The sequence below is a fragment of the Seriola dumerili genome, unplaced genomic scaffold, assembly GCF_002260705.1.
Source record: "Seriola dumerili isolate Sdu_G_001 unplaced genomic scaffold, Sdu_1.0 BDQW01000513.1, whole genome shotgun sequence".
NCBI classification, from domain to species: Eukaryota; Metazoa; Chordata; class Actinopteri; order Carangiformes; family Carangidae; genus Seriola; species Seriola dumerili.
The window spans coordinates 744,506-968,150 of NW_019174768.1; the positions used below are offsets into that span (position 1 = coordinate 744,506).

The following is a 223,645-nucleotide window of genomic DNA, read 5'->3' on the forward strand; positions in this document are numbered from 1 at the left end:
AGGGGGGGGGCAAGCCCGCGTCCAAACCGCCACCGCACTCGCCAGCCCGGAGTCGGCCTGGACAGCGCCGAGCTTCCGATTGTCCCCCATGGCAGGTCTGAGCCACAGAGCTGATTGTTGGAGAGTTCAGAGTCAGGTTAGGACCAGGACACACACACAACACACACGGTGATTCTCTCGGGTCGTGTTACGGATTCTGTTGATGTTGTGGACGTGCAGCAGGCCAGTTGGTGTTGGGGAAACCGTGGGCGGTGTCGTGGGCCTTTTGACCATCCACAGACACGTATGTGGAAGTGAACTGAGGTCTGTTGAAGTCCAGGATGTGAGGATGAAACAGGCCGAAATAGAGAGTTTTTTGTTTGTGGAGGAGCTTCAAACAAGCAGGAGATGATTCTCTGCTGCCATCACCTACGGTCGCCCGCCTGTAACACAGGGCAGATGTTCGCAGAGGTTTCACTGCATGAGTGAAGGCTCGTTTTCAGCCAGTGTCCAGTGAACACTCGGCCGAGCTGTACACGTCTCAACAACGATGTTTTTAAATGAATTTTCCTTCTGCTGGTTTTTTCTGGATGAAGTGTCCTCACGTCTTCACTTGTCTTTGTTCAGTTTTACAGTCCTTCACCAGTCAGCTCGGCGGTCAGGTGTCACACAAACAGTACAGTACACTGGATGGAAGGAGCTGATGATCGATGAATATCTCCAGCCTCATTCGTATCTCTGATGTCATCAACATATCACTGGTGTTTTTGTTTCCAGATCAGCTGGAATCTGGTTTATGAAAAACTGCTCAGGCCAGGTCTGACTGGACTCCAGCGGTGGCAGGAAACCCCGTGCAGCACTGAATGAAGTCACCCAAACCGCAACTTTTAACTCACACATCTGGCTTCTAGTCAGAGGAGGTCTGATCAGATCAGAGTTTAATTCTGCCTCCAGGACTCCCACATGCCTGTCCCACCCAAGCCTGCCTGCACACCCCCACAGAGGAACACACAAACCTCCCTGAGGCAGAGGGTGCCACATCAAGGAGGGTTATGTAACTCACTCTGCTGTAAGATGTGACCATTTAAAAATCACACAGAGGAGGATGCTGCTCCCTCAGCCTCGAGTACTGTCTGCAGGTTCTGATGATGATTGATGATGAATGATGATGAGCTCATTCAGTCAGTATCGATAACAATCTTCTAGTTTGTTTATTGTTCATGTGAAATGTAAAGGTTTGAGCCTGAACGCCCTTGACCTCCATGTTTTCAGGTTTCTCTGAGCTGTGCGTCAGAAGCTGTTTTGGTTTGTTGCAGGCAGTTCAGAGCAGATCTAGGACCTGGTTCTGTTCCCGGTTTCCTGGATCTGCTCCAGATCTAGAAACTGCAGCAGCTGGAGGGGAAACATCCTCCACAACTGCAGACCTCTGAGACACTGATACCTCTGTGTCTGGTTTTGGTTCCTATGACAGTGAGAAATTGTGTTCATGTTTTATCTTTGTGTTCGTAGCAACAGCTCTGTTTGATGTGTCTGTGGTTCTTCTCTGAGCGGCTGGCGCAAATGTTTTTCACCCTCTGAGCTTCATTAAATATGATTTTAAAAGCCCTGCAGTGAAGCAGCAGCTGTTTGTGGCGTGTGGTCAGCTGCTCCAGCTGGTGGCGCTCTCCTCTGCTGGGAGATGAACTCTGAATGTGCCAGATCTGCTTCTGTACAGTGGTGGCTGTTGAACGCAACATGAGAAGTGGTGACAGAGCGAATCACAGACCAAGCGCCGCCTCCGCCCACCGCCATCCTCCAGCTCCACTTTCCAGAGGCCTGCAGTGGTGTTAGCCAGGAGCGCTGTGACAGCTGCTGGTCGTGTTGAAACTGATGCTGGGATCAGCTGCCAGTCTGCTGTTTCCTGAGATCCCACAACAAACAGGCGCTCGAGCACAGAGAGTGAGTCAGTGGGAACCTCAGAGTCCTCACGCTCCACACTCTGATACCTCACACTGCTCCTCATCAGGGGAATCTCCTCATCAACCTCCTCAACAGAACCTGCAGATCTTCATGTCTCAATCCCTGACCCTGTTCCAGTCCTCAGCTGAAGGATCGGGATCTTCTCGGTTCAGTGTCTCCGTCAAATAGTTTATATCTTTCAACCAATAGAGACGATTTATAATCAATGGCATTAATAGTGTTTTAAATGTTTTATTAATTTGTGTCAAAACACCTGCTCTCAGCTCAGAGGTCAGACAGGTCAGAGGTCTGGAGCCTTCCTTCCCTTCCTCCTTCCTTCCTTTCTTCCTTCGTCTTCCATCTTTTCTTTTCTCTCTGGATGTGAATTTTTCTTCTATCTTTTCTAAATCTTTACTTTCTTCTTACCTTTTCATCCTCATCCCTAGTTCTTGGATGTCGCGGAGCCCGTTGCCGTGGTAACCCTGTGTTTAATTTATGATGCTGTAAGACACTGAGCGGTTTGTGACGGGGATTTCTCTCTGGTGTTTCCTGAGTTGAGCTGAACACCGTAACGAGGAGTTTTACCTCGTAGAGACCAAAATGGAAGCTTCTGCCAAGTTTCTGTTTTTAGTGGGAGGAGCTTAGTTCACCGCCCGCTCGCCTCTGTGGAGGACCAGTGTTTGTCCCGGTGGTTGTTTGGTTCTCATGTCAGTGTCAAACAGCAGGTGTAATGAGGCAGCTGTGTTTCTGTGAAGAGTTCAGAGGTCAGGTTGGTTCTCAGCTCGTTGGACTGGACTGGACCTGGACCTGGATCTGGAGACTGGAGACTGGAGCCTGGAGCCTGGAGCCTGGAGCCTGGAGCCTGAGCCTGGAGCCTGGAGCTGAAGCCTGAAGCCTGGAGCCTGGATCTGGATCTGAATCTGGATCTGGACCTGGAGCCGAGCTTGATTGGACCTGGAGCCTGGAGGCTGGGCTCCTGGAGCCTGGAGCTGGAGCCTGGAGCCTGGAGCCTGGAGCCTGGATCTGGATCTGGACCTGGAGCCTGCGAGCTGGAGCCGAGCCGAGGATGAGTCAGTCCGTCCACTCAGCAGGGAAAGAGAAAACACGAGCTGCCAAAGAAAAAGATATAAACACTATTGTTGCTGCCTTCAAAGCTGACAGCGTGGTGTTGTACGGCTGCTACGGCAACTGAGAGCAGAGCCAAACCTGTCACATCTGGACCAACAGTTTACATAAGTCTCATGGATTTATCTGGTTTCGTCCTGTGTCTCTTTGTAGTCAGAGGAAGCGGTTCAGTCTCAGGGATCGAGTCTGTGACGCGTGAACAAGTTTTCCCAGTAAACATGGCTGATAAGGTTGATTGAGGCTCCACCCACACTGAGTTCAGGCTCAGCTCTGAATGGTCAGAGACCGTCGGTTTTCTAGTGGAAGGGTGGTCATGGACCTGCAGGAGGATCAGGAACTTTGGGTCAGGGTTTAAGGTTCAGCGGTTTTCCCTGTTCATGCTAAGCTAACGTCGTGCTGGGACGTTCACGTGACTCGTCTGCTGGCACAGCTTCCTGTTGAGTGGCGGTGCTGCGACTGTAATTTAACCAGGAGACACGCTTGTCGTAGGTCACCATAGCAGCCATCTAGTAACCACAAATAACGCCAATAGCAACTGTCTCCTGAGCCCCTGACAACCATAGAAAATCTGTAGCACCACAGTGTCATCTACATGGAAATGCAGCAATTTGCATTTTTCCTTTTTTTTCTTTGGAATTTGTTTTTTAAAGAACTCGACCTTTGACACGGTGTCTTGGAGAGTGCTGGTTGCTGCAGGTTAAAATCTCCATATCCTGCTGAAATCAGCCCTTTCCTCTGGTATGGACAAACAGCTGCCTGCTCTTCACCCATGGAAATCTGTTTCTGCTCCTCCACATGTTGGATCTCGTCTCCAGGCCTGGAAATAGTTTGAATAAATGAAGCGGATTCAAGGGAAACTGAGAGGAATCATGTGTGGGGGAGATTTAATGTAAGTGCTATTGATTTCTTTTAGGCTCGACAGCAGCTGGCAGTTAAAGGAGAATTCCACCATTTTGTTTGTTGTTTGTAAAGAAGATGCAGAGGCCTGAGCTGTCCACTCAGATCCCATACTGTGAGGCGCAGGCAGGAAAACTCTAATGACTTGACAATAAAACACGGAACATTCCTTCCCGCCACACATACCTTCGCACCAAATATGATCCTCGATTCTCAAGCGCGCGCCGCCGACCTCCAAGACATGACCGCCTCGAGGTTACCAGCGAATATGGTGACAGCTGTTCCGCGGGTGCTTTATCGACGAAGCCTTCTAATCGAGAGCCTTCGGTGATCGAGCGCAGCTGTTCTCAAGACAAGCCGAACAGCCGTCTCATGCATCTTCACTCTCTGCAGACAAACACGTCGCGACGCTAAAGTCAGACGTGCGACATGGAGCGAATGGTGGTTTGCAAGCTTTTACAGCCTTATTAAACTGATCACAACGGCAGCCTGGACGGTTCACGCCTTCGCCAACTGTTCATTTGAGGATGAAAGGATGGGAAAGATCCAAGACTCGCAAATCCAGACCACATAGATGAGACAAACATGAGTCGGGCTTCACACAGTCAGCATGGAAACTACAGACGGCACTGACAAGCCGTCATCTGACGCTGGTGTCTAAGACGCCCTCTGAGTGGACTCAGGATGGGTCCCAAAAGTCACCCACCGGCCTTAAAACTACCTTTTGATGCTTTAACCATACCTGTGTTTTCAATCAGCTTTTAATCCACAATCGGGCATCTTATCAATGAACTAGTCAAACTGGTATTGCAGGTCTTGACCAGTAAACAACCAGTTCCAGACCAGAAGTCAGGGAAAACAGACCATTAAAGTCCAGTTGGAGACTTTAACATAACAGAGATCGAAATGACACTTTATTTCAGAGTGCTGCAGCCAATGGGTGGACCAGGCTTCGTATGACCAGTGTTTGTGTCCCATGAACTGTTACTCATTACTCCTACTTGTCATTATCTACTTGACGTATATTAAAAAACTGTATTACCTTTATTGTAACAAGTCATATTATCATGTCATGCTCATCTTTAACTGTGAAGCAACACAATCACCCACGGGAGATGTAGTACTCAACTGAAAGATGGATATTCTTGATAATCACTGAACGAATGTCAGACGAATAAAGCGAGCGAGATCAAACTTGACGAGCAAAATGATGAATGTAACGTACAAATAACAAAAATACACAACAGTGCAATTGTTTTCCAGCTATTGATATTAAATAAATTAAGAACTAACAACTGCAATATTAAGACCTTAATTCACACCACTCATCATAATCTTAAAATACATATAAGGTAATAAAAGTAAAATAATTAAAAGTCATGTCTTGTGTTGTGACTCGGCGTTCGGGCACCGTGTGATTTAAATCTGTCTAAATGCTTGCTGCCACCTTGTGCTCGTACATCGTGGGCGTCACAGCTCGAACTGAGCTCAGCACGACGCTCAGTTTCACTTACCTTCAGCACTGTGATCTATCTGCTAGATATCCCAGAGATCATGCAGCGCCTCGCTCCACCCGATATACCACCTATACATATGTGTGGCGAGTGTGGAGGTTCTTGGGAAGTCTCTGTCGTGGCGGTGCTGTGCGGGACAGTGTCGGGGAGGTTTGGGGGCGCTATCGGGGGACGGTGTCGGGGGCGGTGTGCGGGAGGTGTCGGGAGGTTTGGGCAAGATGTGGGAAGTTCTGGGGAGGTTTTGCGCGGGTCCATGGGGCCAGTTTGCTGGGCGGTTGTGCGGGGAGGCTGTGGGAGTTGGCAAGTGGCTGGGGGGGAGTGTGGGGGAGGTGTGGGGGTGTGGGGGAGGTGTGGAAGGGAATTCATCATGGCTTCATTATTACCAGAGAAAACAACATGACTTCCTTTGATCTGTTAAAAGAAACAAAAGTTTTCATCTTGTCTTCTTTGAGTTTGAACTCACTGGTGATGCATGATGGGGAGTGTGCAGCCATGTTGATCAGGTTTGTGTCTCTGTTGGAGCTGCCAGGAGGATTGATATCCTCCTCTGTTACATGTCTGTGTTCAGATCTTCGTCCTGAACCTCTGGTGATGAAACCTTCGGCGTCTTGCTGCTGGCCGTGCAGTCGTCTCTCAGGTCTCTGTAGGACTCGGACTCGGACTCGGACCTTCCCGTCCACACCCTCTGCAGACTGTACGTGGTCATGTGGAGCATGTCGTTGACCGAGGCGACGTACTGCACAGAGCGGGAGACGGTGGCTCTGAACGACGGCTTTCTGGCTGTGAAGAGGACGAAGATCTGAAGACCCTGAAAACACCAGCAGGAAGATGAAGGTCAGTGTCCATTTATTTATTCTTCCTTTCTGTGTTGGACCGTTTGATCTTTTCATACATGATACAGAAGAAGAATCAGAATCATTGTCTCAGTCCAAGCTCCTCTCAACTGGACAGAACAAACAAAACCTTCAGAGCAATTCTAAAAAGGAGGATGACACAAACACACCTGTGTGGTTGTAAAGAGGCAGAAGATGATGCTGAAGGTGAGGTGTGTTTCTTCTGAGGAGACGAGGACCAGGTATCCCAGAGACCAGGACACACCCAGTATCACAGCCAGAGAGAAACTGGTGAGGAACTTCTTCCCCAGAGACTGACTGGTGCTGCAGGACAGAACAGCTCCGTCAGAGTATGACTGACAAAAGAGTTTTCACCACACCCCTCTGCTCTCAGATGATGGATGTGTTTGTTCTGTGTTACCTGGCGAGGCGGGGGTCTGTCTTGCAGATGGACATGCAGGTGAGGACCAAAAGCACCATGTTGTAGATCAGGATCAGACCCACAGGAAGGATGAACCCCCAGAACATCGGTTTCCGAAAGTCAAAATGTTTGTGCCTGTCCAGTCCTGCGAGCCAGCAGCTGGAGGATGAACAGACACTTCGTCAAACAACAGCGAGCTTTATTCACACCAGAGTTTTCTTCACAGTTTCTTCATTTAAACAAAGTTCAACGACCAGTCATGTGACTGTGTTTTCAAAGGGAGAATAAATTATAAGGATGGACCCACAATTCCTCCTGTCTGTATCCCAGAGGATTGTCCACCCTGTAGGTAGCTCCCAGTGTGATCGCCATGACAACAGCTGGGACTCCTAAGATAATACAAGAAGTTAAATCACTTAAAATGGTTTAATTTGATTTTTTTTAAAAATCATATATTTTAATGTGTCAAAACATCAGTGAGGAATGTTCTTGGGTTAGCTTAAAGCTTCGTGGTAAATCATAACGGTTATTCTCATACAGTCAAGGCCAGAAGTATTTGGACAGTTCCTCATAGAAATACAATACGTAGAAATACAACAATAGATACTCCAGTGCCAACTTCATCAACATGAATATAGAAAGAGCTGTGTGGGAGATATGTTTCTGTTAACTGAACACTTATTAACGTCTCATACCCCATCCCACAGCCACACTGAGCGGAGTCCAGTGTGGGGGGAGACTGCTGTGCATGGTCCTGACCAGCAGCACCAGCTGGGTGGCGTACACACTGTTCCACATGAAGGTGGCCAACAGGAAGAAGTGAAGCAGAGCCACCACTGCTGTGCATGAGCCGCTGTCCGGCTCCACGTGCTCGTCAGAGTCCAGGATGGCGTTCGTTTGAGTCTGCACCTCGCCCACGTCCTGCCGGTGGGAGTTCTGCACACCAGAGAGGAAGGTGATGATGAAGGCCAGCAGGCTGACGTAGATACACAGCAGCGCCATCTTTGAGTTCTTGTTGTTCTGACGAGACTTTTTCTGAAAACTAAAGAGAAGAACTTTCAGGAATAAAGTCACATTTTTCTTCCTCCCACAGTCCAAAGACATGCAAATGGGGACTAGGCTAATTGGATACTTCAAATTGACCATAGGGGTGACTGTGAGAGTGAATGGTTGTCTGTCTCTATGTGTTTGCCCTGCGATGGACTGGCGACCTGTCCAGGGTGTACCCCGCCTCTTGCCCGAAAAAATGCTGGGATAGGCTCCAGCCCCCCGCGACCCTACTAGAGGATAAGCGGAAGAAAATGGATGGATGGATAGTATTTTCAAGAAAAAAGTCGTAATATTTCGAGAAGGACGTCGTAACGTTTTTATATTTTACTAATTAAATTGAGAGTAAAGTTAATTCTCAGTTAGTAAAATATTTGTAGTATTTTGAAAACAACCTATTTTATTCTAAAATGTCATTTTCAAAGTTTAGACTTTTTTCCTTTTTTAGAAAAAACTTTTTCTCACAGGTTTGATACTTTGTCCTAAAATTGAGTTTTTGCTTCAACTTTCTCGATGTTCTCAAAATAAATAAAAAATATGACTTAGTTCTGAAAATATTATAATTATGAGATGAAGAAATATTCAGATCATTTACAGTAATACAAGATAAAAACACCACTTTAATACAAAATGAAGATGCATGAAAGAAACGATTGGTCTCCCTCGAGAACTGGAGTCTTACTTGTCTTTAATGTGGTAAATGATCGTTACCACCAAACCCAGAACAGAGACAGACAGTCCAACCAAGGAAATCCAGTCCAGAGCTTCTGCGTACTCATAGTCCTCCCTGAAAGACTGAAACACAAAGTTTCACTACATCTCCATCATCATGTAATTTCTCTTCTTACATTTGTAACATTTACAGTTGATGATGATTAAATACTGGGAGAGAATTATATGATTCAGGTGGAATCTTCTCTTTAACGTGTGAACTGCTGCTTCAGTCTACGAAGCCGTTTGTCGTATCTGAGTTTGGTTTAATGGAGCTGAGTGTTGTGACGTTACCCAGAGAGCGGCGAAGTTGGTGGTGTGGTTACAGAAACATCGGAGGACTCCGTCCGAGGCGTTTCCTTTGGAGCAGCCGACAGTGCTCCAGTCCTCCTTGCTGTAGTTCCAGAAAGCACAGGCGAAGTTGTACAGAGACGTCCTGTTCAACAGCTGAAACAGCAGCACATTGAACATCTCTAACTTTAGCGATACATGGTGAAGGAAGGAGGAAGAGACTGAATGAACTAGGCTGTGATCATGAGGCTTGTTCATCAGCTGGTGTTTTCTAATGCACAAATCCAACAGATTGAAAACTGATCATTGATCACCATGTAAATAGTTAGTTAGTTTCCTCAGTCAGAAAAGTCTGTTTAACATCCACATTAAATATGAACCTTAACTGTTTTCTCACCGTTGGTCTGAACTGTATCTCCACATGTTGTGGCACCACGCTGCGCTCACGACCTCCGACCGTGGCCGACAGCACCCTGACGGTGGCGTGACGACTCCTATAGATCCTGGACCTGAAGAACCGGTCGTTCTGGTAGAGGACGAAACCCAGAGAGACGTTTGACGGCTCCTGACGTCTGCTGACGGCTTCTACAGACACAAGAGGACCTTTAGTCTTATTTTCAGAATGAGCAGCACAGTAAAATAACCTCGGTGTGCTGCTGTAGTTAACCTGGGCCTGACAGCAGTAACATTATGTCTGCGAGTTTATTAAAGTTCTCTAGTGCAGGAGCCAACCTGCTGCGAATCGTACGTAGATCAGGGCGTCGGCTACGAATCCGTTGTCCACCCCCACCGCTGACGTGTTGGTGTTCAGCTGAATCCGGTTGGCAACAAAACTGCCAGACGTTCCTGAAACCATGGAGACGTCAGATCAGTTAGTGATGATGTCATCATCAGAGATCCACAGACTCAACGTCGAGGACACAACAGCAGATGGAGCTCACTCCCTGTGATGTCACTTATGCATCGTGTCATATCTGACTTCCTGTAAATACCAGGTTTGACTTGTAAATCATGTTCAAGTCCAAAGTACAAATTTGAATTTTCATTATGCCAAACTCACAACATGGGTCACATGCACTGATACTGTTCTGAGGAATTTAACAGAGGCAATAAAAGTCCAAACAAAGTAGAATATTAAAGATATAAAGTCATAAAAGTACAAAAGAGAAAGTAGTCCAGATGATCATATAACACCACAGCTGACTGAGGCTGTGAGAGTGGGAAACTGGGTCGAACGACCTGGACTTCATGACCGCCGTGAGCTTTAATTATCAGACTGTGGTCAGGTTCCAGCGTCCTCTAATCCTCCATCATAACCATCAGTCGTCATACGTGTGGTTAGTTACGAGCTGACCAGAGGTCATGGTCGGCTTGGTCCGGACCACTGACCCGTGAGAGAGGTGAATTGAACGCCCTGATTGTCGGACGCAGGGACCTGTGCTGACTGCACCACCAGGTTTGGTTGAACCACCTGAGACTGAGAGTTGTTGAGGTTGGTGCTGAGGTTCACAGAGAGCTGGTCCAGGGTCCGCGTCAGGCTGAAACACACAAACATACAGAACACACCAGGCTCATCATTGTCCTGTCTGCTCAGAGGTCAGGTCCAGCTTCAGGCTCTATGTTCTTCAGTGGTCGAGCCTCTGTGTTTAACCACAAATTGTTTGAGCCGCAGCTGTGAAACGTCTAAGATCAAATATCAACTGTGAGAATCTTAAAATGTGAAACTCTATAATCATGAAATGCTCAGTTTAGTCTTGTTGACTTATTTTTGATCTGAATCAGAAACCCTCCTCCTCCAGTTTTCTATTTGTAAACTACGTCCACGTCAACAACCAAGTCTTAATCACAGCAGGAAATGATTCGTAAAAGCACTGATATATCTCACTTTGTGCTTCAGAATAAAAACTGTGAAAACCAAATATGGATACAAGACATGAGCCACAGTCCGTCGTTTCTTTGGGTTAAAACCAACATTAAACACATTTTAGCTCAAATCTAAAGTCTGACGTGTTTCCAACACATTAGGAAGCTAAAAAGACACTGATGATAAAATCCATCACCTGCAGTTAAAATGTTTATCTGAAGAAATGGTCTGTAAAGTTCCACTGAAACACTGATGGATATTGGATTGATATATTTATGTGTCCGTATTATAATGGTATAATATTAAATTGATAAAATATAGATATTTAAACATGAGATGTGGACAAACTGGTCGTCTGTGTTTACCCCAGAGTGGCGTTGTTTTCCTCGGTGTCTGGAGTGCTGGCGTTGAGCAGCTGACTGACTGTAGCTACTGCTGCCACCCTGACGCTCTGCGATACAAACACCAACACACTGTTACAGCAGAATATTTCTTCATGGTCAAACACACCGTAGGTTTCTACAGTCCAGAGTCTGTCATAAACCATCATTCAGTTCGTTGTTTACAGCCTCAGCTCTTACCTCTGTGGCGTTAGGAGACAGCAGCAGCGTGTTGACGATATGAGCTGCGGTCGTAATGTTGTCGGCCGTCAGCTCTCCAGGTCTGGACGTCAGAATTTGTGTGCTGGACGCCAGTGTCTCTAAATCAGCCACGTTGGTGAGCTGAGAGGAAACACATGATCATGCATTTATTACCTGAATCTGACACACTTGACTTTACCTACGTATTGGGCCGGATGAACATCTGCCTTTCTACAGGATGACCGACACTCAAAGAGTCTCAGCTCTGTATATATTATATATTATTATATAATATTCCATATCACTGTTAAACACACTCGCAGCGTCTCTTACATTTAGTTGTATGTTGCTGAGCGTCTGATCACACTGGAGCAGCTGCAGCGGACGGTCCAAACCAAGTGATCCGGTCTTGTTGGAACATCTGGTGGAAGCCTTTGGTTTACCAGCTGCATGGACAAAACAAAGTCCAGTGTATCAGACTGACAGGTGGATGGATCTCCATGGATTCATCTGTAGATGGATGAAACCTACCACCACTCGTTCCTGTGGGACAGACTTCGTCAGAATAAGCGAACCAGCCGATGGGTGTATCTTTGAATGTGAAATTATCCACAAGTCCACCTTTGCAGAAGTTTTCTAAGAGGATGAGATGAATAAGAGTTGAGATGAGTTTGGCTTGTTGGTCAGTTTGTATCACTCTGGACTAATGTGTGTTTTGCAGCCGAAGAGTCTAAATTCATGGCCGTGTCAGCAGCTTCTAGAAGCTGTACTGTCCATGGAGCTACAGAACAGCAGGGTTTTAGCTTTCTGCCGATTGGACCAGAGAGTGGAGCTCAACGTGCAGAAGTGACAAACACGATCAATCACAATCAACCATCAGGATGTTCAATCATTAAAAAGGTCTGAGTTTGGTTCATGCTGCTGTGGCTACACCGAGCTCACCTTCTGAGCACGTCTCTCCGCTCCACTGGTCCGGACAGGTGCACACATTGTTCTGAGCCACCCCGCCATTATTACACACCAGAGGGGGTGGGGTGGGGGAGGCGGTGGAAGTAGTAGTTGGAGTAGTTGTTGTTGGAGTAACAGTAGTAGGAGTAGTAGTAGTAGTAGTAGTAGGAGGAGTAGTAGGAGTAGTAGTAGTAGTAGTAGTAGGAGGAGGAGTAGGAGGAGTAGTAGGAGTAGTAGTAGTAGTAGTAGTAGTAGTAGTAGGAGGAGGAGTAGGAGGAGTAGTAGTAGTAGGAGTAGTGGTAGGAGTAGTAGTAGTAGTAGTAGGAGTAGGAGGAGTAGTGGTAGGAGTAGTAGTAGTAGTAGTAGTATTAGTATTAGTAGGAGGAGGAGTAGTAGTATTAGTAGGAGGAGGAGTAGTAGTAGTAGTAGTAAGAGGAGTAGGAGGAGTAGTAGTAGGAGGAGGAGTAGTAGTGGTAGGAGTAGTAGTATTAGTAGTATTAGTAGGAGGAGTAGTGGTAGGAGTAGTAGTAGTAGTAGTAGTATTAGTAGGAGGATTAGTAGTACTTTCTGATTCAGTGGGTTGGGTAGTACTTTCTGATTCAGTGGGTTGGGTAGTACTTTCAGTGGGTTGGGTAGTACTTTCTGATTCAGTGGGTTGGGTAGTACTTTCAGTGGGTTGGGTAGTACTTTCTGATTCAGTGGGTTGGGTAGTACTTTCAGTGGGTTGGGTAGTACTTTCTGATTCAGTGGGTTGGGTAGTACTTTCTGATTCAGTGGGTTGGGTAGTACTTTCAGGAGCAAAGGTTAGAACAGTGGTACCTCCTGGGATAGTGGTTAGAGTAGTACTTTCTGAAACTGTGGTTAGAGAAGTACTTTCTTGGAAAGTGGTTAGAATAGTATTTCCTGGAGTTAGAGAAGTACTTTCTTGGAAAGTGGTTAGAATAGTATTTCCTGGAGTTAGAGAAGTACTTTCTTGGACGGTGGTTAGAATAGTATTTCCTGGAGTTAGAGAAGTATTTTCTTGGACGGTGGTTAGAATAGTATTTCCTGGAGTTAGAGAAGTATTTTCTTGGACGGTGGTTAGAATAGTATTTCCTGGAGTTAGAGAAGTATTTTCTTGGACGGTGGTTAGAATAGTATTTCCTGGAGTTAGAGAAGTATTTTCTTGGACGGTGGTTAGAATAGTATTTCCTGGAGTTAGAGAAGTATTTTCTTGGACGGTGGTTGCAGTAACAGGAACAGGAGCAGTAGTAGCTGCAGTAGCTGCAGTAGCTGCAGGAGCTGACGTCGTCGTCGTCGTAGAGGCCAGAGGAACAGCTGTGAGCAGACGCATAATTATTACAATAATTAGCTTGACGATGGCATAGTGACAAGGCTAACATGCTAACATGCTGGTGTTCAGCAGGTACAACATTCATCATGTACTGGACTAACTAAAATGTTGACATGGCGCCAGAGGAAAAGTCAGGAGGTCATCAGTTATTACAGTTCATCCTGAGGCGAGCATGAACGTCTGAAACACGTCATCACAGTCCATCCAACAGATGTTGACGTGTTTCAGTCCGGACCAGTGTGGTGGACCACAGTTCATGCTTTTAACTTCTGATGGAAACTGATTTAGATCAACAGAGTGGGTTCCACGTCACAATCAGACCAGCTTTATAAAGCATTTATACATAGTTTAAAGTTGGGTTATTAATTCAGCTGTTAATACTTTATAATAAATAAACACTATTTGGCAAGATGAAGTTACTGCTTACTACTCATTAATGTGACTAATGTGTTACTACCATTTAAAGCTGGTAACAGGAGAACATTAGTTACTCATTAAATAAATGATTAATAAATGGTTGTAAAAATGAAGATGATGGCGGGAGAATCACAGAGATGTGAACAGTGGGACAAAGAATGTCGAGGTAAACAACACTGCCAAGGCCTCAGAGGATGAATCTGGTCATGTGATAGGATCATGTGGTCTGCCATCATTTGATCTGCCAGATGAAACTTTCTGATGCTGATGGTGGTTCATTAGTAACTGAACAAACGAGATGAAGCAGCAGCTACAGATGCTGATGATGGAGAAAACAAAGAGAGATGTGGCTGAACAGTTCAGATACATGTCAGCTCACTATTTGGCAGGAAACATCTTATAACAAGCTATTGAATAAACTAGTTATAAACCATCATATTTCAAAGGAGAGTCTGATTGTAAAGTGGTACCCTGAATATTCTCTTTTAGACTCGCATCAAGCTTCAGTAAATCATCATATCAAATTTAAAATCATCTAAATCTCATAATTAAACTCAGATTAACTAAAACAACTAATGACACTAATGAATCCCAGATGAGTGAATTAGGACAAAGAAATCAGAGACGAGCCTCCTGACAAACTGTGTTCACACACATTATTTCATCATATTTGATTGTGTGCACGTGTTAGTAGAAGGAAGATTTCAGAAGAATACAGAAATGTGTCGGAGTCAGTGTTTTCAAGCTAAAGGAGTAATTGTGATGCAGTATTGTAGGTCACCACCTCAGATATCATCCTGTTGCAGCCATAAACAAACCAAACAAACCTTCCTGTGTGAGTGAAGTGAAAGTCAACTTTTCTTACCCAAAGTGAAAACGAGCAAAACCCAAACGTCCATCATGATGAGCAGCAGCAGATCAGAGACGTGGAGTGGACGTGCGTCCATATGTTGTTCTGGGCGAGTGTTTGAGCTGCAGTGGAGGAAGTGTCATAAAGAGCTGCATCATCAAATCATAAAACTTCTTTATTAACTGTTTGGCTCAACACTGCAAGAAACAACGTGACTCTCCACTTAAATCAATTTTTTATTTTACTGCATTTTTTCATCTGTGAATGGGGTTAGGATTAGTTTGGGGTTAGGGTTAGTTTAATTAATCTGGTCCAGTTAAGAGTCACTGATGAGGCTTTTTGAACAACATGCATGTGCATGAAAGGTGATATATTAATAAATATAGATTGATTGACAGAGTGGAGGCGACACTAGAGAGAAAAACAACCACAAATCATTGGCTGGATCCGGAATGTGATGATAACAGCTGTAAATCAGCAGCTTCTGTGAATGTTTGTCCGATTTGAAAAATATTATCAATCACTAAAAGGGAAACGGTCTCAGCCGCTGACGGTAAAACCATCACATGTTCTGTGCAGAGGTGAAACAACATGAACCTCGTTAAAATCCTCTGCTGCTCAATTATTCAACATTTCTCTTTCATCCAAAATTCAGTTTCAGTTTTATTTTTACCCAGAGTTCAAATTAAAAGGGAAAATTCAGAGAGAAAAGGGAAGATAAATACTATTCTTCTTCTTCTTCTTCTTCTTATTATTATTATTATCATCATAAAGCTAAATGGAAAATGCTCATGTGAAATGAAAGGAACATTAAACAAGGTTTAAGTCTCAGCTGTGATATTTGGTGGTGTGGCGCCACCTAGGCTCCAGCAGTGGAAACACATGCAGCTGATGAAGGAGACGCTGCTCAGTTTTCATATTGATTAAAGCAAATAAACAGCTGACTGAAGGATCAGTGTATCTCTACAGATTCATGTAGAAAATCTATATATTTACATTTTAAATTCTGCTGCTTCGTCTTATGAAGGACAAAAAATAAATAAATCAATAAATACTGAAATACATACATAGATAAATGCAAAACAAAAACATATTTCAGTATTTTTACATTTCAATCAATAAATGTAGAAATACAGAAATGGTATTTTTATATCCAAAATGTTTTTATTTTGTATTTATTTATGTATTTAGTTACAAATTTCAGCTTTTATTCATTTATTTATTCATACTTCACGTCGTCTGTGGAAACGTCTCCCTCCGACTTTAAGCTCCAACTCTTTGATCAACACTGAGACTCTGACCTTTGACCTCTGACCTCCTACACCAAACAAAGGCAGATCAATACATTAATGTCACAAATAAACACGAGTGACACCGAGCATCATGGGTAAAGAGCTGGACATGGACTGAGTCTTCTTCTTTAGAATAAAGCTCAGGATTAATGTCTAATCAATAATCAATAATCAAACCACAGCAAAATGAGCTCAGTGTCTCAGGATGATTGATCGAAGAGGATTTAAATGACCTCTCACCTGGATGTTGGCTTCAGTCGGAGCTTCTCTCCAGCGCCACCATCAGGCCGTGAGGCGGCTCTGCACCATGACACACTGCAGCTGAAACAAACGTGTATTGATCAGTGATCAGCTCGATCATGTGTCCACAGTTGTCAACAGTTAATCAAGATTAATCAATAATGAAAACAGTTCCTATCAATCAGCTCCACAGGACAGACTGTGATGAGCTGAGCAGCCTGTAGGGGGCAGCAGCAGGTTTAGACCTAGTGTTTGTTCAGAGGAGTGTGTGGCAATCATTGATGCAGAGCTGTTAATGATTCAAGCCTGTCAGACGTGTGTGTGTGTGTGTGTGTGTGTGTGTGTGTGTGTGTGTGTGTGTGTTTGGAGGGTTGGAGTTGGACCTGCAGACTCTGCAGCCAGTCGTTCAGTCAGTCGTTCAGCCAGTCGTTCAGCAGACACCATGGCTCAGCTGGTGGAGTGTGTCCCAAACTTCTCCGAGGGTCGAGACAAAGAGGTCGTGTCTTCATCTTTAACCTGACGCAGCTTCTCTTCTTTCATTCATTCATTCATTCATCTTTATATTCAGTGTAAATGATGTTTAGTGTCATGCATGTGATGGAGATGTGTTGATGTTCAGTTTTATCTTCATCAGCTTCATCAGAAGAAGCTCAAGTCAGAGGACTGAGAGCTCTGGTCTGATCTGATGAAGAAGACTGTGATATGGTTTAAAAGCTCTGGAAGGAAGTGGACCCTGCTGTTAGTTAGTCAGACAGTCTGGACCTGGTTGTACTACTGTCAGTGGAAAATAAACTGACCTTTGACCTTTGACCTGTTTGTTTTGTCAGAGGAGAGAAGCTGCTCAACAGGATTGTACAATAATTAAACACAAACATGAGTCTGTAGTTAGAGTTTCACACTGCTCACTGTCAGCTGTGTGTGTGTGTGTGGGGGGGGGACATGAGCAGAGACATCAGTAGCATCGTCTGGATCAGCTGGTCAAACTGTTTCCTGTGTGTCAGGTGATCGACGCCATCTCCACCGCCATCTCCGGCACCTCAGGCTGCAGCCTGCTGGACGTCGACCCCGGGGCCTCCACCAACCGCACTGTCTACACCTTCGTGGGCTCTCCTGAGGCTGTGGTGGAGGGAGCGCTGAATGCCGCCCGCCAGGCCTTCAGCCTCATCGACATGAGCAAACACTCAGGTCTGTGGGTCCTACAGCTACATGGGGGGGGGTTATTATACAGAAGGAAATGTCTGACGTGTGTGTTACCTGGCCAGGTGAGCACCCTCGGACTGGAGCACTGGACGTCTGTCCTTTCATCCCCGTCCAGAACGTCACCATGGATGACTGCGTCCACTGCGCCAACATGTTTGGACAGAAACTGTCAGAGATGCTGCACGTCCCCGGTGAGATAGCACAGATGAATTATGGGAGATTAACCCAGACTTAAAGCAGAGGTCAAGAGAGCTCCAGTAATGACAATAATCAGACATCTGTTATCATTGATCAATCAAATAATGAAGAAATAAATCAAATTAAATAAATGCAGTTTATTTGAAAATAAATAGAATATTTATATATATTTATTCATTTATTTTAATGTCAGTTTTACAGTTTTACACACGAATGTCCGAATGTTAGAAAGTAAAGAGTGAATAAATAAATGGCTTTAAAACAAATATTACAAAATTAAAATATAGAATAATAACAGTAATACACACTGTAATTAAAAATGTATAAAATTACAATAAAGATAATAGTACAGAGGAAGGTTTGAAAGATCACGACTAAAATATTGAGTTAAAGAAATGTCAGGTGGATGAATCACCTGAACCTTCATCTCCCGTGAGGCTCTCAGTGATAATAAAGAATATTAATTCAGTCACAGAAAAGTTTTGTGTGAGCGTGTTAAAGTAAATGATCACATGGAGAAATGAAAGATGTAGAATCTCTCATCTCTTCCTCCTCAGTTTATCTTTACGGAGAAGCAGCTCGAAGAGAGACGAGGAGGAGTCTTCCCTCTGTGAGGGCCGGAGAGTATGAGGCTCTACCTGAGAAGGTGAGTCTCCCACAGCCAATCACACTGCTACTTCATTTGTTCAGCAGTCTGTTTCCAAACGCAACACAGTCTTCAGAAAATCCCCCCTGAGCAGATCATCACAGGCTGATGTTCAGCAGCTGGTTTCAAAATAAAAGTCTGATTTCAAAGAAGAAGTAGAATTCTCAAACATTCAAAACTCTATCTAGAAAAGAACCAGGTAAAAACACCTGGAACCTGTTTCAGTTTCCAACAGAAGCAGCTCAGCAGTTTTTATTTTTCCCTCCTCCAGCTGAAACGTGAGGAGTGGGCCCCTGACTTCGGCCCCGCAGTCTTCGTACCATCCTGGGGCGCCACGGTCACTGGCGCACGGAAGTTCCTCATCGCCTACAACGTGAACCTGATCGCCACCAAAGAGCAGGCTCACCGCATCGCCCTGGACATCAGGGAGCAGGGCCGAGGGAAAGACCAGGTGCATGCTGGGAGTGGGAGTCCCTCAGCAGGCGATTGTCTTGTTTAATTATTCTCACTCGTTAACATCTCTACACATCTCGCTCTGACCTCATCACTGTTTATCTACTAACCTTTTATCCTTGAAGCTGATTGGCTCTGACTCAGTGAGGCTGTGGCGCCCTCTGCTGTCCAACCTGCTCACTGCCTCCAGACTAACAAAGAAAATCTGGTATGTCTCAGGTTCCAGGTTAATTACAGGCTCAGTGTTTGTTCCTGGATCAGGGCTCGTCTCACACCAACAGTCAGATCATTAATCAGCCTCATTGTTTGACTCTGATGTTACTGACAGACGAACAACATGATGACAGACGTGTCTCAGGTTGATTACCAGTTGTTGGACAGATGTTAACCCAGTGTTTCTGTGTGGACCAGCCCGGGCTGCTGAAGAAGGTGCAGGGAATGGGCTGGTACCTGGACGAAGCCAACCTGGCTCAGGTGTCCACCAACATCCTGGACTACGAGCTGACCCCCCTCCACACTGTGTACCAGGAGATCTGCAGGGACGCTGAGGTCAGAGGTCGACACAGCTTCACTTTAACATTAACATGAATCTGTAACGTAGGCTCCACAGATCTGATGTGAAACTAAAGTTAATATTTATATATGTATATGTATATGCAGTGTAATATAAATGCACTTTAATATTACGTCCCCTTCCAGTTCTAAGGTTCTGCGTTCTGAGCGGTTTTGAGATATTGAGCTTCAAAGTTTTTGCATTTGAAACAGTGAATCTGAAGTGCAACAGGAATCTCTATTGCACATGAAGAGGACAGACTCTCTGAATGTTCTACACAGACAATATCGAAATCTGTCAGGTTTGTAAATGTGGCCTTTTTAGGAACAGGTCAAATGCAGATAGAACCTTGTAATCCTGAGAACTCTCTGAATTATAAGGTTCTATGTTGCAGAACATGAACAGAAGCAATATATATATATATATATATTTTATAATATTATAAACAAATATAGGAAGCATTAGTTTAAGTTCCCTTTATGTTAGACAGCAGGTCAGTATAAAGGCAGGTTTAGGATTTGTTTCTCTGCTGCAACAAAATCTGTTTTTTTGGGAAAAAAGAAAAAGAAAATGAATGAATGAATGAAATGAGTGTTTATGTGCATTTAAAACTTTGACTTTTTCATTAGTTGGCTCCTCAGCACTAACACAGCTGAAAAAAGATGAACCTCGTGTCATTTTCTCATCTCCGCTCAGTCTTCTGTCTTCTCTGTGACACAGAGGCAGAAGCTGATTGGTCGTCTTGTATGCATTCTAAGTGCTGATTGGCTCGGAAGAAGAATCTTAGGAAAGATAGAATCTTTTTATCCAAAAATGCCTAAACTTAAAGAAAAGACCTACATATACGAAAAGACCTACATATACGTCAAGTCAGATAGAAACCTTTTAACTCCAAGGGGACGATTAGGAGGAAAGAATGAATCATGAGTCGAAACATAAAAATATCAATATCAATAAGAGAGGATGATTTTCACCTCTCACTGATCGTCACTGAGCCTGCAGCGCCCTCTGCTGACAGAGTCACTGACAGTGGTGCTGCAGTGTGTTACAGTTGTTGTGTGTGCAGGACCTGAACCTCCCGGTGGTGGGCTCTCAGATCGTGGGTCTGATCCCTCTGAAGGCTCTGCTGGATGCTGCAGACTTCTACATCAGCAGAGAGCGACTCTTCGTTGTGGAGGAGGAGCACAGAGTCCGGCTGGTCAGCGACACCAGTGTCTTTATGAAACACAGTAAAGTGTCAGAGACGTTTTCAGACCTCAGGATCTGAAGCTGTGTTTGTCTCTGTGTCGACAGGTCATCAGCAAACTGGGCCTCGACTCTCTCGGCCCGTTCGAGCCAAAGGAGAGAATCATAGAGTGAGTTCTTCTTCTTATTGATACCTCACATTAATAATGTGTGTGCTCAGTACAAAGGGAAAGCTCTTGTCTGAGCTACTTACAGTGAGGAGCATCACTGAAGCTTCAGGCTGCAGAGCCAGACATCTCTCTGAAGGCAGCATCAGTCACTGAGAGATGCAGGTGGTCATGGGTAGTTGGTGGAGGTGACATGTGACCGTCTGTCATGGTTTCACTGTGAAGACCTGAGCTCTGGATAAAAGCTGCTGCTGTTGGCTGCACCTGTGCAGGTACATGGTGAGGTCACAGGAGGACAGCCAGCTGGTGTCTCTGTCTCTGCAGCAGTTTATTCGGAATGTCGGAGCTCGGACGGCAGCTCCTGGAGGAGGATCCGTTTCTGCTGCCATCGCTGCTCTGGTACCAGTTTTTACACCGTGTTCATACGACAGAGTGATACCTCTCCACATCTGAACGTCTCTGTGAGCGTGTTTTGTGTGTGGATCCTGTAGGGGGCAGCGCTGGGGGCCATGGTGGGTCAGATGACATACGGGAAGAGGCAGTTTGAGAAGGTGGACGGTGTGATGAGGAGGCTGATTCCTCCGTTCCATCAGGCCATGAACGAGCTGCTGCACATGGTGGACGCTGACTCGACCGCCTTCAACAGCTACATGGTGAGGAGGACGCTCCGAGACAGGAGGACACAAAGTCTGGACCAGATGAGGGTCTCTGTGCCACGGGCAGATGATTGACATGTTAAACTGTTTGTCTTTGTCTGTTTGTTGCAGGCGGCGCTGAAGATGCCAAAGACGACGACAGAAGAGATTCAGAGGTCATGTCTCACTCCTCCTGGTTTTCTCTGGTTAAATGCTCCAAATGCATTCATGTGTAGGGTGATGTGTACACATTCCAGATGTGTGTGTGTGTGTGTGTGTGTGTGTTGCTCCAGATGTGTACTGATGTTTGTGTGCTGTTACAGATGTGTGTGCTGTTCCAGATGTGTATGTGCTGTTACAGATGTCCTCTGTTCTGCTGTCAGGAGAGAGGCTGCGATGCAGGGGGGGCTGCAGAGAGCCGTGGGCGTCCCGCTGGCTCTGGCGGAGAGGGTCAGTGTCCTCTGGCCGCCTCTTAAAGAAATGGTCGTCTACGGAAATGTCGCCTGCAAGTCTGATGCTCAGGTGAGACACAAACACTGGTTTCTACCTGCTCAGGTGAGACTCTTCAGCTTAGTCACTGCTGCTGGAGATGAACTAACAACAGTTAATTAGTTTCTGTCATGTTATGTTAAAAGCTGCTGTAGCAATAAGTTTCTTATTATTATCAGAGATTATTAAGGTGCATTAAATAAACGAGTTTCCTCATTAACACCTATGATGTTTTGTCTGGTGTTTCCAGGTCGCAGCTAAAGCTTTGGAGACAGCTGTTTTTGGAGCGTACTACAACGTGATGATCAACCTCAAAGACATCACAGACGATGCCTTCAGAGCGGCTGTGAGTGTGCTCATGTGCTCTTTCCAAGTCACTTATCTGTAAATCAAGTCTCACCATTAATCGTCTGGGTGGTTGTGATGCCATTTTGTGCTGCAGACTCAGAAAAGAGTGTCGGCCTTGCTGCAGGAGGCGAAGGACAGCACTGCCGCCGTCCTCGAAGCTGCTGAGAAAAGAACCTGAGAGGACAGAGCGGCTGCTCCCGCAAAGATCCTCCCCTGAAAAACCCCACAAAGGTTACTGTTATGAGCGCTGGTTCACATGTGAGTTACTACATGTTGTAAATCCTGTCTGGAATAAAAGCCTGAAATGCTGTAAGAAATGTCTTCATGTGTCTGTCCCAGGGTGTTAAAAAGTGTCTTTGATCATTTTGAGGTTGTGTGTTTGAGGCCCGAGTCAATTTTGAAGGAAAAATAAATAAATTGTGTTAAATGCTACAAGAAACAGAAGGCTAGCTTCTCTGAACAAACCAATGACTAAACACATTTTAATGGCAAAGGAAGAAATGGAGCTCATGTGTAACTAAAGAGCTCATGTGTTGGAGGTTTACTTGGAACTAGTTTTGGGGATATATGTTCAATCCATATGAAGCTCAGTGAATTTTAAAGACCAAGACCCCAAACCTCAGGGTGTTTGAGATCTGCTCTTCAGGTCTGAGGTCAGGAGTTAAAGCCTTTGAGGCCCAACACCAAGAGAAACACTCAAAGGATTTAAGAAATGGAGTGTGTCAGGGAAACGGCTTGGCAGCTTTAAGATTGTGAGATTGATCCTCATTAGGTGCAATGAATCCAGATCTGACATTTGTAGAAAAGACTGAAGAACTGTAAGAAATTATGGGTTTGTGTCACTGAGTGGTTCAATGAGCAAGAGAACCAGAGAATACTAATGTCCAGAGGAAGCAGTTAGAGCTCCAAGGAACAAGGCTGAAGTACCAATGATCAACTTATTCAGGAAATATGAAGACAACTCTGAAGTTTTGAGGTCTTGGTCTTCAATGATCACAAGCTGCAGTGAAGTTTGAAGTCCAAGTGACTCAAAAGCCCTAAGCTCAGGCTGTTAAAAGACTGTTCTGAGGTCAAACCTGATGAGCTTAAATGAAAATTTGAAGACTGGTTTGCAAAAGAAAGAGTGAAAAGCTTAAAAAAAAGACAGATCAAGCATCTAATAGCTCAGGTTTTTAGAAGGTTGACCTGTTAGTCAAAGGTCGAGAGTTCATTTCTTACTAAGACGCAATTATGTTTTGAAACCTGGTTTGCAAATGAAAGACTGAAAAGCTTCAAGAACGAAAGATCAAGCTTCTTGTCAAACAGCTTCAGCTCAGGTTGTTAGGAAACTGACTGGTTGATCAAAGGGCATGAGTTCAACTCTTATGAAACTCAGAGAGTTTTAAAGTCCAACACCCAATGCAAAGAGTCAAAGGCTCTAAGAAACAACAGTCAACTGTCAAACTAACAGCTCAGGCTGTTGGGTGACTGTTCTGAATGTCTGAGAATGTGAGTTCAAACCTGATGAGACTCAATGTTTTGAAGACTGGTTTGCAAAACAAAGAATGAAAACCTTCAAGAAAGCAAAATCAAACAGCTAACCAAACAGCTCAAGCTGTTAGGAAACTGACTCGTGGTTGAAGGTCATGAGTTCAATTCCTACTAGACTTGATTAAATTTTGAAGACTGGTTTGCAAAAGAAAGAGTGAAATCCTTAAAGAAAGAACAATGCAATGACTCATTGAACAGCTCAGGTTGTTAGAAGACTGGTTGGAAGGTCTCAGATCAGATCCATGTTGGACAGACTGACAGTCCACTGGTCTGAAAGTGCAGCATGGAGATTATTGTGAACACAACAGATGGGACAGTAGTTGTTGTACATGTACAGACCATAAATATGGAGTCCAGCTGTGTTTGATGCTGCTGGGCAGACTGAGCACTGGGAACCTCTGAGCTCTCCTGGTCCACTCTGTGGAGGAATCATGAAGAATGAGCTCACATTATGTCTGTCCACACAGAGACAGACACAAGCTAAAGGTCCATGAAGTCATGTTTGGATGTGACAGCAAATCAGACAACTCCCTGTAGCGGTAAAGGTTTACTAGTCCTGCCGATCCCACTGAGAATCAACAGCTCAGTCTGCAGCTGTTTGTAGCTTTCAGCTCAGTGTTTGCTTTAGTCCCAACAGCTCTCACCAACCCTCCACTGTTTTACCTCCACCTTCCAGTGAGGACGTTCACAACAGACACAAACACTTTGATTTCAGACCAGGTCCAACAACACGTCGTACAAACTAGTTCTTTTCTACAATAACCTGAGTCTCACTGTCAGTTACAGCTTACATCTGATCAGCTGATGGACGTCGCCCTTTAAACACAATGAAAACATCCTTCAACTCGTCGCTCTTTAAAGACAGACAGCTGGGTTCAGGAGAGTCTGGTCTCTGCTGCTGGATCCTGAAACAAAAACAGAACTGATAAATGTTCATGTTGAATAAAAACTGGAGAAAAATATCTTCAATCTTTAAATAAACACAACAACTGACTTCTAGTGAGAAACGTCTTTCTGACTGTTTTAAATTCTGACCTTCCATCAACAGATTGGCTGAAATGAACAGGAAGATCCATCAACCAGTCACCTTTCATGGACACACAGCTGGATCCAGGTCCAGATCCAGATCCAGGTCCAGGTCCAGGTCCAGGTCCAGGTCCAGGTCCAGGTCCAGGTCCAGGTCCAGGTCCAGCAGAGTGTGGTGTGTCTCTAACACACACAGAGCTTTGAGTGTGAATAATGATGGAGCAGTGATGTGAGTCATGGACAGTTAGAGATCCTCATCTCACCTCTGAGCTCTGGTCTGGCTCTCATGTTCCCCACACAGAGTGGTTTTAGAGGGAGGGGCTCCCTCCTCTCTGTCCTCACACTGATCCATGCTGCTGAGTTCACATCCACATCAGCTCACACACACTTTCTACCTTCATGTGGAGAGAAACACACATCATTCATCTGCACATCAACTCAAATGTACATCATTTCTCCAGCTGCTCCTCCACTGATTGGCTCTTCTTCTCTGTTTCATATCAGTGTGAGGCAGAGGAAGCTGCCATCAGCTGCTGTACTTCTACCATCCGTCCACTAGATGGCGTCATGAAGCTGCAGTGACGTGAAGAGCAGCCCAGCAAACACACGGGATCATGGACGATCATTAACATCTACTGACTCACTGAGTTTATCTGACAGTCTATGTCTAATGCAGTACAAGTATAAAGTACTAGAACATGGAAACACTCCAGAGAAGTGCAAGTACCTCAGAACTGCACTAGAGTACATGTGCTCAGTTACTCTGAAGAATCTGATCCTGATTATTGATCCAGCAATGAGAAATTAGTAATAAATAAAGTCTCAGTAAAGCTCTGACAACAACATGACATGTTCAGTATTGATCAGTGATAGGGATTAATAGTCAGTATTGATCAGTGATAGGGAGTCACAGTAAGTATTGATCAGTGATAGGGAATAATAGTCAATATTGATCAGGCTAATATTCATGTAAAACATAAGTAAGAAGCCACACTACTTCCTGTTGGAGAACCAGGAGCCTCTGACTCATGTGATGTGGTGTTAACTGTCTTTCTGAACATCAAACAGCGCCTTAAAAACCCTGTCAGCCCCTCACCCCGCCACACTGAGTCCACATCAGTCCTGTAGTGTAAATCTAATGACAGACCACTCACCCACAGAGAAAGTCAGAGCTGTTAAGCGGCTGTCCGGTCGAGCTCAGGCCGCATTAAGAGGCTCAGACAGCGGGGTAACAGCCACTCCTCTCTGGCCTCTCCACAGGCTGATTGTTTCTCTGTTTCTACTCTTATTCCACCGCTTCTTCTGAAAACATACAACATGGCGGACATGGTTAATGTCTGTCCAGACTTTCCAGTTACAGCTCTGACTCAGTTACAGTAAAATTATAATAACATGTAGTGGGTTGGAAATGCCACATGTTAAGTTTTTCATGTAAACAGACACCCCCTAGTTTTTTGTTAATTATTTGAACTAATCTAACTCTGTTATACAGTTTTGACATGAGGTCAATACTCAAAGACATCAGTAGACGGCGCTCTAATGCCACTGTGGAAATCTAAGGGAGATTACACGTATGTGCTCTGCTCATGCGCAGCTCAATATTAAATGAGCATCAGCTGGGGCAAGACGCTAACTTTGGCTCTCTCCCTTATTAATCCACAGGTATGTTAAACTTTTCTATGATTAGCTTTGGTTAATATCTAGTGTAAATGCATTACAGATCGTTCTGTGAAGTTGTGACATGGTTTTGAGATGTATTTGGGATGTATTTTTGTTACTGTGTGTCTTGGCGGGCGCCGCCATTGAGAACATTAACTTCCGTGAATTTCGGTTTTCTACTGTTTTGTCAGCGCAAGCTACCGACATTTGTATGTGGTAATATACACAAATATGTAATTGTATACTGTTGTGTTGTATTAAATATTAAATGAGCATCGGCTGGAGCAAGACGCTAACTTTGGCTCTCTCCCTTATTAATCCACAGAATGTTCTTATTGGCTACACGGTGCACCCTTGCCTGTGTAACCTTTGCTGCCGGTCCAGATTTCCCCTAGGTCTGGCACCGGTAACAAACACAACAACAACAACAACATCAACATGAAGGTCAGATAATTGAGGTAATGACAGGTGTTAACGAGTAAACCATTACCATCTGTTCACATTACCTTCAGAGGAGAAAATAATATGCGTCACAATAGTAGGTGAAAGTAAAATACAGAACAGAAACTTATCGACAGAAAAGTTAAAAACATGTTCGGTTATAGTTTGACTTTTTTTAGAGACACAAATCTTTAGAAACAACCAAACTCCTGGAGGTTTAGTGAGAAGTCGGTGTTTGCTGGAGAGAAACCAGGTCACTTTCACTGTGTTGTAGTTGCTATGGTGACAGAGTGCAGTGGAGATGAGTTAGCATTTTAGCACTTGCTGCCTGTCCCTAATTCAATGGGTTTTAGGGGCTATTTGTAATTTTTGCTATCTCTATATAGCTAACGTAAGAAGGTGTTTACTTACCAGTCTAGAAAAAACGTTGTGAGTTCACCATCAAATATCATTACTTTACTCACTAACAGCTGTCTCCAGAGGTGGAAACTAACAACAATGTTTACTAGTGTCTGTCACGTCTTTTCTTCTACTGAAGTTAGCATGCTAACCAGCTAGCCCCGACCGGTCTCCGTTTCCGACGGACTCACTGTAGCCTGTAGTCTGCCAGGAAGACAAAGCTGCACAGCGGAGGTATTATAACCTCTTGTCTTGTAAATGCAACAATGGCCGAAGTTCTTGTCATCAACAATCACCATCACCTGCTTCCGCCATGAAACCAAGTTTGGCGGCAGAGAAATCTCAGCTTTACTTAGCTAACTTACCCTTGGGTGAGTTTTTGGTTCGATAACGGAAATAAATTCTGTGGTTTAAGTTATAATCTGTAATTTTTCCACACTAAAATGTCTAAAAATGACTTGAGCTATGTGATATATGTATATTTCGACTAGTGTACTTACGTTATCCCAGATGTTTCCAGCCTCAACTCAGAGAAATCTGTGATTTTAACATTGATGTATTATTAGCATTGTTGTATTATTAACTGGATGCCCGGATTTAAAAATGGTGCCAATTCACTTCCATACTAATACCCGCCTGGCTCATAGGCATCATGGATTTGAATTATGGTAATAACCGAGACAGTTAAGAAAGTTACAGTCTATTAGTTATATTGTTATAGAGGATCTGTGGTAACGGTTCGTTTCATTTGGTCGCCTGTAGATGACTTCCTACCCCCTACGTGCATGGGTGGGCTTTGTAGTTGTCTTCCAGAAACGTAAAATTTACTTTTATCTAGTTTTAAACCACATACATATTCTATACCTTGATGGTTTTCAACTGTATATTTTAACCAGATGAAGGAATTTTTTCTGAATCTGAAGTTATCAGAGAAAATAGTCAGGCAAATGTTAGACAGCCCAGCTCCCAGACGCGGGCGCGTCAGGGGTCCTGTCCTGTGTCTGCTGGAGAGTCTGAATCATTGTTATTTAAAATAGAAACAGCTTTATTCGTCTCGGTTTTAATCCCTGATCTGTTTGTTATGGGGAGGAGGACACCTCTGTGGATAATTCAGCTGTTGGTAAAACATCCTGAGCGTCTGGTTCATAAATTATTAAAGAATCAAAGGTAAGCTATCTCAGTTTCCAGCTACTCTAAGACATCATGTGTCCCCCCGAAGAGCGTCGGTGAATCACTGATTTTTCTAAGTTAACTTTTGTGGCATTTTTGCCTTTTTTCAGATATCTACAGTGAGAGAGACACGAAAGTCGGGGAGAGAGAGGGGGGAGGACGTGGGCCATGGGTCGGACTGGAGCTTGGCCGCTGCAGGTAGTTCAGGTATGTAATTCAGCTGCTGCTAAAAACCTGCTGAATATCTGGTTCGTAAGTTATTTAAGAAAGAAAATCTCAGCTCCAACTCCTCCCTGACGTCTCTGTCCTCCGTACAGCGTCAGTCAAACAATGACTTTTAATGTGACACGGCTTTATTCAGTGTTTTTAACGGTTAGAATCATTGGGTCTGTTTGATTTCCTGAACCACTGACACTGAAGTAATCCAAACAGGGAGAAGACAACAACTCCCATGATCCAACGCTACTTCATGATGTCACCCAATGTCGCCTTTTGTTATTGTTTTGATTGAGAGACCCCTAGAGACAGGAGTTACAGACTGTGAGTTGAACACAAGCTCAAGACTTTTTTACGTTTAATTCTCTGACATAAAACACATCAGCAAAAACTCCAGTCCTGATTTCTTGAAGCTTCTATGTCTCGGTTGCTAACATGCGTTCAAATGAAACTACAGAGGTTGTCGGGACGTTAGATGTTATCATGTTGAATATGAAAACGGATCTATTCACCAGTCAACCTTTACAGCCTCCTTAACTCAACAGTCCACCTTTACGGCCGTGTTGTGTTTATACAAACTGTCACTAACTCTGTAAGAGGAAAGGCTTTTGTAGAAGAGGTCAGAAATCTAAATCAAACTACAAGTTGAAGTTTAGTGGTGGTGATGTTGAAGTCGTGACTGTGGTGTAGTTGGTTTATAGCCCAAGATTAGCTTTGATTGCATTGAGGCTTCAAACATCATACAGTGGTGTTCATTAGTGAAGATGATCCTGAACTAAACCTGTCAGTCCAGCTGTAAAATGTTTCACGTTAGTGGTTTTAGTTTTGAGTCTCTCTGTATCCATGCTGGTTATCATTTTTTATAGTGTATACCCTGTGTGTGTGTGTGTGTGTGTGTGTGTGTGTGTGTGTGTGTGTGTGTGTGTGTGTGTGTGTGTGTCTTTTATATGCAGTTGACAGACCATTATCGGTAAATGTGCCATCATGTGCAGAGTTGTATTTGCAGACAGTGACCACTGGAAGGCAGCAAATACACATACACACATACACTGTGCTGAATGGACACTGTTGTTCTAAACTGTGTGTGTGTGTGTGTCTTTTTGTAAGGGGGGGGTTGTTGGTTAGGGATGGTCATGGGACCCTGTTTGCTCGTCCTGGACCATGTGAGTCATATGAGAGAGGAGGAAGAGGAGTGGAGTGTAAAGAGAAGAAGAAAAGATGGAGGACTTGTCCCGGTGGGTGAGGGAGGCTGGGTGGTGGGTGAGGAGGTGCTGCTGTGGTGAGCAAGATGAAGAGGAGAAAGAGAGGAGAGATGAAGATGATGATGATGGCGAGGAGGAGGTGAAGATGGAGGATCTCGGCTTCAGAAAAAGCAGAAGTTCGACTTCGCTCCCGCCTGCTGAGGTATGTGATGAAACTGACGTGTTACATGTCTATGTCATTTTTTACAGTGTGTGTGTGTGTGTATATATATATATGTATGTATGTGTGTGTGTGTGTGTGTATACACACACACACACACACACACACACACTGGAAAAAAACAGTAATTAAAAATAATGAAGCCAGGTATAACCAGGTATTGTGTGTGTGTATATATATATATATATATATATATGTAGTTTTTTACAAATATTTTTATATACTTTTCTGCATTTTCTACAGTGTGTCCACTGCTTGGCATCTTTGTGGTCATTTTTTACAGTGTGATTCCTGGCTTACACTTTGTACTTCTTCCCATGGTCTTTGTTTTTCATGGTGTAATTGTTTTGGTTTTAATTGTGGTATGAATTTTTTTGCCTTTTCTTTTAATTTAATTCGCCACAGTGATATTGTTAAAGCACATCACTGTTTGCTGTTATTCATTTACAGTGTATCCTTAGACATTAGAATTTTTTGAATAATATAATAACATATTTTTAATTCCAGAACTAAAAACTAATTACAGAAAAATAAAGCAAACACGGTTTAATGCAATGTATTAGATAAGTTAATAACTGACAAACTTATTCAAATAATTTAATTAAAATTTTAAATTATATTATTTGTTTGTAACATATTTATATTACATTTATTATTGGTAATATTTATACAACAATTTAATAATTGAATAAAAATAAATTAGGATGTACTTTGATTTAATATTACTGTGTATGGTATACCTAACATTTTTAAGGTGGTATTACAGTTTAAGGTGGTTGAAAGGTTTCAGATTTTCACTTCCTGTCCTGCGTCTGTGTGGCACAGCTGGATCCGGACCGGTCCGGCTCGTCCCCCTCTGAGTCTCGGCCTCAGTGGTTCCACACGCTTCAGGTGCGACGGCTACGAGTTCAGCGAGGACGCAGCAACAGTGACCCGCTGGGAGGGAGGGGCTGCGAAGACCACTTCACCTGGGTCAGCTGACATCTCAAACCTGTCGCTCCTCTTAACGACTAAGTACAGACTTTAGAGACTCAGATTAAAATCATTTGATGAGACATTGATGAATAATGAAAATAAAAAGTGTCATTTTTTATTTACATGTTTAGTTTAAAGGTAAAATCTAAATTGTGAAGTTATATATGACAAGAAATATCACATGACATAACAGGACACATGACGTGGCGTGTCATATAATGACGTATTACATGTGATGTGACAGATGACAGGACATGTAGAGTGATGTGTATTATGTGACCTGACTATTATATATGACATCACATAAGACAGGATGAGACACATGGACAATAACATATGATGTCACCTGACATATAGCATGTGACATACAGTATGACCTGACACATGCTGTGTGATACAATCTGATGTGATTCCTTAAATATGACATGATGAGATGACACATCATATGACACACAGCATATGATGATGATCATGTATGACATGACATGTAACATGCGTGTGTTGTGTTCAGAAACCAGGTCTTCAGTTTGGAACGGCTCAGTCTTATCTGAGTCTGGAGAAACTGGGGGAGGGAGCGTACGCCTCCGTCTATAAAGGCATCAGCAGGTCAGTCATCACGCTCTGATGATGTCACCACGGTCTGTAGACCCAGCTGATGCTAATGACAATAACATAGATTCTATTATTCAATCAGTAAACACACACACACAAACATCTGTAAACACACACACACACAAACACACAGCTGCAGAAGAATATGTAATGTACAGTGATATTGTTAAATGTGTGCATTACATGTGCATTATATCGTAAAATGTACATTTCACAATAAAAGTCTTACAGGAAGTCCATGTTGCAGTAATGAAACAAAGCTGATGAGGCTTTACCAGGACTGTCTTAATTAATGGTTAATAATAATGGACTGATGGTTCTTAGATCAGTCATACGACATTGGTAAGAACAGCGACTGGGTTGCCAGGTTGTGCAGAGCCATCCTCCAGCAGACACTCATACACATTTGTAATGTGTCTCTCTGACTTCACTGTGAATGTTTCTTCTTCCGTGCAGGATCAATGGGCAGCTCGTGGCTCTGAAGGTGATTCGTATGAAGACGGAGGAGGGCGTCCCGTTCACTGCCATCAGAGAAGGTGACCAATCAGATCATGACTTCATCTGATTTATATGAAACACCCACAGTGTCTGGTTTCATGTGTGTGTGTGTGTGTGTGTGTGTGTGTGTGTGTGTGTGTGTGTGTGCATGTGCATGTGCATGCAGCATCCCTGCTCAAAGGTCTGAAACACGCCAACATCGTCCTCCTCCACGACATCATCCACACCAGAGACTCGCTCACCCTGGTCTTTGAATACGTGGTGAGAGACATGTCCATGTTGACCTGGGGGGGGGGCGCTGCAGTCAACAGTTAATGTACAACCCCACTGTTTCTAATGAAGCATCTCACTGGTCAGAGATCAGGCTGCAGGTGATGACTCTTCTTCCTCTGTCGTTGTCGTTGCAGCAGACAGACCTGGCCCAGTACATGACCCAACACCCCGGAGGTCTGCACTCACACAACGTCCGGGTACGTCACACCTCCTTCTGTCAGGATGTTGAGGAGATAGTTGTGGTTTTTAGACGTATGGTTGTGTGAGGTTGTCATGTACAGTCAGTGTGTTTCCTGCAGTAGATTAGTTTAGAGGAGCAGCAGGAGGACCAGTACACTAGCAAAGTGAGGAGTTGCTGTGGGTGGGACAAATTTTAAGTTTATAATTTTCTGCTGTTGTTGTGTAATTTATCACAGTATGTTGTGTTGTTACATCGGAGTGCACTATGTGTAAAGGTAATTTACTAAATTAAGTAAAGGTCATTGACTGTCTGTGTCTGAGTAACGACATTGAGTCACTGCACCACTGACTTCACACCAGTCACTTCCAACTGCCTCAGCAATATACACCTGACCACACCTCATTTCAGTCACCATGAGAGCAGGTGCTGCACAGGAAGTGACACCTGTGTCGATCTGAGACAAGCTGAGACACTTGCTCGGGGTGTAAGACAGATCCTTACAGTCCCACTGACGTGATCTCAGGCTGGGGGGTGTGGTTTCAGGTGAAGGTGAACTGCACCTGTCTGCTGTCTGGTTGTAGATCTTCATGTTCCAGCTGCTGCGAGGTCTGTGCTACATCCACAGCCAGAGGATCCTCCACAGAGACCTGAAGCCTCAGAACCTGCTCATCAGCTACCTGGGAGAACTCAAACTGGCTGACTTTGGTAAGGAACAATTAACAGGAGCTCCGCCCACCACGCAGAGGCCCGCCCACCACACAACACCACGAGATAACTTTTATTTTCTCAGATAAAGATGTGAAACTGTCTCAGATTAATGAGAGACAAGATGGTACTAGTCTTTACTGGTGTTTTACTCTGCTGGTCCTGACTGGTTCTGGTTCTGATTCAGGTCTGGCTCGGTCCAAGTCCATCCCCAGTCAGACGTTCTCCTCTGAAGTGGTGACCCTGTGGTACCGCCCCCCCGATGTGCTGCTGGGATCTACAGATTACTCCACGGCCCTGGACATGTGGTGAGTGCTGGAGCCGCTGCAGCTGAAGGTTGTTTTGTTCATGTGACTCAATAAGGTTTCTCTGTTTGAATCAGGGGGGCGGGGTGTATCTTCATCGAGATGCTGCAGGGGGTGCCGGCGTTCCCTGGAGTCACTGATGTGTTTGAACAGCTGCAGAAGATCTGGACGGTACTAGCACTATTAATATTACTAGTAGTACTGTTATTACAACTAATACTAATACTAATATTAGTACTACCCAGAGGTGGAAAAAGTACAAAAATATTGTACTCAAGTAAAAGTACCAATACTTTGATGAAATATTACTCAAGTAGAAGTAAAAGTACTCATCTGAAAATGTACTCAAGTAAAAGTAAAAAGTAGTTCATTTGAAATGTACTTTAAGTAAAAGTTACTTAGTTACTTTCTTTGTGTGGGGTGTGAGGGTAGTAAAAATAGGACAAGGGGTCAGAAATCCAAAACTATTTTGTTTTTAATTAAAGAACAAGTGTAACAAATGTAAGTGCAATAACAACAACTTCACAACAACTGAACTTCTTGTTCAGTTTAAGTAGCAGCTTAAAGTTAGTTGAGCTCATCCATTTAGTGGTACAACATTAAACATGCTTACTCTCACGTTTTCTCTCTCACCCTCATCATTTGTCACTGTTGGTTCTGGCCATTGTTTTACTGTCTATGGTTCTGGCGCGTATTTTTCCCCTGTAGGTTGAATTGTTATTTTTACTCAGTAACGGATAGGATTTATAAAGTAACTAAGTACAATACTTGAGTCAAAACGTACTCAAGTAAAATACAAAATACCGATTTTAAATTGTACTTAAAAAATACAAAATACACAAAAAAAGTATTCAATACAGTAATGTGAGTAAATGTATTTTGTTACTTTCCACCTCTGGTACTACCATTACTAATAATAATAATGATAACTGGGTTGTGGGTCTCTGCAGGTCTTGAGCGTCCCCTCTGAGGAAAGCTGGCCTGGAGTCAGTCTGCTGCCCAATTATAAACCAGGTGAGTTTACTCCTCCCCCTACCTGTCCCAACAGCCAATCATAAGACAGCGAGGACGAGACAGGAAGTGACAAGTGAAGAAAAGTGAAGTGAGAGTGAGAATACTTATGGACCGGACATCATTAATCTGTGTTAATTAATCATTAATTTGTGTTTATTAACCATTAATTTGTGTTAATCATTAATATGTGTTAATTAATCAGTCTAAATAAACGTCTTGTTATTTTAATAACCCTGATTAATACATATCCAGCCCGTGACTGATGCTCTGTAACGTTGGAGCGTCAGACCACAGACTGAGATGAGTCATCAGACTCCTCAGAGGAGAAACGTCACCTCCTCCACAGACTAACAGTTGAGGATTAAACAGGTCCAGCGCCTCACATGTTCCTCTCAGCAGGGGACACTGTGGGAGGTGAATGTGAAAATCACAGTCCTCACTGAGTCAGACCTGAACCACAAGTTCTCACATCCACTAACTGACTCTATTTACCATTTAAATTCCTCAAAGTATTATGGGAATTGTAGTTACAAAGCTTAGAGCATGTTGCACTACGAATATATTTTAAAGTTAGTTTAGCATGTTAGCATGTTTACATGTTAACTAACAGCTGTTTGTTTTCTCCTCAGAGTGGTTTCATCAGTCCGAGCCAAAACAGTTCAGGACTGTTTGGAAAAGGTAAGCTAACTGTGACTCTGCATAATGGATGCTAAAGTGTTAGCGTGGAGGAGTGCTAGCCAAGCGCTTACTATCATTTAACGTAGTGTGTGCTAAAGTGTTAGCATGAGGCCCGGGTTACCTAACACTTTAAGCTAAGGTATTAGCATTTAGCCTGCTATCATTCAACAGAGTTTGCCACCATGGAGCTCAGTATTACTCAGTCTACCATATGGTAAATTGTTAGCATGTAAGCATGGAGTTAACTATCACTTAACATATTGAACGCAAACATACATAATCAACATACATGCTAACAGGGTTGTACGCATGTTAAATCCTAACATGTCACACATGCTACATGTATGCTAACAGGACCACATGCATGCTTAAAGAGCCAAATGCTAACGGGCCCATCAATCAGTCTGTGTTGATCTGAATCAGGTTGAACCAGCTGCCTTATAAGACGGAGGACTTGGTCCAGAGGATGTTGAAGGGAGTCCCTGCAGACCGGATTTCAGCCCAGGATTCTCTGCAGCACCCATACTTCAGCACATTGCCTCTTCCCATCATGCACCTCAGAGACAGTAAGGACATGCTAACATGACTACATGCTAACATAGTTGTATGCTAACAAAGCTATACATATGCTAACATGCTAGTATGACCATATATATGGTAAGATAATAATTTTCACTGATGTATGCTAATGTTTCCGTAGCTGCTGGTTTGATTCTGTCCAGTCTCACCCTGCTAACGCAGTTAGCATGCAGCTAACCAACCCAGCCTCACAGGGTTTTTCTGTGTTTTTCAGCTGTGTCCATCTTCAAGGTTCCAGGTGTTCGTCTGGAGACAGAGGTCAGGGACATCTATAACCCTGGGCGGAGGGTGAAACCCTCCCTGCTGCCTGGCGCCAAGTGCTGGTGATGAAACCCTCCAATGAAATCACCATCCGCCTGAGAAGACGAGCAGAGGGGTAAACAAACTGAGACTAGCCAAAACCAAAGAACAGTTAGCATCTTAGCATCAAACTGTGAGAAACAATACCATAAGTCAAGCTTACCTTCAAAATAAAATCATGATGTGTAATATTGACCTATGTTCCAGGGACGGAGAGTCTGAAGGGACAAATTCAGAGACAACTGTTAAACATATGAGGGAATAAAACTGCAGTATTACAATATCTTGTCTTTAAATTAGAAGTTATCATTATCATGTTAACATCCACTATAAAACATCAAACATTCAGTTTTATTAATTCACACCACACAAGTTGTTTTAACTTCAGGTCTTCTGCCATGAGAAGAGGTGAAGGGATGAAGTAAGAAAACACATTCTTGTTGAATTAACTTGAAATTAAAAAAACTTAAAGACTGAGAAGAGATCAGTTGAAGTTTTACAGTGTAATTCAGTTATAATTGTAAGTTCATTGTAAGTAAATACACCCTAAAGAATTACTTTAATAATTACAGAGTAAAAATGGCTCTTTTGGCTCAGATGCTCTCTGTCTGTCTGGCCCCTCCTTCACTGTGACCACCCATTAAAGACCGTTGACCCCCCTGATGGAATAAAAGGCACCGAGGCGCCAAACCAGCAGATGACAGAGTCACATCATCACAGCTGGTGTTGAGGTGTGATCACAGGTGATCTGGCTGTTAGCATGAAGCTACGTGCTGATAGGGTGGAAGAAGAATCTTCTTCTATGTAAATCTAATTTAATCAGATTTATTGTTGATTTAAATATAAAATGTTCCCTTCAGTCAGTTTACTCCCCCCTCCACCCCGATTCCTGTTAGCATATGTTAGCATTCTTTAGCATGTGTTAGCAGCAGATTAACAAGGATTTATTAATGTGTTTTTCTCTGAGGAAATCCCCTGAAACTCTTCATGAATATTGACTGAATCTGCAGCAACTCTGCAGTGTGTTGTGTCTTTTATTGAAATGTGATTTTCTGGCCACGTGTGAAGATTAAAGTGTTCAGTTGATCCAAGTTGGCACTTTGAAAAGTTGCATAGATCAAGTTTGACTTTTCCAACATATATAAATGCGTTATACACAATAAACCTGCCTGAAGCTGCTTAAATAAACTTGTTCTATCGTGAGAGAATTCTGCTTCATTCAGAAAGTCTTCAGACTCCTTCACTTTCTTCACATCTTGTAATGTTACCGCTAAAATCATTTAAATTCTTTTTTCCCTCATCAGTCTACACTCAATACCCAATAATGACAATAACAAAGACGTTTTACACATTATACAACCTGAAATATCACATCCCTCTAAGATGACCAGACGTCCCTGTCCCTGTTTCTGAGAATTAAAAATAGACGAGCAGCATCAGACATCGGCGTTACACTTGTTTCAGCCAGCAGAGGGTGCTAGCTGCTAGCTATAGCAGCTTCACAAATGAAGCTGAAACCATCAAAATAAAGTTATCCAGTCTGATGACGAAGTAAAAGAAGTGAAGAAGAAAACATGATGAGAAGAATTTGCCTGAAGGTGATCACATAGCAATATATACAGTGTAATGATGGCTTACTCGTTAGCTCTGCGCGTTAGCTCTTTAGTGGGTGCAGGGTCACAAACCAAAGCAGGTTTTCATCTGTTCAGCTTCTGGTGCAGCAACTGAATAGTTTGAAAATATAGACAAGATATTGTTTATGAAATATTGCAGTTATGATATAGAATCATTAGGTAGACAATACATACAGGATATTAGGTCTCACAAAACTAAACCCATCATCACAGCTCAGTGGAAAACATTGTGATCAAACACAGTGGAACGTTTTTTTATCTGCCCAAAATATGTAACTGATGGCAACGAGTTGAGGAATCAAACACATGGATCTTGGTTTTTTGAAACAACTTTATTTACCTTCAAAACTCTGACCTGAATAAAGATTCTCTAACACAACAGTAGGTGGCGATAACGCTCCATCTGGATACAGTCTGCCATTGAAACAAAGAAGAAGAAGCAGATAGCCTGGATCACTTGAATGAAAAACCCTTTGATTCTCCTGGACTGAAGGACTATAAATAATGAATTGAAGCCATCTGAGCTAACAATGTGTAGCATGTTAATTAAACTCTGCATTGCTATGTTGCTTTACACGAGCTGTAAACTGGTGGCCAGCAACCAGGTGGATTACAGAGGCTCCGCCCCTTCAGGTGTATGTGACTGCTGCTGTATTTTAGCTTCATGTAGAAAAATACCAAATACAACAAGCTAATTGGCTTAGCTACGCTGGTCGTGAATCAGGACCAATGAGAAGCTCGAGGAACATGACAGTTTCCTTCTATCTCATACACTCGTAGCACTAGGTTACTGTAGCTGGACGCTAGTTAGCCAGATATGCTAACATAATAATTAAACATATAGTTTGTTTTAAAATGGACCTGTTTGTTTTTTAGTCTTTTTCAGCCAAACACCAAACCTTTTATTCTTTAACGAGGAGTACGGAGCGATTGTTGTTAGCATGTTATTCTTGTTGATTCTTTACTGAATTTATTTTCTCACGTCTCCTTCTCCTGTGATTTAGATGTACAGACTTTTTATAAGCGGGTGTTGTTGTCACAGCAGAGAAACAGTCACCACTTTGTTTCACAAAGTTTTTTTTTTTGTTTATTTGTTTCTTTTGTTCATCGCGAAGCTACTGATCAACGTGTTTGTTTCTACAGAAGAAAACAACAGAACTTGACGCGTTCACTTGTTTTGATCATGCTCATGTATAAATATAGAATTATTTGTTTGACAGAGACACAGTGAGATTGAGTTGATTGACAGGAAAATCAAATGTACGTTTGATTGATTTGTGAGATAAAAGAGAAGTTCAGTCTTTGTGCATATTTAACAAAGTGTTTGTTTTTTGTTTGATGAGAAAATGCATTCACGACACTCGAACAAATGGCATCATTAATAAATCACCATGTTCAGCAGCCTTTGATGTCCAGCCCTCAATGACTGTTTTCTGTTTGTTTGCTTTCTTTGTTTTTCGCTCGACAAACTTTGAGTTTTCGTTTCCTTGACTTTCTGCAGACGCTCATGGTCATCGCTGATTATTTCAAACAAAGAATAAATATCAGAATGAACCTGCCACAAGCTAAAACGCAGTAACTACGTTTAAAACTTAAACATTATCTAACGTGAGGCGTCTGTTTACCACGTAAAAAAGTATGGTGTCATAGAAATGTATCATTTCCATGGTAACAACATTCTAAATTTGCAATAAGTTCAAGACGGAGCTAACCTGGCAAGTTAAAGCTAGCTGGTGAGCTAGCCACAGCTAGCCTTTACTAAAGCTAAAACTACATTTACGTATTTCCACTAATACAAATATCCTTTTTAATAACACGTTTTCACTGAATGTAATCATGAGCTGAACTCCTGGTGAAGCTAACCTAACTAGCTTGGCAGAGTAGCACTAGCTGCTATCTTAGCTACATATAAATCACACTGAAACGTACTTCAGTCCATGTGTTATATTGATTTCTATACTAATGTTAAAGATTTTATATTGTATAAAATATAATAAATCTTATAAGCTGTAAATAAGCAGATAAATGATCTATAACAATGAGTTCAGTTTATCGATCTGTGTGTTCCTCACTTTTCTGATGAGAAGAAACTAAAAGTTGATTCAAACAAACAGATGTAGATGATTTTCTTCTCTGTGGGTTGTTTACATCTTTATATTAGTTTTCTATTGGTGAGGCTGTGTGTTTGTTATTGTTCTGTCATGTAATAAACAGAACAATAAATCAGCAGATTAATCAATAATCAAACAAAATCATTAGCAGGGAAATGAAAGAGGAAGACAAACAGACTGAATCAGAAGTTTCTGTCGGTGTTGAACAGAAACCTTCATCACGAGGAGCTCATCACACTCCATTCAATGAGCTCTGATTAGATTTGTAGTCTCAATCACAACAACTGTCAGCTGTGTGTTGTCATGGTAACGGACAGCTGAGGTGTAACAACAGTCACTTTGTGTGTCTGAGAGTTTACATGCAGGTCACACGCTGCTGCTTATCACCACATGGTGAGGAGACGTGTGTGTGTGCGTGTGTGTGTGTGGTGATGAAAACAGCAGGAAACAGCAGAAAGCTGCAGAGACACCTCATCACTCACAGCGCTGGGAGGACAAGAGACATAGAGAGAGAGAGAGAGCTAGAGAGAGGGAGGGCTGGACCAGGTGTGCTCCAGTCTGGGTCATATACCTGGTTCAGTGTCAGGTGGAGGTCGTCTGCAGGTTTTTTGAATGTAAGGTGAACCTGCAGAACCTCTGTCCTGGTCCAGGTCCAGGTTTATCTGGTCTCTGGTCCTGGTCCTGGTCCAGATCAAGGTCCTGGTCCAGGTTTATCTGGCTGCAGCAGCTCCATGTTAGATACTCTATAAATGAAAGATGAGTCTCTTTCCATCCTTTCATCAGCCTCAGAGAAATCACATTCAAATTAACTTTATTGACACAAGCTGCTGGACAGAGCAGAGACAGGGACACATCATCATTCACACGGTTGAAAGAAAAAGACTCTGTCTCCGTTTCTGTCTTCCTCTCCTTCTGTCCTCCAGGACTCTCTCTTTTTTTCCATTTTTCCTCTTATGTTTATGTTCATGTGAAGCAGAGTAAAGAAACAGTAGAAGAAGAGACGAGGCAGCAGTGATGGATGGGTACCGGTCCAGGTCTTTTATTTTGAAGAGTTGGGGCTGTGTTTACTTTACTCTGTGATGTGTTTATACTCTTCTCTTCTTCTGTTCTTCTTCTCTTCTCTTCATTCAGTCTGTGGAAAATCTGTCAGAGTGGGTCTCACAGAAACACTGAATATATTTCATTACTCTGGAGCAGTCATCCTGATCCCTGACTGTTCTGGGGGGGTGGTGGATCAGGTCCTGGATCAGATCCAGTCTGTGAGAACAGCTGATGGAGGGTTGAGATAAAAAAAACACATTTATTATGAGCTGACTGCAGAAGATCAGGTCCTGCATTCACCGATTTAGGAGAAACTCCTAAAATGAATGGGCGTCAGTCCTGGCTTTAGGACTCCTTTTTTTTTTTTTTTACTAAGAGCGATTCACATAGACACTTAGTGCTAAAAGTAGCTCCTCAGTCTGAGAGAAGTTAGCAGCAGTGGAGACACACCTCCACCCACAGCTGGGACCACAGCTACATTACAACAGGTACAGCTACAACAGGCTGTGGCTAATAGGCTGCCAGTTAGGTTTAGTTAGGGAGTCTAGGACAGGTAGCTTTTCTCAATTTTCCATTGAGAGAATTGATCATTCACAACGATCATTATTCCCTCTGATTGAGTCGAATCTTTTCAGTGATTCAGCATCATGTAAGGTTTAAAACACTGTGATGTGGAGTGACGGCAACTCTTTATGATTCTTTGTGATTTGGTCTTAGTGAGTCAGGAGTCCTCTCGACTGCTGCTAACTTCTCTCAGACTGAGGAGCTGCTTTTAGCATTAAGTGTCTTTGTGAATCGCTCTTAGTAAAAAGAAAAAAGGAGTCCTAAAGTCAGGACGCCCATTAATTTTAGGAGTTTCTCCTAAATCAGCGAGGTAAGAGCTATTTTTAGCCTCAAGATGCTTTGTGAATACGGGACCAGGACTGGATGAGGACAGATGAACTCCTCCCTGTGACAACGCACAGGTGATGACCGGCTGTGTGTGCGTGTGTGTGTGTGTGTTCTTCTTCTACTGCTGCAACATGTGAATTCACTCTTTCAGTCATTTCTATACATTCACAGACATTCTACTTTTTCCTTTTATTTTGAAACTCCAGATTGAAATCAATAAGAAAATAAAAGCACCAATAACTGAGGATGTTCCAGGTGTTGATGAAACAGACGAGCAGCAGGAAATGATCCAATGTGTACTTTTACTTTGAAAATATTGTTACTAATGAAACTAGAGGGTGTTTATTTTAATTAGAGATGATTAAAGAAATTAATGCTCTTCATTAATCTGCAATGAAACTAAACTAAGTAGTAAAAGTGAAGTATTTCCCTCTGACATGTACAAGTACCTCATATTGTACATATTGATGTACTAATACTTCGTATAGGCTACCTGTAGTTTCGTTCAAACATTGAGTCCCTGCAGGAATATTAAGCAGCAACCCTGTGACGGCTCCTGCGCAACGCCCCGCCCCCTTTCACCTCCACTGACCAATCAGCGCTGAGACGGTTGAGAAAACAAAGCGTGTGATTGGAGGATCGGGCGGCGGACTGGGGTTTCCAGGCGCCCCCTCCTGCGATGCAGAAGAGGGCTTTGAATGTCGGCGGGGGGGGGGGGGGGGCGCCTGGAAACCGTCCCGGGCAGAGTGATGAGCGCGGCCCCGCGGACAGATTGTGGAGAGCGGATATAAGTGATGGTTCAGGGACACGCGGAACTTCAGTGAGGCGTGTGAGAAGACCCGGACCCTCCACACCGCACACCCCCACTCCTCAAACACTTTAAATCTGCCGCTTTTTACTTGAACAGACGTGTTTTAATCCACTGACTCTCAAAGACTGGACCATGAACAAACTCACTTTCCCTCCTTTTTCCTGGAGAGTTGTGGAGTAGTGAAGGAATGCGGCATTAAAGGGCACCTTACACGGATTTGTGCCTCTGGAAACAGGCTCTCAGCTGGTTCTTGAACTGCTCCTCAGCGGGAACCAGTTCCTCAGGGGTGGTGTTGTCTGTCATGGCGGTGGGGAGAGACCGGCGGGGGGTGTGGGTGATGGGCTGCTCTCTGGTCTTTGCGCTCCTCCTCCAGTCCTGCAGCAGTCAGTATGAGAGGGGGGTTTCCCTCCCGGAGCACGGCTTCTGTCAGCCCATCTCCATCCCCCTCTGCACCGACATCGCCTACAACCAGACCATCATGCCCAACCTGCTGGGACACACCAACCAGGAGGACGCTGGGCTGGAGGTCCACCAGTTCTACCCTCTGGTGAAAGTCCAGTGCTCTGTGGACCTGAAGTTCTTCCTGTGCTCCATGTACGCTCCGGTCTGCACAGTTCTCGAGCAGGCCATCCCGCCATGCCGGTCACTGTGTGAACGGGCACGCCAGGGCTGCGAGGCGCTCATGAATAAATTTGGCTTCCAGTGGCCGGAGAGGCTGCGCTGCGAGAACTTCCCGGTCCACGGAGCAGGAGATATCTGCGTGGGTCAGAACACAACCGAAGTCGACAGATCCGTGTCCGGCCCGACCCCCGGCTCGCCTGAGCTCGTGACCCTGCCACCATATGTCTGGCCCCACCAGCCCTTCTCCTGCCCCCTGCAGCTCCAGGTGCCCACCTACCTCGGCTACCAGTTCTTGGGGGTGAAGGACTGCGGCGCCCCCTGCGAGGTCTCCAAGCCCAACGGACTGATGTATTTCCGTGAGGACGAGTTAAAGTTCGGTCGGCTCTGGGTCGGCGTCTGGTCCGTCCTGTGCTGTGTGAGCACCCTCTTCACTGTGCTCACGTATCTGGTGGACACGAGGCGGTTTCGGTACCCGGAGAGACCGATCATCTTCCTGTCTGGCTGCTACTTCATGGTGGCGCTGGCCTACACCACGGGCTTCCTGTTGGAGGACAAAGTCGTGTGTATCGATAAGTTGAAGGTGGAAGGCTACAAGATGGTGGCCCAGGGCACCAAGAAAGAAGGCTGCACCATTCTGTTCATGATCCTCTACTTCTTCGGCATGGCCAGCTCCATCTGGTGGGTGATCCTGTCCCTCACCTGGTTCCTGTCATCAGGGATGAAATGGGGTCATGAGGCCCTTGAGGCCAACTCGCAGTACTTCCACCTGGCGGCCTGGGCAGTTCCGGCGGTGAAAACCATCACCATCCTGGCGACGGGGCAGGTGGATGGAGACCTGCTCACTGGCGTCTGCTACGTGGGAATCTACAGTGTGGACGCCCTGCGGGGCTTCGTGCTGGCGCCGCTGTTCGTCTACCTCTTCATCGGCACCTCCTTCCTGCTGGCGGGCTTCGTGTCGCTCTTTCGTATCCGCACCATCATGAAGCACGACGGCACCAAGACGGAGAAGCTGGAGAAGTTGATGGTGCGGATTGGTGTATTCAGCGTGCTGTACACGGTGCCCGCCACCATCGTCATTGCTTGCTACTTCTACGAGCAGGCGTTCCGGCCGCGGTGGGAGAGGACGTGGCACATGCAGACATGCAAGCGATTTGCCGTGCCGTGCCCCAATGGAAACTTTGCACCGGTGACGCCAGACTTCACCGTGTTCATGATCAAGTACCTGATGACCATGATAGTGGGGATCACATCTGGCTTCTGGATCTGGTCGGGCAAGACGCTGCAGTCGTGGCGCCAGTTTTACAAGAGACTGGGCAACAGCAACCAGGAAGAGACAACAGTGTAGTGCTGGCGGAGAAGAGCTGAAGTTACCTGGACTGATGGAGGAACGTTTGATCTTGAGCTTGACACTGAGCTTTTGACAGAGACTCTGAACAGACGGCGCCGAGTCCCGGATTCAAACCATCACAGTGAAGGACTCTGAGGAACTCTCTTCCACCTGCAGCGCTTTAATGTTTCCTACACTAACTGAGCCTCTGCGTTCATGTGATGCTTTAATTAACAGGTCCCTGAAGGTCTCCTGGACAAGAAATGTCATTTGAGTCATTATTGATGAATTTATTGATTATTTCTAGATTAGTCTTTAAAGTGTTGATGCCAGTTTCACTCAGTGGGCGACGTCTGACTGAATTAAACCCAGACAAGAAAAACATTAAATATTCAAACCCTGTCTAATTATTCCTCTGAAAAATAGTCTGAAAAATAGTTTCCAATAACCAATAATTAATGAATCAATAAAAAGCTCATGGAGGCCAGACTGAGTCAGACCTGAACCACATGTGGATCTGATTCAGTGTGATTTCACTTCCTGATGATGTCATCATCTCTGATGTCCCTCCACAATAAGGCTCCAGAGGAACGGCAGCTGCAGACTTTCTGATTGAGCTGCTGTGAGTGAGACTCACATCTCACTGATTCAGTCCATGGTAACTTCCTCTTATTTATTCACATCCCCCAAAGCATTATGGGAACTGCTTATAGCATGCCACCAGTGGTTTTTAGTGAGTACACTGTAAAATGTCCCGTATAAAAATCTCTCAAAATAATGACCATCAGCTGCGATTTTTTCAATGATGATAATGATAAACTTTGTTTACATTAATTTGTAACAGTTAAAATGTTAAAATACATTTAAAAATAGGAGGGAATTAAATCAAATTAAATAAGAAGCAGAAATAATGAATATATTTTATATATATAACAGCAAAATCAGTGCAATATCAGTATTGGCCTGAAAATTTCTTTCCAGGAATCTTTTGAGATCATTTACAGGAAATGATGAGTTTGATAAAATAAAGTGTTGGTGAAACTGTATGTCTGTTCCTCTCCTTGTGTTTCCACCTGCTCATTCAGGAAAGTGTTTGTCGTCATGGTTTCTGCAGGTTCAAGTCTCTTCTGCCGCTCTGCCTCCTTTATAAATCATTTGTAAATATATTCTGTGTTTATGAGAATTTGAAAATCACCTTTTTCACCTTTATTTTTTCTTTGTCTTTTATTGATGCTACACACCTTATAAAAGTTTTTTGAAAGTTGTGCTTTTGGTTTTTGTACCTTTGGCTGAACAACATCTGTATTTTGGGAAAGAGAAAACACTGATTTACTTTGGCAAAGAGTCACTGTGCTCATTGTAAAGCAGGAGTGTGGATCTTTCCTGCTGACATCTGATCCTCTTTCTCTTTGCTTTTGTGCAGACTGTAGGAAGTATTGTTGAATCCCTCCCTGTGCCTCCAGGAGTGAAACTGGAGCAGTGTGACCTCCTTACAGGAGCAGCTGGGGGAGAACAGACAACAGCAGTCCCAGCCAGACTTTTCTGTTGCCTGTGGAAAAACTTCCACTCAGCAGCATCACGCAGACGCTGAGATGCATTCACACACTCCAACTCTGTAGGTAAAACTAACTATGAACACAGACATGAGCTGGTTCAGTATGACATCACTTCCTGAGGATGTTATCATCTCTGATGTCCCTCCACAATAAAGCTCCAGAGAAACAGAGTGTGCAGAACCTTTTTAAGTTTCCTTTAGTATAACAGTAAAACATCATGATTCACTGCAGACAGGAGCTGAATCAGCTGATCACACCTGATCAGCTGATTCAGCATGATGAGACAGTCTGACGACATGGAGACAGAGCATCAGTTAAAGTACAGAAGTATTTTAATTAACTTCTCTATTGCCTGTGAAGCACTCTGTCATTGATGAAGATGTGGCACCCTCTGGTGGTGAACAGGTGACATGATGAAGACTTAGATGTTGTTATTAGAGTTGTACTAATAACGACTGATGTAATGACACTAATACCAACAGTGATGTCTTCAATACAAACACTCATGAGGATGTTCCTAATCACTGATCAGATGATGTCATGTTCATTAATCTGATTAATGTTTTTACAGTGCGTCAGCTCCAGCTCTACTTCCTGTTTCACGATCTTGGTTGTAGTGTTGAAGTTTCTAACGGTGCATTACCTGTATACCTGGCCTATAACTGGTAGTGACATCATCATGTAGCGTTGTTGCAGTTCCTCGCTGTGACCACCTGGGGGCAGTAAACACCCATCAACAAAGTGACATCATGCAGTTTATCTTCTCATCAACCAGACTCTGATTCAGCTGAGTCCAGATCCAGATCCAAATCCAGATCCAGGACCAGGACTGAGTCTCAGGATGAAGTCTGGTTTCTCATCAGTGTCACATGTCAGCTGACTTTAATATGAAACTGAAGACAACCTGGATCCTCTAGGCCCATAACCGTCCAGGACTGAGTCCAGGACTGATGAGCCCAGAACTGAGTCCAGGACTGAGCCCAGGATTGAGTCCAGGACTGAGTCCAGGACTGATGAGCCCAGAACTGAGTCCAGGACTGAGCCCAGGACTGAGTCCAGCTCTGATGAGTCCAGGACTGATGAGTCCTGGACTGGCCTGACCCAGAGGTTGTGAACCAGACTGAACTAAGTGTATCTGACGTAGTTAAAGCAGTTCCAACTGTAACATGAGTCAGGATCAATAATCTGATCAGAGATCAATCACAGGAGACAGGAAGTACTTTTACTGTGATACTCTAACTACAAGAAATACTTAATGTACATGTTACTGCTGATACTTCTGTACCGTTACGTTACGAGTATTTTTACTCTGTGGTAATGGTAATTTTACTTCAGCACACACACACACACGCACGCACGCGTGCGCGCACACACACACACATACACACACACACACACACACACACACACACACACACACACAGTCACATCTGATTTGCTGAATGACTTCCTGTCCTCTGCTGATGTTGGACTCAGATGAAAACTGGATCTTTTGTTCCCGACTGTTACAATACTGGGAGTTCTGGTCCACACTCTGCTCCAGTGAACAATGTCACCAGTGTCTCATGCACACACACACACACACACACACACACACACACACACACACACACACACACACACACACACACACACACACACACACACACACCTGAAGCAAATAGGCATGAGGCTTATTGTGTCGTAGTTTTCAGAACAAGAGTTACAAGTACTTCACAATTAAAGCACGAGCAGGATAATAACAATGAAAAAAATATAATCAAACAAATTATCAAGGAAAATAAACCGATGATGAACTGTTGAAATCCAAAGATCTGCTGCTAGGGTGAGAGGGTGAGGGTTAGGGGGTGAGGGTTGGGGGTGAGGGGGTGATGTGGTGAGGGTTAGTTCACCTGCTGAATGTTTCCTGTTGTTCAGCATTCAAACACAAAAACACACGGATCACACTTTGTCCTCACAAGGACAGCAGAGTGAACACTGACAGGTCATCACTGATTGGCTGGAGGTGAGAATGAGTGGGCGGAGCTTAGATATAGCATGAAACTGCTTGTGACTTTGAGGATCAATAAGTACTGATTATTGATGATGTGACCCGGTCAGAGAGGTGTGACCTCCACTCTGAGGTGTCCTGTCTTCATCAGCCTCAGCTCTGTCATGTGAACTGACTGTTTGTGACTGGCTGTTTCTGACTGGCTGTTTCTGGCTGACTGTTTCTGACTGACTGTCTTAGATGGACTCAGGCTCTCCTGCCGGCTACAGTACACATGCTAACATTAGCTAACCTGCTGTTACCCATGTTATGACTGTGTTCTGGCTAACTGTTAGCATTGCTGCAGAGCGTATCACAGCGATGCTAGCGTGGGCTAACGGTTGTGACTGGATTGAATGTATTGGCTCTCACGTCTCGTGTAAAGGATGTTCAGTGGAAGATTCAACCTGAAACAGTGAAAGTGAAGCGACGTGTCCCCAGAGAACCAGGTCTGTCAACAGCTCTGACCGCTGCTGTCCTTCATGTCGGCTGGACTGTCAGTGCACCAGCTGAGCGTCCATGAAGCGAGGGGAAGGGACAGAGACGTGAGGCTCCCCCCTGCTGTTGTCAGGAACCAGGAGGAGCTGGTCTGTGCAGACCTGAGGGTTTGTGAGCGGTGGCAGAGTGTGGCAGCGTTTCCATGTTTCGTGATGAGAGCTGCCCTGAAACAATGTGAGGGTGAGGGGTCCACTTCCTGTCTGCACCACATGACGCTCCTCTGTGGACTCACTCCCCAAACCAGGTTTTTATCAAATCATGGCTCTATTGTCCCATAAAGGAAAAGGGCAATTAAAGAGAAGGCGGTGGGCCGAGAGGTCCTGCAGCTTCCTCTCTTTCATGTTGGTGTGTGTTACTGTGTGTGTTTAATATCTGAGAGTGTGTGTAACTGTGTGTGTTACTGTGTCTGTTACTGTGTTTGTTAAAAGGACCCAGACTGCTGCAGGCTATCAGTCATCCGAACGCCTCATTTCTGTTGTGTTCATTTACAGCTCAGGGAACCTGAAGGGAACAAGCATCAGCACAGTGACAACACAGTGTTCATCATCCTGTTTGTGACGCTACGCTACGCTGCATTATGCTATGCTACGTTACATTACCCTACATTATGCTACACTATGTTATGCTAAACTACGCTATGCTACACTACGCCTCAGCAGATCAACAACAGGTCATGTTGTGGTCACATGGTGCAGTTGCCGTGGTGTCATGTTGGGGTCACATGGTGCAGTTGCCGTGGTGGACTGATGTGGATCCAGCTGCTGGAGGCAGACTGGCAGATTATAATGAGCGTATTGTATCAGCAGAACAACAGCCGCTCTAGGCGCTGGAGCTCCAGTTTCTTTTATCCTCAGAGGAGCTGCAGCCGACCAATCAGACGCTCCGCAAGGAGTGACACGGCAGGTAACGTACGAGTCAAACATGTCGGCGAGCTTCATCATCCATGAACTGGTTCACAGCTTCCTGTCGGTAGGTCAGAGGTGACAGACACACACAGGACAAACAGGATCAGCTGATCACAGCTGATTGAGCTGCTGTTTAGAGACTGTAAACATACTCAAATCAACTTTTCATAGGTTTTTATTCTGTATCTTTATTTACAAGCTGCTCGTTTACAATCATCTGATAACGATGCTCAGATCATGATAATCATAATAATTGTGATAATACAAACGTTGGTCTGGATTGAGCGTGAAGTGATTTTCAGCATCAACAGCTTCTGTCTCTGAACATGAAAATAAATCATGTGACTGTAGCTGTAGCTTCCTGAAGAGAAACTCATTGATGGTCTTTTTCACCTGCTGTGACTGTGAGTGGAAATAACATGGATTATTGAGCATTTTCTTTATTTCATTTTATATATATTTATATATATTTCATATTTATATCAATAATCAGCCTTTTCCTGCCCACAGTCCCTGCTGAAGGTCAGAGGTGACATCCTGCTTTGAAAGACTTTAAGATTCTTCAGCTCAGAGACAGAAGTGTGCTGTGACTGTCAGTGACATCGTGCTGCAGACAGTCATCACACAGACAGGACGAATACAACAGGAAACAGCAGCACGTTCAGTCTCTTTGGCTCCATGAAGAGTGAAACACGACATGTGAATGTTTGAACGAAGATCCAAAGACGTTAAACCTGTGAAGTCATCCCACAGTGAGGGGTCAAAGGTCACACCTGAATGTCAGATCAGAAACCTTCTCTTCTCAGAGTGTTGAGACGTGCAGCCAAACGTTACTGTAACTGTCGATCCAACATCTCCAAAGATCTGACACTCAACACAGCAGGAGGTTATCCTCTCAGTGAGCGGCTGAAACTACGTTCTCTCTGTTAGATCAGAAATCTTTAGGAAGATCCAGCTGGAACAAACATCTGGAAACATCTTCAAACATTACATTTTAAATCAATGATTTAAATCAGTGTTTTAAATCAAATGAAGTTCTTAAAATCCAGTTTTGATCTTGTTGGAATAAAGTGACTGTGATGAACTGCTGAGGAAATAAACTTTTTAGAAAACACCAAAACCCTGAATTTGTTTATGACGAATTATGATTTTTAGATAAATTCCCCCAAGATTCAACAGGACAGAGTGAGGTCACCTGTGATCTGACCTCCAGAGTCCGTGTTTCAGTCATTTTAAATCTTAAATTCAGTTATCTGAGCGGGAAAAGATTTCTGATCCCACATCCAGGAGAGGTGACTTCAAACATTTGAAGTCACGGTTCTGTTGTTTTCCAGATGTTACTTTGGGGGGGGGGGTCTCAGACATACTCGGACCTGGTCCTGATAAAGGGGAGTCCCGGCTGCGCCCCCACCAGAGGGATGGGCACGGGGATGTCACAGCTGTCCTTCTGCAGACACAGACAGGAAGTGAGCAGCAGCGTTCCCGCCACCAGGTGAAGAAATCCGGCCGTCCAGCCGCAGAACAGAGCGTCCCCGAACTCCCAGCGCGGGACCACGTCCGGCACCGACTCATCGAAGAACCGGACCACCGTGAGGTGGGCGATGTACGAGACCGGGATGAGCCCCAGGATCCCGGCCACCAGGCACAGCACCCCCCCAGCCATCTTTAGGGCCCTCTTACACCTGAGGTCGTCCAGCCGTCCGTGGCAGCTGTTCACCAGGTGTATCCCGGGGATGGCCAACAGCAGCCCGAGCATCCCGGCGCCCAGCGTCACGCACATCAGGATCCGGGCCAGCTTGATGTCCGGGGGCAGACCCAGCAGGCTGTCGTAGGGCCGACACTCCAGGCCCCCCAGGTCCTGCACCACGCAGGTCTCCCACAGCCCCAGCTCGTAGCTCTCGGTGGGGAGGAGCTCCGTGGACAGGGTGAGCCAGGTGGACATCAGGGTGGTGGCCAGCGAACAGATCCAGGCCCCCGCCGAGAAGAAGACCCCCAGCAGCTCCAGAGCGCAAACACTTGAGTCCATGACGGCGATGCTCAGAGTCTCAGGGTCCCCGGGTCTCCCTCTCTTTACCTCCCTGCCTCCCTCCCTGTCAGGAGGGGGAGGCTCCTGGTCCGGGACTCCTTCCAGAAAATATCCTGTGGGGGCTGCCAGCTACAGAAGAAACTCTTCTGTACATTCAAGTCCAACTGGAGGGAGCGGTATCCCCTCCCCACCACCACCACCACCACCACCACCATCAGTCAGAGAGGAGAAAGTGATTGGCCGGCGGGAAACAACAGCATCATTGAAGTCGCCTGCAGGATGTCGTTCAAACACAGACAGGATGTTGATGCCCACATCTCTGTCTGAAAGGCGTTTGAAGTTAATGGCATCGCTCGCTCTGCTTCCCTGCTTTGTTCCCCCCCCTCGCAGCGTTACCAGGCAGAGCCAACAGAAACATGGTGTCTGCATCAGGCTTTGTTCAAGTTCATTACGGCTGAGAAAACAGGAAACGCGAAGGTTGTGTGGTTTCCATGACGACCTCAGACACATCAAGATGCTGATCTTCACGCTGAGAAAACAACCTTTAAAGCTCTTTGGTCTTTTGATGATGATGTTACCTTTCACCTCTGGACCCAGAAAACAAACAAACAAACAAACAAACAAACAAGCAAACAAACAAAACATATAAACATCAGAAATCATGAATCTTTAAGTTCAGCATCTGTGATCTAAACTCTGTCTCAGTATATAAAGTTTGATGTGACTTCCTGTCTGTTAAAGTTGCAGTTCAACACGTCTCCTGTAATTATTTTATTAAGTAGAATTGTGTTGTACAGTCAGTATGCCATTAAACATTTTCATATAGTTAAACACAAAACAAATCAACATAAATCATAACAATAATTTATATATATATATACTGTATATAACTCCATTGAAATTCCTATTGATTGAAGGTTTGAGCCTTGAGTGAAATAAATCCACAGTGAGCAGGAAGCATTTTAAGAACTTCCACTCATCACTGAGGATTCCTGTTGAGTTCAGTGTGTGTATCATCTGTTAATCAGCTCTCAATATTTAATATGGTTCTGATATTGAACAGTAGGTCTTAAGGTCTCATTTCTTTTTGCCAGAGGACGTAGAAGTTACAAATCTTTGAATGGAGCTCATCGTATATCTAATCCAATCCGAATTTCAGATCATCCTTTCAAATGCACTGAATATTTAATCAGAATGACTCTGCTGTAATTAACACTGATGTTCTCACTCTCACTGGAGTTTAATGAATCCTACCTTCAGCCCTATTTAACTGGACGTATGTGAAAGTCCATCACTGTCTTTGTTCCCTGGTGGTTTCTTCTTCATCGTGTTTGTATTTAATTTAACAGTACATTTTTTATTATATGGCACATTAAGGAAAGAGACATTTACACTACGGTGTCCTGTGATGTACACAGCGCGAGTTTTACACATGACACGTTAAAGATACTTTATGAAATTACGCGATGCTATGCTTCACTTAGTCATAAATAGGTGGAGGGCGCCCTCGTGTGGCGACACATGTCTACTGCGTCCTCCGCCGATATCTACGTTCATACAGACCGAAAGCCTTTAATTCATTCCTGTTTCCACATTTGTGGCTCTAGAAACACCACAATAGACAGGTGTGTGCAGGAAGGTGATTTTGCGCCCATGGTGTGGAAATCTGTCTGATACGATTTACGGTTTAAGTAGTAAAGGGCAGTAGTTGAAGAGGTTAATTTGTGCCATATCTCCGCTGTCTGTATAAATTGAACTGATCTTTATAAACGGTGATTTAAAAGCCAATGGACGCCTTCCTTATAGCTGAGTGGTTAAGACACCTGCCGTGTGAGCAGTGCTTAGTTGCAGAGCAGTGAAGCGCCAGTTCGCATCCCGTATTCGCACTCAATCGAATTAGAGTGACGTCGCTCTAGACGTCACTGGGAAAGAATGCGGAAGAGAAGCGATCGATAAACACACAAGAATGCGCCAGACAAACGGCAAGAATATTACTCATATTTCATAACTTTAAATGTCAGTGTATCGAAGTCAGTGACTCACGCGGGACTTTTTAGAAAGCGCCGGTTCTGAGAAACTAGGTCAGATGGTTTAAATAATTAAATGAAATCATTAATATCTCAAAAACTGTTGAGGCTATAGGCATGAATTTTCACAGACAGGTGACCCATGATGCTTTGCTTCACATAGTCATAAACTGGTTCTGTGGTTTTTATTAAACGTAGGAGTTCGAGGAGCCTTAAATAAATTATAAATTAAATTGGCGCTGGCGCCCTCTTGTGGTGACACATGTCTACTGCGTCCTCCGCCCACATCTCCATTTATACAAACTGAAAGCCTTTAATTCGCTCCTGTTTCCACATTTCTGGCTCTAGAAACACCACAATAGACAGGTGTGTGCAGGAAGGGGATTTTGCGCCCATGGTGTGGAAATTTGGCTGATATGATTTACGGTTTTTATTAAATGTAGTATTTCGAGGAGCCTTAAATAAATTATAAATTAAATTGGTGCTGGCGCCCTTGTGTGGCGACACATGTCTACTGCGTCCTCCGCTGATATCTACGTTTATATAGACCGAAAGCCTTTAATTCGCAGGCGCTTCATAGAGTAAACGGGGATACTTTTCAAATTAAAAGCCGCGTGATAGAGTCAAGAATAGCTTTATTTTCCAAATGAAACTCAGCAGCTCCTGTTTATATTTGAAGAATATTCTAGTTTCTACAACAACACTTATACAACCATAATGCAGTTAATATTCCTGTGAGTGACTGTGATGGAGTCTGACTCTCACTTCTTTTTTTCTCCACGTTTGGAAAGGTTTATGCTGTTAAATAAAAGTCCTGTTGTAGTAAAACCTCTGTCTGTTGTTATTTATGATGACGTCACAAACACTGAACCTGAGGTTGAGGTCACCTCAGGTCAACTGGTGACTGAATCACCTGGAGGTGTGAATGGTTGTTTGTCAGTCCAGGAGTTCCCGCCTCTCTCCACATGTCAGGTGAGAGTGATTCCTTTAAGATCATCTCTGTCACGTGGTACATTCACATCGTGTACAGACAATATTTTCACTGGTCAGTTTGACACATTCGACATATTCAGATCATCCAGTGAACAATGTTCATCTGTGTTTAGCATCAAAGAAAATTTCTTTCTACGTGATTTTTGTGGAAGTTTCCAGAGGAAGAAGACAAGTCCGGTTTATTGACAGATGGGATTTATTGTTTATTATTTATTAAACTGCTTTTATGTTTCTTAATTAAAGATTTTTTGATCCTGAACGAAGAACCTCAGATTCATTCTGTTCTTCACACCAAACTCCATTCAGAGTCTCTGGAGTTTAAGGAGTCCTGCCTTCAGTGGTATATTTCCTTGGTGAGCAGCTTCTGCTCATCATTAGGTCCTCAGGTGGTTTCAGGTCTGCATCATCCCTTTAACACTACAGAGTATCTCATAGAACTGATCATTCATAGATTCTATCAGGTTCATGTTGCCAATGGATGATTGTATATAATTTATCCATTTTGAAGGGAGTTCAGTTTGACAGTAATAACAGAGTATGAATCGCTCTTTGGATAAATGTAGTGAATTAATATAAACCATACTTGAATGGAAATAACCAAACAATGAAATAAAGTCCATGAACTAACTCAGTCTGTTTCCATCTCTGCAGAACTTAACACAAAAAGCAGATTTCTAGGTTTTAGTGTCGGACAGACACTGTCTTCTGTCTGATGGCGCCCCCTGGTGGACACGACCAGGCACTTTATGCAGAGCTGGAGACACGGCTTCAAACTGTTATTTATTAATTTATTCATTCATTTATTCATTTATTGTTTTAACTCGTTGGTTGTCTGTTCGCCGCCTCGTGTTTTTGTCGTAAAGTTCTGCAGGAAAAAAAGGTAGGAAAACGTCATTGGTCTGAGACAACTGGCTGTGCCGTCATCACGGCGCGCCTCAGCACACGCTAGTAATGAAGATTTCCTGTTATTTTCTGAGCTCACGTTTCCGGTAAAATGTCGGTTTTTCACGACGAAGTCGAGATCGAGGACTTTGAATATGACGAGGACACGGAGACATATTACTTCCCCTGTCCCTGCGGAGACAGATTCGCCATCACTAAAGTAAGTTTCCTGCAAGCTAATGGCTAACAGCTAACGTTGATCTTGTACCGGTGAGTCTGCAGGTCGGTGGTATTAACACATAGAGCTGTGTGTGACAGTGAAGGACCAGGAGACATTAGGAAACATGTTCACGGGTCTGTGTGTCGGTTTAAAGGAGGATCTGGAGAACGGAGAGGAGGTGGCGCCGTGTCCGAGCTGCTCCCTCATTGTTAAAGTCATCTACGATAAGGTGAGTGAAGAGACACACCTGGTGGAACAGCTGTTACCTTCAGCTACAGTACGAACATATGAGGACTGGACCGAAGTGAATCAGTTCAGTCTGACAGACAGACAGTCTGGATTGTCTCCTGTCTGTCTGTCTGTCTGTCTGAAAAAAAGTTTCTCTTCTGTTTCAGGACTTGTTCGTATCTGGAGAAATCATCGAAGCTCCGTCATCTTCAGAGAGCAGACTGGAGCTGGCTCAGTCCTGACCCCCCACCCCCCACAGACTGATGCTTTAAGCACGTTATTTATGCAGAGACACTTTTTATGTTGAACACATGGAGGAAAGACGGATTTAAACTTCTTCCAAAGTGTTTTAGCAGGTTGATAACAAACATGACAAACTCACTGATTTTTTTTTCTCTTTAAAGTTTCATTGAGGTAGTGTGGATTGTTTTGAAAAGCTGATGCGTTCAGGTGCTGCTGGGAAACATCAGGCTCTTCACTGCCACCAACATTTCATCAGTGGGTTCATACTGTGTGTTTGTCTCCAGGTTTTTAACAGTCAGATTAAAAAAGAACGTTTGACCTGATGGAGAATCCAGGTCAGGTGAGCAGAACCCCCCCCCCCCCCCCAGCAGAGCCACAGCAGAGGGGGGAGTGATGATGCGTTTCAGATGAACTGAAAGCAGTCTTTTCCTTGTCCTTTCACAATAAAAGCCTCACTGTGAGCATCAGTGTTTTGTCTTTGAGAATGTGACTGAGCTGATTCACTGAAAGACTTCGGGCGTACAGTGTCTTTGTCCATGAGGACCCAGGTGGTTGAGGATGGACTGAAATTCTCCAGGGCAGGAACTGTTTTTTGTTTCTGTCCCTGTCTCTCAAGGTGGTCCTGGTCTGAATCGGTGAACTTTGAGTTCTATCACCCAAAGTGAAGACTCTGAGGGAAACTTGTAAAAGTCTCAGTCAGAGTCAGAAAGCTCCTGAGCCCCCTGAAGAGTCTGAGCTTTCACTCTACAGATTTAAAAGAAAGAACAAATCAGAGTGAAAAGACAGTTCTGTGAAAACTACCAGCAGCGGGAAGTTTTACAGTGAGTCTCCTGGCTGCAGTCAGAGAGTGGAGGATGTAAAGTCGTTACTTTGGGTTAAAGGTAAAAACAAAATCAGATCGATACTGAAGTGACATCTTATCTCAGAACAGCTTCTGTCACATAAAGGCTCTGATCCCTGTTCATCATGTATTTCATTACATGAATTTCCCCTAGAGGATAAATAAAGTATCGATCCAGCAACCCATCTCTCCGTTGATCTATATCTATCTATCGATATATCGATCTCTCTATCCATCTCTTGTGGCGGCAGCAGAGCTTTCTCTCTGAAGCTAGCTTGACTTCCAGCTGTTTGAGCCACATGATTGGAATAAACTGGGGTGAAGTGTGAGACGACTGGCTGCAGGGACAGATTTCACACCAGAGACACATGAGGACGTCCTGCTGGGAAACAGCTGATGTTCAGACACAGACTGACACCATATGATTAATAATAAACAGAGCTAACTGCTAACGCTAGCTCTCACCTGTCACCTGTCTGACTGCTGCTCACCTGCTGAAGCTTTGATGATAAAACAGCTACTGAAAGAATCGGCTTGAATATTAATGAAGCTAATTAACTGTAACCCCCCCCCCCCGTCCCTCACTGATCCACATGGACCAGGTCCTGTAAGTCATTGGCTCGAATGGGTCACGAATATTATTTTTTAAATAATAATAAACAATAGTAAAAATTTACATTAATAATAATTTTGACCTCAGACTCTCTTCCTCTCTGACTGAACTAATATAAATAATCATGATAATGATAATTAATATTAATAATTAATTTGACCTGAGAGACTCTTCCTCTCTGAATGAAATAATAATAATAATTAATAATAATAATCATTAACTTGACCTCGGACTGTGAGTGAGTGAAAGTCATCTGGAAGTCAAGCTGCTCTCAGATCAGCCTGCGGTGGTTTTCACACTTCCTGCTGAGAGTGAGAGCGACGCCTCAGCTGGCTGACCAACACAACATCTGTATTTAGATGCACAGCTGATGATGATGATGATGATGATGATGATGATGATGATGATGATGAGGCCTGAGGCACGCTGTCGTCCACCTGACCTTCACACTCTGTGGCTGAGGCTTTTATTCTGAAAATCAATGGTAACACTTGTTGGTCGGGGAGCGGGCAGGTGGTCGTGGGTGGGAGTGGTGTCGGCGGCCACTGTCAGGTCAATGGGCTCCTGAACAGACGGCTGTCCAGGAGGAACATCTGGGAGCGGAGCAGGCCAGATGTTCAGCAGTGGATCCTGCAGGTCATGAAGCTGGGCTGCGACGAGGCGGTGAGTCCACTTCAGACCAGAACCAGGTCTGATGGACCAACACCTGCTGCTCCCGTGTGTTTCCTGTCCAAACCTTGTATCTCCCTCCGCTCTGAAGCTGAGACTGTCTGATGGAAAAACCTCTGTAGTCTCTGAGTTCACTAATTAAATTTATCTCATTATCATAAATTCATTTATTGATTAAATAAATGAATCAGTTCACCTGAGCTGAACCCAGGTTTGGATGACTGAACAGGACAGGGGACCTGAGGGTCAGGGGTCAAACCCAGGACTGAAGTGAAACCCCTGGACCGGCAGGGTCCAACACAACCAGAGCTCCTGTTCCTGACAGGAAGTCCACATGCTGATGTCCCAGTGACCGTTTCTTCTTCTGTGGATAAATCATCATCAGCTCGTCTCCGCTCACGTCTTAAACGTCCTGAGGCGGAGACATCAGTGTCCTCTCCCGCATCTGGATCACATCACAGCTGCCGCGTCTTCTGTCAGTTTGTCCTCGGGCCAGAAGAAAGAAAATAAGAAGCTGATGTTTTGATGGAGGTCAGATGGTGATGTCAGATGATGATGTCATAGTCTGAGGTTACAGATTCAATAACACGCTGAAACTCTACACTGTTATTAGACACAGAAGAAGAAATGTTCCCACAACTCCTTCAGTCCCAGACCTGCGGACCTGCGGACCCAACTGTCCCTGGTCTCTGTCCAGGTTTGACTGTGGGTGTGGGATCAGGTCTGAACTTTTACTGTGTGTGTGTGTGTGTGTGTGTGTGTGTGTGTGTGTGTGTGTGTGTGTGTGTGTGTGTGTGTGTGTGTGTGTGTGTGTGTTCTTCCTGCTCTTGAGGCAGGGAGTAAAAATAATCTCATTGGTCGAGTTCGTGTGAAAAGACATGACAGAGTTTCATAGCCAGCAGCTGTTTGGACCCCCCTTCTGAACGCACACATACTGTAACACACACACACATATGCACACATACTGTAACACACACACACACACACACACTGTACAGAGGGTGAAACCTTAGGATGTGAAACTCAAGTCTCTGTTATGTGTGCCAGCTGCTTGGCTTGTGGGCATGTCAGCAGCAGCAACACACTCACTCACTCACTCACTCACTCACTCACTCCCTCCCTCACCCCCTCACTCACTCACTCACACACACACACAACTTCGTCACAGTGTGTGTGACATCTGTACAACAGCTGGCTTAATACACTGCAGATTCTGATCAAACCTGATCAGGTGTGTGTGTGTGTGTGTGTGTGTGTGTGTGTGTGTGTGTGTGTGTGAGATCTCAGGTCTGTTACAGTATTAAACTGAGCTCCTCAGTTCTTTTACTCTGATAGTTTACCAGAAGTTATGACGTGTGGACAGACACACCTGTGTGTTTCATCATCATCATCATCACCATGTCACTCTCAGTTTGAAGAGCAGGTGCAGGTTTACAACCTTAGTCTCTGGTGGTTTTGAGATTTTCACACCCACATCAGTCCTGTTCCGGTTTTTGTCGCTGCTCTATAAAAACCACGCATCGTCCTGCAGAGCGACAACTCAAACGTCCAACCCTGTGTGAGTTCCCTGAAGCGCCCGTCATGTCTCTGATCCCTGGGGAGCTCCATCTGGAGAGACACAGCTGTCAGCACCTCCAGCGTCAGACCATCAGACCTGGACCCAGCTGACCCCCATCAGTCCTCAGACCATCAACAGTCCCGGAGGATGAGGACTGACAGGTGATGAGTTCACTGACTCTCACGTTTTTGTTCAGATGAAGACTCCTGAGGTCTCTGTAAGGATGTGAGGTCAAAGGTCAAAGCTCTCTCTACCTGAGCACAGGTGAATCAGAGTGACGACACCTGAGCGACAGATCGAGCTGCGGATTTCCCCGTGCGTTGTTTGTTTATTCAATGATCAACGAGAGAGTCTCGTCATGAAGAGTGTCGCTCTTATTTTTGCTCTTTTTTTAAACAGAGTTCTGAGCTGACCGACTCACTACAGGTCCACTAACAGCACTAACTGAAGTCAGTCAGAACTTCACAAAAGGCCTGAAATAAGAGGCGGCTGATGTGATGACAGCATGTGTCTGTCCTCTTACTTTAGTCTGGGTTAGTTCACAGCTCTCAGGTCACAAACACTGACCTTTATAAATATATGAATTAGAGGACGGACACTTGTTCTCATCACATCAGCCTGCTCTTATTTCAGGTCTTTTTTAAAGGGAGTTCTGAACTGACCCAAACCTCACCTACAAAACATGAAGATAACTGATTTAAAGTCAGCTGATCTGACAGGAAGGTTCCTTCCTCCACATCTTTCTTTCCTTCCTCCCTTCCTTGCTTCCTTGTATATTTACAGGCCTTTAACAGCAGGTGGGTGACCCCATACAAACTGACCTTTGACCTCCAGGTACATGTCATAGGTTTTCTCTGACAGATCCCTGGGACCTTCAGATGGCTGCAAGAAAGTGAAAATTCCTTTGTGAAAATCAAAGATTGTTCGTTAGCAGTGGTTTGGAGCTGCTAGCGCTTTCAGGACTAGCTCACCACTGACACACTGATGTGCTGTTACATGATCAAATATAAATCATTCATAAAAACAAAGTGATAAATGTGAACATACTGTTTTGTAATTAAAATGAATAAAAGTCAACAAGGATAAATAAAATGAAAATGTCAAAAGTGCTGAAACAAGAAGTTAAATTTTTCTTTTTTAGTTCTAATGTGAAATATTGTGTTAAATCCGGGATTACACACACACACACACACATATAGTGTGTGTGTGTGTGTATGTGGGTACTGGATACTGGATAAATTCCCGCTCCTCCTACAGCGTGGAGTGTATTTAAAGCGGCGCGGTGGAGCGGCGCGTCAGTCCATCTGGACGCAGAGGAGACAGAAAGATCTGGTCTGAGTTCAGAGAGGGGTGGGGGGAGGGACAGAGGAACCGGATCAGGATCTTCAACTCATCACAATCTCACCGGATTATTCGCTCACACTTTAATTTCTCGCGCCGCCGGTGCCGCTGCTCCGGCGGAGGATGGAGCGGAGCGCGGCGGGCGGACTCCTCCGCAGCGCGCCGGCGCGTCGTTGCAGGACGCCTCTCCTCCAGTAGGTGCAGTCCGAGTCCAGGACCATCAGCATGTGAAGTCCGATCAGCTTCATTTTGTCTTTCTTTTCTTCAAAGAGAGTTTGGCGCGCTGCGCGTAAAGCCCGAGCAGAACTCTTTGACGCACACACAGCTGGAGCAGCGCGACCGACGTCGCGGCGACATGTTCTCGGAGGTGAGCGACATCAACCTAACGTCCAACCTGAGCGAGCCGCTGGCCTCTCTGGAACAGGACTGGAGCGACACGCCGCACGTGCGGCTGTCGCGCAGCGGTCACCGCGTGGTGTCGGTGTTTCTTGGCTCCATCATGGTGTTCGGCTTCCTCAACAACCTGCTGGTCCTGGTTCTGTTCTGCAAGTTCAAGACTCTGCGGACCCCCGTCAACATGCTGCTGCTCAACATCAGCGTCAGCGATATGCTGGTCTGCGTCTGCGGCACGACGCTCAGCTTCGCCTCCAGCCTGAGGACGCGCTGGTTGTACGGCCGACACGGCTGCATGTGGTACGGCTTCATCAACTCCTGCTTCGGTGAGTCCTGCTGACCCGGTCTATAGGTCTCTGGTCTCTGGACTCTTGTCTCTGGACTCTTGTCTCTGGTCTGTAGGTCTCTGGTCTCCAGTCTATAGGTCTCTGGTCTCTGGACTCTGAACTCTTGTTTCTGGTCTATAAGTCTCTGGTCTCTGGTCTCTGGACTCTTGTCTCTGGTCTCTGGACTCTGGATTCTTGTCTCTGATCTCTGGGCTCTGGACTCTTGTTCTGGTCTATAAGTCTCTGGTCTCTGGACTCTGGATTCTTGTCTCTGGACTCTGGACTCTTGTCTCTGGTCTATAGGTCTCTGATCTATAGGTCTCTGGTCTCTTGTCTCTGGACTCTTGTCTCTGGTCTATAGGTCTGTAGTCTGTAGGTCTCTGGTCTCTGGACTCTCGTCTCTGGTCTCTGGACTCTGGATTCTTGTCTCTGATCTCTGGGCTCTGGACTCTTGTTCTGGTCTATAGGTTTCTGGACTTTTGTCTCTGGACTCTGGATTCTTGTCTCTGATCTCTGGGCTCTGGACTCTTGTCTCTAGTCTCTGGACTCTGGATTCTTGTCTCTGATCTCTGGGCTCTGGACTCTTGTTTCTGGTCTATAGGTCTCTGGACTCTTGTCTCTGGACTCTTGTCTCTGGACTCTGGATTCTTGTCTCTGGTCTCTGGGCTCTGGACTCTTGTTCTGGTCTGTAGGTCTCGGGTCTCTGGTCTCTTGTCTCTGGTCTCTTGTCTCGGGTCTCTAGACTCTTGTCTCTGGTCTATAGGTCTCTAGATTCTTGTGTCTGGACTCTTGTCTCTGGACTCTGGTCTCTAGACTCTTGTCTCTGGACTCTTGTCTCTAGACTCTTGTCTCTAGACTCTAGACTCTTGACTCTGGACTCTGGACTCTTGTCTCTGGACTCTGGTCTCTAGACTCTTGTCTCTGGACTTGGATTCTTGTCTCTAGAATCTGGACTCTGGACTTTGGTCTCTTGTCTCTGGACTCTTGTCTCTAGACTCTGGACTCTTGTCTCTGGACTCTGGACTCTGGACATGCAGAGTGAGGTGTGTTTAGTGGTAAAGGTCTGAAAAGGTCCTGAGGTCCTGGTCCTGAGACCAGGTGCTGATTCTTGAGAGCTGCTGGAATGAATCCGGTCTGTGATGAGACCTGATGAGACCTGACGGAGGATTTAAAGGTCAGAGAACAAAGTCCAGGATCAACAGACCTGAACAGGATCAGGATCAGCTGACTGAACCAGTAAACCGGTTCACACTAAACCAGGGTCCTGCAGAGACCGAACCTTTCCTCGACTCATCCCTGTATCTGATTTGACTCCTGTAGTTTTGACTCTTTGTCTCTCGTGTCTTGACTCGTGTCTTCATGTCTGTTGTCTCCTGTAATTTTGTCTCTTTGTGTCTCTTTGTCTCTCGTGTCTTGACTCGTGCTTTGGTTGGATCTTTGCGGACTGAGAACACTTCCTGTTTCCTGTCTCCAGGTATCGTGTCTTTGATCTCTCTGTCCGTCTTGTCCTACGACCGCTACAGCACCCTGATGGTGTACAACAAGCGGGCCCCGGACTATAGGCGGCCCCTGCTGGCGGTGGGGGGGTCGTGGCTGTACTCGGTGGTGTGGACGGTGCCCCCCCTGCTGGGCTGGAGCAGCTACGGTCTGGAGGGGGCGGGGACCAGCTGCTCGGTGACGTGGACGGAGAGGACGTCTCGCTCTCACTCCTACATCGTCTGTCTGTTCGTCTTCTGCCTCGGCTTGCCCGTCCTCGTCATGGTGTACTGCTATGGATGCCTGCTCCACGCCGTCAAACAGGTGGGTCACCTGACCGCCTGAGCAAATCAGAGAGAGGCACGATCTCAGACACAAGGTCCAGCATCAGGACACAGTCCCACATGTTGTCTTTCACTTCAGGACATTTGTTTTAAAGCTTCACAGATTCAGATGAATTAATTAATAAATAATAGTCAATCAATAACTGATGATTTCTTCAGGTCCAGATAAAATCATTAGAAGTCACTCATGTGTCTTTAACTCCAGTGCGTGGATGTCACTGGATTCAAACCTCAGCTCCACAGTTTAGAGGTCAGTCGGCTGATCTGTCTTCCTGTCTCCTTCAGAACAAGACACAGTTTGACCTGTGTGACAGTAGTGTCTTCAGCTCTGGTGAATCAATCAATTATCTTCATGTGTCAAACAGATCAAAGTGTTTTCATATAAAATCATCATTAATATTTGAACATAAATCAGGTTGTTTTTTTTTTTATTAAAAAGACTCATGTATTTATTTATTTTCACTTTTATTCATGAAATTTGATTAAATTACATTTTTTTACTTTTATTTTATGGTATTTTTATCTTAGTTTTCTGTTTATATTTTTAATTATTTTTTCTCAACTATTTTCGGTGATTTCTAATCAGTCAGATGTTTTTCTTTTTTTCTTTTTTCTGAGTGGGTTGTAAACACACAGCTCTGTTGAACCCTGTGAGTCCAGACTCAGGGTGAACATCATCAATCTGACGGGTCAGTGAAGCGTCCAGTCACATGATCAAACTCGCATTCCTCAGATTCAAAAGAGCTGCAGAGACGTGGGGACCTGGACCTGGACTTTGCTGGTTCCCATTAACTTTAGAAGTGATTTCAGTGTATGAGGTTAATGAGTTTAATTAATGAACAGTTACTCAGCAGGTTTACATCTGACGTCACAACTGAAACATTAGCATTAAATATGTAACGTTTTTTATTCATGCCCTTTTTTTTGTACGTCAGGACGTCTGATTGGTTCTGCCCTGTGTTTTGTCTGTCAGGTGGGTCGTATCAGGCGGACGGCGGCTCGTCGCAGAGAGTTTCACATTCTGTTCATGGTCATCACCACGGTGGTGTGTTACCTGCTCTGCTGGATGCCGTACGGCGTTGTCGCTATGATGGCCACCTTCGGCCGGCCGGGACTCATCAGCCCCGTCGCCAGTGTCATCCCGTCGATCCTCGCCAAGAGCAGCACCGTCATCAACCCCGTCATCTACATACTCATGAACAAACAGGTGAGCTGTCTCAGGTGGTAGATTCTCAGACAGTCGCAGGATACTGATGTTTTGTCTTAAAGTGACAGGTCGGGTTATTCGGGGTTAGTTCAGCTCACAGAGGCTGAGTGATGAGCTGCTGTAAAAACATGTTTTAGCCTCTTAAAAAAAATTAAATAGAAACTCATGAAATTATAACTGAATGATAATAACAAAACTATTTTAAAAAATTATAATTTCAAAACAAAATGGAAAAAATGCAGTTGAGAAAAAAAATAGCCTAAATAATGTTTTTGTGAACAAAGGTGCTGTGGTGTAAAATCCAGTCAGCAGTGTATTTACTGAAGTCTCAAATCAAACTTCTCTAAACACTGAAAATAAGGGGGTAAAGAAAGTTTTTGAAATAGGCTTCCTCTCTGGGGGAGGAAATACATGTTGTACTTTCTCCATCAGCCTTTAATGTCCATTTATTTATCAGTTGTTTTCTGTTGCTGTGTTTCTAAGGTAGGCTAATTAATTAGCCTGGCGAGCTAACATAGTTACTAACGTGAACAAACAGGTGGAAGAAGACTCACGCAGCTGTTACAAACTGCTAGTTTTAATTAGTTTGAGTAGAAAACACTGAGCTTTTTATCCAGACATTATAACACTGAACACCGCAGCTGCCCGTTCTCGACAGGAACCTTTTACATCGATAGAATAAGTGCAGACTGATCTGAATCACCATGGCAACATGAAAATCAGATGTGATCTGTGTTTGACTGTTGATTCTTCTGTTAATTAACCAACTCAGACAAGTCTCTGCAGCGTGTCAGCCGTCTGACCCTCGTTCTCACCCAGGACAGGTTTTGGCAGCACGTCAAGTCTTCCTCCATAAGGGGGCATCAGCGTCCGTCTACAGCAGCGTCCTGTCACAGCTGACCGGTCCCACTAAGAAACACGTCCACGAGATCCTTTCAGTCCGCCATAATGAACGTGAGAAACCACGTCCGTCATTCACACGGCAGTGAACGCATCGTTTGATTGAAGCCTGTCTGGAGGTCAAGTCGAAACCTGAACCCTGAACCCGGGTTAGAAGAAGTTTATTTAAAACAAGGCAGAAAGTTTAAAAAATCCTGTTAAATTATTATTTTTTAAGTCTGAACAAAATGATCGATTATCGGTAACCTTCTGTCAATAAGCTTCACATTGAATAAACTAAACATAATTAACACAATCAGCTCCATGAACCAGTGTCTAATATTGCTTCTTTAGGTTAAAACTACATCGCCATGGAAACTAGTCATTATCCTGTAGGACGCTAAATGTCCCAGCGGCTCCTGAAGGCAGCATGAGGCAGGTTCACTGAACCTCTGAGAAAAGTCGTCTCTCCGTCAGATCTGGATCACGTCCGACACTGGAGAGAGCTGAAGCCCCTCAGGGTGACCCGCCCCCTCCTCCTCAGCTCGCCCCCCTCCCCTTCGTTGAGCCTCTGGATCAGGAGCTTCTCGTACAGCAGGGGGTGGTACGCCCCCAGAGTGCAGGCAGCATCATAGTAGCGCTCGTGGTAGTGACAGAGATCTGTGCGACGCAAAGACGGGATGAACTCGTAAACGCTGACCTCACGACACAGTGACATCATCAGCAGAATCCCTGACACACAGGAACAAACACAAACATCAGGAAGTAGAATCAGTAGAAAAGTATTATTATTATTATTATTATTATTATTATTGTTATTGTTATTATTATTACGAATGTTATTATTATTATTAACATTGTTATTATTAATATCATTATTAATAATAATAGTAATATTATTATTATTATTATTATATTGACATGAGTCGTGTCTGTGCTCCTCAGTTCTATCGCTGCTTCCTGATCCTGCTCCACTGTAAACACCACCTGACGGAGAACGGACACTCCTCCCTCCCCTCAAAGACCACCATGGTCCAGCTCAACCGCCGAGTCTGTGACGGCAGCCCCCTTGGCCTCGGCCCCGCGCCCGCTGTCACTAGACCCTGTGCGGTGGAGGTGGAGGGAACCAGCTCTGTGGCGTCCGACAAAACGGACCCGGCCGAGCCCCCTGACGTCTCCTCATGAAGACAATTAATGATGAACTGAAAGCTGAGGGGCATGGCCAACAGACTCCCCCACCCCCTGTGGTGTCACGTGACACGATAGCCCCGCCTGCTGGAAACCTATGACTGATGTGTGCTCGATGTGACTTTGAATGTCGGTGAAGTGATGTCACTCCGGAGAAGCTGGAGGCAAAGCCTGGACAGAAGTACAGAGGCCCAGCTGAACCAATGATCAGTCAGTTTAATGAAAACATCAGCTGTAAACACAAACAATTAAAGTTTGAATTAAAAATCAAAGTCCCACATGTTGATGCAGCAGTTTTAACATGTTATTATAGTTAATTATTTATTCAAACAAGTTAATGAGTTTAATGAGAACTAAAGTATTTCATATATAAACCTTATAGAAATGATTGACAGCTGATATCACAGCTGACATCACAGTGACATCAGGGTGACATCACAGCTGATATCAGTGATCACAGCTGACATCACAGTGACATCACAGCACTCTACACAGAAACAGCTGATGACGAGGCCACACCACCTCTGTGTGTGCTGTAATCTGAGTTTCTGGGATATGGTTAAGTGCATGTTAGCGCACATAGGTGTGCATGTTAGTCCCTCCCAATGTCTATAAACACACAGGCTCTGCCCACAGGTGTGTTGTCACAGTGCAGTACGCAGCGTTCAGGTGACAGTGACCTTCCACCTTTTTATCTAAACAACAAAGACAGAGATGAGACGTGGACTGGACTTAGGACCAGATCAGATCCTGGTCTGGATTACTGACAGGAGAACTGATGAAGCGTGTTCAGGTTCTGAGGTTCTAGAGCGACGCCTGGTGGCCTCTTGTGGTCACAACGTGTTGCTGGTACCTATGAACCCAGATGAGGGGGGGTTGGGTTGGATGGGGTCCTCGGTGTTGTTCTGAATCAGGTCCCACAGAGTCCAGATGAACTCTGGGTGGAGGATGTAGAATGGCTGCTCGGGTCGGACGCGCCGGCGTTCCACATAGGCCGAGAACAGATCGAAGTCCGGCTTCTGGAACCACTGAACACACACACACACACACACACACACACACACACACACACACACACACACACACGCAAGCACACACACACACTTGTGTTTCCTATATGTTTCCTCTTGATGACAAACATCAGACGTGAATCTAATAAACATTGAAACTGTGAGTGAATCGGTTTTTATTTTTACTATTAGCAGATTAATAATATATAATCAATATGATATTCCTCCTCCTCACGACGCTGAGGTCGATAATCACCCCCCCCCACCCTCCTTTCTTGCTCTGGTCTTCACACCCCCCCACCACAACAAACAGATTTGAGGACATAAATTTATTTCATTGTGAGTTTACCACCAGTTTTGGGAGTTCTCCTCCAAATTAACCTGAGTGAACAAAAAAACAGGTTTTGTTAAAAATGGTGTAGATGTCAACCAGACTGCTACACGAAGTAAAGCAGCCCATGCATGGGATGAACACAAACTTAAACATTATTTTTCTTTGATCTCACTTGAGTTGTGTCTCCCTAATTAATGTACGTGTGTTTTGTGTTTCCCCCAAATCATAGCAACCAAAATGTGGCTTTTAAATAGATATTTAATACATAAAAGTTCAAATTAAAGTTAATATACCTCAATTTGGTATAACTGTAGTATCGCGGGAAAAGAATTATGGTCTATCTTTTTAGAGTAATAGAGGAAAGAAAAAAACCTAGAGCTTATGATAGAGTGATTTGGTCTCTAGGTTACGGAGCCGGATCCCAGACCACCAGAGTCATGTCCTGGTACAACGAGCTGCTGCTGAAGTTGTGTCTGGGCCGAGCCACGATCTGAGGACAGACAGAGAGACAGAGAGACACAGAGAGAGAGAGAGAGAGAGACAGAGAGACACAGATACAGAGAGACACAGAGACAGAGAGACAGTCAGACAGAGACACAGAGACAGAGTCAGACAGAGACAGAGAGACAAAGAGACAGAGAGAGAGAGACAGAGACCAGGTCCATCACACAGAGACAGGACATGAACACATGAGTCAGAGGACGACAGGTTTCATACCTGATGAAACAAAACAAAGAGGAATGAAAGAAAAGAATTTAAAAATAAAAAAACAATGAAAGAAGAAAAAAGAAGAAAATAATGGACAGATGGAAAACAGAAAGAGAAAAGAAAAAGAACAGAAGAAGAAAAGAGAGAAAGAGAAAGAGAACTGGGTGATGTTCAGTTGAGGTTGGTGGGCGGAGCCTCTACCTGAGAGTTGATGATGCGGATAGTCGTCTTGTTGCCCACGTCCCTCTCGAAGCCTTTGGTGGGGGCGGCATTGAACCGAAGAACTGCATCATGGGAATCTGAGTCCAACAGGAAAAGAACAGTTTGATTAAAGTTTGATTGTCTTTATTTACTTGTCACACCTGAGCCTCACCTGTCTCACCTGTCGTTCACGCTGCCACAGAACAGTCCAGTTCTGCTTCAGCAGAATTCATGAGAACTGAAAAACTAATTCTCTTCATCCACCAGCAGAGGGCAGCATCGCCCCGCCCATTGCTCTATGTGGTCTAACTGGTCCCCCTCCCTCCTGCTCCTGTATGTGGTCTTACCGATCTCCACCCCCAGCGATGAGTTCAGGAGCGCTCCAGCTGAAGTCACCACGGCACAGCTCTGATACTGAGATCTCCGGAGCTCCTCCAGGGTCAGTGAAGGCACCAGCCGGTCCCAGCCCAGACCGGAGAACGGCTCCTCGGTCCCGTCCAGAGTCCGGATCCTGGTCCTCTGCTTCAAATCACAGTAGAGCTGCAGGGTGGACCTGCGGGCCCCTCTGGGGCCCCGGTACACCACTTGGTGTTTGTTGGAGCTCAGCTGGATCTTCAGAACCTTCTGGAGCCGAGGACTGAGCATCCCCGCAGTCAGGTTCCCGGTCCACAGTCTCTGCAGGATCTCCAGAGACCGCCTCCTGTAGTAGTCCCTAGACCTGGACCTGAAGTCAGTCCTCCTCCTCCTCCAGTCCAATGACGGTCCAGCAGGTCTCAAAGACCAGCCAAGGGTCCTGGTCCCTCCCTGAATAACAGAGGCCAGGTGGCGGGTTTCAGTTCTGATGAGTCCAGACTCCGCAGCAGACCTGGTCTGAGGTGCTGAGGTCGATCTGAGGTCCAGGATGTGACACAGCAGGGACAGGAAGAGGAGTAGCCAGACCAGCAGGATCACTAGGGTCCACTTAGTCCAGGACTTCATACTGGATTACGAGGGGGGGGGGGGCAACAGGACTTAACTCTCAGCTCAAAGGTCCACTTACTAATTTTTTTTCTGGAGCTTTCAACCACACACTCACTGCAGAACAAACAAACAAACCTGATGAGAGATTGAAGTCTCCTCTGTCCCTGAATGTTAACGAGCTTCACCTCATTAACAGTCTGACAGAGTCCAGGTCTGAGTCTGGTTACCAGGCAACGACACAAACCCTCTGAGTCTAAACAACGACATGAAGTAAATAAAGCTTGAATAATAGCTCTCTTACTGAGGCCATTACGTCACATCACTGCGACATTACAGAATCATCATATTATCACTAAGTGACTGAGCAGCACAACGTTAGTCAACAAACACTGATTGATAACTGATCAATAAGCATGATCATCAGCAGCCTTACCTCATCAAACAGGGGCTGCCTCCCGGTACGAAACACCGAGGAACACCGAGTAAACCCGAGTAAACCCGAGTGAAGACGTAGCAGCCGACAGGTTCCAGGTGGATGTCATGGACGGACTGAGGGACGGGGACACAACGCCGCCACTCGGAGCAGTGGACAGTCGCAGTATTGCAGTGAAGAAGAAGTCGCTCTGTGAGTTTTAATCTCAGTAAATGTATTCAAAGCTTTCTTAGTGACGACGTTGCTGTGCATGAGCACTCTGCGCGCGGCTGCGTGGTGTCCCTCCCACCAGACCCTGAGAGGAAGACAGACACTCTGTAACACACTGTTAAACATTCATATTATATAAACATTTATATAAATATAAAATAAATATAAATATAAACATTAATAAATAAATATTAATATTCATATAAATATAAATACAGTGTCAGTCATTCTGAGTTTCTATGATGCTTCTGTTGTCATTAAATATAAAAGCTTTACATCAACAGGCAGCTGTTTAAGTCTATTATTGTTATCATTATTATTATTATTATTATTAGAATATTTGTTGATATAATTTGTCTTCTGTGCTGTGTGAACATTAACAACACATTGTTCCCCCTCCCAGTTAAAAACTCCCAGAAGCCCCTGGTCCAGACTCCTGGTCCAGGTCCTGGTTTAGGGTCTGGAGGAGGACCAGGTCCAGGTTCAGTGGTTCCTCATGTTTCAGTGCTGATGTTGCCTCAGGTGAAGTGTGACACTTGGTGGATGAAGAGTGGAACAGTGTCTCTGTGTCAGCCTGTGGTCATGTTACTGAACACGGAGAGTCTGACTTTGATGAGGTCGTTCTTTAGTCTGAATCCAACAGGTCACATGACCCTCCTGTGGAGCTCCAGGAGGCCCCCACCATCATGTTTACCCTGATGGACTCTTTATGTTTGTATTTTTGATTCGACTCAAATTTGTAGTAGAGTTCCACTGTGTTCACTGTGTTTTTACTTCCTGTCTTTGTCTTGTGTTTCCCTCCTTGTTGATTGTCTGCCCTGCCCTCACATTTCACCTGTGTTCAATCACCTGAGCCTCCCTGCTGTGTTTAGTCTCTGTCAGTCTGTTGTTCTACTCTGGAAATCCACTTTGTTCTCCAGTTGTTCAACTTGTTGCTTCGATGTTGCTCTGATGTTGCTGAACATGTTGCTCTGATGTTGTTGAACGTGTTGCTGAACATGTTGTTGAACGTGTTGCTGAACATTTTGCTCTGATGTTGTTGAACATGTTGCTCTGATGTTGTTGAACATGTTGTTAAACATGTTGCTCTGATGTTGTTGAACATGTTGCTCTGATATTGTTGAATGTGTTGCTGAACATGTTGCTCTGATGTTGTTGAACATGTTGCTCTCATGTTGCTGAAAATGTTGTTGAACGTGTTGCTGAACATGTTGCTCTGATGTTGTTGAACATGTTGCTCTGATGTTGTTGAACATGTTGAACGTGTTGTTGAACATTTTGCTCTGATGTTGTTGAACATGTTGCTCTGATGTCGTTGAACATGTTGCTCTGATGTTGCTAAACATGTTGCTGAACATGTTGCTCTGATGTTGTTGAACATGTTGCTGAACATGTTGCTCTGATGTTGCTGAACATGTTGCTGAACAGTGGAAACTCTCTCAGTTTTCCATGAAGATATTACACAAGCTGCTGTTCAGGCAGCACATGACCGACTGTTTACTGCACACACTGCTGCTGTTGTGTAACACACACACATTAAAACAGACACATGGGCAACATTTGGGGTCAAAGGTTGAGGTGAGTCTCAGATCAGCTGTAATACTGTGTTTGAATCATTGACTTCAACAGACAGGATGCTCTGTGTTCAGTGTGAACATCAGATAAATGAGCAGGACACAGATCAGTCATGAAACGATGGATGCGACGGGAAGTTTGGTCAATTCTCATTCATACTTTTTAATGTTCCCTTGTTTTGGTTTTTAATGCTCTGTGTTGTTTGTATGTTTTGTTTTTTGTTTGTGTGTTCTGTTTGTTTGTTTTTTTTACTTTTGTTTTTGTTTATCTGTTCTGTAGACTGTATAAAGGCTTTATGGATACAATGATAAAACCATGAAAATGATAACATGATAATAAAAAGACAGGAAGTGTTAATGTTTCATTTTGACTTTCAGGTGAATGAATGAGGAGACACATCTTCTATGTGTAAACAAACTTCATGCAACATGTTGTTGTTGGAAGTCTGCAGTCTGACGGGGGTGGGGTGGTGGTGGGGGGGGTTGTTCTCACGGAAAAGGCCAGGCGGTGTTGGGTTGGGTGGGTGGGGGTGTCTGACCCTCAGTAAGGCATGTGCAGCAGCAGGAGGGGCTGCTGGGAGTCTATTTTCACCGAATCACTTTGACAAACAGCCGGCAGGGGAGGGGGGTGGGGGTGCTCCTTCCCCGGGGTATAAAGGCTGGGGGGCTTCAGGCGCCGGCAGATTGACATACAGCACAGAGAAGACAGTGAGTTGAAGACAGAGACGATGGACATTCAGACAGGTCAGGTTGTTCGTCCAGTCAGCGCCATGGAGAGTCTGGAGAAGCAGCTGAGTTGTCCCATCTGCCTGGACATGTTCACCAAGCCCGTGGTCATCCTGCCCTGCCAGCACAACTTGTGCCGCAGCTGCGCCAACGACCTCTACGAGTCCAGGAACCCCTACCACTTCTCAGGGGGGACCTTCCGATGCCCCACCTGCCGCTTCGAGGTAGTCCTGGACCGTCACGGCGTGTACGGGCTGCAGAGGAACCTGCTGGTTGAGAACATCATCGACATGTACAAGCAGCAGCAGGAGAGCAGGGAGGGCGGCGGCGAAGACCCCCCCCTGAAGGACAAAGACACCAAGGAGCCCAAGTGTAAGGAGCACGAGGACGAACGCATCAACATCTACTGCGTCACCTGCCAGACGCCCACCTGCTCCATGTGCAAGGTGTTCGGCCAGCACAAGGACTGCGAGGTATCGCCGCTGCACACTGTCTACCAAAGCCAGAAGAGTGAGCTGCGGGCCGCCGTGGAGCTGCTGGCCTCTGCAAACAGCTGCGTCCAGGCCGTCATGTCCCAGATGGACGATACCTGCAAGCTGATCCAGGACAACGGGGAGCTGCAGAGGAGGCGGCTGGGCGAGAGCTTCGACCTGCTCTACGCTATCCTGGAGGAGAGGAAGGGTCAGCTGTTGGAGCACATCAGCCAGGAGGAGCGGGACAAGATGGCCGCCCTCAGAGCACTCGGCGAGCAGTACAAGCAGCAGCTGCAGCTCAGCAGCCAGCTGCAGGAGAAGCTGCAGCAGAGCATGCAGGGCAGCGGCGCCGCACAGTTTCTCCTCACCGCCAAACAGCTGCAGCAGGAAGCCCAGCAGGCAGCCGGAGCGGCCCAGCTGCAGCGGCCCGAGCCGGGCTACGAGAGCATGGAGCACCTGGGCCTGGACACGGAGGAGGTGGAAGCCCTGCTCGCCCACATGGACTTCAGACAACACCACGACGAGGAAGACCAGGAGTAAAAACAGTAAGGAGAGCCTTTTATCAGACTTTCATGTCAGAGGAAGACCAGGGGGCTGACAGAAAGTAAAGACAGTAAGAAGGCAAACAGTGTGTTTTTACTCTCATCCAGAGTCCTGGTCTTCCTCCGACAGTGTGGAAGACCATGAGCCTGATTGAGAGTAAACGCAGTAAGAAGGGACTTTATTGGACTTATCCTGATCAGATGAAGACCAAAACACCAACAGAGCAAAACCACTTGGGAGGAAGACCAGGAGTGGAAACAGAGAGTGACAACAATAAGGGAAGACTTGGAGCGGTGCAATCTTTAAAGTTTTTTACTGGTACAAAATGAAACATTTTGTATTTGACTTTTTATACTTTTCTATCATGAATGTTTTTCTCTCATCATTCGAGTCCAGATAAAGTCTGGACTGAGAACAGTTTTATTTTTCCTTTTGCCTCTTTGTGAAACTGAAAACTTGAACTGCAAACTGCACTGGATTTCAGACTCTGCTATAACTTTGAAATGTCTTTTGAGATGGTGTGAATAAAGTTTGATTTGATTGTTAACCCTGTGTTGTCCTTGTCATTTCTCTGGGACTCTCCACACAACATAAAATAAAAACACGTCATAAAGAACAAGAAGAAAAAAAAAAAGATAAAAATAAAAACGTAACATAAAGAAAAAAGACCTAAAGAAACTGGACATTTTGTCTGTGACGCTGTAACTTTGAAAAGTCTTTTCAGGGTGTGAATTAAGTTTTATTTTGGTTCTCAGGGACTCTCCCAGCCTCAAACAGAGCCTGTATTTAGCAGTGCACATGTTTTCCTATATTTACTGGGGTCAGTGAACGCCTCCTGGCCTTGTTTAGTCGTCTGTGTAAATGGAGGCTATTTATACTGAGTGGTGAGAGGACGGGAATAGATGTGATGAACAGGGCTCTTTTTTTTGGAGTGGGGTGGGGGGGGGGTCATGTTTCTGAACCGGCTGGACTGATGCATGCTGGGAAACAGACATGGGCTGTTCTCAGGGCTGTTGGTGGACATGAGGAGGACGAAGAGGTCGACCTGAATCACATCACGTCACACTCACTGTGTGAAGAGGGTATGAGGAGTCATTAGTGCCATGACATGTTCCAGTCAGCTGATCAGTCCTCACACCTGGGTCACCTTTGTGTGTGAGATGAGATCCTGGACCTGGTTGGATCAGAAACCAGATCCAGAGTCTCAGTCTTTAAATAGACCCAGGGACAAAGGAGAGAAGAAAGTGGATCCTGGTGCTGAGCTCGACCTCTGACCTCCGCAACAGCTGATTGACCATGATGAACCTGCACACAGATTCAGTCCAGAAACTGGTTCACCTGGTTTGTTGTGGTGTCTCATGTCCAGTCCTGTTTGGTCTCGTCTCAACCCTCCGTCTCCTGTCTGTCTTTGTTTTCTGTAGTTTCATTTTGACAGTCAGAACCGTCGGCCATTTTGTTTTCAGGTTGTCTGTCTGTCTCATTCTCATGGACACGATATCTCAGTGACACCTTGAAAGAACTTCTTCACATTTGGCGCAAATGTTCACTTGGGCTCAAGGAGGAACTGATGAGATTTTGGTGGTCAAAGGTCAAAGGTCAAGCTTTGATTTATATTTGAATGATTTTCTATGACACTGGATAAACAGGATGTGACCTGAAACTGGTCTGAGTGGAGGAGGAGGTTCTGGACTCATGTCTTCTTTTCATCTCCTCAGATGTCTTCAGTCACGTTGTGTTCAAGGTTGTCGTGTGTTTTCAGTCACTGTCATGTCTCAGCTTATTTCATGTGAAGTTAAATCTGCTGCACATGTTTCTGTGAGTCTCCTGTTTCAGACATCAGACATAAATACTGGTAACCCCCCCGCCCCACCTCTGCCCTCCCTCAGCTGCTGCTGCTGCTGCTGGTGGGGTGTTCACATACTGAGAAACGTGAAGGAGACTCAGAGGATCATGTTGACTCTGTCAGACACTGAACACAGTGTGTTATCATCATCATCATCATCATTATCATCATCATCATCATCACAGTCATATTCAGACGCTGTGGACTGACAGGAAATGAATCTGGATCTTTCTGATTGGATGTTGAGTCTGCTTCTTCACAAACAGACTTTCAAAATAAAAGTCAGGACTGAAGATCACAAAGACAAGCTCTCTTCTTCCACTGACTGTCAGTGTCCTGCAGTGAAGTGGACAGTGAGACGTTCACTGACCAGCATGAGTCACAGTGTGACAGTTGGACTGAGAGTCTAAAATAGATGTGACTGATAAAAGAGATTAGAGCAGCAGCTGGACTGAAGTGGGTCACACGGACGATGAGGACAAGGAGCAAAAGCTGGGGGCAGGGGGGGTAGTATTAAATAGATGAAGATTTATTTAAAGCAGCAGGAGGCTCTCAACTGATCAACATGTTTATTTATGAGTCTGAAGTCATGAGATTAACTGAGGGACCTGGACCTGATCCACCTGATGCACCTGAGGCTGGACCTGATCCACCTGATGCACCTGAGACTGGACCTAGTCCTGACACAGATCTGGTCTTAAATTAATCTGGACTCACTTTTAAACAGTTTTTAGTTTATTTCACATGTTTTCTTGATAAAACCTTTTAGTCAGACTGTAACGCACACTGTGTTACTGTGTTACTGTGTTACTGTGTGTGTTACTGTTTGTGTTACTGTGTGTGTTACTGAGTGTGTTACTGTGTGTGTTACTGAGTGTGTCACTGTGTGTGTCACTGAGTGTGTTACTGAGTGTGTCACTGTATGTGTTACTGAGTGTGTCACTGTATGTGTTACTGAGTGTGTTACTGTGTGTGTTACTGAGTGTGTCACTGTGTGTGTCACTGAGTGTGTTACTGAGTGTGTCACTGTATGTGTTACTGAGTGTGTCACTGTATGTGTTACTGAGTGTGTTACTGTGTGTGTTACTGAGTGTGTCACTGTATGTGTTACTGAGTGTGTTACTGTGTGTGTTACTGAGTGTGTCACTGAGTGTGTCACTGTGTGTCACTGTATGTGTTACTGAGTGTGTCACTGAGTGTGTCACTGTATGTGTTACTGAGTGTGTTACTGTGTGTTACTGTGTGTGTTACTGAGTGTGTCACTGTATGTGTTACTGAGTGTGTTACTGTGTGTTACTGTGTGTGTTACTGAGTGTGTCACTGTGTGTGTCACTGAGTTTGTCACTGAGTGTGTCACTGTATGTGTTACTGAGTGTGTTACTGTGTGTTACTGAGTGTGTTACTGTACGTGTTACTGAGTGTGTTACTGTGTGTTACTGAGTGTGTCACTGAGTGTGTCACTGTATGTGTTACTGTGTGTGTTATTGAGTGTGTTACTGAGTGTGTTACTGTGTGTGTTATTGTGTGTGTTACTGAGTGTGTTACTGTGTGTGTTACTGAGTGTGTCACTGTGTGTGTCACTGAGTGTGTCACTGAGTGTCACTGTATGTGTTACTGAGTGTGTTACTGTGTGTGTTACTGAGTGTGTTACTGTGTGTGTTACTGAGTGTGTTATTGAGTGTGTTACTGAGTGTGTTACTGAGTTTGTGTGTTTCTGAGTGTGTTACTGTGTGTGTTACTGAGTGTATTACTGTGTGTGTTACTGAGTGTGTTACTGTGTGTGTCACTGTGTGTGTTACTGTGTGTGTTACTGTCTGTTATTGTGTGTGTGTGTTACTGAGTGTGTTACTGTGTGTGTTACTGAGTTAATGTGTTACTGTGTGTGTTACTGAGTTTGTGTATTACTGTGTGTGTTACTGAGTTTGTGTATTACTGTGTGTGTTACTGAGTTTGTGTATTACTGTGTGTGTGTCACTGTGTGTGTGTTACTGAGTGTGTTACTGAGTTTGTTACTGTGAGTTACTGTGTGTATGTGTCACTGTGTGTATGTGTCACTGAGTTTGTTACTGAGTGTGTTACTGAGTTTGTTACTGTGAGTTACTGTGTATGTGTTACTGAGTTTGTGTGTTACTGAGTGTGTTACTGTGTGTGTGTTACTGAGTGTGTTACTGTGTGTGTTACTGTGTATGTGTTACTGAGTTTGTGTGTTACTGAGTGTGTTACTGTGTGTGTGTTACTGAGTGTGTTACTGTGTGTGTTACTGTGTGTGTGTGTTGTGTGTGTGTTACTGAGTGTGTGTGTTACTGTGTGTGTGTTACTTTGTGTGTGTGTTACTGAGTGTGTGTGTTACTGTGTGTGTGTGTGTGTGTTACTCAATGTGTTACTGAGTGTGTGTGTGTTACTCAGTGTGTTACTGTGTGTGTGTGTGTGTGTGTGTGTGTGTGTGTGTCGTGGCCTGCAGCAGTGTGTTGTTGTGCTGGTTGTCAGGAGGACAGTCATCATGTGATCAGCTGATTCTCTCAGTTGAAGCTCAGACGTCTCTTCACTTCAGCCCGGAGCCTCAGAGGAACACGGTCAGTTCATCTCTTTGCTCTTTAATCTCATTTATTAACTAATGAATTTAAACTGGAGTCACACGTTAAACCTCAGTGTAAACTCAATCAAGTCACAGTCAAACCTTTGTCTGTCTTTAATGGTCTAACAGCTGAAATGTGACTTGTTATGTTGATCAACTTGTTCTTATTTAATATTTTACTTTTAATTGTTTAAACTGTCAAATGTAAATGAAGATCTCAAATACTCAGAGTTAATCAGCTGCTCAGTGAATTAAACCAGTGTATGTTTGTTCAAACAGATTAAATAATCAGTGAAAATCTGAGTGTAAAGAAAACGTCCTCATGTGAGTAAAAGTCTTTTATTTTGAAGGTGTCAATCAGCTGACTGATGGTGTGTTTTTAAAGTTTTAAACATCAGAGACGATAGAAACGATCATCATCAGGGTGTGGTGACCCACTGCAACTGACTCACTCAAACCGCAGCACCGTTAACATGAACATTAACCTAAGACCTGAACCTGGACCTGGAACTGGACCGGGACTGGGACCTGGACCTGGACTTGGACCTGGACCTGGAACTGGACCGGGACCAGGCCTGTGGTTCCTAACAGATGAAAGCTGTTCATCTTTTCAGACTTTCCTCTTTTCTTTTCTAAAGATCATCGACTCATTTCACTCCTTAGGACTCACTGATGACATCACATGATGATATCATCCGTCTTTATTGAACTGGACTGTGGTGAGGGCCTGTGACAGTTCACATGATGACATCGATGATGACATCACTGATTTGAAATCTTCAAAACACGACAGTTTGTTCAAAAACTCCTGCAGCTTCTGACTTCTCCCATAATGGACCTGGACAGTCTTCCATTAGAGCTTCCTGCTGGTCAATGGACTTAGATGGATGGTAGACATTTGTAGTCTGATGACATCACTATGACATCACCTGGACACAGATGACATCATAGTAGATTAGTGACGTATTTCTCTCTTATTTCTTGACATGTATTAATTACAACATTTTTCCTCAAAGCTTCATTTTTATTATAATTTATTATTTTTATTACTTTTACAACTAAAACTAAAACTCATAATTTACATTATTATATCATTTATATGATGTTTGGCTGCATTTAGTTTTAATAAAGGAACAACAGTAGAACCCTGAGGAACCCCAGCAACTGTTGTCATGGTGATGATGATGATGATGGTGATGAGGATGATGATGACATTGATGATGATGATGGTGATGGTGATGGTGATGATGATGATGGTGATGATGATGATGGTGATGATGATGGTGATGATGATGATGATGACGATGATGATGATGATGATGATGATGATGGTGATGATGATGATGGTGATGATGATGGTGATGATGATGATGATGATGACATTGATGATGCCGATGATGATGATGATGATGATGGTGATGATGATGACGATGACGATGACGATGACCTGAATGTGTTTGTGATTTTTCAGCGTCATGGAGAGAAAACTGGATCTTACCCGTCTGACGGACGAAGAAGCGAAACACGTGTGGGAGGTGATTCAACGAGACTTTAACCTCCGCAAGAAGGAGGAGGAGAGACTTGGGTACGTTTATCCATTCATCCATTCATCCATTCATGTTTATCTCTTCATTTGTTCATCTGTTCATCTCTTCATCTCTTCATCCATTCATCTGTTCATCTCTTCATCCATTCATCTGTTCATCTCTTCATTTCTTCATCCCTTCATCTTCGTCATTCATACTCCATGGTTCATATTCCACTGTGTTTTCAAACATTTGCATTTTATTCATCTTTGAAAAGAAAAGGCTCTGGATCAATTTAATATAGTTTAATATATATGCACACAGTAATACACACTATTACACTTTACTACACATTATTACACTTTACTACACACTATTACACTTTAATACACATTATTACACTTTAATACACATTATTACACTTTAATACACATTAATACACTTTACTACACATTATTACACTTTACTACACATTAATACAGATGTAATAATGTTTGTATGAGATGATTGGTTCAAATACAGTGGAGTCTTTTCTCTGGGGCTAAACCATGTGATTGAGACGTGTTAATGAAGGAGCTGATCTTCAGCTCACCTGTACAGGTGTGTCTGTCTGAGCTCAGCTCTTGATTCTTCTGGTTCATGTAAAGGTTGGAGGAATGTGAGCGTGAAAGACGTTGTTGTTGTCGCAGTTGATCATGGCTCAGTCACACGGACGAGAGTCTGCAGCAGAAAACAGGAAGCTCACAAAGACTCCCTGTGTTTCCACTAAAGACTCCAGCTCCCATCAGCCCCGGGGGCAAACTCATAGACAGCTGGAAGAGTCTGGGTCTAAGAACGAATCAGTCAAATCATCACTTGGTTTGAAGTGATGTGAGATTTCTACTGACACTGAACAGAAAAACTCATCAGTGTGAAACAGAAGTCCATGTTAATGTTTGAACGATTCGTCAGATGTTGTTTGAAGTTTGTTTCACTTTTTAAATTCACTTTAATTCATGATGTCAGAACATCCAGAGTCTTTATCAGGACGGATGTTTGGCTTCTCTCTTTGTCCGTTTCTGAGGTTTTGAATAAAGTTTAGTGAGAGCTGTGAATGTGTGTGACTGCCTGCAGCAGTGTGATCGTGTGATGCATGTGGAGAACAACAAACCCTCAGAGTTTAATGATGGAGTCACATGAAGCTCTGAGAACACACTGTTCATTCACTTACAGCTGCTGCCACATCTGCTTTGAGAGAGAACTTTTCAGGAACACGTCCAGTCACTGTTAAAACTTTATTTATAATGTGTGACAGCACGTCTGTGAGGAATCTGTGGAGCTTTGTCTCAGTCCACTTCCTGACCAACCTGTCCCCTGTTGTTGTTTCAGTGACCTGAAGACGAAGATCGAGAAGGAGGACACGAAGCGCGAGCTGCTGGGCTCTGAGAGCAGAGTGTCCGACTCTCTGTGTATCCGCTGCCTGCAGCCCTTCAAGTTCCTGGTCAACAGCAAGCGTCAGTGTCTGGACTGTCACATGTTCACCTGCAAGTCCTGCAGCCGCTACAACAAGAAGGAGCACGGCTGGGTGTGTGACAACTGTCGCATGACCAGGTGAGACTGGGACAAGTGGTGGGGGGTGAGCCTGAGACCAGTTTGGTGGGGGGGGGCAGGTGAGACTTGGACAGGTGGGGGTGGTTGGGGTGGGGGGGTGGGGGGGTGGGGCAGATACATCTGTCTCAGACTAATACACATTGTGGTTGTTGTTGTATTGTTGTCGTCATGTTGTTGTTGTTGTGGTGTTGTTGTGTTGTTGTTGTTGTTGTTGTTGTTGTTGTCGTTGTGTTGTTGTTGTTGTGTTATTGTTTTTGTTGTTGTTGTTTACATACAGAGTGTTGAAGATGGGGACTCTGGGTTGGTACCATGACAATGTCAGAAACCGATTCAAACGCTTTGGCAGCGCCAAAGTCATGAGGTCACTGTACAAGAGGCTGAATGGAGACGGTGAGTCATCATCACACCTGTCACCTGTAGCACTCACCTGTAGATGATGTAAAAAGCTCAGTGATGAATGAATGAATGTTATTTCCAGGTGAGTGATGCACCTGTTGAAGGAACATGAGACGAACATGAATGTTAGCGACAGACAGTAAATAAAGTCTGAATGAATATTTCTAATAAATGAGTGAAAACATGTAACTGAAGCACGTGTGTGTTTTGATCAGGTGGTCGTGATGATGATACTCAGAGTATGCCGGACGTCCACAAGTGTGAGTCAACAATAAAACACCAACAACAGCAAACAGCTGAATGTGTCTGTTGTTGTCCAAACTCAGATGATAAACAAAAACAAAAACACAGCCTGAGTCTTTTGTCACTATGTTTAGACAAATGAAGATTGTTGTTTAAATGTGAAGTGAGTTTTGTTTTGTACCTGCAGACATGTTCAATGGGAACGAGGACGACCATGGCGACGCTGAGGCTCAGCGCTACAAAGTGGTAAATACCTAAACAGATGTGAAAACAGATGTTTGCATGTGAATAAAGCAGGTTTTAATGAACTTCCTGCTGTGATTTCAGATGAGGAAGAGTAAACGTCTGCTGTCTGTCCATCCCATGGACTTTGACTCAGAGGATTATTTCCCTCACTCACGACGACAGTCTGTCCAGGTACATCACACACCTGTCACACAGTCTGACTCTCATACACTGGTCTCAGACCAAACATATTTAAAGTTTAACAAACTCAACTTCCTGTCACTCAGACAGGAGAGGTCAGAGGTCATACAGGTTAAAGTTACACTCTCCCACTCACCTGGTGTCCCTCACCTGGTGTCCCATGTGTCTGTTGCAGCAGCCGCAGGAGGATCGATATTATAGGAATGACGTGGACTACGACGCTTACAACCACCGTGTTAACCGCAGGAAGAGTCTGGACCGCTACGCCATGAGACCTGGTTAGTACACACATTACTGCAGTACACACAGTACACAGTACCTGTACACAGAGTACACAGTACACAGAATACCTGTATACAATGACAGTATTAGCTGACTCTCTTCCTATCAGTCCTTGACTCCAGTGTATTTTATTGGAGCGCACTCTGCTGTCTGCTGGAGGAACTACAGGTGTATTCAACCTGTTTAACCTCAGTGAACCAATCAGGATCAGGGTCAGAGGCCTGTACTATGAAGCAAGTTCAACATATCCAGGATAACTTTTAGTTTTCTGGCTTGACTGAACCTAACATTGACCGTCCTGATAACCTGTACTATGAAGCAGGTTATCACCTGGCACAGTTAACCCTGGGTTTACCTGTCCAGTTACAAGCGCGTTCATGTGAAAGAGGCAGAGTTGTTAATTATAAGCAGCATCGTCAGAACCATGAATGAAGTTCTTAATATGATATGAGAAGACACGTTGATAAGGTAAGTTCAGTTATAACCACATCCACAAGTGATATTCAACAAGGTGAAATGTGACAATATGATCACACGACTGGAATAAAAAAATATTATTTCCATGTCTAAGTATAATTTCTTTTAAAGTCAGAGTAAAATATATTGTAAATAAGTGCATGAATTATCATCATGTTTGAGTATTTTCACTCTTCAGTCTGATGATGAACAAACTGTTATGAACATGTGATGCAGAGAAAACAGTTAAAGTTAATGTCAGACTGTTTCTGCTGCAGAGGAGAGGAAGAGGAGAGGAAGAAAAGAGGAGAGAGAGAAAAGAGGAAAGGAGTAGTTGATGTCTAATGAGTCAGTCTGACTGAAATGTTCATTATAATGATGAAATAATTAACAGTGTGAGACTAATTGTTCTAATCAAAGACATCAGAGGTTCTGTCATGGTTTGCTATGGCAGACACCTTTTGTTAGTTTTGTTTGGACTTTTCTCACTTCCTGTTTTATTTTGTAATTGGTTTCCTTGTGTGTCAGTGTTTTTGCTTCCTGTCTTGGTCCTGTTTCTGTGTGGTGATTGTCTGGCCCGCCCTAATGTGTTTCACCTGTGTGCAATCACCCTTGCCTCCTGTATATATATAGTACATATATAATACATATAGTCTTTGTGCTCCCCTTTGTCTGTGTCGGTTTGTCTGTTTATCTCTGGGTTTGTCATCATCTGGTCGCGTTGTCCGTTCATGTCTGGTTCGTCCCCAAGCTGTTCATGTCCGGTTTGTCCTTAGTCTGTTCATGTTGCCTGTTGTCATCCCCTGTGCTTCTCGTGTTTTGGCCTGCTGTTCCTTGTTGTTCCCTGTGCTTGTTTTTTAAGTTCTTTTGTTTAATAAACCTGTCTGCACCGTTCCCCAAGTGTTGGCTGCATTTTGGGTCCACCCCTACTTACCACATACCCTGACAGGTTCAGGTTTCTCTCCAGTCGTGGTCACAGAGTCTCCTCATGTTGTTCTGAGCTCAGTGATGAAGAAGAGAGTAAAACCTTCATCACTGGCAGGAATCCTCCATTAAAGAATCTGTGTTCAGGTGAAATGAAGCTCTAACAGTTGTTATATTTTATTTAGTGATAAACTCTGTAAATTCATTAGAAGCTTTGTTTTAAAAACAGAGTGACACATGGAAAGACTCAAACAAGAAATCTGTTCCACTGATTTATATTTTATATCCACTGCTCGTTATTATTGATCACTTTATTGTGAACTGTTTTGTCCCTGTCAGGATACTGTAGGAATGATGACTCAGTTTTTACAGTGATCTGATTGGTCAGTAGTTGGGCTGTTGACAGGTTTTTATCTGATCCTCTGAAGTTAACCTGCGCCGGAGCAGGTGAGGAGTTCAGCGTAAGTTACCATGGTGATTTACGTCATAGGACTGAAAACCCAGAGTTAAACCTGAAGTTACCTGATGACCACAAATCCTGCTTTGTAGTACAGGCCTCAGGGTCAGGGTCAGGGTCAGGGTCAGGATCAATGTCTGAAATGAAGCAACAGACATGAAGAATATTTCTGTATCTGTATCTGATGAAACAATACATTATTATTATCATTATTATAATTATTATCATTAATATCGATCATACTTCCATATGTGTTTTTATTTTATTTCAACTGTATTTTGTTGTTTTATTTTTTCTATGTAGATTTTCATTTTATTTTATGTAGAATTTGTTTCATTTGTAAGATTTTATTCATCTATACATACTGACCTTCGCATGCTCACCTGTACATACTGACCTTCACATACTCACCTGTACATATCCACCTGTGTGTGATCAGATGAATATGGAGACAGCAGGATGGTCCGGACTCGCTCTCTGTCTAAGATCAGTTCGTCGGTTGCTCGGCAACAGTACGTCGACACCTCTGATGAGGAGGAGTACCAGAGACACCCCCCTATGTATCAACAACCCCCCCACCGCCGTAAAAACAGCAGAGCCTCCTCCCAGGAGAACCTTGGACAAGGCCCGCCTGTAAGAGACATTGACCAATCACAATCCACCATGGTCTCAGTGTTTTACTGATGACGGAACACAAACACAAACACACACAGACAAACACACACAAACACAAACACACACAGACACAAACACACACAGATACAGACACAAACACACACAAACACAGACATAAACATAGACAAACACAGACACAAACACAAACACAAACAGACACACGGACACAAACAGACACAAACACAATCAAAAACACACAGACACAAACACAAACACACACAGACACAGACACAAACACATACAGACACAGACACAAACACAAACACAGATACAAACACAAACACAAACACAAACACATGGAGACACAAACACAGACACAAACATAAACAAACACAGACATAGACATAGACACAGACACAGACACAGACACAAACACAGACACAGACACAGACACAAACACAAACATAAACAAACATAGACATAGACATAGACACAGACACAGACACAAACACAAACACAAACACAGACACAGACACAAACACAAACACTGACACAAATAAGCACAGACACAGACACAAATAAGCACAGACACAAACACAAACACTGACACAAACAAGCACAGACACAGATACAGACACAGACACAAACACAGACACAAGCAGGACATTTAGATTTAGACCTGGCGGACATCTCTGAATTGTCCCCTTTATTTCTTCTGCTCTTAGATCAACGAGCTGAACAAACGCATGTCGGCCATCGAAAGTCTGCTGAGCCGCCTGGAGGAGAAGATGACGCCTGCTGATGAGGTGAGACAGTGTCCTCTGTCTGCCCTGAGCTTCATGTCCTCTGTCTGTCCTTCATGTCCTCTGTCTGTCTCCAGGAGTCCACTCCGTCCACTCAGAACGAGGAGGAGAAGCTGAGGAGAAAGCTCAGTGAGTTGGCGGGAAACCTGAGTGATAAGGGTCTGTCCTCGGAGGACGAGAAGAAGTCTTTCTCTCTGGGTAAAGGTCTGGCTGGAGTCCGGGGTCCGGTGGTCACTCTGGACTCTCTGAAGGACAAAGACCTGAGCTCGTCCAGCGACGAGATGCCGACTGAGGCCCAGAAGGTAGGACTGGGTCAGAACCGCTGTCTCGTCAACTGTACTGAGTCCTGGTTTACTGAGGACCTGAACCTGGTTCTGAGACCAGGTCTCAGACTCTCTCTCTGATCTTGCTGCTTCTTCATGTTTTGTAAATGTCCAGGTTCCTGTTTGTGATGAATTCACAGCATGGCTCAGCTTCCCCCCGACAACAGGTCACACACATCACTACTGTGTGATATATACAATAATAATATACAATGATAATATATAATATACTGTATACAACAATAATGTACAATATATGCAACTGATCATATAATAATAATAATAATAATAATAATAATAATAATAATAATAATAATAATAATAATAAACAATAATAATATTATTTAAAATGTTCATATTCAGGACAAAGAGCTCCAACATAAAATTCTACCAACAGAGATGTTATCAGAAAAGATTATTATTATCATTATAATTATTATTATTATTGAAACGTTAATAACTGATGATCATAACAAGATCTGATATCATGGTCAATATTGATCCTGTGGCTCTGAGCTCTTTAGAGTCTCAAAGAGTCTGGATCAGTCCGGATCTGGACTGAAGTAGATTCAGACTGCATGACTGCCTCCTGACTAACAGACTGTCAGCAGCTGCCTGCCTAGACCCCAGAGACCAGAGCCCAGAGCCCAGAGACAAGAGACAAGAGACAAGGGACAAGGGACCAGAGACCAGAGACCAGGGACCAGAGACATGAGACATAAGACATGAGACAAGAGACAAGAGACAAGAGACAAGGGACCAGAGACATGAGACATGAGACATGAGACATGAGACATGAGACAAGAGACAAGAGACAAGAGACAAGAGACAAGAGACAAGAGACAAGAGACCAGAGACCAGAGACCAGAGACCAGAGACCAGAGACAAGGGACAAGGGACAAGGGACCAGATACCAGAGACCAGAGACCAGAGACAAGGGACCAGACACTAGAGAGGAGACAGGTGAGGACCCCCCTGGACTAATGAGTCCAAGCTGTAGTTACATTAACATCTTGAAATGGGGGGCGGGGGGGAGTGTCTGCAGCTGGTGCTCTAATAAAAACAATGTTACATGACTACAGCAGCAAATAATAATCTTTATTAGAACAAAGATAAACATGGTTATAAAGTAAAGGAGGAATGTAATGCTGAGGTCAATGACCTCTGAAGGTCAGCAGAGGTCAGAAACAAACTGCCTCCATATCTGAAGTAAAACTTCAGGTGTGAAGATCATCTGCTGAAACTTTCAGCTTCAGTCATAAAATGCAATTGTTTTCTCTCTCTGATCCACCATTAGTTTTCCCCTTAGTTTGGTCACTAAGGTCTTTTACAGTTCAATACTTCAGTGAACATTTCAAGGAAAGCAGAAGACTTAAGGTGTTTTGACCCCCAGTGGCTCTCCTGTTCTCATTAGATGGACATTGGTTTCTAAATGTGTCTCTGGTTTCTGGAGGGCCAGCTAAGTCTGGATCTGTGTCCACCACCAATAATATATAATATATAATATATAATAAACAATATATAATATACAGTATGTAGTACAATAATATATATATATATTTAAAATATTTACAATGAACCATGTGTTCATTACAGCTGCTGATTGATCACTACATGTCAATAATAAACTTTTTATAAGTAATGACATCACTGAAGCTCTGCTGCCGTAGAGACCTTGAAGGCAGCACTGAGCACTGACCCTGAGCCTCCACCCCCCACCCCCACCCCTCACACCTTCCACCCTGTCCAGACTCCAGGCCGGCAGCTGCTGCAGGACCAGGTTATGTGTTCCAGCTGCTAACATCTGTCCTCCTCATGGCTTTCAGAGATCGACAGCCGCCGCCCTCTGTGACCTCACCACTGAGGTCCTGAGAACCATTAATGCCACAGAAAAGGCGCTGGTCGAGCTCGGCCTATCAGAGCCCAGCGAGCGCTCACACTCTGTGGGCTCTGACCTAAAGCAAGCTGATGATGCTTTCAGGGAACTTGAGGAAAATGTAAGCTTCAAACATCAACTGCACGCCCCCCCCCAATCTCTTTGTCTGAAGGTCAAACTAAGGCCACCCCCCCCCCCCCCCCCCCCCGCCTCGTCTGAAGCATGACAAATGTCTGGACTGGCTTGACACCCCCCCTCCCCCAGCTCACCACAGGGCTGGGTATCAGCGTATCTGGGTGAAACATACTGCCTGGTTCTGGTTCCATCAGAGTCCAGCTGGAGTTCTGGCCCTGGTCTTATCAGATCTGCAGACCCTCACTAGTTACTGAAAAGGTCATGACATACATGTCTTTTTCCCATGATGCAACAGCTGCACAATACAAACTGTTTTCAAACCCGGGTCAGAACCAGTGACCTGGATCAGCTGAGTGGATTCTGGTCTTAGTTAGTCCACTAGAGAACCAGTGTGTGATACTCAGCCCTGTCACCATCACTGTCAGCGGTCTGAAGGTGTGTCACACAGGTGAGTCTGTCCTCTCACCTGTCCAGGTGTACATCGCTGCCGGTCAGTCCTACGAACTGGAGTCCAAGCTTCGCAAACTGGAGCAGAGCGCCAAGAACCGCTTCGGAGGGACCACGGACTCAGAGCTGTCGGAGCTGGAGGACGTGGTGGCACTGACGGCCGCCAGAGTCCAGAGCGCTGAGAGCGAGGTGGGTCCGGTCCAGACCCACACCTGGACCACAGAATCTGTCTCTTCTTCTGTGCTTGAGTCTCAGCAAGTTTAGATTTGGTTAATGAATTACAGTTTGTGTTTTCCAGGTGTCTGACATCGAGAGTAAGATCGCTGCTCTGAGCGCCACTGGCTCCAAGAAGAAGGTCTGATTTTATTGACAATAATAACCTGCGTTTATTTGATCTATTATATATGATTATTGTTTTTCTATAATCACATGAGAAGGTTTGTGGCAGGAAATTATGCCGTGTTCAGTCAGTTTGAACCTGTGACGTGTCTCCGCAGGTCGGTGGATCTCATCAGAGGAAGAAGTCCACACAGGATTTCACCAGTAAGACCCCAACACCGCCTGACTCCTCCCCTCCGCTTTGTTTATGTTTGTCTTCAACAGCTGTTTATGTTTATTATAAAATGTATCAAGTTTCATCCATGTGATTAAAGTGATTTTATTTATCTAAATGAATCGCTGCAGGTTTTAATACATGACTTCATTTAATTATTATATTTAATATTTAATGTGATTTATTTTGTTCTAGAAACTAACGGAGCTCAGTGGAAATCAAACATGTACTGAACCAGAAAAGCACCTGAGAACCAGAGAACCAACCTGAGAACCAACCAGAGAACCAACTGGAGAACCAGAGAACCAACCAGAGAACCAACCAGAGAACCAGAGAACCTACCTGAGAACCAGAGAACCACCCAGAGAACCAACCAGAGAACCAGACAAAAACAACCCGAGAACCAGAGAACCAACCAGAGAACCAGACAAAAACAACCTGAGAACCTAAGAACCAGAGAACCAACCAGAGAACCTAAGAACCAGAGAACCAACCAGAGAACCAGACAACAACAGCCTGAGACCAATAGAAACATGTTGTGACCTTTAATTGTGTAAAACTTTAGAACAGACTGTAGAACTTTAAAAACATGAAGCACAGAACAGAAGCCACAATCCATCATCTCTAAAATGTTTAATGAACCTGTTGTAAAACAACAACAACAACAACAATAATAATAATAATGATAATAATACAGGTCTCGAAAAAACACACAGCTTACTAAAACAAGTCAGCTTACTAAGCTTTTCTGGTGCTTTCAACCATCCCACCTGGAGAGAGAAGAGTTAACTTGAAACTTAATCAAACATATTGATTAATATTTATTTAGAAACACAAACATCATTTACAGAAGTCAGTTTATGTTCTACAGTTTCAGATGTTTCCTCAAAGAGTCAAAGATTTATTATAATTCATTTGTCACATTAGCAATCACACACAAGAAGACATTTTTTAAATAGAAAACATTTAGAAAAAATTGAAAATAGATAAAAGAAGAGCAAAAGTATAAAGAGTAAAATGACAAGATAAAAGATAAATAGGATAAATGTAAACAGCATAAAAATTAAATATAAAATCTCACACAAACATTATATCAACCAATAAAAAAAAACTATTAAAAATCACAGTCTTAACTTTACTAGAAGTTGCTATATATGGAGGAGCAGGGACGTCACAGGAAAAGTAATAAAGCATTTCCTTAATTTCATATTTTAATAGACATTATAAACAGGAATTACAAAAAGAATTTATAAATGAATGATTAATTAATAAATAAATATTTCAGATTTAAAAATGGATTTACAAAAACAGCATAAAACATTCATGAAATAAACTATTTATAAATAGGTGCATTTATTAATTCATGAATACATAATAGAATTTGAAAAACTATTTGAAAAGGCATTTTAAAAATAACTAACTCCATAGCTTTATGAGTTTTCTCTGACCACAAACATGGCAGCAGCAGGTGATGATGATGATGATGGCCATCGTCCTCTTCATCCTCTCCTGATGGACTGAGAACATGTAGCTCCTTTAAACAAAAATAAAACTACAAAAGTTTAAACTGAGAAACTCTATATTTTAAACACATATGACATTAAATAAGAAAATTAATAAAAATAAATATTAGAATAAAACAAAAAGAAATCTGAGTTAAATGAGTGAAAGAATTTTATCTGTTCCTGTAAAATGTCAGTGAAATTTAATCAACAATCAGCAGAAACTAATTAGAAACATTTTTCTAGTGTCGTTTCTAATTGCTGAATAAATAAACATTGATAATGATTGACTGACAGTCAGTATGAGTGATCAGTATTAATAATCTGTGATGTTTGGAAATATTGTTTAGGAGATTTAAATGTTTAGTTTCTTTGATTTATTGATTATAGATTAAAGTCAATACTGTATTGATTATAATAAGAACATGTGATAAGTGTTACCCTCTGTCAGTTTTTGGCTTCTGATCAATAAACTATAAGATCAGCTGTGTGATTATCAGTTATTGATACTGAGGTATTGACCCTCTAATGTACAAACATATAGCTTTATGCATTGTTTGTATGATTTATTATCAACTACATGTAATTATATACAATATTATATTTCAACATTATATTATACTTAGTTATGAGATTATATATATATTGTTTTTTGTTATATTTCAACAATTTAATTTTTTTTATTTATGCCATATACATTTAATTAATTAAAATATTATTTACATAAAATATACTCATTATTGGTATTATTGTTGATATTTTTTGAAACAGTTTTAATAACTAAATCGGACCTTTACTTTAAAGATTCTTATTTATAAATACCTTAACATGTAACAACTGAACTTTTTCCATAAACTAAAATAATGTTTAAAAGAACAAAACAATTCTTCGATTATCCTCGTTTTATTTTGAAAACCTTAACTCCCTTTATGTATGTAAATGTGTGTAACTTGACGCTGTGAACATCCTTCCCACCACAATAAAAGCATCCTCCCTCCGCTGTACATTGTGGTGTCATATCGGGATGTGTTTACGGACCGGTACCGGCCCACCTGCGGCTCACCTGACACCGTCGCTGCTGTGTACTTCAGGGACCTGCGGGTAAGAAGACCCGCGTCTTTCCAACGAGCTTCAAATGTTCGCAGCGGCTGCTGACAATAGCGGATTAACGAGCTTACCGGCGGTTTTAACGACGCTGCGGTGACTGCTTTCTCCTCACTGGCGGATGTAAACGGCGGCAACAGGCAACCGCAGCAACGACCGGTGTTTTTAACGTGTTTTCCCCTCCGGTTTTCCGGTAGTGACTTTGACAGCTAGCTAACGATAGCTAGCGAAAACAGGATGAACAACGGCGGCAGCTCGGCCCGCGGCTGCTCTGGACGTCCTCTGACCGCCGAATAGCGTCAGGAAAACGTCTGTTTTAATCCCAGAGAGCTTCATTTAGTATTTTCCCGGGTCTGAACATCGAGTCCCGTCGGTCTGGACTACAGGAGACCTTTGTGTATTATTCGGTATGTGTATAAATACCTCCTGAGCGATGTAGACTTCAGGATCCAGAACCGGGAGGAGCTGACCACCGGATAGCATCGGTAAAACACCGGGTTTTAAACTGAAACGTATTTATTTTTTATTTTTCTTACTCTGCCTATCAGGTCCGTTTGTTCTGGATCAAAGGAGACCTCGGTGGGTAATTCGGCACTCAGCCCGAACGATGAGGACTTGAGTACCTGACAAGACCAGGATCCAGAACCGAGAGCAGCTGACCGCCGGATATCATCCGAGGATTCAGACTTCAACAGTCAAACAGCTTCACTGAGTTTCCCGTCTCTTTTGAACGTGACTCTGCGTGTCGGATTGACGGAGACCTCTGTGACAGTTCCCCAGACGATGGGCACTCAGGGACCGGGCAGGAAAAGGATCCCGAACCGGGAGAAGCTGACCGCCGAGGATGATGCCCTCAACCAGATCGCACGGGAGGTGAGGCTCCTTATCGATCTCTTGATATTTTATTGATTTAATATGAGTGAGAATTCATCACAGCAGTGGAGGTCAGATCAGTCATAGTCATACTGCGGAACAACCCGCAGTTAAGTGATCTTAGAGCGGCGGAACATTCATATATCATCCGGTGATGTTTTCACAGACACTGTCGGACTCACCTGTTCGGGGCCCGGGACCCCACGGCCACCCCGCCTCCCCCCTAAATAAATAATACATACATATTAAATGAGAAGTAAAAAGTTCGAAAATCAAAGTTATAATTTGTAACTTTTCCACATCAAAAAGTCTAAACGTTTTCTCCAGTTCTATGTCACATTTTGAAGATTCACCTTTTTCACTGAATATTTGCACTGTATCAAGTTTTTTATTTATTTCTTATTCAGACATCTGGATATTCATTTACTAGAGAAAGCAGCAGCTCAGAGACGTCCTGTGTTCATTGAGCTGTGTTAGAGAAACACGGAATTTAACATGAACATGTTTTATTCACTTTTACTGGTTCAGACTTTATTCTTATTTATATTTACTGGTTTTAATCAGCTGATCTGTTTGTTGTGGAGAGGAGAATTCAGCTCCAATAAAAACCTCCTGAACCACTGGTGGTGAAGACAACAACTACCATGATCCCTCCCTATATTGTTTTTTTCCAAATAATGATAATAATAATAATAATAAAATGCAAACATTTATGAAATTAAAATGATTTTTTTTGAAAATAAAAGAATAAATTTACAAAATAAAAGAAATATCACTTTTCATTTCATCAAATTTTATTTAATTATTAAAAGTTTTTCTTTTCATACAATCTTTTTGTTAAATGTTTTACATTGTATTCTTTTTATATGTTACAGTATTATAAATTATTCTTTTGATAAACAGTCAAATGAGTAAAGTAGAAAATAATGACATAATAATAATAATAATAATAATAATAATAATGATAATAATAATAACAACAATAACATGAGCTCTTCCTGAGGTTGTTGACTAATAAAATAAAAGCACAATATAATGTTTGAAAATGTGACCCAGAGTCAGAGCTGGTCCTCTGTATTGCACGATGATGACAGTGATGATGATGATGATGATGATGATGATGATGGTCATTAATCAGACGTCTCTGCTCTTGAAACAGAAGAGTCTTTATGTTCAGGCCGAATCTCTGCTGCAGTCATTGTTGTGGTCGACCTACATACGGAAGCTGGAATGTGAAGCTCTTCTTCTTCTGTGGTTACTGATGCAGTGAGACTCAAGAGACAGGAAGTGATGTCAGAGTGACGTTACATTCTTTCTGTTAATCTGGTCAAAATCATTTCCTCATCAGTTTCACTCAGTGACTCGAAACAATAATGAAAACCTCAAACATCTGTCTACCACAGTCCAGATGTGTTTACACCTGAACCTGAGAGGATCTGAGGTGGATCCGCTGAGTACAGAGTCTAGTCACTGTGTATTATTATTATTAGTATTATTATTGTTACTGTTAATGATGATGAGTGAAGTCTATGAGGGAAAATGAATTGAAATGATTTTAACATGAGTGATAATGACAAGTGAAAAAGTGTCAGATGATGATGTTAGAAAAGGCTCGTTCACACAGGAGGATGGAAACACAGTGTGTGTCTGAAACCTCGTTAATGAATTAATTATCTGGAGAAATTTATTTATTTATTCTGTGAATGGATGAATTGAAACGTCATGAGAGGATCTGCTGCTTGACTTTAGGTTTCTGTCTGATGATAGTTTGAAGGTCAATCATTGACAGTTCAGCTCTGACCTCTGACCTCATGTCTGTCTTTAAAGTCTCAGTGTTGAGCTGTTGAAGGGTTCAGGTGAGATCTGCAGGTAAAACAGCTGATCTCAGTTTCCTTCAGCTGGTGAACAAACTGACTTCAAACTGGTTTGGTCACACTGAACCAGTGAAACCAGTTTGATGGAAACATGCAGAGATGTGGACGACAAGATCAAACACACACAGAAACAACCATGACAAGACAAGTTATAACCAGAACACACACAACAAACATGTACACAATATTATATCAACAAACAAACAAAATGTAAAGCTCAAACAAACCTAAATTTACTTTGACAATAAATAAAATAATAATAATAAAGAAACAGAGACACAAACCTAAAGAAAATTCAAACAAACAAAGTAGAATATAAGTAAATGTAATATAAAAACAATATTAACGGATTAAATAAAGTCATTTTTAAATGGAGTCTGGTGTGTGTTTGAGTGACCTCCATCCTTTAATCCTGAGCAGCAGCACAAACATTAATCTGCACAGATCTCTACATCATCTGGATCAGACCACCAGTCAGTTTATACACAGTTTATTTTACCACAGCTCTCTATGAGCTTGTGTGTGTGTGTATATATTATATATATAGGTATATATATAGATATATATATATATATATGTATGTAGGCCTTAATATGTTAAATAAATGTTTTGATTAAAGAAAAAATAAAGAACAAAAATATATAAATGAAATTGGTGACTTTTGAGACAAACAGTTACAAATAAAAATGTACAATATTTGTTTGTATTTATGTGTTTTTATATCTGTATTTATAAACAAACAAATAAAATACATTTAGAGGAGTTTTAACAATAAAAGCAGGAAAAATAGTTAAAAAAAAATGTTTATATAAATATTTTCTTGGTGAAAATGTGTACATTTAAACTGGACATTAAATAAACTTGTAAAGACTGAATTTGTGCAGGTGTGTCAGGTGAGCACAGGTGTGTCATCAGCAAGTATTCAGGTATCAGGGTGTGTTGTTGTCATGGTGATGGAGGGAGTGTCTCAGGTGGATGGTCCACATTCCTCCTGTGTGAACAGAGAGACATGCCCCCTGCTGGAGGAAACTCCGACTGAACTCACCTGAGAAACCAGACACAGAAACTTATTTTTCATTTTTACTTCTTTTTTTTCCTACAAAATATTATTTATTTTTAAGTTTTTTAAAAACATTTGAAAATATGTATAAAAAAGAGAAAAAAAGGATAATTAAGTCCATGAATATTAAAAAATACAAAATAAAACTAAAACGATTTTCATTAGTTTCTAAATAATCTGTAAACACAGAGGATCAGTGAAGTGTGAGTGTCTGTATGTGTGTGGGGGGTGGAGGGTCTGTGTGAAACAATGACAGTCCATGATGAGATCAATGCGTATTGATCAGATTAGGAATAGGCTGCACTGGACTTTTATTTTGTTAATTTTCTTTCATGTTTCATATCAAATGTAGAGAAAATATTAATTATTATTAAGATGCAGTTTTTCTTTTTCTGTGAAGCACCACCTATAAGGGTTAAAGAATGCTGACTGATTATTGGTAATGATCAACGACGTGTTGATGTGTGTGTCAGGCGGAGGCGAGGCTGGCGGCGAAGCGAGCAGCGAGGGCCGAGGCCCGGGAGATCAGGATGAAGGAGCTGGAGAGACAACAGAAGGAGGTCAGTGGGCTTTTATTCTGAAATATGGTTCCTCATTACAGAAGCTGCAGCTGTTGTCATAACAACAAGTCCTTAAACCCAAAGCAGTGAGCCGGATCAGGACTGAGGACTGATCAGGACTTCCTGTGTATGTCATGATCTCTGATGTCCCTTCACAATAAAGGTCCAGGCTGCAGAACTCCAATGACAGACAGGAGCATTATAGGAATTGTAGTTCCAGAAGAAGAAAGATAAAGAATGATATTAAGAGTTCTGTAGTTTTACAGGTGAAGAGTTTGTCGACACCTCAACATTAGAAAACCTGAGCAGCTCAAGGTGCTTTTACCTGACCCTGGGGTCAAAAGTCACACTGTTTGTGAGGTAATAGTGAGTGTGAATCAGCTTTAATCATGAGTCACAGTCAGTCAGCTGCTGGTTTACTGATGTTTGGATCTTATGATGTCTGCTCCCAGTGTGGTGAGTAACTTTATTTAAACTATCTTTATTAACATTTCACCAGCTCAGACTGAATATAACTGATGCTGCAGCAGCCTGATCATTTAAGTTATTTTATAGCAACAGTTTAAATTTTTCACAATAATCAATTTAGTTTGATTTTATATGGAGAAACTGTCTCATTAACATTTCTCTGTAAAACAATTAACTTTCCTTCTTGTAACAACAACATCTCATTACAGCAAAGTTAAATTAACAGTAATTCTGTCAGTGTTACGTTTCCTTATTAAATAAAACATAAACAACAACAACAATAATGAAATTAAGATAATTGGCCTCTAGTAAAGCCTTTTTAATGATATTATATATTATATATGTATTTATAATGAAATAAGTGAAATTACTAATATGACTTTGTAGCTCTGAAACTAAAAGTAGTTATAGTTTATAGTTATTACAATTTGTAGTTCTTACAGTAATTAGTTTGTAGTTATTATGGTTTGTAGTTATAACAGTTTATAGGTATTATAGTTTATAGTTATTATAGTATAGTTATTACAGTTTAGTTATTACAGTTTAGTTATTACAGTTTATAGTAAAACTGTTTGAAGTTATTACAGTTTGTAGTTATTACAGTTTAGTTATTACAAGTTGTAGTTATTACGGTTTATAGTATACCGTTTGAAGTTATTACAGTTTAGTTATTACAGTTTGTAGTTATTACAGTTTATAGTAAAACCGTTTGAAGTTATTACAGTTTAGTTATTACAACTTGTAGTTATTACAGTTTATAGTAATACCATTTGAAGTTATTACAGTTTGTAGTTATTACAGTTTATAGTAAAACCGTTTGAAGTTATTACAGTTTAGTTATTAAAACTTGTAGTTATTACAGTTTATAGTAATACGGTTTGAAGTTATTACAGTTTGTAGTTATTACAGCTTGTCGTTATTACAGTTTATAGTAATACCGTTTGACGTTATTACAGTTTGTAGTTATTACAGTTTGTAGTTATTACAGCTTGTAGTTATTACAGTTTATAGTAATACAGTTTGTAGTTATTACAGTTGAATGTGTTAAATATGATTTGTGTGTAAAGTGTAAACAAAGATGACCAACCGTGAGCTGCAGTCTGTTTATTCATGTGTTCATCACTGACCTGTGACCTCTGACCTCCTGTCTCTCCTCTTGTTGCTCCTCCTGCCTCCTGTAGCTGTTCCACAGCCACAAGGTACGACTAACTCCTCCATTCCACCTTAAATACTCACTGTGTTACTGCTCTGGGTGCTCCAGCCAGGTGGGGTTTACTCTGATCTCTGAGGTCAGTTTACCTGATGCATTAAGCCCCACCTGCCTGCCGCGGCCAGAAGATGAAAACAAACACACCTGAAGTTTTCATGCTTTTATCTTTTTCATCTTGTTCTTTCATTTTAACTTCATTTTTACTCCCCTTCCCCCTCTCTTTCTCTGCCCCCCCCCCGCAGAAGTATTATGGTCTGGATAATAAGTGGGGTCACATTGAGCAGTGGATGGTAGGACTCTGGCAGCTGTCTGACCCATGAGAACCTTGTATCTCCAAAAGTCATTCCAGTGTTAAACATGTAACAGCCACAGTAACAAACTGTGACATTATATAATGTAGTTTATCATAGATATAGATAGAATAGATTAGGTTTGTCAAAAAAAATCGATACTCAGATACTAATCATTGTAAAAATGAGTGACTTTAATCAGATACTCATTTGCAACAGCATCGATACAACAGTTCTGTCTTCACCTCCTCCAGTTGACCGCAGCTTCATACAGCAGCACTGCAGACAGACAGGCACACACCCCCTCCCCCCACTAGCAGCTGAACACATGAACGCTAGTTGACGTTCACAACACTGAGCTGGTGTCTCCAGCATAAAGCTAAATTAACATGGTGAGTGCTGCTGCTGAAGGAACTTCACAACCTGTTTTAGTTGACAATGAAAAAAGCAAAAGCTAGCGGCTAGCGGCTATGGCTAATAATAAAACGACACATTAATGTGGGAGCAAGGCAGCAAATGTTATCAGTCCTGCCCATCTGTAACGTTAATAACACAATTATTTGTGTCTGAAAAGTGTTATATTTCTCTTAAAGTCCCAGATTGAAGCTGAAAAAAAGTCGACCAGCAACTCGACAGAAACAGCGTCAGCCTACCCTCCCAACTCTGTTTGATCAGCAACGAAAATATGGTGCCAAGTCACCAGAAGCACAGAAAATAAACAGGGCTGTAGCTGAATACATTTGCATGTCATATATATACACACCTTACAGTACGGTTACTGTTGTTTTTTTTCCACTACCTCAGACAACCTAAAAGTAGTGTTGTCATTGATGTTATTGCTTGTATTGTTTCTAATCTTTATTTAAAAAAGGGTTAGGGTCATTTTTTTCTCCCCATGGTATCGAAAATGGAATCGAGTATCAAGTATTTTCCTGGGTATCGTATCGAGTTTGAAGTTGTAGTATCGTGACAACCCTAGAATAGATAGAATATAAGAGAATAGAACAGATATAGATTTAGTTTATAATACAGCACAATGTAATATATATCTTCATACACGTATTATCATCTAAAATAATGTAGAACCAAACCTCATGTTATGTTACCTCATTTAACAAAAACATTCACACAGTGTCATTATAACATTATAATACAGGATCATACTAATAATCAAATGTCACATTATTATTAAGAACAAAACCCATCTGTCAATCAGACCATCTGACCCAGTTTAACCAGTTTACCCAATAACACATCTCAAAGCTCCATTTAAACTCCATGTAAAACAGGAGGAGTTGTGAGGTTTTCATGTGTCATGGCAGCAGGATGTTTGTTGTTGTTGTTGTTGTTGTTGTTGTTCTGCGCTCAAACAGACTCACACTGGGATTAACAGCTGGTTTAATCCATGTCTGAGAGCTGATCACAGTTCATCACAGTCTGCTTTACTGCCTGTTTACTCTTTTGTTTACTACCTGTTTACTGTTTAATTTACAGCCTGTTTACTGACTGTACTCTTTTGTTTAGTACCTGTTTACTGTTTAATTTACAGCCTGTTTACTGCCTGTTTACTGTTTAATTTACAGCCTGTTTAATGCCTGTTTACTGTTTAATTTACAGCCTGTTTACTGCCTGTTTACTTTTTTTTATACAGCCTGTTTATGTGACTGTAGTTTTATATGCAGGTGTGATTTGTCCCTGCTCTCTGACTGTCAGGTTTCCTCTGTACCCAGCAGCCTTTGTGGTTTTCTCTGACATTAGACAGTCGTCATCAGTAACTGTCCTTCCTCCTGTTCTTCTTCTTCTTCTGCTTCTTCTTCCGCTTCTTCTTCTTTTTCTTCTCTGACATTAGACAGTCGTCATCAGTAACTGTCCTTCTTCTTCTTCTTCATTTTCTTCTGCTTCTTCTTCCTCTTCTTCTTCTTCTTCTCTGACATCAGACAGTTGTCATCAGTAGCTGTCTATCTTCTTCTGCAGTCTGAGCTCTTTAACCTCTTCCTGTTGTCTTTCTTCTTCGTGGCGTTTCAGGAGGACAGTGAGCGGTACTCCCGCCTCTCGAGGAGACACGCTTCGGTCTGTACCTTCTACTTCCTGTTTGCTTCAGTCTCTTAGTTCCTCTTCCTGTGCTTCTTGTGTCAGTCTCACCTATGATTACAGGTGTGCTCTCTGTGATGAGAACACACCTGCAGTTACCACCAGTGACCACAGGTGTCACCACATCAGCCCCCTCCTGTAAATCTGATCTCAGTCTAGTTAACGTACTGAAGGTTAAATACAGAGCAAAAACCTGCTGGGTCTGGATCAGGGTCTGGATCAGGATCTGGATCAGGATCAAGGTCTGGATCTGGATCTGGATCAGGATCTGGCTCTGGGTCTGGATCAGGATCAGGATATGGATCTGGATCAGGGTCTGGATCAGGTTCTGAGGATGTGGACCTGGTCTCTGATGTTGTGTGGTGTGTTTTCAGATCTCAGATGATGAGGAGAGGATGTCTGTGGGGAGCCGCGGCAGCCTCAGGGTGAGTCCACATCACTACATGGATTTGGTCTCAGTCAGCAGACCGGTTGTTTAATGTCTGTTATTCATGAAAACATATAGAAGTTAATTAACCACAGGACAGAGCAGATTATTAATTAACATCGGCTGACACAGATTTAATCGTTTAAACTGAACAGATGAAATACTGTGCAGAGACAGGTGAGAAGAGGGAAACTCGACCTCTGACCCCAGAGTCTGAGGAGACCAGGTGTTTAACCTCTGTGAGCTCGTTTCCATGGCCACTGATGTCACCTGGTTGGTTAGAGCTCTGACTGTAACGAAGGAGTGGAGGGATGGTGTCCTCACCTGTCAGTCACAGGTGCAGTTTCCCTCCACTCACCTGAGACTGAGAACCTGCACAGACCTCTAGAGACCACTCCCCTGAAGCTGTTACATAAAACTAATATTAGGTTATAATTACTTTAATGGTAAAATAATAAAGTTAATAAAGTTTTATATCTGTTCGACTGTTTTATTTGATGCTGGTGAATTAAACAAGCTGAAGTGTGTAGATGTGTATAATAATATAATATCTATAATGTGCTGTAATATAATAATAATAATAATAATAATAATAATAATAATAATAATAATAATAATAATAATAAAAATATACAGCAGGTTGTCAGGCTGTGGTTCAGTCACTGCTCACTGCAGTGGGAGGATAACAGGCCAAAGGGTTAACACACACAGATGATCAGACTGCACCTGATCAATAATCAATAACAGCTGGAGTTCACATCTGTGCTCCTGTTAACTGAAGATAAGAAACAGATGATGAAATATGAAAATCACTCGTGAATCAGGAGGAGAGAGATAAAAATATAAAGCAATAAAAAATTAAGAGATGAATTGTTACCTAGGTAACCTCTGTTACCTTGGTAACCTCTGTTACCAGCTGTGACAGGCAGTACAGTCTTAAATGGAGTTTGGTTGTTCTCACCTGTAGCCCTCAGTGATGTACTCTGAAGCTCCTCGCACTCTCCGCCACAGGGTCAGTCTCTGACATCATTTCCTGTCTTTGTTGTAGTCAGTAGATCAATAGATGAAAACTGACAGACGTAGATCAATAAGTAGATGTATGGAGTAAAGTGCAGTAGATAAAACAGTGTCACATCTGTATCAATCAATCCATTTAACAACTGTTTATTATTGATTATTAGTTTATAAAATGTCCAGAGTGACACCTGTTTGCTTTGTACAACCGAAAAATAATCCATCACTTACCAATAAGTTTCTGATTAATAATCTTTTCAACTAATCAACTAATATCCCCCCCCCCGCCACCCCCCACCCCTCCCCTCCTCAGCCTTCAGACTACAGTGGGTTTCTGGGCTCCAGCTCTCGAGCTTCCTCTAGGGCCAGTTCTGCTCGTGCAAGCCCAGTGGTGAGCTCTTATCTCTGGGTGTCTGTGTGTCCGTCTGCCCCTCTCCTCTCTGGTTCTCCTCTGGTTCTCCTTTCTAGTTCTCCTCTGGTTCTCCTCTCTGGTCTCCTCTGGTTCTCCTCTCTGGTCTCCTAGGATGTTTGTTTCTAGTTCTCCTCTGGTTCTCCTCTCTGGTCTCCTCTGGTTCTCCTCTCTGGTCTCCTCTTGTTCTCCTTTCTAGTTCTCCTCTGGTTCTCCTTTCTAGTTCTCCTCTGGTCTCCTCTGGTTCTCCTCTCTAGTTCTCCTCTCTAGTTCTCCTCTGGTTCTCCTCTCTGGTTCTCCTCTTGTTCTCCTTTCTAGTTCTCCTCTGGTTCTCCTCTCTGATTCTCCTCTCTAGTTCTCCTCTTGTTCTCCTCTCTGATTCTCCTCTCTGGTCTCCTCTGGTTCTCCTCTCTAGTTCTCCTCTGGTTCTCCTCTCTGGTTCTCCTCTCTGGTCTCCTCTGGTTCTCCTCTCTAGTTCTCCTCTCTGGTTCTCCTCTTTAACTCTTCTTTTCGAACAATAAAGTTTGTTAGAATCCATTTAAACCACAGTGAACATCCTCACAGTTTCTGTTAGTAGCAGGGTCACCATGGTAACAAAGCATCAATCAAGTGTGTGTGTGTGTGTGTGTGTGTGTGTGTGTGTGTATGCGCGTGTGCGTGTGTGTGTGTGTGTGTGTGTGTGCGTGTGTGTGTGTCCAGGTGGAGGAGAGACCTGACAGAGATTTCCTGGATAAAGTAAGTTCACTTAAATAGTTGTTTTGATTAAAATTTTATGTTGTTAATTTTGTAAAGTTACTGTTAAATCTGTGAATTGGTTCATTTAGTTTTGTAAATTAATTTTTTTTAATTCAAATTATTTCTGTAATCCAGTGAATTTGATTTGAATATAGTTTTTGTAAAATGCATTTAATTTATTTTAAGGTTAGGATTATTTTGTCATTTAATTTAAATTCAATTTCATTTAAATGTTTAATTTAATTTAAACTTTTGTAAGATTTGTTAATTTTGATGATTCTGCAATTTTATGTGATGAAGATGGTGCGATGATGATGTAATGATGATGGTGTGATGATGATGATGTAATGATGATGATGTGATGAAGATGTTGTGATGATGATGATGTGATGTGATGATGATGTGATGAAGATGGTGTGATGACGATGATGTGATGAAGATGGTCTGATGACGATGATGTGATGAAGATGGTGTGATGATGATGATGTGATTAAGATCATGTGATGAAGATGGTGTGATGACGATGATGTGATGAAGACTGTGTGATGAAGATGGTGTGATGACGATGATGATGGTGTGATGATGATGTTGTGATGATGATGTTATGATGAAGATGGTGTGATGATGGTGTGATGAAGATGGTGTGATGACGATGATGTGATGAAGATGGTGTGATGATGGTGTAATGAAGATGGTGTGATGACCATGATGTGATGATGATGAAGATGGTGTGATGACGATGATGTGATGAAGATGGTATGATGATGATGTGATGAAGATGGTGTGATGATGATGATGTGATTATGATGTGATGAAGAGGGTGTGATGATGATGTGATAAAGATGGTGTGATGAAGATGGTGTGATGATGATGATGTGATGAAGATGGAGTGATGATGATGATGTGATAAAGATGGTGTGATGAAGATGGTGTGATGATGATGATGTGATGAAGAGGGTGTGATGATGTGATGACGATGATGTGATGAAGAGGGTGTGATGATGATGATGTGATAAAGATGGTGTGATGATGATGATGTGATGAAGAGGGTGTGATGATGATGTGATGATGTGATGAAGATGGTGTGCTGAGGATGGTGTGATGATGTGATGACGATGATGTGATGATGATAAAGATGGTGTGATGATGATGTGATGAAGAGGGTGTGATGATGATGTGATGATGTGATGAAGATGGTGTGATGACGATGGTGTGATGATGATGATGTAATGACGATGATGATGATGTGATGAAGATGGTATGATGAAGATGGTGTGATGACGATGATGTGATGAAGATGAAGATGGTGTGATGAATATGGTGTGATGACAATGATGTGATGAAGATGAAGATGGTGTGATGATGAAGATGCCGCTACTCTTCCTTTCAGGGCTCGAGGACGGCCTCGACTCTGTCAGCCGCCACATTGGCGTCTCTGGGCGGAGCTTCATCTCGCAGAGGAAGCTGTGACACGTCGTTCTCTGTGGAAACAGAGGCGTCCATCAGAGAAATCAAGGTCCTCATTACAATTATTATAATTATTATAATGATTGAATCTAATTATTAGATTTAATAACTAATTATTATAATCAATAACTAATTATTATAATAAACTGGACCAAGTGATGAACTCTGTGAAATTCAACATCACGGTGAATTAAATGAATATTTGAGACATAAAATGTTAAATAAATATGAAAGCAGTTGATCATACTAATAATTAATTAATATAATAGATAAAATTATATTCTTGTTTATTATTATATAATTATATAATAAAATATTATATATACAAGAAATTAAAATAATAATAATTATATTTATCATCAGGACTCCCTGGTTGGTCTAATGAATGAAATTAATTATTAATAATGAATAATAATGATGTCTGTGTGTTCAGGACTCCCTGGTGGAGGCGGAGGACAGGTACCGTAAAGCGATGGTCTCTAATGCTCAGCTTCACAACGACAAGTCGACTCTGATGTATCAGGTGGACACTCTGAGGGAGGAGCTTAGCGACATGGAGGAGGAGCTGTGGGAGGCTCGACGACACTGTGACCACACCACAAAGGTCAGAGGTCACAGAACACACTTTCGCAATAAAAGCTTTGTTTCATGAAGGACAGTGGATCAATATTTTCTGTATCACATGATATTGATAATTATTCTGTGTGTGTGTCAGGAGTTGGAGCGGGAGCGTCAGGCTCACAAGGTTCTTCAGTTCCAGTTCAAAGAGATGAAAGAGACTTTGAAACAGATGGAGGAGCTGCTGACGGTCAGTCTCATACACACACACACACACACACACACTCTCTCTCTCTCTCTCTCTCTCTCTCTCTCTCTCTCTCTCTCTCTCTCTCAGATAAAGAAAAACACAGATTCATCCTTTAACAGGAAACAGAGGTGGACTTCCTCCTCCTCCTCCTCTTCTTCCTCCTCCTCCTCTTCCTCCTCTTCCTCTTCCTCTTCCTCTTGAGTATATATCTCATGGCCTTCCTTATGGTCATGAGACATGGACAGGAGGTGTATTATTAACACTCTGTCTCTGAACGTGTGTCCTCCTCGGTGGACAGGAGGTGTCGGAGCTGCGTGTGAAGAGCAGCAGTTACTGTCAGGAGGTGTGTGATCTGCAGGAAGCTCTGCAGTGGAAGGAGAAGAAGATCTTGGTACGACACATTCACTCTTCACAACATCTCCAGAGGCACAGTCATCTTCACAGGACATTTCTGATCAACCTTAATATTAATATATTAACGGAGTCTGAGCTGAGCTTCATGGAACTTCAGCTCTGTGTTAAACTATGCATTATACATACATTATCTCATTGTACAAGGTTACATTTTAAATAGCAGGCGCTCCAGACAAACACATGAGACAGAAAACACTAAGTCACATTATAAAACGGTCCAACACAAACCTGATCAACCTCCGATCAATCTCTTCAATCAGAACATTCAGTTTGTCAATTCAAAATTTAAAAAATATCATTTTTAAATATGAAATCAAGAGTTGTGCCTCTGAGAAATGTTTCTGAGACTGAAACTCCTCGACTTCTCTAATATTTCAGAATATTTCCACTTTCCTTTCCTTCACTAACTCCACCTGTCCTTTCTTCCTTTCCTCTTTACGTCCTTTCTTCCTTCCCTTGCCGCCTTGGTCAGGCGTTAGAGAGGCAGAGGGAAATCTCCGACATGGTTCAGATGGAACGAGAACGACTCAGACAGGAAGTGATCCGACTGCGTGATTTACTGAAGGTATTCAGAGGAGGATGTCGGAGGATGTCATCAGATCACGGATCAAACTGATCAATGAGACTGATTGGAGCTCATGACCTGATCAATTATATGATGATTTCCTCTCCAACAGAAACACGGCGTCATTGTCTCACCTGATGTCTCCACCAACGGGGAGGCGGGACAGGGCGAGGTTGAGAGTGATGTCAGTGAACAATCTGACTCCCGATTGGCAGAGGAGCCGCTTCATGGCGGCAGAGAGAGCATGCTGGGTAAGAATTGGTTCAACCTGAGACACAGCTTTAATTTCACTGAATCATCTGGTTATTGTATTACAGTGGAAATCCTCTGTCAACAGGAAATCTAAAAATAGATATAAATAAAAACAAAAAAACCTGTGACTTTTAGATTTAATTTGAAATGAGACACTTTTAATTTACTGCATCAAGTTTATGAGATTCAGATTGATGAATTATTAGTCAGCTGTGTAAGACATTTTAATCTAGATGGACTTTATTCATCATTTTGACTTTTTATAATCAAAATGATTTACAAAGTAAAAATTATAATTATGTTTGTCAGAATTCAGACTTTGTAATCAAGAGTTAATTATGAATTAACACATTTCGTGAGATAATAAATGAATAAGAAAAGGAGTGAACTACGGAGTTTAGATTTTAAAGAAATGTGAAAATTTTCAGATACCAATGTAAAAAAACTGTTTTCTAATATTTAATCTATATTTTTCTGACTTGATTGAGCTGGACTTCCACAACATAAACACAGTGATTTAAAACAAGAATAAATCAACTTTGATAAATGTTTCATGTCAGTTTTACTAACGACTGTGTCTCACTGTGGGATAAAGTGCATGATGTGCATGTTTGAATGTGTCTAACTAATGCACGAGTCTTTTTTTAATGATGAAAAGGTGAAATCATTTTCCTGCTCGGGTTGGATTTTACCTGCTAACTCGTCGTCTGGAACAGGAACTCTTCATCTCTTCACTTCATCTCTCACTGAGGCGTCTCGGGTTGATTCCCAGCATCTTTACTCTTTGATTTTATCTATAACCAGTGAATTCTGTTTGGTCCTCCAATGTCTTCTTCATGATCTTTCAGGGAAAGCTGTTGAGCGGCAGCCAGCAGAGGGCAGCAAACATCCACAGGACGACATGAAGAACAACAGCTGGAACATTTCTAAATGCTCCCAGTCACTGAGTGTCGACTCCAACACCAAACACTCCACTTTAAAACAAGTGAAGGGGACAGACAAACTGAGCAGAGACACACGAGACAGAGCAAACAAACATCCAGGTAGAAACAAACATGCAAGTAAACCACCACAGAAATGTAGAACCAGGCAGGATGGGGATGTGAGGACGGTACAAACGAAACAAACCCAACCAGGAGCTGGAGCAGCCCGGTTCATGATGGAAGATCAAGCTTTGAAAGGCAGAACCAAAGCTGACAAAAGCCCAGAAGGGAGGGATGTGAGAGCGGATACATCTGCAGTGTCACTCCAGGATGTCCATGTGATGGAAAACAGGCGCTCCTTCGATGACAAAACCTGCAACATTCAAACCAATCTGACAGGAACTCAACCTGAAGGTCAGGCCACATGTGAGCAGGTGGTTTCACCTGTTCGCAGAGCTTCACCTGAAAAAGTCCTTAAATCAAGACTTGTCCCACCTCGACCCATAAAAGACATGATCCTTGACAACAAGGCGATTGTGTTGAGTCTCTTTGCTGCTGGGAAACAAAACTCTCTGACTCTCAACAAACAAAAACCAGGAGGAGGAAATGTGACTTCTGCTTCTGAAGGACATTTCACACTCAAGTGTTTGTCTGTTGATCAAAGTTTCCAGAAAGATGGAAAAACAAGCAGAGATGGAGAATGTTCACACAGCAAACTAGTAGCTGATAGTTCAGCTTTGTGCATAAAGGAAAATAAAATAAAGGAGATTAATCCGTCAACGTCAGCAGACAGCTTCAACAAAGATGAATGTGTGGAGAAGTTGTCAGAGGTTGATGGACAAAGTCTTGAAAATGAAGATACGAAATTTTTCACAGATTTGTCAGAGAATGAGACGCTTGTATTCACAGGTCTGACTTCTCAAAGTTTTAAACACCAACAACACACAGTGTCTGAGGATTGGAGGAGAACCCTACATGAAGCCAAGGCCTCTGAAACCAAACTGAAAACCTCAGAGCGTGATGCATTTCTACCAGCAGAGAAGGCGATCACTGGAGGAAGACTGAGTAAACTTGAAGTCAAGAAGCAAAGGATTCATGACGAAGAAGCCGCTCAGCTTCAGGAAGACATTTCCTCAGAACGTTCCAAATGTAAAGACCCAACAAAACCACTCAGGTCTTCAGCTGTGTCACCATTTGTCCCCAGTGAGCTGTTGAAGGAAAAGACTGTTCAGACCATCCTCAGAGGGTTTGCTGAAAATCAAAGTTTTGTGGCTGAGATCTCGAGAATCGTTCCAGAAATCCCAGAATCTCTGAACCGGTGGATTTCAGAACTGGAGGAGACACTGAAGAAGGTCGCAGGAAATGTACTGAATCAGCAGGATGGAGCTGACCAAGCATCACTGAGCCAAAAGAAACACACCTCAAAGAGTGAGCTGCCTGTGAAGGACTTACCTGAAGGAGCGAGAACCCCAGAAGATCCTGAAGACGTGGGAGCAAGTGCATCAACCCTAAAAGACAGTTCAGTCCCAGGGGCGCTGGAAGTACCATTTCTGGAGGGACAAACTTACCATGTTTTTGTGGTCTCATCTATTTCCAGAAGTAAAGTTTGTGAAGACATCCAGGATCTTAGAGAGGAACATGACCGAGCAGCTACAGGAAAGAACTTCAGGGTCGTATCTAGCACATGTCACGCTGAGCTGGAAGTGGTTGAGTCATTGCTAGAAGAAAAGTCTGCGGAGAATTCAGAGGAAAACCAAAGTGAACATGATTCAGAGATGACAAGCTGCTCCGAGGATTTTGTTTTTGTTGAGTCCTACTTTGCTGAACCTGTAAAGACCAGAGCAGTGGCGTCTGCTTCAGACCAGCCTTTGGTAGGTGAATCGACCAATCCAAAGAAACTAGAAGGGATAGATGTTGTTGACAGTCATGTGGCAGAAGTCGATGATAAAACACATGAGCAAAGACAGATCGTTGGTCCAAGTCAAAGTTGCCTAGTGTTTCCTGTGGAAGATCCAAAGGACACGCAACTCAAAAGACATGGACCAATATGGAGGAACTCTCCTGTTGATCAAAGTTCAAAGATCAGACGGCTCATAGAGATAACTGCAGCTGAAATCAAGGCCATGGCTGTTCCGGAGCTGACAGTGATGAGCTTAGAGGAGGGGAGGGTAGTAGACGATCGACGAAGCAAAGTGTCACCTGGATCAGACGCCGATGACGTGGAGGAGACGTCGGTGGAAAACATGGACAGCTGCGAAGAGGCTGATGAGGACGCACAAGAACGTCAACCAGCGTCAACGCCAAGCAGCATGAGGTACCTGAATGGATTCAGTTTGGACAACAGGAAAGACGAGCACAAACCTGACTGCAAGATTTCATAGATTCACCAGAAACTTTTATTGATCAATGAGTGTTAATAAAGTTCTACAAACATGCAAATGAAATAAGATGATAATAAGATTTAAATAAAACATCTTTTCTTTGAACGTCAAACAAACAAATAAAATGATGTTAGTTGAATCATGTGATTGTTGGCAGTTCATTTATATTGTATGTATATGTATGTGTGTGTGTATATAAAGCCAACTCTAAGCTTGTACAAGGGTAAGCAGTTTTATTCATGTCCCTCATATGTTTTAGTTTATTATCCTGTTTCTTTAGTATTTGTTGAAATGATGAAGGTGAAGCCACTGAATGAAATAACAATAACACAATATATTAATTTTAATTTTTGTGTGTAATTATATTCCTGAAATGAATTCATCTTAAAGCTTCATTAAGTAATTTATCAACAACACGTACATATGCAGAAAGCATCCAAATTAAAGTTTCTTATCTTATAAATTAATCATCATTATTATTATTATCAATTCATCCTCAGATTATTCTCAATTGATTTTGTGCATATTAAAGTTGGTTGGCTTGTTACTGTCACATCCTGCTCGGATTTTTATTTTTATTTATTTGGATTTAGAATTTACGCATAATGTAAATATAATATACATTTCGATACAGTATAATATAAATCTAATATTACGTTATTTGTTGTGTTTCAGAGCTGCGGCTGAAGAAAGTGTTTGAGGAGAGAGAGAGTTTACAGGATCAGGTGACACAAGTAAACTACATATTTAAATACCTGTAAACATATGAAACTATAATTTATTAAATGAATTGTTCCTGTGTTTGTGTACAGGTCAGGCTGCTGAAGTCTCAGCTGGATCAGAGACAGAGGAATGGGACCGACGGAGTCCAGAATCCAGAGGAGGACGATCTGGAGAATGGGATGGACTCTCATCTTCTGGACCTGCAGAGTGAGACCTCTTCTTTTTCATCTGGATGTCTCATCTTAATCTTCATTTACTATGTCTTTGTTTCAACTTCTTCATCTTTAAACTTTCTCTTCTTTCATCATGTGATCGTTTCAGTGAAATGAGAACATGAAAATCTCTAAATCCGACTTTCTACCTGATAACAATTTTTCTTTTTCTGTGGTATTGTCTCATTTATTTCTATAGGAGATACCAACAGACAAATCAGTGATCTGAAGTTCAAACTGGTGAAGTCAGAACAGGAAGTTACTGCTCTGGAACAAAACGTAACATATTCTTAATTTACTTTGTCATTTGTTAAAGGTCAGACAATGTGGGAAAAAACAGCATCATCTGCATATACATTTTAGATTCAGCTCCATTCAATGTTGTTGTTGTTTCTCATTGTAAAGTTTATCACGATTGGACTGGGTTGTCGCTTGTTTCCATATCTGTCTCTCAATCTCAATCTGTATCACAATAATTTTATGATTTTTTAAGTCTTTGATAAAGCCCATCAGTAGTTTGGGCTACACAGACAGAAAAGTGTGATGTTGCTAAAAGGTCAGTAACATTCCTCCTACCCTGTTGTATCAGATCATCCGTCTGGAAGGTCAGGTGACTCGCTACAAGTCGGCGTCGGAGAGTGCCGAGAAGATCGAAGACGAGCTTAAGGTGGAGAAGAGAAAACTGCAGAGAGAGGTAGCGACTCTCCACATATTTATTTTCATGTTTATATACTAAATGTCGGCTTTAAATCCTTCATTTTTATGTTATTTATGAAACTAAAATTTCATTTGTAACGTTTTGTATTATTATTTAATTATTAACTCTTTGATTTTTCACTTGTTTGATGAGGTAGTGAAGTATTCAGATCCTTTTAGTCTTGATATTTTTCTTGATGTCTTGTGTTTGATGGACATCACCTGTGACGTGTTCCTGTGTCTCACTGCAGCTCCGCTCGGCTCTGGACCGGGTCGACGAGCTGGAGGTCAGTAACAGTCACCTGTCCAAACGTCTGGAGAAGATGAAGGCCAACCGGAGTGCCCTGCTTGCCCAGCAGTGACGCCCTGTCCTGGGGATGTCATCCTCCAGAGAGTCCTGATCCTGCAGTGGACCGTCTATGCCATGTTTTCATCTCCACCCTGACAGAGACAATCAGATCCGAACACAACGTTTTTGGAAGCGCTTGATTTCACTCTACATGCAGCACCAGGCGGGTGGAGTTAACTGAGGCAGGCGAAACCATAAGTCCGTCAGCTGGTCATGTCTGGAGTGTACCGGTGGAGTCACCACACGGGATGGTGTGACCACGATTAAAGTTTGTCTTTGACGCAGGTGAAGAAATCCTCACCTGAACTCTGTCACAGAATGTAAATATTTCCATGTTGTCGAAGAAGGTCATGTGATGTGATCCACAGCTACCAAATGGACCTTTAGGTGAGGATCAGCCTGATGTGGTAAACCCCACCCGCCTGGCTGTCAGGGTGCATTAGAACAAACACTACATCTGCCTGATCGATATTCAGCTCCTCCATCTGTGACATTGTGTCTCATCGATACTCAGGGCCGCCGCCTCCCTCCGAGACTGGACTGCAGCAGAGCGACCGCATCAGACCGGGCCAGACCAGACCAACCTCGAGCGGCAGCAGCTGAGTTCATTTAGTTTAGTTTCTTCATGGTTTCTTGTCTCGTTGGCTCATGTTTCTCTTCTCCAGTGTGTTGTGTGTGAGGAGTTTGTGGCTGGTGTTGGACGATCCGACTGTTTCCTGAATGAGACTGTCACATCAGTGGGACTCACTTCATACTGAACACCTGACATGAGTTAAACCAACAAAGAACCAATGTGCAGCCCTCCCCATAACCGTGTTATCATCATGTTCAGGTAACAGAAGGGGCGTGGCCATCTGTGTCCACACACCTGAATCAGGAATATTCCAGATAAAGTTTGTTTTTCTGACTTTTCATGGATGTAAAATCACCAGCTTGTAAATGTCTGAATATTCATGTCCGTCATTAATCATCGCTAAATGAATGAATGAATGAACACGTGAAGAGTTTGGCTCCAAAACAACATGTTGATCCTGTAAAATAGCTTTTATCAATACTTCATTTTACACAGGTAGAAGTGTGTGGTGTGTGTGTCTGTGTGTGTGTGTGTGTGTGTGTTCATGAGGACACACTCAGGTAGAAGTGTGTGGTGTGTGTGTGTGTGTGTGTGTGTGTGTGTGTGTGTGTGTGTGTGTGTGTGTGTGTGTGTGTGTGTGTGTGTGTGTGTGTGTGTGTGTTCATGAGGACACATTCAGGTAGAAGTGTGTGTGTCAACAGTTTTGAAATCAAACTCTTCATATAAAAACAGGTGAAATCTGTAACACTTGTGTCTGAATGTATGAGTTGTTGCTGTGGTGAGCAGCACTGCAAACTTTCACATAGATAACAAGTCAATATCATCAATATCGATCAATAATCAATACAAACTCTTCATCTCCAGGTGGGACTTTGGATTAGTTCATTTTTAATGGTGTGTATGATATGTCATCAGTGAGAGGAGGCGGAGCTGCAGGTGGGACATTCTTCTAACTTCTTTATCTATCCTATTGATTAGGATGTGGGTGATCAAATGAGGGTTGTATTGATCAGTGTGACGGGTGTTAATGTCATTGAGGTGACATCTTTGAAGCACTATATTAAACTCATGCAACATTAGTTTGTGTTTGTGAATGAATCCAGGTAAAAAAAATCAGTTCTTGGAAAGCTTCTCTGTGTCTTTATGGGTTTGGAAGGATCCTTGAAGAAGTTCCAGGAAGTGTTAGCAGGTGTGTGCTGTCAGTAACTCACAGTGCAGGATAATGACAGAGTGAGTGTGAGTGAATGAATCCTTTGAACTCTGACACAGACACACACACACACGTTTGTACTTGTATACTTGTGAGGACCCTCATTCACTTCATACATTCCACAGCCTGAACTCAAACTCTCCCGTCACAAAGATACAAAGAGACACAGAGAGCAGGGGCTCAGTGGGAGCTGGAGGGAGATGGTGGGAGCTGGAGGGAGCTGGAGGGAGATGGTGGGAGCTGGCTGGAGAGGGTGGGAGCTGGAGGAAGCTGGCTGGAGAGGGTGGGAGCTGGTGGGAGCTGGAGGGAGATGGCTGGAGAGGGTGGGAGCTGGAGGGAGATGGTGGGAGCTGGAGGGAGCTGGAGGGAGATGGTGGGAGCTGGCTGGAGAGGGTGGGAGCTGGAGGAAGCTGGCTGGAGAGGGTGGGAGCTGGTGGGAGCTGGAGGGAGATGGTGGGAGCTGGTGGGAGCTGGCTGGAGAGGGTGGGAACTGGTTAGAGCTGGTGGGAGCTCTTTAATGGATCATCAGAAGAGTTCGGTGAAAAGCCAGAGACCCAGTCTAGAGTCTAAAACAGACTAAAACAGACATGTAAATAAAAGCAGCAGGTTTTTCTGATTGAAGTAGATTTTTTTATATTTCATATTTTCATTAGCTTTTGTCAGACAGAGGGTCCTTGAAGAGTTTCCTGGGGTCCCTTCAGTCATCCTCAGGCTCTTCCAGGGTCCATGGGAGGGAAGTGTTCTGGTGGTCCTGAGACACGTGCAGGGATCCTCAGGCAGATTGTTGTTGTTGAGTGCTTGAGGAACTTAAAGAGGTTCTGGGGGTCCTTGAGGTTCTTCCAAAGAGCCTTGAAGATGTCCATGTGGTTCTTCAGGAGATACCAAGGGTCCTGGGGAAGGTTCAAGGGTCCTTCCAGGTGCACGAGGAGCTACAGCAGGGCCTTGAAGAGCTTTTGGGGACATGTGAAGGGTTTCCACGGGCCAGTACTGTTGCCATGGTTACCCATAGTTCAATGCTGAGAGCAGATTTTTAATACCCGTCTCTCATGGAAGGCTTTCAGAGGCCCTGAGCTGGTCTGGTTGTCATGGCAATGCAGCTCTGAGTCCAGATTGGGGTCTCTGTGTGTATTTTAAGCTCTCTGTAATCCTGCTGGACCCCATTCATTAAAGCATGGGGGGGTGCTTACATCGATCAGAGTCCTGATCTCTACATCACACACAAGGTTTCAGAAACATGAAACATTAAAGTTTGTTAATTATAGATTAAATATTTATGCATATATTTGTTAATAAGCAGAAGACCCCCCCCCCCCTTGTCCTCTCTGTCTGCAGGTAAACTCACGTCCTCTGACAGCCTGGTGTGTGTTCTGGGAGTCAGAGTGGCACCTCTCTGTCACCTCACAGCTCTGTGATTGAGGCCGTCACACCTGCAGCTGATGACCACACACAGGTAAACACAGTCCTGAAGAAGCAGCTGCACAGGTAGACAACGTGTCTCCATGTTTGTCTGAGTCACAGATGAAATGTGTCAGGACTCAGACTCAGGATGAAGTCATGTTTATGATCCTTGAAAGTCTCAAGGCTCAGTGATGGAGAAATGTATCAATGAATTATCAATAATAATAATAATATTATCATCATTATTATTAGATTATATTATCATTATTATTATATGAGGTGTCGTCCTGCCTGCGCATCACTGAATGACCTTGATTTTAGCCTTTACCAATTAAACTTCCTGTACATGATTGAGCAAATAGAAAAAACAATCAATTATAAAAGATGATAAAAATATATTCGCAGAATATAACATCAAATATTTACATCAGTCTTTGTGATCCAGATTTCCAGGAAGACCAGGATGTAGCAGAATATCACCTGGTCCCACAGGCAGGTACAAGACATCTTCAGATGTCCTTGGTTCAAACTGGGACACTGTCCATCGTGTCCACAGAGTCCTCAGTCCATGAGACATGGACGGACTGGACAGGAGGTTTCTGGGTCTTCACACGAGTTCACATTGGCATGTTGTCCATCGTCCCCGCCGAGTACTCGCTCTCGGAGGCGTGGACGAGCCTGGCGAGCCCCGTCCTGGTGGAGTACCTGAAGATGAAGGCCTTCATGAGGTCGTAGTTGTAGTTCCTGTTGAGGACATTGTAGAGGACGGGGTTGACGCAGCAGTGGACCAGAGACAGACACTGTGTCAGGTGCAGCGCCACGTCCAGGAAGTTCTCCAGCTGGCAGCTGAAGGGCAGGACATGGAGCAGAGACAGTGTGTCCAGCACAAGAACGGCGTGGAGCGGCAGCCAGCACACGAGGAACACCACGATGTAGGCCAGAATGACACAGCGCTCCCGGTCTGAGCTGGGAGGGACGGCCCCTGCCAGCAGCAGGTAGAAGACGGCAATGACGGGGAAGGGGACGGCAAAGCCGAGGATGATGAAGCTGAGCTGGACGCCGACCATCCAGTCTCTCGGGTTGCCGGGTGGATAAACCGGCCGACAGACAGCGCCCTCATGGTGCAATGACTTGACCGCCTGGAGGAAGTAGGTGTCGGGGGCAGAGGCCGCCAGCGCCAGCAGCCAGACCAGAACACAGACCAGCCGCCGCAGCAGCTTCTTCCTGCGGCTGATGGGGGCGTCGGCCAGCAGCCTGATGGAAAGGTAACGATCAACGCTCATGCAGGAGAGGAAGAAGATGCTGCTGAAGAGGTTGACGCTGAAGACCAGGTGGCTGAGTTTACACACGGCCTCGCCGAACGGCCACTGCCCGCCTTGCAGCAGCGACGCCACCCACACTGGCAGTGTGGCCACGACGCACAGGTCGGCCACGGCCAGGTTTAGGATGTACAGATGCGTCTCTTGGCGGTTCCTGTCAGAGCGCAGGTTCAACCAGACCACCGGGGCGTTGGCGGCGACGCCCACCAGGAAGATGAAGACGTATAGGACAGAGAGGACGTGGAGGAAGGCGCCATGGCTGATGGCGCCTGAACACAGCACAGTCTCCACGTGGGACAGGTTGTGGTGGTCAGCCGCCGTCAGGTTTAACTCCTCCCACAGCTCCATGAGCTCGGTGAGGTCATTGGAGGTCAGACTCATGATAAGGATGTTGAACCTGGAGAACAGCAGAAGATCGATCAGTCCCTGCAGCTGTATTGATTATTGATCGCTGATCTCTGGTCCTGTGGAGGTTTCTGAAACAAAGAAGAGTCAGATATTTTTAATTTCACCACCAGGTGATGACCTGTAACCTTTGACCTCAGCCCTCACACTGACACAGTGAGAGGACAGGTGGTTGGACATGAACTCAGACAGTGATGGGACAATAACGTCTCTGTGGTCGTCAATGATCAATAACCTCAGTGTGATCAGAGCTGACACAGCTGCAGTGTTCACGTCACCGTGACAACATAAATCTACTCCATGTTCACAAAGACCCATCTGTGTCACCTTCAACATCCCATAATAATTCTTCATATTCTAAAGCCTGATGACATCACTAAGTGCACAATAACAAAGTCAAGACGCTGCAGATATCTATCAATCAATGTTATTGATCATTTCCTGTCATAACAGACAGATGTTCCAATGAACAATGATCTGTTCTCACCAGACTCCATATTAAACCTTCACATTAAACCTTCACATCAAAACTTCACATTAAAACTAAAAATCTACATCTCATCTCTAATTCCTTATGTATCTTATAATTTGTCTCCAACAGTCAAAAGTTTTGAATATCAAACCTGAGTTATAAACCCTTCATGAATTACATTTCTGATCATCCTGACGTCTGCTGATCAAACATCAGATTATTGGCTCTACTTCTTTACAACAGATAAAAACCAGAGAAGAAGAAGAAGAGACCTGAGCCATCAGACAGACAGCTGGAGGAGAAGAAGAAGAGGAGGAGGAGCACTCAGCCTTTTACTGCTCCTTCACATTAAAATGAAAACTCCACAGGGCACTTCACACTGAAAGGTCACGACCTTCAAAATAAAAGTTTACTGTGGAGCTGAAACAATGATACAAGAGTTTAAAAAAAGAAAAAAAGAGTTTAAAACTTTATCAGGTAAAACGTTAGGTTTAAATATTTAAATACAGTGGAAGTGATTTGTTTTTAAATACAACACTTAGTGCTGCAGGTTTTCAGGTTCATGTTAATGAGCTCTCTCTCACACACTGGGACCACAGCTCCCATTCAATGTTAACCCAGTTTGTCAGATAAGACCTCTGTTGACCCGAGACACCAGCAGAGAGGCTCCTGAAGTCACCAGTAAAATGCCATAAACCACCAGAGAGCACTTCAAGTGACATACACGGCCTGACCTCTGCCCGCGCCTCAGCATCAACAACACCGACAGGCCGCCATGAAAGACTCGCAGAACTCCGCTGTAAAATCTCTCAGTTTAAAGATTCTTTCCTTCTGGACACAGTTCAAACTGTCAAAACTCAAAACCTGAGAAGTTAAAGAACAAACAGCACACGCTCTTCACTTCGGCTCAGGTTTCATGAACCATCACACACATGAAACGTCACTTTTCAACCAGGTTATTGGCGCAAATCACAGAATCCGCCGCCGTGTGCCACTTGAAGAACCATAAATCAGTGCCCAGTAACAACAAGACTCCAGAGTGAGTCTGCAGGACCAGAGCTCAGCCACTGGGATAAAGTGAAGTAAGATGGGTCTAATTTAAGCAGAATACACGATAAGACACAAACCATTACTAATAATATTTAAGTTTTCCTACGGAGGAGGACACGTCTAAACTCTAAAGAACAAGACATGTTAAAGGGAGTCTGCGACAGAGCTGAGAAAATAAGATGATTATTAGTAACTTATTATTTACTAATGTGTCAAAGAAATTACACAATAAAGTAGAACATGAACTAATGTCAACCTTTATGAACAATGTGGAGCTCCGTTATAAAATATTCAAATTAAGGTTAATGTGCTTAAAGACAAGCGCTAACAGCTGAAAACACATGTATTAAGACTTCTCTGGAACAAACATGACACAGTTTTCACTTCGGCTCAGGTTTCGTTCATCATCACAGCACGGTGCTGCATATAAACTCCACTTTCACAACCTGGTTCGCTGTTATTCAGACGTGAGAGCGGAGCTGGGACCAACAGAAATCTGTTGATAGAAGTAGAGATTTCAGTAAAATGAAGTGAAGTCTGGTGTGACATGTCTGCCGAATACAACAGAAAGCATCAGTGGTTGGTAATAATATTTAATACGCTTACTTACAAAGTAATTTATTGGCTTGAGAGTCAATAATCTAAAAACGACACCTTTTTAAGCGGAGTGTCGGTCAAAGTCGGAACCACTCGGTACCTGTCGGACGATGAAAGATGGAGTCAAATCGCATTAAAAAGGACTTACACGTTCAACTGGAAGGTCGTCGTCTTATTTTTGTCCTGCACTGGTTAGTCCCAGTTTAAGTCTGGGTCCAGAGTGGAGTCCAGTTCCTCCAGCGGACGATCTGAGGGAGTCCAGGTCTGAGGGAGTCCGGGTCTGAGGCGGTCTGAGGGAGTCCCCCTTCACTTAGCAGTTTAATGACCAGCAAGGAGGAGGAGGAGTCCCGCTCTGATTTATGACGTTTCAGCTGCAGGACAGAAACCATTTAACCCACAAACAACACACACACACACAGACACACACACACACACTCCTCAGTTCATCTGACTGTTTCAGAGTGCGAGAGGGAGCAAAAACTCTCTCTCTCTCTCTCTCTCTCTCTCTCTCTCTCTCTCTCTCTCTCTCTCTCTCGCTCCTCTGACGGTCGGATTCCTCTTCTGCACCTTCTTCCTCCTCCTCCTCCTTCACCTATCATTCTTTCATAAATCCGATACGAAGACTATCGGTGCGCTTGCGCAGCGTGGCATTCGGTTGCTACGCTCCGCTGCACAGAAACAAGAAGAAAAACCATCAAATCTGACGTGTTCCGCTCCTGAGGTCCCACAGGTGGCAGGCGATGATGTCATTCAGGTAAGCATTGATCTATCCTTGCTCACCTGATTAAACCCAGCATCACCTGAATGTTTCAAACCTAGGCTGAGAGGCTGTGTTGGTGTTTCCATGACAACAGTCAGACTTCATTCACAAAAACAGAGCGAGAGACATGCAGTGACAGAGAGACATACAGAGAGAGACTGACACCTGTCAGACTTTTTTAAATAAGGTTTGGCGACTGAACGTCCAACACATCATTTTATGCACTCATCTAATTAATGCTTATTAACACTGCCCAGCATGCATTGTATCAAGGTTAAACTTCCTCTTGTGTCTCTGATGCTACAAACCGTCTGAATGTAAATATGGACTCTGAGACCTGATCGTAGCTGGTCCCTGAGGTCCGTGTGATCTGGATTCTGATCCTGACAGCAGATTCTCCCGAATCAGAGAGGAGGATCTGAGTCCAGAACTTGACTGGTACTGGTCTCTGTCTTCTGGTCCTCAGCTCCTCTAACAGGAAGTGGGCTGTGGCTCACAGCGCCCTCCAGGACCTTTTTCAGGACGAAGTCCCTGCAGCTCTTCCTGGTCCTCAGAGAGACCGGCTGCAGGTCTTCCAGGACTGGGCTGTCCTCTACCTGAAGTACCTGCAAATCTTCCGCAGTCTAGAGGAGGTCTACAAACAGCTGGTCCAGCCCCAGAGGAGGAGGGCGGTCCGGACGGTCCTGGATGGGCTGATGGGTCGACTCCTGGAGCTCAAGGCTCAGATGGTGGATCTGAATCTGTCTGAGTTCAACTTCTTTGACGACCTGCTGCCGGACCTGAAGATGACCCCAGTGAGTCCAGAACACATCAGACCTGATCCACGTTTAATCTGACAGAAACCAGATCAGACCTGATCCACGTTCAATGTGTGTGTTTGTGTGTGTGTGTATGTGTGTGTGTGTGTACAGAAGGACTTGGAGATGCCCCTCCCTCGGTGTTTCCTCAGAGAACAGAAACACAAACAGACAGTCTGGGCTCTGGTCCGGACTTCCTCGGTCCAGGACATGAGTCTGGAGGAGGTGGTCCGACTCCTGCAGGTGTCTGAGCGCGCTTGGCAGGGACGAATCAGAGCTTAATTTGTGACGGAGCTCAACCAATCAGAGAGAGGCGTTAAGAGACACACCTGGAGACACACAAACCTGAACCCATTTGACGGGTAGAGACTGTGACTCAGGACCCAGAGCGCCACCTGCTGGAGTGTCATGTTCCTTTAAATCAGACAGGTGAGCTCAGGTGAGGGTAACTCCTCACCCCAAACCTGTGACCTGGATTTCAGGTGTCAGGTTTCATCAGGTGGATCATGAAGGATTCATGGAAACTGATAATTGATTCACTTGAGTTCACCTGAGTTCACTTGATGAACACCTGAGGAGTCTCTGCTCTAAACACAGAGTTAATTATACATCATTTACAAGATTATTGTTATTAATAATAATAAAAATGAAAACGTGGAGAAAATATCATCAATAATCAATAAACACTTGACGGATGTGATGTTGGTGTGAGGCAGGTTGTTGTCATGGAGACAGGACTGTGTTTCAGGTGTGGAGAGGTCACGTTCAGAGGAAACAGACGGCGCAAGAACAAACGGAGGAGATGATGTTTCTGGGGATGGTAACAAGTTTATATTTAATTAAATTACTCTGTTTCATTTTTTATGTTTTATTTAATCTCATTTCATTTGTTGTTAAATGTGCATTTTTATTTTATCTTCATTATATTTTCCGATTGTTTTATGAATTTAATTTTTATGTTTTATGAAAATGTTAACTCTGGTTCCTCCTCCAGTTCTTCCATTTCTTCCAGTTCCTGTAGGTCTCCTGGTTCCTCTGGTTCCTCATAGTTCTTGTGGTTCCTCAGATCCCAGCAGAGCCTCCTGGTCCCAGTCCACACCAGTTGCGGGCCCAACAGTTCTCAGCGGGTCTCAGGCTGATCCAGGACCAGAATGAGGAGGAGTACCAGAGAGTCCAGCTCAGTGTGAAGTGCTCTGTTCTCGACATGGAGGGAACTGACATGAAGGAAAGTCTGCGGGATCAGATCCAACAGTGGTTCTCCGAGTGCAGGTCAGACCAGAACCTCAAGTAGCAGACCGCTTTGATCCTGGTTCCTCTGTCTGTAGTAGACCCTGCTGGTCTCTGCTGGTCTCTGCTGGACTCTGTTGGTCTCTACTGGTCTTTGCTGGTCTGTGCTGGTCTCTGTTGGTCTCTGCTGGTCTCTGTTGATCTCTACTGGTCTCTGCTGGTCTTCGTTGTCTCTGGTCTCTGGTCTCTGTTGGTCTCTGCTGGTCTTTGTTGGTCTTTGCTGGTCTTTGTTGGTCTCTGCTGGTCTCTGTTATTCTCTGGTCTCTGGTGGTCTCTGTTGGTCTCTGCTGGTCTCTGCTGGTCTCTGTTGGTCTCTCTCTACTGGTCACTGCTGGTCTCTGCTGGTCTCTGACCAACGTGTCTGAGAGGGAACCGACATGAAGGAAAGTCTGCGGGATCAGATCCGACAGTAGTTCTCGGAGTGCAGGTCAGACCAGAACCTCAAGTATCAGACCGCTTTGATCCTAGTTCCTCTGTCTGTAGTAGACCCTGCTGGTCTCTGTTGGTCTTTGGTCTCTACTGGTCTTTGTTGGTCTCTGTTGGTCTCTGCTGGTCTCTGGTCTTTGCTGGTCTCTGCTGGTCTCTACGGGTCTCTGCTGGTCTCTGTTGGTCTCTACTGGTCTCTGCTGGTCTTTGTTGGTCTCTGTTGGTTTCTGCTGGTCTCTGCTGGTCTTTGTTGGTCTCTGCTGGTCTCTGTTGGTCTCTGGTCTCGGCTGGTGTCTGCTGGTCTCTGCTGGTCTCTGTTGGTCTCTGGTCTCTGTTGGTCTCTGCTGGTCTCTACTGGTCCCTGCTGGTTGGTGCTGGTCTCTACTGGTCTCTGCAGGTCTCTGCTGGTCTCTGACCAACGTGTCTGAGAGATCTTTATTGTCAGAATCGGATTGATTGTTTGATTGATTTACAGAGTGTAAATATGTGTTATGTATTTGTTTGTTTCACGTGTCGAACTGGAACCTGGTCTCCAGAGACGTCACCGGGAAGTTTCCAGACTTTCCAGACCTGCAGGATCCTGATGGCAGATCAGCTTCTTTGTTCACTCAGAAAACACCTGAACAGGTAGGAGGACAGGTGGGAGAACAGGTAGGAGAACAGGTGGGAGGACAGGTGGGAGGACAGGTGAGAGAACAGGTAGGAGGACAGGTGTGAAGACAGGTGGGAGGACAGGTGAGAGAACAGGTGGGAGGACAGGTAGGAGGACAGATGTGAGGACAGGTGTGAGGACAGGTGGGAGGACAGGTGAGAGAACAGGTGGGAGGACAGGTAGGAGGACAGATGTGAGGACAGGTGAGAGAACAGGTGAGAGGACAGGTGGCAGGACATGTGATGTCTACTCTGCTGCCTCTGAACATCACGACTGTGTTCAACAGACGAGGCTCATGTTCTCAGCTGAGCTGGAGAGAGAGAAGAAGAAGAGAAAGACAGAACAGACAGAGAAGAAGAAGAAGAAAGAGAAGAAGAAGACAAAGGAGACTGAGGTAAAGAGAAGAGGATCCTCTCTGATCCAGATCAAAGTGGTCTCATCTGAAGTCAAACTGTCTCTGTCCTGCAGGACGACACGTGTGGGACGGACCCATCCAGCTGTTTCCTCCCAGATGTTTCTGAAGGACACAGAATCTACACAGGTGAGTTTAGAGTGACGTTGTCATGGCAACACCGAGGCAACAAACCTAATGATAGAATGAACACATTATAATAAGTCACTGATGATGCTGATGATGACTCTGCTTCCTGTCTGAGCTCCTGCAGGAGGAGGTGAAGTGTTTGTGGTCTCTGTTGACCAGGACCAGGTCTGGGTCTACAGAGACCAGACTTTGTTGTTGTGTTAGTTTGAGGTATTTTGGTTCAGTTTTACAGCTGCACTTCACCTCTGACCCTGACACACCTTAATCCTCATCCTCTACATCAATAAAACCATAAATGTTACTGTTTCATTGAAGTTTAATATTTGATATTAAATAAATAAAAATATTTTAAGATTAATAATTAATAATTAATAGAACTAAATCTTAGTTCTGACACTTCCTCTTTCTGTGTATGTCCAGATGTGTGGTGTTGCCGTGACGACTGTCATCTAGCTGTTGATGTTCAGCTGCTCAGAGAGGGGAGGAGACAGGAAGTGGAACAGGAAGTCAGACTGCAGGTCAGTTAGTGTTACTGTCCCTTTAAATCTGAGCACAACAATTATTTACTGAGGACGTGTCAGTTTTTACAGTGCATCACCTTGTTGTCATGGTTAATATTTTTTACAATGTATCCTCTGGTTGCCATGGTTAATATTTTTTATAGTGTATCCTCTGGTTGCCATTTTCTGTGGTAGTATTTATACTAGTCTCATTTTCTAGTTTCTAGTGTTGTATTTTTACAGTGTAAAAAGTAAGACAGTGAGGAAACTGTTCAGTTAATCGAAGTAAATCTCTTGACCTATCTAAGTTAGGGTTGTCACGATACTAGAATTTAAAATTTGATATTGATACCCAGGAAAATACTCGATACTCGATAGCATTTTCGATACCATGGGGAGAAAAAATGACAAAAAATGAACATGCATAAAATTATTTTAAATAAAGATTAGAACAATACAAACAATAACATCAATGACAACACTACTTTTAGGTTGTCTGAGTTAGTGCAAAAAAAAAAACCCAACAGCAAGGTGTGAATATATATATATGACATGCAAATGTATTCAGCTACAGCCCTGTTTATTTTCTGTGCTTCTGGTGACTTGGCACCATATTTTCGTTGCTGATCAAACAGAGTTGGGAGGGTAGGCTGCTGCTGTTTATGGTGAGGTGCTGGTCGACTTTTTTTCAGCTTCAATCTGGGACTTTAAGAGAAATATAACACTTTTCAGACACAAATAATTGTGTTATACTGTTAAATGAACACTGTCTAGTAACGTTACAGATGGGCAGGACTGATAACATTTACTGCCTTGCTCTCACATTAATGTGAGACGTTTTATTATTAGCCGTAGCCACTAGCCGCTAGCTTAATAATAACTTAGCAGACGTCTAATGTGACTATCAGCTAATTGCTAATAATCTCCTGTGGTGCCTTGCATTGACTATAGTCCCTACAGTAATATATATGGAGATTCTGTTCGTTTTTTTGGCCTCAAGAAAAGTATTTGTATTTGTATTTGTTTTTTTTTTCAAACAATAGCGTTTCTGAATTCTAGAGAAAACCAGAGTATTACCAAGTGGACCTACTTATTTGCTTTCTTTGTGTCTTGTCTGCAAGATCCTTGTTACTTTTGTTTTCTGAATGATGTTGAGAGAGAACAAAATGCATTTTTACAGTTGTAATTCACATGTATACTTAGTGCAAATGTGGTAAACCTCAGTTGAATGTAGCCGTAAGAAAAAACAGTATGACAGGTGCACATACAGTAAAGATCACATTATACTTGCTTGTAACAGAACAATGACTGATGTTTTAAAACTCCAGTATGAGTTTTAAAACCTGTCTGCTGACAGCAGACAGGTGAGTTTACCTGGTGGAGGATGTGATTGGCTGCTGTCTCTGTGTCTTGGTCTCTGATTGGCTGCTGTCTCTGTGTCCTGGTCTCTGATTGGTTCTTCTCTGTGTCCTGGTCTATGATTGGCTGATGTCTGTGTGTCCTGGTCTGTGATTGGCTGCCGTCTCTGTGTCCTGGTCTCTGATTGGCTGCTGTCTGTGTTTGCAGGTCTCTGCAGTCTCTGTGTGAGGAGTTGATCCTGAACAGTTTCCTCATCAAACAGCAGAATGTCAGGCTTTCTGAATTTATTGGTAACAAATCGACGTGTTGAACATGTGATGTCACGACCTTTACATGACATCATCATCATACGACATCAACATGTGTCTCCTACATGTGAGTTCAGTTACCTGGCCTCAACTCTCCGACAGGTGAACATTGAACCGATGCCGTCTCTGTCTGACGTCAGACAGCTCATCGCTCTGTACACTGTGCTGCCACTGGGTCAGTCAATAACTTATCAATATCTAATCAATACACTGTCAATACCTGCTCAATAAGCTGTCAATACCTTGTTTTCCCTCAGGGTCCCAGGTGGTACTGGAGAAGTTCCCAGTGGCGAAGACTCTGCTGCTCACTGGTCCGTCCGGAGTTGGGAAGAAGATGCTGGTTCAGGCGGTCTGCACCGAGACCGGAGCTCACCTGTTCCACCTGAGCCCCGCCCACCTGAGCCACAGGTATCCCGGCAGGGGAGGGACGGCCTACCTGCTGCACCTGGTCTTCAAGGTGAGACCACAGGCCTGGAAACCCTGGTCAGGTGATAAACAGGTGTGTGTGACATCACCCTCAGTGCTGCTCTCTGACTGGTCCGTGTGTGTCAGGTGGCAGGTGAGCTGCAGCCCTCTGTGATCTGGATTGAAGATGCAGAGAAAACTTTCTACAAGAAGACCATGAAGACTGACCGAGAGGTCAGGAAACTCTGGCTGCTCCACCACAATGGAGTTCACCAACAGGAAGTGTTTTCTTCATCGTTACACATCGTTCCAAAATAAAACTGCACTTTTTCACATGAATATATTTATATAAATTATTATTTTTATATCAGTATCATTTTTTTAAACAGCTGATGAATCTTTACTCTGACGTTTATTATTCAGCTACTAAAATAGATAAAATCCTATAAATCAAATGCACATTGATAAACAGAGTTCACCAGCAGGAAGTGTTGTTTTCACCGTTACACACTACAAAATAAAACTGCACTTCAGATTTCGGATCAGATTTATAAATAAATCTCAAATTTGTAAAATAAAATTAAATGTGTGTGTGTGTGTGTAGAGTGCTGTGTCTCTTTTATGAAATCGTCACATTAAATGTTCAGATTTAAGTTGTGCTAAACATCCTGTTTGTCCAGGTTTGGTTCATTCACATGCCGCTCAGCAGGAGGAAGGCTCGAGCCACCAGAACCAAGGAAGGAGCAGAAGGAGGAAGAGGAGAAGGAGAAGGAGGGAGGAAGAAAACAAGCAAAAAGGATAAAAACCAGAAGAAGAAAACAAAGAAGAAGTAGTGAAGTTAACGTCAGTGTTTGAATTTAGTTTGTTAGAAAATCTTCAAAAACAAAAAGAAATGATTTTGTAGCTTTAATAATAATGATAATAATAATAATAATAATCACTAATGAATAAGTGATAGAAACTTGTCTTTTATTCTTAAGGTATATTTAGATCGACACAATAAAAGTTGTGTTTTCTGTGTCATGATATTTGATCTAATTATCCGCTGCATCACGAGACACTACAGTTCACTCATCAGCCACCAAGTGGCAGCAGAGGACTGGGAGACACACCTGGACATAATCAGTGTTTAATGACTGCAGTTGAGACATGAACATCACATCATTTCCCTTCCGGTCTCCTGCTGCTGCCGACGCCGACATTCAGGTATTTAACCGAACAACAGGTGAAACGTACCAGAGCCTCATGAAAGAAAAACGGTCACAACACATTTAAACTGTTTGTTTTCATGTGTAAAACTCTGGTACGGCGGTCTGACCAAACTCCATTCAAAATGTAGGTAGTTTACGTTCTTTTCCTCCGACAATTAACTCAGGAACTCTATAGGAAACAACTTGAGAGCTTTTATGTCTCAGTAGAAATCCTCAAATAATCCCAGACGAATTCCCCAGCAGACACCGACGAGCAGCGGCAGGCCTTCAGGCATCTGTTGGTCTTCATGTAAACACGTCACCCACCGGGGAGAGCGGGGAGAGTTTGGTGTGAAGTTCTCCTGTAAATCTACAGTGATGCAGTGAAACTATCGCAACATTCAGTGCAGTGGAATGGATAATTAATGAAGACGTCGTTGATTATTGATGGCTCCAAAAACATTTAGCTACAATAAAATACAAGATTTTTAAATGGAGTTTGGTGTAAAGAACGCTGCCTCTGTAATTCCACTATGAAATATCAGAAGTTAAATTTATCAAAGACCGTAATAATAATAATAATAATAATAATGATAAAGTATTTCAAACAGAGTTTAGTGTGGGGTTTGGACCTGTCTAACTGCACGATGAAATATTAGTTTAACGAATGATTCAGTGAATTAAAGAATTTTAATTAAATTCTCAAGAAAACTAAAACCAATGTAATGTAATTACAATAATTGTAATGAACATTTGAAAAACTGCTTAAATAAAAACACATTCTAGTTACTATGTATGGTGTGAATGAAGTTTGGTATCAACTCTATCCGCTGTAACGCCACAATGTCATTGTCTTGGAGAGTGGGGGAGTAGAGGGAGGTAGAGCACAGCCAAATCCGGCGGGGGAGAGTTTAGCCCAAAAAGGCATCTCTCCCTGACTCTACCTCCCTCATTCAAACTAGCCACCACTTTCTGGGAAAAAAAAACAAAAAAACACCTAGTTCTACACAACAGAACAGAACTGTTTAGGGGAGTTTTTGTTTGCTGAATCTGCTAGTGTGTTTTGTCCTAGTTGATGATAGTGTTGTTTGTGGTAGCATAGGCAAGATAAAGGAGAAAATAGTTGTGGTGTGAGGAGCAGTGATGGCTGGCATTAGGGAAGTGACTCTGGGACACCAGTGATCACTGTCTAGCCTCCTGGAGGCGTCGTGGGACCAACTAGACGAAACACTGGTGAAAGGAGGTTCCCACCTGATGACCCCAAAGACATGTTAGTTACCACTGCTCATTAGTCTGTATAGCTAAATTAATAGTTATCATAGGACTTAGGATGTTAAGCTTAGGGAGCTATTCACTGAGTCTGGTCCATTTTCTGTAGAACAAGTTTCTTGGGTTTACCTTAAATTCAAAACTAGCCTAGCTAGTGACAGCTGTGAATAGGGCAGTTGACAACAAGGGAAAGACCATGTGACAGCCTGGATAGACAGCTGACAGGAGGCAAAGACCCCAAGGGTGCTGCCATGGGCTAGCAATCCATGTTAGCAGTGGTGAGGCCTAGCATCTTTGTCACAGCCAGCATAAGCTACGTCGAACATAAGGAAAATACCCCAAGGGTCAGCGAGAGCGGGGTGGAAGATGACTCACAGGCAGACTATATGGCAACAGACACTGGAACGGACATGACTATGAGTTGGACATGCGACTCAGTGAAGGATAGGGGCACGGACCTATTCTCCAGGACTAGAGCTGGGCAGAATAGTTCTCAGGGTGACGTGAGCGTAGCTGGAGAGGGTAAAAATGTTAGCCTAGAGGGAAATAAGCTCCAGATTTGTACTTGTGGCTGGCAGAAAGTAACGTCAGTTAGAGGCCTTAGAATGCATCAGGGAAGAAAGAGATGTGTTGCAAAGGAAAGGCAGTGTGGCCGCATCGATCGATACTTTTTAAGAAGTCAATCGAATAAGTCGGATGAAGTCCAGCGACAGGTAGAAAACCACAGTTCGAAGGATATCAATAACACAGCTACAGAGGGGGAAGAGGAGACTACAAGAGGGGATGCAGCTGATATTGAGGTGACCAGGCCAGTCAGAGAGAAAAATATGGAGCAGAAAACTAGAGTTAAATGGCCGAGGGCAAATAGCAAGAAAGAATGGGAGTCAGTCAATAGAGATTATTCAGTAATTTTAACCAGACTAGGAGGAAATGCAAGCGATAGACTAGAGAAGATGGGAGATATAATTTACTCCTATGGTGCAGAAAGATTTGGGGTGCAAGACAGAAAGAGGTTTGAAAGAGTACAGTTAGTTAAGTCTAGACGGCAAAGGGAAATGGAGAAATTAGTTAAGGAAAGAAGACAATTAAGAAAGCAGTGGAAAAGGGCAACAGAGGAAGGGGGGGGATTAATGTGTTGCAAGAAGATTTGAGAGGCAGGCTAGCAGTACTTAGAAGGGCTGAATATCTTAGGAAAAAGAGAAAGAAGAAAGAATATGTAAGGACAGCGTTTTACAGGGACCCTTTCAAGTTTGTTAAAGGATTGTTTAACCAGGAAAAGGGAGGGCAGCTTAAGGCAACAAAGTCAGAAGTAGAAAAGTATCTAAGAAACACGTATTCAGATTTTGAGCAGAATAGAGTAGTAGGCCTTCCACCTGACATGCCACCATTAGGAAAGATAGATCATGAGATGGATGTTAGACCACCCAGGTGGAAGGAGGTTGAGGAGGTAGTCAGGCGTGCAAAGGCTTCTTCGGCCCCAGGGCCAAATGGAGTCCCCTACCGGGTTTATAAAAGCGCACCTGATATCCTAAAGTTTTTGTGGAGGCAATTAAGAATAGTTTGGGAGAAACAGGTTATTCCCAGAGCATGGCGTAGGGCAGGAGGTGTTTTTATTCCAAAGGAGAAGGAATCCTCAGACCTGAGTCAGTTTCGAATGATCTCTCTCCTAAATGTGGAGGGGAAGATCTTCTTTAGCATAGTCGCACGGAGATTAGCTAGTTATTTAGAAAGGAATAGCTTAATAGATACTGCAGTACAGAAGGCAGGAATACCAGGTTTCGCAGGGTGTTTAGAGCACACTAGCATGATTTGGCATCAGATTCAGGCAGCCAAGACAGAGAAAAGAGACTTGCATGTCATATTTTTGGATTTAGCAAATGCGTTTGGTTCAGTGCCACATAGCCTTATTTGGGAGGCATTTGATTATTTTAGAGTGCCTGGAGTAGTGGTTAATTTAGTAAGGTCGTATTTCCAAGACATTAGACTATGCTTAAGTACAGCAGGCTTTACGACAGGGTGGCAGAGGCTAGAAATAGGCATTATGGCAGGGTGCACGATTTCTCCATTGGCATTCACAATGGCGATGGAGGTAATCATTAGAGCTTCTAAGTGGGTTGTAGGTGGAGAGAGGCGGCAGGATGGGATGCGCCTTACACCAATTAGGGCCTACATGGATGACATGACGTTGATAACTACAACGGTGCCATGTATGAAAAGAGTACTTGAGAGACTTAATAAAAACTTAAAGTGGGCTAGTATGAAAATCAAGCCTAGTAAGTCTAGAAGTATCTCAATAAGTAGAGGGAAGTTAAGTGATAGGAAGTTTGTAATAGACGAAGAGGAGATTCCAATAATTAGGGAAAAATCAGTAAAGAGTCTAGGTAGGTGGTACAAGGCAGACTTGAATGACGGAGAACAGGTAGTGCAGTTTCGGAAAGATGTTGCTGAGGGACTGGATAGAATAGATAAATCAGGGCTTCCAGGAAAGTTGAAGTTGTGGTGTCTGCAGTTCGGGTTATTTCCCAGGTTGATGTGGCCACTGTCTGTATATGAGATTCCATTATCTGCTGCAGAAAAAATGGAAAGATTAGTTAGCTTTTACATTAGGAAGTGGCTAGGTGTTCCTAGATGTTTAAGTACGGTGGCACTGTATGGGAAAGGCATAATTCAGCTCCCAGTAACTAGTCTAGTGGAGGAGTTTAAATGTACTAAGGTTAGGACAGAGCTCCTGTTATCTGGGAGCAAAGATGTGGTAGTTAGTAAGGTGGTTCCAAACCCAATGAAGGGGAGAAAATGGAATCCAAGAATGGCAGTGCAGGAGGCGGAAGCAACGCTCAGGCATACAGAGATTGTGGGTAATGTCCAAATAGGCCGGGGAGGCTTGGGGCTTGACCCAGGCAAACCGGTGTGGAGTAGAGCAGGTCCCAAAGAGAAGAGAAAGCTAGTTGTGGAGCAGGTTCGTAGACAGGAGGAAATATTAAGGGGTGCAAAGGCAGTGGCCCAGGCTAAGCAGGGACAGTGGTTGAATTGGGAAGGTGTAGACAAGAAAAGGCTTAGCTGGAAAGAGCTGTGGAGTATGGAGGAAAGTAGTATTAGATTTTTGATAGGGGCAACATATGATGTATTGCCAACTCCCCAGAACCTAAAACTCTGGGTAAATGGAGACCCGCTATGTTCATTGTGTTCAGGTACTGCAACTTTAAAGCACATTTTGTCAGGCTATAAGGTTAGTCTGTCGCAAGGCCAGTATACGTGGTGACATAACAAGGTTTTAAAAAGCTTAGCTGCAGGAATTGAAGATTTATGGAGGCAGGCAAATTTAGGAGGGCCTAAAATAAAGAAAGTTGCAATCAAGTTTGTTCAAGAGGGAGAGAAAGTTAGTAAGACAGCAAGGAGGCAAGGCAGCTTAGAGGATGCTTGTGATTGGGAAATGCAGGTAGATTTAGGAGGAAAGCTTGTTGTTCCCCAGGAAATAGCCAGTACAAAGCTAAGGCCTGACATAGTCTTGTGGTCTAGGAGTAGAATGAAAGTATATTTCATAGAGCTGACTGTTCCGTGGGAGGCTTCAGTTGAAGAAGCATATGAAAGGAAAAAGCTCAGGTATGTAGAGTTAGGGGCAGAAGCAGAGCAGCGAGGATGGAAAGTTAGGATTTGTCCAGTGGAAGTAGGATGTAGAGGATTTGTAGCAAGGTCTGTTGTCTCTTTGGTGAGGGAGTTAGGAGGAAGTGGACAGAGTGTGAGGAAAATAGTAAAGGACATGTCAGATGAGGCAGTAAGATCCAGTCAGTGGATTTGGATGAGAAGAAATAATGGTAGCTGGGGGCCCAGCAGGGGGAGCACTTAGGATAGACAGACTCTTAGGAGAAGCAAGGAAGAAATCCAGGAAGAGGAAGTGTTTTTAAGTGGGGGGTGTGGCCTGTGTGAGCCTCTTTGAGACCATGCAGTTAGTCCAGGTGAGGTGGCCTGTATTGTTTGTTTGTATTGTTTTGAATTGGTTTGTAGTGTGTCTTTGACTGTTTAGGTGAGTTTGTTTGTTTTAGGTGAGTTGTATTGTCTTGGAGAGTGGGGGAGTAGGGGGAGGTAGAGCACAGCCTAATCCGGCGGGGGAGAGTTTAGCCCAACAAGGCATCTCTCCCTGACTCTACCTCCCTCATTCAAACCGGCCGCCACTATCTGGGGAAAAAAAAAAAAAAAAAACATCTAGTCCTACACAACAGAACAGAACTGTTTAGGGGAGTTTTTGTTTGCTGAATCTGCTGGTGTGTTTTGTCCTAGTTGATGATAGTGATGTTTGTGGTAGCATAGGCAAGATTAGGGGAGTGACTCTGGGACACCAGTGATCACTGTCTAGCCTCCTGGAGGCGTCGTGGGACCAACTAGATGAAACACTGGTGAAAGGAGGTCCCCACCTGATGACCCCAAAGACATATTAGTTATCACTGCTCATAGTCTGTATAGCTAAATTAATAGTTATCATAGGACTTAGGATGTTAAGCTTAGGGAGCTATTCACTGAGTCTGGTCCATTTTCTGTAGCACAAGTTTCTTGTGTTTACCTTAAAATAAATTATCACAATATTGATTGATTGTGTTAATAAACGATCACACACATAAATGAACGGGATTTTAAATGGAGTTTAGTGAGAGATAAATGAACAGAATAATATAATTACGTATTGTATGATTACATTTCCGTGAATGTTTTGGGGAAACCGTTGTCATGGTAACCACAGTGCCATGGAGGTTTTTTCTTGCCTGTATTGCAGTTGTTGACCAGCAGGGGGCAGTTACCGCGTGTCAGGCTTGTTCATGTTGGTAGTGTTATTGAGAGAAAAGGAAGAGGCTTCTCCTCTTCCTGTCCTTGACCTTTGACCCTGACAGAGGAGAAGTTTCAGAAAAACTCTGCTCACTCAGCAGGACAGAGGGAAAGACACTTTCCTGTCTGACAGTCCGTCCCACTAGTTTGGATAAGAGTGAGACCTCCTGCAGCTGATCCACAGTCAAAAATGACTTTAGATTAAAAACAAAAGAAACAGAATTAAAAAAAAAAAAAACAAAACAAAAAAAAAATCATTATATTTACTGAATATCTTTCTTTATTAAGTGACTTCAGTAATAATAATAAAGATATAAAATACATTTTTCATGACTAAATTTTAATTTCAGTTTAGTGTGAAACAAATTAAATTAATTTATACATAAAAATAAAGTTTATTCAGCAGTTCACTGCATAATAAAATATGACACTTATGATAAAAGAATCATTAAAGAGTTCAATATCAATATTAACATAAACAATAAAGATGTAACGACTGAATTAAGGCAGAAGAAGAAGAATTAAGTTCATGCTCGTTCATCAACCAGAGAAACATTTAAATAAAGTTTGAAAGTTTTTCAAATCAGTTTGAAAACATTTTATTTTGTTAAATGTGTAATGGATGATGTCATTGGGCTGTGACCTCATTGGGCTGTGACATCATCAGGCTGTGATGTCATTGTCCTCACAGTGTGGTGAACTGGCTCAGAGCTGCTCTCAGCTTATCAGCAATCTGACCAATCAGAGAGCAGAGAGGAGATGACATCACACATCTGCACACCCACCCCACCCCCACCCCCTCCCCCGCCTGCTCACCTGCTGGTAGAAGGTCACCTGTTGTTCCAGGTAAAGCTGCATCACTCTGTTGTAGTCATAGATACGGTTACTATGGAAATGATTCATCTCAGCTGGAAGGACACAGGGGTCGGGTTACATACCGTGTGTGTGTGTGTGTGTGTGTGTGTGTGTGTGTGTGTGTGTGTGTGTGTGTGTGTGTGTGTGTGTGTGTGTGTGTGTTTGTGTGTTTGTGTTTCTGTCACAGGAGACTTTGGAGACAAATGTCCTCTGTTGTGTTGTATAGTAGTGTGTTGTTGTTTATGTTGTGTAGTGTTGTTGCGTACTATTGTACAGTATTGTATAGTAGAGTTGTGTATTGTTGTATAGTAGTATTGTGTAGTACTGTGTGTAGTAGTGTGTGTTCTGTTACCCTGCAGTGAGTAGCTCATGCAGCTGATTCGTTGGTTCATCCACTTCCTGTCGTTGTTGTTGATTTTTCCTGCAGAAACCAGACGATCCGCTTCTTTCACCTTCTCCACTGCAGCCTGAACCACACAGGTGAGACCACACCCCTTAATGACATGATCACAGCTCATCTGAAGCATCAACACCTTCTGATAACAGTAAACAGACAGGTGATGGACACTTCCCTGTTTCAGGCTTAAAGTTAAACACAAAAATAAAACTTATATTTTATATTTATTAATGTTTATAAATATTTATGTTATAGATATTTATGTCTATAAAAGTTTGTATTTTTAAATGTTATACATAAATACATATTTATATATGTTTATATAAATATATATTTATGTTTAAAAAAAAAATAGAAAAACTGGGATACTACACTGTAGTACTGCAGTGTGCAGTACTGTAGTGTGTTGTACTGCAGTGTGTAGCACTGTAGAGTGTAGTACTCCAGTGTGTAGTACTCTAGTGTGTAGTACTGCAGTACCTTGTGTACAGCGATGATCTCTGGGAAACAGCTCAGTAAACCTTTGTACTCGCTGTTTGTCTCCAACAGGAAGTGAAGATCCTTCTGAGGCTGCAGAGGTCACCAGAGGTCATCAGAGGTCAGATAAAAAATATATTTATATAGAAATTATAATTAAAAGTAATTTATTTATTTATAATTTAAAGTACAGACAGTAGGGAGTACTGCATGAGTTGTTTAACAGTACTGTGTATATATGTGTGTGTGTGTGTGTGTGTGTGTGTGTGTGTGTGTGTGACCTGCTGTGCGACGATCACAGCAATCTCCTCATAGGTTTCTCCAGCAACTGTCATAGCGTTTGTTAACGTCTCTTCTCCTGAAACAGAAATAAACCACTGTATAAAATGTGTCACGGTCCTGATGCTGTTGGTGCGTTCAAGGACACTGACATCTGAGATTTAAAATGAGGCTGCTGCACATGAGAAATGACCAAACCTCACATTTAAAGTGCTCAGATTTCAGAGCGTCACTGAACACACCATCAGGGACAGTTTCAGACCTTTAAAATGTGTCTCCTTGTCTCCTTATTTCCTCACCTGGATATTTGCTGCTGTTGAAAACATTTGAAAGGTTTCTGAAGGCTCGACCAATCCGCTTGTACTCTTTAGGAAGCGCTGCACACAGTCACACACTCATGAATACACTAGTGTATGCATATATATATATACTATATATGGAAATTATATATACATTATATATGTAATATATATACATACATACATATACACATACAGTATATAAAGTGTATATACGCCGACGTCTAGTGCAGCATTTCCAGTAAGTGTGTGTATATACATGAACAGTATGTAAGTGTATATATATATATATATATATATAAATATATATATGTAAAGTGTATATACTGACGTCCGGTGCAGCGTTTCCAGTGTGCATGTCCAACGTTCAGCAGCTCTCGGACTCCGTCATCCATTGACTTTGTGAATTGACTGTACTGCTCACACCTCTGTTCACTAAACATTACCACACACAGAAAACACACACGTTAGTACACACTGTGACACAAACACAGTTGTAAGTGACTATGATGAATGAGCTCAGCAGGTCCTTCCACCTCTCTGCACATCTGTCTGTATTGATCTGTAAAAGGTTTGAGACAGACGGTGCTGCCTGACAGACCACACCCAGGGCAGAGGAAGTCAAAGGACTGAGACTTACACCTGAGCAGCATCAAGCTCTGCAGCTTCAGATTCAATCAGAGTGAAGATCATGGGTCCCACCGCCTCGTCTCTCTCCGTCCTCCTCTTCCCCGCCTTCCACTCCTGAAACATCAAAACACTGCTTCAGCTAATCAGGACAAAACTGACAAACCTCCTCACAGCTGATTGGCTGAACATGTGTGTGTGTGTCTATATATATATATATATATATGTATGTGTATGTGTATATATATGTATATATATGTGTGTATGTATACACAGTCAGGGTGGGACTTCACCTTCTCATCTCTGTAGGTGAGGAAGAGCTGAAAGACGTCGCTCTGAGACACGACGGGATGACGACACATTCGACTCATCCAGGCCTGTAAATGCTCCATCCTCATCCTGATGAAGTCCTCCTCAAACCTGCCTGAAAGCACAGGAACAACACTAGAGCAAGGTGTGGGTTGTAATGTCATCTACTGATATCTACTATCACCTACTGTCACCTTTTGTCACCTACTGTCACCTACCGACACCTACTAACACCTACTGTCATCTAATGTCATCTCTAATGACTTCTACTGTGATCTATTCAAATCCAGCTGCTTGTCATACAGGTGTCAGGCTCGTACAGGTGTGGATGTCATGGTGATAGCTCACCTGTGACCTGTTTGTCAGGCAGTGGGGGGATGGGCAGCGCTGATCCGAACTTCTCCAGAAGACGCTCGTACAGCCAATCAAAATGCTTGTAGCGATGATTTACAGGTCTGTTAGTTGTCTGCAGGAAGACGGAGGGTAAGAGAGTGAGTACTACATGTACTGCTACATACTACTGTGTAGTACTGTAAGTATTACTGTGTAGCACCATGTACTACTGTGTAGTACAGTGTGTAGTGCAGTGTAGTATTGTGTAGTATTGTGTAGTACAGTGTAGTACAGCGTGTAGTACTGTGTCATACTAGGTAATACTGTGTTGTACAGTGTAGTACTGTATAGTACTATGTAGCACTGTGGGTATTACTATGTAGCACCATGTAGTACTGTTTAGTACAGAGTGGTTTTGTGTAGTTAGGGTTAGTTGTAGTACTGTGTAGCGCAGTGTAGTACTTTGTAGTACAGTGTGCAGTACTGTGTAGTACAGTGTGTAGTACAGTGTAGTACAGTGTAGTACTGTGTAGTATTGTGTAGTACACTGGGGGTGAGCTGGTACTCGATGAAGCTCTTCAGTCCGTACAGTTTGGATTCTTTCTTGGGATCAGCGATCACACAGTCCAGAGAGGATGACGGGTACAACCAGACCGGACCCACCTCTCCCATCTGATTGGACAATGAGCAGGAGCCAATCAGAGCACAGACAACGAGTGTGGTAGAATTATCAATAAAGGTGATTACTCACATAGACAGGAAGTCGGTCTCTGCTGTCAGCTGGTGGTTTGGCCAATAAGAAGACTTCTGGACTCGGACCTTTGGAGAACGGAAACCTGGGAACACACAGGATCACTGAGACCTACTGGGATCTACTGGGTTCTGCTGGGATCTACTGGGATCTACTATAAATCTGATGTATATTGTGAAAGTTCATTCACTTGTTCAGGGAGATCTTCATGGAGGGTCCGTGGGTACTTTGTCCTGAAGCTCCACCCTCCCCATCCAGCTGATTATTACCGTGATAACCGCCCACTGACTGATCATCCCAGTCATCGTCCCACTCGCCGTCCTCGTCGTCAACAGCTGATGGAGACAGGACTTTGATCTTATTAAACAGATCAAATAAATTATAAAAAATTAATCTTAAAATATTTCAATAATCTGCCAACAACCTTTTAACATGAGTGAATAACATTTACCTTGTGTGTGCGTGTATCCATGACTATCCCACCCTCCTGTACTGTGAGAGACATAAGCCCCACCCCCTTCACCACTGCCGACATTTCCAACCTGAAACACACATGAAGAGGAGGAAGAGGAGGACCAGCTCACCGTCAGTGCTCTGTGTGCCCGGTGTTTTCATGTCTGACTCAGATCTATGTCATGGCTTCCCACAGGGAACTGTCGTGGATCACTGTTGTTCTGCATCTTTGAATCTCTGCATCTTTATGTATGCAGACAGTTTGCTCCTTTACTCGTAAGAGACACAGAAATTGAGGGTTTTCATCTCTCAGGTGGTTTTGAGATTCTATTGGTTTTGAGTCTCCCCTACTTTTCTGTAGGAAAGTAGTACAGGACTGACTCTTCCAGTGGTCCTTCTCCAGACCTTTGGGAGCAGACTGACCTTCAGTTCTACATTATGTATGGATCAATTGATGAGGTGATTCTAAAGATCAGCTCTACCTGTGATGAAGACAGAGCAGAGGAGCAGAATCTCTTGATGACTGGGTCCACACCTGCACTGACCTGGATTTATTCTCACTGGTTGCCTTCCATTTCCAATGAATTATACAAAAAAAGACAATTTCTGAAAATTTTTATTGTCTCCTGCAGTTTCATTGCAAAAAAATCATGTAGAAACATCTAAAAACTTTGCAACTTTCTTCACAACTTTTAAGAAAAGCTGCAGTGAAATCAGTTATTTCAGCCGCAACAATCCTGGAGGGATTGATCCTACGATCCTGCAGGAGCTCAGTGACAGTGGAAACGTGAACTGGCTCCAACAGGACGTGGAATGAACTCTCACCTGAACTCACCTGTAAATATCCCTCTGGTACCAGTCCAGTTCGTCCGCTGGAGTTCTGGACTTCGATCCAGCCTCTACCCACAGTCTGCACAGACAGATACACTCATCATGACAAAGTGTGTCCTGTTTACTGTGTAAATACCATGTATGAATGTGTAGATAACACATCTGTGAGCTCGTACCTGGCTGAGCACAGTGAGTGTCTCTCCCTCTCTGACCGACAGCTCGTTGTTTCCTGGTTCAGCCGTGAAGTTGTACAGAACCTGAGCCTGAAACACAGCACAGACTCAAACTTGCCGCTCTCTGACTTCTACTGTGAAAACATGGAGTTGTTGAGTGTCATGTTGATGATGCTCCTCACGCTGAGCTCAGCACTGTGTCTCAGAGGAAGGTCTGGTTATCAGTGGAACTACAAACTGTGACTTCCTCCTCTGTCAACAGCTGCAGGACGTTTCTGTGTGAAACAGTCAGTCATTGTTTGTTCTCTTGAACGCTCTCGGCTGTCCATACCAGACTCCTGCAGACATTTACATGATTTCTGTTTGTACTATCAAACAGCAGCTTTCTGTACTTTGTTGTTGTTTTTCTCTCCTGAGAGAATCATGCCATCCTTCCTCTCATCTCATTATATTTGTAACAAGCCTGGCGTAGAAAACTGTAATTATATATTAATATTTATATTATATCATATTTTCTAACTGTCCCATCAAGCTCCTACACATTTCTGAACATGTTTGCTTTGTTAGTTTCTGTTGTAGTTCTAGTATCTATATATATTTGTAGAAAACTGTAAATTAAAAATACCATGTTTGCCGTTTTTCTTACTTAGTTATCCCATAAGATTGTTTCCTAACAGACTCTAGCCTATAGGATGTTTATATAATTTCTGTACATTGTGAATAAGCGACCTCCTGCTCTTTTGTTGTTTAAAAACCCACAGAGAGGAATTCTAATATCTCTATTATATATAAATAACATTTATATACATGTCTGCAGGAGTGAGTTGTTTCACATCTTTCATAGTCTTTGATTCTTTCTTTAGAAAATTAATAACAATCCTTTTAATAACAAGACTTTAAATTCTACAGTAGAAAACAGACTTTTCCTCCTCTGACATCTTTAGATTTCCTTGACTCATGTTGAGTTTTACATGATTTTTGTGCATGTTTATAATTAAACAGAGTTTTTCTAACTTATTTTCGTATTTTTCTCTCATGAGAAAACCTTTAATCCTCCTCCAGAAGTTTTAGAATATCTGGATTTTATTTGAATCACAGTCGCTGCTCTTTAAACTTCGCCTTTTCTGTCTCTGAATTCACTCGTTTCTCTATGAGCTTCATGCAGCGCTATCTGCTCTGTGATGTAATCCCGCAGCAGGTGGGAGGTCAGAGGTCACCGTCAGGTAACAGGTAAACGGACTTACCTTCAGAGCCATGATAACGTCAGCAGCAGCAGATTTTTTATCGTTTTATATTGGATCAAAGTTTCATCCTGTTTAGCTGTTCAGCGACCAACCTGCAACTGCCCTGCGTTAAGGTAGAAAAACACACAGAGACCACTTCCTGTCGCTCATTTCACAATAAAAGCATCGTACTGGAGATTTCAGAGGAAATAACAGACAAAAAATAGATGAGCTAGGATATTAATTTAAAGAAACTAAAATGTAAAGCTGTAAACACATGTAAAGAACAGAGGGGTGTACAGTCAGTAAAAATGTGTTGTTTTTATTGTTCATGTGTGACTTCAGTCAGTTTAGTGCTTTTATTTTGAACATGAATCCGTCAGTTTCCTGTATTTTTTGTTTTTCGTAAAACACTTGACAAAGTGACGTCAGAGACTCGGAACAGCTGAGCAGTGTTTATATTTTACAGTGTTTACAGTGTTTTACAGTGTACCGGGCGTTTCCTGGAAACTCTCCTGTTAGACAATGAATTACACTGTAACACATTGTTGTCACAGTATACGGTAAAAATACTTGACTACACTGTATAAAAAATACTGCCACAACGAAAAACACTGCACTGTAAAAAAAAAAAAAAAAAAAAAAAAATTTAAAAAAAAAAAAAAAAAAAAAAAAACTGTAAAAAAACAGCAACAAAAAAAACTACAATTAAAAATAATACTGTAACAATAAAAAGACCACTGCACTGAAAAAAATTAACCTGCAGTATAAAGATCACCAAACTGAACTTTTCAGTCTTGGTCACATTTGTTGAATTATTTCCATAAATCCTGATCTTGTGATAATTATTTAGTTTTTATTCGTGTTATTTCTTAAACAAGTGAAACAATCAAACATTTAAAAACACAAATCCAAATTTAACAGACTTTTATTTTTACGAAGTAGATTTTATTGGTCCATAGAAGCTCCCTTCAAGGTTGGAGTTAGTGTAGTTCACCTGACAGTCTGCAGGTGGTGCTGCTGTCGAACGCTTCACACTGCTGCTGCCTTCAGGTCCCATCAGGTCCCATCAGGAAAAATCAGTCTTCATGTTTCTCTTCTTACAGACTCAGTTCAGAAAATGAAAATGAAATTTCTGTAAGATGTCTGAAAACATGTTTTTACTTTTCATTTTTATTTATTTATTTATTTATTTATTCCCATGACAGAGTTTTTAAGATTCTATAGAGAACTACAAACCTCTGGTTTAACTCTTTAAAATGATCAGAGCAGGTTGTTTCTTTTTATTGAGGAGGTTTTGAATTATTTAATGAAGTTTATTAAACAGCTTCAGTAGATTCAGTCTCACTGTTCAATTGACTATAAATACATTTCCTTTAAAAGATTTAAAAATCAAATCCGTCTGAGTCTGTTTCCTGTTTGTAAAACTTTATTAAAATCATGGTTGTTTGCAGGCAGTGTCGTAAAGCTGGTTTCAAGTCAGTCGTTTCAAACAGAGTTAAAGAGGAAACTTTCTTGTTCTGTCACCAAACAGGAACCACAGGAACCACAGGAACCAGAGGAACCGGAGGTTCTGTTAATGAAGAACCTTGAACAGCAGGTCTGTTAGACGGATGAAACAGTTTGTTATTTATTTTTGACTCATGACACAATCAGCTGCTGATGTTGACTCACTCGTTCACTCACTTCCTGTTCACACAGACGGACTCAGACTGCTGAAACCACCTGTAGACCTCATGTGGATGTGGGCATGGCCTCTCTTCACCTGCCTGATGTTTGCAGGTAATCCACACATTCAGCTCTGATTGGACCGTTTCTCCTGCTTTAGTTTCACTCTATCATCTGAGGACATTTACGTAATGACAGTGATGCATCATGGGAACTGGAGCCAGGAAGTTATGTAGAGATTCTTTTCAAAATAAATGTCAAGCTGTGGCAGCTGTACTGAGTCCATGAGTGTGAGCAGTCTTGCTTTCACATAATAAAATCTCTGCGGTGTTTGTGTTTGACCAATCAGTGAGGTCAAACCATGTAAGCTCCGCCCCTCAGGTTCCTGAACCGTCACACTGTCGAGATAAAATCTAAACATTTGTTATGTCACATGAAAAATATCTGAAACGTGAAGTCGGTCTTCTGCCTGTTTGATCCAAACTGAACCGTGATGAATGACTGACTGGGATGAATGGATGAATATGAATGTGGTGAATGAGTGTCAATTGGAGAAGCTGCGAGTGTTATGTGCGCTGTGTGTTTGCAGACACTGGGGGGCGCTGCAGCACTGCAGGAACATGACTGTTGACTCTTCAGTGGACGCACCACCACATGACGACCACAGAGGCCAGCAGACCAATCAGAGAGCTCGCTGCAGAGGAGGGCGCGGAGTTACACAGGTCAGAGTTGCAGCACTTGAAGGTGAAACTGGACACCTGAAAGTGATTGATAATAGAAAATTGATCAGCCGTGACTTATTACTTAACTGTTGTAATTCTAATGCTCCCACTAATTTGTTTGATTAATCAGATTATCTAGACCCAAATGATGCAGATTAAGCCTGGGGTTTAATGGCCCCTGGAGGTCTGGGGCCCCTGGGCACTTGCCTGCTCTGCCTGACCTGGACACAGGATCCCTGCAGGTCTTGCAAGTTTGTCTATGTCGTTTAAACACACTGGAGCTGATGTGTTTAAGAAACTACAGTATCGTCCTCCTGCTGCATGTTTATCTGGTTGATCATGTTGATCATGTTGCATGTTTATCTGTCAGTAATATTTCGTTTCATTGAGTCACAGCTCAGAGGAGAAGGTTGGGGGAGTTCAGCTGCTTGTTGCTTCTCAGAGAGTTGATACAGATCAGGATATTTCCCTTGAACGTCTCCTGTCTCCACAGTGGTCTGAGCTTCGTCCCAGATATTCAACAACACTGATGAAGCAGGAAGCAGTCAGTTTGTTTCAACAGCAATCACTGACTAAATATGGTGAGTATAGAGGAAGTGTTTTGTACCTGGGGGAACATCTGGGCCAGGCGGCTGTACTCACAGTCTGAATACTTCAGACACTGACGGTAGGTCATCCCACCTGCAGGACAAACAGGACAAAGACAGTCCGGACTGATCTGGATCCTTCAGTATCCTGTAAACCTGGAGGCAGCTCACAGCAGCTCCTGACAGTCAGTGTTTGGCAATAAAGAACAATGGAGATCTTTGGCCAATCAGAAATCAGTATTTTCTATGGTTATGGTAAAAGTATGGGTACAGGTGTACAGATGTGCAGGTGTACAGGTGTACAAGTGTGCAGGTGTACATGTATGCAGGTGTACAGGTAAAGGCACCTCTCTCGTTGAGTGTGAGACAGGCGTCGTCATAGCTACAGTCTCGTTGTTTGGAGCAGCTGGCTGTATAATCCTTACAACTGTAACACCGAATGGCCGATCCTGGAACACAGAAAGCACTCTTCATTACTACCAATTCTAATTTATACTACTAATACTAATTTATACTACTAATACTAATTAATACTAATTTATACTACTAATACTAATACTACTAATACTAAAACTAATACTATCACTTCTCAGTGTATTTATATCCAAATTTTACACAGATTTAATGATGGTGCTTCACTGAAAATCTACTATCTGATTAAATGGGATCAACTATAATAATATCACAGGAGGTTTTTATCAATTGTTTCAGTTCTGGTTCATGTTCATGTTCTGATCTCACAAACCAAAGGCAGCAGTGAAAACAGAAACTGATGGAGAGTCCTGTACAGGTTTGTTTGTCTCCTCCAAACAACATCTTTCAACCTTTAACCCACCAGTGTGTTTATTGTGTTTACAGCAGTGTTGTGCCATCGGGAACAGTTGAAGCTGAAAACAGAATCAATCGGATCAATACTGAAGTGAAGTGATCTCTCCTCACATCTGATCTCAGAACAGTTCCTGTCTCTTTAAGGATCTGATCCCTGTTTCATTCATAATCCTAACCCTAACCCTTGTCATTTACTGCCCTCTTGTGGTGGCAGCAGGGTATTGTCTCTGTATCTAGCTTGACTTCCAGCCATTGTAAGTATAGTTTCTGTCATTTTTGTGGGTGTGACCATATCACGTTGACAAAGTGGAGCTTGTCAGGCGGAGAGGATAGCAGCTTGATTCAGAGGTTGTGCATTGAGTATAATCCTGGATCTTTGACGGGTGATTAGCTTTAGCTAAAGTCAGTTTACCAAGCTGTCTGTGACTCCGCTGTACGTTAGAGACAGAATATTATTACAGGAGTAGAGCAGCTGCTTTCAGGAATAGATCAGTACATGGGTTGTTTACGTGGAGAGAGAGAGAGAGGCAACCGAAGCAGAGTTAGCTTCCTAGTTAGCAGTTAGCAGTGTAGCTGTGAATGTAGCAGTGTGAAGTTTGTGAACTTTAGGCCACTTGTCAGTAAATAAATGTCACAAATCCTCAAGGCTGAAGTTCCTGCCTCTCCCCTGACTTCAGCTACAGTCCAGGCTCTGAACCAGGAATGTGAACAACACTGAGGCAGGTAAATACAGATTCTACATCATCCTTTTTAATTATCCCTAAAACTTATTCAGACAGTAAGGATGAAGGTGAAGATGGTAGAGAGAGACTTTCAGCAAAAAATCATGTGACAGAAACAGAGTTTAGAGATTTACTGCTGCTGCTGTCATGAAAAGGTTTGTTTCAGTCTGGTCCACATCTGTGGCATTGGTGAAGTAAACATCCCACTCTCATGTCTTTAATGAAGCTACAGCCAGCAGCTAGTAAGCTAAGCTTAGCTTAGAGACTGAAAACACAGGAACACAGGTAATTTATCTTAGCATAGAGACTGGAAACATAGGCATGCAGCTAATTTAGCTTAGCATAGAGACTGGAAAAACATGGATACAGCGGGAGCGTGTCTATGTTCCCACAGTCCTATGTTAAGAAATATGGGACCATAGGGTTTCCTTTTGAGAAAAGGCCTTGTCCACATTAACCCGGATAATTATAAAAATGCACATTCACAATGAAAACGATCTCCATCCACACTAATCGTTTTCAGAACGCTTTGCATCCACGTTCCATGGCGTCTTCACATTTATCCACCTCAGCGATCGTTTTTGTAAAGCATCGTTTTCAGTTTCGGAATTCACGGTTCTAATGTGGACGGAAGGGCTAACCGGATAAATATTACCCGGGTTAGTGTGGACATGGGCTTATGGGAACATATAAGACTGTGGGAAAATAGGGCCTAATTTTCAAAACATTCTTAGAAATGTGGGAACATAGGGCTGTGGGAACCCCGATACAGCTAACTCAGTTTAGCCTAGAGACTAGAAACGGGGGGAAACAGCTAGCGTGGGTCTGTAAAAAGGTAACAAAATCACCCACCAGCAGCTCCGAAGCTCACTGATTAACATTTTAGATGCTTTTGTTATATAATCCTCTATGTGTTGATTTTTTTTGGGCTGTAAGCAGTGTCATCCTGGAGTCTCTGCTGGTCTCTGCTACAGTGTGACAAATGAACCCAGACTGTAGTCCTGTAACCTCTGTACGTTACTTCCTGATTCGAATCTTGACCCAGAGCAAGAAAGATGCAGAGGTTACAGATGTGAGCACTTAAAAACATCTGTCCCAGCTGCTTCAGACATGTACAGCAGAAATATTAAACTGTTTTAGTGGCTGCCCACACAGACATTACAATGGTGAGACTGTCAGTTGGTGCCAAAAATTTAGACACAATTAGACTTAAACTTTAAGCAAATAATTACACAAGTTAATGAATAAATTTTAGTTTCAGTTTGATACTACATATCTCTCCTAAAAGGCTTGTATATGTATACATATATATAAAATGTTTGGGTTTGTGATATCCCACTAACTAACATGTCAAATTGTATTATTGTTTTTTTATATATTTTTTTCTAATGCTGTTTTTCAAATCAAGAGTATGAATCAATCAAATAAAAAAAAAATTCAGATTTAAAAAACACTCGAACAAAAAAATCAAACGTACCCAGTCCGATCAGAGCAGAGCAGATCACCAGACAGATCCCCAGGGAGCTCTTCATTTTTACTTCAGCACAGCTCATACACTCCTCTGTAATTAGTCAGTCCACAGCAGCACAAAGACCATGAGACAAAAACATTCAACAAATGTCTCTGACAAAAGTGTCTTTCAGTGACCACATGACAAACCGTGGAGTACAGTGTGTACTCACCCAGCAGCAGCAGTAACTGCAGTTCAGCAGGACTGTTGTTGTTATTGATGAGGGGAACTGGAGTGCTGACTCTGATTCTGACTGGAGGCTGAGTGGAGCAAAGAGGCCATGCCCACTGGGTGGAGCCTAAGTGTACACATTTTAAAGTAATTTGTTTCAATGTTTTTATGTTTTTACTTTAATTTTCACACTGAACATTAAATAACACAATGTCATCCATTTTACTGGGAATCTCTGTGGTGGTTTTGAGTCTCTGGTGGTTTTGAGTCTTTGTGGTTGTTTTGTGTCCTTATGTGGTGGTTTTGAGTCTCTGTAGAGGTTTTGAGTCTCTGTGGTGGTTTTGTGCCTCTATGTGGTGGTTTTGAGTCTCTGTGGTTGTTTTGAGTCTTTGTGGTGGTTTTGTGCCTCTATGTGGCGGTTTTGAGTCTCTGTGGTGGTTTTGAGTCTTTTTGGTGGTTTTGAGTCTCTGTGGTGGTTTTGAGATTTTGTGGTGGTTTTTTAGTCTCTGTAGAGGTTTTTTGTCTCTTTGTGGTGGTTTTGTGTCTCTATGTGGTGGTTTTGAGTCTCTGTAGAGGTTTTGAGTCTTTGTGGTGGTTTTGAGGCTCTGTGGTGGTTTTGATTCTTTGTGGTGGTTTTGAGTCTCTGTAGAGGTTTTTTGTCTCTTTGTGGTGATTTTGTGTCTCTATGTGGTGGTTTTGGGTCTCTGTAGAGGTTTTGAGTCTTTGTGGTGGTTTTGTGTCTCTATGTGGTGGTTTTGAGTCTCTGTGGTGGTTTTGAGTCTCTGTAGAGGTTTTTTTGTCTCTTTGTGGTGGATTTGTGTCGCTATGTGGTGGTTTTGAGTCTTTGTGGTAGTTTTGAGTCTCTGTGGTGGTTTTGAGTCTTTGTGGTGGTTTTGTGTCTCTATGTGGTGGTTTTGAGTCTCTGGTGGTTTTGGGGCTCTGCAGAGGTTTTGAGTCTTTGTGGTGGTTTTGAGCCTCTGTGGTGGTTTTGAGTCTTTGTGGTTGTTTTGTGTCTCCATGTGGTGATTTTGAGTGTCTGTGGTGGTTTTGCGTCTTTGTGGTTGTTTCGTGTCTCTGTGGTGGTTTTGTGTCTCTATGGTGGTTTTGAGTCTTTGTGGTGGTTTTGTATCTCTATGTGGTGGTTTTGAGTCTCTGGTGGTTTTGGGGCTCTGCAGAGGTTTTGAGTCTTTGTGGTGGTTTTGAGCCTCTGTGGTGGTTTTGCGTCTTTGTGGTTGTTTCGTGTCTCTGTGGTGGTTTTGTGTCTCTGTGGTGGTTTTGAGTCTTTGTGGTGGTTTTGTGTCCTTGGGTCTCTGTGGTGACCAGCTCCCTGCAGAACTAATTATAACTAACTAGTTATTTGCTCATTAGCAGATGTTAGCATGTTAACACTTTAAACGTTAGCATGTTGTTGTGCTAATGTTAGCATTTAGCTGAAAACCTGCTCTCAGAGCTCCTGGCTGCAGGCTGTTGGTCTGGGTCAGTGAAACCATGCCAACCTCTGAGCTGATGTGATGATGTGATGATGGTGGTGGATGACAGGCACTGTGTGTTGTCGTTTATCTCAGTGCAGAAGAAGAAAAGCTCCAGTGTTTGGACCTCGAACGACCCAGAAACAGACAATGAGCTTCAGTTTGAAGAGAAACAAAGAGCAGAGGAGGTCAGCAGCCAACAGACATATACAACAACACAGTGTTCACAGCTCCACTACAGCGGCTGCTTGTTTTTCATCATCAGGCCACTCAGCTCACTCACATGAAACATTCATTTAAATCAGCCTCTCAGTCAGCCTTCTCTGAACCAACATCATCATCATCCTCTCAGACAGAGAGGAAAAGGAAAACTGAAGGTGAATGTTTCGCCAAATAATCATGTCATAATCAAATTTAAACATCATCAGTAGATACTCTAACCTCTCTTCTGATTGGCTCAATGACCTGTTGTTACTAGAGCTATATCTTCTAACACTTAAATCAAAAAACAGGAGAAGAGGACAAAATGGAGCTTTAACATGACGTGTTTTGGAAATGGTTTTGATACATTTCTTCCTACCTGTTCTTGTGGAAGTCCAACATCTCTCAGCTCCATTGATACAAACCAGTGAGTAAGAAATGACCCTTTGACCTTCTGACTTCAGGGTGAATGGATGCTTGGAAATAAAATGTCATCCTCTCTCTTCTAATGTGTCATTGGTGCTTTATGAAATGTGGACCTAATTAATAGCACTCATGTGAGAGTGATTCATGTGTGTGGAGGTATCTCTGTTAATGTCTTTATGAGGCATGTGAATATCTAGAAGCCTTTTCACTTGTTGAGAGTTTTCCTCCCTGTGTGTGTGTGTGTGTGTGTGTGTGTGTGTGTGTGTGTGTGTGTGTGTGTGTATAGATATATTTATGTATACATATCCTATGTCTGTCTTTTCTGTATAGGCATGATTTCTGGCTTCCCCCAGATCTCCATCCTAAAGAGACATTGGAGCATCTGAACAGGTTCACTCCCAGACTGCAGGGGTCACTGTTCACTGATCCTCTTTTTGATGAATGGCTTATGTTGCTGTTGCCAGTGCACTGGACCCACAGTGGCAATTTAAAAACCAGCTCTTCTTACCTACCCCTAAAGTTCAAAGTAAAATTAACATGAACCTTCAGTGACACAATGCACCAGTTCTGGAGGAGGAACATGCCTTTAAGTCCTAGTTCCTACACAACGTCCATGAGAGTGTGTGATATGTCACCGTGCACTGCAGAACGAGTCACCTCACCATTCAGGAGACACGTGTGTGCCCAGCTACAAATCCCAAAGGCGGAACCAGAGTCCTGGGGATCCAAGCATCAGAGGGCACAGACTGAGTGCAAACCAAAGCAGCTGCCCCTGGTAACAGGATGTCTTATGGATTCCTTAATTTTTTTTCCCTCTCTGACTTTTCTTATACGAAGCAAAGATGTCAGTTCCGACCTCAGTTCTGCTCCCTCCCACAGTAACCGGTTCAAGCCCCTCTGTATCATTGATTTCTAGATATTTTTTAACAATTTATCTTATCTTAATTTTGAAGTCTTCCATTTGTAACAGGGAGTTATTTAGTCTCCATGGCCCACATCCAGGTCAAGGTTCAGTGTGTTTTTTGTCTAGACTTGTGTATTTGTTACGGATTAAGGATTTCTGATCTGATGAAGTTCACAGATTAACTGAACAAGAAGAAGCAGGGTGTCATGATGTTACTGTGTCTCACCTCAAATGTGATCAGACCATTCAAACTACAAAATGTGTCACCAGTCAGATCATTAACACAGACCTAGAGTCAGCTCCTGGTCCCATGTCAGCTCTCTGGTGGCTGCTGATTGGTCCACAGGCAGCAGGTGAGCTGACAGGTGAGAAGCAGCTGCGGTGATAAATGAAACCTTCATTCATGATTCATTCACTTTGTCTCTCCAGCAGCACACGTTTGGTTTCTACATTGCAACAGTCGTAACAAGGTCAGTCTGTTTCTACTGAGTCTGTTTCTACTGTCTGAGTCTGTGTCTACTGAACTAACTGACGTGTTTCCACTGCTGGAGTTTATTCTGGTGGACATGTTCAGGCTGAGGATAAAGATCTAGAAAAGAACTGAAGCATCTCTTTTGTCAGAACTTTAGAGTAAAAACACTAGTAAAAACAATGTAATGAAAACATTGTAGTAAAACACTGTGGTCCTGTCTCCATCCTGTGAAGCTGCTTTCACTCATGTAAAGAAATTGATCTGTTCTGCTCTTGTCCCTGCAGCTCCTGAGTTTGAGAAACCTTTCAAGAATCAGGTGGATGCAGGTGAAACAGAAAGGGGACATCCTGTCTGCTTCAGTTATTGAGAGGAGGATTGATCAGGTCTGTAAGTGTGTATTGTAACTGTAACTGTGTGGATGTGACACTCTGAAATAAAGAAACCTGACCCTGGAGCAGTGAAGTCACCTGCCCACTCAGAAACATGGTTTATATTCAATCAGAATAAAATCCATCTACAAAACCTTTAAAGTTTCCTGAAAGCTTCAGCACTTTGAGAAAGAACCATCAGATCACCCGCGTTCACTGATTCAGAAACTGTCTGTAAATAAAAAACACAGTGAGTATCAGTGAGTGTTCAACCAAAATAATACTTACCTGATGATGATGTGTGTTTTCAGACTGACGTGAACCTCATCATGGACCTGAACAGCATCGGTAAGCTCCTCTCCGTTAACTTATAGATGAACTGCCACCAACAGTTGACCTTCAGCAGAAACACATTAAAGCTTGATGGATGTTTATTTCCTGTTTCCTGTACAGAGGGGCTGAATGAAATCCGTCTGCCTGTTTACAGAGCCGCCATGAAGCTTCTGTCTCTGCAGAAACTCTGTCATAGTGAGTCTTTCCATATTATTACTATCACTTAATACTATAGTATATCATTCTGCTGTTTGCTATTGTTGTAGATGATATAATGTTTCTCTTACATGTACTTGACTGACAACAACATGTTACTTCAGCTCCTGCAAATTTAACAACAACATATAGTTTGTCCTTAAATAGTAAATCTGTCTCAGTTTAATTTAGAGTCTTTGATCCTACGTACAGTTGAACTGCAGTTATCTTCCTACATGAGATGAAAAATTTGTCCTCCAGGAAGTCCTTCTGTAATTCATTAGATAATCTAATCTAATTTAACCATGAGCTTGCTGTGTGTTTGTGTTTTCAGTGCACGTTGTGTCCGTTCGACACATTACGGCGGCTGTCATTTCAGTGGGCGGGACTCAGCGGCAGGATGTGGGGCTGAACAGGGAGGAAGTGACCTGGACTCTTAACAGGATGTTTCACGGCGTGTCACAGGAAGTGCCAGGTCATGTGACCGTGCGGGCTCCAGAGGAGACGTGCAGTGTGATGTTCAGACTATATGACAGGTCAGAGTTCACACAGGTGAGTTAAACAGGCTGCAGTAACACTGTCAGTGTATCTGTACAGGTGTGTTTCTGTTCCAGGACTCAGGTGGGTTCGGTACCTGCTGCATCTCTTCAGACGGCTCTGATCGCTCTGTCCTCTGACAGTCTGCTGGAAAAATACACAGGTGAGACGCCCTGAGAACAGGTAAGACCATTTATACTCCATTATATACAGGTTATCTACTGAGGGCCAACTAGATTCTACTGAGGGTTAACTAATATCTATTGAGGGCTTGCTAGTTTAAAACACAGGTGAGAAGGCCTGAGGAAAGGTAAGACTGTGTTTATATATATATATATTACAGATTATATATCACTAACATGTAAAATGTAAAGGACTGAGCCCTGATGAACACACAGCTAATTACTGACAATGTCATTGTGTGGATATGAAGATTTCTTTGTCATCTGTACATAACGTCAGTTTACAGCCATTAAGAAGATTGTTCATGTAAATGAGGAACAACAATGGCTCTAAATTTGACCGCTGAGAAACACCTCATTCAACACATGGTTGCTTTGCTTTTTTCTTTTTTTCTTTTTTCTTTTTTTTTTTTTACAGGATTTATAAAAAAGAATATTTTATATTTCTGTTTCATAAAAATTAGAAACTGGATGATGTCGGTGTTGTAGTTAAAAAGAGAGAAATACATTTTTGTTTACTAAATACTATGTTTTCATTGATGGGATTTATTTTATTGATTTATCTGAGAGGAAGTTTAAAAGCTGAGATGGACTTTCAGAATAAAATACATGTTAGGATGATTTTTCCTTCAGTATAAAGTACACTCTTTACTCTGCTGCAGCTCTGATGAGGGTTTCAGACAACAGCTCAGGATCCGTCAGCAGGTCTGGACTCAGGGCTTTACTGCAGGACCTCAGCCAGGTAAACCCCATAAAGACTAAAAACATTTAACTACATTTTCCAGCATGACTCTCTCCTCCTCTGTCTCTCTCCAACATATGCATGTGTTCAGGTTCCAGCGGCGGTGCAGGAGGAAGTAGTTTTTGGCAGCGTGGAGGCAGCGGTGAGGTCGTGTTTTAACGGGGTGAGAACACAAAGAAAAACACTGGGCTGCAGGCAATTGGTGGTCGTCATGGCGACAATCTGACTGTGTGTTTACAGGTGTTGACCTCTATGGCAAGTGAAGAACATGTTTTGTCATGGCTGCAGACTGAGCCACATCTGTTGCTATGGTTACCCACTCTGTACCGGCTGTCCGTCAGTCAGAACGTCAGTCACACAGTCCGCTGCCACACCTGCAAGACCTTCCCCATCTCTGGCCTCCGGTAAGACTTCTATTGGTTTCTACTGGATTCTACTGAGGTCAGCTAGTTTCTACTGAGGGTTAACTAGCTTCATACACCTGAGCGATGTATCAGATGATCCTGTAAGACAAACTAGAGGGCAGCATGACCCACTGTTTGATGGATCGTGTGTGTGTGTGTGTGTGTGTGTGTGTGTGTGTGTGGTGGGTGTTGTGTGTGTGTGTGTGTGTGTGTGTGTATGTGCAGGTATCGCTGTATGAAGTGTGTGAACGTCCACGTGTGTCAGAGCTGCTTCCTGAGAGAGAGACACACGAGGAAACACAAAACCCACCATCCAGTTCTTGAGTTCTGCACACAGGTAAGTCGGATACAGGTGAGATCACAGACAGGTAAAAACAGAAAGACACAGCTACAGAAAGATCAGGAAAATGAGTTCTGCACTCAGGTATAAACATCCAGGTAAAACAAACAGGTACAAATACACAGGTAACGCCCCCCCCCCCTCCCCCAAAAGGTAAAGATCCATCAGTTTGTAACCTTTAGTTTGCATCTCCATCAGCCCACCTGGAGGGAGACTCTTTGCTTGTTAGTGCACAGCGCTCGTCACACCCTGTTGCCACGGCGATACACTCAGAGAGAGCCTGACAGGAGGAGGGTCCTGATATGGGCGGAGCCAGGGGAGACTCAGGACAGGTGAGCCAGGTGTGCAATCAGTGTCGAAACATTTCACAGGAAGACGCATTTTCAATTAAACACACTTATTAAAAGCTTACTTTTTTAAATTGACCCTTTAACCTTTTTAATGAAACATTATGTTAATTAAATACGTTGTTAAACACCTTTTGTTTTTACTAGAGTAACTTGTTAAAGTCTTGTTTTAAATGCAGGAAACACGCTCATTAACTAGTTTGTTTCTCAGTGCTCCACCCCCTTCTGATGTCTCTACACGATTGGCTGACTCAGCTGTCTGTCACAGTCCATCCTCCAACAGAGATGCTTCCCATGATGCCTCAGTGCGACCTCCTCCTAGCTCATTGTCCTTGTCTAAAGTTGTGCAGACTGATGAGGAGATGCTGACTCAGCAGGTGACCTCTGATCTCATAGGGGTTGTTGACCTCATGGTTTTGAATGTTCAGGTTGTATATAATGTGTGTGCTGTCTTGTTGTTGTTGATCAGTTGAATGCGTCGGCTGTGCTGACTGAGGTCAGGAACCTGCACCGAGACAAATGGTGAGTCTGAAGACCAGGACTAGGACCAGGTCTAGGTTTAAAGTCTGGATCATCTTTGTCTTTTTGTCGCCAGGCTGCTCAAGCAGGAGATGAAGGCATGGCGGCTCACCGTACAATCAGAGCAGGGCATCCTGGAGGACAGGTGCTCGGAGATTGAGGTTACCATGGAAACACTGAGACAACACAACCTGCGTCTGCAGGGCATGCTCACACAGGTAAATAACACACAGGTGTTTCAGGCTGGAGTCACAGTCAGTCAGGTAAAATGGAAGTCACATGATCCAGAGGAGCTCAACAATTTCTTATTTTATCAGTGACCATCAAACAAAATGTCCGTTTTTCTTATAATGACCTCAGTGTCTGTACAGACTGGTTATATTTATGTGTGTGGGAGAGAGGGAGAGAAAATATCTGTCACGTTTTCAAATTAAATTTTTTAACTGTAACTGACCCTGGTTTCGTGCTGCCACCTAGTGTCTGCTTCACTTTGAATTCTTCAGGCTGTTGGATCGACTACCTGCCTCCAGCTTTAAATACTACACTACCCATGAGCCTCAGCTGCTGTTGCTGTGTTTTTTAAAAAGCTCATCAGCTGGCAGAATGACAACATATTTTCTTTTAAAATAAAAGTTGAAGGTCTCAATCACCTCAGGTTGTTGATCCTGACAGACCCTGACAGATCCTGATGTCTAGTTGGAGTGTTTTGTGTCTGAGGTCACTGCCCTGGTCTCACCCTGACTTCTGATCAGGAAGTTAACTAATTCATTTAATAGATTCATATTTTTAATTAATTTAATTGCTGGATGTTTTATCAGGTTTCACTGTCACATGAACTGCTGTGACTGATTGTTTGTTACTGAAATGCACCCTGGAAGTTGTAGTTGACTTCTCTCCTGAACTAGATTTTTTTCTGTCAGGCTCAACGACATGCCAACAGCACGCTACACAGCATCGACATGGAAAGAGGTGATGTCACACCAACTTCTGACACACAGAGAAACACTGAGGAGGAGGAGGAGGAGGAAGTGTTGATGAAGGACGAGTGGAGTGAGGACGAACAACAAACTCCATCTCCCACAATCCACCAGGGCACTCCTCTGTCACATGATGTCTGTTGTGAGGAGGAAGGGTTTGCAGGTGACATGTGTCTCTGCCGGCCAATAGGACAAGAGGACAGACCAGAGGAGGCGGGGCTACAGAACGTAGACACCTGTCTGTCTCAAGGAGAAGAGGAGGAGGAAGAGGAGGATTGTGGGATGTGTAGTCCAGAGGAGCTGCTGCAGGAAACTGTAGACAGACTGAAGACTGTCATGGAGACAGACAGGTGGAGGGAGAGACAGAAAGGTGAGACACACAGACAGACAGACAGACAGGTGGAGAGACAGAAAGGTGAGACACACAGGTGTGACAGACAGAAGTCTCTGTGGTTGTGTCGGTGTTAAACTCACCTGTCAGAAACACCTTTTCATGTTGCCAGGTGCACAAACACCTGACTGAAAACTTTTTTTTAAACAGATAACAAATAACATTTGAAATGAAAGTTTTCAATCTTTCCAGGTGAGAGGAAGAGGGTGGAGCTTCTGGATGCTGCAGACCAGGTGGGAGACTGTGTACACTGCCTGGTGGATGCTATGAGAACAAACGCACACTGACCAGGTGAGTCATACTCGGGTAATAAAATCTGTTTATTCAACATGAACTAAGTGATATTTAATAAAGGTAAAAAAGTTCAGACATGAGACAAAAACATGACATCAACACCTGGTAGGTGGTACCACACTTGACACATCACCTCCAGGTGTGTTCACTGTCACAAACACACAAAATCATTTGATAAGATCAAGTCTGATTTTCAATTTGTGTGAACATGATGTTGTTTTTAAAAATAATTCAATTTCATTTTTATTTTCATGACAAGAATTAAATTCTAAATCTGATTTATTGATATTTTTTATATTTGATGTAAATCATAATCAATGTTTTTTCTATTGTCATGATGAAAGGAATATCTTATTATCAATCAATTATCATTATGACACAAACATTTTAAATCAATGTTTTTCATAATTAAAGACTTAATTAAAATGATTTAGTAATTAAAGTTTAAACGACACTTGTCACCGTGTCATCACACAAATGTAAAATGATCGATCAGATGATTTCATCAGCCTCATTTATAAACTGATACATATTACTGATCAATCACATCAATCACTTTTAATGGTCCAAACCATTTTTACAAATCATGGAAAACTCTGATTGATACACAACCAATGAATCTTTGATTTTATAAATGAGGCTGGAAGGTGAAATGAGGTGTAACCTGCTTCATGGACAAGTATCCTGCTACCTTCTCCCTCTCTCGCAGGCCCGCCCCCTCCGGGCCCTCCCCCGGCGGGTTGAGGGTGAGTGAGGAGGGGTCGGGGTCAGTACGGCGGACCCTGAGCGTCGTAGGCCTTCTCTCCTGGGCTGAGGGGGCGTGGCTTGAGCCCTGTTTCTTCTCTTGGAGGGTGGGGGGCGTGTCCCCTCCTTCCTCCCCCCTCTCCCCCGCTCTGACCTGCTGTGAGGTGGAGGGGGCGGGGGCGGGGCTTTAGATGTCCTAACCCTCCTCCTGACTGTGTCCTGTTTATCAGTCTGTTCTGAGTCCCTACTGAGTGTGCTCAGGAGGAAGCTGCTGGCGTGGCTGAAGGGGGGGTCTGCTGAGGTATGACCTTTGATTCTGGACGGCCCTGCGGCCCCCTCCCCTGGTGTTCTGTCGCTGTTCAGGTCGGGACTCAGACTTCGAAACAGCTGACGGACACAGGGCGGTGGCGGGCCTGAGGGGGTGGGGCCTCGGCCCCTCAGGAAGCCTTTGGGGGGGTTCTTCAGGATACGGTTGGTGCCGGGGTCATAAAACCTGACAGGAAGTCGTTTGTATTTGACCTTTAGCCCCTGCAAGTCCAGTGGACGCCTCTTCTTCCTGGAACGTTTGGGGGCGGAGCCTAGTGCTAGTGTGCAGGAGGGGGCGGGGCCTGAGGGGGAGCAGAGCAGGTAGACCAAAGAAGTGCGAGGCTGCACAGGTGTGATGATGTTGGAGTACGACTGAGGAAGAAAGCGCCAAGTCTGCACCTCAGGTGTTCTCTCTGCTACATTTTGATTGGCTGCAGGGATGCTGGTGGGCGGGGTCTCAGGAGCTGCTTGACGGACTGCTGGGATGACCAATCGAATGGTCTGAGTGCTGTGACTGACTTTAACCACCTGACAAAATAAAAACAGGTGAGACATTTGTCTTCCAATTGAAACAAGAACTGAGAACTCTGTCTGACTCACCTGACACCTGGACGCCACCCTGAAGCCCCGCCTCCTTCTCCTCTTCTCATACACAGAGTCATCGTCATCACAGTCCAATAAGGGCAGGACACTAGTATTTGGCTCTACTTCGTTGTTGTCACCATGCCCCTTTTTGTTTTGGCTCCTCCTCCCATACCTGACATTGATGACATCCCCAGAAAAACAAAAACAAACCTCAGTAAGATTTTAGATAAATGATCTCTCTAATCCAAACTGTAGCAGGTTGTGAGATTAAATGTTTCATAATAACTAATAACAAACACTAACAGACCATATATGTAAGTACATGCAACTGTGTATGTATGTACGTGTAAAAGTCAGACCTATGTATAGGTCATACAAATACAGCACGTTAGTCGCCACACTACATGTTAATACTATTCAGAATTAACTATATGAATATTAACACATACTGTAAGTCTGTGTTATATAGTGCCGTACATGTTAATACTAAACTATATTTTGGCGTTGCTTTTGTATATCTTACAGAATGTCAGATTCTACAGTACATGTTAGTATTAAAGTAAATGTTTTATATTCAAGTATATGGTAGAATGCAGGTTAGACACATTACAATAGCTATTAGAGGTGGGCATGATTAATTGATGATCGAGAAGAATTTTGACGATCACATGGAATCTGATGGATCTAAAATGTGTATCAACGAAGGTGTGTTGTGTAGTGTGTCTTGAAGCGATGCAATGAATTTCACTACATGGCAGCAACCAGCCGAAGCGCAATTTAAATTGTCAACAGAGAGAAATGAATACTCAGCTGCTGGCGTGCGGGCTGCCGTAGGCATTGCAGGTAAACATGAAGAGAGCAGGGCGAAGTTTGGTGTGGGAACATTTCAAGCTGAAAAATAACAAAGCTCATTGTAAACATTGCAACGCCGTGTATAAGCGCTGTAGCTTTGGCTTGTTATTTATGAAGAGGTTTGGCTCAGAGCTTCAGGCTCCACTGCCTTTAGGAGGCCGCATATCTTTTTTGTTCTGTTTAATAGTTAAACTATTAAACTTTCACTGCTGTGTTTAAAAGGATTGTTGTTGGACTATAATTTCTTCTTGGAAAAAAGATTTCAATGAGGAAAAAGATGCTTTCTTTATATTATTAGATTTTATAAAGAATTGATAATTGATCGTTAATTTTCCCGATGATCGATCAAGGAAATTTCTTCAAGTGCCCATCCCTAATAGCTATCATATTTTGTTAGGATATATGTGAATATAAAACTAGATGTTAGACTAAATATTAGAGTATATTAATATTGAAGTGAATGTCTCACTATATGTAAATGAATATTATACTCACTACTTGTGTGTGTATATATATATACTTTTATAGATACATAAAAGTACATATTAAATGAAAGTGTTAATATTAAAATGTTGTCTATTTGTTTTGGTTAATGTTAAAGAATATTTTAATGTTGAGAGTTGATGAGACTATAGTAATATTACCTGTTATTACTTAAGTTTCTGTTCATAGAATTTATAGAATGACAACATTTTATGTTACAATATATAGTAACAATAAAATGTGTTAGATTACACTATATGTCAAAAGTATATTTTAGCCTTGTTATAGTAGACTGTATGTCAAGTGTTTGTATATATGTCTATATGTTACTGTATATGATATACTACAGTCTATTTTATTATTACAGTACGTCAGTATATCATATGTCACAGTCTATATGTTACAATCTATATGTCAGTCTATAGATAACAATCTATGTCACAGTCTATATGTAGTACACAGTGTTTGTAACTTTATATCGAAGTCCATACATCAGTGTATATACGACTCATTATATTACCTGGCCAGAGACTCGCTGTCGAAGTAACAGACAAACCTCCCACATCTGAACTGTCGGACCAGTTTGTCGACCTTCTCCTCGTCCTCCTGTTCGATCTGAGCCCAAGTCTTCCCCCTGAAGGATTCTGGGATATGCGCAGGAGCTGGTAGGACCTCCTCTATGGGCAGAGTCCAGAAACCCTGGTCCTGCCTGGCCCCGCTCCCTGCTTTAAGCTCACTGCGGAGGGCAGAGTCAAGCTGGTACGAGTACACCTGGTCCTCCAGGTCCACCTGAACATCCATCAGATGGCCCAGGTCCTGCCCCTCTGCCTGACCCACCTGGACAGGTGTGTCACTGAGTGTTTGAGCTCGCTGTAAAACCACCTGCAGAGAAAAGTTATAGCTATAGTACAGATTATACACACTGACCTCCTCCATCTGTCTGACAGGTACCTGCACAGGTGAGTCCCAGTCATCACTCTGTGTTTCCACGGTGACAGGAAGGCTGAAGTGGAAGCTCTCAGTCTCCTCCTGCTGGCAGGGAGTGGAAGTGACGCCATAACAGAACATCTGGATCACCTGAGGTCCAAAACAAACATGAAACACCTGTGATCTTCTGAAACACAAACTACCTTCGGTCATGAATAGAAAGGTTTGTAGGAATCAGCTAACTTGTGTGAACAACTGACGTTGGACTACAGCTCTGACGAACCTCCTCAATGGTCTGATCCAGAGGGTCGCTGTGGTCTGAGGAGAACGCCTCTCTTCTGTCCTTCTGCCAGCTGATCCAGGGCCCCAGTGTGGTCCTGGTTCCCTGACCTGGGCTCAGATCTTTGTGGGGGGATCTGGGGTCTGGGCCCCTGGGGGGAGGTGAAGAGGATGAGGACTCACTGGTTTTTCTCCTGTTGGTCTTCCTGTGTGCTTTTCTGTGAACAGAGGGTGGAGCATGAGAGTGTGGGGGCAGTGTTTGTAGTTGAAGGGGTGGGACTTGGTCATGTGGTGATTGTGTGGGCCCTGTGGGGGCGGTCCCTATGGCCTTCTGTTCTCTGACTGGTGCAGACAGCCTATCATGAACGTCCCCCTCTGTGACTCCCTCTCCTGATTGGCTGTGGATACCATCATCTTCCTGCTGATTGGCTGATTGGTCAGAGCTGGGCAAGTGTTCTCTCGTACCAAGTGACCGACTGTCATTGTCAGAGAATCGTAGTTCATCAAGCTCCGCCCTTGGCATCGGAGGGGCGGAGACTGATGGGAGGTCGCCATGTGATGGCCTGACGGAGACAAAAACAGGTTTATGAACACCAACAGGTGTGTTTAAAACGCCTGAGGTCAGGTGACAGACACCAGGTTACCTGGGGTCACTGTAGTGGTGGGGGTGGTGCTGCAGGACATCTTGCAGGAAACGTTCCAGCAGGGTCAGTCTGGTCCGGCTACTGCTGGCGGAGGAGACAGTGCTGGAGCCTCTGGAGGACGCCCGGACTGAGTCCAGGTGTCTGACACTGGACAGGTGCTGAGACAGAAGTATGACGTTGACGTGTCACTGACTCTAATTGAACAGTTCAGGTCACATGATTCATTTGACTTAATGCAGCGCTGACTTAAGATGATGTATGATGGTTAAAAACTTCTTAAAAAAACCCTAAAAACCTCATGGATCAAAGCAGCTGCGGTTTGTCTGTGATGACATCACTTTGCTCTGATTGGCTGAAGGCTTCACTGTCATGCATGATGTGTTCTACGATTTTATAACTTCAAATCCTCTGTTGTGGTTCTTTCCACCCAAGTTTATTTGACCTGATCATTTCCAGCAGAAAAATGTAAAAGTTCAGAGTTTGTTACTGTGACTCATCGTCGTCCATTTTTTTAATTAAACATCAGAGATTTATTTTCATGTGACAGACTGAAATAAACATGTGTATAAACATGAGCTCACTCACGCTACAGGAAGTAGAATATCTCTTCATACATATGACACCTGTGCTGACCACCAAATCAGGTGTATATTTATGTACCTGGTCCAGGTTGCTGTACAGGACTCTGCAGTACCCACAGTAACCCTGTCTGCTGGGCTGACACCTGGATGGACCTGCCTGAGACTCTGTCCACATCCTGTCAGTCAGAGAGCACCTTTAATCAGTCACTGATCAATGATCAATATTTAAATATTCCATATTCCATCAACAGGTGTGCTACAGGTACACTACAGGTGCAGCTGTGAGTCCTCAGTGTCAAACACGAACAACCCCTTTCTACAGAGAACACCTGTTTCGGGTCTGTGTTTATTTAAACTGGTCAACCAGTTACCATTAAAGTTGTTGTTAGCATCAGGAGTCAGAGAGAGAAAGGAAATCTGCGCAGCCAAGACTGATGCAACATTTTTAATTTTTTAACAGTTCTTTAAAGATCAACATTTTTATTGAGTAGCCTCCCACAGAAATATCTCAGGGTTTGGTTGGTGGACGAATCTGGATTCTTGACCTCCCTGACCAATAATGAGAATAATGGACAGGTAGACTCACCTGCTGGTAGACCCTGTCTTGCCATTGTCGTCTGCTGTAGACACGCACACACACACACACACACACACACACACACACACACACACACACACACACACACACACACACAATATTCAGTGAATGAAATATCAAAAAATAGAAGTGTGTGTTTCGAGTTTTTACCTTCATCAGAGGAGTCTGACATCCTGCTGCTGATTGGAGACCTAAAACACATCACATCACTTATTGAGGTCCTTCTTCCATCACATAAATATTTTAAGGTTTAAGAACCGAGATTTGAGAGAATCTGATTTTAACTCAATATCGATGATGATTGTGGACAAAATATCACTGTAGACTTTATTATCACAATAATCATTACAGCTGAAACTAATAATTATTTTTATTATGAATTAATCTGGTGTTTATTTCATCCTTTAATATACTGATTGCTTAATATAAAATGTCCAGTGAACGGTTTGTGAGTTGGTCTCAAATGTTTCGTTTCAGAGATTAAGTTACTGTGAGCAACAGAAAACTTGACATGTTAAAATTATCAATTATCAATTATCAAAATAGTTTCTGAATAATGTTCTGTCTATCAATGAAAACAAATCCTATTAGAGTTAAATTGATTTCACACCATGTTTTTCCCCCAATACATCAAACCTGACAAATACTGAACCGTGACTGAGACGAATCTGATTTATTTCTATAAAAACCTGATCTGAAATCAATGATCAAACATGAGATAATTATTGGCAGTGAAATCACTGACAGATAAAAATATCAACCATCGTCACACAGAATTCTCACCTGGAGGCGATGCAATCAGTGAAGTATCTGTCCAATCAGTGCACTCCATGCTGTAACCAACCATAACCATGTGAGAGTTTCAGGTGTAGAGTCCATGAGCCTGAGGAGGAGAGAGATTTACTTTACAATATCAAATCTATTACATTAACTAGGATGTCAGTTATATCATCATGTTAATTGTAAATATGGACAGTGTTTGATTCTAATCAAAATGACCCTGAAATCAGAATTCAAGAAGTTAAATTTAAACATTTAAAAGTGTCAAATCCAGAGAGACACAGCTATGTTTTATTGTTACATAAAGAAACAGAAGTATAATAAAACCCACAATATAAAATATAACACTAATCTAAAAAATCAGACTATTGAACAACAGTTTTATTGTTTATAAATAACAAATATAATCATTAACGAGCCAAAAAAGCCAGATTAAAGGATTTTAATTTCTTATAAAAACAGTGACGTCAGTTTCTTTCTGGTTCAGATGTAAACTTTATTTTATTCACATAAAACTTTAATTTTTAACAGTTAAATGTTTAAATAATTAAAATGTCTTTCAATAAGAAGTTGTTTATTTATTGTTCTGCTCTGACCAATCACAGCTCATCTCTCCCTGCACTCTGATTGGCTGCCAGTACACATCGCGCTCTGATTCTCTGAGGCTAACTAGTAATGCTAACCTGTCAGTTTAAACCCGGCACATTAAACCCGGGTCAAGTCCGAGTTTAACCGAACAGACGGTAACCATGGTGACCCTGCTGGTGACGTGTTCCCGCCGTTACGGCAGCTGTTAGCGTTAGCACCAGGTTAACTGTTAGCATGCTATTAGCCTGTCAGTTGAGCAGCAGTCCTACGAAGGAAGTGATTTGCTGGTTCAGACTAGTGATGTGGATATTTAATTATCGATAATCGATGACTTTGTTTACCTGCAGCTGTTTATATGTTGTTGTTTACTTTCACAGATTAAATGCTTCTTCCGCCGCGCGCTGCTCCGCCGCTCTGTTTAGTTTCCGGTCTGACTCTTCTTCTGCTGCTTGAACCCCAACAGAGCGGGAAACTGTGAGAGAGGTGCTGCCGCTGCCAGGTCAGCGCGGGAACTACAACCACAAAACGTTAAATATATAATGTACCTATTTAAAGATAATTTAAGGAGTGGTTTAATTTAAAGATATTCCTTTATTAGTCCCACAGTGGGGACATTTCCAGCGTCAAAGCAGCAAAGTGGACAATACAAAGAAAGAAAAACAAATTGCCAAACGACAAGAACCAAGAATGTAATATAATATGTACAAATAAATATTAGATATACAAGATACAAAATACAAAAAGTAGCAACAGATAACTTGCACATGGTGGATTGTCAGCCTTTGGTGTGTAAGGTCACTGAGTGCAGTGTTTGTTATAAAGTCTGACAGTAGCAGGAAGGAAAGACCTGCGGTACCTCTCCTTCGCACACCGTGGGTGCAGCAGCCTGACACTGAAGGAACTGCTCAGTGCTGTCAGTGTCCTGCATGGGGTGGGAGACCCCAGACCCCATCCCAACAGGGATGATAGATTAGCCATCATCCTCCTGTTGCCCACTTGGTCCAGGGGGCATCCCAGAACAGAGCTAGCCTTCTCGATCAGTATGTTCAGCCTTTACCTGTCAGTGGTGGAGATGCTACTACCCCAGCAGACCACAACACAGAAGATGGCTGATGCCACCAGTCATAGAATTTATTTTGAATGTATTACCCATTTAACCCAGTTCGTCTTTTAACTGAACATTAAATATATCAAGTTTAACTCATTTTCTTTTAACATTAACTGTTATTCTTAGCCAGTGAACAACCTAGAAATTTGTTTTCTGTGGTTTATTTCTTAATATTTAAAACTTCACTGTGTATTGAAATGTGACTGACCTTTGGTTACAACAATTAATATAAAATGTTATTGCTGTCAAAATGTGTAATGCTGACTAATATCCCTCTTTTTCCACATGTAGGAGAATCTTCTCCCCTCTCTCCAGAGCCAGTGTTTGGTTTTTCCATTCTGGGCTACTGTAGAAACATGGCAGGCTCCATGGAGGAGGACCCACTCCTCCTATAGATGTGTAGTGCTCTAAGCCAATGAAAACAGTGTTAATATATTCTGGCCCTTTAAAGCTTCAGATACAGAGATAAAATAAACACACCGTAGGAGGTTAAACACAGAGTTGAAGAAATGACACTTCCAGGTCTTTCAGTTAAATGTTAAAAAGACTTGTTTTTTTAATTTTATTTTTATACATGAATAATTTAATAGCTTTTCAAATTAATGTGTAGTAAACAAAAAGGACAGAGGAGGTAAGATGTCAAAGTTAATGAACTCTGATGAATAGTCTCGTAATACCACCTGGATGTAAAAACCACAAACTTCACTTTGTGTTGAAGTGCTTTTTATTAACATGATTTGATGTTTGTTGTGTTTTCAGATCTTGTTGAAAGCAGCAACGTCCATCGACTGAACGTAATCCTCAAAGGCAGTGATGTGCTCCTCCAGGATGTCTGTGCCCACCTGAGAACAGGTAAGAAACGAATCAGACAGGAACAAGAAGAAAACAAAGCTAATGGTGTGTAAATCATCTGCTGAGAGAACAGTTAAACCTATTCCACCACCTTGTCGTCTTCAACCACGCAGCCGATCTGCAGCTTCTTGATGCCGTAACCTACCGGGACCAGTTTGGCTAGAGGAAAAATATTAAAAACACGTCACACCAGATCACTTATTGATCAATGTGCTGTCATCAATAGATACTGCAATTTCACTACTTATGTAAATGAAGAGAAAATTGTTCTCAGAGTTTTCAGATCAGAAAGTTTCCATCACGTTTTCAGCCGAAAGATGGTGAGTTAGATCATCATCAACTCTGTAGACACATCCGTTACTCATCAATATTCAATCTTCCAATAACAATGATCCATTGTCTCTGGTTCCTGACTACACGGTTTACAGCATCTGTCTACCTAAAACATCTGTATAACATCTGCACATGAATCTGTAGCTTGTTATGTCACTGTAGTTTCTGAAACTTAACACCTCGTCCTGGATTTTTTCCTGTGTGTGTGTGTGTGTGTGTGTGTGTGTGTGTGTGTGTGTGTGTGTGTGTGTGTGTGTGAGATACTGCAGAAGGATCATATGCAGTACAGTGTGTAGTATTAGTGAAGTATTTACATTGTCCCCAGACCAGCCCGTCCATCTGAATACTGCGAACACACTCCTCCAGCTGGGCCATGTCGGTCTCGTCATCCCACGGCTTAACGTCCAATAAGATCGAAGACTTGGCGATGAGGGCGGGCTCTGGAGAAGAGGAAGGTTTGTTACCATGGAAATCACTCTAAACCTTAACCGTCACCGACTAGAGGCGAAGACTCCCATCAGGTAAATAAGATGTCCATCAGACAGTCAGCCGAAAGATGGTGATTGGATAATCATCACGGAGAGTCGGCCAATCAGAACACAAGTCTAAAGATTTAAGTAAAATTAAACTGAAGTTAATTTAAAATGGTTGTCACTGCTGAGAACTGATGGTCACTCAGCTCCTGAGCTGGTTCTGATTCATCAACGCAGCTGAACACAACCTCTACACGACCTCTGTTTTAGGAGACTCGACTGGTTCACGTTTTCATCCAGCTCTTCTGAGCCAGATGTTGGTTTAATGATCAGTGCTGTGATCGATCAGGTGATTGGTTATGATCGGAGAGGACGTACTCTTGGACTTCTTGGCAGCGTACTCTGCCAGACGCTGCTCCTTCAACTTGGCTGCCTCCGAGTCTTCCTGCAAGACAAGAATCGGGACACACGTTAAAAGGCTGAAGTCACACATCTCATTAATGACATCACTGATCTCTGTAACCTCACCTCGTCGTCGGAGCCGAACAGGTCGATGTCATCGTCGTCATCGTCCTTTGAGGCAGTGGCAGGGCCGGAACTAGAAGTGGCGTCAGCCACACCTGCAGGGCCGTACTGACCCAGGGCTTTCTTCACACCTGGAAGACTGACAGGAGATGAAGTTTACATCATTATGGTCACACACGTGTGTAACCCCCCCCCCGACACCACCGTCCTCACCTGTTCTTCTGGTCCTTGTAAGACTTGATGTGGTTGTACCAGCGGAGGGCGTGGCACAGGTCGGCCGTGGGCAGCGACGAGATCGCCTCAAAGACCGCCACATCGGCCTGAGAGGGGACATACCTGAGGACAGAACATAATTGGATTACAGTACTGACACACCTGGCTGAGTCATCTCACACACACACACACACACACACACACTCTCTCAGTGCTGCACTTCCTGCCCCCCCCATGAATTCCCACGCTTTTCAAAACAAACTGTCAGAACACAAAATGCTTAATATGCAAATAAGTCTTTAAAAATGTTCAGTATTCTAAATGTACATGACGTCATGTGACCAACCTTCAACAGACTTCATTTCAACATCATAATTATTCGTTTTAACTATTCATTTATAATATTTATTTTTTCATACTGTGCTGCTATTAATGATTTAAAAAATAGTCACTACTTAAACACCACGAGGTACATTTTACAGACATTAACAAATGTTACTCAGCTTTTAAGTTTCAAAATGAGTCTGTTCACGAGGAACAAAGTGTTTGACATGTATTAAAACGTGGTGCAGCAGTCTTTTTGCTCTGATTACAATCAAAAGTCCCTGATCTGCAGACTTCATGACACGTCCCGTTAGTTAGCCTGTTAGCACCATGAGGTTCCATGCTAACGAGAGGATGTGGATGTTTATTCACCTCCAACCGAACAGAAAATAAACATTAACTTATCACAGTCAATTCACTCTCTCTGGCTGGATCATGGACGTTCACAGCGATTTATTTTAACATTTAAACTCTGTCCAGCTAACGGCCTGCCAGCTAACTGTTAGCTAACTTTTAGCCACGTTAGATCAGCGCGTAGCCAAGATGGCGGCGCCACCGACTGCAGTGAAGATCTCTGCGGGAGTTTCTACTATTTTCTGTTGTTTACAATCGTTTCTACCGTCTCTACTATACTGACCCCTCTATGTAGCTGCGGTCCGACAGGAAGTCATTCAGCACTTTGAGGCCGGAGGGTGCTTTCAGGTCACCGAAGCCCATGACGAAGGAGAACTGACGAGGACTACGAAGGAGCCGTCGGAGGAGGAAGAAGAAGGAGGGAGTAGGAGTGAAGAGCCGGCTTTATACCCGGAGACAGACCCCTCCTCACCGGACACCACTCCTCCCCCTCCCCGCTGAGCCTGGAGGATGAGGTGTTGTGGTTTCTTAAATATTCTGGTTGACAAATAGTGACAGAAAATAAATAGAAATCAGACTTGGGATAAAGATTTGGTGTGTGTGTATACATACATATATAAGTTTGTGTTTGTTTGAAAAACTGATCTGATGTCAGTTTACTCTCATAATTTGGAGTTAATATCTAACAAAGTAGCTTTTTCTTTCATAATTTTGACTGATTATATAAATATTTTACTGGACTGTGAAATTAAAGACAGTTTTGTCATGTTTCATGTTCGCCTCAGTTTTCATCTGTGTGGAGTGACAGATGTTGATACTGATGCACATCTGCAGGCAGGTTTAATGAAACACTGATGTACTGTCAGTGTTCAGGTAACAGCTGCTGTAAATGTAAATGTGGATGTAAATCATCAACACTGAGCTTCTGTTTGAAGCTTCACATAAGGAACCAGCAAAGCTGAATGTGAGTGTTTGGGGTTAAAACTGCCTTCAACTGAAATGCAGTCAGACCTGTCACACTGTCACATGACCTGCTCTGATTGGTTGCTGCTCTCCTATCAGCTGACGGCGTGAATGAACCTGTACACACCTGAGAGATGTTAGACAGCTGAGTTTCAGTCAGACACAGAGCTCAGGTCAGACACATTCACTTGTTTTTTATTCAAAGTGACTCCGAGGAGGACGAGCAGGAGAAGAAGAAGTTTCCTGGATAAAAAGAAGAGTGATGGGTCAGGCTCACTCCTCCACCTCTCCTCAGGTAAATCAACAACTACCTTTCTCTCACCTGTCAGACAGGTGTCCGACATGTCTCACCTGCTCTCTGCTCTTTGTTGCTGTTTTTTAAAATTAATTTACAACATTGTTCAGACAAACTTAGTCAAACCAGGAGAGTCTCCAAAGAGTCATTAAAATGTTCAAATGAAACCAAACTGAAAATTATTATAAATTAACTAGCATTTCTGTTGAATATCGACTGTTTTGTAATCAATAAGTCAGTTATTGAAGAAAGCACCTATCAGATGTATTGATAATGACAGTTACTGTCAGTTGCAGTTGGTGATCCAGTCCTGACTGGAAAGGATCCACTATCTGGTCTGACTCAGTGTTAAAAAAAGCTCCTTCAGTTCAGTCAATCAATCAATCAATCAATCAATCAATCAATCAATCAATCAATCAATTACACACCCGTGAAGGAGAGACCTGCCACATTATCATTCATCAGTTAATCCAGAGGTTCATCATCAAAAACAATACAAAAAACACCATAAATATGCATCATATTTCTTGTCTAGCTGATCAATAAACCGTCTTGGCTCCAACACTGAGTGACTGAGAAGGTGTGTCACCTGATTCTCATACCTGAGCAGGTGGTCTGTGCCGGATCAAAGATACATGATGGATGACCACATCTGTAACAGTTAAGTCAGTTTAAGGTTAAACATTAAAGGCACATCACAGCATTACAGTGTAAACACAGAGAGCTTCTCCACATGAAGAGCCGGATGTCTGAGTTTACCACCAGCATTTAAATGCAACATGTGGATCAGAGAAAATACACCTGGTGTTCAGGTGTCAGGTGATCACCACACAATTACTCTCAAACATCAACTAAGTATCTTCAGACTTTGATCTGCACAGCAAACTTGAAACTTATCAGATTAAAAAAAATGTAAATCTGGAAATAAAATGTGTCTGATGATGTTCAGACTATAAACATGTTTTATTTGTTTTTGTTTATCTGTTTTTGTTCATTTGTCTTGTTTGTACATGTGAACACCATAAATGACATCATCTAGTTTCTATGTATAGGTAGAACACACAGGTTCCTGTACAGGCCTTTAACATGTTGATGAACACCTGTGTTCAGGTTATCCTTATGGGTCTGGATTCAGCTGGAAAGTCCACTCTGCTGTCCAGGCTGCTGACAGGACAGGTGAGACTCCTCTGGACAGGTAGACACTGTGTGTTAGACTTATGAACTGTAAATGTCCGTCAGACTAGGTGTGAATGATCACCTGTGACTCTGTAGGTGATGGAAACGTCGCCCACTATTGGCTTCAATGTGGGAACCCTAGACCTGGACAAGAAGACGTCTTTGACTGTGTGGGACGTCGGAGGACAGAAGAGCATGAGACCCAACTGGAGGTAAATTTGTAAACGACTCAAAACAAACAAACAGACAATTAAAAACAGCCCAGACACCTTCTTCTTCTTCTTCTTCAGGTACTATCTGGATGACTGTCAGGCTCTGGTCTTCGTGGTGGACAGCAGCGATCCGGGTCGGATCACAGAGGCCCAGAAGGCCCTGAAAAAGGTCCTGAGTGACGAAAAACTACAAGGAGTTCCTCTGATGGTTCTGGCCAACAAGAAGGACCTGCCCAACTCCATGACCATACGAGAGGTAAGAGACACCCACACCACCAACAAGACCCGGACCCAGACCTGGTTCAACAACTCATGATAACAATGGGGTCCAGAAAACTGGTGTGAGGAAGGATTTCTAAAACAAACCTGTTTCCTATAGAAACTCTGTTTATAAAGAGGCAAGGGAGGAGGAAATGAGGACAGAAGGAAGGAAACTTCCTAGTAAGAAAATAACACACAAATAGTGAATTCAGTTACACGAGAACAGCCACTAGACAGAGCTGTTTCTCCTCTGCTTCTCATTATTTTCTGTCTTTCCTCCCTCTCTCTCTTTCTCTCTCTCTCTCTCTCTCTCTCTCTATATATATATAAACCCCCCCAGCAGATCTCAAACCACCTGGATCTCCCCAGTTACACTGAGCGGTCATGGGAGATTCAGGCCTGCAGTGCTCTGAAGGGACTTGGCCTCCAACAGGCGTTCATGTCTGTCAACAAACTGATCAAGAGGAGTTGAAGGGGGGGGAGTGGCACTATTAAAACTAAAACAATTTCAACATTTATCATTTACAATTAATGAAACTGAGAAAGTAAAACATCTGATTTAAAAGAAAAACATCAATAAAATCAATAAACATGTTTGAGTGTCAATAAAGATGATTATTGATAATCATGTAAAGGACTGTAGTGAACCTTTTCAGATCCTGGTTTCTGCCTGATCTGGACTCAGCATCAGGTCTGATGACCAGACCGAGACCAACTGACTGAAGAACCAGACTGAGACCTGAGCAGGAGAGTCACATGGACTCTGGCGGTCTGTGTGATCAACAGAACCAATAATTGATCAAATTACAGCACATTAAAAACAACATTAGGAATTTTTTTCCAAGAGGTTTTAATCTGAAGTAAAAAGATCACATCTCTTCAGTTTCTGTTCAATAATCAATGCAGCAGATTGATAACTGATCACAGTCAACAGCTGAGAGCTAAAATGTGTCGAATGAGCCTTTAAATGTTCATGGGATCAGTGGTCATGTGATAAGTCGTCTCTACATCATCTTCTTGGCTATATTTATGTCATGGTCTGTTCTGAGCACGTGCAGGCTCCTCAGAGAGAACCAGGACTGGACCAGCAGCAGGACTGGGACCAGGACCCAGACTCCATTAAAGAAGACCAGGTAGACCCACAGATAGAGCCCATTGGATGTGTTCAGGTGAGGACTGCCAATCAGCCAATCAGGACAGAAGGTCATCCAGCCGCCGTACAGCTCGCACACGCTCAGAGTGATCTGCAAAAAGTGTCTGTGAAATACATGAAAGTTATCATGTTATACTATCTACATTCTCACTTGTACCTAGTATCTGTAGTATTGCCTGTAGTACTTGAAGTAGTACCTGTAGTAGTAACTGTAGTACCTGTAGTACTTGTATTAGTACTTGTAATAGTACCTGTAGTACTTGTCTCTCAGTACTGCGTGTATCAGCAGGACTGCTAACAGAGAGTCTAGGACGACGGTCAGAATCTCTATGGAAACGATTGCTGGATCAGAAACTAACCAACGACTGTCAGCTTTACCATACTCCCTCCCTACAGAGAGACAGACAGGTGGAGACAGACAGGTGGAGAGCCAGACAGGTGGAGACAAACATGTCTGTAGTCAGAGCTTTGCTGTAGAAATATGAAGAAACAGAATCTGAAGCTGAAAGTTGAACTCACAGAGTTCAGCCAGTGGACCTTCAGATGTCTGCACCGTCCCAACCATAGACATGTAAACAAACGGACCCTCCTGAAAACAAACAACAAATAACCACAGACATGTAAACAACAAGGACTTTCTAAAGATGGAGACATAAAGTATACATAAATAAGTAAAATAAAACAGTGAAACAAACAAATAAACAAACAATAAATAATCAGCAAAAAACAATCAACTAATAACTGAAGAAGGTTATTAAAAACTTATCAAACTGTTTCTAATTGGTCATACCAGGGTCAGGTGGACAATGACATCATAGTAGAGCCACAGTAGGATCCACCTGTCCTTCACAGAGCTCCGCCCACCATATCTGTGCGTTAGCAGGATGGCAGCTAACACCTGGATGCTACATGCTAATAGAGACAAGACTGAGACCAGAGAGAGGCTGGAGGGCACTACTGAGTCCATGTGCAGGCAGAAAAGAAGAAGAAGAAAGAGGACAAGAGGAAGAATACAACAGGAGGAGGAGGAAGAGGAAGGGCAGGACACTTTACTGTTGAAGCAGCAGTACTATTAGTACAGGTCGTACTGGAAACACCTGTTGGGTTACAGTTAGTTAGTTAGTTAGTTAGTTGTAGGGTTAGGTTTAGTTAAAGCGCTCTGCTTAGAAAGTACAGGACTCAACTGTGTGAATGTGGAGTGACGTCTCAGGCTCCGCCCCTGACTGTCTCTATTGGTCTGTTGGTTCAAAGCCCCACCCTCTGGACTCTCCCATTGGCTATTAAAAAGAACACCCCACTCCCGGGCTGAACCTCCTCCCACAGAAGTCAAAGGTCAACAGCAGAGTTTCAGTAGAAACCAGAGAATAGAGTGCAGAGAGTTGAATCATGTTCATGTTGACAATCATCATTGTCAAAAACAGGATAGAAAAAGCTTCAGATTAAAAACCAATAAGAACCCGAACCTGAACCTTCACATGTAGACAACGACAACAACAACAACAACGGCAACAGCCAATAATCCAGTCTGTGTAAAACAGTGTGAAAACAGTCCATCCTCATGATGAATACTTTTACCTTTATTCCTTTTAAAGTACATTTTGTTACTTTTGTACTTTTGCTTAAGTGAAGTTTTGATTTCAGGACTTTTACTTGAAGTACTTGAAGAGTATTTTTACATTGTATTGTTACTGCTTTTGCTGCACTTATAGTCACACTAATTTCAGCAGTAATCTGATTAAATAATTTACAGATGATTTAATTAATTTAATTATAAAACATCATACAACTGAGACAGTTCAAACCCAGAGATCTTCAGTTCCTTTAAAGTGAAAGTGATGTTAGAATGAGAGACAACAAACACAAACATGGTTACATAGGTTTTATTGGTTATATGGAGAGTTCAAGAGAATTTCACACACCTGTTTATGTTTGATTAACAGTCGGACAGGTGAGTCAAAGGAAATGTTTTTTGGCACCACAGTGTTTTTATTTGTGTTCAAATAAAAAAGTCAGTAACGATAAACTGATCAAACAGTTTGAAATTTTTATTGAAGTTTATTTTAAACATGTCAGAGCTGATTTTAAATATGATCAGTGTGTTTGTAACTGATGGTGTTTCCAGTCAACTCTCTCACTGATCAATCTGTTTGATCTGGTGTGTTGATCAGTTTAACCGTCACTGTTACAGTTATTAATACTTCTGTGTTTTTGATAAGTAACTAAAGAAACAACAAGTTGATTAATGATCAGTATAGAAATCAGCAGAGGCAATAAAATAACATTTACTCACACAGACTGTAGAAGATTAAACTGATCGATCGATCAATTGGTTGGTACATGAAAATGAATTATGAGACTTTCTATGAGCTGGTTTCATTTGTTTATCAGAGAAAATGTTTCAGACAGCAGACAGAACATCAGAGAACATATTTCATATATTCAGTTAAAGATATTTAAAGTAACAAAGTAACTAAAATTACAGGAACCTCAGGAGAACATTAGGGGAACCTTACAGGAACTTTAGTGGAATGTTGAGGGAATCGTAAACTGCGTTTCGACCAAAAAGTACTTGGAACTAAAAGGTTCCTGTGGCCCATTGTTGTCTGTGTTTCCACTACGGCCTAAAGTCCCGGGAAGATTATGCAAAATATTTACTTGACATTACATTATTCACAGCACTTTGAGGACATAACATGAACGAAAATACAGGACAAATTGTGTCCCTTATCCATTCAATACATGACGCAGCATTTTATTTTCAAATACGGGATGATCCCATATTATATGTGATGGGTGGCGACCCTAGCCACTCCAGTTGTTGTGATCTTTTATAATTTTGAAGTGCTGTTTCATTTTTTTTTACCTTCTCCCAGACCTGTTTCATAGTGTGGAAAATGTGTCTGCTCACTCGCTTGCTCCCTGCGGACTTCTAAATATTGCGAATGAAATAAAATGCAACGAGTACTCAACCAGTCAGAAATGTTCAGCACTGCAGACCACACCCCCAAAGTTCCTGAACCTTTGGAAAGTACTACCCCCTGACCAGGTACTTTTTGGGGGTTCGATCAATTAACCCGGAACAAAATTTAGACCCTGGTTCTTGCGGTCAAAACGCGCATAGTTCCTCGAAAGGTTCCTGGTTCCTGGGGAAAGTTCCTGTGGTGGAAACGCAGCTTTAGGGGAACTTTAGGAGGAATGTTGGAAGATCCTTAGTGGAACCTCAGTAGAACTTTAGGGAAAACTTCAGAACTTTGGAGACTTTGAGGTGAATATTAGGGGAACATTAGTGGAACCTCAGCTGGACCTTAAAGAAACTTAAAGTGAACCTTTGGGCAATCTTACTTAAAAGAAACTTTAGGGGAACCTTTTTGCAACCATAGAGGAATGTTAGAGGAAACTTGGAGGAACCTAAAATGTTGGGTGTACCAAAGAGCTTTTGTGGGACCACCTTGGGGAAATCCAAGAGGAACCTTGGTAGCAGGGTTCTGTTTAGCACCATGTTTTCCTCCATGATCCCTGAGTTTCTGCTTTTTAGGCCATCATCAGGATGATTGACAGTCTGCTTCAGTTGGGTTCCACTCATTCAAATGTTTTAATGTTTTATTTTTGTGATTGATCAGCTGATTATTAGTTATCACATTTATATCAATCAGCTGTTGTTTCAGAAAACAAGAATAAAAATAGAAAGGAAACTGAATGTTAAACATGAAAATAGTCACTGTCCTGTCAAAACCATGTATCTCCAACTTTAAAGTGTTTATTTATTCTTAGGTTTTCAGATCAGTAGGAGAATTAAACAATAAAATTCTCCAACGTCATAAAATACTTTCGTGTAAACACTGTAACAGAACAGGAAACTGCCTGTTATTGACCTCAGTTCCTGTAAAGATAAAATGTTGGAGAATGTAGTTTTCAGGTTTACATGTGATGATGTCAGCACACATGATCAGATATCCGAACCCTGTGTGTGTCTGGAGGTTTATCAATAAAAGAGAAATATATATCAACCACAAAACAAATCTGAGCTCTGAACTTCAAAGGAACAATTCCACATTCAGGTAAATCCTCTTTTGTTTTCCGCTCTGAGTTAGTCCTCCTGTTCCCAGTCTTTATGCTAAGCTAACAGCTGCTGGCTGTAGCCTCATATCAGTCTGAACAACTAATTCTCAGAGAAATAAAAGACGAGGATTTAACAGAAAATGAATCTGTTCAGATCTGGAGTGATCAGAACTCAGATTAGAGGATAATTAATCTGGGTTTAATTGAATATTGACAAGTGTTTAGGATTCCTCCTCCTTCTCCACCTCTGCTATTCTCTCCTCTCCTTTCTCCTCCTGAGGCAGAGTGGATGACAGAGCGTACTCCTGACTGACTCCCTCTGAAACCACCGACAAATCCGCCTCCCCTAAAACTGACACCTCCTCACCCTCCTTCATCTCCTCCTTCACCTCCTCTATCACCTCCTGTTTCACCTCCTCCTCTTTCTCCTCCTGCTCAGCTGGGGCCAGCTGGGCATGGACCTCAGTGAAGGGGACCTCCTGGTCGGTGTCGCTCAGTGGGGACACCTGGATTTCAGCCTCAGTGATGACTGACTCCCCGGTCTGAGCGGAGACATCAGCAGGCTGAGAGTCCGAGCTGCTGCGAGGCTGAAGACACAAACAGGATTCAGAAGTTACAGGAATGTTTAGGACATTAAGTGGAACCTTAGGGGAACCTTAAAGGAACTTAAGGAATACCTTAGTGAAAATGTTAGAAAATATTAGGAGAACCTTAGAACACTTGTTAATATTCACATTCATGAAGGATAACCAATGACAAAAATCTCAGTACCTTCCGGATGCTGAAGGTCAAAGGTGAAACCTTCAGGCTTGAGGTTTTCTGTTTGATCTTCTCTCGTTGTTCCGCAGACACAATCTTTGTTCCAATCTTAGTCATCTTCTTCTCGATGTTCTGCCGGGAGAACGCCTTCTTTATACTGTCAACCTGCAAAGGAAAGACTGTTACATGCCTGTCTCTCTGACTGAGCACTTGTCTGTTTGAACCTTTTCAGCCATGGTTCTGACCTTCTTCAGACTAGATCGCTTCAGTTTCTCCGCTCTGGACTTCTCCATGTTCTCCAGATCATGAGGCCATGTCTCCTCTTCCTCCAGCTCTGCCTCCAAACCGACGTCCTCATCAGATGATAGGTCGATGGTATGGAGCCCACTCTCCTGGGACCGGTTGCCATCAACAATGCCCGGTGCTGTTTCCTCAGCTTCTTCCACAATCTCATCACGAGGGAATGGTGGAGGATCCTTCACAAAAACACTAGAGGGGATCTCGTTCTCCTCCTGAGGGAGAGAAAATTTTGGGGAGAACCCCACTTTAGTGGAACCACAGAGGAACTGTAGAGGATTTTTATGGGAACCTTAATGTCACCTGAGGGCAACCTTAGGGGAGGAAAAATGTCAGGGGGGTTGTCATGGATTCTCAATGTAACCTTAGAGGAACTAAAGGGGAAAACTTGGTGGATCCTTAGAGGAATTACACTGGGACCTTGAAAGAATCTTTGAGGAACCTTTAAGAAATATTAGGGAAAACTTGGAGGAACCGTAAGGGAACCTCACTGGAATGTTAGAGGAAGCTGCGTGGAACCCAAAGGATATTTATGGGAAACTTGGAGGAGCATTACAGGAATTTGGGGAATGTAAGGAGAGTCATGGGAAAGCAAGGGGAAAGTTAGTGGGACTTTTGTGGAACTATATAGGAACAAAAGGGGAATGTTATTAAAACATTAGGAGAACTTTAGGATAGCCATAGGAAAATGTTAGAGGAAGCTTAGTGGGACCACAGTGGATTCTTGGAGAAAGCTTTGGTGGGTTTCAGAGCAACCTTAGCAGAACCAAAGGAGAACTTTATGTGAACCTAAAAATATGTGGACCACCTGGCTTTGTGCATAGGGCCATTGTCAGGTTGAAAGACAAACGAACAAAGAGAAACTGTTGACACAAAGTTGGAAGAACTCTGTTCTCTAAACTGAAAAAGATGTAGACCAGGAGGGCTACGCTGAGAAAGAGAATAGGCGTGACAGGCTTAAAAAGCAGACAGAACCACATGCAATCTAACACATAATACACACTGTAACACACTAACTCATGCACTGAGGAATGCTGGGTACAGGAATGTTTAGTGTCAGTGAGAGAAGACAGAAATACAGTCAGCAGATACTACAACACACACACATATTACACACATGTACACACTGATACTGCAGTACTGACATGAACACTTTGTCCAGCAGGGACAGATTTACTCCCAGTTACTACTGTTTTACTACAAACATCACTGAACATCTGACTGAGCAGATTGTTCCACAACCACCTGTACTTACCTGTGGACAGCAATACTTTACTAAAGGTTACCTGTTGTGACCTGTACAAATCTCCTCTCACCTGTAGTTATAGTTACCTTTAATCACCTAGAAGTGCGCATAGTTACTAGTAGTTAAAATCTGTCACCTGAAAACGTGACATTTGGTTACCAGTTCTGTGGAATTACCAATAATTTGTTGTTGTTACCTGCCATTATCAATTATCTGTAGTGACTGTAGTGTGAGTGATGTGCTTTACACTGTGAAGACATTTCTGCTCTATGAGGACATTTCTACACTGTGAGCTCTGTGAAGACATGTTGGCGTTGGCATTAGTCTTAGTTTTAATGTTCAGGTTAGAACCAGGTTTAGTTTCACCATCAGAAACAGAAAACCTAAACTGACTCTGTGATATTCCACTCTTATATTACTCTATGCTGACTGTTACCATGACTACCAGACCATGCGATGACTGTCCATTCAGAGTGTTTTTTATAAAAGTTTTCCAGTTCACTTCCTGCAGCATTTTATGACCAAATAAGGCCACAGATTGAAAGAGCTGGAGAATGAGCAGAAGGAGCTGAGATGGTCAAGACAGATAAACTTTTATATAGTTTGTCTTTAGATTATATTATATTAGATTACAGTATATCAGATTAGAGTAGAGTAGATCAAATGAGATGAGATTAGATTATATTAGAGTAGGTCAGATTACATCAGATTAGACCATATTAGAGTAGATTAGATTAGATTAGATAAAATTAGATTAGATCAAATCAAATTATAACAAATCAGATTGGATTACAGTATATTATATTATATTATATTATATTATATTATATTAGAATAGATTACAGTATATTAGATTAGATCAGATTTTATTTGATTGTATTAGATTAGAGTAGAGTAGAGTAGAGTAGAGTAGATGAGATTAGATCAGAGTAGATTACGGTATATTAGAGTAGATTACAGTAGAGTAGATTATTTTAGATCAGAGTAGATTACATTACAGTATATTAGAGTAGAGTAGATTAGATTAGATTAGATTAGATCAGAGTAGATTACATTTGATTACATTAGACTAACCTGAACCAAGATTTAAGAATGGACTAATGGAGACTTTACTGATGTCTCGGCTGCAGAATTCTGATTTTATTGAGGCATCACACTATAATAACAGATAGTCCTGCTCCACATTTCACTGTGAGCCTCTACCTGACCCCTGACCCCTAACCCCTGACCTGCTTTCAGTGTATATGGTCCCACTGACCTGGAAGATGAGGACTTTGAAGTTGTTTCTGCTGATCAGGTGGGCATGGTTTGCTTCCAGCTTCTTCACCTGGACACCCTGACGCTCCATTTTATCACGAACCTATAAAAACACGAGGTTATATCAGGTAGATTGACAGGTGACAGGTAAGATAAAAAGCAGTGACATTAAACAGAGAGACAGGTCATTACTAGTCCAAACAAAGAGGCCGTCTGGGTTTTTCCTGGCCGAAAATTTGTCTGGGGTGGTACTAAGCCGTATGACCTTGCGGCACTCACTCTATGCTTTTCAGAACATCTTGGAAGATTAATAAAAACTGATGTTAAAATCATGTAAACGTCGGCTTTAATATACTCGTTAATACACTCCTAAAGACTTGGTATTCTCGCCTTGACTCCTCTCTTGCGCTCTGATCCTCTCCTCCACCGGCACCTTCCACTTGTGGTTGAGAACTAGGCCTACTGTCAGTCCTGGCAAAGAACTAATGATGTCTGCACTGTTTCACCTGTCCTTGTGATGCTCCTCTTCTTGAACTCTCTTTAAAATAATCTGTGATTTGAGACATTTCTACAAAAAAAAAACATACTTGATGGGATGTAACGTTCATTTAGGGAAACTTTTCAAGAAGCTGGGTGTGCTTGGATGTAAAAGAGATAATATTCATCTGTAGGGTTGCCAACTTTTATGTGAAAAAAGGTGGCAACTGGTTTGTTTTTACTTGATATTACATTATTCACAGCACTTTGAGGACATAACACGGACGAAAATATGGGACAAATTGCTTCCTGTATTGATTCAAATTCACCAAGTACTGAGAAAACAAGTACTAGAATTTTGTCGGGAGGCGGAGGTGGCACGAAATTTGACGGAGGCGGCCACCTCCCAATTCTCTATGCAGGAAAAACCCTGGCTGTTGACAACGACAATTAATAAATGTGGCAGATTTATATATCTCATGTGCCCAGTTCTAGTCCTCTAGTTTGATTGACAGGTGTGATCTATTGACCTCCTTCATGGTGACGGACAGTTTGCGGCTCTTGTCCAGCAGTTTACTGACGGTGTTTGAGGTGTGACTGTGACTCTTGGACAGTTTGGTCATATCAGCCTGGATCCCTCTGACCACGCCCTCCATCTCCACCTGGTGCACCTGAAACACAATAAATGACCAATCTAACATGTTATTAACATTACCACGTGATCTGTAAACTACAAACAGCTTTTAGTTTGAAGCTTCATCACTATAGAAACAGGAAGTAGTTCCAGTTTGTCTGGAGGCAGATTTTTGTTTTTCAGCCAAACTTTTGTTTAAAAATGCAGCGAAAGGTCAAAGTGAAGAAACTGTTTGTGTTTCTGGAGACTTTCAAATTGATGCATGACATCATATATTTTACCTTTAACTGACAGTTACAATCGAACTAAACATGACAGAGAGAAGTGAGGAAAGAGAGCAGCTGGTCAATCTTAAACCCCACTGTATATATGTTTTGTTTACACAGGAATACAAATGAAAAGCAAGATGAGATGAAATCCGCCTGTAGGGTTTAAACTAACTTAAATCTCTGTCAGTAAAGACGCTTACAATACTCATATTAAAACATGTTAGGAATCCACTCACAGCAAAAACGTGGCACACAGCTTCTTTAACCTGCAGCTACAATTGTGAAGTTTTAATAAATTTAGATTAAAATCAGATTCATGAGAAAGAGTCAGACAGAACATAATGAGAAACTGTCAATCAAGATGTTTTTAAGTGTGTTTTGGTTTGGACAGGAATTTCTGGTTTTTAGCCCTGACACTGAAGACATGTCTGTAAACATGTCCCACACTCAGACCTGGTGTCCTGGACTGGCCCAGCCCTCTCTCACCTCCATCTTGTGCTGGTTTTCCTGCACGGCATCCAGCATGTTGACCAGTTTGTCCAGCAGAGTAAGGACCGTGATGGCGTTGACGGGACCCTGATTCATCTTCTCTGGGTCGAATCCTGCCAGGGGAGACATGGGGGAGGCCTGGTCCTCCTCTAGCTGGTTCTGCTGGTCCTGCTGGTCCTGTAGATCCTGGTTCTTGGGGGGGACCAGCAGATCTTGGCTCTGGTGGGTCTCAGTGGTCACCATGATGACTGTTGAAGCAAAAACTCGAAACTGTCAAAGACTTTCCTTGCTGCAAAAAACCACTGTAGATTCTACCTCGCCTGCCCTCTCTCTCTCTCTCTCTCTCTCTCTTTCTCTGTGTGTGCTGATCTGTGATTGGTTGGCTCAGAGGAAAACTTTCCGTCTAACTTCCCAACTATGGAAATGTCCACGCCTTTAACTCCTTCACTGCCACAGATAAAATACTGAGCTGTATAAATATAGACGGGCTGCACCTTTATTGAAGATGAAGAGACTTTTAATGTGAAGAGTTTAGTTTTACTTAAAGGTTTAATGTTGATCCATCAACCTCAGATTAGTGGAAAATACAGAAATGTCAAAATCAAAAGTCTGAGCTCAAATAATCAAACTGACAACAACAAACACACTGTTATAGGAAGCATTATAAAAGACACAACTCCTAAAATGTAATTTAAAAATAGAATAAATAAAAATGAAAAACACCTTGAATAGGTGAGAATATCCAGGTACATGTATTTATTAGAATACATTAGAAAGAAACCCATAAAGCAAAAAACAATAGTAAAACTTTAAATCTAAAATTATATATAATACATCTGTATACTATATACTATATAATACATCTGAATTAAATAAATATAAATACAGATTGAATATAATATAATATAATTTTAAGATTCAGTTCATGATAAATAAAATAGAAAATACTAAAATTTAAAAAATTTAAAAAATAAGTAAATAAGTAAAATATGAAAAAACGAATGATCTCATCTAAATCGTACAACAAAAAAATAATAGAATTTGATGAAAACCTTGTTAACTGAGCTGAAAGGGTTAACTCTCTGAGTTTTTAGTGTCCCTCTACCACACCCAGGGGGAGGAGTCTGCTACCATGACGACAGGGCTGAAGGGAAGTGTTTGTGTTCGCTCTCTCTCTCTCTCTCTCTCTCTCTCTCATGTTTTTAAGGTGAAGTCATCTGGAAGGAAGCCTCTCTCTCTCTCCCTCTTCCTCTCTTTGTGTGTTAATGTCTCTCGTCGTCGGTTCATGGAAAACTGGTTTGTTTTGTGACATGCAAAGACTTTACACACACAGAACAGAACAACATTTAGAACCCGGCCTCAGTGAATTTAAAGTTCCTCTGCAGTAAAGAAAACTTTAAAGTAAAGAGAATGAAAATTCTGAACAGTAGATCTTAAAAAGTGACAGATTTTAAATGGAGTTTAGTGGAAAGTTTAGCTGCTGTCACAAGTGTTTTTGTGGATCCAGAACTTTTGAAAAACCTTTTTAAATGTTAGGGTCAAATTTTAAATGTATTGAAACCTTGGGGTTACAATGTAAGTTCATGTAAGTTTTGGAGAACCAAGGTGGAAGATGAGAGGAACCTAGGGTGAACCTAGGGTGAAGTTACTCCTTGAGGGAACCTGAGAGAACAGGGTTAGGATTAGTTGATTGAAGTGGAACATTAGGAGAATCACAGATACATTTTTTGGGGGCGTTGGGTGGTGGGGGTAGGGGGGGTGATAGAGGACCACTGTGGGAACCTTAGGGTTACCAGGGGAATATTAGGGCAATTAGGGATTTTTGGAGAACCATTGAATAACTAAAGAGGAATCTTAGGGGAAGTTAAGAGAACCTTTATAGGAACCTTGGGTTGATTTGGACCAAGTCTTTAACCTAGTCTCTAACCCTAACCCTCAATCCCTTTTAGGATCAAGTCTTCAAGTACTACCAAAGGTCCTTTTAGTATAATCAATTAAAGCATGTTGGGTTGCCAAATAAAAATAGTGTTTTTTACTAAAGATTAGACTTCATAAATTGGAGTCAGATGATGATGAGTCAGATCATGCGACTCTGTATTTGTGGTTTGTGTAAGGTTCTTTAACAGTACAACAGAGTCAGAACACATGGATATGGGAGGACATGTTTCTCAGGAGTGTAAAGGTCGGACGTGGAAACAGGAAGAGACGCTCACATCATTGGAATTCACACAATGGGGGCGGGGGGGGGGGGGGGGGGTTAGGGTCATGTGACTGTGAAGTAACATATATATTAAAAATAATAACAAATACACTAATAATGTTTTTCATTTCATAGTAATTTATAAAATTTAACATTTTTATACACAGGCTGCTGTAACTGATCAGGGACACTTATCAAACACTAATCAATCAGTATAGTGATCACTAATAACAGTCTGTTACTGTGAATTTGTTGTGATACTGATGCTCCACTTCTGCTTTAAATCATCTGACTGATCAGTTGGTATCAAATGATAAGGCACCTCTTCATTTCAGGTAGTCCATAACCAATTAGTCGATCAACAGAAAACTAATCAAAAACTGATAATCAATCTTAACATTAATGTAAAAACAGAATGTTTCATTGTTTTGTTGGTCTCTTAATAAAATAAATTGAAGACGCTTTGATCATTTCTTACTGTGTTACAATGTAAATTATTAATTGATGAAATTATAAGTTATCACATTGACTGATCAAGAAATAGATCAAATTTTGGGGGGTTTTTGGTCAAACTATTATTTTTTTGTCTACTGTATTTAACAATGTGATTTTATCCTGTGACTTAAACAGGTTTTATTTTCACCCTCATTGTGTGTAAAACTTTTATCTAATGCGTTTCTTTGCCCTGTGAGGCGCGTGTTGGGCTCCAGGGGGCGAACACAGAGAGGGAGTGCTGCTCATTGGACCGTAGAAGAAGAAACTGTGGTTGCTGATCATCTGACTGTTAAAGCTAAAGCTAACGGTGAACCTTCGTCGTTAAACTGAGGGTATTTTCTTCTCTCCGGGGGGAAACGTCATGGCATTCATCACAGCCAACTGGAACCCGCTGGGAGAAGCTTTTTATCGGTTAGTTTATCTCTGCTTTATCGGTGCGACAGCAGCTAACATTAGCCGAGCAGTTAAACACAAACAGTAGCAGGATGATTGAGAATCAGAGACACTTGGAAACAGGCTAACTGTTAGCCGTCATCTAACAGCCGATTGTGTTTTTATTGGAGCTGGTTTTAAAGTGTCTTAGCTCTGCTAGCATCGTCACCGTGATCATGTGACACTCACGGTAGCTTCATGCTAGTTTTACTTTAAACTTCAGTGTGTGATGCATGGATATAGAAACTCCCGCTAGCTGTTAGCACTTTTAGCAGACAGAAATCATAAACAGGTGTATCAAATTGATTAAATTTATGAAACAGGTGATCTCATTACATTAATGACGAACTGAGCAGAGGAATCCAATCAATCGGAATGAGAGTTTAGGCAGGTTAGCATGTGTTATCTACGTCACAAAGAAACACAGCAGCTTTAAAATGACAGACATTTAAACGCAGTGTGTGTTTGTGTTTGCATGTTTATGTTTCGGTATGCAGTAAGACGGAGCTGTACGAGATGTGCTGGAACCTACGGGATGGACTCAGAGACAGTTTGGTGGCTGCAGCTCCGTATGGAGGACCAATAGGTATACACACACACACACACACACACACACACACACACACACACACACATACACAGTCTGTCTGTACCTGTCTCTGTCTCTAAACCTGTCTCTCACTCTCAGCTCTCCTCAGAGAACCTCACAGACGTTCTCCAAGTTCTCGTCCACAGTTGGAGATTTATTCTGCGTCTGGAGTTTCCATCGCCAGTTTCCCTGTGAGTCCAAACACACTTTTTCTCATTGTTAATGTTACTGACCAATCAGTTTCTGTCCTGACTAACACACACACACACACACACACACACACACACACACACACACACACACACTTCTCATTTATTCTCATTTATATATCACATTTCTCTTCATTTATCTGCTGTTGGGCAGTCTGAAATGACCTGTCTCTCTCTCTCTCTCTCTAACCTGTCTCTCTCTCTCTGACCTGTCTCTCTCTCTCTGACCTGTCTCTCTCTGACATGTCTCTCTCTCAGTGGAAGAGTGGTCCTGTGGTCCAGTTGGGTTGGACGGTCAGTGACGAGTTGTTGTGCATTCAAGAAGACGGATCAGTTCTGATCTACGATCTGTTTGGATCCTTCAAGAGACATTTCAGTATGGGTCAGGTCAGTCTGTTAACTAGTTAACTAATCTCTTAACTAACCACCTCAGTATGGGTCAGGTCTGTCTGTTAACTAAGTTGTTGTGTTAAACAGGAAGTTGTCCAGAGTCAGGTGTTGGAGGCCAAAGTTTTCCACTCTCCATATGGGACAGGTGTTGCCATAGTAACAGGCTCTTCTCGCTTAACCTTGGCAACCAACATTGACGACTTGAAGCTCCGCAGATTACCTGAAGTTCCTGGTAACACCTGGTTATTTTTGTAATGCTGTTCATCGGTCATTATGTCTCTCTATCTCTGACCTGTCTATCTGTCCTCAGGTCTACAGGGTAAGCCTTCCTGTTGGGTCGTCCTCACTCAGGACCGACAGACTAAAGTCCTTCTGTCCAATGGACCTGAACTCTACATCCTGGACAGCACATCCTGCACTGCTGTGGTGAGACAGACAGACAGACAGACAGACAGACAGACAGACAGACAGACAGACAGACAGACAGACAGACAGACAAAGACAGATAGTTAGACCACCATCTCCTTTTTCTGATAACTACTTCTATTGTATGTGTGTGTGGGATATATATATTAAGGTTGTATTATATATTGTTTATATGTATATATATATATATATATATATATGTATATATGTATACATACATATATGTATACATACGTATATATATATACATATATGTATATAATTTTATAGCGTTTTTCCTGTTCTTTATTTCATTATCAATCTATTCTATTAATTCTATTTATAATTCCATTGAATTTTATTATATTAATATTTATATTGACATTTTTTGGTCAATATTTTTACAATTCTGCTTTTCATTGAAAATGTCATGTCAATAAAACCTGTTGAATTGGAAAAATACAAATAAAAGAGAGAGACAGGCACAGACAGGTAGACAGACAGGTATCTAACCTCACCTGTCTGTCTGTCTCAGTGTCCTCCAGGTGTCAGTCCTCAGGACGGTATCGTCCACATGTCTGTGTCTTTCAGCTATAAATACCTGGCTCTCTTCACTGACACGGGACACCTCTGGACAGGCCCCTCCCACCTCCAGGTGAGCTGCTCCTTTGTCCAATCAGCTCTTAGATGTCTTCCCTGAGGGGGCGGGGTCTGTATGGATGACTGACAGGTCATTTTTTTTGTCTCTGTAGGACAAAATGATTGAAATCGACACCAAAAAGAAGACGACACCCAAACAGATGGTCTGGTATGTTTACCTGTCTAACCTGTCGTTGTTACCTGCTTTCCTGTTATCTTCTCTCTCTGTACGTATTTACTTGTCTGGCTGTTTAACTGTCTCACTCTCTCTACCTGTCAAGGTGTCGCAGACCAAAGAGTCAGCAGCCGTCTGTGGTGCTTATGTGGGACAGACTCCTCCTGGTGGCTGGAGTCTGTAGTGACACCATCCAGTATCCTTTAAACCAGTTCAGACTGGGACCAGTAGCAAACCAGTTCAGACTTGTAGTGGGACCCTAACTCATTAAGATGCTTCCCATTGACCCCTGTTTGACCCTTGACCTGACCCCAGATTCCCCATCGAGGATCCGTGTGTCTTAGTGGGAGAACTGGACGGAGTTCGGATCATCAGCTCGACCAATCAGGAGCTGCTGCAGGAGGTTCCTCTGGTCTGTCAGGACATCTTCAAGATCGCATCCATGGCTCCTGGAGCTCTGCTACTGGAGGCCCACCGGGAGTACGAGGTGACCACCTGTCTGTCTGTCTGTCTGTCTGAATCAACATCTGAATGTCTGACTGAAGTTATTCTGATAGAGGTTTAAGATTTTGTGTGTGTGTGTATGTGTGTGTAGAAGTCGAGTCAGAAGGCTGATGAGTACCTGAGGGAGATTAAGGAGCAAAGCATGCTGGGAGAAGCGGTCAGACAGTGTGTGGAGGCGGCAGGTCATGAATACGACACCAACACCCAGAAATCCCTGCTGAGGGTAAGATACAGTAAACACTGTTTGAAGTGATCTCAGGTCAGAATGTGAACTGATCTCAGGTCAGTATGTGACAGTGGAATGTGGTGTTTCGTCCAACAGGCGGCGTCCTTTGGGAAGTGCTTCCTGACTGACTTCAGTCCGGATCAGTTTGTGTTGACCTGCAGAGAACTCCGAGTCCTGAATGCCGTCAGAGAGAATGGCGTGGGTCTGCCACTCACACACACTCAGTATCCTCACACACCACAGGTGCATCATGGGAGATTTGCTGTCCTGTGTTTTAGGAGTAGACTCCTGACTAAACAGTTTTCATTCGAATCAAGGAAGAAACACACTGTGTTCACTTTGTTACCGTGGTGACAAACTCCTTGACTGTTGACCCTAGATTCAAACAAATGACTCTACAGGTGTTGATAGACAGGTGAGTTAATTGATCCAACCTGTCTGTGTGTGTCTGTCGCTACCTGTCTGCCTCTCTCACCTGGCTGTCTCTCTCACCTGTCTGTCTCTCAGGTTGGTGTATCGACAATTTTATCCGTTGGCGATAGAAATCTGTCGTTATCTGAAGATTCCTGATTATCAGGGAGTCAGCAGAGTCCTCAAACACTGGGCTTCATGCAAGGTAAACTGATCCTCACTCGTCTCCTCTGACCCCACCTCCTTGTATATCATTATGAATATTTTTTTTTATTTTTCTTTGTTTTAAGACTTTACTTCAGAATACATTTTTATGTACTGATATGTGATGTGTTTGGGTATGTCCAGGTGCAGCAGAAGGACCTATCAGACGAGGCCATAGCTCGAGCAGTGTGTGTGAAGGTGGGAGACTCACCTGGTGTTTCTTACTCCCACATTGCAGCGAAAGCCTATGAATGTGGACGTACTGAGCTCGCCATCAAGGTAACTTCAGACTTTTATTAACCAAGGGCTTGACATCAAAAACTCTTCCTCAGATTCCTGACTGAGTCAGAGCTGAACCACATGTTGATCTGGTTCAGTTTGATTTCACTTCCTGATGATGTCATCATCTATGATGACCCTCCAGACTAAAGCTCCAGAGAAATGGAGGCTGCAGAACTTCATAGAGAATCCGTCTGGTTTAACATCATTATAGACTGCAGATAGGTGCTGATCACAGCTGATTGTAGTTGATCTCAGTTGATCACAGCTGATCACAACTGTTAATGACACAGTATAAGTTCTGGTCTTTGTGGTGCTGTGATGTTCAGGTTGACGCACTTATGAGAGAGTTGAGCAACGAGCCTGGTCTTTTTTTATTGCTGATGTTACAGTATTTTATAAGACTTTATCTTGTAGATATCATAGTATTGTTGATGTTACAGTATTTTAGATATTTTATTTTAAATATTATAGTATTTTCAATATTATAGTACTGTTGATGTAACAGTATTGTAGATGTTATAGTATTTTGGTTATTATTTTATTTTAGATGTTATAGTACTGTTGATGTTCAGTACAGTATTATTAATATCATGGTCATTTCTCTCTGTTCTGTCAGTTGTTGGATTTTGAGGCTCGGTCTGGAGAACAGGTTCCTCTGCTGTTGAAGATGAAGAGGAGTCAGTTGGCTCTAAGTAAAGCTGTGGAGAGTGGAGACACTGACCTGGGTGAGTCTCTGTTAGCCCCACCCCCTACCTGTCTGACAGCCAGATGATGTCAATGATGGATCTATCTATGTGTTGTCAGTGTACACAGTGGTCAGTTACCTAAAGAATGAGATGAACAGAGGAGATTTCTTCATGACTCTGAGGAACCAACCAGTTGCTCTCAGCCTCTATAGACAGGTACACATCTTCATCATCATCACTCTGCTCCTTCACCTTAATGATTCGTGATTCTTCATGATTTCACTAGTCTTTTACTGTTGTATTCACCTGTATCCAGAACAGACGTATACAGTGATCAACCTGTGGTTTATTGATTGATTTATTGATTCATTTCTGTGTTATCAGTTCTGTAAGCTGCAGGAACAGGACACTCTGAAGGATCTTTATAACCAGGATGATGATCATCAGGAGCTCGCCAATTACTATGTTACTGCCAGTTACAGAGAGAAGGTAACAACAGTTTAAGTCAAGTAACTAACAATAATTGTTAGTAACTAACACTAACTGTTCATTATTGTTAGTTACTCGTTACTGCAAGGCTTTGAAAAAGTGATGAAAGACATTATTTATTTGAGAGAATGATGAGTCAGATATATCTGAAAGTTGAATGTAGGAGTGCATCATGGTGTATAAAATGATAAAGACCTAACCAATAAAAAAAAGTGTTTTGTTTAATTAATGTATATAATATATACCCATAATAATAACTCCAGATGAATCAGTCTCTTTATTCATGTTTCTTCTGTTCTTTCTTAAGTTATAAAAACAAGACTGATGTTTTCTCACAGTACATCATGGAATTATGTAAATACAGCTGTTCACATATAGACACCTGTCATAAATTGAATTGTCCCTTGTTTGATCAATGACCATCATGTTTTTATTTTCTTCTTATTGAATAAATCTTACAAACCTGAAAGTTCAAAGGTTGTTAACATCACAGCATTGTGTTTGTTTATTGTGTTTTTATTGTTGTCAGCTTTGAGCGTCTGTGTTAAATGTGTGTTCGTGCTCTATATTATCTAACCAGTTGATTATTACCTGTCTCCTTCTCTGCAGAGGTTGGAGAGCCGTCTGTCTCTCCTTCAGAGTGCTGTAGACGAGTATAACAAGGCCAAGAACGAGTTCGCTGCAAAGGTAACGCACATTACTCATTAGTATTAAAACCCATGATCTTAAAAAGTTAGTGTTCAGTATTACAACGTGCAGGAGTTTTGAGGTTAAGTGTAGTAAATACTGTATTCAGTGAGTATGGATGACGTGCTATTTAAAAATAATGGTAATTAATGTTTAATCAGCGATGTCGTCTCAGGTTCAGTCAGCTGTTTGTTCATGAGAATTAACAAAACAAACTGCTGTGGTTGATGTTTTCTCTTGATGATGATTTCTGTTGAATTGAAACTCAAAGAGGGTTTTATATAAGAGCTATCACTCTGATGTTTGGAAATGTGCTGTTGGTGGACTGTTGTTACCGTTCATAAAGCAAAAAGAGGAGTATTTGTTCACATCATGTCTGTCCAACAGGTAGTTTGTTTGTGTAGCTTTGAGTTAACAGAAAGGTGACAGACCTAATTTTAACCTCCATTATTCAGTTTTAATCAAAACATTCTCTCTCCAGGCCACAGAGGACGAGATGCGTCTCCTTCGTTTTCAACGAAAACTGGATGACGAGAAGGGGGCGGGGCTACTGGGACTGTCTCTACAGGTAGATAAAGTTGTAGAGATATGTTTGCAGATGACTCCACACCGTTCCTAATAAAATGATTGTATTCTCGCTGCAGCACAAACTGTTAATATTTTCTTGTCAACCTCTGGGTTGTTTCTTTAAATAAATATGACCAATGAAAGACAAGAACAGGAAGTAGTCACTGCATGCCTGGTGATGTAACTTCCTGTGTCCTGTCTCCAGGCGACTATGGAGGCTCTGCTGGCGTTAGGACTTCACAAACAGGCAGAACAACTTTACAGAGACTTCAGAGTACCCGACAAAAGGTGAAACTCTCTGGAGGTAATGTCACAGATACCTACCTGTCTGTTTCTCTACCTGTCTCTCTCTCTCACCTGTCTGCCTCACCTGTGCAGGTACTGGTGGCTGAAGCTGAAGTCTCTGGCAGAGAAGGAGGAGTGGGAGGAGTTGGAGAAGTTCTCTAAGAGCAAGAAGTCTCCTATTGGCTACCTGGTAAGAGAAAGGCCCATCCCCCCATTAACGTTGTTAATTTAACAACGATTAGTGTTAGTTATTTAAATAAAGTTAGAACTATATCTCCCATGAGTCTTTGCTCTGTGTCTTCTTCAGGCATTTGTTGACATTTGTATGAAGTGCAACAACAAGTATGAAGCCAAGAAGTACGTTTCCAAGGTGACACCTGAGCAGAAAGTCAAAGCACACCTGGCTGTCAGGTAAGACAGAGCACACCTTCTGACATCATCAGACAGGTGAGCCCTGACCACTCATGTAACTCTTCTTCTTCTCTTCTCCCTGTCAGTGACCTGGAGGGAGCGGCGGATGCTGCGATCGAGCGCAGGAACGAATCAGAGATGGGGGCGGTCCTTTCTAGATGCTCCACCTCTGACCGGCTGCTGATTGACAGGCTGAACCGAGCCAGAGCCACGGCTCCCAAAAAGTGATCCTCCATCCAGAGTATGTACAGGTATGCTGCCAAAAAGTGATCCTCCATTTACTTTCTGAGTGATACCAGAGGAGTTGCCATGGCAACCTGTTTTCCTTCTTGGTGTGTATTAATGTCCCATGATAAATGCTTGATTATTGGTCAGTCAGATGATGTGACTTACAGCTCTTTCTTCTTCTGTGTTTGTATTTGGGTTGTGTTGCTTCAGGTTCAGACTCCAGACTTTCAGGACAGAGTCTTGAACCTTCTCAGCAGCCTCTTCCAAACTTTCTACTGTCTCACATGGTTTTCATGGCAGTCTCGGCACCTGCAAAATTTATCCTCTCCCTCAAACCGTGATTGTCCAATCATAGCCTAGTAACTGATCCAGTCTAACCCCGACCCACACGGTTGTTCCTGTGGTTCAGTGGTTGAACCTTGTCGTACCCAGTTTAAATCTGATCCAGGACCTTTGCATGTCCCGTCATGTCTCTATTAATTCACTGCTAACACTGATAATGTCTCAGACCTTTTTTCTCCAAATTGTTCATTGTGGACACTGAAACCGTGCCCGAGCTGGACCACAGCCAGACGTTTGCGGTCATTGAATCACTGAGGTTCTGTCCTGCGCTCCTTTCCACATTAGTCTTATTTTACTGTTTAGTGATGGATTCAGGTTCAGGAGTATCACAGCTGTGTACAGTTACTGCTCATGTTAACCAACACTTGCTGCTGCTTCACATTAAAAGCTTTGTGCCAGAGAACGAGCGGGATGTTTTATTGTGAAGAAGCTACAGGAAAGTCTGTGTGTTTGAGCTCATGATGGTTTTACTGAGGCACCGTGTGAATTTCCTTTCAGTTATTAAAGTTTTATTAATGTTTTGTTTCATATTGTTTTTGTTAATTTCTTATTTGTTTCTTTTTTTCTGTTTGTAATTTTGAATTCTTTTGAGTTTGAAACTTAATTCTCACTTTGAGATTTAACTTGGTTGTTGTTTTCAGAGCTTTCAGCCACATCTTGTGTTCTTCTTCAGCAGAGAGTTGCTCAGCTGTTATCACATGGCAAGTATGAAGTGGTCACATGATAGGTGGTTGTAGTATGTTTATGAAATTTCTGTTACAGTAAAGTTGTGATGTTATTCATCAACACTTAAATCACAGTCCTGAACATTTTTAAAAATCCAACACTGACACATTTAAAACAGTTTGTTTACAAATTATTTCAAAATTAAGTTCAATGGAGGGAAATAACAATAAGTGTTGATAAAATTATGAATAAGAAAATATTTTAATATAGATTACACTGTTCATACTGCACAGTGTGTTGTGTAGTTAATATGAATTTTCACCACTGGGAGGCAATAAACTTCAACTTATTTAAAAATGTACTTAAAGTTTTATTTAACAAAATAAATCACCTTGACATTAAAATGTTATTCAAGCCTGATTAAGATATTATTTTCCCTTCCCCAGTTTCTTTAGGTGTAAGTGTAAGTTATTAAAAGAAATATATGTTGTTAAGCAGTTTTATTGATAATAAATCAATATGTGGATCTTCAGTTTTAATCAGTTCAAATGTTTGAATCTAATCACTTAAGACTATAGCGGTACATTGACCTAATCAATTTTTATTATCGATTATAAATCAGATTGACTACATGAATTTTGCTGAGTCCACACATTAGTATGGTCGGGTGCGTTTAGTCGGGGTCGGCCGTTTGGGAGGGGCAGAGCTGTCGCTTTGTCAGCTGACGCAACGTACCAGCTGAAACTTGAATGGGGGGCGCAAGTCACTGCAGCAGGTAAGTTTTTACATTGTGTACAAATACACATTTAAAAACAAAGTAAACCTGATTTTACTGGAGAGGTCACATAGAGTTGTTCTACATGCGCTGTGAACCTATTTGAACCAAAGTTTAAGAACTGGGCCAGACTCCATTCACATATGTGTTAATTTGAAACTGTAGTGTTTTAACGGAAGTAAACGTAGTACGTTTATGTAACTGAATTGGCTGTAAGTCTCGGCATTCAGGAACATACTAAACCGCATTTAAATCACTTCTAGAGTCTTTAAAAAGCTTCTAGAGTCCTAGAAAATCAGTAGTTAGATTCCAGCACATCGGTGAAGTGCCAATTAGCAAGGCAGCAACAAAAGTGACGGTTTGTTTAATGGAGTCTGGCGAAAGAGAGAAGTGTTGAAACATTAACTAACCCGGTTAATAAACAGGTCACTAAGTTAACGTCATAAATCCATAAGTTCCAGTTGTGTAAAAGGTACAGTACACTACTACTATACAGTACTACTCTATATAACACCTATGTAGCAGTATAATATGCAGTGCACGTGTAGTACTATGATACTGCAGACTGTAAAGTGTGGTATCGTGTTCTAATAATACATGTAACAGTAGAGTTTTATAGTACGCAGTCCTACCATGTTGTACCGTGTAGTACCATGTAGTACTACAGTGTGCTGTTTATGTAAGAAAAAATGCAGTATTATAATATGTAGTAGTAAAATATTTAGTAACTAGAACATGCAGTAAATTAATATGGAGTTTGTAGTTCCTAGTGTAGTACCGTGTAATCACATAAAGTATTAGTATATTGTGTATTATAGATTGGTATGTGTAACATGCAGCATGGATGTAGTACACTCTAGTACTGGGAAGTCACATAGGGCTCATATGTTGTATATGATACGACTACTGTAGGATGCTGTGTAGTACTGTGTAGTGTACATTTTACTTCTGTGTAATAATATATGTGTTGGATTAATCTTTAGTTACATGCAGTAATGAAGTGGTATACAGTGTATTACTACAATAGCAGTACTGTGTAATCACACGTGAACCATATATTGTCTACTGCTTTATTAAGTGATGTGTGCAGTACTATAATGTGTAATAATATTTACATAGTGTATTATTATAAAGTATAGGACAGTCATAAGTACTTTACATAGAGTGGTATTTATATTACTGTAATGTTTATAGTATTTTACTATTGTATAACATGTAGTATGTTCATAGAAACAGATACAGGTGAGTGAAGGGATTCCTGCTCAGTGATTGGTCCAGACAGCCAGGTGACGATGTCATCAGTGAATGTGGAGTGTGTGGTGAAAGCGAGTGCTCTGATTGGTGAAGGGCCAGTGTGGGAGGAGTCAGAGCAGACGCTGCTGTTTGTTGACATTGCCGGGCAGAAAATCCATCGCTGGAGTCCAACGACAAATCAGATCCAGTCTGTGGAGACAGGTTGGCCAATCAGCACCCAGGAAATATTCAAGTTCATTTAATAATACAATTAAATTTTAGTTACACTTGTAATTATTTAACCTGTCTGTCTGACCTGCCTGTCTGTCCTCAGGTGACATGGTGGGCTTCGCGGTTCCTCGTAGGTCAGGTGGTTATGCAGCAGGTGTGGGACGCAGCATTGTGGCTGTCGATTGGCTGACTCAGAAATTGACATCACTGGTGGAGGTGGATGAGGACAAACCAAACAACCGACTGAATGATGGAAAGGTTGATCCGTTTGGACGTCTCCTGGCAGGTGAGTCTGTTCACCTGCGGCCTCGCTTATAAAACGTATTGTGTAATCACATTTATAATACGGTGTGCACACACCTCTGTGCATTTTTCCCTGTGTTGCCATGGTAACGGTGTGATGTGTCTCAGGTACGATGGCGAAGGAGCAGCGACCTGCTGAAGTTCAGAAACAGCAAGGGTCTCTGTTCTCTGTGACCTCTGACTTCACTGTGACCAAACACCTGAGCCAGGTATCACCTGTCTGTCTGTTTACCTGTCTCTCTCTCTCTACCCGTTGGTGGACCTACACTCATGGCCAAAAATATTGGCACCCCTGCATTTCTTTCAGATAATGCGCCATTTCTCCCAGAAAATTGTTGCAATTAAAATTGCTTTGGTATTCACATGTTTATTTCTTTTGTTTGAATTGGAACAACACAAAAAAGCAGAGAACAAAAGCCGGATTTGACATCATTCCACACAGAACTCCAAAAATGGACTGGACAAAATTATTGGCACCTTTTCAAAATTGTAAGAAATAATAGGATTTCAAGCATGTGATGCTCCTTTAATTTGTTTTTAAACTCACCTATGGCAAGTAACAGGTGCTGGCAATATAGAAATCACACTGGCAACCAGTTTAAATGGAGAAAAGTTGACTCAACCTTTGTGTTATGTGTCTGTGTGTACCACACTGAGCCTGGAGAAAAGAAAGAATAGCAAAGAATTGTCTGAGGATTTGAGAACCAAAATTGTGGAAAAGCATGGACAATTCAAGGCTACAAGTCCATCTCTAGAGATCTTAATGTTCCTGTGTCTACGGTGCGCAATGTCATCAAGAAGTTTACAACCCATGGCACTGCAGCTAACCTCCCTGGATGTGGATGGAAGAGGAAAATTGATGAAAGATTGCAATGAAGGATTGTTTGAAGGGTGGATAAAGAACCTCGATCAACTTCCAAAGAAATTCAAACTGACCTGCAGACACAGGGTACAACAGTGTCAGTTTGCACTATCCGTCACCATATGAATGAAATGGGACGCTATGGTAGGAGACCCAGGAGAACCCCACTGCTGACAAAGAGACATAAAAAAGCCAGACTAGAGTTTGCCAAAACTTACGTGAGGAAGCCTAAATCCTTCTGGGAGAACGTCCTGTGGACAGATGAGACCAAAATAGAGCTTTTTGGTAAAGCATATCATTGTTCTGTTAACAGAAAACGAAATGAGGCCTTCAAAGAAAAGAACACAGTCCCTACGGTCAAACATGGTGGAGGTTCACAGATGTTTTTGGGTTGCTTTGCTGCTTCTGGCACTGGATGCCTTAACTGTGTGCATGGCATCATGAAATCTGAAGACTACCAAAGAATTTTGGAGCGCAATGTAGGGCCCAGTGTCAGAAAGCTGGGTCTCCATCAGAGGTCATGGGTCTTCCAGCAGGACAATGACCCAGAGCACACTTCAAAAAGCACCCAAAAATGGTTTAAGACAAAGCGCTGGAGAGTTCTGAAGTGGCCAGCAATGAGTCCAGATCTAAATCCCATAGAACACCTGTGGAGAGATCTCAAAACAGCAGTTGGGAGAAGGCACCCATCAAATCTCAGAAACCTGGAGCAGTTGACAAAAGAAGAGTGGTCCAAAATTCCAGTAGAGAGGTTTCATAAACTCATTCATGGTTACAAAAAGCGTCTGATTTCAGTTATTTTTTCCAAAGTGTGTTCTACGAAATATTAAGTTGAGGGTGTCAATAATTTTGTCCAGTCCATTTTTGGAATTCTGTGTGGAATGATGTCAGATTTGGCTTTTTTTCTCTGCTTTTTTGTGTTGTTCCAATGCAAACAAAAGAAATAAACATGTGAATACCAAAGCATTTTTAATTGCAACAATTTTCTGGGAGAAATGGTGCAATATCTGAAAGAAGTGCAGGGGTGCCAATATTTTTGGCCATGACTGTATCTAATGGTTTGGACTGGTCTTTGACCTGTCTCTCTCTCTCTCCCTGTACCTGTCTATCTCTCAGGTGGACATATCTAATGGTTTGGACTGGTCTTTGGATCAGAAGACGTTTTTCTACATTGACAGTTTGTCTTTGACCGTTGATGCGTTCGACTATGACTCAAACTCTGGACGCCTTGGTAACTGTGTACTTACACTGCAGTGCATGTGTGTACTCACACATACATAGATTTATTTATATGGCATGTTGATGTCAAAACAAAATAATTAAGTCAGTGAAAAGTTAAATAACTGTTTTATGTGTGTGTTGTTGTTTCCTAGGTAACCGTCGTGTGGTGTACCGTATGGAGGAGGGGGAGGGGCTTCCTGATGGGATGACAGTTGATGCTGAAGGTCGTCTCTGGGTTGCCTGTTACAATGGAGGACGAGTCATCAACATTGACCCTGCCACTGGTTAGTTATACTAGTTATAATGGTCAGTACTGGTCACAGTAGTGATAGTGGTTGTATTGGTCCAGTCAAAGACGTTTGTTCTTGTTCAGTTCTGACTGTTGAGTTCCACCTGTTGAACACCTGCCGAGTTGTTCACACCTGCAGAGTTGTTCAGTTGGAGGTTGTCACATGACAGACGAAGACAAGAACAAACACAGATTTCCTGCAGGACCTGAGACAGAAGCTGGTCCAGGACACGGTCCTCTGAGGACAGCAGATTCCACATTGGACAGTGGGTTAAAGAGTCTTGAAATAGGATGTCTGTCAGACTGGAGATAGGTCTGTAGAGGAGGAGGTCTAACATCCATTAGCACCTGTGACCGGAATGACTCTCCAGATGTGAACAACAGGTGTGAGCGAGTTTGACTGGATAAAGTGATGATGAAGATGAAGGTACCTGTTGTTTTCTCTCAGGTGTGCGGCTGCAGACAGTCTCTCTCCCGGTGATGAAGACCACTTCCTGTTGTTTTGGAGGTCCAGACTACTCTGACCTCTATGTGACCTCAGCTAGTCTGGGCCTCGACCAATCAGAGAGTAGCCAGCAGCCACTCGCCGGACACACCTTCAGGGTGAGACCCAGTAAACCACTCACCTGTATCACCAACACACCTCTGTTCTCAGTGTCATACACCTGAGGTTGCTGACAGCCTGTCTGTGTTTGTGTGTGGTTATCTACAGGTGAGAGGACTTGGGGTCAAAGGTCGACCTTCAAACTCGTTCTCAGGGTGATCTTCAGGCCAAATCACAGCACAGATTACCTCCAGGAAGTGGCTTATTAACTGTTAGCTCACTGCAGCAATCAATAACTTCATTGATTAATCGTTTAATAATATATAGTTCAGATTAGTTGTTTTTATCTTTAAATAACTAAATGAAGAGAGAGCCAATTAGAAACAAGGAAACTGTCACATTGACATTCAACAGCCAATCAGAGTCAACCAAACTTGGTATATATGTGTCTTTGTATAATTGGTGAAAATAAATAAACGTTGAGCATCAGAGTTTTAAAGATTCATATCTCTGAGGTAAAACATGGTGACGGATGAAAGTAAAATTTTTATAATCTGCTGTTTTGTGAACGGAGCGAAAAACATGAAGTTGCTGCTAATGTAAGATGAACATTTCCTACTGCTACAGCTTCACAGTAAAAGCACTGGCACAATTTGACTTTTATTATGAATTAGTCACAAAACAAAATGTGTTTGTCAGAGAGCTTCGTGTTTATCACCATTGTTCATCAGAACTGTTTCTAAAACAACAGCGGTCTGCCCACCTGCAGCTCCTCAGCCCGGTAACTGACTCTTGTCACAGCCTCATGCCGTGTGTCTGTCTGACTATTGTTGAACACCTGCAGCCAAGGCCGGATACTGAGGATTGTGGGTAATGTAGTTTTCCTGTTATTGTGACTGTGGTGAAACGTATTAAAGTGACAGAGCATCATGTGGACAGGGTGCGTTTTATTTACACACCAAGTGCAGAATCACCACCAACAAACACTGAACAGTACGAGCTACACAGCGTTCTAGAAAATGTATGTACACTTAGAAAACTTTGTGCTGTTTCACATTTTTGTCTGAGATGAAGGTCGAAGGTATGAAATGAAGTGGTGGTGGTGGTGGTGGGGGAGGAGGGGGGGGGCAGCACGGACACATTAGTCACTGTTTTGAGTTTCAGACCGGACTGCCCTCCACACCCAAACAGGGACACCAGGAGACAGAAATACTGCAGGATGACATGACAGGTCTGTCCAGATTTGTCTTGGTTTTTTCCTACTGGTCCAGGTCTGTGCATTTTGTCCAGATGTGACAACATCTCTTATGTATTTTCCACATCTTTCCAGGTCTGTCATGGTCTCCACATTTGTCCTGGCACGACCCTCTTGCCCTGGGTAAGTCCTTATTTCTACAGTTACGTCCATGTTTTTCCATCTTTTCAGGTTTTATCCATGTTTGTCCAGATTTGCTCCTGTCAGCCAAGACTTGTCCAGGTGTCTCCAGGTCCTGTGCAGGTCTGTCTATGTCCATATAGGTTTCTCAATGTACATCCCGGTTTTTACAGGTCTGTCCTGACCAGAGCCTCACTAGCAGACTGACGTCATGTTACCACAGTGCTTGACGAGGACGTCCAGTTTACTTTCTTCAGACTCAATGTTCATGTTGGAGGTAATTCTTAACGGGGCAACAGACAAACTGGGCAACTAGGCAGTCATTTAAAAGTGTACTACAGCGCCCTCTTCAGTGTAATGCTACATTTGCAGCTCACAGCTGAACTTCAGGAAACATTTAGCACGTCAAGACCTTCTGTAGTGCGTAGTTTCATGTATGCAGGAAAATGGGTTAAATGTGTTGTGAAGCTCCTGCTGGTGTGGCTCTAGTGCAGCAGTTAGAAATGACAAGGTCAGGATCAGGTGACTGGAAAGAGGCAGAGTCACAGATAAACAGAGTTTGGGCTCTGAAGGCCAGTGTGATACTGTGATGGTGGAAGCTAACACTTTATGATAACACTGTTAATAAATCCAGCTGTTCAGAGAGCTGCCAGACTCTGTGTATCCCTGGCTCTGGTAAGGCTAGTAGATACAGTAGAACAAAGTAGAACACAATGTAGTGAAAGCAGTAGAACCCTGTACAAGAACCACTTGAAGACACAGACTAAAGGAACCCAGAACAACTACAGACCTGCTGACCCAGAACCAAGACACAGAGTGTGTTGGTTGGTGCTCTGATGCAGAACTTCAAAGTTTTTAGTCTTACAGTCTTAATCTTTTAGTCATTATTACATATGTGTCCATCTCCAACAACACCAGCTGATCAGAATGCTGCTCTACAGCGCCACCTGTGGTCACACACTCCACAGAAACCATTTAACAGCCCACAGTCAGTTTGTGGCACACTTTAAAATCCCATTTCTCCTCGCACGTCCTTTCTATAAGTGTGGAGGTTAATCATGTGTAGACAAGATTGTCTGGAATCTGGAACTACCTGACCCTTGAACCAGTTCCAGGTAGCCTGACTTTCAGTCGTACCACATGATCTTCCTTGTCAGGTGGTGTTCGACCATTGTCATCGAGTTCTGCTGAAGAAGAGGGTGTGACTTGGTTGGAGTGTTTCACTTGCTGTTGTCGTTGTGTATATGTTGATCAGAACTGAGGAGGTTTGTTTTCGTGTGCTGCTCCTCCAGCTGGCGACTTTTGCCAGTCAACAAACTTTCAGTTGCCAAATTTTTTAATGGATTTAAGTGACACAGCTTGCAGGTCGAAGTACATGCAGCACACATGAAAACAAAAATCCAAAGGTCAGAGGTCAGGTGGTGTCTGGGCATCAGTCCGTGCACAAACAAACCAATAAAATAACATACAAATCACGATGTCATCAGTTCATATCGATCGATCAGAAATGTTCAAAGTGCTAATTGGTCCCATTGATTAGAAGTGGGCATGGCCAGCTGAAGAAGACGCATCATTGTCCTCAGACATGGTCACTTAAAACGTATGGTCTCTCTCTCTCTGATGTAAGGTCTCAGGCCTTCTCTCTTTCTCAGTAGTGCTCCTCGGTGTGGGTGGGGTCACAGAAAAAACGAGAACTGCGTTTGGCTGATCGAGCCGTGAAAGGGACGGTCTTTAGAGCTGCAGGAAAAAAAAAACCCAAAAAAACAAAGAACCAATCACATGACAGACAGGGAACACTTGGTCTGATTTGTGTCTGTTTACCTGGGCTGGAGTGTTTACCTGTGATAATGTCCTCTATAGCTCCATCCTTCCCTTCATAAACATGGCGGCTGTCTTTTCCTTGTCGTCGTCTCAGCTCTGTGATCAGCTCCTGCTGCTGCCGCTTCCCCCTGTGGGAAGGAGACTGAGAGGGGGGGGGGGACTATTAAGTTCAACCTTTAAAATCACTTTACAAATTGCATTATTTTACTCATGAGCCCGTCGCGTCTGTCCCGCTTTTTACATGAATGACCTCAGCACAGTCACAGCCTTCAGACCAATCGGAGACTGTTTAGATGATGATGTGACTCTGCACCTGTGAATATTTAAACTTCAGGTGTTTCAGCAGGTCTCACCTTTGTCTCCTCCTCCTCTTGCTGCTCCTCTTGTTCCAGTTTCTCCAACAACATCTGCTCCTGACGTCTCCTCTGTTCGTTCTCCTCCTCTGCCAGCTGAACAAACGCACAACAAATGATTTGTGTTTGTTGCAGTCGCTGTGGGAAGGACTGAGATGAGTTGTGTTTACTCACCCTGTATGCTTTAATGAAGCGAACAAAGATGGGGAAGAAGACGGATGGTGGCATCGTCTTAGAGCTCTCTCCGAAAAACTTGACCACATCTTCAAACGCGTCCTAAAGTCCAAACAAAAGAAACGATCCAGTTTGTTTTACAGTGTATATAAGTTGTACAGTGTCGTTGAACACAGTCGACCAGCTGGTTGAATTAAATAGTTTTTGAATAGCAGTATTTATAATTATGGTTTACAAATTAGAAACAACTTGTGAAAAGACTTTATTGATGACAGTCTTTCTGCTGTGATTGGACAACTGTAGCAGTGATGTCATCAGCCTGAAAGATAATTTAATTATACGGCAATAAAAACATTAGTTTAGTAGACAGTGTGGATATTCTACAGATTTAATGGGTTGAAAACATTTCATACATCGCGAAACTCCTTTAGATAGTCTGTGTTGTTATTTCTATTAAATAGATTTTAAGATAAAACACTTACACAAAAGTAAAAACGCAAATATTCTGTTATTAGTTTATTATTTTAACTTTTGAAGAACCATTTAGTTTTTAAGGACTTTAAAATTGTAGTTAAAAAAAATCACAACAGAACATAAGTGTTGTTTATAATTTTTACATAATCAGGGTTCACATGTATCCTTGAAAACCTGGAAAACAGTTGACCAGTTTTCGGTCATGGAAAATGAGAGAAAAAATTAGATGTCCTGTTAAATAATTTCTCCTCTCTTATGTTTAAACGGTCGGCTAGTTTCTGGACTACAGTGTTGAACAGGCTGCTGTCAGTTCTGTTTGATGGTGTGAACGCAGCCTGATGTTACATCTCCTGCTGCAGGTTGGATGATTTAAACGCTGAAGAACGTGAGTCACTGTTGCTACTAACGAGTGTTTTTTATCAGTTTTATAGATGAACCTCTAAGCCTGATAAAAACAAGTTAATAGTCAAAGTAGTAGTTAACAGAATCAGCTGTGATCAGCTCCTGTCTGCAGTGTGTCATGATGTTCAGACAACTGTCACTGTATCACTGTGATACTGAAGGAAACTTAGAAACAGGAGGATTCTCAGTGAAGTGTTTTTATTTTACCAACCTGAATGTGTCAGTCTGGATATCAACAGGACCCTGAATGTGTGTTATCACCTGTGTGGTATGTGCATCCTCACCTGTATGATGTATGTGTGGTCTCACCTGTGCGATGCGTGCATCCTCCTGCAGTTTGCTGAGTCGTGATTCGTTCCTGCTGATGAAGTCTTTGAGCGTCGCGTTGTGTTGAACACTGAACTCTCTCCAGGTGAGTTCCATGCCACGCTGCAGCTCCTTCACATCACACAGCACGTTCTCCAGGCTCACTAAAATACACAGGTGAACAGGTAAACAGACAGGTAAGTGATGTATCTGCAGAGCTGTGATTGGCTGACAGACTCACCTGCAGCAGCCTTGTCGACGTAGTGAAGCTCGTTATAGAAGGGAGACACTGCAGGATATTTCTCTCTCACCACGTTGGCGATGTAATGAAGTAACGTCTGTTTCCTGTCAGTCGACTTCGTCTCCAGGAGCTAAAAACACACGTGTGTCTTACGTGAGTTGTGAGGACACTCACTGACATATTGAGACACAGTCAATGCCTGAGTCTGACTCGAGCTTGGTTAAGTCTCATGTCTTTGGTCGTGTGTGTGTGTGTGTATGTGTGTCTCTTACCAGGTCTAAACTCTGCAGTTTGAATCCATAGACGGCTCCTCTCTTACTGCTGTTCATGTAGTTTCCCAGAGCCAAGATGATCTACAACAAGATCAGATGCCATTTCACTCACATTAACATTATATATATTTATATAAAAATAGGATTGTATACACTGTATATTAATTTATGCTGACACATATCAGGTGATATAGATACATATTCTGAATATATACAGACATGTAAAGCTCACACTGACCTCAAGGATCTTCTTGAGCTTCTGAGACGATTTTATAGAAACTGAGGCAGCGATGATGGCGTGGAGTTGCTGGCACGAAAAAAAAACCAGGTTGCCTTGAGATAACTTATGTTGTGAATTAGCGCTATACAAATAAAAATTGACTTGAACACAGTGAGACAGGTCACTGTCAACACACCTGTCTGTCTGTCCACACATTTTTGTGACAGTGCTGTGCATGAACTAATGGATCACGTTCCTGAACAGTGAACTGAACATTTCAAAGTGAATGTAAGTGAAGTGAAATCACATCTCTCTGACTGTAATGGTGGTTGAGCCTGAAATCTAGTTTGTTTTTGAACTGCTCCTCTAGAGCTGAATTACATTTGCAAACCAATCTGTTTAGATTTCTCCTGCTTTATGACACATTGTGTCAGTGGTAAAACACATACATTGGTTTTCTTGGCTTTTAGAAGTAATCTGTGACTCTACAGTAGTGTATGGTGATGTGGTTAGGTGCTAGGTATGGATGGGTTGGAGGAAAAGAACAGTTCATCACTCATTAAAAAAACAGTAGTGTGTGTGTGTGAGAAACTAGTGCATTTTAATCAGTGTGAACTGAGCTTTGAACTAGGTGTTTGAAGTGTGACCATGCACAATGTTTTCTGTCTAAACACCTGTTTGTCTTACCGGAGTTAACATCTGGACATTGTCAGTGAAGTTGCCCATGAAAGTCATGATTGACATGCGCTGACTGAGTCTTTCGATGCGACTGAACTGCATCATGAATCGGTCTTCGTCGCTTAGGGCCTCCAAAGGTTTTCTGTCCCTTTCATATTGCCGTAGCAGCTTCACTTCAGCCTCCGTCGGCAGGAAACGCATCAGACACTCCACAAAGTCAACCCGGACTGTCCGCAGGTCAAAGCTGCACAAACAACCAGACTGCTGTTCAGTTACAGGGAATCATTTAGATCTAACACAAAACACCTTCCTATTAAAACTGTGAATGGACTCGCAGGTAATCACAGCCTGAACACACCTGTCTAATGGTCTCATCTGATGGAGTCCTGACAGTATCAGCTGCTGTATACCGGTCTGATTCTGGTTGGCAATACTGGGCAGGAGCTGGCCTGACTGCTGCTGACTGGAGCTGATTATTGATTGTTGAACTACTCACCTTTTAATCCCATGAAACTGATCAGAACTACCATACCTGGTCATGTGGTGCCGACATTCAGCTGCACTGATTCCGCTTTTACCTGCTTCTGACCACTGTACAGTTGTCTTACTGGAGATATTTGAGGTTTTACTGGTGGGAAAGTTACTGGTGCACTTTGACCTACATGTGGATGGCTCGGCAGATGACCTCTGAACCCTGGCCGGCCTTCCTCAGGGTGATGGCCAGGTTCTTGGCTCTGTTGGCCTCTAGCAGGGAAACTTTGGATGGAGCTTTCTGAGGAAGTTTCTGTCTGGACAGAGTCAAGTCCACCGCTGGACCCTGAGCCTTTGTCTTAAACAGCTCCTCAAACTCCTCCACGTCCAGGTCCTGAGAAAGAGATGGTTAATCAGAGAGACAGGTAAACAATGACACTGGTAATCAGTCCTCTGTGTCCAGCTCCTGGTTGTATGTGTTACCTGCAGGATGGCCTCGTCATCGATGTCATTGAAGACGGTCCCATTAATCTGACTTGGCTTCAGAGCGACCCAGTTCAACACCGGCATCCTGAACTTGGTCTGGATCGGCTTCTTTATCTTCACCGCTGCACGAGACAGGTGGACAGGTGAGCAGGGAGACAGGTGAGGAGAAGAGACAAGTGAGAAGGGACACTTGGAATCAGACTTATACTGGGATTAAGTAAAAGTCTGATTTGTGAATTGAATTTTCTCTGATTTATTCTTTTTCATCTTGTGTTACCTGTAACTACCTGGACAGATTAACTCTGACCTTGTGTGGCAGCTCAGGCTACAACTGATTTCAGATCTGTTTTTTCCTCTGTTTATGACAAACACATATTTGCTTCAGTTTGTGTCCTAGGAGAGTTTGTACCTGATCAACTTATTAACTTTATTTGACTTTATATGAAATCACATATGAAACCTACTTAAATCTGCTTGGCCTTTGTATAAACCTCAAACGTCACTGGTTACTGGTTGTTCCAGGTCGACAGACAGGATCAAACATTAACATGATTAACTGGAGGCTGGTGGGAAGAATTTTCCAGGTCATGGAGGAGGGGAAACAGTGACAACAGTGGTGTTCATTCATTCATTTTCTACCGCTTATCCTCTAGTAGGGTCGCGGGGGGACTGGAGCCTATCCCAGCATCCTTTCGGGCGAGAGGCGGGGTACACCCTGGACAGGTCGCCAGTCCATCGCAGGGCACACAGAGACAAACAACCATTCACTCTCACATTCATACCTATGGTCAATTTGGAGTAACCAATCAGCCTAGTCCCCATTTGCATGCCTTTGGACTGTGGGAGGAAGCCGGAGTACCCGGAGAGAACCCACACAAGCACGGGGAGAACATGCAAACTCCACACAGAAAGACCCCGCGTCCGAGCCGGGACTCGAACCCGGAACCTTCTTGCTGTGAGGCAACAGCGCTAGACAACAGTGGTGTTTAATATCAAAATGTCAGTAAACTTACAGAATAACTTGAGGGGCCCCTCTGTCAGCAAATGAGGAAAAACAACAAGTTAGTGAAACAACAACCAAATAAAATGAAAATATCTTGTCACAAATTTAATTTTATAAGATGGAGCTGGTGAAACACTAATCTGGTTTTACCTGCGAGTCCGGAGTTAAAGATTACTGTAGGGGACCCCCCTGTCCCAGGAAGAGGGGGTGCCACATGGGGGGGAGGGTCGACAGCTCACTCGTCCGACAGGGGGGAGGGGGTGGGGGAGGTGGAGGAGGAGCAGGGGGTGGAGGTGCAGGGTATGGCCCGTTGGACACTTTAAAGACAAAGAGAAGTAGAAAGAAAACAGGAATTGTTTACACCTTTGTTTCTTTTGTACTGAACATTTATCCTTCAGCTATTTTCTCTGATTAAACATCTAAATCAGATGAGTGTTATGATTGGTGGAGCTGAAACCCACCTGTGCCTGGCATTGGTGGTGGAGGAGGCGGAGGGGGTGGGGCCGGCATGCCTGGAGCTCCACCCATCCCTGGTCCCATGCTGTGATAGGCTACGGTCTCAGGGCTGCCAAAATCAATAACCGGTCAACAACAAATCACTGAGTCACTGGTTGCTGTTATATTCCCTCTGCTGTTTTTTTCGGGATGTCTGACATTTTATGATTTTGACCTAAATTACCAGAAGTTACATTTTTTTTTTCCTCTTATTTTGATTTTTTAAAGCACATATTTATAGTTAAAAGGTCTTGTTAGAATAAATATGATCTTTAAAATTGTATTACTCTTTTTTTGATTGGCAGATCTTTACAACAGTAAACACTTCTTACATGTTATTATCTGATTAAGATATGTTTTAAATCTTAACAAATTGTTTTCTGTTTATTCAACAGCATCCCATTATATTAATAATTAGTTCTGGGGTTCCTCAGGGTTCTATTATTGGCCCTTTATATTTTTCATGTATATACTAAGAAAGGTTGGTTCTAGGTTGAAGCTGCTTTAATTAATTTTTTGAAATATATTTTTGACACCTTTCAGACAAAGAAAAGCATATTGGACACATTATAACTTATAGGTTATATTGAACAGTTATTCATCCAGCACACAATGAACAACATCACTATGTCATTTATAGTGTTTATAATTACTTTAGTGGTTCCTCAGGGTTCTGTCATTGGTCCATTATAATTTAAATTTACATACTAAATTCTTTTCTTCACATCCAGCAGTTACAGATCAACATGATAATTTATGGGCAGCGGTATTTGTGTCCACCTGATGAATCTAAGTCCAATATTCTTTCTTTATCTTATGTCTCCTGTTGGGAAATATCTGGCCTTACCTGGGGGATAGGTTAGGACAAGGTGGAGGTGAGGGGGAGGCAGAGTCAGCCACCCCCCCATCCCCCTCCCCTCTCTGAGGTTGAGGAGCTCCAGGTCCTCCAGCCTGCTGGGCCTCCTGAGCCTGACGCTCTAGACGACTCTGACGCCGGATCGTCTGGTCCTTCTCTCGAACCATCCGCCGCAAGGTGTGCACCTGGGTGTTGGCACTTGCATACACCTCCTGCACAAGTAACAGGTGTTAAAGGGACAGTACACTATGTTACAGCACAGGTAACAGGTGTTAAACAGACTGTACAGGTAACAGGTGGGGTTTTAGGTAAGTATCAGCCTGACATATTGAAACATTTTTCTGATCAGATGGTGAAACAGAAATGTACATCCATCTTGTCATCAGCATCATATACAACATTTTCTGTCACCACGGTGACTAAGTGTTTGTGTGGTTTCCATGGTAACAGCACTGACCCGGAGGTTGTCCAGCTCCTTGTTGGTTTGCATCAGCTGTTTCTCCAGTTCAACGATCTTCAGCATCGCTTCGTTCTCCACATCCAAGAGACGCTCTGACATCTGTGGACAGTTGAGACAGGGACAGGTCAGTAATACACCTGTTTCTCTACCTGTCTGTCTTTACACACGACTGTCTCTAAATCTTTCTATCTGCCTGTCATTGTTCCTCCACCAGACACTCTGACATCTGAGGACAGTTGAGAGACAGACAGGTATCGGTCTGTCTTTCTTTGTCTGTCTCACCGTGCTCAAGCTCTCCTCCAGCTCCTCGACTCTCTCCAGAGCAGCAGTTTTGGTCTCAGCGTCCTCCAGCAGTGTGCCAACATCGAACACGTTGTCGAGATATGCCTGAATCTGAACCTGCAGCCTGTCACTCTCTGTGTGCTTCAGCCTCTGAGGTGAGACAGGTGAGGACAAAGGAACACATACAGGTTAAAAGTGTATGATACGCTAAATTCTTTGTGTCCAATAACCCTGAAAGTACGGAGTCAGGTTTGATTATTGTACAGAAGTCATATGATTGGCTGATAGCTGATCATGTGATCATAATTGCATTCTAGTGTGTACAGAGTCATAGAAGATATTTGCTCTTCTGTGATTGGCTGAGAGCCGATGATGTCACGGTGTTACCTCCAGGTGTTCATCCAGGTTGAGTTTGGTGAAGTCATACTGCAAATGGACTCTGAAGTTCATGTCTTCCACCGAATGAACCACAATGTTAATGAACTGCATACAGGCCACCTGCCCCGTTACCATAGCAACAGAAAAGATATAGTCCGTTAACAACCAGTTTATTAACCTGATGATGTAACTTGTTACCCACTTAAACTGCACAGGTGAGTTATGTTGGAGTAAAAAACTTAAAGGTTTGAAAGATAAAGTTAATAAGTTAAACATATATATATATATATATATATATTATAATATAAGTGAAATAAAGTGACGTTTATGTTTAAAGCTGAATCAAATGAAGTGACTTGGGAGCTTATACTTTTATTCATCATGTTAAAATAAGTTAAAAAACAAGTTTGATCATGTTGAGGATCATTATGACACTATAGCTGGTGACATGTAATGAACAGTAATGTTCACATGAACAAGTGAAGAGTTAAATTTTTAATGTTGCAGAGGAAGTTACGTAAACAGAGGTCAGATAATATGAATCCATCATACCAAAAAGTCGATGTTGTCATCTTCATTCTTAAAATGTTCCATTAACTTCTCAAAACGCATCGACTCTGAACACACCTGGAACAAATCAATCAGTCAATCAATCAATCAATCAATCAATCAATCAATCAATCAATCAATCAATCAATCAATCAATCAATCAATCAATCAATCAACCAACCAATCAACCACTACAGTACAAGGGTTAAATGTTGTTTACAGTTTTGAAGTTGTCAAAGGCCGACAGGATGATTTCGTGTCCTCCTCTGACCAAACACACTGCCGCCAACAACTCCAACACCAGAGCCTTCGTCCTGATGATGGTGTGGGGGGGTTGGTGGTTTGGATAGAGAGATGGGGGTGGGGTTGTTATTCTATACAGTTGTAGTTTGCCTTTTTATATGTAGTATTTAATACCTAGTGTCTGTAGTTGTGATACTGACCTGGGGTTCCTGTTGTTGAGGCTGAGGGCGATTTCGTTGACAGCGTGAGGATGAGACATCACCATGTTGAAACCGTACTGAGGAAGAGGAAGATCAGTGACATGTAATGACTCAGATATTCAATATGTCATGTGTTCAATCTATACTAAAGTCACTCGAGAAGATCTGTTCAGAATAAATATCTTAATTTTAACATTTTACATCATCATCGTCGTTCTCTTCAGAATCTGTGAATGAATCAACTCATCACTGGGCTAAATTCTCTGGATGGGTCTCAGATTGATTACTTCAGGATAATTAGGTCAGAGTAATTTTATTGCTGTCAAGTATAATGTTAAATGTGTGTTACCTGGTAGTTCATGATGGCTCTCAGACACATGATGCAAACATGAACGTCGTCCTTCTTGCAGACGAGTCGTGAGTTCTTCAGAGTTCGACGACTCGGTAGCGTGTTGGACCGAGTCACCAGAGTCGAACTACAAACAGAGAGAACATGGGAAGAGGTCAGAGTGAAGATTATCTGGTGAGTGTTTCTGTTTCCACATTTCTTCATTTGTTACCTGATGGAGTGTCGAGCTGCTCGGGGGACAGAGGATGATGGGGAGGGGAGGCTGCAGTCGCCATGGAGATCCTCTATGGACCGACTCCAGGGAGAGTCGATGGACGAGACCTCGCCTCCAGCCTCTGACTGCTCTCCATCAAACCTGAATGTTTACACACACATAAACATACATCAATATATATAAATATAAGATCAGAGTTATTGCATGTTGTTGTCATTTCAGTATCAAACCTACAGAAAGTGAAAGTGAGGGTTGTCGTACTAAAAGTCAAATTTATATTTTTACCAAATAACGAATAATCTGCTGCCACGTCAGTTTGAGTCTGGATTCAGTTTTCTACATTTACATGAAGATTAATCTAACCTAACTAACCCTAACCCATCAGCTGATTGATTTAACCTGAAACCTGTTCCATGTTCATAAAACACATGAACCACATCATACATGTGTTCGTCCTTTAAATGTGTTGCAGTTTTTCAAACAGAAACTTACGTGACGGCATACTGCGCGAAGGAAAGATACTCGACCAGAACGTCCAGACCTCGATTCTCCTCATTCAGGAACTCTCTGACCCACCTACACACAGAGAGGTTAGAGAGAGACAGGTTAGAGAGAGAGTGAAAGACAGGTTAGAGAGAGAGAGACAGACAGGTTAGAGAGAGACAGAAAGGTCAGGGAGAGACAGACAGGTTAGAGTGAGGCAGACGTATTAAAGAGAGAGACAGACAGGTTAGAGAGAGAGATAGGTAGTCAGAGAGATACCCGATGTGGTTTGTACGAAGAGAAATTTCGAGCTCTCTGAGTGTCTGAGTCGACTCCTGAACTCTTCTCCTGAATTTCTGCAGACAGACAGATAGAGAGAGAGAGACAGACAGGTTAATAATAGACAGACAGGTAGAAAGAGCAACAGAGATGTTAGGGAGAGAAACAGACAAGTTAGAGAGAGAGAAACTGGTTAGAGAGAGACAGAAAGGTCAGAGAGAGACAGATTAGAGATTACTGACAAACAGGTTAGAGAGAGACGCAGACAGGTTAATATCAAAAAGACAGGTAGAGAGAGAGATAGACAGGTTAATAATGGACAGGCCATCTACAAACTCCATTTCCCATCTCACCTTGCGTGTGACGGCCGGGTCGAGGAAACCTCTCAGTTTCTGGATGTAGGTATGTGGCGGGTTCTTCACCTGAAACCTCTCCTACATCAAACACACACACAGTATGTTTGAATAACATCTGATATGAAGCCCCGCCCACCAATAACACCTGTCTTACACCTATTTAACCTGTCTGCAAACACCCTGTAGCAGGTGGTCTAAAGTGTGTATACACCTGCATTAATGTTTTAGTTCTGACATTAAAACAATGTTTTTATTTACTTTATTACTTTTCATTTTAAGAGAATTTTATCCAAATTACTGAAGGCCCTCTGAGGGTCAGTGCTCCACTTCTACTTGCCTTATAGATGTAAAAGTGAAATATGCTTTAAATATAAATGAAGTGTAACTGTGTTTGTGTTGGTTTTTCTGCAGACTATCAAGGAGTAAAAGTCCAGCTTATTCAGGTAGGAACAGATTCAAACTCATTAACTTTATTAACACTACCTACCTGATCACAGATCAGCTCCCACTTCTTCTCGTTGTCATAGGAACGCAGCAAACGCACCTTATCAGGAGGCAAGTTCATTGAATTCTGAAAAACACATTGTGAGGCACATAAATACATTTTATAAAGATGTTGTGTGCATCGTAAACAAACTACATCAGCACATCCACAAAATACCTTTCCCTAATACAACCCAACAACTCAACCACCTTAACTCTAACCCAGAACAACTGTGAACCATCCACCGTGTTTCTGTGCCGACAGTTTTATTTAAGAGGGAGGACCACTCACTAAGTGTTCATGAACATCAACACTCTAACTCAGCGTAAGCAATAAGAGAAATAAAAGAAATGTCAGCAATGACCCCTTATTATCTTAAAGACTCATTAGTGTTTGGATGTGGAGTCATGGATGTCAGCAGATCATACAAACTGAACAATGACCTGAGTGGATCTGACTCTGACTTTTCTGGGCAGCAGGTGAGGTCAGGTACAGTTTTGACAGTTCTGAGAATCAGAGTTTTCAGATGAGCCCATTTGTCCATATGAGTCATTTACTTCCATCTATAAACTAATGCGCAATGTTGGAAAAGATTTGGATCGTCTCCCCTTTTCTCAGGTGCATTACTTAATTTCAAATGTATGAAATAAACTAAAAACAGCCATAAACTACTTTAGTCACTTAGATCAAGAGAACAGCCATAATGTACAAGAAAAAAACCTAATTTTGTTGCATCACATGTCAGGACCCAGCTGCATTAACAGCCTCAGCTACACTCACAGAGTGCAGAATAAAATCACTCCATACTTCTCTGTGTGGCAGGATGTCCAGATGTATTTATACATAACATATTAAATTCAGGGCAGACAGATGGTGGAGTGTCTCCTACATGTGTGCTCAATTTCACGTTGATTGTGATGTAAAAAGAAAATGTGCATGGAATCCTGTGTGTGCACGGTTTCATTCATCTTTTGTTGCGTACACATCTTTCCAGCTTGGTGCATACGATATGATTAAATATCAGTTCTACACAAGGCTTTGTACATGAGGCCCCGGGTCTGTGTGTCCGGTAACCAGTCTGTGAATGAATGGGAGGTGGAAAGCAGGACCCCTTACTGGCGTGATGTACCACACCCTGTCCACCCTCCACTTACAACATGAGGAACCCTGGTGCAATCAACTCTGGACTTCAGACAGGAGAGATGGACCTTTGACATTTTCTGAAATATTCTCCAAGTTTAACAGGTGATATCCTGAACCTCAAACCAAACTTGAAGACCACCTCCAAAGACCGGACTAATGAACATAAGTACTGTTTCAGATTATATAGTCTCTGACAGACACGAAGGAGCAGAAACCTTCCAACTGAGCAACACTCCTGTTGGCTGTGAACCTCAGCCCTGAGTCAGAGACCAGAATATCTGGAACCAAACAGATGTTATCAGACATGCAGTCAGTCCGTTTGGATCACAGAACTCAGAGGATTTCTACTGGATCTTATAGTTGATGCAGATCAGAGAGATCCTCTGTGGTTCTTTAACTCCCCCAGCTCAGATTGATGACCAGACAGACTCTGGGTACCTCCAAGAGGCTCAACACAGACCAGAAAAACTCATAAAAGCCAACCTGAAGTCCTTGAATACCAGGAGCTCTGCCGGTCTGCAGGCTCATCAGAACAGCCAGAACCAGCAGTAACACACTGGATTCATACCCAGACCAGATCTTGATTCTCAGAATCTCAGACCAATCGCAGACTGGAGACCTGGACCTGGTTTTAACCTGCTACTCTGTTGGTATTAGTATCAGTCAGTCATTTTCCCGACAGATACAGTAGAGTCCACCAAACCATGAATTCCACATGAGACCTTTAGGTACTGTGTAGACAGCTTGTATTTATCAGTCTGTATATCACATAGATTAAATCATTCATGTGCGTATATCATGTGTGTGTATCGTGTGTGTATTTGTGTTGTGTATCGTGTGTGTGTATCGTGTTGTGTATCATGTATGTGTATTTGTATTGTGTACTCACCAGTGCGATGGAGAATCTCTCCTCCAGCTCAGCTGGGTCGGGCATCGGGAGTCGAACCGGAGCTGCTCTGGACCGGATCACAGCCAGCTGGCTCTCCATGCTCTCTGCGTTACCCATCACACAGACGCACACACACTGCTAACACACACACACTGAACAGATCGAACACACCCACTTACAACAACACACTCAGCAGACACACAGCAGCAGGAACATGTGGTCGGCCATCACAGTCTGAACACAGACGGGCGGTCGAGGTGGAGAAGGCCTGTCTCTCTCTCTCTTTTCTCTCTCTCTCTTGTCTCCTTCTCCTCCTGTCTGTCTCTCTCCTCAGACGTGCCGATCGTCTCCCTCCACCTCCTGTCTCTCTGTCTCTTTGTCTCTCGTCCTCGCTTCCTCCACCACGACCACCGCTACTGCTGCTGCTGATGATGATGATGATGCTGCTGATCCAGATGAAGCTTTTCTCTGCTATCGTGTTGTGTGTGTGTGTGTGTGTGTGTGTGTGTGTGTGTGTGTGTGTGTGTGCGTGCGCGTGTGTGTGTTAATATGAAATGTGTGTGTTGTGTGTAAGCGTGTGTGGCAGATCAGCCGGTTAATCCTCCCCCTCTCCTCCCCCACATGAAGAAAGAAAGAGAGAGTCTGCCTCCCTCCTCTTTGTCTCTCTCTCTCTCTCTCTGCCAGCTGCAGTCTTTGTCTACCTTGCTCGACCCTCCCTCCTCCCGCTCTCTCTCTGCCTCCTCAGACAATGAACCTTCTGCTACCACAGGCTCCGCCCACAACACACACGCTGAAATACACACTCACACACACACGTTCACTCGGGGGGGTTGAGAGACACTGACTGGCAGTGTGATTGTGTTTAATCATTATTATCATTAACAACAAAAATAATAATGTAAAAATGTAGTTTATATGTAAATATGCCCTATATCATACAGACAGTAACAGATTTACTGTTATGTTTAATCATAATGACAATACAGCATCAGTAACAGTATGAATAGTGATAATCCATCAACATGATGCTGTTTCATACATCAGACATTATTTTTAACTGAGATTTAATTTCTAAAGCTTCCTCTGCCCACAGCAACAAAACAGTGAGAATAAACACAAGAAATAAAAGTGCGGAAAATAAATTCTAAAATCAAATAGGGAGTATGTTGATATAATGTTAACTTTATATATATATATAATTAGGCCTGCACAATATGTAAAAAAAAACAAACAAAAACTTATTATTTAGGCAGATATTGTGATTTTAGTTTGAATGTTGTTTTTTCTGACTGTGGAGGAAAGTCCAGGACAGTCGGGACTCCCTGGTCCTCTGTGGTCTTCCAGTTGTTCTCACAAAGCTTTGAGGTGTGTTTGGGTCATGATCCTGCTGCAGACCAGAGGGTGGAAGATGTCATCTGATTGGTGCTTCACCTTGGTCAGGGTGGAGTGTGTTTAGTGCAGGTGTCTGACTCCAGAGTAAAAACCACCATGTTTCACTGTGTTTTTTGATAAACTGTGGTATCACATGGTGTCATGAGATAATGTGTTTTTCAAGAATCCTTGAGTTTAATGAATGAATGACTAATTTTTCTTGTTTTTAATGGATATTTGATCCTATTTTACGAGACCTCTGTTTCCTGATCTCTTCCTCTTCCTGTTCACAGCACTTCTGTTTCCTGTGAACTCTACACAAAATAAAAGTCCTAAAGTTGTTGTGGGAATAATCCCTTCTTTTTTGAGGGAGACTTTTATTGTGATACATTAACAGGAAAGGCCAAGTTTCACTCAGTGGATTGACCTTCTGCTGAATGTCTCCTGTTATAAAGAGTCGTTTTCCAGTGAAAACTGTGTTTTGTATGAGTTGATCTGAATCAGCTGTTTGTGCCAAACTACAGTTAAATTGTTGCCATGGTGATTTTAAGTTTCTACTGGAGACATGGATTCACTGGATTCCACTGCAGCTTTAAACTGTGTCTACTCAGTTTCAGCACCGCGGACAGAGTCTCTGCAGCAGCCCCCCCCCCCCCCCCCATCCCCATCCCCATCCCCATCTATTCCTTCAGTCTGCGTCACAGAGAGACAGACAGGTAGAGACAGACGGTGTAGGAGTGATGGAGCTGCAGACAGACTTCTCTTTTCTCTTCATGGATGATTTTTATTTTTAACGGTTTAACGGTTTAGCGCGAGGGCCTTACAGACAGACAGCTCTTCCTCTTCCTGCGCTGCCGCAGAGAGGCTAGCGCCGCTCGGACCGGTTGTCGTCATGGGAACGGTGCTGTCTCTGTCTCCGGGCTCACGGAAAGCCGCTGCTCGTGGGCCAGACAAGCTCGCGGAGCTCGCGGTTCAGAAGCCGCTGGAGGCCCGCGAGGAGGAGGAGGAGGAGGAAGAGAAGGATGGCAAAAAGAAGAAGAAGAAGAAACGGCACCCGGTGCTGCTGCACGCGCTCAGCTGGAAGAAACGCCTCGTGGCCGCGCGAGCCAAGAGGAAGGGCGGGAAGAAGGTGAAGCCGGCGGCGCCCGATTCCGGGCACGTGCAGCGGGAGAAGGAGGCCACCGACAGCCGCCACCGAACACTGAAGGCCGGACAAAGACACGGGCCCATCCCTGTACCCGTACCAACCGTCCCGGAATACTCCCAGAGCCAGAAGCAGGGTAGGCCGGACCCGATCATTTCACCACGGAGGGTGGTGGTGCAGGTCGGTCAAACTCTCAACTTTAAAATGTTGGAGTCAAATATGAAATATGCAAAACAGAAAAATCTAATGTACTGAAAATAGACAAGAAATAATTTTAATAATTATATATAGGCTTTTATATATATATATACATAATTTAATAAGAATTTGTTTATAGAGTTTATATTTATTATACATTACACATGGTTTATACATATAAGAATTCTTTTTTTATAGCGACCTGATCCAGGTGTTTCTATTAAATTTGGTAAATGTTCTGTCAAAGCCTCATTTTTGGTCAAAATGATTTTGAAGAAACAAAACCATAGGAAATGAATTTTCATATTGAAAATATTTATTTAATTCCTCCAGTTGTTCATGTATTATTATTAATTCAATGCAAATGAAACATTGAAATAAAAATGTTTAATGTCACATTTGAACATGTCTAAGGAGGGTCGACAGTGAATTTGTTGAAATTTTAACAAAAACAATTTGACAGCTTTAATCACTTTCTGATAAAATCACAAACTCTACAGTCTGTCTCCTCTGTCCTTGTTTCCTTGTGTCTCCACGTCTCCTTGTCTCTTTTCCTCTGCAGGCTTCGACAGGTGAGCTGCTTCGTTGTCTTTCTGATTTTCTGTGTCATCGTTGTGTCAAACTGAAGGAGCTGTCGTCCAATCAGATTGTCCTCTGGTTCAGAAATGTCGACCGAGCGCTATTGGTTCAAGGCTGGCAGGTCGGTGTTTGTGTTGACTTTTCAGTCTTCAGACCTCTTTATCTAGTCCTGACACCTCTGAAACTAATTTGCTCTTACTAGCACCAGTACTACAATTTGTCCTGTATGTTTATATCTGTAGTTCTAGTACTACTTGTACTGTGTGTATAGTATTAGTTAATTCTCTTCTCTCTATCTGTATCTGCTGAACTATTTGCCCTGTGCTTGCCCCCCCTCCAACCCTAACCCCCAGGACCAGTGCTTCATCAGTCCTGCCAGTCTGGTCTTTGTGTACCTACTGTGCAGAGAGGCGGTGGATGAGGACACATCTTCGGAGCAAGAGCTCCATGCCACCTTTCTCACCTGCCTCTACCTGGCCTACTCCTATCTTGGCAATGAGATCTCATACCCCCTCAAACCTTTCCTGGTGGAGTCTAGCCGTGATGCATTCTGGGAGCGAGCGCTGGAGCTGATCGACCGTCTGAGTGCTGACATGCTACGAATCAACGCCAACCCACACTTCTTCACAGAGGTGTTTCAGGATCTGAAGAACCAAGGGGGAGTGAGGGAGAGGGAGAGAGAGAGGGAGAAGCTTGAGAAAGAAAAGGAGAAAGAAAGGGAGTGTGAGGAGGAGGAAGTGAAAATAAAGCAGGAGAAAGAGACAGAGGAGGAGAAAGAGGATGACAAAGAGAACGATGAAGGAAACAGAATAGTTGATCTTGATCGCTAAGAGAGAGAGAGAGAGAGAGAGAGAGAGGAAATCACAGTATTTGTTAATGAGACTCGCCCAGCAGCCATCGACCTACTGAGGTCTGAATGTAAACTGGCTGCACCTGCAGCTTTAAGGCCATTACCATGGCGATTGACGAGCAATCTGATCAACAGTTGGATGAATCATGACTTTTGACCTCCTACTGAAGAGAGACTGAAACATGGACACTAGCTCACTTTAACTGCATGCTGTCAATCAAAACCAACATTATCTTCTGATTGTACCATCGTGGATGTAGACCAGTTACCATGGCAACCTTACATATGATCTTCAGCCTTATTTTGTTTCGTTGCATAGCAGAAGAAAGCTTAATGTGTCAGTGAGTGCTGCAGAAAGGTATTTATTTATTTATCACATGCCAGCGGGTGAGGGTGAGTGGTGGTGGTGGTGGTGGTGGTGGTGGAGGTGTAGGTGGGGGAGTTGGAAGTGGGGTAGGTGGTCGTCAACGGCAACAGAGGCATAAAACACCCATAAACTCACAGAATCAAATCAGCGTGTTAAAGAACCTGGAAGCTGAAACTCTGAACCTGTGAGAAGTTTAACATTTAAAGTTAATGAAGACCAGTGAGTCATTATACAAAGGTTAATTAAGGTCAGTGTGCCTGAGGTCAAAGGTTAATGAAGGTCAATGTGTTTGAGGATAAAATTTTATTGATTTAAACTTACAGTGTTGTTGCTGTGGCTGGGAGCAGATGTCGACACCTCAGGCCTTAACGCACAACTCAAATCTCTGTTTCACTACAGGAACCTAACAACCTGTGACCTCTGAAGTAAGTCTGAGCTTCTGCTCATGTTCCCACTGGGTTTCACAAACTAGAAAATTTCAGATTGAATGTCATTAAATATGACAGAGGGACAAACACTGAGTCCAGTAGTGGGACAAACAACAATAGAAGAAGTAAGCTGACAGTTCTGTCACATTTCATCTTATGACTTAAGTATTGTTAAAACACCTGGACGTCTCAGCTGTCAGCTGTGTCAGAGAGTCAAGACGACTCAACTCCACCAACTCCGAACCCTAACCCATAACCCATAACCCTAACCCTCAGAACAGAGGAAACTAAAGCAGAACCAGAAACAACAGATACATGTGAAGTTACAGCTCAATAAGTTCCTGTAGTGGAAAAGGACGAATAATGTGGGGTGGTGATGAAACGTCTGATAATCCAGGAGATCACTGCACTGCTCGTACCTGAGGATAAAAAGCTAAATATTTAAGGATGTTTAATGTCACCTGAGCTGATTTTATTTTCCCCTAAATAAATCTACCAACTGCTTCAGGCGCCTGACCAACTGAATTCACTGATATAAAGAAGCAGCTTTTGTCTGTTTTTATTTGCTCAGCAGCCATGATCAAAGCAGGATATCATGTGACCTGTTGATCAGCTGTTTTCTGTCTCTGTTGACTGAAGTTTGAATGTAAAACCAGTCAGGTTGACTGATTTGTGCCAACTGTTTTTATATAGAAATCAAACCACCAACATAAACGAGTCATCTGAGTGTCTGTCGCCTCCGATTTCCTCTTCACTGTAAACTATTCTATTCTATTCAGTCACAATATATTTGTCACAGTTAAGACGGGAATCTGGCTTATGTCTGTTTTTAGCATAACAATATTAATAAAATGTAAATATGAAATTTCTGGGAAAACAGCTTTTAAAATTTGCAGTAATGAAAGACTGTGATTGTAGCTGTAAGATCAGGCTGTGATTCTGACTGCCTGCTTCTCTTTACTGCACATTAGACATTAATACTGTGGAAGAAAGCATGGTGAAAATCAGACTCTCCTGCCAAGACTTGAACCTGCCCCTCTCTCAGATGTAACAGATGGTAACTTCATGACAATACTCTGAAAACTGATATATGTCAGCTCAGACCGACAGATATTTTAGAGTTACACATGAGCAGAAATAAAGCCACAGCAATAACTACAATTCTAGACACGATATCATCAGCGGCAATGTCTATACTTAGAGTCATATTCATAGTGTAATCACAAGTACAGCTTCATCAGCAGCCAGTCAACATTAGTCACAAGTCATGAGAGAGAGATGTAAAACTCCATTGAGATGGGTTTTGATACTTTAAACCATAAATATAACTTCTTATGGATTAACACTTCAAATATGTAAGATATGGGACCTTTTAAAAATTCATAGTAAATGTAGAAGTGAGTAATATTATATGTTGGTGTTGTCAGTGGGATCAGATAAATTACAGATGTGTTAGGCAGGTATGTGTGTGTTCATGTGTGTCTGTGTGTCACTGCAGTGAGTCATCGCTGCATCTCTGCTCAGATTTTTGTGAATCACGGACATACAGGTCACATGATGCAGATCCACTTGCTGCTGATTGGTCTGAATTTGCTGCAGAGAGACAGAGAGACAGGCAAAGGAGGTGTAGGGATGTAAAAAAATAAATGTATGGAAATGTGCCACATAGATAAAGGTGAAGGTAATGAGTATAAAAGATGATTAATAAGAAAAAGAGAGATAAAATGTGGTTTCTGTTTAGCTAACACATGTCCTGAGTTCCTTCAGTCTTCCAGATACAGGTCTTTAATTTGTCAAACAGGAAGTCGTTACTGTTGTTTCATTTAGATGTGAATTCATAGAAAACTGAACATGAGATGGAAAAAGACGTGGTTATGGAAAGTTTCAGATTTTCATAGTGGGAAACTATTGGGTTACATTTCTTGTCCTTTTTTCTCCAACATGTTAAACAACTAAACTATGACCGAGGTTTTGGTGTTGACTGTATTAGTTGTAATGAAAATTAATCTTTCTCCACAGGAACTGTTGAAGAAATCCCTAAAAGTCCTGTTCCAGAGTTTGCTGTAGTGGGTTATTCATTGGTATGGTGTTATACAGTAGACTTACAGACAGAGTGGGTGTATGAAAGTAAATCACACAGAATACAACATTTTCTCCAGAAGATCAAAGAATAGTAAGGTAATGGTATGTCAAAATGTAGGAAGGAAACAGGGTTGTAGCTTGTAGTATCATTTTGAAGTCCTAGTTAATGTTAATGTGCATGATATGGAATTGATATTATCGATTTGTCCTTTCAAGGCCATCACATCTACTCAATGAGCCACAATCCCCAGTCAAAGTCCATGTGTCAGATCTTTGTCCACCATGATAACTAGTACTGGCATAATAACCCTTATAAGAAATGGCTGTAGTTGACCTTGTTGACTCCACAGGTAACCTGGGCTGGGACTTTGGTGCACTGGGTTGGGGGTATACCAATACCTAAGGTCTTTCCTCCCTCACTGGTTCTATTATGATTATAGGAGGTAAGTGGAGTAAGTGTGATTTATTTTGTTATGATATATTGTTGTAAGGTCCCCAATAAACAGACGAGTCCAAGAATTGCAACCAACAAGTTTGTTGTGACGGTTAAAAGTGTTTGTGACACCAGAAGCGGCGGAGATGACTCAAAGCCAGTTTAATAAGGGTTTCCTGCTGTTGGACCGTGTTGGTGAGTTAATTTTCATCCAAGGTAATCTAGCTAACCGCGGTAGCCCGTGTTGCCTCCTTCACGATCCTGGTTACTGGTGTGTGTGTGTGTGTGTGTGTGTGTGTGTGTGTGTGTGTGTGTGTGTGTGTGTGTGTGTGTGTGTGTGTGTGTGTGTGTGTGTGTGTGTTGTTGATGTGCTACATGTCAATATGAAGCTCACTTCTGTGACTTGTTATAAGCTTTATTTAATATTATTTATTAACATTATTTATAATATAGTTTACATGAAGAAAACGAACTGTTGCTCTGTTGTGTTATTTAGTGATTTATGTAGTATTTTTGAGAACATTTGTTATCACTAGTATTCTGTAACAAAATTAGGTTAAAATAATGTTCATAAAAGAGTGAGAAAAGGTTTAATATGTGTGAAGATTAAAAGTATGACTTTCATCTAGATTTTAATGATCAAAAGAGGTTTCATATTGAATTGTGTTTCACTTCAAGATTAAAAGACAAGTATATAAAAATTCATGGTTAAGGTTGGTAATCATAGTTCATGGTAAAAAAGAGCTGGTGATCAATATTTCATGGGTAGTAAAAGCTAAAAACAATTCATAATCATTTAATTTAGATTAAAATCATTCCATACAATGTGTGTTACAGCTCCAGCTGTCATAAACATATTATCTACTCTATTTCTCTCTGAGAATATTTCATGTAAGATATGGCCATAGGTGATCATAATGGTATGACTGTAACAATAAGAGTATTACATTGTTATGCAAGGGTTTGATACCACCTGAAACTAAAACTGGATTTTCTCCATTATGAGGGAGATGGTGAGCCACACCAGGACCTGAGAGGGAACCCGTCCTCCAACATTAAGTAATGGGACAAGAGAAAACACACCCTAAAGGAGTTTTAAATCAAAATGCAACTGGACTTGATTATTTGTCTGACCAGCCTGACCAGTCCAGGCTGGGACTGGTCAGATGCGTACACGAACTGATGAAGCCTCTTGGATGAGAGGTGAAACGTCTTCCCAGACAAATAATCAAGTCCAGTTGCGTTTTGATTTAAAACTCCTTTAGGATACCATGACCTGGACAAATGAGAATATGCACAGGCTGAAGAGAAAACACACTTGAATCTCATTTGAGTTGACTGATCAGACTGTCAGTCTGGACTGAGTTTATCCTCATAGTGTTTGGTTTCAGAGAAGTGCACTGATTAAGGTATTTGCTTCTTTTAAAGATGATGGCTGCTGAATTTGAAACTTAATTGTTAATTTTTTTTTAAATAAGTATTGTAAATACAGTATGTGCAACTGAAGCTCATCCTTTATGACAATCACTCAGGACAAGCTGAGACAAGGGTCACTACTCAGCTCACTAGTTGAAGTTCACTCATGGGTCTCAGTTGTTACATGCAGGTTAGACTGGATTTTAGCTTGTTGTTGTATTAATGAAGTTAACCAGCAGATAATAATGAATTTGTCTTTTCTTGTAGGCCAGGAATGGAAAGATTATGCTGTGTCCATGCCCAGATGTCTTCCCCCTGGGAATGAAGGTGAGATATTTAACATTCATTGAGTGTTTCCTCTCTGCTCCCCTCCTGAGCAGCACTCCATGCTGTGCTGCACTCAAGCTCACAGATGATGAGCTGGCTGATATTTTATTTTATATTTTTTATAAGTTAGGATTTGTCCAGTGGAAGTAGGATGTAGAGGATTTGTAGCAAGGTCTGTTGTCTCTTTGGTAAGGGAGTAAGGAGGAAGTGGACAGAGTGTGAGGATAATAGTAAAGGACATGTCAGATGAGGCAGTAAGATCCAGTCAGTGGATTTGGATGAGAAGAAGTAATGGTAGCTGGGGGCCCAGCAGGGGGAGCACTTAGGATAGACAGACTCTTAGGAGAAGCAAGGAAGAAAATCCAGGAAGAGGAAGTGTTTTTAAGTGGGGGGTGTGGCCTGTGTGAGCCTCTTTGAGACCATGCGGTTATTTCAGGTGAGTTGGCCTGTATTGTTTGTTTGTATTGCTTTGAATTTGTTTGTAGTGTCTTTGACTGTTTAGGTGAGTTTGTTTGTTTTAGGTGAGTAGTATTATCTTGGAGAGTGAGGGAGTAGGGGGAGGTAGAGCACAGCCTAATCCGGCAGGTGAGAGTTTAGCTTAACAAGGCATCTCTCCCTGACTCTATCTCCCTCATTCAAAATGGCCGCCACTTTCCAAAAAAAAAAAAAAAAAAAAAAAAAAAAAAAAAAATTAGCCAAAAAAAAAAAAACTTTTTGGGGGGG

General features: G+C 42.7%; 24 protein-coding genes and 1 pseudogene across 33 annotated transcripts; 14 read left to right on the forward strand and 11 right to left on the reverse strand.

Annotated features, from left to right (window-relative positions):
- Positions 1-5,936: 5,936 nt before the first annotated feature.
- On the reverse strand, positions 5,937-9,303 carry adgrg7 (adhesion G protein-coupled receptor G7; the record flags this gene model as incomplete). The annotated part of the gene is made up of 8 exons (XM_022764022.1): positions 5,937-6,261; positions 6,457-6,610; positions 6,708-6,866; positions 7,015-7,096; positions 7,403-7,749; positions 8,437-8,549; positions 8,760-8,912; positions 9,154-9,303. Coding segments are annotated over 8 exons (1,416 nt in total), but the record flags the coding sequence as incomplete, so codon positions are not given.
- An 813-nt stretch (positions 9,304-10,116) lies between these two features.
- LOC111235552 (adhesion G-protein coupled receptor G7-like) lies at positions 10,117-12,212 on the reverse strand. Its single transcript, XM_022764023.1, has 6 exons — positions 12,144-12,212; positions 11,733-11,904; positions 11,535-11,647; positions 11,202-11,342; positions 10,986-11,071; positions 10,117-10,294 (listed from the first exon to the last, which is right to left on the reverse strand). Exons 1-6 carry the CDS (start codon positions 12,210-12,212, stop codon positions 10,117-10,119), a joined length of 759 nt encoding a protein of 252 aa, XP_022619744.1.
- A 4,460-nt stretch (positions 12,213-16,672) lies between these two features.
- Positions 16,673-22,466, forward strand: ftcd (formimidoyltransferase cyclodeaminase). 2 transcript variants are annotated; one of them, XM_022764028.1, is made up of 14 exons: positions 16,673-16,777; positions 17,283-17,466; positions 17,544-17,672; positions 18,237-18,325; positions 18,597-18,776; positions 19,190-19,327; positions 20,398-20,529; positions 20,625-20,686; positions 20,956-21,082; positions 21,175-21,336; positions 21,451-21,494; positions 21,642-21,840; positions 22,058-22,153; positions 22,250-22,466. In XM_022764028.1, the coding sequence occupies exons 1-14, from the start codon at positions 16,724-16,726 to the stop codon at positions 22,331-22,333; spliced, it is 1,680 nt and encodes a 559-aa protein (XP_022619749.1). In that variant the 5' UTR covers positions 16,673-16,723; the 3' UTR covers positions 22,334-22,466. The 2 variants fall into 2 exon arrangements, with proteins under 2 accessions (XP_022619749.1, XP_022619750.1); XM_022764029.1 differs by having other exon boundaries at positions 21,702-21,840.
- A 7,467-nt stretch (positions 22,467-29,933) lies between these two features.
- Positions 29,934-36,400, forward strand: cdk15 (cyclin dependent kinase 15). Its single transcript, XM_022764043.1, has 13 exons — positions 29,934-30,000; positions 30,844-30,990; positions 31,505-31,599; positions 32,062-32,141; positions 32,270-32,364; positions 32,511-32,573; positions 33,139-33,262; positions 33,450-33,570; positions 33,645-33,738; positions 34,518-34,581; positions 35,211-35,259; positions 35,683-35,825; positions 36,053-36,400. The coding sequence occupies exons 1-13, from the start codon at positions 29,944-29,946 to the stop codon at positions 36,163-36,165; spliced, it is 1,245 nt and encodes a 414-aa protein (XP_022619764.1). The 5' UTR covers positions 29,934-29,943; the 3' UTR covers positions 36,166-36,400.
- Positions 36,401-42,655: 6,255 nt separating this feature from the next.
- On the forward strand, positions 42,656-45,447 carry LOC111235544 (frizzled-7-B-like). The gene has a single exon (XM_022764013.1). It carries the CDS (start codon positions 42,928-42,930, stop codon positions 44,590-44,592), a length of 1,665 nt encoding a protein of 554 aa, XP_022619734.1. The 5' UTR covers positions 42,656-42,927; the 3' UTR covers positions 44,593-45,447.
- Positions 45,448-50,919: 5,472 nt separating this feature from the next.
- LOC111235553 (putative claudin-24) lies at positions 50,920-51,692 on the reverse strand. The gene has a single exon (XM_022764025.1). It carries the CDS (start codon positions 51,586-51,588, stop codon positions 50,920-50,922), a length of 669 nt encoding a protein of 222 aa, XP_022619746.1. The 5' UTR covers positions 51,589-51,692.
- Positions 51,693-55,545: 3,853 nt separating this feature from the next.
- dph3 (diphthamide biosynthesis 3) lies at positions 55,546-57,531 on the forward strand. The gene is made up of 3 exons (XM_022764011.1): positions 55,546-55,710; positions 55,865-55,939; positions 56,106-57,531. The coding sequence occupies exons 1-3, from the start codon at positions 55,603-55,605 to the stop codon at positions 56,178-56,180; spliced, it is 258 nt and encodes an 85-aa protein (XP_022619732.1). The 5' UTR covers positions 55,546-55,602; the 3' UTR covers positions 56,181-57,531.
- Positions 57,532-61,558: 4,027 nt separating this feature from the next.
- Positions 61,559-67,429, forward strand: LOC111235543 (pinopsin-like). Its single transcript, XM_022764012.1, has 4 exons — positions 61,559-61,922; positions 63,397-63,722; positions 64,716-64,949; positions 66,774-67,429. The coding sequence occupies exons 1-4, from the start codon at positions 61,559-61,561 to the stop codon at positions 67,011-67,013; spliced, it is 1,164 nt and encodes a 387-aa protein (XP_022619733.1). The 3' UTR covers positions 67,014-67,429.
- Positions 67,430-73,134: 5,705 nt separating this feature from the next.
- On the forward strand, positions 73,135-74,719 carry LOC111235562 (annotated as a pseudogene).
- Positions 74,720-80,081: 5,362 nt separating this feature from the next.
- LOC111235571 (melanophilin-like) lies at positions 80,082-89,932 on the forward strand. Its single transcript, XM_022764053.1, has 14 exons — positions 80,082-80,191; positions 81,501-81,722; positions 82,000-82,112; positions 82,334-82,378; positions 82,549-82,607; positions 82,689-82,778; positions 82,963-83,065; positions 85,346-85,539; positions 86,247-86,327; positions 86,402-86,626; positions 89,133-89,294; positions 89,404-89,460; positions 89,603-89,648; positions 89,854-89,932. The coding sequence occupies exons 1-14, from the start codon at positions 80,082-80,084 to the stop codon at positions 89,889-89,891; spliced, it is 1,545 nt and encodes a 514-aa protein (XP_022619774.1). The 3' UTR covers positions 89,892-89,932.
- A 2,256-nt stretch (positions 89,933-92,188) lies between these two features.
- Positions 92,189-113,195, forward strand: LOC111235545 (leucine-rich repeat flightless-interacting protein 2-like). 2 transcript variants are annotated; one of them, XM_022764014.1, is made up of 15 exons: positions 92,189-92,671; positions 92,813-93,137; positions 96,545-96,631; positions 101,065-101,115; positions 102,445-102,522; positions 103,240-103,275; positions 104,666-104,791; positions 105,176-105,346; positions 105,458-105,550; positions 106,642-106,780; positions 110,761-110,810; positions 110,898-111,015; positions 111,220-111,299; positions 111,610-111,714; positions 111,968-113,195. In XM_022764014.1, the coding sequence occupies exons 2-15, from the start codon at positions 93,048-93,050 to the stop codon at positions 112,076-112,078; spliced, it is 1,335 nt and encodes a 444-aa protein (XP_022619735.1). In that variant the 5' UTR covers positions 92,189-92,671; positions 92,813-93,047; the 3' UTR covers positions 112,079-113,195. The 2 variants fall into 2 exon arrangements, with proteins under 2 accessions (XP_022619735.1, XP_022619736.1); XM_022764015.1 differs by lacking the exon at positions 102,445-102,522.
- A 2,015-nt stretch (positions 113,196-115,210) lies between these two features.
- LOC111235569 (atypical chemokine receptor 3-like) lies at positions 115,211-119,322 on the reverse strand. The gene is made up of 2 exons (XM_022764051.1): positions 119,239-119,322; positions 115,211-117,042 (listed from the first exon to the last, which is right to left on the reverse strand). The coding sequence occupies exon 2, from the start codon at positions 116,945-116,947 to the stop codon at positions 115,865-115,867; it is 1,083 nt and encodes a 360-aa protein (XP_022619772.1). The 5' UTR covers positions 116,948-117,042; positions 119,239-119,322; the 3' UTR covers positions 115,211-115,864.
- A 511-nt stretch (positions 119,323-119,833) lies between these two features.
- On the forward strand, positions 119,834-127,629 carry LOC111235554 (IQ and AAA domain-containing protein 1-like). The gene is given in 13 exon segments (XM_022764026.1): positions 119,834-119,844; positions 120,317-120,644; positions 120,762-121,009; positions 121,383-121,467; positions 121,714-121,916; positions 122,897-123,047; positions 123,481-123,553; positions 125,411-125,417; positions 125,620-125,702; positions 125,788-125,895; positions 125,978-126,177; positions 126,273-126,359; positions 127,564-127,629. Coding segments are annotated over 13 exon segments (1,650 nt in total).
- A 5,938-nt stretch (positions 127,630-133,567) lies between these two features.
- Positions 133,568-140,513, reverse strand: LOC111235566 (sorting nexin-9-like). 3 transcript variants are annotated; one of them, XM_022764047.1, is made up of 18 exons: positions 140,428-140,513; positions 139,187-139,273; positions 139,015-139,089; positions 138,178-138,268; positions 137,917-138,061; positions 137,727-137,811; positions 137,522-137,647; positions 136,991-137,108; positions 136,627-136,757; positions 136,347-136,450; positions 136,038-136,141; positions 135,707-135,784; positions 135,410-135,486; positions 135,132-135,221; positions 134,607-134,721; positions 134,216-134,307; positions 134,043-134,132; positions 133,568-133,593 (listed from the first exon to the last, which is right to left on the reverse strand). In XM_022764047.1, exons 1-17 carry the CDS (start codon positions 140,437-140,439, stop codon positions 134,085-134,087), a joined length of 1,578 nt encoding a protein of 525 aa, XP_022619768.1. In that variant the 5' UTR covers positions 140,440-140,513; the 3' UTR covers positions 133,568-133,593; positions 134,043-134,084. The 3 variants fall into 3 exon arrangements, with proteins under 3 accessions (XP_022619768.1, XP_022619766.1, XP_022619769.1); XM_022764045.1 differs by lacking the exon at positions 133,568-133,593 and having other exon boundaries at positions 133,899-134,132; XM_022764048.1 differs by lacking the exons at positions 133,568-133,593; positions 135,132-135,221 and having other exon boundaries at positions 133,899-134,132.
- Positions 140,514-141,817: 1,304 nt separating this feature from the next.
- On the reverse strand, positions 141,818-146,689 carry LOC111235565 (CD59 glycoprotein-like). Its single transcript, XM_022764044.1, has 5 exons — positions 146,616-146,689; positions 146,411-146,494; positions 143,731-143,832; positions 143,404-143,477; positions 141,818-142,832 (listed from the first exon to the last, which is right to left on the reverse strand). Exons 2-5 carry the CDS (start codon positions 146,484-146,486, stop codon positions 142,710-142,712), a joined length of 375 nt encoding a protein of 124 aa, XP_022619765.1. The 5' UTR covers positions 146,487-146,494; positions 146,616-146,689; the 3' UTR covers positions 141,818-142,709.
- A 2,712-nt stretch (positions 146,690-149,401) lies between these two features.
- Positions 149,402-155,336, forward strand: LOC111235555 (dystrotelin-like; the record flags this gene model as incomplete). Its single annotated transcript, XM_022764027.1, has 16 exons — positions 149,402-149,485; positions 150,044-150,084; positions 150,371-150,469; positions 150,766-150,802; positions 150,908-150,982; positions 151,317-151,518; positions 151,597-151,682; positions 152,364-152,443; positions 152,535-152,606; positions 152,684-152,847; positions 153,073-153,184; positions 153,386-153,519; positions 153,803-153,947; positions 154,031-154,056; positions 154,130-154,271; positions 154,974-155,336. Coding segments are annotated over exons 3-16 (1,701 nt in total), but the record flags the coding sequence as incomplete, so codon positions are not given.
- Positions 155,337-155,729: 393 nt separating this feature from the next.
- Positions 155,730-163,511, reverse strand: zdbf2 (zinc finger DBF-type containing 2). Of its 3 annotated transcripts, none has more exons than XM_022763993.1 (10): positions 163,424-163,511; positions 162,498-162,597; positions 161,865-161,905; positions 161,703-161,736; positions 161,196-161,292; positions 160,536-160,693; positions 159,896-160,454; positions 159,637-159,762; positions 159,206-159,567; positions 155,730-157,522 (listed from the first exon to the last, which is right to left on the reverse strand). In XM_022763993.1, exons 3-10 carry the CDS (start codon positions 161,884-161,886, stop codon positions 156,403-156,405), a joined length of 2,478 nt encoding a protein of 825 aa, XP_022619714.1. In that variant the 5' UTR covers positions 161,887-161,905; positions 162,498-162,597; positions 163,424-163,511; the 3' UTR covers positions 155,730-156,402. The 3 variants fall into 3 exon arrangements, with proteins under 3 accessions (XP_022619714.1, XP_022619715.1, XP_022619713.1); XM_022763994.1 differs by having other exon boundaries at positions 155,730-157,293; positions 157,366-157,522; positions 159,206-159,762; XM_022763992.1 differs by having other exon boundaries at positions 159,206-159,762.
- A 1,385-nt stretch (positions 163,512-164,896) lies between these two features.
- eef1b2 (eukaryotic translation elongation factor 1 beta 2) lies at positions 164,897-167,685 on the reverse strand. Its single transcript, XM_022764035.1, has 7 exons — positions 167,548-167,685; positions 166,587-166,709; positions 166,377-166,512; positions 166,227-166,293; positions 165,690-165,815; positions 165,134-165,201; positions 164,897-165,032 (listed from the first exon to the last, which is right to left on the reverse strand). The coding sequence occupies exons 1-7, from the start codon at positions 167,625-167,627 to the stop codon at positions 164,946-164,948; spliced, it is 687 nt and encodes a 228-aa protein (XP_022619756.1). The 5' UTR covers positions 167,628-167,685; the 3' UTR covers positions 164,897-164,945.
- Positions 167,686-168,365: 680 nt separating this feature from the next.
- LOC111235560 (ADP-ribosylation factor-like protein 11) lies at positions 168,366-170,740 on the forward strand. 2 transcript variants are annotated; one of them, XM_022764036.1, is made up of 5 exons: positions 168,366-168,522; positions 169,633-169,698; positions 169,795-169,910; positions 169,989-170,166; positions 170,512-170,740. In XM_022764036.1, exons 1-5 carry the CDS (start codon positions 168,490-168,492, stop codon positions 170,641-170,643), a joined length of 525 nt encoding a protein of 174 aa, XP_022619757.1. In that variant the 5' UTR covers positions 168,366-168,489; the 3' UTR covers positions 170,644-170,740. The 2 variants fall into 2 exon arrangements, with proteins under 2 accessions (XP_022619757.1, XP_022619758.1); XM_022764037.1 differs by having other exon boundaries at positions 170,515-170,740.
- A 272-nt stretch (positions 170,741-171,012) lies between these two features.
- ebpl (emopamil binding protein like) lies at positions 171,013-172,492 on the reverse strand. Its single transcript, XM_022764055.1, has 4 exons — positions 172,115-172,492; positions 171,844-171,913; positions 171,576-171,714; positions 171,013-171,428 (listed from the first exon to the last, which is right to left on the reverse strand). The coding sequence occupies exons 1-4, from the start codon at positions 172,289-172,291 to the stop codon at positions 171,176-171,178; spliced, it is 639 nt and encodes a 212-aa protein (XP_022619776.1). The 5' UTR covers positions 172,292-172,492; the 3' UTR covers positions 171,013-171,175.
- Positions 172,493-174,197: 1,705 nt separating this feature from the next.
- LOC111235575 (caveolae-associated protein 2-like) lies at positions 174,198-181,153 on the reverse strand. Its single transcript, XM_022764061.1, has 6 exons — positions 180,809-181,153; positions 179,950-180,090; positions 178,944-179,045; positions 176,388-176,654; positions 176,155-176,307; positions 174,198-175,970 (listed from the first exon to the last, which is right to left on the reverse strand). Exons 1-6 carry the CDS (start codon positions 181,052-181,054, stop codon positions 175,605-175,607), a joined length of 1,275 nt encoding a protein of 424 aa, XP_022619782.1. The 5' UTR covers positions 181,055-181,153; the 3' UTR covers positions 174,198-175,604.
- Positions 181,154-183,759: 2,606 nt separating this feature from the next.
- vps16 (VPS16, CORVET/HOPS core subunit) lies at positions 183,760-192,711 on the forward strand. Of its 3 annotated transcripts, none has more exons than XM_022764060.1 (25): positions 183,760-183,917; positions 184,436-184,524; positions 184,627-184,718; positions 184,995-185,123; positions 185,214-185,358; positions 185,437-185,552; positions 186,067-186,186; positions 186,284-186,339; positions 186,452-186,541; positions 186,661-186,832; positions 186,941-187,072; positions 187,172-187,299; positions 187,455-187,490; positions 187,583-187,691; positions 187,835-187,969; positions 188,589-188,697; positions 188,777-188,874; positions 189,043-189,147; positions 189,757-189,834; positions 190,316-190,402; positions 190,607-190,689; positions 190,780-190,876; positions 190,994-191,097; positions 191,184-191,348; positions 192,309-192,711. In XM_022764060.1, exons 1-24 carry the CDS (start codon positions 183,868-183,870, stop codon positions 191,323-191,325), a joined length of 2,502 nt encoding a protein of 833 aa, XP_022619781.1. In that variant the 5' UTR covers positions 183,760-183,867; the 3' UTR covers positions 191,326-191,348; positions 192,309-192,711. The 3 variants fall into 3 exon arrangements, with proteins under 3 accessions (XP_022619781.1, XP_022619779.1, XP_022619780.1); XM_022764058.1 differs by lacking the exon at positions 192,309-192,711 and adding an exon at positions 191,536-192,070; XM_022764059.1 differs by lacking the exon at positions 192,309-192,711 and adding an exon at positions 191,536-192,070 and having other exon boundaries at positions 191,184-191,338.
- Positions 192,712-193,035: 324 nt separating this feature from the next.
- rgn (regucalcin) lies at positions 193,036-198,721 on the forward strand. Its single transcript, XM_022764049.1, has 8 exons — positions 193,036-193,108; positions 194,339-194,563; positions 194,676-194,858; positions 194,984-195,084; positions 196,854-196,968; positions 197,111-197,242; positions 197,696-197,850; positions 197,960-198,721. Exons 2-8 carry the CDS (start codon positions 194,401-194,403, stop codon positions 198,008-198,010), a joined length of 900 nt encoding a protein of 299 aa, XP_022619770.1. The 5' UTR covers positions 193,036-193,108; positions 194,339-194,400; the 3' UTR covers positions 198,011-198,721.
- A 203-nt stretch (positions 198,722-198,924) lies between these two features.
- On the reverse strand, positions 198,925-213,844 carry LOC111235541 (formin-like protein 2). The gene is given in 28 exon segments (XM_022764010.1): positions 198,925-200,903; positions 201,006-201,129; positions 201,341-201,436; positions 201,515-201,616; positions 202,700-202,860; positions 202,938-203,067; positions 203,210-203,290; positions 203,448-203,516; positions 204,117-204,351; positions 204,770-204,972; positions 205,062-205,186; positions 206,218-206,280; positions 206,283-206,384; positions 206,529-206,632; positions 207,410-207,630; positions 207,876-207,977; positions 208,161-208,310; positions 208,548-208,658; positions 209,091-209,165; positions 209,308-209,401; positions 209,531-209,607; positions 209,880-210,006; positions 210,091-210,234; positions 210,586-210,669; positions 210,856-210,932; positions 211,209-211,289; positions 211,699-211,782; positions 213,728-213,844. Coding segments are annotated over 28 exon segments (3,228 nt in total). The 3' UTR covers positions 198,925-200,814.
- A 2,001-nt stretch (positions 213,845-215,845) lies between these two features.
- LOC111235557 (cyclin-dependent kinase 5 activator 2-like) lies at positions 215,846-218,247 on the forward strand. The gene is made up of 3 exons (XM_022764030.1): positions 215,846-216,422; positions 217,003-217,140; positions 217,373-218,247. The coding sequence occupies exons 1-3, from the start codon at positions 215,991-215,993 to the stop codon at positions 217,847-217,849; spliced, it is 1,047 nt and encodes a 348-aa protein (XP_022619751.1). The 5' UTR covers positions 215,846-215,990; the 3' UTR covers positions 217,850-218,247.
- Positions 218,248-223,645: the final 5,398 nt, after the last annotated feature.

Coding starts and splice junctions, on each gene's coding strand:
- LOC111235552 (XM_022764023.1), bottom strand. CDS start 12,212: ATGGCGGGGTGGCTCAGAACAATGTGTGCACCTGTCCGGACCAGTGGA. Junction 11,648..11,732: donor TCCCACAGGAACGAGTGGTG/GTAGGTTTCATC, acceptor TTGTCCATGCAG/CTGGTAAACCAAAGGCTTCC. Junction 11,072..11,201: donor TGTCTCCTAACGCCACAGAG/GTAAGAGCTGAG, acceptor TTTGTATCGCAG/AGCGTCAGGGTGGCAGCAGT.
- LOC111235575 (XM_022764061.1), bottom strand. CDS start 181,054: ATGGTGACCACTGAGACCCACCAGAGCCAAGATCTGCTGGTCCCCCCC. Junction 179,046..179,949: donor TGTCCGTCACCATGAAGGAG/GTCAATAGATCA, acceptor GTGTTTTTATAG/GTTCGTGATAAAATGGAGCG. Junction 176,308..176,387: donor AGCGATCTAGTCTGAAGAAG/GTCAGAACCATG, acceptor TTTCCTTTGCAG/GTTGACAGTATAAAGAAGGC.
- eef1b2 (XM_022764035.1), bottom strand. CDS start 167,627: ATGGGCTTCGGTGACCTGAAAGCACCCTCCGGCCTCAAAGTGCTGAAT. Junction 166,710..167,547: donor GACCGCAGCTACATAGAGGG/GTCAGTATAGTA, acceptor TTCTGTCCTCAG/GTATGTCCCCTCTCAGGCCG. Junction 165,202..165,689: donor CGGGCTGGTCTGGGGACAAT/GTAAATACTTCA, acceptor TTTTTCCTCTAG/CCAAACTGGTCCCGGTAGGT.
- LOC111235543 (XM_022764012.1), top strand. CDS start 61,559: ATGTTCTCGGAGGTGAGCGACATCAACCTAACGTCCAACCTGAGCGAG. Junction 61,923..63,396: donor CTTCATCAACTCCTGCTTCG/GTGAGTCCTGCT, acceptor TCCTGTCTCCAG/GTATCGTGTCTTTGATCTCT. Junction 64,950..66,773: donor ACATACTCATGAACAAACAG/GTGAGCTGTCTC, acceptor TGTGCTCCTCAG/TTCTATCGCTGCTTCCTGAT.
- vps16 (XM_022764060.1), top strand. CDS start 183,868: ATGGCATTCATCACAGCCAACTGGAACCCGCTGGGAGAAGCTTTTTAT. Junction 186,833..186,940: donor AGGCCCACCGGGAGTACGAG/GTGACCACCTGT, acceptor ATGTGTGTGTAG/AAGTCGAGTCAGAAGGCTGA. Junction 187,300..187,454: donor CTGCCACTCACACACACTCA/GTATCCTCACAC, acceptor TGTTGACCCTAG/ATTCAAACAAATGACTCTAC.
- LOC111235569 (XM_022764051.1), bottom strand. CDS start 116,947: ATGAGTCTGACCTCCAATGACCTCACCGAGCTCATGGAGCTGTGGGAG.
- ftcd (XM_022764028.1), top strand. CDS start 16,724: ATGGCTCAGCTGGTGGAGTGTGTCCCAAACTTCTCCGAGGGTCGAGAC. Junction 16,778..17,282: donor CCGAGGGTCGAGACAAAGAG/GTCGTGTCTTCA, acceptor CCTGTGTGTCAG/GTGATCGACGCCATCTCCAC. Junction 22,154..22,249: donor ACGATGCCTTCAGAGCGGCT/GTGAGTGTGCTC, acceptor TTTGTGCTGCAG/ACTCAGAAAAGAGTGTCGGC.
- LOC111235571 (XM_022764053.1), top strand. CDS start 80,082: ATGGAGAGAAAACTGGATCTTACCCGTCTGACGGACGAAGAAGCGAAA. Junction 85,540..86,246: donor ACCTTGGACAAGGCCCGCCT/GTAAGAGACATT, acceptor TTCTGCTCTTAG/ATCAACGAGCTGAACAAACG. Junction 89,295..89,403: donor TCCAGAGCGCTGAGAGCGAG/GTGGGTCCGGTC, acceptor TGTGTTTTCCAG/GTGTCTGACATCGAGAGTAA.
- LOC111235565 (XM_022764044.1), bottom strand. CDS start 146,486: ATGAGCTGTGCTGAAGTAAAAATGAAGAGCTCCCTGGGGATCTGTCTG. Junction 143,478..143,730: donor TCTCACACTCAACGAGAGAG/GTGCCTTTACCT, acceptor TTTGTCCTGCAG/GTGGGATGACCTACCGTCAG. Junction 142,833..143,403: donor TGGCCCAGATGTTCCCCCAG/GTACAAAACACT, acceptor AATCACTTTCAG/GTGTCCAGTTTCACCTTCAA.
- zdbf2 (XM_022763992.1), bottom strand. CDS start 161,886: ATGTCAGACTCCTCTGATGAAG. Junction 161,293..161,702: donor AAGACAGGGTCTACCAGCAG/GTGAGTCTACCT, acceptor TCTGACTGACAG/GATGTGGACAGAGTCTCAGG. Junction 160,455..160,535: donor CACCACTACAGTGACCCCAG/GTAACCTGGTGT, acceptor TGTCTCCGTCAG/GCCATCACATGGCGACCTCC.
- ebpl (XM_022764055.1), bottom strand. CDS start 172,291: ATGGACTCAGTAGTGCCCTCCAGCCTCTCTCTGGTCTCAGTCTTGTCT. Junction 171,914..172,114: donor TCATTGTCCACCTGACCCTG/GTATGACCAATT, acceptor GTTTGTTTTCAG/GAGGGTCCGTTTGTTTACAT. Junction 171,715..171,843: donor AGGTCCACTGGCTGAACTCT/GTGAGTTCAACT, acceptor GTCTCTCTGTAG/GGAGGGAGTATGGTAAAGCT.
- dph3 (XM_022764011.1), top strand. CDS start 55,603: ATGTCGGTTTTTCACGACGAAGTCGAGATCGAGGACTTTGAATATGAC. Junction 55,711..55,864: donor ACAGATTCGCCATCACTAAA/GTAAGTTTCCTG, acceptor GTCGGTTTAAAG/GAGGATCTGGAGAACGGAGA. Junction 55,940..56,105: donor TTAAAGTCATCTACGATAAG/GTGAGTGAAGAG, acceptor CTTCTGTTTCAG/GACTTGTTCGTATCTGGAGA.
- LOC111235566 (XM_022764047.1), bottom strand. Junction 136,451..136,626: donor TCACCTACAGAGATGAGAAG/GTGAAGTCCCAC, acceptor TTGATGTTTCAG/GAGTGGAAGGCGGGGAAGAG. Junction 134,133..134,215: donor AGGTGACCTTCTACCAGCAG/GTGAGCAGGCGG, acceptor CTGATTGGTCAG/ATTGCTGATAAGCTGAGAGC.
- LOC111235560 (XM_022764036.1), top strand. CDS start 168,490: ATGGGTCAGGCTCACTCCTCCACCTCTCCTCAG. Junction 169,699..169,794: donor CCAGGCTGCTGACAGGACAG/GTGAGACTCCTC, acceptor GTGACTCTGTAG/GTGATGGAAACGTCGCCCAC. Junction 169,911..169,988: donor AGCATGAGACCCAACTGGAG/GTAAATTTGTAA, acceptor CTTCTTCTTCAG/GTACTATCTGGATGACTGTC.
- rgn (XM_022764049.1), top strand. CDS start 194,401: ATGTCATCAGTGAATGTGGAGTGTGTGGTGAAAGCGAGTGCTCTGATT. Junction 196,969..197,110: donor CTCAAACTCTGGACGCCTTG/GTAACTGTGTAC, acceptor GTTGTTTCCTAG/GTAACCGTCGTGTGGTGTAC. Junction 197,851..197,959: donor TCGCCGGACACACCTTCAGG/GTGAGACCCAGT, acceptor GGTTATCTACAG/GTGAGAGGACTTGGGGTCAA.
- cdk15 (XM_022764043.1), top strand. CDS start 29,944: ATGGAGGATCTCGGCTTCAGAAAAAGCAGAAGTTCGACTTCGCTCCCG. Junction 31,600..32,061: donor GTCTATAAAGGCATCAGCAG/GTCAGTCATCAC, acceptor TCTTCCGTGCAG/GATCAATGGGCAGCTCGTGG. Junction 33,739..34,517: donor AGCTGCAGAAGATCTGGACG/GTACTAGCACTA, acceptor GGGTCTCTGCAG/GTCTTGAGCGTCCCCTCTGA.
- LOC111235545 (XM_022764014.1), top strand. CDS start 93,048: ATGGGCACTCAGGGACCGGGCAGGAAAAGGATCCCGAACCGGGAGAAG. Junction 104,792..105,175: donor CGTCCATCAGAGAAATCAAG/GTCCTCATTACA, acceptor CTGTGTGTTCAG/GACTCCCTGGTGGAGGCGGA. Junction 110,811..110,897: donor GAGAGAGTTTACAGGATCAG/GTGACACAAGTA, acceptor GTTTGTGTACAG/GTCAGGCTGCTGAAGTCTCA.
- LOC111235553 (XM_022764025.1), bottom strand. CDS start 51,588: ATGGACTCAAGTGTTTGCGCTCTGGAGCTGCTGGGGGTCTTCTTCTCG.
- LOC111235557 (XM_022764030.1), top strand. CDS start 215,991: ATGGGAACGGTGCTGTCTCTGTCTCCGGGCTCACGGAAAGCCGCTGCT. Junction 216,423..217,002: donor CACGGAGGGTGGTGGTGCAG/GTCGGTCAAACT, acceptor TTTCCTCTGCAG/GCTTCGACAGGTGAGCTGCT. Junction 217,141..217,372: donor TATTGGTTCAAGGCTGGCAG/GTCGGTGTTTGT, acceptor CCTAACCCCCAG/GACCAGTGCTTCATCAGTCC.
- LOC111235544 (XM_022764013.1), top strand. CDS start 42,928: ATGGCGGTGGGGAGAGACCGGCGGGGGGTGTGGGTGATGGGCTGCTCT.